This window comes from Pseudophryne corroboree, chromosome 5 (genome assembly GCF_028390025.1).
Source record: "Pseudophryne corroboree isolate aPseCor3 chromosome 5, aPseCor3.hap2, whole genome shotgun sequence".
Lineage (NCBI taxonomy): Eukaryota > Metazoa > Chordata > Amphibia > Anura > Myobatrachidae > Pseudophryne > Pseudophryne corroboree.
The window spans coordinates 465,533,850-465,822,207 of record NC_086448.1 but is presented as its reverse complement, the minus strand read 5'-3'; the positions used below and the strand labels follow the sequence as shown (position 1 = coordinate 465,822,207).

At 47.3% G+C, this 288,358-nt stretch overlaps 1 long non-coding RNA gene and 4 pseudogenes across 4 annotated transcripts; 3 read left to right on the top strand and 2 right to left on the bottom strand.

Moving 5' to 3' along the window:
- Positions 1–97,254: 97,254 nt before the first annotated feature.
- LOC134930417 (5S ribosomal RNA) lies at positions 97,255–97,373 on the bottom strand (annotated as a pseudogene).
- Positions 97,374–97,529: 156 nt separating this feature from the next.
- On the bottom strand, positions 97,530–97,647 carry LOC134929829 (5S ribosomal RNA; annotated as a pseudogene).
- Positions 97,648–99,394: 1,747 nt separating this feature from the next.
- On the top strand, positions 99,395–99,512 carry LOC134929828 (5S ribosomal RNA; annotated as a pseudogene).
- Positions 99,513–99,668: 156 nt separating this feature from the next.
- On the top strand, positions 99,669–99,787 carry LOC134930444 (5S ribosomal RNA; annotated as a pseudogene).
- An 11,002-nt stretch (positions 99,788–110,789) lies between these two features.
- LOC134927877 (uncharacterized) lies at positions 110,790–269,492 on the top strand. 4 transcript variants are annotated; one of them, XR_010177761.1, is made up of 12 exons: positions 110,790–110,932; positions 113,370–113,585; positions 115,849–116,067; positions 127,961–128,181; positions 137,001–137,212; positions 156,028–156,248; positions 170,580–170,791; positions 208,804–209,024; positions 232,745–232,954; positions 243,195–243,415; positions 251,904–252,115; positions 262,246–269,492. It is a non-coding gene; the product is annotated as an uncharacterized LOC134927877 (long non-coding RNA). The 4 variants fall into 4 exon arrangements; XR_010177760.1 differs by having other exon boundaries at positions 113,365–113,585; positions 115,854–116,067; XR_010177758.1 differs by having other exon boundaries at positions 113,365–113,585.
- Positions 269,493–288,358: the final 18,866 nt, after the last annotated feature.

The following is a 288,358-nucleotide window of genomic DNA, read 5'->3' as shown; positions in this document are numbered from 1 at the left end:
TTGGCAAAAAAAAGCACTTTCCAACCCCTTCCCACTGATATACATGCACGGATCTCATGGATCCCTGCATGCATCTCAAATCACGAATAAAAAAAGCAGGTCTGTTTTTTTTTAGGACTTTTTTGCGAATTGTAATTTTTCACGGCAGTGTTTTGTGTTTTTTTGCTTAGTAAATGACCGAGATTCGTATCTAAACAGGCGTAATTTGACCGATGGTGTATTCATTCGTAATTTTTTACCTGAACTAGCAAAAAATTACGAATGCCCTCATCACTGCCGTGATTAGTGTTTAGTAAATGACCGAGATTGACCGAGATGACACTTTGATGAAAAAACGGCATCTCGGTCAAAATCGGGAGCTTAGTAAATATACCCCACAGTGTCATCCTAATTGTTACGAGTATACTACTATCTCTTTATCAACCAGTGTACAGTGCGGTAGTTCACGGCTGTGGCTACCTCTGTGTCGGCACACGGCAGGCAGTCCGTCCGACCAGAATTGTATTATTTATTATTATATACCTACCACCTAACCGTGGTTTTTTTTTCATTCTTTATACCGTCATAGTGTCATCCTAATTGTTACGAGTATACTACTATCTCTTTATCAACCAGTGTACAGTGCGGTAGTTCACGGCTGTGGCTACCTCTGTGTCGGCACACGGCAGGCAGTCCGTCCGACCAGAATTGTATTATTTATTATTATATACCTACCACCTAACCGTGGTTTTTTTTTCATTCTTTATACCGTCATAGTGTCATCCTAATTGTTACGAGTATACTACTATCTCTTTATCAACCAGTGTACAGTGCGGTAGTTCACGGCTGTGGCTACCTCTGTGTCGGCAGTCGGCAGGCAGTCCGTCCATCCATAATTGTATTATTATTATAATATATACCACCTAACTGTGGTTTTTTTTTTCATTCTTTATACCGTCGTCATAGTGTCATACTAGTTGTTACGAGTATACTACTATCTCTTTATCAACCAGTGTACAGTGCGGTAGTTCACGGCTGTGGCTACCTCTGTGTCGGCAGTCGGCAGGCAGTCCGTCCATCCATAATTGTATTATTATTATAATATATACCACCTAACCGTGGTTTTTTTTTCATTCTTTATACCGTCGTCATAGTGTCATACTAGTTGTTACGAGTATACTACTATCTCTTTATCAACCAGTGTACAGTGCGGTAGTTCACGGCTGTGGCTACCTCTGTGTCGGCAGTCGGCAGGCAGTCCGTCCATCCATAATTGTATTATTATTATAATATATACCACCTAACCGTGGTTTTTTTTTCATTCTTTATACCGTCGTCATAGTGTCATACTAGTTGTTACGAGTATACTACTATCTCTTTATCAACCAGTGTACAGTGCGGTAGTTCACGGCTGTGGCTACCTCTGTGTCGGCACTCGGCAGCCCGTCCATAATTGTATATACCACCTAACCGTGGTTTTTTTTTCTTTCTTTATACATACATACTAGTTACGACTATACTATCTCTTTATCAACCAGTCTATATATTAGCAGCAGACACAGTACAGTGCGGTAGTTCACGGCTGTGGCTACCTCTGTGTCGGCACTCGGCAGCCCGTCCATAATTGTATACTAGTATCCAATCCATCCATCTCCATTGTTTACCTGAGGTGCCTTTTAGTTGTGCCTATTAAAATATGGAGAACAAAAATGTTGAGGTTCCAAAATTAGGGAAAGATCAAGATCCACTTCCACCTCGTGCTGAAGCTGCTGCCACTAGTCATGGCCGAGACGATGAAATGCCAGCAACGTCGTCTGCCAAGGCCGATGCCCAATGTCATAGTACAGAGCATGTCAAATCCAAAACACCAAATATCAGTAAAAAGCCTCTTTTTTTCTTTGCGTCATGTGCTGTTTGGGGAGGGTTTTTTGGAAGGGACATCCTGCGTGACACTGCAGTGCCACTCCTAGATGGGCCCGGTGTTTGTGTCGGCCACTAGGGTCGCTAATCTTACTCACACAGCTACCTCATTGCGCCTCTTTTTTTCTTTGCGTCATGTGCTGTTTGGGGAGGGTTTTTTGGAAGGGCCATCCTGCGTGACACTGCAGTGCCACTCCTAGATGGGCCCGGTGTTTGTGTCGGCCACTAGGGTCGCTAATCTTACTCACACAGCTACCTCATTGCGCCTCTTTTTTTCTTTGCGTCATGTGCTGTTTGGGGAGGGTTTTTTGGAAGGGACATCCTGCGTGACACTGCAGTGCCACTCCTAGATGGGCCCGGTGTTTGTGTCGGCCACTAGGGTCGCTAATCTTACTCACACAGCTACCTCATTGCGCCTCTTTTTTTCTTTGCGTCATGTGCTGTTTGGGGAGGGTTTTTTGGAAGGGCCATCCTGCGTGACACTGCAGTGCCACTCCTAGATGGGCCCGGTGTTTGTGTCGGCCACTAGGGTCGCTAATCTTACTCACACAGCTACCTCATTGCGCCTCTTTTTTTCTTTGCGTCATGTGCTGTTTGGGGAGGGTTTTTTGGAAGGGACATCCTGCGTGACACTGCAGTGCCACTCCTAGATGGGCCCGGTGTTTGTGTCGGCCACTAGGGTCGCTTATCTTACTCACACAGCGACCTCGGTGCAAATTTTAGGACTAAAAATAATATTGTGAGGTGTGAGGTATTCAGAATAGACTGAAAATGAGTGTAAATTATGGTTTTTGAGGTTAATAATACTTTGGGATCAAAATGACCCCCAAATTCTATGATTTAAGCTGTTTTTTAGTGTTTTTGGAAAAAAACACCCGAATCCAAAACACACCCGAATCCGACAAAAAAAATTCGGTGAGGTTTTGCCAAAACGCGTTCGAACCCAAAACACGGCCGCGGAACCGAACCCAAAACCAAAACACAAAACCCGAAAAATTTCAGGCGCTCATCTCTAGTAAATATACCCCTTTGTGTATTAAACAAAGTGTGTCTACATTCACACAATTCATTTATGTTTCATATACACCTTATACACACAGCCTGTAGGTCATTTAATACAATATTTTTAATAACTTTGTGTATTAAACAAAGTTTGTGTACATTGAGCCATCAAAAAACAAAGGTTTCACTATCTCACTCTCACTCAAAAAAGTCCGTATTTCGGAATATTCCGTATTTCGGAATATTTGGATATGGGATACTTAACCTGTATTATTATAACTGGAATATAGAGAATTAACCATCACTATTTCTTGAGACTAGAGGAACTTTAAAATAATCCTAGGAATAACCAATATAGTGTATCTAATGTCCACAATTGAATAATTGATTAACTATAGGTGAAAGATAGATATTAGAAATTATTGATTGCACATATGATGATACACATGACAAGCCTGTGTGATTAAGACATGGGGGTATATTTACTAAGGTCCCGATTTTGACCGAGATGCCGTTTTTTCATCAAAGTGTCATCTCGGTAATTTACTAAGCAATAATCACGGCAGTGATGAGGGCATTCGTAATTTTTTGGAAGTAGTTGTAAAAAAATACGAATGAATACACCATCGGTCAAAATACGCCTGTTTAGATATGAATCTCGGTCATTTACTAACCATTCGTAATTTTAATGTCTGCCGTGAAAATGCATTTGCGGCCGTGAAAAATTACAAATCTTAAAAAAGTCCTAAAAAAAAACACACCTGCTTTTGAAAAGCGTGTTTACATGTGTACTCAATTATCCATTACTCACACCTGAATGTTTGGCCCTATAAAAGTGTTCCAGGCACATTTTGAAATTCTCTCACTCTGAAATGGCGGCTGTGGTGTGTGCCAATGACTTTCTGTTTGCTGTGGGATACCTTAGACTGCTCCATGAGGCTTCCATAAATCAGGGCCAGGTAAGTGAACATGGTCAGCAGGTTGTACAGGTGCCGCGGAGGCTGCGCCAGCCACGTTTTTTTCGGGGTCGTTTAAACTTAAACGCATTGTCCGATGATAGGGTCATACAGCTGTTCCGCCTAAATAGAACCAACATTTTCCGCCTGTATGACCTTGTCAAACTGGGACTAGACCCTGAGACAGCACGCTCTCGCTCTGTCTCAGGCCTGCACAAACTCCTGGCTGTGTTACACTTTATGGCTACTGGGAGCTTCCAGGCTGTGGCAGGCGACGTTATTGGTATCTCACAGCCAACCTTTTCAAAATATTTGAATCAGGTGAGTCTAAAAATACATAGCCGGTTATGTCTAAGTGTTGCTTCTGTAAGCTCTTACAACACAGTATTGTATAGAATACATAACATGACACTCACCTTAGATTGTTTAATGTCCACTCAGGTTTTGGATGTCTTGGATCCACATATTAATGCCTCAATCTGCTTCCCTACCCAGGAGTCGGAGTGGCGTGCTGTCAGGGTAGCTTTCTATGAGCTTGCTCGCATGCCCAATGTGCTGGGGGCCATAGATTGCACACACGTTCAGCTGAGATCACCTAGGGGCCGTCAATATATATATACTAATAGACATATGGCCCAATCCACTAATGTCCAGGTGGTCTGTGATGCAAAACTAAAAATTATGAGTGTTGTTGCAGGTTACCCTGGTGGCTGCCATGACTCCTTCATCCTCAGTCAGTCATCGCTCTTCGATAAATTTGAGGACGGACAAATGCCTGATGGCTGGCTGCTGGGTATGTTTCAAATGTGTTGTGTGTATGTCTTTTAACAACAAACTCCATTTTTGTCTAGGGTAATTAATAATCTTACACATGTACTAATGTTGACTATATCTGTTTTTCAGGTGATGGTGGTTACGGCTGCTACTCTTGGCTCCTTACTCCATTGTCCCAACCTGATTCTCCTGCTGAACACAGTTACAATCATGCACATAAGGCTACGCGGAATGTGATAGAAAGATGTTTTGGTGTGCTGAAATCACGGTTTCGGTGTCTGGATAAATCTGCAGGCCTTTTGTTGTATAGTCCCTCAAAGGTGACTAGGATTGTGTTCTGCTGCTGTTTTCTCCATAATCTGTGTTTAAGTCAACATCTGGCACATGATGAGGGAGAAAGCAGTCAGCAAGCAGAGGAGTTTGAATCATCTGGTGACAGTGTGAGTACAGATGTAGGGAGGCAGGTAAGGCAAGAAGTGATTCATCGGTATTTTACTGGTAAGTTTTTGTTGGATGTAATTATCCTTGACTAAACCCTTTGCAATACAAACAATTGTGTGTTTTGTTACTTACTGTTTGTTGTTTATAGTGGGGTGTACATTGTAGTTATTTTTTGTTATGAATACATTGTCATTCATGACCCCTGAAAAACAGACATACATACATAGCAGCTTCTACAATGTTTGACACGGACACTGGAAGTTGTGTGATTTCACAGAAATTTTTTTTATTGAGTTACACAAATGTTTGGTTTGTTTTATTTTTTGCGCTTGTGTGTGCTGGGTGCTGTGCTTTGTGCTGGCTCACTGGCACGTGCTCGGGAGGATCGCCGAACAGGGGAGGTTACTGGCGTTTGGATAGGGGTCGTGGTTCCAGAGCTGGAGCTCACTTGTTGTGCTGCCATCAATGATATGTTGTTGCTTAAATTATTGATGCTGGCATTAAGTTGTGTGCTGGTTGCAGTGTGGCTGGCTACAATCCGGGATAATGATTTATTCACAACCTGGTTGTGTTGTATCAGTTGTATGAGTGTTTGGTGCTGGCGCTGTTGCTCATCAATGATGCGCGTCAAATGAGCCAGCATTTGGTTGTTGTCTGCCCGTATTTGCTCCATAGATGTTGCGATTCGGCCTACTTGGACAATCAGTCTGCCCGAGTTGCGACTAATGCGCGGTAGATGATGGGGCAGACTGGCAAGGTGTTGGGTATGGGCGGTCAGGCTGGCATTGCTTTGGGTCTGTTGGCTTGTCCAACTGGACCAAAAGTCATCTGGAATTTGTGGCTGGGGTGGAGCTTGGACCAGTTGTGGACTCATGGAGGCTTGGGGGATATCCTGCGGCTGTATTGGCTGGCTCGGGCCAACAGGTGTTAGGGTCAGTGTGTATGTTGCCTGTTGGTCTTGTCCCTGCTGGTCCACGTCGGCCATCAAGCTTGGCTCTGTATGGGGTGGCCAACATGCACTGTTTACTTTACAAATAATATATTTGCTAGTTCTAAACATTTCTAAATTAATAATACTCCATTCTTTTTGTCTTTTGAGTTGTGTTTTTAAAATTAAAATTTCTTTGGTTTACAAACACATATATACCATCACAGGCGTGCACATAGACTGACTTGCGGAATCCTCACCTAACTACCTCCCCTCCACAGCATTACAGTGTTCTGTCACCTCCCCTGTCCAGGATATAGACTGCTTACCTGGATGGTCCAGAGGAGCGGAGCAAGTAAGCAGTCTACATACAGGACAGGGGAGGTGTGTGAACACTATAATGGTGTGGAGGGGGTGGTGGTGGATTGAGTTCGGTCAGTAATGTGGTGTTATTTTTATGTGCACGTGTGTGGTCTAAATTTATTAAGATGGGTGTTCAATTTTAAATGTGATGTTGCCCATAGCAACCACTAAGACATAGAAAATTTCAGCATTTGCACCTTAAAAAATTTAAGACGTAAAATCACATTGGTTGTTATGGCAAACATGTCATCTCATCTACAACTCACATCATAGTAACTGTACTGTGTAGATTATTTGCTATGTGTTTAGTGTATGTTTTGACTCACCAGATAACTGAGGTGATCGTGGCTCATCACTCTGTGGACTAGCCAATAGTGCCTGTGGTGGCTGGGGTGAGACTGCAGAAATGCGCCGCCTGGGTGGGGAAGATGGATCTGCAGATTCGGAGACAAGACGCCGTGTCTTACTTGGCCTCCTGGGTAAGTGACCCGAGCCCTGTGATGGGCGCCTTAGAGGAGGGCGGCTTACAGAAGCTGAACCTATGAGAATATATAAACATTAATATTTTGTACTTCTATGTGTTTGCAGAATATGTGACTACAGTGAATTCTGACCTGCAATCCCAGCATCATCATGAGTTGTCTGTGGCCTGTCTGGCCGGCTGGTCTGTCGGACTGTTGAAAAAGTTGAAAAAACATTATGACCATACTTTGTTTAAAAATGCTAACTGCAAAGCCTTAGTGTACTGTAACCATCTTGTACGTATTGTAAAGTAAACTAATTTCTGCTTAAGATCTTCGTGATTCCTTAATTTGTGATGTATCTAAAAATGAACATGGTGTTGCACAAAATAAATCTGTAACATTGATGAATTATGTGTCAGATATTGCAGAGATTGATTACTTGCAACTTGAACCAAACTGGAAAAAAATGATTTAAAAAAAAAAACAAATTAAAAACACACACACAAATCATAACAAGCTGCTATTAGATACAACAGCTATGGCCAAGCAATAATAAGAATTTACTGACCGGTAATTCTATTTCTCGTAGTCCGTAGTGGATGCTGGGAACTCCGTAAGGACCATGGGGAATAGCGGGCTCCGAAGGAGGCTGGGCACTCTAGAAAGATCTTAGACTACCTGGTGTGCACTGGCTCCTCCCACTATGACCCTCCTCCAAGCCTCAGTTAGGTACTGTGCCCGGACGAGCGTACACAATAAGGAAGGATTTTGAATCCCGGGTAAGACTCATACCAGCCACACCAATCACACCGTACAACTCGTGATATGAAACACAGTTAACAGTATGAAACAATAGAGCCTCTCAACAGATGGCTCAACAATAACCCGATTTAGTTAACAATAACTATGTACAAGTATTGCAGATAAACCGCACTTGGGATGGGCGCCCAGCATCCACTACGGACTACGAGAAATAGAATTACCGGTGAGTAAATTCTTATTTTCTCTAACGTCCTAGTGGATGCTGGGAACTCCGTAAGGACCATGGGGATTATACCAAAGCTCCCAAACGGGCGGGAGAGTGCGGATGACTCTGCAGCACTGAATGAGAGAACTCCAGGTCCTCCTCAGCCAGGGTATCAAATTTGTAGAATTTTGCAAACGTGTTTGCCCCTGACCAAGTAGCTGCTCGGCAAAGTTGTAAAGCCGAGACCTCTCGGGCAGCCGCCCAAGATGAGCCCACCTTCCTTGTGGAATGGGCATTGACAGATTTTGGCTGTGGCAGGCCTGCCACAGTATGTGCAAGCTGAATTGTACTACAAATCCAACGAGCAATAGTCTGCTTAGAAGCAGGAGCACCCAGCTTGTTGGGTGCATATAGGATAAACAGCGAGTCAGATTTTCTGACTCTAGCCGTTCTGGAAACATATATTTTCAGTGCCCTGACAACGTCTAGCAACTTGGAGTCCTCCAAGTCCCTAGTAGCCTAGGCACCACAATAGGCTGGTTCAGGTGAAACGCTGACACCACCTTTGGGAGAAACTGGGGACGAGTCCTCAATTCTGCCCTATCCATATGGAAAATCAAATAAGGGCTTTTACAAGACAAAGCCGCCAACTTTGATACTCGCCTGGCAGAAGCCAAGGCCAATAACATAACCACCTTCCACGTGAGATATTTCAGATCCACGGTTATTAGTGGTTCAAACCAATGTGATTTTAAGAAACTCAACACCACGTTGAGATCCCAAGGTGCCACAGGAGGCACAAACGGGGGCTGACTCTGCAGCACTCCTTTTATAAATGTCTGAACTTCAGGTACTGAAGCTAGTTCTTTTTGAAAGAAAATCGACAGAGCCGAGATCTGTACCTTAATGGAACCCAATTTAAGGCCCATAGTCACTCCTGCTTGCAGGAAATGCAGAAATCGACCTAGTTGAAATTCCTCTGTTGGGGCCCTTTCGGCCTCACACCATGCAACATATTTTCGCCATATGCGGTGATAATGAGTTGCTGTAACCTCTTTCCTGGCTTTAGTAAGCGTAGGAATGACTTCCTCCGGAATGCCCTTTTCCTTCAGGATCCGGCGTTCAACCGCCATGCCGACAAACGCAGCCGCGGTAAGTCTTGGAACAGACAGGGCCCCTGCTGCCGCAGGTCCTGTCTGAGTGGCAGAGGCCATGGGTCCTCTGATATAAATTCTTGAAGTTCTGGGTACCAAGCTCTTCTTGGCCATCCACGAGTATCGTTCTTACTCCTCGCCTTCTTATTATTCTCAGTACCTTTGGTATGAGAGGCAGAGGGGAGAACACATAAACCGACTGGTACACCCACGGTGTTACCAGAGCGTCCATAGCTATCGCCTGAGGGTCCCTTGACCCGGTGCAATATCTTTTATAGCTTTTTGTTGAGGCGGGACGCCATCATGTCCACCTGTGGCCTTTCCCAATGGTGTACAATCCTATTGGAAGACTTCTGGAGGAAGTCCCCATTCTCCCGGGTGGAGGTCGTGTCTGTTGAGAAGATCTGCTTCCCAGTTGTCCACTCCGGGAATGAACACTGCTGACAGTGCTAACACATGATTTTCCGCCTATCGGAGAATCCTTGTGGCTTCTGCCATCGCCATCCTGCTTCTTGTGCCGCCCTGTTGGTTTACATGGGCGACTGCCGTGATGTTGTCTGATTGGATCAGTACCGGCTGGTTTTGAAGCAGAGGCCTTGCCGGCCTCAGGGCATTGTAAATGGCCCTCAGGTCCAGAATATTTATGTGTAGGGAAATAACCTGACTTGACCAAAGTCCCTGGAAATTTCTTCCCTGTGTGACTGCCTCCCAGCCTCAAAGGCTGGAATCCATGGTCACTAGGACCTAGTCCTGTATGCCGAACCTGCGGCCCTCTTGAAGATGGGCACTCTGCAGCCACCACAGTAGAGATACCCTGGTCCTTGGAGACAGGGTTATCAGCCTATGCATCGGAAGATGCGATCCGGACCACTTGTCCAACAGGTCCCTCTGAAAAGTTCTTGTATGGAACCTGCCTAATGGGATTGCTTCGTAGGAAGCTACCATTTTTCCCAGGACTCGCGTGCAATGATGCACCGCTACCTATTTTGGCTTCAGGAGGTCTCTGACTAGAGATGACAACTCCTTGGCTTTCTCCTCCGGGAGAAACACTATTTCTGGTTTATGTCCAGAACCATCCCCAGGAACAGTAGACGTGTCATAGGAACCAGCTGTGACTTTGGACTGTTTAGAATCCAACCATGCTGTTGTAGCACTTTCCAAAATAGTGCTACCCCGACTACCAACTGCTCCTTGGACCTCGCCCTTATAACGAGATTGTCCAAGTACGGGATAATTACAACTCCGTTTTTTTTGAAGGAGTATCAACATTTCGGCCATTACCTTGATAAAACACCCTCGGTGCCATGTACAGTCCAAACGGCAGTGTCTGGACTTGGTAATGGTAATCCTGTACCACAAATCTGAGGTACTCCTGGTGAGGATGGTAAATGGGGACATGCAGGTAAGCATCCTTGATGTCCCAGGATACCATGTAATCCCCCTCGTCCAGGCTTGGAATAACCGCCCTGAGCGATTCCATCTTGAACTTGAATTTTTGTGTTCAAGGATTTTAAATATAAAATGGGTCACACCGAACCATGCGGTTTCGGTACCTCAACCCGTGTGGAATAGTAACCCCGTCCTTGTTGAAGTAGGGGCACCTTGAGTATTACCTGCTGGGAATACCGCTTATTAATTGCCTCTAGCACAGCCTCCCTGCCTGAGGGAGTTGTCAGCAAGGCATATTTTAGGAAACGGCTGGGGGGAGACATCTCGAATTCCAGCTTGTACCCCTGAAATACTACTTGAAAGAAACAGGGATCCACCTGTGAGCGAGCCCACTAATTGCTGAAATTTTTGAGACGGCCCCCCACCGTACCTGGCTACACCTGTGGAGCACCCGCGTCATGGTGTGGCCTCACAGGAGGCGGGGGAAGAATCTTGATTCTGGGAACAGGCTGATTGGTGCAGCTTTTTTCCCTCTACCCTTGTCTCTGTACAGAAAGGAAGCGCCATTTGACCCGCTTGCTTTTCTGAAGCCGAAAGGACTGTACCTTTGTCTGTGAGGAAACCTGAGGTAAAATTATTTCTTCCCAGCAGTTGCTGTGGATACGAGGTCCCAGAGACCATCCCCAAATAATTCCTCACCCTTATAAGGCTCTCTATGCGCTTTTTAAGTCAGCATCACCTGTCCAGTGACAGGTCTCTAATACCCTCCTGACAGAATGGACATTACATTTATTTTGGATGCCAGCCGGCAAAATATCCCTCTGTGCATCCCCCATATATAAGACGACGTCTTTAATATGTTTTTATGTTTGCCAACTAGTATCCCTGTTTGACAGGGTCACCGACCACGCTGCAGCAGCACTATCTGCAGGTCTCAGTCTAGTACCTGAGTGTGTAAATACAGACTTCAGGATAGCCTCCTGTTTTTTATCAACAGGTACCTATTAAATTGGCCGTATCCTAAGACGGCAGTGCCACCTTTTTTGACAAACGTGTGAGCGCCTTATCCACCCTAGGGGATATCTCCCAGCGTAACTTATCCACCTGGCGGGAAAGGGTACGCCATCAGTAACTTTTTATAAATTACCAGTTCCTTAACGGGGGAACCCACGTTTTCACATACTTCATTTATTCATCTGATGGGGGAACAAAACACTGCCTGTTTTTTCTCCCCAAACCTAAAACCCATTTTTAGGGGTGCTTGGGTTAAAGTCAGAAATGTATAACACATTTTTTATTGCCGGGATCACGTCACGGATGTTCCTAGTGGATTGTGTATATGTCTCCACCTTGTCGACACTGGAGTCAGACTCCGTGTCGACATCTGTGTCTGCCATCTGAGAGAGCGGGCGTTTTTGAGCCCCTGATGGCCTTTGAGACGCCTGGGCAGGCGCGGGCTGCGAAGCCGGCTGTCCCACAGCTGTTACGTCATCCACCCTTTTATGTAAGGAGTTGACACTGTCGGTTAATACCTTTCACCTATCCATCCACTCTGGTGTCGGCCCCACAGGGGGCGACATCACATATATCGGCCTCTGTTCTGTCACCATATAAGCCTCCTCCTTCAACATGTCGACACAGCCGTACCGACACACCGCAGACACACAGGGAATGCTCTAAACGAGGACAGGACCCACAAAAGCCCTTTGGGGGGACAGAGTAAGAGTATGCCAGCACACACCAGAGCGCTATATATATACAGGGACTAACTGAGTTATGTCCCTAATAGCTTTTATATAATATACTGTATACAGTGCCAATTTTAATGCCCCCCCCTCTCTTTTCCCTCTTACTGTACTGTAGAATTGCAGGGAAGAGCCAGGGAGCTTCCCTCCAGCCGAGCTGTGAGGGAAAAATGGCGCCAGTGTGTTGAGGAGATAGGCTCCGCCCCTTTTTCGCGGCCTATTCTCCCGTTTTTTATGGAATTCTGGCAGGGGTATTTACCTCATATATAGCCCCTGGGGCTATATATTGAGGTATTTTAGCCAGCCAAGGTGTTTTTATTGCTGCCTCAGGGCGCCCCCCCCAGCGCCCTGCACCCTCAGTGACCGGAGTGTGAAGTGTGTGAGAGGAGCAATGGCGCACAGCTGCAGTGCTGTGCGCTACCTTGGTTAAGACAGAGTCTTCATGCCGCCGATTTTCCGGACCATCTTCTTGCTTCTGGCTCTGTAAGGGGGACGGCGGCGCGGCTCCGGGACCGAACATCAAGGCTGGGCCTGCGGTCGATCCCTCTGGAGCTAATGGTGTCCAGTAGCCTAAGAAGCCCAATCCGGCTGCAAGCAGGCGAGTTCGCTTCTTCTCCCCTTAGTCCCTCGCTGCAGTGAGCCTGTTGCCAGCAGGTCTCACTGAAAATAACAAATTCTAAGACTATAACTTTCTAAGAGCTCAGGAGAGCCCCTAGTGTGCATCCAACCTCGGCCGGGCACGAAATCTAACTGAGGCTTGGAGGAGGGTCATAGTGGGAGGAGCCAGTGCACACCAGGTAGTCTAAGATCTTTCTAGAGTGCCCAGCCTCCTTCGGAGCCCGCTATTCCCCATGGTCCTTACGGAGTTCCCAGCATCCACTAGGACGTTAGAGAAATCTCATATTAATTATTGGAACTACACATACCAGCATGCACTGCACCTGATTTTGCATTAACAATTTAAAAATCTACAGCCAAGGCATGATGGGAAATGCATTTTCAAAACACAAAAACAGCTTAAGGGTGCACAGGTCTGCAATACATGACCAACACAATGTATGCATACTTTAAAAAAAAATTCTTTTTGCAGCATTATCATTTTTCAATCTTTACAATATAATGTATAAATTTCAAACTCACCATCCTGCGTGGGTCGGTCCGAATCCCGGACATGAGTTGCAGACACCACTTCTGCAGGAATCAGTGCCCGCACAGGCTCCTCCCAGTCATGATAGGTTGCCCGGAAAGGGGGGCCACCCCCGGTTTTGCGGGCTGATTTAGCCTCTTTGGCCATCTTGGCCTTGACACGGCGCTTTATGTCGTAGAACCTCTTGCGACACGTGTCCTCAGTCCGCCTCACCACACCCTCACTATTTACTGCCACTATTACTTTCCCCCACAGAACAGACTTCCTGCGGGAGGACACCTTGGCAGCATCCTGCCCAAACAATTGCCGATGGTGCTTCATGAGCTCACGCACCAACGCCATGTTTTCAGCATAGCTGAACTTAATATTCCTGCCAGTCTTGGTAGTGGTGCGTGGCTGCGGAGCCACAGCACCATCACTCTCACTGGAGAATGCAGCAACAGGCACCCCCTCCTCCTCCTCCTCACTAACCTCCTCCCTCTCACTAACCCCCTCCACCTCACTCACCTCCTCCACCTCACTAACCGCCTCCCTCTCACTAACCTCCTCCACCACACTGACCTCTGAGTCAGACATGAGGACAAACGACACAAAACACAGAAAAAAAAAACAGAAAACACACTCCTCCACTACTACTACTACTACACACCACACAGCCAACACACACGCTCACTCACTCACAAACAATGACAAAAGACTATAAAAAAAAAAAACAAGGACAACAAAGTTTACAAACTGTGAAAAAACAATACAACAAATATGACAAGACTACTTACACACACAGTACAGCACTCAACAATCACAAAACTCCTCACCAAATCCACCAAAAACTCCACCAAACTCACCAACTCCAAATACACCTTCCTCTCTCCTCTCCACTAGCTAAACCCACGAGGTGCGGTGTGTTTGGGGCGGTTTTATAGTAATGTGCACAGACACTCCTCCATCACGAATACAACCAATCACGGACGCGTGACAAAAACGAAACTTAGGACTAAAAACGCGGCCGCGAAATCAAAAACACTGCCGTAACAGACATGTGACGCAGTCGTAAAATAAACTAAAAACACGGCCGCAAAACAACCAAATCGGCCGCATTCTACACCAGAAAACCACGAATGACATCGACATCGGACAAAACAAAAAATACGAATACGACAGCTTAGTAAATTAGTCGTAATAAATTCAAAAAGTTGCAGTTTTACACTTTCGATGTCATTCGTGATTGAACTTTGACCTGAAACGGGAAAATACGAATCTTAGTAAATTTACCCCATGGTGTTGACGACAGAGAACGGATTGCATAATCCAAATTCTGATTTGAATAATAGATGTAGTATGGAGGAGTGAGTAACACCATAGTTAGCAGCCTTGCATGTGTGGGATATAATAACAATGGCCCTCATTCCGAGTTGATCACTCGCAAGCTGCTTTTAGCAGCTTTGCACACGCTAAGCCGCCGCCTACTGGGAGTGAATCTTAACATAGTAAAATTGCGAACGAAAGATTAGCAAAATTGCGATTAGACACCTCTTAGCAGTTTCTGAGTAGCTCCACACTTACTCGGCATCTGCGATCAGTTCAGTGCTTGTCGTTCCTGGTTTGACGTCGCAAACACACCCAGCGTTCGCCCAGACACTCCGCCGTTTCTCCAGCCACTCCCGCGTTTTCCCAGAAACGGTAGCGTTTTTTCGCACACACCCATAAAACAGCCAGTTTCCGCCCAGAAACACCCACTTCCTGTCAATCACATTACGATCATCAGAACGAAGAAAAAACCTCGTAATGCCGTGATTAAAATACCTAACTGCATAGCAAATTTACTTGGCGCAGTCGCACTGTGGACATTGCACATGCGCATTAGCGACTAATCGCTCCGTTGCGAGAAAAAAATACAGAGCGAACAACTCGGAATGACCACCAATATCCATTACTCCTAAACTCACCTATGTGACAAATAAAGTGGACAGTACATCTATTTGGGATATGCAAAGGGAGACCTATGTGATTAGATCCCCTGTGCAATAGATGATCCAGTAATCACAAATGTCATTGAACAATATAGGAATGATAATACAGTGAGCCCAGAAGTTAGTATATTATTACTTTTATTAATTAATTTTTCACATTTGTATGTCTATATTTCACTAAACAGGATATTTTAAATAATAGAATAAAAGTTAAGTCTTATTAAAACAATACATCAATATATCAATTTCTTTTCTAAGTGCGCCAACAAAAAGACAATTCTGTTCTTTCGTTTTTTGTCTCCTGTCATCATCCTGCCCTGCTTAAAAGCAGGGCATGAGCCTCTCAGTGTCCGCCTGTGCCCTCCGTGTCTCCTACCGCCGGTGACTCACTGCCCAATCCCCTGCCCGGCTTAATAACGGTAAAGGAGCCGCTCAGTGTCCCCCTGTGCCCGCAGCGCTTGTCTCCCTCAGTGGCTTAATGCTCCATGCCCTGGTCCCCCTGTGTCCCCCAGCACCTGCTCCCTTCAGGGGTTAATGCTCCGTACCCTGGTCCCTCTGTGCCCCCAGTGCCTATCTCCATCCAGGGGCTTAATGCTCCATGCCCTGTCCCCATCCTGCCCTGCTTAAAAGCAGGGCACGAGCCTCTCAGTGTCCGCCTGTGCCCTCCACGTCTCCTACCGCTAGTGACTCACTGCCCAATCCCCTGCCCGGCTTAATAACCGGAAAGGAGCCACTCAGTGACCCCCTGTGCCCCCAGCACCTGTCTCCCTCAGTGGCTTAATGCTCCGTGCCCTTGTCCCACAGCACCTGCTCCCTCCAGGGGTTTATTGATCCGTTCCCTGGTCCCCCTGTGCCCCCAGCACCTGCTCCCTCCAGCGGCTAATGATCTGTTCCGTGGTCCCCCTGTGCCCCCAGCGCCTGCTCGCTCCTGGGGCTTAATGCTCCGTGCCCTGGTCCCTTTGTGCCCCCAGCGCCTATCTCCATCCAGGGACTTAATGCTCCATGCCCTGTCCCCATCCTGCCCTGCTTAAAAGCAGGGCACGAGCCTCTCAGTGTCTACCTGTGCCCTCCGCGTCTCCTACCGCCGGTGACTCACTGCCCAATCCCCTGCCCGGCTTAATAACCGGAAAGGAGCCACTCAGTGTCCCCCTGTGCCCGCAGCGCTTGTCTCCCTCAGTGGCTTAATGCTCCGTGCCCTGGTCCCCCAGCGCCTGCTCCCTCCAGCGGCTTAATTATCTGTTCCCTGGTCCCCCTGTGCACCCAGCGCCTGCTCCCTCCAAGGGCTTAATGCTCCGTGCCCTGGTCCCTCTGTGCCACCACCACCTATCTCCATCCCGGGGCTTAATGCTCTGTGCCCTGACCTTCCTGCCCTGCATAAAAGCAGGGCACGAGCCTCTCAGTGTCCGCCTGTGCCCTCCGCGTCTCCTATAGCCGGTGACTGACTGCCCAATCCCCTGGTTCTCCTGCCCGGCTAAATAACTGGAAAGGAGCCACTCAGTGTCCCCCTGTGCCCCCAGCGCCTGTCTCCCCTAGTGGCTTAATGCTCCGTGCCCTGGTCCCCCTGTGCTCCTAGTACCTGCTCCCTCCAGGGGCTTAATGATCCGTTCCCTGGTCCCCCTGTGCCACCAGCGCCTGCTCCCTTCAGCGGCTTTATGGTCTGTTCTCTGGTCCCCATGTGCCCCCAGCGCCTGCTTCCTCCAGGGGCTTAATGCTCCGTGCCCTGGTTCCTTTGTGCCCCCAGTGCTTATCTCTATCCAGGGGCTTAATGCTCAATGCCCTGTCCCCCCTGCCCTGCTTAAAAGCAGGGCATGAGCCTCTCAGTGTCTACCTGTGCCCTCCGCGTCTCCTTTCGCCGGTGTCTCACTGCCCAATCCCCTGCCCGGCCTAATAACCGGTAAGGAGCCACTCAGTGTCCCCCTGTGCCCCCAGTGCCTGTCTCCCACAGTAGCTAAATGCTCCGTGCACTGGTCCCCCTGTGTCCCCCAGCACCTGCTCCCTTCAGGGGTTAATGCTCCGTACCCTGGTCCCTCTGTGCCCCCAGTGCCTATCTCCATCCAGGGGCTTAATGCTCCATGCCCTGTCCCCATCCTGCCCTGCTTAAAAGCAGGGCACGAGCCTCTCAGTGTCCTCCTGTGCCCTCCACGTCTCCTACCGCCGGTGACTCACTGCCCAATCCCCTGACCGGCTTAGTAACGGGAAAGGAGCCGCTCAGTGCCCCCCTGTGCCCCCAGCACCTGTCTCCCTCAGTGGCTTAATGCTCCGTGCCATAGTCCCACAGCACCTGTTCCCTCCAGCGGCTTAATGATCTGTTCCGTGGTCCCCCTTTGCCCCCAGCGCCTGCTCCCTCCAGGGGCTTAATGCTCCGTGCCCTGGTCCCTTTGTGCCCCCAGTGCCTTCCACCATCCAGGGACTTAATGCTCCATGCCCTGTCCCCATCCTGCCCTGCTTAAAAGCAGGGCACTAGCCTCTCAGTGTCTACCTGTGCCCTCCGCGTCTCCTACCGCCGGTGACTCACTGCCCAATCCCCTGCCCGGCTTAATAACCGGAAAAGAGACGCTCAGTGTCCCCCTGTGCCCGCATTGCTTATCTCCATCAGTGGCTTAATGCTCCGTGCCCTGGTCCCCCTGTGCCCCAAGCACCTGCTCCCTCCAGCGGCTTAATTATCTGGTCCCCCTGTGCCCCCAGCGCCTGCTCCCTCCAAGGGCTTAATGCTCCGTGCCCTGGTCCCTCTGTGCCACCACCACCTATCTCCATCCCGGGGCTTAATGCTCCCTGCCCTGACCCCCCTGCCCTGCTTAAAAGCAGGGCACGAGCCTCTCAGTGTCCGCCTGTGCCCTCCGCGTCTCCTATCGCCGGTGACTGACTGCCCAATCCCCTGGTTCTCCTGCCCGGCTTAATAACTGGAAAGGAGCCACTCAGTGTTCCCCTGTGCCCCCAGCGCCTGTCTCCCTCCAGGGGCTTAATGATCCGTTCCCTGGTCCCCCTGTGCCACCAGCTCCTGCTCCCTTCAGCGGCTTTATGATCCATTCTCTGGCCCCCTGTGCCCCCAGCGCCTACTCCCTCCAGGGGCTTAATGCTCCGAGCCCTGGTTCCTTTGTGCCCCCTGTGCTTATCTCCATCCAGGGGCTTAATGCTCCATGTCCTGTCCCCCCTGCCCTGCTTAAAAGCAGGGCATGAGCCTCTCAGTGTCCGCCTGTACCCTCTGCGTCTCCTACCGCCGGTGACTCACTGCCCAATCCCCTGCCCGGCTTAATAACAGGAAAGGAGCCGCTCAGTGTCCCCCTGTGCCCCCAGTGCTTGTCTCCCTCAGTGGCTTAATGCTCCGTGCCCTAGTCCCCCTTTGCCCCCAGCATCTGCTCCCTCCAGCAGCTTAATGATCTGTTCCCTGGTCCCAATGTGCCCCCAGCGCATACTCCCTCCAGGGGCTTAATGCTCCATGCCCTGGTCCCTCTGTGCCCCCAGCGCCTATCTCCATCCAGGGGCTTAATGCTCCGTGCCCTGGTCCCTCTGTCCTGCTTAAAAGCAGGGCACGAGCCTCTCAGTGTCCGCCTGTGCCCTCGGCGTCTCCTACCATTGGTGACTCATTGCCCAATCCCCTGGTTCTCCTGCCCGGCTTAGTAACCGGAAAGGAGCCGCTCAGTGTCCCCCTGTTCCCGCAGCGCCTGTCTCACTCAGTGGCTTAATGCTCTGTGCCCTGGTCCCCCTGTGCCCCCAGCACCTCCATGTCCTGTCCCTATCCTGCCATGCCTAAAAGCAGGGCACGAGCTTCTCAGTGTCCGCCTGTGCCCTCCGCGTCTCCTACCGCTGGTGACTCACTGCCCAATCCCCTGCCCGGCTTAATAACCGGAAAGGAGCCACTCAGTGTCCCCCTGTGCCCCCAGCACCTGTCTCCATCAGTGGCTTAATGCTCCGTGCCCTGTGATCCCAGCACCTGCTCCCTCCTGGGGCTTAATGATCCGTTCCCTGGTGCCCCCAGCGCCTGCTCCCTCCAGGGACTTAATGATCCGTTCCCTGGTCCCCCTGTGCCCCCAGCACCTGCTCCCTCCAGCGGCTTAATGATCCGTTCCCTGGTCCCTTTGTACCCCTAGCGCCTATCTCCATCCAGGGGCTTAATGCTCTGTGCCCTGTCCCCCTTCTGCCCTGCTTAAAAGCAGGGCACGAGCCTCTCAGTGAACGCCTGTGCCCTCCGCGTCTCCTACCGCCGGTGACTGACTGCCCAATCCCCTGCCCGGCTTAATAACAGGAAAGGAGCCGCTCAGTGTCCCCTTGTGCCAGCAGCGCTTGTCTCCCTCAGTGGATTAATACTCCGTGCCCTTTCCCCCTGTGCACTCAGCACCTGCTCCCTCCAGCGGCTTAATGATCTGTTCCCTGGTCCCCCTGTGCCCCCAGCGCCTGCTCCCTCGTTGGCTTAATGCTTCGTGCCCTCGTCCATTTGTGCCCTCAGCGCCTATCTCCATCCAGGGGCTTAATGCTGCATGCACCGTCCCCCCTGCCCTGCTAAAAAGCAGGGCACGAGCCTCCCAGTGTCCGCCTGTGCCCTCCGCGTCTCCTATCACCGGTGACTCAGGGAGACACTGAGCGGCTCCTTTCCGTTTATTAAGCCGGGCAGGAAATTGGGTAGTGAGTCACCGGCGGTAGGAGACGCGGAGGGCACAGGCGGACAATGAGAGGCTCGTGCCCTGCTTTTAAGCAGGGCAGGGGGGAAAGGGCACAGAGCATTAAGCCCCTGGATTGAGATAGGCGCTGGGGGCACAAAGGGACCAGGGCACGGAGCATAAAGCCCCTGGAGGGAGCAAGAAGTGCTGGGGGCACAGGGGGACCAGATCATTAAGCCGCTGGAGGGAGCAGGTGCTGAGGGCAAAGGGGAACCAGGGCACGGAGTATTAAGCCACCGAGGGAGACAAGCGCTGCTGGCACAGGGGGACACTGCGTATCTCCTTTCCGGTTATTAAGCCGGGCAGGAGAACTAGGGGATTGGGCAATGAGTCACCAGCAGTAGGAGACGCGGAGGGCACAGGCGGACACTGAGAGGCTTGTGCCCTGCTTTAAAGCAGGGCAGGGGGTCAGGGCATGGAGTATTAAACCCCTGGATGGAGATAGGCGCTGGGGGCACAAAGGGACAAGGGCACGGAGCATTAAGTCCCTGGAGGGAGCAGGCACTGGGGGCACAGGGGGACCAGGGAACAGATCATAAAGCCGCTGGAGGGAGTAGGCGCTGGGCGCACAGGGGGACCACGGAACAGATCATTAAGCCGCTGGAGGGAGCAGGTGCTGTATGCTCAGGGGGACCAGGGAACGGATCATTAAGCCCCTGGAGGGAGCAGCTGCTGGGGGAACAGGGCACGGAGCATAAAGCCACTGAGGGAGACAGGTGCTGGGGGCACAGGGGGACACTGAGCGGCTCCTTTCCGGTTATTAAGCCGGGCAAGGGATTCGGCAGTGAGTCACCGGCGGTAGGAGACGCGGAGGGCACAGGCGGACACTGAGAGGCTCATGCCCTGCTTTTTAAGCAGAGCAGGGGGGACAGGGCACGGAGCATTAAGCCCCTGGATGGAGATAGGCGCTGAGGGCACAAAGGGACCAGGGCATGGAGCATTAAGCTCCTGGAGGGAGCGGGCGCTGTGGCACAGGGGGACCAGGGAACGGATCCTAAAGCACAGGGGGACCAGGGAACAGATCATTAAGCCGCTAAAAGGAGCAGGTGCTGGGGGCACAGGGGGATCAGGGCACGGAGCATTAAGCCACTGAGGGAGACAAGCGCTGCGGGCACAGGGGGACACTGAGCGTCTCCTTTCCTGTTATTAAGCCGGGCAGGGGAGTGGGCAGTGAGTCACCGGCGGTAGGAGATGCGAAGGGCAAAGGCGTACACTGAGAGGCTCGTACCCTGCTTTTAAGCAGGGCAGGAGGGGGACAGGACACAGAGCATTAAGCCCCTGGATGGAGATAGGCGCTGGGGGCACAAAGGGATCAGGGAACGGATCATAAAGCCGCTGGAGGGAGCAGGCGCTGGGGGGCACAGGGGGACTAGGGAACAGATCATTAAGCCACTGGAGGGAGTAGGTGCTGGGGGAACAGGGGGACCAGATCATTAAGCCCCTGGAGGGAGCAGGTGCTGGGGGACCAGGGCACGGATCATTAAGCCACTGAGGGAGACAGGTGCTGGGGGCTCAGGGGGACACTGAGCGGCTCCTTTCCGGTTATTAAGCCGGGCAGGTGATTGGGCAGTGAGTCACCGGCGCTAGGAGATGCGGAGGGCTCAGGTGGACACTGAGAGGCTCGTACTCTGCTTTTAAGCAGGGCAGGAGGGGGACAAGGCATGGAGCATTAAGCCCCTGGATGGAGATAGGCGGTGGGGGCACAAAGGGACCAGGGCACGGAGCATTAAGCCCCTGGAGGGAGCAGGTGCTGGGGGCACGGGGGGACCAGGGCACAGAGCATTAAGCTACTGAGTGAGACAGGCGCTGCGGGAACAGGGGACACTGAGCGGCTCCTTTCCGGTTACTAAGCCGGGCAGGAGAACCAGGGGATTGGGCAATGAGTCACCAATGGTAGGAGACGCAGAGGGCACAGGGGGACACTGAGAGGCTCGTGCCCTGCTTCTAAGCAGGACAGAGGGAACAGGGCATGGAGCATTAAGCCCCTGGATGGAGATAGGCGCTGGGGGCACAGAGGGACCAGGGCACGGAGCATTAAGCCCGTGGAGGGAGCAGGCGCTGGGGGCACAGGGGGACCAGGGAACAGATCATTAAGCTGCTGGAGGGAGCAGGTGCTGGGGGCAAAGGGCGACCAGGGCATGGAGCATTAATCCACTGAGGGAGACAAGCACTGGGGGCACAGGGGGACACCGAGCGGCTCCATCAGTTTATTAAGCCTGGCAGGGGATTGGGCAGTGAGTCACCGGCGGTAGGAGACGCGGAGGGCACAGGCGGACACTGAGAGGCTTGTGACCTACTTTTAAGCAGGGCAGGGGGGACAGGGCACGGAGCAGTAAGCCCCTGGATGAAGCAGGTGCTGGGGGCACAGGGGGACCAGGGAACGGATCATTAAGCCGTTGAAGGGAGCAGGTGCTGGGGGCACAGGGGGACCAGGGCACGGAGCATTAAGCCACTGAGGGAGACAGGCACTGGGGGGCACAGGGGGACACTGAGCGGCTCCTTTCCGGTTATTAAGCCGGGCAGGGGATTGGGCAGTGAGTCTCCGGCGGTAGGAGACGCGGAGGGCACAGGCGGACACTGAGAGGCTCGTGCCCTGCTTTTAAGGGCACGGAGCATTAAGCCCCTGGATGGAGATAGGCGCTGGGGGAACAAAGGGACCAGGGCACGGAGCATTAAGCCCCTGGAGGGATCAGGCGCTGGGGGCACAGGGGGACCAGGGAACAGATCATTAAGGTGCTGGAGGGAGCAGGTGCTGGGGGCAAAGGGGGACCAGGGCATGGAGCATTAAGCCACTGAGGGAGACAAGCACTGGGGGCACAGGGGGACACTGAGCGGCTCCTTTAGTTTATAAAGCCTGGCAGGGGATTGGGTAGTGAGTCACCGGCGGTAGGAGACGCGGAGGGCACAGGCGGACACTGAGAGGCTCGTGCCCTGCTTTTAAGCAGGGCAGGGGGGACAGGGCACGGAGCATTAAGCCCCTGGATGGAGATAGGCGCTGGGGGCAGAAAGGGATCAGGGAACGGATCATAAAGCCGCTGGAGGGAGCAGGCGCTGGGGGGCACAGGGGGACCAGGGAACAGATCATTAAGCTGCTGGAGGGAGCAGGTGCTGGGGGCAAAGGGGGACCAAGGCATGGAGCATTTAGCCACTGAGGGAGACAAGCACTGGGGGCACAGGGGGACACTGAGCGGCTCCTTTAGTTTATTAAGCCTGGCAGGGGATTGGGTAGTGAGTCACCGGCGGTAGGAGACGCGGAGGGCACAGGCGGACACTGAGAGGCTTGTGCCCTGCTTTTTAAGCAGGGCAGGGGGGACAGGGCACGGAGCATTAAGCCCCTGGATGGAGATAGGCGCTGAGGGCACAAAGGGACCAGGGTAGGGAACATTAAGCTCCAGAGGGAGCAGGCGCTGGGGGCACAGGGAGACCAGGGAACGGATCCTAAAGCACAGGGGGACCAGGGAACAGATCATTAAGCCGCTAGAAGGAGCAGGTGCTGGGGGCACAGGGGGAACAGGGCACGGAGCATTAAGCCACTGAAGGAGACAAGCGCTGCGGGCACAGGGGGACACTGAGCGGCTCCTTTCCGGTTATTAAGCCGGGCAGGGGATTTGGCAGTGAGTCACCGGCGGTAGGAGATGCGGAGGGCACAGGCGGACACTGAGAGGCTCGTACCCTGCTTTTAAGCAGGGCAGGGGGGGGGGATAGGGCACGGAGCATTAAGCCCCTGGATGGAGATATGCGCTGGGGGCACAAAGGGACCAGGGCACTGAGCATTAAGCCCCTGGAGGGAGCAGGCGCTGGGGGCACAGGGGGACCAGGGAACAGATCATTAAGCCGCTGGAGGGAGCAGGTGCTGAGGGCACAGGGGGACCAAGGAATGGAGTATTAAGCCACTGAGGGAGACAAGCACTGCTGGCACAAGGGGACACTGAGCTGCTCCTTTCCTGTTATTAAGCCGGGCAGGGGATTTGGCAGTGAGTCACCGGCGGTAGGAGACGCGGAGGGCACAGGCGGACACTGAGAGGCTTGTGCCCTGCTTTTAAGCAGGGCAGGAGGGGGACAGGGCACAGAGCATTAAGCCCCTGGATGGAGATAGGTGCTGGGGGCACAAAGGGATCAGGGAACGGATCATAAAGCCGCTGGAGGGAGCAGGCGCTGGGGGGCACAGGGGGACCAGATCATTAAGCCGCTGGAGGGAGTAGGTGCTGAGGGCACAGGGGGACCAGGGACCAGATCATTAAGCCCCTGGAGGGAGCAGGTGCTGGGGGACCAGGGCACGGATCATTAAGCCACTGAGGGAGACAGGTGCTGGCGGCTCAGGGGGACACTGAGCGGCTCCTTTCCGGTTATTAATCCGGGCAGGTGATTGGGCAGTGAGTCACCGGAGGTAGGAGATGCGGAGGGCACAGGCGGACACTGAGAGGCTCGTGCCCTGCTTTTAAGCAGGGCAGGAGGGGGACAGGGCATGGAGCATTAAGCCCCTGGATGGAAATAGGCGCTGGGGGCACAAAGGGACAAGGGCACGGAGCATTAAGGCCCTGGAGGGAGAAGGTGCTGGGGGCACGGGGGGACCAGGGCACAGAGCATTAAGCTACTGAGTGAGACAGGCGCTGCGGTAACAGGGGGACACTGAGCGGCTCCTTTCCGGTTACTAAGCCGGGCAGGAGAACCAGGGGATTGGGCAATAAGTCACCAATGGTAGGAGACGCGGAGGGCACAGGGGGACACTGAGAGGCTCGTGCCCTGCTTCTAAGCAGGACAGAGGGAACAGGGCATGGAGCATTAAGCCCCTGGATGGAGATAGGCGCTGGGGGCACAGAGGGACCAGGGCACGGAGCATTAAGCCCCTGGAGGGAGCAGGCGCTGGGGGCACAGGGAGACCAGGGAACAGGTCATTAAGCCGCTGGAGGGAGCAGGTGCTGAGGGCACAGGGTGACCAAGGAATGGAGTATTAAGCCACTGAGGGAGACAAGCACTGCTGGCACAAGGGGACACTGAGCTGCTCCTTTCCTGTTATTAAGCCGGGCAGGGGATTAGGCAGTGAGTCACTGACGGTAGGAGACGCGGAGGGCACAGGCGGACACTGAGAGGCTCGTGCTCTGCTTTTAAGCAGGGCAGGAGGGGGACAGGGCACAGAGCATTAAGCCCCTGGATGGAGATAGGCGCTGGGGGAACAAAGGGATCAGGGAACGGATCATAAAGCCGCTGGAGGGAGCAGGCGCTGGGGGGCACAGGGGGACCAGGGAACAGATCATTAAGCCGCTGGAGGGAGTAGGTGCTGAGAGCACAGGGGGACCAGGGAACAGATCATTAAGCCCCTGGAGGGAGCAGGTGCTGGGGGAACAGGGCACGGATCATTAAGCCACTGAGGGAGACAGGTGCTGGGGGCTCAGGGGGACACTGAGCGGCTCCTTTCCGGTTATTAATCCGGGCAGGTGATTGGGCAGTGAGTCACCGGCCGTAGGAGATGCGGAGGGCACAGGCGGACACTGAGAGGCTCGTGCCCTGCTTTTAAGCAGGGCAGGAGGGGGACAGGGCATGGAGCATTAAGCCCCTGGATGGAGATAGGCGCTGGGGGCACAAAGGGACCAGGGCACGGAGCATTAAGGCCCTGGAGGGAGCAGGTGCTGGGGGCACGGGGGGACCAGGGCACAGAGCATTAAGCTACTGAGTGAGACAGGCGCTGCGGTAACAGGGGGACACTGAGCGGCTCCTTTCCGGTTACTAAGCCGGGCAGGAGAACCAGGGGATTGGGCAATAAGTCACCAATGGTAGGAGACGCGGAGGGCACAGGGGGACACTGAGAGGCTCGTGCCCTGCTTCTAAGCAGGACAGAGGGAACAGGGCATGGAGCATTAAGCCCCTGGATGGAGATAGGCGCTGGGGGCACAGAGGGACCAGGGCACGGAGCATTAAGCCCCTGGAGGGAGCAGGCGCTGGGGGCACAGGGAGACCAGGGAACAGATCATTAAGCCGCTGGAGGGAGCAGGTGCTGAGGGCACAGGGTGACCAAGGAATGGAGTATTAAGCCACTGAGGGAGACAAGCACTGCTGGCACAAGGGGACACTGAGTTGCTCCTTTCCTGTTATTAAGCCGGGCAGGGGATTAGGCAGTGAGTCACTGACGGTAGGAGACGCGGAGGGCACAGGCGGACACTGAGAGGCTCGTGCCCTGCTTTTAAGCAGGGCAGGAGGGGGACAGGGCACAGAGCATTAAGCCCCTGGATGGAGATAGGCGCTGGGGGAACAAAGGGATCAGGGAACGGATCATAAAGCCGCTGGAGGGAGCAGGCGCTGGGGGGCACAGGGGGACCAGGGAACAGATCATTAAGCCGCTGGAGGGAGTAGGTGCTGAGCACAGGGGGACCAGGGAACAGATCATTAAGCCCCTGGAGGGAGCAGGTGCTGGGGGACCAGGGCACGGATCATTAAGCCACTGAGGGAGACAGGTGCTGGGGGCTCAGGGGGACACTGAGCGGCTCCTTTCCGGTTATTAATCCGGGCAGGTGATTGGGCAGTGAGTCACCGGCGGTAGGAGATGCGGAGGGCACAGGCGGACACTGAGAGGCTCGTGCCCTGCTTTTAAGCAGGGCAGGAGGGGGACAGGGCATGGAGCATTAAGCCCCTGGATGGAGATAGGCGCTGGGGGCACAAAGGGACCAGGGCACGGAGCATTAAGCCCCTGGAGGGAGCAGGTGCTGGGGGCACGGGGGGACCAGGGCACAGGGCATTAAGCTACTGAGTGAGGCAGGCGCTGCGGGAACAGGGGGACACTGAGCGGCTCCTTTCCAGTTACTAAGCCGGGCAGGAGAACCAGGGGATTAGACAATGAGTCACCAATGGTAGGAGACGCGGAGGGTACAGGGGAACACTGAGAGGCTCGTGCCCTTCTTTTAAGCAGGACAGAGGGAACAGGGCACGGAGCATTAAGCCCCTGGATGGAGATAGGTGCTGGGGGCACAGAGGGACCAGATCATTAAGCTGTTGGAGGGAGCAGGTGCTGGGGGCAAAGGGGGACCAGGGCATGGAGCATTAAGCCACTGAGGGAGACAAGCACTGGGGGCACAGTGGGACACTGAGCGGCTCCTTCAGTTTATTAAGCCTGGCAGGGGATTGGGCACTGAGTCACCGGCGGTAGGAGACACGGAGGGCACAGGCGGACACTGAGAGGCTCGTGCCCTGCTTTTAAGCAGGGCAGGGGGGACAGGGCATGGAGCATTAAGCCCCTGGATGGAGATAAGCACTGGGGGCACAAAGGAACCAGGGCACGGAGCATTAAGCCTCTGGAGGGAGCAGGCGCTTGAGGCACAGGGGGACCAGGGAACGGATCATTAAGCCCCTAGAGGGAGCAGGTACTAGGGGCACAGGGGAACCAGGGCACGGAGCATTAACCACTGAGGGAGATAGGCGCTGAGGGCACAGGGGGACATTGAGTGGCTCCTATCCAGTTATTAAGCCGGGCAGGAGAACCAGGGGATTGGGCAGTCAGTCACCGGCGAAAGGAGACGTGGAGGGCACAGGCGGACACTGAGAGGCTCGTGCCCTGCTTTTAAGCAGGGCAGGGGGGTCAGGGCACGGAGCATTAAGCCGCGGGATGGAGATAAGCGCTGGTGGCACAGAGGGACCAGGGCACGGAGCATTAAGCCCTTGGAGGGAGCAGGCGCTGGGGGCACAGGGGGACCAGATCATTAAGCCGCTGGAGGGAGCAGGTGCTGGGGGCACAGGGGGACCAGGGCACGGAGCATTAAGCCACTGAGTGAGACAAGCGCTGCGGGCACATGGGGACACTGAGTGGCTCCTTTCCGGTTATTGAGCCGGGCAGGGAATTGGGCAGTAAGTCTCCGGCGGTAGGAGACGCGGAGGGCACAGGCGGACACTGGGAGGCTCGTGCCCTGCTTTTTAAGCAGGGCGGGGGGGACAGGGCATGGAGCATTAAGCCCCTGGATGGAGATAGGCGGTGGGGGCACAGAGGGACCCAGGGCACGGAGCATTAAGCCCCTGGAGGGAGCAGGCGCTGGGGGCACAGGTGGACCAGGGAACAGATCATTAAGCCGCTGAAGGGAGCAGGTTCTGGGGGCACTGGGGGACCAGTGCACGGAGCATTAAGCCACTGAGGTAGACAGGCACTGGGGGGCACAGGGGGACACTGAGCGGCTCCTTTCAGGTTATTAAGCCGGGCAGGGGATTGGGCAGTGAGTCACCGGCGATAGGAGACGCGGAGGGCACAGGCGGACACTGGGAGGCTTGTGCCCTGCTTTTTAAGCAGGGCAGGTGGGACAGGGCACGGAGCATTAAGCCCCTGGATGGAGATAGGCGCTGAGGGCACAAAGGGACCAGGGCACGGAGCATTAAGCTCCAGAGGGAGCAGGCGCTGGGGGCACCGGGGGACCAGGGAACGGATCCTAAAGCACAGGGGGACCAGGGAACAGATCATTAAGCCGCTAGAAGGAGCAGGTGCTGGGGGCACAGGGGGAACAGGGCACGGAGCATTAAGCCACTGAGGGAGACAAGCGCTGCTGGCACAAGGGGACACCGAGCGGCTCCTTTCCTGTTATTAAGCCGGGCAGGGGATTGGGCAGTGAGTCACCGGCGGTAGGAGACGCAGAGGGCACAGGCGGACACCGAGAGGCTCGTGCCCTGCTTTTAAGCTGGGCAGGAGGGGGACAGGGCACAGAGCATTAAGCCCCTGGATGGAGATAGGCGCTGGGGGCACAAAGGGATCAGGGAACGGATCATAAAGCCGCTGGAGGGAGCAGGCGCTGGGGGGCACAGGGGGACCAGGGAACAGATCATTAAGCCGCTGGAGGGAGTAGGTGCTGGGGGCACAGGGGGACCAGATCATTAAGTCCCTGGAGGGAGCAGGTGCTGGGGGACAAGGGCACGGATCATTAAGCCACTGAGGGAGACAGGTGCTGGGGGCTCAGGGGGACACTGAGCGGCTCCTTTCCGGTTACTAAGCCGGGCAGGAGAACCAGGGGATTGGGAATGAGTCACCAATGGTAGGAGACGCGGAGGGCACAGGGGGACACTGAGAGGCTCGTGCCTTGCTTCTAAGCAGGACAGAGGGAACAGGGCACGGAGCATTAAGCCCCTGGATGGAGATAGGCGCTGGGGGCACAGAGGGACCAGGGCATGGAGCATTAAGCCCCTGGAGGGAGCAGGCGCTGGGGGCACAGGGGGACCAGATCATTAAGCTGCTGGAGGGAGCAGGTGCTGGGGGCAAAGGGGGACCAGGGCATGGAGCATTAAGCCACCGAGAGAGACAAGCACTGGGGGCACAGGGGGACACTGAGCGGCTCCATCAGTTTATTAAGCCTGGCAGGGGATTGGGCAGTGAGTCACCAGCAGTAGGAGACGCGGAGGGCACAGGCAGACACTGAGAGGCTCGTGCCCTGCTTTAAAGCAGGGCAGGGGGGTCAGGGCATGGAGTATTAAGCTCCTGGATGGAGATAGGCGCTGGGGGCACAAAGGGACAAGGGCACAGAGCATTAAGTACCTGGAGGGAGCAGGCACTGGGAGCAAAGGGGGAGCAGGGAATGGATCATAAAGCCGCTGGAGGGAGTAGGCGCTGGGCGCACAGGGGGACCAGGGAACAGATCATTAAGCCGCTGGAGGGAGCAGGTGCTGGAGGCTCAGGGGGACCAGGGAACGGATCATTAAGCCCCTGGAGGGAGCAGCTGCTGGGGGAACAGGGCACGGAGCATTAAGCCACTGAGGGAGACAGGTGCTGGGGGCACAGGGGGACATTGAGCGGCTCCTTTCCGGTTATTAAGCCGGGCAAGGGATTGGGCAGTGAGTCACCGGTGGTTGGAGACGCGGAGGGCACAGGCGGACACTGAGAGGCTCGGGTCCTGTTTTTAAGCAGGGCAGGATGGGGACAGGGCATGGAGCATTAAGCCCCTGGATGGAGATAGTCGCTGGGGGCACAAAGGGATCAGGGAACGGATCATAAAGGCGCTGGAGGGAGCAGGCGCTGGGGGGCACAGGGGGACCAGATCATTAAGCCCCTGGAGGGAGCAGGTGCTGGGGGACCAGGGCACGGATCATTAAGCCACTGAGGGAGACAGGTGCTGGGGGCACAGGGGGACACTGAGCGGCTCCTTTCCGGTTATTAAGCCGGGCAGGGGATTGGGCAGTGAGTCACCGGCGATAGGAGACGCGGAGGGCACAGGCGGACACTGGGAGGCTTGTGCCCTGCTTTTTAAGCAGGGCAGGGGGGACAGGGCACGGAGCATTAAGCCCCTGGATGGAGATAGGCGCTGAGGGCACAAAGGGACCAGGGCACGGAGCATTAAGCTCCAGAGGGAGCAGGCGCTGGGGGCACCGGGGGACCAGGGAACGGATCCTAAAGCACAGGGGGACCAGGGAACAGATCATTAAGCCGCTAGAAGGAGCAGGTGCTGGGGGCACAGGGGGAACAGGGCACGGAGCATTAAGCCACTGAGGGAGACAAGCGCTGCTGGCACAAGGGGACACTGAGCGGCTCCTTTCCTGTTATTAAGCCGGGCAGGGGATTGGGCAGTGAGTCACCGGCGGTAGGAGACGCAGAGGGCACAGGCGGACACCGAGAGGCTCGTGCCCTGCTTTTAAGCTGGGCAGGAGGGGGACAGGGCACAGAGCATTAAGCCCCTGGATGGAGATAGGCGCTGGGGGCACAAAGGGATCAGGGAACGGATCATAAAGCCGCTGGAGGGAGCAGGCGCTGGGGGGCACAGGGGGACCAGGGAACAGATCATTAAGCCGCTGGAGGGAGTAGGTGCTGGGGGCACAGGGGGACCAGATCATTAAGTCCCTGGAGGGAGCAGGTGCTGGGGGACAAGGGCACGGATCATTAAGCCACTGAGGGAGACAGGTGCTGGGGGCTCAGGGGGACACTGAGCGGCTCCTTTCCGGTTACTAAGCCGGGCAGGAGAACCAGGGGATTGGGAATGAGTCACCAATGGTAGGAGACGCGGAGGGCACAGGGGGACACTGAGAGGCTCGTGCCTTGCTTCTAAGCAGGACAGAGGGAACAGGGCACGGAGCATTAAGCCCCTGGATGGAGATAGGCGCTGGGGGCACAGAGGGACCAGGGCATGGAGCATTAAGCCCCTGGAGGGAGCAGGCGCTGGGGGCACAGGGGGACCAGATCATTAAGCTGCTGGAGGGAGCAGGTGCTGGGGGCAAAGGGGGACCAGGGCATGGAGCATTAAGCCACCGAGAGAGACAAGCACTGGGGGCACAGGGGGACACTGAGCGGCTCCATCAGTTTATTAAGCCTGGCAGGGGATTGGGCAGTGAGTCACCAGCAGTAGGAGACGCGGAGGGCACAGGCAGACACTGAGAGGCTCGTGCCCTGCTTTAAAGCAGGGCAGGGGGGTCAGGGCATGGAGTATTAAGCTCCTGGATGGAGATAGGCGCTGGGGGCACAAAGGGACAAGGGCACAGAGCATTAAGTACCTGGAGGGAGCAGGCACTGGGAGCACAGGGGGAGCAGGGAATGGATCATAAAGCCGCTGGAGGGAGTAGGCGCTGGGCGCACAGGGGGACCAGGGAACAGATCATTAAGCCGCTGGAGGGAGCAGGTGCTGGAGGCTCAGGGGGACCAGGGAACGGATCATTAAGCCCCTGGAGGGAGCAGCTGCTGGGGGAACAGGGCACGGAGCATTAAGCCACTGAGGGAGACAGGTGCTGGGGGCACAGGGGGACATTGAGCGGCTCCTTTCCGGTTATTAAGCCGGGCAAGGGATTGGGCAGTGAGTCACCGGTGGTTGGAGATGCGGAGGGCACAGGAGGACACTGAGAGGCTCGGGTCCTGTTTTTAAGCAGGGCAGGATGGGGACAGGGCATGGAGCATTAAGCCCCTGGATGGAGATAGTCGCTGGGGGCACAAAGGGATCAGGGAACGGATCATAAAGCCGCTGTAGGGAGCAGGCGCTGGGGGGCACAGGGGGACCAGATCATTAAGCCCCTGGAGGGAGCAGGTGCTGGGGGACCAGGGCACGGATCATTAAGCCACTGAGGGAGACAGGTGCTGGGGGCTCAGGGGGACACTGAGCGGCTCCTTTCCGGTTATTAAGCCGGGCAGGGGATTGGGCAGTGAGTCACCGGCTTTTAAGCAGAGCAGGATAGGGACAGGGCACAGAGCATTAAGCCCCAGGATGGAGCTAGGCGCTGGGGGCACAAAGGGACCAGGGCACGGAGTATTAAGCCACTGAGGGAGACAAGTGCTGCTGGCACAAGGGAACACTGAGCGACTCTTTTCCTGTTATTAAGCCGGGCAGGGGATTGGGCAGTTAGTCACCGGCGGTAGGAGACTCGGAGGGCACAGGCGGACACTGAGAGGCTGGTGCCCTGCTTTTAAGCAGGGCAGGAGGGGGACAGGGCACAGAGCATTAAGCCCCTGGATGGAGATAGGCGCTGGGGCCACAAAGGGATCAGGGAACGGATTATAAAGCCGCTGGAGGGAGCAGGCGCTTGGGGCACAGGGGGACCAGGAAACAGATAATTAAGCCGCTGAAGGGAGCAGGTGCTGGGGGCACAGGGGGACCAGGGCACAGAGCATTAAGCCACTGAGGGTGCAGGTGCTGCGGGAACAGGGGGACACTGAGCGGCTCCTTTCCAGGTATTAACCCGTGCAGGAGAACCAGGGGATTGGGCAAAGTGTCACCAACGGTAGGAGACGCAGAGGGCACAGGCGGACACTGAGAGGCTCCTGACCTACTTTTAAGCAGGGCAGGGGGGACAGGGCACGGAGCATTAAGCCCCTGGATGGAGATAGGCGCTGGGGGCACAAAGAGACCAGGACACAGAGCATTAAGCCACAGAGGGAGGCATGCGCTGCGGGCACATGGGGACATTGAGCGGGTCCTTTCCGGTTATTAAGCCAGCAGGAGACCCAGTGGATTGGGCAGTGAGTCACCGGCGGTAAGAGACGCGGAGAGCACACGTGGACACTGAGAGGCTTGTGCCCTGCTTTTAAGCAGGGCAGGGGGGACAGGGCACGGAGCATTAAGCCCCTGGATGGAGATAGGTGCTGGGGGCACAGAGGGACCAGGGCATGGAGCAATAAGCCCCTGGAGGGAGCAGGCGCTGGGGGCACAGGGGGACCAGGGAACAGATCATTAAGCCGCTGGAGGGAGAAGGTGCTGGGGGCACAGGGGGACCAGGGCACGGAGCATTAAGCCACTGAGGGAGACAGGCGCTGGGTGGCACAGGGGGACACTGAGCGGCTCCTTTCCGGTTATTAAGCCGGGCAGGAAATTGGGTATTGAGTCACCGGTGGTAGGAGACGTGGAGGGCACAGGCGGGCAATGAGAGGCTCGTGCCCTGCTTTTAAGCAGGGCAGGGGGGACAGGGCACGGAGCATTAAGCCCCTGGATGGAGATATGTGCTGGGGGCACAAAGGGACCAGGGCACGGAGCATTAAGCCCCTGGAGGGAGCAGGTGCTGGGGGCACAGGGGAACCAGGGAACAGATCATTATGCTGCTGGAGGGAGCAGGTGCTGAGGGCACATGGGGACCAGGGCACGGAGTATTAAGCCACTGAGGAAGACAAGTGCTGCTGGCACAGGGGGACACTGAGCATTTCCTTTTCGGTTATTAAGCCGGGCAGGAGAACTAGGGGATTGGGCAATGAGTCACCAGCGGTAGGAGACGCGGAGGGCACAGGCGGACACTGAGAGGCTCGTGCCCTACTTTAAAGCAGGACAGGGGGTCAGGGCATGGAGCATTAAGCCCCTGGATGGAGATAGGCGCTGGGGGCACAAAGGGACAAGGGCACGGAGCATTAAGTCCCTGGAGGGAGCAGGCACTGGGGGCACAGGGGGACCAGGGAATAGATCATCAAGCCGCTGGAGGGAGTAGGCGCTGGGCGCACAGGGGGACCAGGGAACAGATCATTAAGCCCCTGGAGGGAGCAGGTGCTTGGGGAACAGCGCATGGAGCATTAAGCCACTGAGGGAGACAGGTGCTGGGGGCACAGGGGGACACTGAGCGGCTCCTTTCCGGTTATTAAGCCGGGCAGGGGATTGGGCAGTGAGTCACCGGCGGTAGGAGACGCGGAGGGCACAGGCGGGCACTGAGAGGCTCGGGTCCTGTTTTTAAGCAGGGCAGGATGGGGACCAGGGCATGGAGCATTAAGCCCCTGGATGGAGATAGGCGCTGGTGGCACAGAGGGACCAGGGCACGGAGCATTAAGCCCCTGGAGGGAGCAGGTGCTGGGGGCACAGGGGGACCAGGGAACAGATCATTAAGCCACTGAGGGAGACAGGCACTGGGGGGCACAGGGGGACACTGAGCGGCTCCTTTCCGGTTATTAAGCCGGGCAGGGGATTGGGCAGTGAGTAACCGGTGATAGGAGACGCGGAGGTCACAGGCGGACACTGGGAGGCTCGTGCCCTGCTTTTTAAGCAGGGCAGGGGGGACAGGGCACGGAGCATTAAGCCCCTGGATGGAGATAGGCGCTGAGGGCACAAAGGGACCAGGGCACGGAGCATTAAGCTCCTGGAGGGAGCAGGCGCTGGGGGCACAGGGAACGGATCCTAAAGCACAGGGGGACCAGATCATTAAGCCGCTAGACGGAGCAGGTGCTGGGGGCACAGGGGGAACAGGGCACAGAGCATTTAGCCACTGAGGGAGACAAGCGTTGCGGGCACAGGGGGACACTGAGCGGCTCCTTTCCGGTTATTAAGCCGGGCAGGGGATTGGGCAGTGAGTCACCGGCGGTAGGAGATGCGGAGGGCACAGGCGGACACTGAGAGGCTCGTACCCTGCTTTTAAGCAGGGTAGGGGGGGGACAGGGCACGGAGCATTAAGCCCCTGGATGGAGATATACGTTGGGGGCACAGAGGGACCAGGGCACGGAGCATTAAGCCCCTGGAGGGAGCAGGCGCTGGGGGCACAGGTGGACCAGATCATTAAGACGCTGGAGGGAGCAGGTGCTGAGGGCACAGGGGGACCAGGGCACGGAGTATTAAGCCACTGAGGGAGTAGGTGCTGGGGGCACAGGGGGACCAGGGAACAGATCATTAAGCCCCTGAGGGAGCAGGTGCTGGGGGACCAGGGCACGGATCATTAAGCCACTGCGGGGGACAGGTGCTGGGGGCTCAGGGGGACACTGAGCGGCTCCTTTCCGGTTATTAAGCCGGGCAGGGGATTGGGCAGTGAGTCACCGGCAGTAGGAGATGCGGAGGGCACAGGCGGACACTGAGAGGCTCGAGCCCTGCTTTTAAGCAGGGCAGGAGGGGGACAGGGCACAGAGCATTAAGCTCCTGGATGGAGATAGGCGCTGGGGGCACAAAGGGACCAGGGAACGGATCATAAAGTCGCTGGAGGGAGCAGGCGCTGGGGGCACGGGGGGACCAGGGCACAGAGCATTAAGCTACTGAGTGAGACAGGCGCTGCGGGAACAGGGGGACACTGAGCGGCTCCTTTCCGGTTACTAAGCCGGGCAGGAGAACCAGGGGATTGGGCAATGAGTCACAAATGGTAGGAGACGCGGAGGGCACAGGGGGACACTGAGAGGCTTGTGCCCTGCTTTTTTTTTTTTTATATATTCTTTATTTTGGTTTTACAGAAAAAGTAAGGACGTTATCAAAAGTACAATCAGTCGTACAGTGTAGAAATACATGGGTTAAGATACCTGTAAAATACACAACATCCAAAATCTACACAAAAAAAACAAGACAGAGGTTAGAGGGGGGAAATGGGAATAGAATCGGGGGGGGTGAGTGAGGGGTGAGCGAGCTAATCAATCTTAATTAGATATTAGTTTGGGTTCCACACAGCAAAGCGAGTTACACAAATAAGCGGCATCATGTTGAGTCTAGTGGGATCTGGTCTTTGTAGGTAGAGGTAGATTTAAACTCCATCCAAGAGAACCACGTGGCGACATAATCGGCACGTGAGTCAAGGACTGAATGAAAAATATCCTCCATTGATCTATAAAATTCTATGCGCTGAAACCATTCCCATATTTGAGGGGGGGCCCGGGACTTCCAATGGACTGGTACCACAGCTCTCGCTGCGTTATTGAGGTGTTTGAGAAGGGAGTGTTTGTACTTTGCCAGTGGAATTGTAGTGTGGGAGAGCAGCCAGAAGTCAATTCCAGTAGGCGCTTGAAATCCCAGGATCTTGGAGGATATTTGAATTATTTGGTTCCAGAAGGTAGTGATCAGGGGACAGTCCCACCATATATGGAGAAGGGTGCCACACTCTTTTCCACATCTCCAACATAAGGGGAATACTGAGGGATAAAACTTATGTAGAAGGGAGGGACAGCGATACCATCTAGTAAGCAGTTTATACTGTGTTTCAATAACTTCTAGGCTTGTAGAGCAACGGGACATAACTTCATAGTGCTTCTGCCAATTGATGTGTATCCCTCTGGGTATGAGATCTGCATCCCATTTTGCGCAGAAAGCGGGGTCGCCGGGATAGCGACCATGTAGCAATATCTTATAGATACCAGACACGACATGTGAGGGTTCTGAGGATTGGGAGCACATTGTTTCAAAAGGGGTAAGACTACCAGTCAGTGCAGCAGCTGTCCTGTGAGATAAAATGAAATGGCGAGTTTGAAGATAGAACCAGAAGTCAGTCGCAGGAATATCAGTTCCCTTCCTAAGGTCATTGAAAGCTTTGATCTTCCCTCCAGAGAGTAAATGTGTAGTTCTAGTCAAGCCTGCCCTACTCCACCTAGCGGCCACACCACCACCCATACCTGGTCCAAACAGCGGGTTGCCAAGGAGCGGGAGAAGCAAGGAAGTTGATGAGGAAAGGCCCATTTTAAATCTCAGTGTTCTCTATAGAACCAAGGTGGGCCCAACCGTCAGATGGGAGGAGCGGCCAATGGTTCCAAGCCAGGGTACTGCCTGTAAGTGTAGACCCGAAGACCGTTTCTCCAAGTCAACCCACTGTTTAGAGCCGGCGCCAGTCCGTGACCAATCCAGGACCCTGTTCAAAATTGTAGCCTGATAGTATGCCGAGACCATGGGCAGTTGTTGGCCCCCCTGAGCTTTTCTTAAGAATAGGTAGCAGTGTTTAAACCTGGGTTTTCTGCCGCTCCAAACAAAGTGGCTGATCGCCTTGTGCGCATTTGCCAAGAACTGTTGGGGGAGCTTTAAGGGGATAGTCTGGAAAAGATAGAGCAGACGTGGCAGGACATTCATTTTCACAATGTTCATACGGCCTAGCCAGGAGAACTTCTGTTGGAGCCACTGCGACATTTCCATACGCAGTTTTCTCAATAAAGGAATGTGGTTCAGAGTGACAGTGGTCGAGAGGGAGGAGGGGATCAGAATGCCCAAGTATTTAATATGTGAGGGGTGCCAGGCAAATGGGAATGTAGTCTTTAGGGACGAAACTAAGTCTGTGGTGAGAGAGATACTAAGGGCCGTTGATTTAGCATAGTTAATCTTGAAATTGGACAATGCTCCAAAGCGTGCAAATTCTTTCATAAGGTCAGCCAGGGAAACAGCAGGATTTGTAACGACCGCCAGAAGGTCGTCCGCGAATAATGCAAGTTTATGTTCGTTTCCCACCTTCAGGCCAGTGATATCTGGGTTCTGCCTAATGGCTCTAGCCAGAGCCTCCATGCAGATAACATATATCAATGGCGACAGCGGGCATCCCTGTCTAGTCCCATTAGAGATGGTTATCGGGTCAGAGAGTATTCCGTTTACACGCACTTTTGCTGAGGGTGCTCGATATAGTGCCAAGATTTTTTGCAAGAACATCTCTCCCAAGCCCAGCCGACGCAGCGCGACCTCCATGAAGACCCAGTCGATACGGTCAAAGGCTTTCTCAGCATCTATGGAGAGAAGCATCATGGGAACCTTAGCGGTGTTCGCATGGGCAATCAAGTCAATTACCCGTATGGTGTTGTCTCTCGCTTCTCTGCCACGTACGAAACCAACCTGGTCCGGGTGTATTACTGTTGGAAGCAGCTGACACAGGCGGTTCGCCAAGAGTTTAGCATATAATTTAAGGTCAACGTTAAGGAGGGAGATTGGCCTGTAGCTAGATGGCAATGAAGGGTCTTTTCCGTCTTTAGGGATGACCGTGACATGGGCCTCCAGGGACTGGTTTGAGAAGGGGGCCTGAGGAGAGATAGTGTTGCATGCACGGAGCAGGAGGGGGAGAAGTTTATCCTGAAATGTTTTGTAATAGGATATGGGAAAACCGTCGGGGCCCGGGCTTTTTCCAGACGGGGAGGACTTCAGAGCAGACTGCAATTCGTCGGCTGTAAAAGGGACGTCAAGGGCCTCAACTATAGCAGGGGAGAGGGACGGGAATTTAATCTCTTCTAGATAATCCTCCACTGCCTTCCCATGTAATGACTGCTCGCAATGGGAGCGCTGAGACGTTAGATTGTAGAGTTTCGTATAATACGCATGAAAGATCTCAGCCATCTTACCGTCAGAAGCATGGGGGACACCAGAGGAGTCCTTAATCTCTCTGATATAAGTCAGGGATCTTTGGGCACGAAGGGCACGGGCAAGAAGTTTCCCGGGTTTATTACCCCATCTGTGGAATTTGTGTCGACAGCAGCGGAATGCCCTACGAGTGCCCTCATCCAGCAAGCCATTAAGAGAATATCGAGCGTCTTGCAGTTCTGCTAACACGTCTGAGGTTAGTGTGGATTTATGAATAAGTTCTAACCGTTTAATTTTAGCAAGTAGCGCTTCCCGACATTCATTTTTTTGTTTCTTAAGGAGGGAGCCCAGCTGGATGCATTTGCCCCTAATCACACATTTATGGGCTTCCCATACCGTCACTGGGGAGATTTCACTAGTCATGTTAAGAGCTATATAGTCCTCAATAGCACTGTCCAGTTGGGCCCGGCAGTCTGGGTCTCTGAGGAAATGCTCGTTAAAGCGCCAACGCCACTGACGTGGGGGGGGGGGGGGGGGGCAGCGCAAGGACAGGGTAACTGTAGTTGGGGCATGGTCAGAGCCGACTATTTGACCTATTGTGGCATCTACTAGAATATCGAGGGAGTTATGGTCTACAAAGAGATAATCAATACGGGTGTATGAATTGTGTGGGTGGGAGTAGAACGTGTAGTCCCTATCTTTGGGATGGAGCAGGCGCCAGGTGTCTATTAACTGAAAGTCATGTAAGATTGACTTAAAGCGTCTAATATCATTCATAGAGGATCTTGGCGCTCCCGTTGAAGTATCTAGAAGAGGCTCCAATGCCCAATTGAGGTCGCCTCCTACCACTAATACCCCTGCCAGAGACTGCTCCATCAACTCCAAAGCCTCTCTCACAAAGCGAATCTGACCCTGATTAGGAAGATAAAGGTTAACAAATGTAATAATTTGGTCAGCGATGGTAGCCTTCACCATCAGACCCCTCCCGTCTCCAATAGGGATTTCTAATACGTCATGTAGTCTAATATGTTTGGCAAACAGAATTGCAACTCCCTTAGCCTTAGCCCCAGAGAAATCATTGTAATACCCCTGCGGGAAATGATGGGAATGCAGCTTCGGGGAGGCACCCATTTTAAAGTGCGTCTCTTGAAGGAACACCACGTCTGCCTTGTCGGTGTGTAAAGAGTGTAGGAGCCGGGACCTCTTCTCGGGGATATTGAGGCCCTTTACGTTAAACGATATTATCTTTAAAGTAGCCATAGTGATCTAAAATTCGCGAATACCATGATAAAGCTAAATATTTATCGTATATATATAACCCAATATGAGGTCTTAGAACACTGTACGCTATCTACGTAAGAAGTACCGTAAGGGTACGCAAGTTGCGTATCGATCGCTTAGCCGTGATCGAGACGCTCAGGCGTCACGTTCACTCACGGCTAAGTGATCACAGGCAGGCACGCTATTGGCTGTTGGCTATCGTAATGATTCGCTATAGCGTAGCGGCGCTCGGGACCACGAGGAGATCACCAGCGATGCAGACGCTCACAACGTTAAACCTTTATATCTATACCTTTGGCAATGAAATACACAGCAAACCTTAGTGTAGAGACAAAGTGTAAGTGCAACCTTGTGTAACCTGATTAACTACAAAGCTGCTTGAGCGTCACCGATGCTCAGGGAATACTTAACACTAAAAAGAATACACAGATACCTGGGCTTAGGGTCCGAAACCTATTATATATTATGACTATTATACTTGCAAAAAGAATCACAGTACAAAGCATACACTACAATATAACATAAACCAACTAACCAGATAACTATACAGGAAATACAATACAATTAAGTCTAATCAAGGGAAAATACGAGAGAAAGAGAAGAGAGGGAGAGAGAGAAATGGCTCACAGTAAGACAATATGATTACGGAGAGAACTTACGCACAAGGGGAAACGATCGCATGCGCCTCGATATCCAGCTCCCGATTATCAGCAATGAGAACCGTTGAAGAGAGTGAAGTTGGATATGGTCGGCCCGCTATTTATGCCCCACACACAATACAATTCAATGGTCCCTACAATCTCATTGTTCATTGGACACAGGAATTCGGCTCTGCATTATAACAAAAGGTCATAGGTTGATTCATACAGGTGGGCTGTGACTATTTCCAACTGCTCAGGTGGGAGGGAAACTGGGTTTCCCGCCGCATGGGTAATAAAGTGCAAATAAAGTAAATGTTCACAAACTTCTTATGTCCATAACTATTCGCACGAGCGATTGATCTGCTTCAAACCAACACCGGAATATTTCTAATTAAATATTCTTCCGATGGATACTAAACACCACTGTATTACTCCTGTCTGACCCTTCGTATCAAACAAAGAGGGATTCCTCTGTTCATAAACATTCTATATTAACCAAACTTTCAGAATCTATCAAAGGGACCATGATCTACAAAATACATTATTACTGAAAATATGTTACGATTGAGTCGCATGCTACAACCACATAAACTCTACCGTAAATACGCATACCATGCGCCTGCGGGTGCCCGCGACTGTGAGTATGCGCACGTACGGGAGAGCGTACGCATGCGCAGCACGGACCTGTGTGAGGTGCAAATATGGTAGTGTGCATAGAGATATTTTTCTGACTTTGACAGTCCACCCTTTGGCAGTCAATAATAACTGCCACTTCCTGAAAACATTTCAAAAGGAGAAAAATATATGTTAGGGGTTAATTCATTTCCATGGTTGGGTAAGGGAGGAGAGAGGAGTAGGTGTGAAGAGGGTATGACCTAGTGAGATAGCAGAAGCATGTGTGTATGAATCCGTGTTTGGGGGGTCATGTATCATCGTGCCGTACGTGTTGTAAATCAAGCTTCGAGGTATTGCGAAGTATACATTTGAATTCCTTCTTATCCCGTGGTACGGGGCTGTGGATGGGCTGTCAAACTTTACCGAGCTCTTTTCGGATTTTTGAACAAAATGGGGAGCACATTTTAGTTGATGATACCTGAATGGGGGAATATGTGATTGCTGATATCTGTGCCTGTATTCCCTATACTATGTGTGTCATTACCTGAGGGTTGTAGAAATGAAGAAAAGACATAATTACGGTAAATGCGGTGGTATTCTATGTCAGGTTAATGTACATCTGTCGGTTGAAGTTTTGTTCGGTATCAGTTGAAAGTCGTCTTCTTTGCGCTGTTTTGCTCATTAGGCGTGAGCAATAAGCTTTGTCAATGCCATTAGATTTACAAAAAAAATGTTGGGCTAGCGTAAGTTTAAGAATTCTAGGGAAACTGGGGATCCATGGCAAAGTTCATCAAGTGTCCATATCTCAAGTGGTCAAAACTTCTTCTTTGGTCTATCTGTTGTCTGTATAGCGTCTCGTCGACTTCCTCGTCCAAGGGGGTCTTTTTATCTTGGAGAAAAGCAGAAAAACAGGTGAAAGAAACGGACCGTAGAAATCGCATTTTCATCACATCATTGTTTCTATCATTGGGTCATAAATCAAATCCAGGTTAATTACGGTTTCCTCACTCCTCAAACTCATCACTCTGGTACTTTGTTTGCACCTCATTAAAGCCTGCCCGCATCTAAATATCAATCCAATCGATATAACGACACCTAAGATACATAGTAGAAACTTCCCAACATCCATTATGACTCCTTGAGCCCAGTCTCCCAAACCGGAGAACCAATTTCGCGGGTTCAACCATGACACCCAACCAGTCAGCTCATTACCTACAGCAGCAAGAGTGAGATTGTGTTTTCGGCGAAATTCCCACTTCAATTGGAGAATATCGTCCATCTTTTGGTCTATGACCTCGACCGGATCCTCGGTGCTATTCGTGATATACGTGCAACACTTCACGCCGTACTGTGTTGCTAATGTAACACAATATCCGCCTGTCACTGCTGTGAGGTAATTAAGAACCATTCGATGCTGCACCAGTTCTGTTTTATAAGCTTGAAGTTCCCTTCCCGTATATCTAAACGTGTCATCATACATTTCAGTGATATTATCTAACAAATTTGCGAGCGCCGATATGTATTTATAATTTAGCACTCCTCTAGCGGTGCGGGTGAAATCTAACGCGATTAAGAATTGAATCCCGGTGGATTCACTTATCAGATCAGAGGCCGGATGCTCTGTCTTCTCTATCAGGTGCCTTTTAACAACGTGCTCGTAATGGGTGTGAGTATAAGGAGCTTGGGCACCACGGTGTATGTCTTTCATTTTGTCATGTGTTACAGTCATTACTTCAGGCAATACTTTTCCAATATAACACAATCCTTCAGAGTTTGGGGCAAGCCACTTGTACGCCTTTCTCCCGCATATGAAATATGCATCATCGGGGAGAACATATGGGACGGAGAAGGACATAACCATATTACACACCTTCCAGGTGAAATCTCCTAACCCTAATTCTTCCATCTGCTTAATGCACGTATCAGGTTGTACGATATGTGCACAGTATCCTGGTGATACTTCTCCAACTCTAGTAATCCTATTTCCTAAGGTGTATCTATACCGGAAAGATTTTCCTCTACTGGCTATGTGGCGTACAAGCTCTGTATCTGTAGGCATTCTATCTGCTCTATGTGAAAAGGTCATGGTGTGGTTACTCCATGACACTTCCCAATTTCCCGGCTTTCTGGGATTGGAGATGTTAAAACATAATAGGGACCTATCCACGTGGTATTGGTGGAGCTTCAAACTAGGAGGGCTGGAGATATTAAACCTCCTGTCCACCGGTCTCCCACCATTTAACTCAAGTACCTCCCCTATCGTTAAAGGAAATGGCACTAGCCCTGATTTGCTATGACCTTGAGGTACTTGAGAGCATACCCAACAATCTTTTTTGTTTAATACATTACCCACTAAGGAGTGATAATCACTCAATGGATGCCGGTCCATATGGATATTAAAACTGGATTGGCATTTCTTTATGCACCCATCCTCAATGACATTGTTACAGAGCCTACAGATACAGTTTTCTTCAGCTAACAATCCGTCACAATTTCTTCTATGATCAATGCTATCGGATCGTTTTCTGATACTCGCCTTTGCTTGTTGGTTAGGTTGGTCTTGGAAAACTACGCCTCCATCTTTATCATCAGAACCCATTCCAGAACCTCTATCGACCTCCATGGTACTCTCGCCGGAACAGACTGTTCTGGTCAACATCATGGTCAACAGGAAAATCCGGATCACAGTCTCTTGGGGCAAGTCCATCTTATAGGAGGAAACGGAGAAGAATGAGAAGGAGGAAAAATAAATTTGAGGGAGAGGGGATGGGAAGTGGAGAAAACAATAAAAGGGAGTGGGGAGTTGACAACAGCTTTCGGTCTTCAAGGCTCAGGTGCCGCCTCAGTCCTCCTGGAACAGACACTCCAGTGATACAACCTCTACCGTCTGTTCCTTATCACGGGACTTCTCTGGATCAGCAACCTTCTTGCAGTGGGATGAATGGACCCAAGTCTCTCTCTCAGCAACTTTCAATGCTGTAGTGCTAGTCAATAAGACCTGGTATGGTCCTTCCCATCTGTCAATAAGGCAACCTGAGCGTAGAAAATTCCGTATCATTACATAATCCCCAGGTTCAATGTCATGACAATTACTATCAGGTAGATCAGGAATCACCAACTTTAGATTATCATTTTGATTCCTTAACTGTTTACTCATGTTAATCAAGTACTTTACAGTTACTTCATTGTTACATTTCAAATCATCCTGAGGGTTAATCATGACATGCGGTTGTCGACCAAATAAGATTTCAAAGGGGGACAGATTAAGAGGGGACCTGGGAGTGGTTCTGATACTGTACAGTACAATGGGTAAAGCTTCTGGCCATGTCAATCCTGTCTCTGCCATCACTTTACTCAATTTATTTTTAATAGTGCTGTTCACTCTTTCGACCTTCGCACTCGCCTGTGGACGGTACGGAGTGTGCAGCTTGCTATCAATTCCCATCAACTTACACATTCCTTGAAAGACATCACCTGTAAAATGGGTACCCCTATCACTTTCGATTATTCTAGGGATACCATATCTACATACAAATTCCTGCACAATTTTCTTAGCTGTAAACATAGCGGTATTTGTAGCTGCAGGAAATGCTTCGACCCAATTCGAGAAAACATCTATACAAACAAGTACATATTTCAAATTCCGACAAGGGGGTAATTGTATAAAATCAATTTGTATTACCTGGAAAGGGCCGCCGGCAGGTGGAATATGGGATGGTTCTGTAGGTATTGCCTTTCCAATATTCTTTCTCAAACAGGTAAGGCATGACATTGCTCTTTTACCTGCATGAGAGGAGAATCCTGGGGCGCACCAATAGGCTCTTACCAATTTGCACATTCCCTCCTTGCCTAGATGAGTCAGCCCGTGAGCTGCTTCAGCCAGACATGGAAGATATGCTCTGGGGGCCACTGGTTTACCATGTCCATCCGTCCAGAGTCCTGAGGACTCCTGGCCACATCCCTTTGCCTTCCAGACTGCCCTTTCCTGTGTGGAACACAAATTTTGCATTTCACACAACTTCTGTGTGTTAATGGTATTAAATACCATCAATTGTGTGGTGTCTGTCTGTATGGGGGTAGCAGCTGCTAACTTAGCAGCTTCGTCTGCTCGGCTGTTACCAAGTGATACCGGGTCTTGGCTATATGTGTGTGCTTTACATTTGATAACAGCCACTCTGTCGGGTTCCTGTATCGCTGTTAGAAGCCTTTTTATGTGAGCTGCATGCGCTACCGGTGTACCAGCTGCCGTCATGAAATTTCTGAGACGCCATAGGGCTCCGAAATCATGGACTACCCCGAATGCGTATCTAGAATCGGTGTAGATATTGGCTGACTTACCCTTAGCCAATTCACATGCTCTGGTTAGGGCGACCAGTTCAGCAACCTGGGCTGAGTGAGGTGGGCCTAGCGGTTCCGCTTCTATGGTGTCTTGGTCATCTACGACTGCGTATCCAGTACACAAGTCTCCCGAGTCTGACTGTCTATGACAACTACCGTCCGTGTAGAACGTGAGTTCTGCATCTTCCAGTGGGTTGTCACTGATGTCAGGCCTTGCGGTAAAATTTTGGGTCAAATATTCCATACAATCATGTGTATCTTCCTTTGTATTAAATCCTCCTTCCCCATCACTCTCACCTTCCACCCTTTGTGCCTGACCAGGCACACCTGGGAGATATGTTGCAGGATTTAATGCACTGCATCTCCTTATGGTGATGTTTACGGGGGCCATTAGTGCCAATTCCCATCTTGTAAATCTCGCTGATGAGACGTGTCTGGTTTGGGCAGAATTCAATAAGGCTGACACTGCATGTGGCGTATGGATTGTGAGGTTGTGGCCTAGCACGACATCTTCGCTTTTTGTCACTAGCAATGCTATCGCAGCAACGCTTCGCAAGCATGTGGGGAGGGATCGCGCTACCGTGTCTAGCTGAGCGGTGTAGTATGCAACTGGCCTGCTGGCATCACCGTGTTTTTGGGTTAGTACTCCTGCCGCGCAACCAGCATTTTCTGTTCCGTATAGTTCAAAGGGTTTCCCATAGTCTGGTATACCTAGTGCTGGTGCCTGCGTTAGGCACTGTTTGAGTGTCTCAAATGCTGTTTCGGACTCGTCTGTATGCGAAATCCTATCAGGTTTGTTTGAGGAGACCATTTCCTGCAAAGGTAACGCTAAAATGGAAAACCCTGGGATCCAATTACGGCAATACCCACACATTCCTAAAAACGTTCTGATCTGTTGCTGGGTTTGTGGCAGAGTCATGTCTCTAATTGCTTGGATTCTATCAGCGGTCAGGTGTCTCAGTCCTTGTGTTAGACAGTGTCCCAAATATTTTACCTTAGTTTGGTATAATTGCAACTTGTCTTTGGACACCTTGTGTCCGGTGTCTGAAAGATGAAACAGGAGCTGTTTCGTATCCTTCAGAGATGCTTCCAGTGAATCTGAACACAGTAATAAATCGTCCACATACTGTATCAATACTGATCCACTGTCTGGTTGGAAAGACTGTAAACAATCATGCAAAGCCTGGGAAAATATACTTGGACTATCTATGAAACCTTGGGGTAATCGAGTCCACGTGTATTGGACTCCTCTGTATGTGAATGCAAACAAATATTGGCTGTCAGGGTGCAGAGGTACCGAAAAGAAAGCGGAGCAGAGGTCAATAACAGTGAAAAATTTGGCAGTGGGAGGGATTTGCATTAGGATGACAGCTGGATTTGGCACTACGGGGAACTGACTCTCAACTATTTTGTTAATCCCCCTTAGATCCTGCACTAGTCTGTAACCCCTCCCCCCACTCTTTTTAACAGGGAAGATGGGACTATTGGCAGTGCTGGACGTTCTTACCAGAATGCCCTGTTGTAGCAAGCGCTCTATTACTGGGTAAACTCCTAACTCCACCTCTGGCTTCAGGGGATACTGTGGGATTTTTGGAGCTATCCTACCATCTTTTACTTGTACAACTACTGGAGCTACGTTTGCCATTAGTCCAGAGTCCTGTCCGTCTTTTGTCCAAAGTGACTCTGGTATCTGAGATGTCATCTCTTCTACTTGGGATGGATTCCTATTTGTCATAATGGTATGTGACATTAATTTTGATGGGGAGTCTAACATGTCTCGCACTTCCTGAGCGTGTTTCTCAGGTATGTCCAAGAATACACCTTCAGGAGTACAATAAATGACGCACCCCATTTTACACAGTAAGTCTCTTCCCAGGAGATTGGTTGGTGCCGATGCAGCCAGCAAAAAGGAATGCTTGGTATGCAAAGGCCCTATTGTAATCTCGGCTGGTTTGCTAACAGGGTAGTGCTGGACTACTCCTGTTACTCCCATGGCTGGAATTGTCCTACCAGTGGTTCTCATGCCCACTGTCGAATTTATCACTGACTTGGCCGCCCCTGTGTCTACAAGAAAGTTTAAAGTTTTACCAGCTACATTAATTGCGATCTCGGGTTCACTTCCAAGATTGGCAATTAATTTTACTGGCTGCAGATTACAGGTACCCCTATTGGGTATGGTGACCTCCCTGAATCCCGCTGGCAGCAACTACTTGTGAGGGAGATAGTTGGGAACTACCAGAGGCATGCCAGTCTCTGTTTGGGGGATATCTTTTTGTTTCCCCTGTATGTGGCTCATAACTCCGTTTCTGCGGACCTTGCTCCCAATGTCGTGTGTCGTGTCGTTGTCTAGGGGTTTGGTATGAGTTTCGTGGATTCTTTACTCTACAATCTCGTGCATAGTGTCCCTGTCTTTGACAAGAATAACATGTTACCATAGTTGACTTACCCACAGGGTATGGTGGTACATACGCAGGCTGCTTTGTGGTCAAGGCCTGTATACTTACCGACATTAGCTTATCACTCTGCGACTCCCTGTGTCTGGTGATGTTTCGGTCGTGATCAATAGCAGCCTCTCTCAAAGTGGACACTGACAGACCTCGCCAACATGGTTGCGTGGTCTGTACCCTTGCCTTTAATGTTTCCTTCAAACCATCCATTAGTACAGATACTGCTACTTCTTGATGGTTTGGATTTGTCCTAATGTCCTCTATACCAGTGTACTTTGCCATTTCTAATAGTGCTCGGTGAAAATATTCTGCAGCTGTTTCTGACTCTTTTTGTTTAATGGAAAATATTTTGTTCCATTTAACAACTGCTGGGAAATGCTCCTTTAACTGTAAGTTTATCCTTTTTACGTTATCTTTGTTGTACACATCTGTAAGAGGTACATCCAGATCTAGTCCACAATCAGCTAAAAATTGAGCTGAGTCGACATTGGAGGGTAAACAAGCTCTTAGCAATATCTGCCAATCTTTATTATTGGGCTCTAAAGTGTTTCCTAAGTCTGTGATGTATTTTTGGCTGGCAACTAAATCTTTTCTAGGGTCAGGGAATTCAGACACTATGGTCCTTAATTCCATTCGGGAAAATGGGCTGTACATGGCAATGTTCCTTATGGGAGTGGCTCCTGATGCGTCTGTTTTCCCATTTGGCACTGCTATTACTCTAACAGGTGTGATTCTAACAACCTCATTCTGTGTAGATTCTACAGGCTGTGGTGAAATAGTTTCAGCATAATGCATGGTGCCGTACTTACCAGTTGATACGACCTCACCTATCCCTCCGCTAGGGGCCTTTACTAATCTCGTGGGTGGAGCTGTGCCTACTGTGGTCTCTGCTATGGTGGCTGCTAGAGAGAGCGCTGAAATCGTTGCCGATTCGTCCTCTTGATCACACTCCTGAGGAAAGTTCAAAACAGGGTACAACTTGCACGGGTTAATACTTGTATGGGTTAATGGGTTAACATTATCATTAACATTTACACAGTTACTAAGTGATTGTGCGTTACACCTTAGTGTGTCCTTCTCCGCAATCAACTTCTCTCCTGATATGTATGGTGGCGGCGGGGCCGTGGCAATCAGTTTTCTGTTAGAGCCAGATCCCGCCGCCTGAGCCAAACCTCTCTGTATCTCACCTTCCTGTTGCCACAACTGTAAATAATCATAATGCTGGATTCGTCTCTTTGTTGATTTTATGAGACATATCCTCCTCCTTAAATTTTGTAACACCTCTGGGCTGAAGCTACCTATTCTTGGGAATTTCTCCCGGTCTTGTACCGTCATTCTCTCCCATTCATCACATAAAACCTCTGTGTGACTTCCATATTTCTCACACATTACGTACCTGGCCGATCCTACTGGACGGTTTACAGGATCAACCCGAACCGAGGTTGATCGCCCCCTACCTGAACAACTGGCCCCCATAACTCTGCAGGCGTTGCTTGCTCTACCTCTGATCTCTATATCAAGGTCTTCAGCGAACCCTTACAGAAAACCAGATTGTTCACAATAGGCTGACGGTGGCGGTTTACCGAGTACCCCACTCACTCGCCCACGCCGACCAATGCGACCTGATCACACCGATATGGTGCTGGCGCACTCGACCCAGGGCACCTATAAAAACCTTTGTTTACTGGAACATGCGAGGGTTATCCGCAGAACACTTACTCTTTCCAGTAAAGGTGAGGTTGTCAGATAGTTCCTGAGTGACCAGCGAACTTCCCTTCTTGAAAAAATAAAAAAATTACACAAATCACGTCAGAATGTACAAATAGCGTTTGTGACCCCTTTACTCTAATGGTACTAGGTCAGATTACTAACTACTGTACACAATTACGTGCGGTCCAGTCGTTCAGTACACAAACAACTAAGCTTATGTACGGAAAGACCAATGGAATCGAAACTTACGACTGCGAATTCCTTCAGCCAGAGCTTGTACGGCCTATATGGGTCTTGCACCAACCCTTCCTTTGGTGTTGTGCCTCTGAACTGTATAGCGGACTTCCCTGTTTACTGTACCTGGACCTGCTGGTCTACTATGACCTCCTGGTCTTGTTCTGTACGACCTCCTGGTCTTGTTCTATACTGGTCCGATATACTCTAATGCTCAAAATTGTATATTTAACCAGAGATGCCTCCCTAGCCACCGTGCACGTCACTTACACGTATGTCCCTCACGAGTACTCGACTTTTCTTTTTTGGTTCAACCTCTAAGTTATATAAACTTATGTAATACAAAAACACTCACTCATCACATGTACACTTTTGCTTCTATTTCTATTTCTGCGCAGAAATTTTTCTTTAGCCCAGCTGTGTTACCAATTAGAAGCAGGATCTGTTAATTTAAATTTCAGATTTCCAAAAATAGACTTGCGTTATTTATCGCCTGTGGCGCTATTTACCGCTTTGCGTTACTTATCGCGTTGCGTTAAAAATCAACTTATCGTGACTTGAGCTACGTGGGCGTAACCGGACGCTCCGTTGCGTAATGTACGCTGCGTGCGTCTGCCTTTGGATTGCGTACACAAGTCTTTTGTTAGGGACACGTGTACGCAAAGCAAAGATCCACCGTAACACAATTTATATTTTTATCAATGTAGATGATCCCTGGTCATCTACCACACACCACACTGACTTCGCCTTATCTCCTAGGCAAAACTGTGTGTTTGTCTATCTTTTAACTATATTACTCTTAAACTATGAAATAACGGCAAATCTCTTTTAGCACTTCTATCAACTATAAAAACTGGCAGACAGGAGAGTGATATACGAAAATGAAAAAAAGAAAAAGAAATGCAGATATATATATGTGTGCGTGCGTGTGTACGCAAGACAGAAAAAAATAAACAGTTTTAAAAGACACTAGCGTTTTGTTCTTACCTCCGGTTCCCGGATTCCTTCAGCACTCTTTTATCTAAGCGAAGCAGACACTTATCCCGTCAGCACTACGAGACAACCTCCCGCCCTTTGCTGAGGGATAATGTCTGCTGATCTACCTAGTGCAGATATGTGAAGGACAGGACGAGCCCCCAATTGATAAAGCTAAATATTTATCGTATATATATAACCCAATATGAGGTCTTAGAACACTGTACGCTATCTACGTAAGAAGTACCGTAAGGGTACGCAAGTTGCGTATCGATCGCTTAGCCGTGATCAAGACGCTCAGGCGTCACGTTCACTCACGGCCAAGTGATCACAGGCAGGCACGCTATTGGCTGTTGGCTATCGTAATGATTCGCTATAGCGTAGCGGCGCTCGGGACCACGAGGAGATCACCAGCGATGCAGACGCTCACAACGTTAAACCTTTATATCTATACCTTTGGCAATGAAATACACAGCAAACCTTAGTGTAGAGACAAAGTGTAAGTGCAACCTTGTGTAACCTGATTAACTACAAAGCTGCTTGAGCGTCACCGATGCTCAGGGAATACTTAACACTAAAAAGAATACACAGATACCTGGGCTTAGGGTCCGAAACCTATTATATATTATGACTATTATACTTGCAAAAAGAATCACAGTACAAAGCATACACTACAATATAACATAAACCAACTAACCAGATAACTATACAGGAAATACAATACAATACAATTAAGTCTAATCAAGGGAAAATACGAGAGAAAGAGAAGAGAGGGAGAGAGAGAAATGGCTCACAGTAAGACAATATGATTACGGAGAGAACTTACGCACAAGGGGAAACGATCGCATGCGCCTCGATATCCAGCTCCCGATTATCAGCAATGAGAACCGTTGAAGAGAGTGAAGTTGGATATGGTCGGCCCGCTATTTATGCCCCACACACAATACAATTCAATGGTCCCTACAATCTCATTGTTCATTGGACACAGGAATTCGGCTCTGCATTATAACAAAAGGTCATAGGTTGATTCATACAGGTGGGCTGTGACTATTTCCAACTGCTCAGGTGGGAGGGAAACTGGGTTTCCCGCCGCATGGGTAATAAAGTGCAAATAAAGTAAATGTTCACAAACTTCTTATGTCCATAACTATTCGCACGAGCGATTGATCTGCTTCAAACCAACACCGGAATATTTCTAATTAAATATTCTTCCGATGGATACTAAACACCACTGTATTACTCCTGTCTGACCCTTCGTATCAAACAAAGAGGGATTCCTCTGTTCATAAACATTCTATATTAACCAAACTTTCAGAATCTATCAAAGGGACCATGATCTACAAAATACATTATTACTGAAAATATGTTACGATTGAGTCGCATGCTACAACCACATAAACTCTACCGTAAATACGCATACCATGCGCCTGCGGGTGCCCGCGACTGTGAGTATGCGCACGTACGGGAGAGCGTACGCATGCGCAGCACGGACCTGTGTGAGGTGCAAATATGGTAGTGTGCATAGAGATATTTTTCTGACTTTGACAACCAGCATTGCTAATTCGCTGTGGCACCCATACAGCCTTACTAAAAGAGCAGCCGCCCAGAACACCTTGTCTGAGCAAGGGGAGAGGGGTAGGAAACCACAAGAGGGGGGGAGGGAGGGAAATGACAGAAACAAAAAGAGATAAAGAAAACAGCTGTCAATGCAACAGCAATACTCTGCATCGTTAGTCATGGGAAACCAGCAACGGCCCATGATCTACAAATGTATAGCAGAGCAAAGGGGGGTCTGGGGGGAACCGGGATACACCCCCACAGGTAACATTGAGGTATAAGCAATACTGTTCAAAATTATTCAGTGGATATAACAGTTCTAGTAAGGGAGAAACTAAATCAGTAAACTGCAAAAACCCCGTAGGGCAGTAGGTACATGGAGGCAGGACAACGTAACAGGGAGTGTAAGTCCAGCATTAGGGTGACAACCTAGGAACTAGGAAACAAACACAGAAACCAAGGTATATAACGTGGCAGGGGGTGTCAGTATGTAGGCATCCATAAATGGCAGTCGAGTACTGAAGCAGCCACCAGAGTAAACCACTCAACCTGCATTGAAGGAACATCGTAAAAGAGAAACAACATACAACATATCGTCACTTAATAAACATCTCTAATAGTCACGTGTCTTTGTGATTCGTAGCCGGAATTTCTGTCCGTCTCCATCACCCCGTGCCATCTGTGGTACCCGCAGCATCAGGCACAGATGAGGGTTCTCTGGACGTATCGTTCCGCCTCCGCTGCCTCCGAGGATTGTGGACTTTTTGCCACCGTTCCCTTTGGGGTGGTGGAGCCAGTGAGAGTTCAAATGGGTCCAGCCAGTTAGGGAGGCTCGGGGCCGGGATATCCAAAGCCAAGCAAAAGTCCTTGACGCCATCATATTCCTGCAGAACATAAAGGGATCCTTTATAAGTCACTTGGATAGATATTGGAAAACCCCACCGGAATTTGATGTTGCGGCTTTTGAGTTCATCTGTGATGGGGCGGAGTATATGCCTCTGTTGTAAGGTAGACCACGAGATGTCCGGGAAGATTTGTATCCTCTGGCCCTCAAAAGTAATGTCCGGTGCCCGTCTGGCTGCTCTGAGAATCTCCTCTTTCTCCTGAAAGTAGTGGAGTCTGCAGATAACGTCTCGGGGTCGTTCCGTCGGCGCTCCCCTAGGGCGTAAAGCCCGATGTGCTCTGTCAAACACCATCTGGTATTCAGAATCCATCTCCAAGAGTTCATTAAATATTTTGGTTAGGGCAGATTCAAGATTTTGGGGCATGACGTCCTCAGATAGACACCGTATTCGTAGGTTATTCCGGCGACCTCTGTTGTCCACGTCATCGAGTCGTCGACCCATGGCTACCAGAGAACACGACTGCCGAGAGATGAGATCATGGAGATCAGAAATTTTTGTATCCGTCTTTTCAGAACAATCTTCTAGTGTTACTACTCTATCTGCAACTTGCGTGATGTCCGACTGCAAGGAAGAGAGACGGGTTTGAATAGAATCCTGTATTCGTTGTTCCATGGATTGAAGCTCTTGCTGCAGGTCCTGGCGGGTAGGCAGGGACCGTAATGCGGAGAGAATGGTAGATAGGTCCGAGGACTCCCCCACAGGAGAAGATGGCGGAGGGAGAGCAGGTTGTTCCCCAACTGTTCTGCCCGCCATGACTCTGGATGGCAAGGAGGACGAAGAAGGGGTGGTTGAGGTTGAAACAGTTATCGGCGGTCGGAATAGCGTCTGAAAGGCCTTGGTACGGGACGAGGTGGTTGAGGCAGATGACCATTTCTTGGTAGACCGTCTGCCCGGCATGAGGCACGATGCTAGGCGTGATCAGAGGGGGTTATCGTCGAACTGGGTATCCACGTATAGGTATGGGTGTCATATCACGCGTTCCCCCCAGCGTGGCTTGATCAGGTCATTATAGTTTAAAGCCCAGGCACCATAGTGCGAAGGGTTGAGTATCGTAGTTGGAGAGTGTCGGCGTAACGGTCATCCATCTTGGTGCACTCCTAGCCTACTTTCCAAAAGTGCAATGTAGTATAAGAAAATCTGAGAGGGGTGCAATTCAAGAGTCCGCCACAAGAGGGAGATCCAGTCCCAGCAATGGTATGGAGAGGTGAAGCTGGCTGCGTGTCTCTCAGCAAGTAAAAGCAACGTCAGAATGCAGAGACAGGGGATGGGGGACAGTAGATGCACCACATAAACCCAGTCTCTGTGCAATTATACTTTAATGGTATGTGGCAGGATGGTCCAGAGGCAGCCCAGCACTTATAGGGAGCTGAGTGGGCATATAGCCCACAACCAATATGGCGGCGCCGGCTTCACCTACAGGGCCTCCGGGATCGAGTTATTTACTGTGACCCCGGAGCGGCCCGCAGCATTGCTGGCAGTGCAAGAAGATCCTCCCGTTAGTAAGGGAGTCCGGAGGCCGAGCAGCTGGCGGGGCCCGGCGCAGCCTCTTCGCACGGCCACGTCAGCTCCGGCGCACCGCAGTCACCCGGTGCCGATCACCAGGTCCCCGCTCAGGGCCGCACAGGAGCTCTCCAGCCGTGCTCGTCGGTCAGGGGGAGTGCCGCAAAGGTGAGGCAGGGATGGGGGGGACCGCTGCTTCAGTCCGATGAGGCGCCAGCAGGCCACTTCCGGTCCGGTCTGGTAAAGTAAATTGAGGCCCTGGTTTCGGGTGGGCGAGTAGGCCGCAACCTGCACGGGTGCAGGAGGCACCCGCCGGCTCTGCGGACCCGTGTGTTCGGGGGAGAAGAGGGGCAGGGGGTATAAGGAGAAAAAATAAAAATAAAAAGGGACCTCAGACTCTCCTTTTAGCAGTATTGATGGGTATTTCAGGCAGGAGCTCAGATGCCAAACATCTGCCTGGGTTAAGCACCAAGCCACCGTGCCCTGCTTTTAAGCAGGACAGAGGGAACAGGGCACGGAGCATTAAGCCCCTGGATGGAGATAGGCGCTGGGGGCACAGAGGGACCAGGGCACGGAGCATTAAGCCCTTGGAGGGAGCAGGCGCTGGGGGCACAGGGGGACCAGATCATTAAGCTGCTGGAGGGAGCAGGTGCTGGGGGCAAAGGGGGACCAGGGCAAGGAGCATTAAGCCACTGAGGGAGACAAGCACTGGGGGCACAGGGGGACACTGAGCGGCTCCATCAGTTTATTAAGCCGGGCAGGGGATTGGACAGTGAGTCACCGCCGGTAGGAGACGCGGAGGGTGCAGGCGGACACTGAGAGGCTCGTGTCCTGCTTTTAAGCAGGGCAGGATGGGAACAGGGCATGGAGCATTAAGCCCCTGGATGGAGATAGGCGCTGGGGGCACAAAGGGACCAGGGCACGGAGCATTAAGCCCCTGGAGGGAACAGGTGCTGGGGGCACAGGGGGACCAGGGAACTGTTAGGATCTCCTGCTCTGTGCTGCCACGTCGCCATGGCAACCGGGAGGCAAGTGTTAGCAAAGTAACCTGAGCGCAGCTGATACTCCGGTCCGGGTTTTTACTGTGTAGTGGTTACAGTCTCTGTGCACGGCAGGGAATCCGGCGCTGGTTTTGTGCTCACAGTCTGTGAGGTCTGAGTGGGGCGTGGACAGCACCTGCTATATAAACCATCCTCTCAGGCTAGGCAAATGCTGCTGAATCTTTGTTTGTTAGTCAGTTCCAGAGAGTTAGCTAGTACTGTGTGACTTTGTATTTACTTGTTGCTTACTGCGAATAGGCCTTGAGATTCGGTACTTCATTCTGCCAATCCGGACCTAGCAGTAAGACTGGAGTCAGTTGTTTGACCTGCTGGGGTTCTTTTGCTATTCTGTGAACCCAGCAGGTTTGCGGCTGTACTCTCAGACCTGCTTGCTTAATCCTCCCTCACTGTGCAGGGCGTCCAGGTGTCAGTTTAGTGGCAGTAAGCTGAACCTGTGCCCTGCAAGTGGGGGTTAGGATTGTGGATACTCTCCTTGTGTCTATATTTCTATCTCTGACCAAAGAGTTTATTCCCACACCCGTTGGTAACCCTTTGGGGTTTTTTCTGTTGCTCTTAGCAACATCATTTCAGGTGCTCCACATGTTAAATCACTACACATTGCTTCATTGTCCGCTCTATTCCATCTGAGCATTCCTGACACTAGGGAGTCACCCAATTCCTGAGCCTTTGGGCTTCTCTGTTCACTTTGTGTTTATTAGTTATTCCATCACCTCCTGTGTGTCACGATCCGGGTATCTGGACGCCATTACTTACCCTTCAGATGCCTCCTAAGGCGGGCTCAGCGTTCCAGGACCGGATTCCGCTGTTCCTGAGTTTCCACATGCAGAGTGGTCTTTTCATCAGCCGCGGCCTCCGCTGTGCCCGCGTGGTTAAATGTGCATCTATCAGCCTGGCGTCTCCTGTCTCCGGTGGCCGGCGCCGCCATTACTGTTTCCCAGACCACATGGATTACAAACCAAACTTCCCTCCAAGTGTCTGCATGGGCGCAGCCATCTTGGATTCTGTCATCTGATCATTTCCACCAATCTGCTGTCTGTGTTGTTGATTTGCATAATTGCCTAGCCAACCCCTTCCTTGCTGCAGGTATAAGTAAGCTGTACCTGAGCAAGGAAGACGTCAGTGCTTTGGTTGTCAAACCTAGTTCCTGTTTGTCTCTCTTCTATGATTGTCTTCCAGGTTCCAGCTCCTGTCTCAAGACTTCCACCATAGAGACCCGCACCAGCATTCCACCTGCGGTGTAGCCTGACTCTCCAATCCATTGTGGATTCATCTGTTTCCAGCTACAACACTACCTGCTTCCAGCCTCAGCTTCCAGCAGAGTACAGCTTCCCTTAAAGGGCCGGTGTCCTTTCTACACTTTACCACTCTCCACCGGAATTATTATTTCTCCGCTCTCAAGTTCTACATTTCAGTTCACATTTCATCGCTCCCAAAGTTCATTTATTATTTAACTGGTTCCAGCCAGTATCCACTACGTGCTAACAACAGTCTGGTTCCAGCCAGTATCCACAGCAGCTGTTTTACCTTCAGCAACCCAACTCTTCCTGGAACACCAGCTGGTACAATCCTGGGTTATCTCCATTGCTACAGCCGGGCCTGGTAAGGACTTTCCATCTAGAAGATCATAAGAACTATCTCACACTACCAGTGCCCTGTGGCTCCTGCCATGCTGTAGTACTCAGGAACTGTATTTATTCTTTGCTGACTTTTACGTTTTCTTTTATTGCTGCTGTGATGCGGAGTTGTCATAATAAACATCATTGACTTTTATCTAAGTTGTCGTGGTCACGCCTTCGGGCAGTTATTATTCATGTTACTTACATGTCCAGGGGTCTGATACAACCTCCCAGGTTCCGGTACATCTCAGCCCCTACAACTGAGGCTGCCTCCCGTCAGCTCAGGCCCTCAGTTGTGACAGTAAGCACTGACCTAATGAATCCAGCCGGAGACCAGGATCAAGCGGCCAGGCCGATGCAAGAACTGGCAGCCCGACTAGAACATCAGGAGGCTGCACAGGGCCACATCATCCGCTGTCTCCAGGATCTCTCTACTCGGCTGGATGGGATTCAGACAACTCTCCGTGGATCAGGCGCGTCTGGTGCGTCAACCACAGTGACTCCAGCTATAACCCCACCCACCTTACCCATTTCTGCTCCACGTCTTCATCTTCCAACGCCAGCAAAATTTGACGGATCTCCAAGATTCTGCAGGGGATTTCTCAACCAGTGTGAGATTCAGTTTGAGCTACAACCTGGCAATTTTCCCAGTGACCGTACAAAAATTGCCTACATTATTTCTCTTCTCAGTGGCTCAGCCCTTGATTGGGCATCACCGTTATGGGAGAGGTCCGACACCCTGCTATCTTCTTACACTGCATTTGTGTCAACATTCAGGCGCATCTTCGACGAGCCAGGCAGGGTAACTTCAGCTTCGTCTGAGATTCTCCGTTTACGCCAGGAATCACGTACTGTAGGACAATATCTTATACAGTTCCAGATCCTGGCATCCGAACTGGCATGGAACGACGAGGCCCTGTATGCTGCATTCTGGCATGGTTTATCCGAGTGTATTAAAGATGAGTTAGCTACCAGAGACTTACCCTCCAAGTTAGATGAGCTAATCTCACTTTGTACGAAAGTTGACTTACGTTTCAGAGAGAGAGCAACTGAGCGTGGAAGATCATCTGCTCCAAAATCTTCTACTCCTCCTCCTCGCCAACTGTCACCAACTACAGATGAACCCATGCAAATTGTCCGTTCCCGTTTAACTCCTGCTGAGCGCCGAAGACGTCTCTCCGAGTTTCTCTGTCTGTATTGTGCAGCTCCGTCTCACACCATTAATGCCTGTCCCAAACGTCCGGGAAACTCCAAATCCTAGCTCGCCAAGGAGAGGGCCGGCTAGGAGTAATGATCTCCTCTCCATCTCCTCAAGATTGTAACCTCCCAGTCTCGCTTCAAGTTGCTCAACGTTATCAGAACGTCATTGCCCTCCTGGATTCCGGAGCAGCTGGGAACTTTATTACTGAAGCCTATGTTAAACGGTGGTCCCTACCCACCGAGAGACTTCCTTCGTCCTTTTCCTTAACTGCTGTGGATGGCAGTAAAATTTTTGATACAGTTATTTCTCTAAGGACTCTACCAGTTCGTCTGAGAGTGGGAGTTCTTCATTCCGAACTTATTTCATTTTTAGTGATTCCAAGAGCCACACATCCTGTGGTCCTGGGCCTTCCATGGCTCCGTCTTCACAATCCTACAATTGATTGGACGACTACGCAAATCCTGGCATGGGGTTCCTCCTGTACTAAGACATGTTTGTTTAAAGTGTTGCCTGTCTGTTCTTCCTCCCCCAGGTCGTCTGATGTTCCACCTCCTCCATATCAAGATTTCACGGATGTGTTCAGTAAAGCTTCTGCTGATATCCTTCCTCCTCATAGAGAATGGGACTGCCCGATTGATCTCGTTCCAGGGAAGGTTCCACCTCGAGGCCGAACTTATCCGTTGTCTCTCCCCGAGACACATTCTATGGAGGAATACATTAAAGAGAACCTAGCAAAGGGGTTCATTCGACCTTCTTCTTCTCCAGCCGGCGCAGGCTTCTTGTTTGTAAAGAAGAAAGATGGTGGTCTGCGGCCGTGCATCGACTACAGAGGTTTGAACGACATTACCATCAAGAACCGCTATCCTTTACCCCTGATTACTGAGCTCTTTGACAGAGTTAGCGGAGCTACCATCTTTACAAAGCTGGACCTGAGAGGTGCATACAATCTCATCCGGATCCGTGAGGGTGACGAGTGGAAGACCGCATTTAACACCCGTGACGGACATTATGAGTACCTCGTCATGCCCTTCGGATTGAGCAATGCTCCAGCTGTCTTCCAGCATTTCGTCAATGAGATCTTCAGAGACATTCTATACCGTCATGTCGTGGTCTATCTAGATGATATCCTCATTTTTGCCAACGATTTAGAGGAACATCGTTTCTGGGTAAAGGAGGTTCTGTCCCGTCTCCGTGTCAATCATCTCTACTGCAAATTAGAGAAATGCGTCTTTGAAGTCAAGTCCATTCCGTTTCTAGGGTACATTGTGTCCGGTTCCGGACTAGAGATGGATCCTGAGAAACTACAAGCAATCCAGAATTGGCCGGTACCCTTAACCCTCAAAGGGGTCCAGAGGTTCTTAGGGTTCGCCAATTATTACCGAAAGTTTATACGAGACTTTTCCACCATTGTGGCGCCTATTACTGCTTTCACCAAGAAGGGTGCTAACCCGTCCAAGTGGTCTGAAGAAGCCATGCAAGCTTTTCATCTTTTAAAACAGAGGTTCATCTCTGCACCTGTCCTGAAACAGCCTGACATCGACTCTCCTTTCATCTTAGAGGTGGATGCCTCCTCCGTTGGAGTAGGAGCGGTGTTATCTCAGAGGGCTAAAGATGGTCATTTACATCCTTGCAGCTTCTTCTCACGGAAGTTCTCCCCAGCGGAGCGCAACTATGCCATTGGCGACCAGGAGTTGCTAGCCATCAAGCTCGCTCTAGAGGAGTGGAGATATCTGTTGGAGGGAGCTTCTCATTCAATCACCATCCTTACCGACCACAAGAACCTTCTATATCTAAAAGGCGCACAATGTCTCAACCCTCGTCAGGCCAGATGGGCACTTTTCTTTTCCAGGTTCGACTTTAAACTCCAGTTCTGTCCGGGCTCTCAGAATCGCAAGGCCGATGCCCTTTCCCGCTCATGGGAGCAAGAAAATGAGTCAGAGTCTTCAGACAAGCATCCTATTATAAATCCGTTGGCATTCTCCACGGTAGGGATGGACTCTACGCCCCCATCAGGGAAAAGTTTTGTGAAGCCGACACTAAGGAAGAAGCTCATGCATTGGGCCCATGCTTCCCGTTTTGCCGGACATACAGGTATCCAAAAAACCCTGGAGTTTATCTCTAGGTCCTATTGGTGGCCAACTCTGAAAAAGGACGTTTTGGAGTTTATTGCATCTTGCCCAAAGTGTGCTCAACATAAAGTATCCCGCCAGTCGCCTGCGGGGCAACTGGTTCCACTATCTGTTCCCCGTCGACCATGGACCCATTTGTCGATGGATTTTATTACAGATTTGCCCATGTGCAACAAGTTCAATACCATCTGGGTGGTAGTTGACCGGTTCACCAAGATGGCACACTTCATTCCTCTCACCGGTCTTCCGTCAGCTTCCAAGTTGGCTCAAGTATTCATACAAGAGATCTTCCGACTCCACGGTCTTCCAGAAGAAATTATCTCAGATCGAGGAGTTCAATTCACAGCCAAATTCTGGCGAAGTTTATGTCAAGTCCTCCAAGTCAAGTTAAAGTTTTCCACGGCTTACCATCCTCAGACCAATGGTCAAACTGAGAGGGTGAATCAGGACTTGGAGGCCTTCCTCCGCATCTATGTGTCCTCCTCTCAAGATGACTGGGTTCAATTACTTCCCTGGGCCGAGTTCTGTCATAACAACCAGTATCATTCTTCATCTTCCTCAACACCATTCTTCACCAACTTTGGATTCCACCCTAAAGTCCCTGAGTTCCAACCGCTTCCAGCAACTTCTGTTCCCGCAGTGGATATCACCTTGCATCAGTTTGCCAATATCTGGAAGAGCGTACGATCAGCTCTGCTCAAGGCATCGTTCAGGTACAAGAAGTTTGCGGATAAGAAGCGTCGAGCAGTTCCTGCTCTCAAGGTGGGTGATCGGGTATGGTTATCCACGAAGAATTTGAGGTTAAGAGTTCCCAGTATGAAGTTTGCACCTCGCTACATCGGTCCTTTTAAAATTGATCAAGTCATCAATCCTGTTGCTTACAGACTCCAGTTACCTCCCTTCTTAAAAATACCCAGGACATTCCATGTTTCCCTGTTGAAACCGCTAATCTTGAATCGGTTTCATTCCTCACTTCCACCAACTCCGAAAGTCCAAACTCAACGAGGCGTTGAGTATGAAGTGGCCAAGATCCTGGACTCACGTCACCGTTACGGTCAACTTCAGTATCTCATTGACTGGAAGGGCTATGGTCCTGAAGAACGCTCTTGGACCAATGCCTCTGACGTCCATGCTCCTGCCTTGGTCCGAAATTTCCACGCAAAGTTTCCTTTAAAGCCTAAGAAGTGTCCTGGGGCCACTCCTAAAGGGGGGGGTGCTGTCACGATCCGGGTATCTGGACGCCATTACTTACCCTTCAGATGCCTCCTAAGGCGGGCTCAGCGTTCCAGGACCGGATTCCGCTGTTCCTGAGTTTCCACATGCAGAGTGGTCTTTTCATCAGCCGCGGCCTCCGCTGTGCCCGCGTGGTTAAATGTGCATCTATCAGCCTGGCGTCTCCTGTCTCCGGTGGCCGGCGCCGCCATTACTGTTTCCCAGACCACATGGATTACAAACCAAACTTCCCTCCAAGTGTCTGCATGGGCGCAGCCATCTTGGATTCTGTCATCTGATCATTTCCACCAATCTGCTGTCTGTGTTGTTGATTTGCATAATTGCCTAGCCAACCCCTTCCTTGCTGCAGGTATAAGTAAGCTGTACCTGAGCAAGGAAGACGTCAGTGCTTTGGTTGTCAAACCTAGTTCCTGTTTGTCTCTCTTCTATGATTGTCTTCCAGGTTCCAGCTCCTGTCTCAAGACTTCCACCATAGAGACCCGCACCAGCATTCCACCTGCGGTGTAGCCTGACTCTCCAATCCATTGTGGATTCATCTGTTTCCAGCTACAACACTACCTGCTTCCAGCCTCAGCTTCCAGCAGAGTACAGCTTCCCTTAAAGGGCCGGTGTCCTTTCTACACTTTACCACTCTCCACCGGAATTATTATTTCTCCGCTCTCAAGTTCTACATTTCAGTTCACATTTCATCGCTCCCAAAGTTCATTTATTATTTAACTGGTTCCAGCCAGTATCCACTCCGTGCTAACAACAGTCTGGTTCCAGCCAGTATCCACAGCAGCTGTTTTACCTTCAGCAACCCAACTCTTCCTGGAACACCAGCTGGTACAATCCTGGGTTATCTCCATTGCTACAGCCGGGCCTGGTAAGGACTTTCCATCTAGAAGATCATAAGAACTATCTCACACTACCAGTGCCCTGTGGCTCCTGCCATGCTGTAGTACTCAGGAACTGTATTTATTCTTTGCTGACTTTTACGTTTTCTTTTATTGCTGCTGTGATGCGGAGTTGTCATAATAAACATCATTGACTTTTATCTAAGTTGTCGTGGTCACGCCTTCGGGCAGTTATTATTCATGTTACTTACATGTCCAGGGGTCTGATACAACCTCCCAGGTTCCGGTACATCTCAGCCCCTACAACTGAGGCTGCCTCCCGTCAGCTCAGGCCCTCAGTTGTGACACTGTGTATGTTATGTTATACTGTCTGTGAGTTTGTTTGCTTCGCTTCCCTCTCTGTTCATACACCGGTATACTCCTGTTAGCACTGGTGTGCGTAACATATTCAGCAGCCCTACTCCTGTTGAAATTTTGTGGGAATATGGAGCATACCCCTCAAAATACTTTGCAACAGGTGGTCGATCAGGTGCAGGTCCTGACTCGACAATTTAATGAGATGTCCATTAAAATGAACACCCCGCAGGCCGCTAGCGGAGCTCCCGCAGCAGCGGCAAGTTCAGGGGTTAAGGAGCCGAAAGTAAATCTCCCGGATCGTTTTTCTGGAGATCGCTCGCAGTTCTTTTGTTTCAAGGAGAGCTGTAAGCTATATTTCAGGCTTAGGCCCCAGTCTTCTGGGTCGGAGATTCAGCGGGTGGGCATGGTGATTTCCTTGCTACAAGGAGACCCACAGGTCTGGGCATATGGGTTACAGCCTGACTGTCCGTCGCTTAAAAGTGTTGATGCTTTTTTTACGGCCCTGGGCATTTTGTATGATGACCCTGACAAGATTACGGTTCTTAAGCAAGGGCGACGGCCAGCTGAGGTTTATAGTACGGAGTTTCGGAGGTTGGCTCATGATACCCAGTGGAATGACCCAGCCCTGAGAAACCAGTACCGAAGGGGTCTTTCTGACCAGATAAAGGACCAACTGGTACAATATCCCTCGCCTGATAGCTTAGATCAGCTCATGCAGTTATCCATCCGAGTGGATAGACGGCTGAGAGAGCGTAGGCTTGAAAGGGAGACCGCAGTTTCCTTTTCTCCTAAGGGAACCTCAGACTCTGAGGAATATTCCGAGGAGCCTATGCAGATTGGGGCTACCCGCCTCTCCTCGCGTGAGAAGACGCGGAGGAGACAGCAGGGTTTGTGTTTGTACTGTGGGAATAAAGGTCATGTTGTAGTATCATGCCCAGAAAAACTGGAAAACTTCAGGGCCTGAGGGTGATGGGAAATATCCTGTCAGGCCAGAAGTCAGAATTTCCCAAAAAGACTTTTCTCATTACGGTGACTTTGGAGATCCTCGGTCAAACTGTCAAGACTGAGGCCTTTCTTGACAGTGGGGCCGATGGGGTTTTCATGGACTGTCAATTCGCCCTGGAACACTCTGTTCCCTCAGTACCTTTGGCATCCGAGATTGAGATCTGTGGGTTAAACGGGGAACCATTGTCCCAGGGTAAAATTACCTCCTGCACCAGCCAAATTCCTTTGTTTATTGGAGCCACACACTCTGAAAAATTGTCTTTTTATGTGACTGTCTGTTCTTTTGCCCCATTGGTTTTGGGGTTACCCTGGTTAAGGGCCCATAACCCTCAATTTGACTGGGTCTCTGGGGAGATTCTTAGTTGGGGTAGTGATTGTTTCAGGAGTTGCTTGAGCCTTCCAGTCAGGCTCTCGCAGCTAAGTTTGCCAGGGTTGCCAGGATGTTATGCAGATTTTGCGGATGTGTTCTCCAAAAAAGTTGCGGAGGTACTGCCTCCCCATCGCCCCTATGACTGTGCCATTGATTTGTTGCCGGATGCTAAGCTTCCCAAGAGCAGGTTGTACTCCCTGTCACGTCCTGAGACTCAGGCTATGGCAGAGTACATTCAGGAGAACTTGGCTAAGGGATTTATCAGACCCTCACAGTCCCCAGTTGGGTCGGGGTTCTTTTTCGTGGGTAAAAAGGACGGTTCGTTGCGACCCTGCATCGACTTCAGGGAATTGAACCGTATCACGATTAAAAACTCGTACCCACTGCCTCTCATTTCGGTTTTGTTTGACCAGCTTCGTACTGCCACCATTTTTTCTAATATTGACCTAAGCGGTGCTTACAATCTAATCCGAATAAGAGAGGGGGATGAATGGAAGACTGCCTTTAATACCCACTCGGGGCATTATGAATATTTGGTGATGCCTTTTGGGCCCTCTAATGCCCCGGCAGTCTTCCAGGAATTCATGAACGATGTGCTCAGGGAATATTTAGATAGATTCTTAGTTGTTTATCTAGATGACATCCTAATCTTCTCTCATTCCCTGGAGGAACATCGGAAGCATGTATGCTTAGTCCTCCAGAAACTCAGAGACCACCAGCTTGGGGCGAAGCTGGAGAAGTGCGAGTTTGAAGTCCAGCAAATCGCATTTCTAGGGTATATTATCTCCTCAGAAGGTTTCCAAATAGAGGGTTCTAAGGTACAGGCAGTCCTGGATTGGGTGCAGCCCACTAGTTTGAAGGCGCTTCAGCGTTTTCTGTGCTTTGCGAATTTTTATAGACGGTTTATCGCTGGATTTTCGTCTATAGTGGCCCCCTTGGTGGCACTCACTAAGAAAGGGGCGGATGTTGCTCACTGGTCTTGTGAGGCCAAAGCGGCCTTTGCCCGTCTCAAAAGGGCATTTGTCTCGGCCAAGGTGCTGCGACACCCAGATCCAGAGCGTCCTTTTGTGGTAGAAGTGGATGCCTCTGAGATAGGTATTGGGGCAGTGCTCTCTCAGATGGGGGTGTCTGATAATCGCCTTCATCCCTGTGCTTACTTTTCCCGTATATTTTCGTCTGCCGAGATGAATTATGATGTGGGTAACCGGGAATTGTTGGCTATAAAGGATGCACTCGGGGAGTGGAGACACTGGCTTGAGGGGGCTAAGTTTGTGGTCTCAATTCTCACCGACCATAAGAATCTGGCATATTTAGAGTCAGCGAAGCGGCTCAATGCCAGGCAGGCACGATGGGCTTTGTTTTTTGCTCGCTTTAATTTTTTGATAACATATCGCCCTGGGTCAAAAAACATCAAGGCTGATGCGCTCTCGCGGAGTTTTGCTCCAGTTCAAGAAACCACCGAGGAGCCATTGCCCATTGTGTCCCCATCATGTATTAAAGTGGGCATTACCCAGGATCTCTTGTCATTAGTCCTTAGAGCACAGGAGCAGGCTCCTCCAGACCTTCCGGTAGGTCTCTTGTTTGTGCCTCCTAGGTTAAGACAGCGAGTGTTCCTGGAATTCCATGCCAAGAGGTCGGCAGGGCATCTGGGTATTGCCAGAACTCGGGAGTTGCTGTCTAGGGCGGTGTGGTGGCCCTCGGTGGCTAGGGATGTGGATCAGTGGGTTCGGGCATGTGACGTTTGTACCCAAAATAAAACTCCTAGAGGGGTTCCTGTCGGCCCATTACATCCACTCTCTATTCCGTCTAAGCCATGGACCCACATTTCCATGGATTTTGTGGTGGACTTGCCCAAATCCTCGGGGATGACAGCCATTTGGGTTGTTGTTGACAGGTTTTCGAAGATGGCGCATTTCGTTCCACTGGTTGGGTTGCCATCGGCCAGACGCCTGTCTGAGTTATTTATGCAACATGTTGTGCGCCTCCACGGGTTGCCACTTGATGTGGTCTCTGACCGTGGATCCCAGTTTGTGGACAAATTCTGGAGGGCATTTTGTTCTGATCTCCAGATTTCTGTGAGTTTGTCGTCAGGCTATCATCCACAGTCTAATGGGCAGACTGAGAGGGTGAACCAGTCCTTGGAGCAGTTCCTCAGGTGTTATGTCTCCAAGTGTCATACTGACTGGGTTGCTCATCTGTCCATGGCGGAGTTTGCCTATAACAACGCGGCTAACTCTGCTACAGGGATCTCTCCCTTCCTTTGTGTGTATGGGCATCATCCTAAGGCCAATTCTTTTGACCCCCTGGATTCCACGCCTGGTGGTTCCTCTGTTGTTTCGGTCCTTAGGGGTATTTGGAGGAAAGTGAAGAAAGCCCTTGTGTCTGTGTCATTAGTGACCAAAAGGGTTTTTGATAAGCGGAGAAGACCCTGCAGCTTCAAATTAGGAGACTTCGTCTGGTTGTCCACCAAGAATTTAAAGTTGAGACAGCCATCTCATAAGTTAGGCCCCCGGTTCATCGGCCCTTATAAGATCACCAGGGTTATCAATCCGGTGGCATTTCAGTTAGATCTGCCCCGTTCATTGGGTATCAATAAAACATTTCATTGTTCCCTTTTAAAACTGGCGGTTAGTAATCCTTCTTCCAGTGGAAGACCTTCTCCTCTTTGGATACGGGGTCAGAGGGAGCTTATGGTTGAAAGGGTTCTTGACTCCAAGATGGTTCGGGGTCGGCTGTCATTTTTGGTGCACTGGAAGGGGTATGGCCCGGAGGAGCGGTCGTGGGTGCGCAGTTGTGATCTTCATGCCCCCAGACTGAAACGCTCTTTCTTCTCGCAGTTCCCCGATAAACCCGGTGGTAGGGGTTCTTTGACCCCTCGTCAGAGGGGGGGTACTGTTAGGATCTCCTGCTCTGTGCTGCCACGTCGCCATGGCAACCGGGAGGCAAGTGTTAGCGAAGTAACCTGAGCGCAGCCGATACTCCGGTCCGGGTTTTTACTGTGTAGTGGTTACAGGCTCTGTGCACGGCAGGGAATCAGGCGCTGGTTTTGTGCTCACAGTCTGTGAGGTCTGAGTGGGGCGTGGACAGCACCTGCTATATAAACCATCCTCTCAGGCTAGGCAAATGCTGCTGAATCTTTGTTTGTTAGTCAGTTCCAGAGAGTTAGCTAGTACTGTGTGACTTTGTATTTACTTGTTGCTTACTGCGAATAGGCCTTGGGATTCGGTACTTCATTCTGCCAATCCGGACCTAGCAGTAAGACTGGAGTCAGTTGTTTGACCTGCTGGGGTTCTTTTGCTATTCTGTGAACCCAGCAGGTTTGCGGCTGTACTCTCAGACCTGCTTGCTTAATCCTCCCTCACTGTGCAGGACGTCCAGGTGTCAGTTTAGTGGCAGTAAGCTGAACCTGTGCCCTGCAAGTGGGGGTTAGGATTGTGGATACTCTCCTTGTGTCTATATTTCTATCTCTGACCAAGGAGTTTATTCCCACACCCGTTGGTAACCCTTTGGGGTTTTTTCTGTTGCTCTTAGCAACATCATTTCAGGTGCTCCACATGTTAAATCACTACACATCGCTTCATTGTCCGCTCTATTCCATCTGAGCATTCCTGACACTAGGGAGACACCCAATTCCTGAGCCTTTGGGCTTCTCCGTTCACTCTGTGTTTATTAGTTATTCCATCACCTCCTGTGTATGTTATGTTATACTGTCTGTGAGTTCGTTTGCTTCGCTTCCCTCTCTGTTCATACACCGGTATACTCCTGTTAGCACTGGTGTGCGTAACAGGAACAGATCATTAAGCCGTTAGAGGGAGCAGGTGCTGGGGGCACAGGGGGACCAGGGCACAGAGCATTAAGCCACTGAGGGAGACAGGCGCTGCGGGAACAGGGGGATACTGAGCGGCTCCTTTCCAGGTATTAACCCGTGCAGAAGAACCAGGGGATTGGGCAAAGTGTCACCAACGGTAGGAGACGCGGAGGGCACAGGCGGACACTGAGAGGCTCCTGACCTACTTTTAAGCAGGGCAGGGGGGACAGGGCACAGAGCATTAAGCCCCTGGATGGAGATAGGCGCTGGGGGCACGAAGGGACCAGGACACAGAGCATTAAGCCACAGAGGGAGGCATGCGCTGCGGGCACATGGGGACACTGAGCGGTTCCTTTCTGGTTATTAAGCCAGCAGGAGACCCAGTGGATTGGGCAGTGAGTCACCGGCGGTAAGAGACGCGGAGAGCACACATGGACCCTGAGAGGCTTGTGCCCTGCTTTTAAGCAGGGCAGGGGGGACAAGGCACGGAGCATTAAGCCCCTGGATGGAGATAGGTGCTGGGGGCACAGAGGGACCAGGGCATGGAGCAATAAGCCCCTGGAGGGAGCAGGCGCTGGGGGCACAGGGGGACCAGGGAACAGATCATTAAGCCGCTGGAGGGAGCAGGTGCTGGGGGCAAAGGGGGACCAGGGCACGGAGCATTAAGCCACTGAGGGAGACAGGCGCTGGGGTGGCACAGGGGGACACTGAGCGGCTCCTTTCCGGTTATTAAGCCGGGCAGGAAATTGGGTATTGAGTAACCGGCGGTAGGAGACGCGGAGGGCACAGGCGGACAATGAGAGGCTCGTGCCCTGCTTTTAAGAAGGGCAGGGGGGACAGGGCACGGATCATTATGCCGCTGGAGGGAGCAGGTGCTGAGGGCACATGGGGACCAGGGCACGGAGTATTAAGCCACTGAGGGAGACAAGCGCTGCTGGCACAGGGGGACACTGAGCATCTCCTTTCCGGTTATTAAGTCGGGCAGGAGAACTAGGGGATTGGGCAATGAGTCACCAGCGGTAGGATACGCGGAGGGCACAGGCGGACACTGAGAGGCTCGTGCCCTGCTTTAAAGCAGGACAGGGGGGTCAGGGCATGGAGCATTAAGCCCCTGGATGGAGATAGGCGCTGGGGGCACAAAGGGACAAGGGCACGGAGCATTAAGTCCCTGGAGGGAGCAGGCACTGGGGGCACAGGGGGACCAGGGAATGGATCATCAAGCCGCTGGAGGGAGTAGGCGCTGGGCGCACAGGGGGACCAGGGAACAGATCATTAAGCCCCTGGAGGGAGCAGGTGCTTGGGGAACAGGGCACGGAGCATTAAGCCACTGAGGGAGACAGGTGCTGGGGGCACAGGGGGACACTGAGCGGCTCCTTTCCGGTTATTAAGCCGGGCAGGGGATTGGGCAGTGAGTCACCGGCGGTAGGAGACGCGGTGGGCACAGGCGGGCACTGAGAGGCTCGGGTCCTGTTTTTAAGCAGGGCAGGATGGGACCAGGGCACAGAGCATTAAGCCACTGAAGGAGACAGGCGCTGTGGGAACATGGGGACACTGAGCGGCTCCTTTCCAGGTATTAAGCCGGCCAGGAGAACCAGGGGATAGGGCAAAGAGTCACCAACGGTAGCAGACGCGGAGGGCACAGGCGCACACTGAGAGGCTTGTGCCATGCTTTTAAGCAGGACAGAGGGGACAGGGTACGGAGCATTAAGCCCCTGGATGGAGATAGGCGGTGGGGGCACAGAGGGACCCAGGGCACGGAGCATTAAGCCCCTGGAGGGAGCAGCCGCTGGGGGCACAGGGGGACCAGATCATTAAGCCGCTGAAGGGAGCAGGTGCTGGGGGCACTGGGGGACCAGTGCACGGAGCATTAAGCCACTGAGGGAGACAGGCACTGGGGGTAACAGGGAGACACTGAGCGGCTCTTTTCCAGTTATTAAGCCGGGCAGGAGAACCAGGGGATTGGGCAGTCAGTCACCGGCGATAGGAGACGCGGAGGGCACAGGCGGACACTGAGTGGCTCGTGCCCTGCTTTTAAGCAGGGCACGGAGCATTAAGCCCCGGGATGGAGATAGGCGCTGGTGGCACAGAGGGACCAGGGCACGGAGCATTAAGCCCTTGGAGGGAGCAGGCGCTGGGGGCACAGGGGGACCAGGGAACAGATCATTAAGCCGCTGGAGGGAGCAGGTGCTGGGGGCACAGGGGGACCAGGGCACGGAGCATTAAGCCACTGAGGGAGACAAGCGCTGCGGGCATAGGGGGACACTGAGCGGCTCATTTCCGGTTATTAAGCCAGGCAGGGGATTGGGTAATGAGTCACCGGCGGTAGGAGACGCGGAGGGTACAGGCGGACACTGAGAGGCTCGTGCCCTGCTTTTAAGCAGGGCAGGATGGGGACAGGGCATGGAGCATTAAGCCCCTGGATGGAGATAGGCGCTGGGGGCACAAAGGGACCAGGGCACGGAGCATTAAGCCCCTGGAGGGAGCAGGTGCTGGGGGCACAGGGGGACCAGATCATTAAGCCACTGGAGGGAGCATTTGCTGGGGGCACAGGGGGACCAGGGCACAGAGCATTAAGCCACTGAGGGATACAGGCGCTGCGGGAACAGGGGGACACTGAGCGGCTCCTTTTCAGGTATTAAGCAGGGCAGGAGAACCAGGAGATTGGAAAAAGAGTCACCAACGGTAGGAGACGCGGAGAGCACAGGCGGACACTGAGAGGCTCGTGCCCTGCTTTTAAGCAGGTGACAATGCTAAATTCCTTTGTCGTACAACAAACCCTTTATGAAGCTAAGAACACTGTACGCTGTTTACTTAAGAAGTACCGTAATGGTACGCTAGTTGCGTAACGATCGCTCAGCCGTAGGCGAGACGCTCAAGCGTCACGTTCGCTCACGGCCCAGCGATCACAGGACACGTTATTGGTTATGTCTAGGGTAATGATTCGCTATGGCGTAGCTTACGCTCGAGACCACGAGGAGGTCACCAGCGATGCAGACGCTCACAAGACTATACCTTTATGTTAAAACCTTATACTAATGAAATACACTGAATACCTTAATGTGAGTACAGGGTGTAAGTGCAACCTTGTGTAACCTGACTACCTACAAAGCTGCTTGAGCGTCACCGACGCTCAAGTGAACACTTAACACTATAGAAAATACACAGATACTGGTTTAGGTTCCAAGGCCTATTAACTGTATTATGTCTAATATACTTGTAAAAGGGGATAACAGTACAAATGATACACTACAATATAACAGAGACTTCCTAACCACAGAACTAAACAATAAATACAAAAGGACAATACTACTCTGACCTAAATGAAATACAATACAATACTATCTAATACAATACAATACTAGCCTAGTCTAGGGGAGATATGAGAGAACAGAACAGAGAGAGAGAGAGAGAGAGAGAGATGAGATGAGAGAAATTGGCTCACAGAAAGACAATGATAACGGAGAGAAACTTACGCACAAAGGGTATGATCGCCTGCGCCTCGATATCCAGCTCCCGGCTATCAGCAGATAACCGTTGATGAGAGAGTGAGCTGGATGTGGTCGGCCTGCCTATTTATGCTACTCACACAATGCAATCTATTGGTCCCTACAGTCTCACTGTCCATTGGACGCAGGAACTCGGCTTCGCATTATAACAAAGGTCACAAGTTGATTCATATCAGTGGCCCTGGTTATGCAAAACAATGGGTGATAACTAACACATTCCTGTCTTCTGGAGGGGGTATTGTTTGGCGAATACAAAACAGAATCCTGTCTGGGTTCTGTTCTATATTCATGATGTCCACTTTCAGTTGAGACAATGACATCTCAGCCCTCATTCTCCTGTATACAAATCCAGCCCCATTTGTAAACACAGGTGTTGACCCTCCTCATTGAGTCTCAAAAGCTCAGTGTAATTAAAGACTATTGTACTCCGTCTGCGGGAAAGATACTGATTTGGAGTACAATTGATCTTCAATTACTATTCCTGTGTTTACCTTATGCATGTGTAGAGATGAGGCCCTCTTAACATGCAAACTATTGTTTGGGGGATCTCTGAGGTCAAAGAGACATTTGAGACCTACTGATGCCTGTCTCCAACTGTTCAGATGCATGACTAAGTAAGGACAAATAATAATGAATAAATGGACACAACTTCTTATGTCCATAACTATTCGCACGAGCAATTAATCTGCTCCAAACCAACACCGGAATATTGCTATTTAAATACTCTTCCGATAGGTACCAAACACCACTGTCTGACTCCTGTTAGACCCTTCGCACAATACAAAGAGGGATTCCTCCGTTCAGGGACATTCTATATTAACCAAACTTTCAGAATCTATCAAAGGGACCATAATCTATAAACTACATTAATTGTGAAAATATGTAACGAATGAGTCGCACGCTACGACTACGTAAACTCTACCGTAAATACGCATACCGCGCCTGTGAGTGCACGCTATTGCGGGTATGCGCCTCCACGGGAGAGCGCACGCACGCGCAGCGCGGACCAGTGTGCGGTGCAAATATGGCAACGTGCATAGAGACATTTTTCTGACTTCGACAGTCCACCCTTTGGCAGTCAATAATAACTGCCACAAAACATTTAAGGAGAAAAATGTAAGTCAGGGGTTAATTGATTTCCATGGTGGGGTAAGGAAGAAGAGAGGAGTAGGTGTGAAAAGGGTATGACCTAGTGAGAAAGTAGAAGCATGTGTGTATGAGTCCATGTTTGGGGGGTCATGTATCATCGTGCCGTACGTGTGGTAAATCAAGCTTCGAGGTATTGCGAAGTATACATTTGAATTCCTTCTTATCCTGTGGCACAGGTCTGTGGATGGGCTGTCAAACTTTACCGAGCTCATTTCGGATTTTGAACAAAATGGGGAGCACATTTTAGTTGATGATACATGAATGGGGGAGGTATGTGGTTGCTGATATCTGTGCCTGTATTCCCTATCGTCTATGTGTGTCGTTACCTGAGGGTTGTAGAGATGAAGATAAAGAACACTTACGAAAAATGCAATGATATTCTATGTCAGGGAAATGTACATCTGTCGTCGAAGTTGTTTTCGGTATCTGTTGAGAGTCGTCTTCTTTGCGCTGTATTGCTCCTTAGGCATGAGCAAATAGCTTTGTCTGAGCCATCAGATTTACAAAAATGTTGGGCTAGCGTGAGTTTAAAGATACTAGGGAAACTGGGGATCTATGGCAAAGTTCATCAAGTGTTCATATTTAAAGTTGTCAAATCTTCTTCTTTGGTCAATCCGTTGTCTGTATACATCTCGTCTCGTCAGCTTCCTCGTCCAAGGGGGTCTTTGTATCTGGGAGAAAAGCAGAAAAACAGGTGAAAGAAACGGACCGTATAATCGCATTTTCATCACATCCTGGTTTCTATCATTGGGTCATAAATCAAATCCAAGTTAATTACAGTTTCCTCACTCCTCAAGCTCATCACTTTTGTACTTTGTTTGCACCTCATTAAAGCCTGCCCGCATCTAAATATCAATCCAATCGATATAACGACACCCAAGATACATAGTAGAAACTTTCCAACATCCATTATGACTCCTTGAGCCCACTCTCCTAAACCGGAGAACCAATTTCGCGGGTTCAACCATGACACCCAACCAGTCAGCTCATTACCTACAGCAGCAAGGGTGAGATTGTGTTTTCGACGAAATTCCCACTTCAATTGGAGAATATCGTCCATCTTTTGGTCTATGACCTCTACCGGATCCTCGGTGCTATTTGTGATATACGTGCAACACTTTATGCCGTACTGTGTTGCCAATGTAACACAATATCCGCCTGTTACTGCTGTAAGATAATTAAGAACCATCCTATGCTGAACTAGTTCTGTTTTGTAAGCTTGAAGTTCTCTTCCAGTGTATCTAAACGTGTCATCATACATTTCAGTGATATTATCTAACAAATTGGCGAGTGCGGAAATGTATCTATAATTCATCACTCCCCGAGCGGTACGAGTGAAATCTAACGCTACCAGAACCTGAATCCCGGTGGATTCATGGATAAGATCAGAGGCCGGATGCTCTAACCTTTCTGACAGTTGTCTTTTAACTCGGTGCTCGTAATGAGTGTGAGTATAAGGAGCTTGGGCACCACGGTGTATGTCCTTCATTTTGTCATGTGTAACAGTCATCACTTCAGGCAATACTTTTCCAATATAACACAATCCTTCAGAGTTTGGGGCAAGCCACTTGTACGCCTTTCTCCCGCATATGAAATATGCATCATCGGGGAGAACATATGGGACGGAGAAGGACATGACCATGTTACAAACCTTCCAGGTGAAATCTCCTGACCCTAATTCTTCCAACTGCTTAATGCACGTATCGGTTTGTACGATATGTGCACAGTATCCTGGTGATACCTCTCCAACTCTAGTAATCCTATTCCCTAAGGTATATCGATACCGGAAAGATTTTCCTCTACTGGCTATGTGGCGTACGAGCTCTGTATCTGTAGGCATTCTATCTGCTCTGTGTGAAAAGGTCATGGTAAGGTTGCTCCATGACACTTCCCAATTTCCCGGTTTTCTGGGATTGGAGATGTTAAAACATAAGAGGGACCTATCCACATGGTATTGGTGGAGCTTCAAACTAGGAGGGCTGGAGATGTTAAACCTCCGGTCCACCGGTCTCCCACCACTTAGCTCAAGTACCTCCCCTAACGTTAAAGGAAATGGTACTAGCCCTGATTTGCTGTGACCCTGAGGCACTTGAGAGCATACCCAACAATCTGTTTGGTTTAACACGTTACCCACTAAGGAGTGATAGTCACTCAATGGATGCCGGTCCATATGGATATTAAAACTGGATTGGCATTACTTTGTTACAGAGCCTACAGATACAACTTTCTTTTTGAACTAACATTCCTTCACAGTTGTTTACAAATAACATGGTTGTTAGATCGTGCCCGGTACTCGCCTTTGCTTGGTGATTGGGTTGCTATTGGAAATTTACACCTCCGTCTCAGTCATCAGGACCTTTCTGGATCCTTTCTCGACCTCACTGGTACTCTCACCGAAACAGACTGCTCTGGTCAACATCATGGTTAACGGGAAAAATCCATATCACAGTCTCTTGGGGCAAGTCCATCTTACAGGAGGAGAAAAGAAGAAATTTGTAAAGGGGGTATAAGAAAATCAGTTTGAGGGGGAGAGAACTCGTTACGATAATAAGTTCTCTCGTTTTGTTGTTCTTTTTGTTCTGCTGTCCTCTCAAAAGGTGCTGTCTCTTCAGTCTTCCGAATGAACCTTCTGGTGATGTAATCTTTCTTCCTAACTAGCGATCTTTCTGTGTGGAGCAAAATCTGGCATTACCATTGGTCCAACTGAGGGGTGACATACCATCTTTAAATCATGGAAACATGAGTGAGAAGAGAGAGAAAATAAAAAACAAAAGAGATAGAGAACAATTCATGTGCATATATACATTACATAACTCGGCAATAACCATCAATAAGAGAAGAGAAACAAAGCATTTTTAAACGTTGTCAACATTAAGAAAACATTGTCAGACTATTAGGCTGTCGTATCTACGTGTCTAATGGTTTCCTTGAGCAGTCCCTCCCCACCAGCACTTGCATTATTCCACTGTCTGTATCTGGCCAGAATACATTGTGGTGGATAGGTCATGCTGGGGTTTGGTAGACTTCTGCAAGGACCAAGCGAATATGCAATGTTTGAATTCTTACCAATAATCGTCAGAGATGGGGATAGAGAGAGAGAGAAAAAAACATTTTTCACAAATACATTTACAACGTTTAACCTGGTCATTCCTGTGTCTTCAGTGAATGACCTCCCAATTTACTAACCATTACCTCAGGCTTACCATCCGTCGTATGATCACCTTTCTTGACTACCTATCATGGGTGTGGCTCAAAATTTCTCCTATCTGATCTCTGATTATAATGGTGTGTGTTGTAATTTTTCTCATTTCTTGGTCTAGGGGGTCTAACTTTATGTGGGTTATTACAGTTGTTGGCATAATGCCCTTCTCTTCTACAATTGTAACAAATCCTTGGCTTTCTCCATGTGCTAGGGGCCTGGGGTTCCGGTCGACTTGATGCATTCTCTAGTGCTTGGATGTTCAGTGTCATCAACCGCTCTCCCTGCGCTTCCCTGGTTCTTTTGATATTTCGGTCATGCTCGATAGCGGACTCTCTTAATGCCGCAACCGAGATACCTCTCCAATGAGGTATTGAGGTTTGTACCCTAATTTTTAGTGTGTCTTTCAAGTTGCTCGCTAATACGGACACAGCTACCTCTCTGTGGTGTACATTAGTTTCAATGTCATCTATACCAGTGTACCTAGCCATATCCTGCAGAGCCCGGTGAAAATACTCTTCTGCGGATTCACCTTCTTTTTGTCTTATTGTATAGATTTTATTCCACTTTGCTACTGTAGGAAAATATTCTTTCAACTGTAGATTGATTCTTTTTACATTATCTTGGTTATACTTGTTTGTTAGTGGCACTTCCTCATCTAGCTTACAATCAGTGATAAATTTCAATGAATCAACATCGGGGGGTAAACATGCCCTCAAAACTGTCCTCCAATCTTTGTTATTTGGCTCTGCAGTATGTCCTAGCACTCTAATGTATCTTTGACAAGCAACTAAGTCTTTCCTGGGATCAGGAAATTCAGACAGAATTGCTCTTAATTCTGTTCGGGAAAAAGGGCAGTACATGGCGATGTTCCTGACAGGAGTGATTCCTGAAGAGTCAGTTTCCCCATTTGGTACTGCAATTACCCTAACAGGATTAAGTCCAGTAATGTCATTCTGAATTGATTCTATGATATAAGGTACATTTGTTTGTGCGTGATGTATAATACCATACATACCTGTGGACACGACCTCACCTGACCCTCCATTAGGGGGTTTGATTACAGTTTTTACTGACTGGGTCGCGTCCACCTGGACGTCTTGTGTGATGGCTTCTGGAAGAGGTGCCGACATCGTTCTGGGTTCACTTTCTGGTTGGTGTTCCTGAGGAAAGTTTAACATGGGGTGCGACTTGCATGGGTTAATAGTTGTACATTCAACAGTATTACAATTATCTTTGTTACATTTATTACACTTATTCTTATCATCTATACTACAGTTGCTAAGAGCGTTTATATTGTTCACCCCTGTGTCTTTTCTCTCCGCAATCATAATTCTCCCTGCTGCCACGTTTCTCCTCTCAAGATGAAAGTTAGGTATGTAAGTTACATTTCTCTGTATTTCACCTTCCTGTAGCCATAACTGCAAACAATCATCATGTTTAACCCGTAGTTTCAAGTATTTTATGAGACAGATCCTCCGCCTTAAATTATGCAACACCTCTAAGTCAAAACTACCTATCCCGGGAAATGGTACCTTATCCCCCGCAGTCATTCGTGTCCATTCATCACAAAAGGTCTCAGAGTGGGGACCATATTTCCCCCACATTACTAACCGAGCAGACCCTCGGGGTCTGCAAGCCTCTGGAGTCTGAATCCTGACCTCCGACCGTCTCTGTATTGTGCACTTGGCTGCCATTGTGGACCTTTTTAACACAGAAAAAACTTCCTAAAATGCACCAAACACAGAACTTCGTTGGAAATCCTTAAAGCTCTTCCACTGAACTTCTTCTGCTCCGGGTATCTCCGTTCCGCCTTCTAGCAGACACGTGTAGCCGTTGCAGGCCCTATTTTTTTTAGAGATTTTCCTGAGAAAATTCCCTTCCTTTTTCTTTACACAAATCACGCTTGCATGTGCTCCCTACAACACGTATGAGGGCAAGATTTACGCATGGATATACGACCTCATATCACGTTGCGTTATTGGTCACACATACAACCGTGCGGTCCAATCGTACCACTTATAGACACTTGTTGCCCATAAATGGTAGGATCATTGGAGTCTCCCTACTGTGCTCCAAAACAGCCAGAGCGTAATACAACGATAACTTTATTACACTCTGTTGCACGTTTTCACTCAGATCGTGCTCATCACGTTCCACATAGATCACACAGATCACAAAGTCCACAAAGCGGAATTCAATACCGTTTTATCACATAGATCACAAAGTCCACAAAGCGGGATTCAATACACTCATACCGTTTTCAACCCACTATCATTCTTATAGTTTTCTGATCAGAAAAATCATTTCCCGTAGTCTGATAGCTCTCCCCAGAGGTATTACAGTAAAGTAAGGTATTTAAACTAAGTTTTGGAAAGCTGAAATCAATTTGTGCTATTTATCGCTTTGCGTTATTTACCGCGTTGCGCTACTTATTGCTTTTTAATTATAACATTTGTGATTTGTTACATGAGCGTACACGGACGCTCCGTTGCGCTGCGTGCGTCGGCCTTTGGGTTGCGTACGCAAGTCTCAGTCTTTTGTTAGAGACACGTGTACGCACAGCAAAGATCCACCGTAACACGATATATTTTTATCAATGTAAATGATCCCTGATCATCTACCGCGCACCACACTGACCTTGTCTCTTGGCAAAGCTGTGTGTTTGTCTATATTTTAACTATGTTGCTTCTACTTAAATTATTGAAATAGCGACAAATCTCTCTCAGCACATTTATCAACTATAAAACTGGCAAACAGGATAGTGATATACGAAAAAAATGAAATACACGGATGGAAAAGAAATGCAGATATATATGTATACGTGCGTATATACGCAAGACAGAAGAAAAATACAGTTTTTAAAAGACACAAGCGTTTTGTTCTTACCTCCTGGTCTCCGGATTCCTTCAGCACTCTTTATCTAAGCGAAGCAGACGCTTATCCCATCAGCACTGCGAGACAACCTCCCGCCCTTTGCTGGGGGATAATGTCTGCTGATCTACCTAGTGCAGATGTGAGAAGTATAGGACGAGCCCGCAATTGACAATGCTAAATTCCTTTGTCGTACAACAAACCCTTTATGAAGCTAAGAACACTGTACGCTGTTTACTTAAGAAGTACCGTAATGGTACGCTAGTTGCGTAACGATCGCTCAGCCGTAGGCGAGACGCTCAAGCGTCACGTTCGCTCACGGCCCAGCGATCACAGGACACGTTATTGGTTATGTCTAGGGTAATGATTCGCTATGGCGTAGCTTACGCTCGAGACCACGAGGAGGTCACCAGCGATGCAGACGCTCACAAGACTATACCTTTATGTTAAAACCTTATACTAATGAAATACACTGAATACCTTAATGTGAGTACAGGGTGTAAGTGCAACCTTGTGTAACCTGACTACCTACAAAGCTGCTTGAGCGTCACCGACGCTCAAGTGAACACTTAACACTATAGAAAATACACAGATACTGGTTTAGGTTCCAAGGCCTATTAACTGTATTATGTCTAATATACTTGTAAAAGGGGATAACAGTACAAATGATACACTACAATATAACAGAGACTTCCTAACCACAGAACTAAACAATAAATACAAAAGGACAATACTACTCTGACCTAAATGAAATACAATACAATACTATCTAATACAATACAATACTAGCCTAGTCTAGGGGAGATATGAGAGAACAGAACAGAGAGAGAGAGAGAGAGAGAGAGAGAGATGAGATGAGAGAAATTGGCTCACAGAAAGACAATGATAACGGAGAGAAACTTACGCACAAAGGGTATGATCGCCTGCGCCTCGATATCCAGCTCCCGGCTATCAGCAGATAACCGTTGATGAGAGAGTGAGCTGGATGTGGTCGGCCTGCCTATTTATGCTACTCACACAATGCAATCTATTGGTCCCTACAGTCTCACTGTCCATTGGACGCAGGAACTCGGCTTCGCATTATAACAAAGGTCACAAGTTGATTCATATCAGTGGCCCTGGTTATGCAAAACAATGGGTGATAACTAACACATTCCTGTCTTCTGGAGGGGGTATTGTTTGGCGAATACAAAACAGAATCCTGTCTGGGTTCTGTTCTATATTCATGATGTCCACTTTCAGTTGAGACAATGACATCTCAGCCCTCATTCTCCTGTATACAAATCCAGCCCCATTTGTAAACACAGGTGTTGACCCTCCTCATTGAGTCTCAAAAGCTCAGTGTAATTAAAGACTATTGTACTCCGTCTGCGGGAAAGATACTGATTTGGAGTACAATTGATCTTCAATTACTATTCCTGTGTTTACCTTATGCATGTGTAGAGATGAGGCCCTCTTAACATGCAAACTATTGTTTGGGGGATCTCTGAGGTCAAAGAGACATTTGAGACCTACTGATGCCTGTCTCCAACTGTTCAGATGCATGACTAAGTAAGGACAAATAATAATGAATAAATGGACATAACTTCTTATGTCCATAACTATTCGCACGAGCAATTAATCTGCTCCAAACCAACACCGGAATATTGCTATTTAAATACTCTTCCGATAGGTACCAAACACCACTGTCTGACTCCTGTTAGACCCTTCGCACAATACAAAGAGGGATTCCTCCGTTCAGGGACATTCTATATTAACCAAACTTTCAGAATCTATCAAAGGGACCATAATCTATAAACTACATTAATTGTGAAAATATGTAACGAATGAGTCGCACGCTACGACTACGTAAACTCTACCGTAAATACGCATACCGCGCCTGTGAGTGCACGCTATTGCGGGTATGCGCCTCCACGGGAGAGCGCACGCACGCGCAGCGCGGACCAGTGTGCGGTGCAAATATGGCAACGTGCATAGAGACATTTTTCTGACTTCGACACAGGACAGGGGTACAGGGCATGGAGCATTAAGCCCCTGGATGAAGATAGGCGCTGGGGGTACAGAGGGACCAGGGCACGGAGCATTAAGCCCCTGGAGGGAGCAGGCGCTGGGGGCACAGGGCGACCAGGGAACAGATCATTAAGCCGCTGAAGGGAGCAGGTGCTGGGGGACCAGTGCACGGAGCATTAAGCCACTGAGGAAGACAGGCACAGGGGGGCACATGGGGACACTGAGCGGCTCCTTTCCGGTTATTAAGCTGGGCAGGGGATTGGGCAGTGAGTCACCGGCGATAGGAGACGCGGAGGGCACAGGCGGACACTGAGAGGCTCGTGCCCTGCTTTTAAGCAGGGCAGGGGGTACAGGGCACGGAGCATTAAGCCCCTGGATGGAGATAGACGCTGAGGGCACAAAGGGACCAGGGCACGGAGCATTAAGCTCCTGGAGGGAGATAGGCGCTGGGGGCACAGGGGGACCAGGGAACGGATCCTAAAGCACAGGGGGACCAGGGAACAGATCATTAAGCCGCTAGAAGGAGAAGGTGCTGGGGGCACAGGGGGAACAGGGCACGGAGCATTAAGCCACTGAGGGAGACAAGCGCTGCGGGTACAGGGGGACACTGAGCGGCTCCTTTCCGGTTATTAAGCCGGGCAGGGGATTGGGCAGTGAGTCACCGGCGATAGGAGACGCGGAGGGCACAGGCGGACACTGAGAGGCTCGTGCCCTGCTTTTAAGCAGGGCAGGGGGTACAGGGCACGGAGCATTAAGCCCCTGGATGGAGATAGGCGCTGAGGGCACAAAGGGACCAGGGCACGGAGCATTAAGCTCCTGGAGGGAGATAGGCGCTGGGGGCACAGGGGGACCAGGGAACGGATCCTAAAGCACAGGGGGGACAGGGCACGGAGCATTAAGCCCCTGGATGGAGATATGTGCTGGAGGCACAAAGGGACCAGGGCAGGGAGCATTAAGCCACTGGAGGTAGCAGGCGCTGGGGGCACAGGGGGACCAGGGAACAGATCATTAAGCCGCTGGTGGGAGCAGGTGCTGAGGGCACAGGGGGACCAGGGCACGGAGCATTAAGCCACTGAGGGAGACAAGCGCTGCGGGCACAGGGGAACACTGAGCGGCTCCTTTCCTGTTATTAAGCAGGGCAGGGGATTGGGCAGTGAGTCACCGGCGGTAGGAGACGCGGAGGGCACAGGCGGACACTGAGAGGCTTGTGCCCTGCTTTTTAGAAGGGCAGGAGGGGGACAGGGCACAGATCATTAAGCCCCTGGATGGAGATAGGCGCTGGGGGCACAAAGGGAACAGGGAACGGATCATAAAGCCGCTGGAGGGAGCAGGCACTGGGGGCACAGGGGGACCAGGGAAAGGATCATTAAGCCCCTAGAGGGAGCAGGTGCTGGGGGGCACAGGTGGCCCAGGGCACGGAGCATTAAGCCACTAAAGGAGACAGGCGCTGGGGTCACAGGGGGACACTGAGCGGCTCCTTTCCTGTTATTAAGCCGGGCAGGAAATTGGGTAGTGAGTCACCGGCGATAGGAGACGCGGAGGGCACAGGCGGACACTGAGAGGCTTGTGCCCTGCTTTTCAGCTGGACAGAGGGGACAGGGCATGGAGCATTAAGCCCCTGGATGGAGATAGGCGGTGGGGGCACAGAGGGACCCAGGGCACGGAGCATTAAGCCGCTGAAGGGAGCAGGTGCTGGGGGCACTGGGGGTCCAGTGCACAGAGCATTAAGCCACTGAGGGAGACAGGCACTGAGGGGCACAGGGGGACACTGAGCGGCTCCTTTCCGGTTATTAAGCCGGGCAGGGGATTGGGCAGTGAGTCACCGGTGATAGGAGACGCGGAGGGCACAGGCGGACACTGGGAGGCTCGTGCCCTGCTTTTAAGCAGGGCAGGGGGGACGGTGCATGCAGCATTAAGCCCCTGGATGGAGATAGGCGCTGAGGGCACAAAGGGACGAGGGCACGGAGCATTAAGCCAAGGAGGGAGCAGGCGCTGGGGGCAAAGGGGGGCCAGGGAACAGATCATTAAGCCGCTGGAGGGAGACAAGCGCTGCTTGGACAGGGGGACACTGAGCGGCTCCTTTACTGTTAATAAGCCGGGCAGGGGATTGGGCAGTGAGTCACCGGTGGTAGGAGACGCGGAGGGCACAGGCGTTCACTGAGAGGCTCGTGCCCTGCTTTTAAGCAGGGCAGAAGGGGGACAGGGCACGGAGCATTAAGCCCCTGGATGGAGATAGGCGCTGGGGGCACAAAGGGAACAGGGAACGGATCATAAAGCCGCTGGAGGGAGCAGGAGCTGGGGGCACAGGGGGACCAGATCATTAAGCCGCTGGAGGGAGCAGGCGCTGGGGGCACCAGGGAACGGATCATTAAGCCCCTGGAGGGAGCAGGTGCTGGGATCACAGGGCATGGAGAATTAAGTCACCAGCGGTAGGATACGCGGAGGGCACAGGCGGACACTGAGAGGCTCGTGGCCTGCTTTAAAGCAGGACAGGGGGGTCAGGGCATGGAGCATTAAGCCCCTGGATGGAGATAGGCGCTGGGGGCACAAAGGGACAAGGGCACGGAGCATTAAGTCCTTGGAGGGAGCAGGCACTGGGGGCACAGGGGGACCAGGGAATGGATCATCAAGCCGCTGGAGGGAGTAGGCGCTGGGCGCACAGGGGGACCAGGGAACAGATCATTAAGCCCCTGGAGGGAGCAGGTGCTTGGGGAACAGGGCACGGAGCATTAAGCCACTGAGGGAGACAGGTGCTGGGGGCACAGGGGGACACTGAGCGGCTCCTTTCCGGTCATTAAGCCGGGCAGGGGATTGGGCAGTGAGTCACCGGCGGTAGGAGACGCGGAGGGCACAGGCGGGCACTGAGAGGCTCGGGTCGGGGGGCACAGGGGGACCAGAGAACAGACCATAAAGCCGCTGAAGGGAGCAGGCGCTGGTGGCACAGGGGGACCAGGGAACAAATCATTAAGCCCCTGGAGGGAGCAGGTACTAGGGGCACAGGGGGACCAGGGCACGGAGCATTAAGCCACTGAGGGAGACAGGCGCTGGGGGCACACTGAGTGGCTCCTTTCCAGTTATTAAGCCGGGCAGGAGAACCAGGGGATTGGGCAGTCAGTCACCGGCGATAGGAGACGTGGAGGGCACAGGCGGACACTGAGAGGCTCGTGCCCTGCTTTTAAGCAGCGCAGGATGGGGACAGGGCATGGAGCATTCAGCCCCTGGATGAAGATAGGCGCTGGGGGCACAAAGGGACCAGGGCACGGAGCATTAAGCCCCTGGAGGGAGCAGGTGCTGGGGGCACAGGGGGACCAGGGCACAGAGCATTAAGTCACTGAGGGAGACAGGCGCTGCGGGAACAGGGGGACACTGAGCTGCTCCTTTCCAGGTATTAAGCCGGGCAGGAGAACCAGGGGATTGGGCAAAGAGTCACCAACGGTAGGAGACGCGGAGGGCACAGGCGGACACTGAGAGGCAAGTGCCCTGCTTTTAAGCAGGACAGAGGGGACAGGGCACAGAGCATTAAGCCCCTGGATGGAGATAGACGCTGGGGGCACAAAGGGACCAGGGAACGGATCATAAAGCCACTGGAGGGAGCAGGCGCTGGGGGCACAGGGGGACCAGGGAACGGATCATTAAGCCCCTGGAGGGAGCAGGTGCTGGGGGGCACAGGTAGACCAGGGCACGGAGCATTAAGCCACTGAGGGAGACACGCGCTGGGGTCACAGGGGTACACTGAGCGGCTCCTTTCTGGTTATTAAGCCGGGCAGGAGAACCAGGGGATTGGGCAGTCAGTCACCGGCGGTAGGAGACGCGGAGGGCACAGGCGGACACTGGGAGGCTTGTGCCCTGCTTTTAAGCAGGGCAGGGGGAACAGGGCACAGAGCATTAAGCCCCGGGATGGAGATAGGCGCTGGTGGCACAGAGGTACCAGGGCACGGAGCATTAAGCCCCTGGAGGGAGCAGGCGCTGGGGGCACAGGGGGACCAGATCATTAAGCCGCTGGAGGGAGCGAGTGCTGGGGGCAAAGGGGGACCAGGGCATGGAGCATTAATAACCGGAAAGGAGACGCTCATTGTCCCACTGTACTCGCAGCGCTTGACTCCCTCAGTATTTTAATGCTCTGTGCCCTGGTCCCCCTGTGCCCCCAGCGCCTGCTCCCTCCAGGGGCTTAATGCTTTGTGCCCTGGTCCCTTTGTGCCCCCAGCGCCTATCTCCATCCAGGGGCTTAATGCTCTGTGCCCTGTCCCCCTCCTGCACTGCTTAAAAACAGGGCACGAGCCTCTCAGTGTGCGCCTGTGCCCTCCGCGTCTCCTACTGCCGGAGACTCATTGCCCAATCCCCTGGTTCTCCTGCCCGGCTTAATAACCGGAAAAGAGCCGCTCAGTGTCCCCCTCTGCCCCCCAGTGATTTTCTCCCTCAGTGGCTTAATGCTCTGTGCCCTGGTCCGCCTGTGACCCCAGCACCTGCTCCCTCCAGCAGCTTAATGATCCGTTCCCTGGTCCCCCTGTGCCACCAGCGCCTGCTCCCTCCAGGGGCTTAATGCTCCGTGCCCTGGTCCCTTTGTGCCCCCAGCGCCTATCTCCATCCAGGGGCTTAATGCTCCGTGCCCTGTCCCCCCTGCTGAAAAGCAGGGCACGAGCCTCTCAGTGTCCGCCTGTGCCCTCCGCGTCTCCTACCGCCAGTGACTCACTGCCCAATCCCCTGCCCGGCATAATAACCGGAAAGGAGCCGCTCAGTGTCCTCCTGTGCCCCCCAGCGCCTGTCTTCCTCAATGGCTTAATGCTCCGTGCCCTAGTCCCCCTGTACCCCCAGCACCTGCTCCCTCCAGCGGCTTAATGATCTGTTCCCTGGTCCCCCTGTGACCCCCAGTGCCTGCTCCCTCCAGGGGCTTAATGCTCCGTGCCCTGGTCCCTCTATGCCCCCAGCGCCTATCTCCATCCAGGGGCTTACTGCTCCATGCCCTGTCCCCCCTGCCCTGCTTAAAAGCAGGGCACGAGCCTCTCAGTGTCCGCCTGTGCCCTCCGCGTCTCCTACCGCAGGTGACTGACTGCCCAATCCCCTGGTTCTCCTGCCCGGCTTAATAATAAGATTTTACTCACCGGTAAATCTATTTCTCGTAGTCCGTAGTGGATGCTGGGGACTCCGTAAGGACCATGGGGAATAGACGGGCTCCGCAGGAGACTGGGCACTTTAAGAAAGATTTAGTACTACATCTGGTGTGCACTGGCTCCTCCCTCTATGCCCCTCCTCCAGACCTCAGTTAAGGAAACTGTGCCCGGAAGAGCTGACATAATAAGGAAAGGATTTGGAACCAAGGGTAAGATTCATTCCAGCCACACCAATCACACCGTACAACTTGTGATAAACTTACCCAGTTAACAGTATGAACATAACTGAGCCTAACTGAACAGATGGCTCATAACCAAAACCCTGTATTACGCAATAACTATATACACGTATTGCAGAAAAGTCCGCACTTGGGACGGGCGCCCAGGATCCACTACGGACTACGAGAAATAGATTTACCGGTGAGTAAAATCTTATTTTCTCTAACGTCCTAAGTGGATGCTGGGGACTCCGTAAGGACCATAGGGATTATACCAAAGCTCCCAAACGGGCGGGAGAGTGCGGATGACTCTGCAGCACCGAATGGGCAAACTCAAGGTCCTCCTTAGCCAGGGTATCAAAGTTGTAGAATTTAGCAAAAGTGTTTGAACCCGACCAAGTAGCTGCTCTGCAAAGTTGCAATGCCGAGACCCCTCGGGCAGCCGCCCAAGAAGAGCCCACCTTCCTCGTGGAATGGGCCTTTACTGATCTTGGATGTGGCAATCCTGCCGCAGAATGAGCCTGCTGAATCGTGTTACAGATCCAGCGAGCAATAGTTTGCTTTGAAGCAGGTGCACCCAGTTTGTTGGGTGCATACAGAATGAACAGCGCCTCAGTTTTTCTGACCCCAGCTGTTCTAGACACATACATCTTCAAAGCCCGGACTACATCGAGTAACTTGGAGTCCTCCAGGTCACGAGTAGCCGCAGGTACCACAATAGGTTGGTTCAGGTGAAAAGATGACACCACCTTCGGCAGAAACTGCGGGCGGGTACGCAATTCTGCCCTATCTTCATGGAAAATCAGGTAGGGGCTTTTACAGGACAAAGCCGCCAATTCTGACACTCGCCTGGCCGAAGCCAAGGCCAAAAGCATGACCACTTTCCAAGTGAGATACTTGAGCTCCACTGTCTTAAGTGGCTCAAACCAGTGGGATTTCAGAAAATCCAAAACTACATTGAGATCCCACGGTGCCACTGGTGGCACAAAAGGGGGCTGAATATGCAGCACTCCTTTAACAAATGTCTGAACCTCAGTCAGTGAAGCAAGTTCTTTCTGAAAGAAAATGGATAGGGACGAAATCTGGACCTTTATGGATCCCTGTTTAAGGCCCATAGTCACACCTGCCTGCAGAAAATGTAGGAATCTCCCAAGCTGGAATTCCTCTGTAGGGGCCTTCCTGGCCTCACACCAAGCAATATATTTTCGCCATATCCGGTGATAATGCTTTGCTGTCACGTCCTTCCTAGCCTTTATTAGCGTAGGAATAACTTCCTCCGGAATTCCCTTTTCTGCTAGGATCCGGCGTTCAACCGCTATGCCGTCAAACGCAGCCGTGGTAAGTCTTGGAACAGACAGGGCCCCTGTTGCAACAGGTCCTGTCTGAGCGGCAGAGGCCACGGGTCCTCTGAGAGCAACTCTTGCAGTTCTGGGTACCAAGTTCTTCTTGGCCAATCCGGAACAATGAGTATTGTTCTTACTCCTCTTTTCCTTATGATCCTCAACACCTTGGGTATGAGAGGTAGAGAAGGAAACACGTAGACTGACTGGAACACCCATGGTGTTACCAGAGCGTCCACAGCTATTGCCTGAGGGTCCCTTGACCTGGCGCAATATCTTTTTAGCTTTTTGTTGAGACGGGACGCCATCATGTCCACCTGTGGCAGTTCCCATCGATTTACAATCTGCGAGAAGACTTCTGGATGAAGTCCCCACTCTCCCGGGTGTAGGTCGTGTCTGCTGAGGAAATCTGCTTCCCAGTTGTCCACTCCCGGAATGAACACTGCTGACAGTGCTTGCACGTGATTCTCCGCCCAACGAAGAATTCTGGTGGCTTCCGCCATTGTCACCCTGCTTCTTGTGCCGCCCTGACGGTTTACATGAGCGACCGCAGTGATGTTGTCTGACTGGATCAGCACTGGTTTTTCTCGGAGCAGCGGCTCCGCTTGAGTCAGGGCATTGTATATTGCCCTTAGTTCCAGGATATTGATGTGCAGACAAGTCTCTTGACTTGACCACAGTCCTTGGAAGTTTTTTTCCCTGAGTGACTGCCCCCCACCCTCGGAGGCTTGCATCCGTGGTCACCAGTCCTGTATGCTGAACCTGCGACCCTCTAGTAGGTGAGCACTCTGCAGCCACCACAGAAGAGACACCCTGGCCCTGGAGGACAGGGAGATTAGCCGGTGCATCTGAAGATGCGATCCGGACCACTTGTCTAACAGGTCCCACTGAAATATCCTTGCATGGAACCTGCCGAATGGAATGGCCTCGTAAGACGCCACCATCTTTCCCAGGATTCGCGTGCAATGATGCACCGATACCTGTTTTGGTTTTAGGAGGCCTCTGACCAGAGTCACGAGCTCCTGAGCCTTCTCCTCTGGGAGAAACACTTTCTTCTGGTCCGTGTCCAGAATCATGCCCAGGAAGGGCAGACGTGTCGTAGGAATCAGCTGCGACTTTGGAATATTCAGGATCCAGCCGTGCTGTCTCAACACTTCCTGAGAGTGTGCCACGTTGATCAGCAACTGCTCTCTGGACCTCGCCTTTATGAGGAGATCGTCCAAGTATGGGATAATTGTAACTCCTTGCTTCCGAAGGAGTGTCATCATCTCCGCCATCACCGTGGTAAATATTCTCGGTGCCGTGGACAGGCCAAACGGCAACGTCTGGAATTGGTAATGACAGTCCAGTACCACAAACCTGAGGTACTCCTGATGAGGAGGAAAAATGGGGATATGCAAATAAGCATCCTTGATGTCCAGGGACACCATGAAATCCCCCTCCTCCAGGCTTGCAATGACCGCTCTGAGCGATTCCATTTTGAATTTGAATTTCTTTAGATAAATGTTCAGGGACTTTAAATTCAAAATGGGTCTGACCGAACCATCCGGTTTCGGTACCACAAACATGGTGGAGTAGTAACCCCTTCCCTGCTGAAGTAGGGGAACCTTCACCACCACCTGCTGGAGATATAGTTTGTGAATTGCCGCCAGCACTACTTCCCTCTCCATGGGGGAAGCCGGCAAGGCAGATTTTAGGAAACGTTGAGGGGGCGTCTCTTCGAATTCCAGCTTGTATCCCTGAGGCACAATTTGTATCGCCCAAGGATCCACCCGTGAACACACCCACTGGTGGCTGAAATTCTTGAGACGCGCCCCCACCGCTTCTGGCGCCGCCTGTGGAGCCCCAGCGTCATGCGGCAGATTTAGAGGAGGCCAGGGAGGACTTCTGCTCCTGGGAACTGGCTGCTTGATGCAGCTTTTTTCCTCTTCCCTTACCTCTGGCAAGGAAAGATGCACCTCTGACCTTTTTGGTCTTTGGGGGACGAAAGGACTGCATTTGATAATACGGTGCTTTCTTAGGCTGTGAAGAAACATACGGCAAGAATTTTGACTTCTAACTCCTCAGACAGAGAATCTGTCCAGGCTGCTACTGCGCTGCACATCCATGCCGACGCAATGGCAGGCCTCAGGATAGTACCCGAATGTGTATATACAGCTTTCAGGATTGATTCCAGGTTTCTATCTGCAGGATCCTTGAGGGCGGTCGTATCCGGAGACGGTAGGGCCACCTTCTTGGATAAGAGTGTCAACGCCTTGTCTACCCTGGGAGGGGCTTCCCAGCGTAACCTGTCCGTTGGCGGGAAAGGATACGCCATAAGCAGCCTCCTGGGAATTATGACCTTCTTTTCAGGGGATTCCCAGGCTTTTTCACATAATTCGTTTAACTCATGTGAAGGGGGGAAAGTAACCTCTTGTTTTTTCTCCCCAAACATATGAATCCTCTTGTCGGGGACAGGGATTTCCTCAGCAATGTGCAACACATCTTTCATTGCTATAATAATGTATCGGATGGCTTTAGTCATTTTAGGCTGCAAGTTAGCCTCATCGTCGTCGACACTGGAGTCAGACTCCGTGTCGACATCCGTGTCAACTAACTGAGACAGTGGACGCTTGTGAGACCCTGACGGCCCCTGCCCTGTGGGATCAGGCACTGGGTGAGACCCTGACTGTCCCAAGGCTTCAGCTTTGTCCAACCTCTTGTGTAAGGAGTTTACATTATCATTTACCACCTTCCACATATCCATCCAACCGTCGACACCTGCGGTGTCGACACCACATCCATCTGCACCTGCTCCGCCTCCACATACCCTTCCTAATCCAACATGTCGACACTGACGTACCGACACACCGCACACACACTGGGAATGCTCTGACTGAGGACAGGACCCCACTAAGGCTTTTGGGGAGACAGAGAAGGAGTATGCCAGCACACACCACAGCGCTATATAACCCAGGGATTTACACTACAATATGTGTTTACCCTGTAGCTGCTGAATTATACCGTTTTGCGCCTAAATTTATGTGTCCCCCCTCTCTTTTTGCCCTTGGAGTACCTGGATACTGCAGGGGAGAGCCCAGGGAGCTTGCTTCCAGCGGAACTGTGAAGTAAAAATGGCGCTGGTGTGCTGAGGAAGAAGGCCCCACCCCCTCAGCGGCGGGCTTCTGTCCCGCTTAAATCTGTGTGAAAAATGGTGGGGGTATCCCTATATACAGTCTAGGACTGTATATATGGGTCTTTTTGCCAAAAGGTACATTATTGCTGCCCAGGGCGCCCCCCCCCCCCCAGCGCCCTGCACCCTACAGTGACCGGAGTGTGTAAGTCGATTTCGAAGTCTTCTTGCTTCTCCTGGACTTCAGTTCTTCTGGCTCTGTGAGGGGGACGGCGGCGCGGCTCCGGGAACGGACCGCCTGTGTTCGAACCCTCTGTAGCCTAGAAGCGCAACCCGGCTGCAAGCTGGCAGGTTTGCTTCTCTCCCCTCAGTCCCTCGTAGCAGTGAGTCTGTTGCCAGCAGAGCTCACTGAAAATAAAAGACCTTACAAATACTTTCTTATCTAGGAGGCTCAGGAGAGCCCATAGTGTGCAACCAGCTCTGGCCGGGCACAGATTCTAACTGAGGTCTAGAGGAGGGGCATAGAGGGAGGAGCCAGTGGACACCAGATGTAGTACTAAATCTTTCTTAAAGTGCCCAGTCTCCTGCGGAGCCCGTCTATTCCCCATGGTCCTTACGGAGTCCCCAGCATCCACTTAGGACGTTAGAAAAAACCGTACAGGAGCCGCTCAGTGTCCGCCTGTGCCCTCCATGCCCAATCTCCCTCAGTGGCTTAATGCTCTGTGCCCTGGTCCCCCTGTGCCCCCAGCACCTGCTCCCTCCAGGGGCTTAATGATCCATTCCCTGGTCACGCTGTGCCCCCAGCTCCTGCTCCCTCCAGGGGCTTAATGCTCCGTGCCCTGGTGTCTTTGTGTCCCCAGCGCCTATCTCCATCCACGGGCTTATTGCTCCGTGCCTTGTCCCCCCTGCCCTGCTTAAAAGCAGGGCACGAGCCTCTCAGTGTCTGCCTGTGTCCTCCGCGTCTCCAACCGCTGGTGACTCACTGCCGAATCCCCTGGTTCTCCTGCCCGGCTTAATAACCGGAAAGGAGCCGCTCAGTGTCCCCCTGTGCCCCCAGCGCCTGTCTCCCTCAGTAGCTTAATGCTCCGTGCACTGGTCCCTTTGTGCCCCCAGCGTCTATCTCCATCCAGGGGCTTACTGCTCCGTGCCCTGTCCCCCCGCCCTACTCAAAAGCAGGGCACGAGCCTCTCAGCATTCGCCTGTGCCCTCCGCGCCTCCTACCGCCGGTGACTCACTGCCCAATCCCCTGGTTCTCCTGCCCGGCTTAATAACCGGAAAGGAGACGCTTAGTGTCCCCCTGTGCCCCCAGCGTCTGTGTCCCTCAGTGGCAAAATGCTCCATGCCCTGGTCCCCCTGTGCCCCCAGCACCTGCTCCCTCCAGCGGCTTAATGATCCGTTCCCTGGTATCCTTGTGCCTGCCCCGTCCAGTGGCTTTATGATCCGTTCCCTGGTCCCCCCAGCGCTTGCTCCCTCCAGGGGCTTAATGCTCCATGCCATGGTTCCTTTGTGCCCCCAGCGCCTATCTCCATCCAGGGGCTTTATGCTCCGTGCCCTGTCCCCCTTGCCCTGCTTAAAAGCAGGGCACGAGCCTCTCAGTGTCCGCCTGTGCCCTCCGCATCTCCTACCGCCGGTGACTCACTGCCCAATCCCCTGGTTCTCCTGCCTGGTTTAATAACCGGAAAGGAGCCGCTTAGTGTCCCCCTGTGCCCCCAGCGTCTGTCTCCCTCAGTGGCAAAATGCTCCATGCCCTGGTCCCCCTGTGCCCCCAGCACCTGCTCCCTCCAGCGGCTTAATGATCCGTTCCCTGGTACCCCTGTGCCTGCCCCCTCCAGTGGCTTTATGATCCGTTCCCTGGTCCCCCTGTGCCCCCCAGCGCTTGCTCCCTCCAGGGGCTTAATGCTCCGTGCCCTGGTTCCTTTGTGCCCCCAGCGCCTATCTCCATCCAGGGGCTTAATGCTCTGTGGCCTGTCACACTTGCCCTGCTTAAAAGCAGGGCACGAGCCTCTCAGTGTCCGCCTGTGTCCTCCGTGTCTCTTACCGCTGGTGACTCATTGCCCAATCCCCTGGTTCTCCTGACCGGCTTAATAACTGGAAAGGAGCCACTCAGTGTCCCCCTGTTCCCGCAGCCCCTGTCTCCCTCAGGGGCTTAATGCTCTGTGCCCCTAGCACTTGCTCCCTCCAGCGGCTTAATGATCTGTTCCCTGGTCCCCCTGTGCTCCCCAGCGCTTGCTCCATCCAGGGGCTTAATGCTCCGTGCCCTGTCCCCCTTGAAGTGCTTAAAAGCAGGGCACGGGCCTCTCAGTGTCCACCTGTGTCCTCTGCGTCTCCTACCGCTGGTGACTCATTGCCCAATCCCCTGGTTCTCCTGCCCGGCTTAATAACTGGAAAGGAGCTGCTCAGTGTCCCCCTGTTCCCGCAGCGCCTGTCTCCCTCAGTGGCTTAATGCTCTGTGCCCTGGTCCCCCTGTGCCCCCAGCGCCTGCTCCCTCCAGCGGCTTTAAGATCCGTTCCCTGGTCCCCCTGTGCCCCCAGCGCCTGCTCCCTCCAGGGGCTTAATGCTCCGTGCCCTGGTCCCTTTGTGCCCCCAGCGCCTATCTCCATCCAGGTGCTTAATACTCCGTGCCCTGTCCCCCCTGCCCTCCTTAAAAGCAGGGCACGAGCCTCTCAGAGTCCGCCTGTGCCCTTCGCGTCTTCTACCGCCGGAGACTGAGAGCCTCTCAGTGTCCCCCTGTGCCCTTCGCGTCTCCTACCGCCGGAGACTGACTGCCCAATCCCCTGGTTCTCCTGCCCGGCTTAATAACTGGAAAGGAGACGCTCAGTGTACCCCTGTGCCCCCAGCGCCTGCTCCCTCCAGCGGCTTTATGATCCGTTCCCTGGCCCCCTGTGCCCCCAGCGCTTGCTCCCTCCAGGGGCTCAATGCTCCGTGCCCTGGTCCCTTTGTGCCCCCAGCGCCTATCTCCATCCAGGGGCTTAATACTCCATGCCCTGCCCCCCCTGCCCTGCTTAAAAACAAGGGCACGAGCCTCTCAGTGTCCGCCTGTGGCCTCCGCGTCTCCTACTGCCGGTGACTCACTGCCCAATCCCCTGGTTCTCCTGCCCGGCTTAATAACCGGAAAGGAGCCGCTCAGTGTCCCCCTCTGCCCCCCAGCGCCTGTCTCCCTCAGTGGCTTAATGCTCCGTGCCCTGGTCCCCCGTTGCCCCCAGCAACTGCTCCCTCCAGCAGCTTAATAATACGTTCCCTGGTCCCCCTGTGCCACCAGCGCCTGCTCCCTCCAGGGGCTTAATGCTCCGTGCCCTGGTCCCTTTGTGGCCCCAGCGCCTATCTCCATCCAGGGGCTTAATACTCTGTGCCCTGTCCCCCCTGCCCTGCTGAAAAGCAGGGCACGAGCCTCTCTGTGTCCGCCTGTGCCCTACGCGTCTCCTACCGCCGGTGACTCACTGCCCAATCCCCTGGTTGTCCTGCCCGGCTTAATAACCGGAAAGGAGCCGCTCAGTGTCCCCCTGTGCGCCCAGCGTCTGTCTCCCTCAGTAGCTTAATGCTCCGTGCACTGATCCCTTTGTGCCCCCAGCGTCTATCTCCATCCAGGGGCTTACTGCTCCGTGCCCTGTCCCCCCGCCCTACTCAAAAGCAGGGCACGAGCCTCTCAGCATTCGCCTGTGCCCTCCGCGCCTCCTACCGCCGGTGACTCACTGCCCAATCCCCTGGTTCTCCTGCCCGGCTTAATAACCGGAAAGGAGACGCTTAGTGTCCCCCTGTGCCCCCAGCGTCTGTGTCCCTCAGTGGCAAAATGCTCCATGCCCTGGTCCCCCTGTGCCCCCAGCACCTGCTCCCTCCAGCGGCTTAATGATCCGTTCCCTGGTATCCTTGTGCCTGCCCCGCCCAGTGGCTTTATGATCCGTTCCCTGGTCCCCCTGTGCCCCCCAGCGCTTGCTCCCTCCAGGGGCTTAATGCTCCATGCCATGGTTCCTTTGTGCGCCCAGCGCCTATCTCCATCCAGGGGCTTTATGCTCCGTGCCCTGTCCCCCTTGCCCTGCTTAAAAGCAGGGCACGAGCCTCTCAGTGTCCGCCTGTGCCCTCCGCGTCTCCTACCGCCGGTGACTCACTGCCCAATACCCTGCCTGGTGTCCAGTAGCCTAAGAAGCAGAGCCTTTGAACTAACAGAAGTAGGTCTGCTTATCTCCCCTCAGTCCCATGAAGCAGGGAGCCTGCTGCCAGCAGTGCTCCCTGAAAATAATAAACCTAACAAAAGTATTTTCTAGAGAAACTCTGTAGAGCTCCCCTAGTGTGCAACCAGTCTCCTCTGGGCACAGAATCTAACTGAGGTCTGGAGGAGGGTCATAGAGGGAGGAGCCAGTTCACGCCCATTTACAGTCTTAAAGTGCACGTCTCCTGCGGATCCCGTCTATACCCCATGGTCCTTTTGGAGTCCCCAGCATCCTCTAGGACGTATGAGAAATATTGTATAATGTTGTACATTTTTAGTCAAGTGCTGGTGTGTTGGAATGTGTACAGATGGACCAACTGGTGGTGACACTTCTACCACTTGAAACCAGTTAAAAGGAGGCAAGCAGCTCAGAAGAAAGATAAAATGCCCACTCTGCAGTGGATGGTACCAGTAATCCTACCAGCTACCTATTATAACAAGTTATGGGGTGCCCATCATGGTGGAATGAGGCTGAAAATTATCTTTGATGCTAAAGAGTCACAGGAAGGAGGCATAAGGCTTGAGATTTGGGTGGCACAAGGCTGCAGAGATGAGGTATGTGGCTGAGGAGACACAGGAGGGGTTCATGAGGCTCGAGAGACAGAGGCACTATGTTGGCCACGGGAGGCACTCGATATCCTGACTGTTGGGATCCCGGCAACTATTCTCCCTTGTGGGGTGTCCACAACACCCCTGGAGGGAGAATAAATAGCGCCCCCGTTCCCTTAGCAAGCCCGCAAGGGGCTCATTTGCACTCGCCCCGCAGCCGGCATTCCAGCGGTCGGGATCCCAGCACCGGTGACTTGTACACCTGTTGGCTGCAATAGCTAGTAACCCAGCAAACGATGGATCCAAAACACTATTTTCCCAAATGTAACATAAAATATTCTACAGATTATCATTAAAGAGATAATAAGATTTTACTCACCGGTAAATCTATTTCTCGTAGTCCGTAGTGGATGCTGGGGACTCCGTAAGGACCATGGGGAATAGCGGCTCCGCAGGAGACTGGGCACAACTAAAGAAAGCTTTAGGACTACCTGGTGTGCACTGGCTCCTCCCTCTATGACCCTCCTCCAGACCTCAGTTAGGATACTGTGCCCGGAAGAGCTGACACAATAAGGAAGGATTTTGAATCCCGGGTAAGACTCATACCAGCCACACCAATCACACCGTATAACTCGTGATACTATACCCAGTTAACAGTATGAAATATAACTGAGCCTCTCAACAGATGGCTCAACAATAACCCTTTAGTTAAACAATAACTATATACAAGTATTGCAGACAATCCGCACTTGGGATGGGCGCCCAGCATCCACTACGGACTACGAGAAATAGATTTACCGGTGTGTAAAATCTTATTTTCTCTGACGTCCTAAGTGGATGCTGGGGACTCCGTAAGGACCATGGGGATTATACCAAAGCTCCTAAACGGGCGGGAGAGTGCGGATGACTCTGCAGCACCGAATGAGCAAACTCTAGGTCCTCCTCAGCCAGGGTATCAAACTTGTAGAATTTAGCAAATGTGTTTGACCCCGACCAAGTAGCTGCTCGGCAAAGTTGTAAAGCCGAGACCCCTCGGGCAGCCGCCCAAGAAGAGCCCACCTTCCTCGTGGAATGGGCTTTCACCGATCTAGGATGCGGCAGTCCAGCCGCAGAATGCGCAAGCTGAATCGTACTACAGATCCAGCGAGCAATAGTCTGCTTTGAAGCAGGAGCACCCAGCTTGTTGGGTGCATGCAGGATAAATAGCGAGTCAGTTTTCCTGACACTAGCTGTCCTGGAAACATAAATTTTCAGGGCCCTGACTACGTCCAACAACTTAGAATCCTCCAAGTCTTTAGTAGCCGCAGGCACCACAATAGGTTGGTTCAAATGAAAGAACATGTATTTTGTGGAACCGCACTAGATAATTATTATTGCTAGCGTATAGAAATAAATGTAAACAATGACAGACCAATATACATGCAGTTGTTAAGTAGATATAGAACTGCCAGTGATTGGCGGTGCTCCCAGGAATTTTGTAGGTTATACTACAATTAGAAAGGACAAGAGGGAAAGACAAAAAACCCTTGTTTGGGAGCACTCATTTGAAAAGATAGAAATGATATGTATAATGAAAAAATATTAATACATAACCTTTATTTAAATCCTTGAATAAAAAGAGAAAAATGTTGGACAAAAATTAGGGCTCGTGTGTGTAAAAATCTTGTTTAACCTTTTTAGCAAATGAGGTACAAGATGAAAAAACGGTGAAAATATCAGTGCAGTAGTAAGGGATACCAGGTGGTCTCATTGAGATACAGGGTATCCAGAAAGTCACTGTAATAGCCTGAATTAGGATATCAATGATGGGAGCAGTATGCACAAATACTGGATTGGATCAAAATAAATCTCAAAAAGGAATGCGAAAGAAGTGAAGCAAGGACTGTGATCAAACTTCCCTTGGTGGAAGGGGGAGGGATGGTTGGGGAATTGAATGTGGTGGGGTGAGTAACACTGGGCCCACTGTACCTGGTATTCTCAGGAGGTTTCCCGTCCTGGTACTGGCCAGGCCGTACCTGATTCGCTTCCGAGATCAAAATGGAATCGGGCGTATTCGGGGTAGTAAGACAGTGGGCCGTGATCAAAAATATAAAAACGGGAAGAAAGAGGGCGAGACACTTCTATTTTCTGTACTCTGGTGAGTCAATACCACGATGGTCTGAGACAGTTTTTCCAGATAGGAGAATGTGTGTGAGAGGGTTTTGTAGGATGTATAATTCTCTCTTAAAAGTGGCCCACTGCACCTGGTATTCTCAGGAGGTTCCCCTTCCCAATACTGACCAGGCCATACCTGCTTAGCTTCCGAGATTGGACAGGATCGGGCGTATTCAGGGTAGTATGGCCGTGGGCCGCAAATAAGGGGGAACAGGGGGTCACATTCTCCCTACTGTATTTCCCATATCTCAGCACAAAATAGTATGGAATGGTATTTACAGAAAGGAGTGTTGAGGAGTCTGCGAGTGCAGAGTTGCTGATAAATAGGAGAAAAACCCACAATACAATATTATGAGTTCAAGGCTGACTCATAAGGGTATTTTTTAAACATAGATTGTGCAGTATTGCTTATTCCAAGTGCGGGGTTGTTTGCTGAGTGGGGGAGACCCACAATGCAAATTGTGAGCTCAAGGCTGGCTCACCGGAATTATAAAGCACCAAATGTGCAAAATTCCTTGCTTCTAGGAAAAAATAATGATGAAATAAAAATGAAACTAAGTAAGTAGCTGCATGCAGATTCTAGAGCTCAAGGCTGGCTCACAAATAAAAACATAAATGCATTCTCTTGAGAGCTGACATGTCAGTGCAGAATAATCGAAAGTCTTTGGCACTTAGATGCTGCTATTCATAGAGAACAGAAAAAGTGATAATAATACACTAATGTGCACACTTAATGGTAAGGCTGTAAATGATATCCATGAAGGCATAGGCGGGGAAGTAATAAGATAAAGTATACAATCCTATTAGTTCTATTAACGCTGCTCGTTTTGCTGTATAATTTTAAATGCAGAGAGCAGGTTGTATAGTGAATCAAGTCCTGAGTAATCTACGATATGTTACCGCTGCCGCAATGCGTGCGGCCAGTGTTCTCCAGGGATCCACCAACGTTCCCCCGCTGACAGTGAGAGACGCGGGCGCCCGCTTCCGGATTGGGCGTTGCCGCGGTGACGTCACCGAAGGACGTCTTTCTCGACGTACGTTTCACCGGGGTGGGCTTGGTCACGAGAGGCTCTCGTGACCAAGCCCACCCCGGCGAAACGTACGTCGAGAAAGACGTCCTTCGGTGACGTCACCGCGGCAACGCCCAATCCGGAAGCGGGCGCCCGCGTCTCTCACTGTCAGCGGGGGAACGTTGGTGGATCCCTGGAGAACACTGGCCGCACGCATTGCGGCAGCGGTAACATATCGTAGATTACTCAGGACTTGATTCACTATACAACCTGCTCTCTGCATTTAAAATTATACAGCAAAACGAGCAGCGTTAATAGAACTAATAGGATTGTATACTTTATCTTATTACTTCCCCGCCTATGCCTTCATGGATATCATTTACAGCCTTACCATTAAGTGTGCACATTAGTGTATTATTATCACTTTTTCTGTTCTCTATGAATAGCAGCATCTAAGTGCCAAAGACTTTCGATTATTCTGCACTGACATGTCAGCTCTCAAGAGAATGCATTTATGTTTTTATTTGTGAGCCAGCCTTGAGCTCTAGAATCTGCATGCAGCTACTTACTTAGTTTCATTTTTATTTCATCATTATTTTTTCCTAGAAGCAAGGAATTTTGCACATTTGGTGCTTTATAATTCCGGTGAGCCAGCCTTGAGCTCACAATTTGCATTGTGGGTCTCCCCCACTCAGCAAACAACCCCGCACTTGGAATAAGCAATACTGCACAATCTATGTTTAAAAAATACCCTTATGAGTCAGCCTTGAACTCATAATATTGTATTGTGGGTTTTTCTCCTATTTATCAGCAACTCTGCACTCGCAGACTCCTCAACACTCCTTTCTGTAAATACCATTCCATACTATTTTGTGCTGAGATATGTGAAATACAGTAGGGAGAATGTGACCCCCTGTTCCCCCTTATTTGCGGCCCACGGCCATACTACCCTGAATACGCCCGATCCTGTCCAATCTCGGAAGCTAAGCAGGTATGGCCTGGTCAGTATTGGGAAGGGGAACCTCCTGAGAATACCAGGTGCAGTGGGCCACTTTTAAGAGAGAATTATACATCCTACAAAACCCTCTCACAAACATTCTCCTATCTGGAAAAACTGTCTCAGACCATCGTGGTATTGACTCACCAGAGTATAGAAAATAGAAGTGTCTCGCCCTCTTTCTTCCCGTTTTTATATTTTTGATCACGGCCCACTGTCTTACTACCCCGAATACGCCCGATTCCATTTTGATCTCGGAAGCAAATCAGGTACGGCCTGGCCAGTACCAGGACGGGAAACCTCCTGAGAATACCAGGTACAGTGGGCCCAGTGTTACTCACCCCACCACATTCAATTCCCCAACCACCCCTCCCCCTTCCACCAAGGGAAGTTTGATCACAGTCCTTGCTTCACTTCTTTCGCATTCCTTTTTGAGATTTATTTTGATCCAATCCAGTATTTGTGCATACTGCTCCCATCATTGATATCCTAATTCAGGCTATTACAGTGACTTTCTGGATACCCTGTATCTCAATGAGACCACCTGGTATCCCTTACTACTGCACTGATATTTTCACCGTTTTTTCATCTTGTACCTCATTTGCTAAAAAGGTTAAACAAGATTTTTACACACACGAGCCCTAATTTTTGTCCAACATTTTTCTCTTTTTATTCAAGGATTAAAATAAAGGTTATGTATTAATATTTTTTCATTATACATATCATTTCTATCTTTTCAAATGAGTGCTCCCAAACAAGGGTTTTTTGTCTTTCCCTCTTGTCCTTTCTAATTGTGGTTCAAATGAAAGGCTGATACCACCTTAGGGAGAAATTGGGGACGAGTCCTCAATTCTGCCCTATCCATATGGAAAATCAGATAAGGGCATTTACATGACAAAGCCGCCAATTCTGACACACGCCTGGCCGAAGCCAAGGCCAACAGCATGACCACTTTCCACGCGAGATATTTTAATTCCACGGTTTTAAGTGGCTCAAACCAATGTGACTTTAGGAAATCCAATACCACGTTGAGATCCCAAGGTGCCACTGGAGGCACAAAAGGGGGCTGAATATGCAGCACTCCCTTAACAAATGTCTGAACTTCAGGTAGTGAAGCCAGTTCTTTCTAGAAGAAAATCGATAGAGCCGAAATCTGGACCTTAATGGAACCCAATTTTAGGTCCATAGTCACCCCTGACTGTAGGAAGTGCAGAAAACGGCCCAGTTGAAATTCCTCCATTGGGGCCTTCCTGGCCTCACACCACGCAACATATTTTCGCCATATGCGGTGATAATGGTTTGCGGTCACTTCTTTCGTAGCCTTAATCAGCGTAGGGATGACTTCCTCCGGAATGCCCTTTTCCTTCAGGATCCGGTGTTCAACCGCCATGCCGTCAAACGCAGCCGCGGTAAGTCCTGGAACAGACAGGGCCCCTGCTGCAGCAGGTCCTGTCTGAGCGGCAGAGGCCATGGGTCCTCTGAGATAATTTCTTGAAGTTCCGGGTACCAAGCTCTTCTTGGCCAATCCGGAACAATGAGTATAGTTCTTACTCCTCTTTTCCTTATTATCCTCAGTACCTTGGGTATGAGAGGAAGAGGAGGGAACACATAAACCGACTGGTACACCCACGGTGTCACTAGAGCGTCCACAGCTATTGCCTGAGGGTCTCTCGACCTGGCGCAATATCTTTCTAGCTTTTTGTTTAGGCGGGACGCCATCATGTCCACCTGTGGCCGTTCCCAACGGTTTACAGTCAGTTGGAAGACTTCTGGATGAAGCCCCCACTCTCCCGGGTGGAGGTCGTGCCTGCTGAGGAAGTCTGCTTCCCAGTTGTCCACTCCCGGAATGAACATTGCTGACAGTGCTAACACGTGATTTTCCGCCCAACGGAGAATCTTTGTGGCTTCTGCCATCGCCATCCTGCTTCTTGTGCCGCCCTGTCGGTTTACATGGGCGACAGCCGTGATGTTGTCTGACTGGATCAGTACCGGCTGGTTTTGAAGCAGGGGTCTTGCCTGACTTAGGGCATTGTAAATGGCCCTCAGTTCCAGAATATTTATGTGTAGGGAAGTCTCCTGGCTTGACCATAGTCCTTGGAAGTTTCTTCCCTGTGTGACTGCCCCCCAGCCTCGAAGGCTGGCATCCATGGTCACCAGGACCCAGTCCTGTATGCCGAATCTGCGGCCCTCTTGAAGATGAGCACTCTGCAGCCACCACAGCAGAGACACCCTGGTCCTTGGAGACAGGGTTATCAGCCGATGCATCTGAAGATGCGACCCGGACCACTTGTCCAACAGGTCCCACTGAAAAGTCCTTGCATGGACCTGCCGAATGGAATTGCTTCGTAGGAAGCTACCATTTTTCCCAGGACTCGCGTGCAGTGATGCACCGACACCTGTTTCGGTTTCAGGAGGCCTCTGACTAGAGATGACAGCTCCTTGACTTTCTCCTCCGGGAGAAACACTTTTTTCTGTTCTGTGTCCAGAACCATCCCCAGGAACAGTAGGCGTGTCGTAGGGACCAGCTGTGACTTTGGAATATTTAGAATCCAACCGTGCTGTTGTAGCACCTCCCGAGATAGTGCTACCCAGACCAACAACTGCTCCCTGGACCTCGCCTTTATCAGGAGATCGTCCAAGTACGGGATAATTAAAACTCCCTTTTTTCGAAGGAGTATCATCATTTCGGCCATTACCTTGGTAAATACCCTCGGTGCCGTGGACAGACCAAACGGCAGCGTCTGGAATTGGTAATGACAATCCTGTACCACAAATCTGAGGATGGTGAGGATGGTAAATGGGGACATGCAGGTAAGCATCCTTGATGTCCAGTGATACCATGTAATCCCCCTCGTCCAGGCTTGAAATAACCGCCCTGAGCGATTCCATCTTGAACTTGAATTTTTTTTATATAAGTGTTCAAGGATTTCAAATTTAAAATGGGTCTCACCGAACCGTCCGGTTTCGGTACCACAAACATTGTGGAATAGTAACCCCGTCCTTGTTGAAGGAGGGGCACCTTGATTATCACCTGCTGGGAATACAGCTTGTGAATTGCCTCTAGCACTGCCTCCCTGTCTGAGGGAGTTGTTGGCAAGGCAGATTTGAGGAAACGGCGAGGGGGAGACGTCTCGAATTCCAGCTTGCACCCCTGAGATACCACTTGAAGAATCCAGGGATCCACCAGTGAGCGAGCCCACTGATTGCTGAAGTTCTTGAGACGGGCCCCCACCGTACCTGGCTCCGCCTGTGGAGTCCCAGCGTCATGCGGTGGACTTAGAGGAAACGGGGGAGGACTTTTGTTCCTGGAAACTGGCTGTATGCTGCAGCTTTTTCCCTCTACCTCTGCCTCTGGGCAGAAAGGACGCACCTTTAACCCGCTTGCCTTTCTGGGGCCGAAAGGACTGTACCTGATAATACGGTGCTTTCTTTGGCTGTGAGGGAACATGGGGTAAAAACGCTGACTTCCCAGCTGTCGCTGTGGAAATGAGGTCCGAGAGACCATCCCCAAACAACTCCTCACCCTTGTAAGGCAAAACTTCCATGTGCCTTTTAGAATCTGCATCCCCTGTCCACTGCCGAGTCCATAATCCTCTCCTGGCAGAAATGGACATTACACTTATTTTAGATGCCAGCCGGCAAATATCCCTCTGTGCATCTCTCATGTATAAGACTGCGTCTTTAATATGCTCTATGGTTAGCAATATAGTGTCCCTGTCTAGGGTATCAATATTTTCCGACAGGGAATCTGACCACGCAGCTGCAGCACATCCATGCTGAAGCAATAGCTGGTCTCAGTATAATACCTGAGTGTGTATATACAGACTTCAGGATAGCCTCCTGCTTCCTATCAGCAGGCTCCTTTAGGGCGGCCGTGTCCGGAGACGGTAGTGCCACCTTCTTTGACAGACGTGTGAGCGCTTTATCCACCCTAGGGGATGTTTCCCAACGTGACCTATCCTCTGGCGGGAAAGGGTACGCCATTAGTTACCTTTTAGAGATTACCAGTTTCTTATCGGGGGAAGCCCACGCTTCTTCACACACTTCATTCAATTCCTCAGATGGGGGAAAAACCACTGGTAGTTTTTTCTCCCCAAACATAATACCCTTTTTTGTGGTTCCTGGGGTAATATCAGAAATGTGCAATACATTTTTCATTTCCGCAATCATGTAACGTGTGGCCCTATTGGAATGTACATTAGTCTCATCGTCGTCGACACTGGATTCAGTATCTGTGTCTGCCATCTGAGGTAGCGGGCGTTTTATATCCCCTGATGGCTTTTGAGACAGCTGGGCAGGCACGAGCTGAGAAGCCGGCTGTCCCACATCTGCTATGTCGTCAAACCTTTTATGTAAGGAGTTGACACTTTCACGTAATTCCTTCCACAAGTCTATCCATTCAGGTGTCGGCCCCGCAGGGGGTGACATCACATTTATCGGCACCTGCTCCGCCTCCACATAAGCCTCCTCATCAAACATGTCGACACAGCCGTACCGACACACCGCACACACACAGGGAATGCTCTGACTGAGGACAGGACCCCACAAAGTCCTTTGGGGAGACAGAGAGAGAGTATGCCAGCACACACCAGAGCGCTATATAATCTAGGGATTCACACTATATATACAGTGATTTTTCCCTTATAGCTGCTATTAATATACAGATACTGCGCCTAAATTTAGTGCCCCCCCTCTCTTTTTTACCCTATGAAGTCTGGAAACTGCAGGGGAGAGCCAGGGGAGCGTCCTTCCAGCGGAGCTGTGAGAGGAAATGGCGCCAGTGTGCTGAGGGAGATAGCCCCGCCCCTTTCTCGGCGGGCTTCTCACGCTTTTTTATGGAATATATGGCAGAGGATTTTACACATATATAGTCTTAATGACTATATTATGTGTTATTTTGCCGGTAAGGTACTCTTATTGCAGCCCCAGGGCGCCCCCCCCCCCCCCAGCGCCCTGCACCCATCAGTGACCGGAGTGTGTGGTGTACATGGGGAGCAATGGCGCACAGCTGCAGTGCTGTGCGCTACCTTAATGAAGACCGAAGTCTTCTGCCGCCGATTTTCAGCAACATCTTCTTGCTTCTGGCTCTGCAAGGGGGACGGCGGCGCGGCTCCGGCGACCGAGGCTGGGCCTGTGTTCGATCCCTCTGGAGCTAATGGTGTCCAGTAGCCTAAGAAGCCCAATCTAGCTGCAAGCAGGTAGGTCCGCTTCTCTCCCCTAAGTCCCTCGTAGCAGTGAGTCTGTTGCCAGCTGATCTCACTGAAAATAAAAAACCTAAATATACTTTCTCTATCGTCCTAGTGGATGCTGGGGTTCCTGAAAGGACCATGGGGAATAGCGGCTCCGCAGGAGACAGGGCACAAAAAAGTAAAGCTTTAGGATCAGGTGGTGTGCACTGGCTCCTCCCCCTATGACCCTCCTCCAAGCCAGTTAGATTTTTGTGCCCGGCCGAGAAGGGTGCAATCTAGGTGGCTCTCCTAAAGAGCTGCTTAGGAAAGTTTAGCTTAGGTTTTTTATTTTACAGTGAGTCCTGCTGGCAACAGGATCACTGCAACGAGGGACTTAGGGGAGAAGAAGTGAACTCACCTGCGTGCAGGATGGATTGGCTTCTTGGCTACTGGACATCAGCTCCAGAGGGACGATCACAGGTACAGCCTGGATGGTCACCGGAGCCTTGCCGCCGGCCCCCTTGCAGATGCTGAAGTAAGAAGAGGTCCAGAATCGGCGGCAGAAGACTCCTCAGTCTTCTAAAGGTAGCGCACAGCACTGCAGCTGTGCGCCATTTTCCTCTCAGCACACTTCACACGGCAGTCACTGAGGGTGCAGGGCGCTGGGAGGGGGGCGCCCTGGGAGGCAAATGAATACCTAATTTGGCTAAAAATACCTCACATATAGCCTCCGGAGGCTATATGGAGATATTTAACCCCTGCCAGAATCCGTTAAGAGCGGGAGACGAGGCCGCCGAAAAAGGGGCGGGGCCTATCTCCTCAGCACACAGCGCCATTTTCCCTCACAGAAAGGCTGGAGGGAAGGCTCCCAGGCTCTCCCCTGCACTGCACTACAGAAACAGGGTTAAAACAGAGAGGGGGGGCACTAATTTGGCGATATGCTTATATATATATATTAAGATGCTATAAGGGAAAACACTTATATAAGGTTGTCCCTATATAATTATAGCGTTTTGGTGTGTGCTGGCAAACTCTCCCTCTGTCTCTCCAAAGGGCTAGTGGGTCCTGTCCTCTATCAGAGCATTCCCTGTGTGTGTGCTGTGTGTCGGTACGTGTGTGTCGACAGGTAGGAGGACGATGTTGGTGAGGAGACGGAGCAATTGCCTGTAATGGTGATGTCACTCTCTAGGGAGTCGACACCGGAATGGATGGCTTATTTAGGAAATTACGTGATAATGTCAACACGCTGCAAGGTCGGTTGACGACATGAGACGGCCGACAAACAATTAGTACGGTCCAGACGTCTCAAAAACACCGTCAAGGGTTTTTAAAACGCCCGTTTACTTTAGTCGGTCGACACAGACACAGACAGGGACACTGAATCCAGTGTCGACGGTGAATAAACAAACGTATTCCTTATTAGGGCCACACGTTAAAGGCAATGAAGGAGGTGTTACGTATTTCTGATACTACAAGTACCACAAAAGAGGGTATTATGTGGGATGTGAAAAAACTACCATAGTTTTTCCTGAATCAGATAAATTAAATAAAGTGTGTGATGATGCGTGGGTTCCCCCCGATAGAAAATTATGGGCGGTATACCCTTTCCCGCCAGAAGTTAGGGCGCGTTGGGAAACACCCTTTAAGGTGGATAAGGCGCTCACACGCTTATCAAAACAAGTGGCGGTACCGTCTATAGATAGGGCCGTCCTCAAGGACCAGCTGACAAGGCTGGAAAATATAATAAAAAGTATATACACACATACTGGTGTTATACTGCGGCCAGCGATCGCCTCAGCCTGGATGTGCAGAGCTAGGGTGGCTTGGTCGGATTCCCTGACTAAAAATATTGATACCCTTGACAGGGACAGTATTTTATTGACTATAGAGCATTTCTATATATGCGAGATGCACAGAGGGATATTTGCACTCTGGCATCATGAATAAACGCGATGTCCATAACTGCCAGAAGATGTTATGGACACGACAGTGGTCAGGTGATGCAGATTCCAAACGGCACAGTATGGCCGTATACAGGAAGAGGACTTGTTTGGGGTCGGTCCATCGGACCTGGTGGTCACGGCAACTGCTGGAAAATCCACCGTTTTTTACCCTAAGTCACACATCTGCAGAAAAAGACACCGTCTTTTCAGCCTCAGTCCTCTCGTCCCTATAAGATCATATCTGCCCAGGGATAGAGGAAAGGGAAGAAGACTGCAGCAGGCAGCCCATTCCCAGGAACAGAAGCGTTCCACCGCGTCTGACAAGTTCTCAGCATGGCGCTGAGACCGTACAGGACCCCTGGATCCTACAAGTAGTATCCCGGGGGTACAGATGGGAATGTCGAGACGTTTCCCCTTCGCAGGCTCCTGAAGTCTGCTTTACCAAGTCTCCCTCCGACAAGGAGGTAGTATGGGAAAAAATTCACAAGCTGTATTCCCAGCAGGTGATAATTAAATTACCCCTCCTACTACAGAAAAGGGGTATTATTCCACACTATATTGTGGTACTGAAGCCAGAAGGCTAGGTGAGACTTATTCTAAAAATTTTTTTTTGAACACTTACAAAGGTTCAAATTAAGATGAAGTCACTCAGAGCAGTGATAACGAACCAGGAATAAGGGGACTATATAGTGTCCCGGGACATCAGGGATGCTTACCTCTATGTCCCAAATTTGCCCTTCTCACTAAGGGTACCTCAGGTTCGTGGTGCAGAACTGTCACTATCAGTTTCAGACGCTGCCGTTTGGATTGTCCACGGCACCCTGGGGTCTTTACCAAGGTAATGGCCGAATTGATGATTCTTCTTCGAAGAAAAGGCGTCTTAATTATCCCTTACTTGGACGATCTCCTGATAGGGGCATAGTCCAGGGAACAGTTGGAGGTCGGAGTAGCACTATCTCGGATACTGCTACAATCAGCACGGGTGGATTCTAAATATTCCAAAATCGCAGCTGATCCCGACGACACGTCTGCTGTGCCTAGGGATGATTCTGGACACAGTCCAGAAAAAGGTGTTTCTCCCGGAAGAGAAAGCCAGGGAGTTATCCGAACAAGTCAGGAACCTCCTAAAAACAGTGCATCATTGCACAAGGGTCCTGGTAAAAATGGTGGCTTCCTACGAAGCAATTCCATTCGGCAGATTTCACGTAAGAACTTTTCAGTGGGATCTGCTGGACAAATGGTCCGGATCGCATCTTCAGATGCATCAGCGGATAACCCAATATCCAAGGACAAGGGTGTCTCTCCTGTGGTGGTTATAGAGTGCTCATCTTCTAGAGGGCAGCAGATTCGGCATTCAGGATTGGATGCTGGTAACCACGGAGCCCAGCCTGAGAGGCTGGGGAGCAGTCACACAAGGAAAAAATTTCCAGGGAGTGTGATCAAGTATGGAGACTTTTCTCCACATAAAAATACTGGAGCTAAGGGTAAATTTATAATGCTCTAAGCTTAGCAAGACCTCTGCTTCAAGGTCAGCCGGTATTGATCCAGTGGGAAAAACATCACGGCAGTCGCCCACGTAAACAGACAGGGCGACACAAGAAGCAGGAGGGCAATGGCAGAAACTGCAAGGACTTTTCGCTGGGCGGAAAATCATGTGATAACACTGTCAGCAGTTTTTCATCCCGGGAATGGAAACTGGGAAGCAGACTTCCTCAGCACGACCTCCACCCGGGAGAGTGGAAACTTCATTGAGAAGTTTTTTCCACATGATTGTAAACCGTTGGGAAATACCAAAGGTGGACATGATGGCGTCCCGTCTGAACAAAAAACGGGACAGGTATTGCGCCAGGTCAAGAGACCCTCAGGCAATAGATGTGGACGTTCTGGTAACACCGTGGGTGTACCAGTCGGTGTATGTGTTCCCTCCTCTGCTTCTCATACCTAAGGTGCTGAGAATTATAAGACGTAGAGGAGTAAGAACTATACTCATGGCTCCGGATTGGCCAAGAAGGACTTGGTACCCGGAACTTCAAGAGATGCTTACAGAGGTCTTATGGCCTCTGCCGCTAAGAAGGGACTTGCTTCAGCAAGTACCATGTCTGTTCCAAGACTTACCGCAGCTGCGTTTGTCGGCATGGCGATGGAAAGCCGGATCCTACGGGAAAAAAGGCATTCCGGAAGAGGTCATTCCTACCCTGGTCAAAGCCAGAAAGGAGGTGACCGCACAACATTATCACCACGTGTGGCGAAAATATGTTGCGTGGTGTGAGGCCAGGAAGGCCCACAAAGAAATTTCAACTCGGTCGTTTCCTGCATTTCCTGAAAACAGGAGTGTCTATGGGCCTCAAATTGGGGTCCATTAAGGTTCAAATTCGGCCCTGTAAATTTTCTTCCAGAAAGAATTGGCTTCAGTTCCTGAAGTCCAGAAGTTTGTCAAGGGAGTATTGCATATACAAACCCCTTTTTTGTGCCTCCAGTGGCACTGTGGGATCTCAACGTAGTTCTGGGATTCCTCAAATCACATTGGTTTAAAACCAGTCAAATATGTGGATTTGAAGCATCTCACATAAAAAGTGACCATGCTCTTGGCCCTGGCCTGGACCAGGCGAGTGTCAAATTGGTGGTTTTTTTCTCAAAAAAGCCCATATCTGTTTGTCCATTCGGACAGGGCAGAGCTGCGGACTCGTCCCCAGTTCTCTCCCTAAGGTGGTGTCAGTGTTTCACCTGACCAAGCTTATTGTGGTGCCTTGCACCTACTAGGGACTTGGAGGACTCCAAGTTGCTAGGAGTTGTCAGGGCCCTGAAAATATGTTCCAGGACAGCTGGAGTCAGAAAATCTGACTCGCTGTTTATACTGTATGCACCCAACAAGTTGGGTGCGCCTGCTTCTAAACAGGCGATTGCTCGTTGGATTTGTAACACAATTCAACTTGCACATTCTGAGGCAGGCCTGCCACAGTCTAAATCGGTTAAGGCCCATTCCACAAGGAAGGTGGGCTCATCTTGGGCGGCTGCCCGAGAGGTCTCGGCATTACAACTCTGCCGAGCAGCTACGTGGTCAGGGGAGAACACGTTTGTAAAATTCTACAAATTTGATATCCTGGAAAAAGAGGACCTGGAGTTCTCTCATTCGGTGCTGCAGAGTCATCCGCACTCTCCCGCCCGTTTGGGAGCTTTGGTATAATCCCCATGGTCCTTTCAGGAACCCCAGCATCCACTAGGACGATAGAGAAAATAAGAATTTACTTACCGATAATTCTATTTCTCGGAGTCCGTAGTGGATGCTGGGCGCCCATCCCAAGTGCGGATTATCTGCAATACTTGTACATAGTTACAAAAATCGGGTTATTATTGTTGGGAGCCATCTTTTCAGAGGCTCCGCTGTTATCATACTGTTAACTGGGTTTAGATCACAAGTTGTACGGTGTGATTGGTGTGGCTGGTATGAGTCTTACCCGGGATTCAAAATTCCTCCCTTATTGTGTACGCTCGTCCGGGCACAGTACCTAACTGGCTTGGAGGAGGGTCATAGGGGGAGGAGCCAGTGCACACCACCTGATCCTAAAGCTTTACTTTTTTGTGCCCTGTCTCCTGCGGAGCCGCTATTCCCCATGGTCCTTTCAGGAACCCCAGCATCCACTACGGACTCCGAGAAATAGAATTATCGGTAAGTAAATTCTTATTTTCTTTTCTAGGAAGCTCAGGAGAGCCCCTAGTGTGCATCCAGCTCGGCCGGGCACAAAATTCTAACCGAGGTCTGGAGGAGGGTCATAGAGTGAGGAGCCAGTGCACACCAGGTAGTCCTAAAGCTTTCTTTAGTTGTGCCCAGTCTCCTGCGGAGCCGCTATTCCCCATGGTCCTTACGGAGTCCCCAGCATCCACTTAGGACGTCAGAGAAAGTTATATTTATGTAGTCCTCATAGATGATATAATACATGTATAAATCTGATGAGCACAGAAGGAAGGCAGACATATACAGAAAGCTAAGCAAGTACAGGACCAACATACTGCACAGGCACTATGCATCGCGCGATAGCTGCAATCACATGAGCTACTGACGTCAGACTTCTAGCTGCACAGGCGGGGGCGTGCCCTCTCTTCCTGCTCTGTGCGTGTCACGCCGCAGTCCCGTTGCCTGGGAGACACGTTGGCCAGCGTGTGACGTCAGAAGGAACGCCACTTCCGTACAGTATTTAAAACGCCGTGAAGTGGCGCGCATTTTCCTATAGAAGAAATGTATACACGTGCTGCACTGCAGCAGTTGGTGACCGGAAGTAACGTTCCAACCAGGAAACGGCGTGTGAGAAGACCGATGCGGATGTTACCCGCTGCCGCCGGCCTCCACCGCACCAAGGCGGCCAGGTGAGCTTAATGTGGTGCAGTGGCCGCGGAGCCTGGGTTAGTGAGGCGGGTGATGCCGGTAACATGTCGTAAAGCGGGAGCTACGCACCTAGCCGCATTGTCCCAGTGACGCTGTCCCGCTGACTGTGTGTGTGTAATACGCCAGCGGTGTGCGGGCCGGGTGAGAGACTGCTGCTGTGTGTTGTCACCTCCCAGTACCGCCCTCCGCATATGTCACTGCCTGTGTCGCTTTCGCCCGGGGAGACCGCCCTGGGGATGTACTAACAGCAGGGACACACCGGTTGTGTGTGTGGGGTGGGCAGTTACCACCTTCGCTTTACTTCCTATATGTATATATAACATTCCCCCCTCCCCCTTACATACATTAACAGCGCACACGTTACCCCCTACAGCACACACACATAAAGCTGTTTCATATAGGTAGAAATAAGCAAAGAACGTATAAGTCTGACTCCAGTGATTTGATATCCATATTAATAGTTCGGGGTCTATTCATGAAGTAGTGAAAAGCGTGGAGAAAAGGATCAGTGGAGATGTTGCCCATGGCAGCCAATCAGCTTTGAAGGAAGCCTTTATCAAGTACAATCTATAAAATGTAAAGGAGATGTTGCTTGGTTGCCATGGGCAACTTCTCCACAGGTCTGTAACTCTACTGTTATCACTGCTGTATGAATAGACCCCTGAGTGCTTTGTTCCCATATATTTATTTATATCCTGATAAGGAGACTGTTGTGTCTGGACCAGAAGTATGTAGCATGTAGACAATGTGCTGTACATTGCGTAATTGTGCATTTTCAGTCCTATACCAGCTTCCTTTTACTTATTATCCTACGAGTTTGTGTAAATATTTCATTGTCCCTAAAACCGTAAGTATAGCATTGTGCTGTATATTGAGGCATTGTGCTGTCTGATGCCTGGCATTTTCAGTCCTATAACCTGCTTGCTCTTCCTAAATCCTAACAATTTCTGTTTCAGAATGTAATGCGTCTCTAAAACTATGTGCTGTATGGTGCTTTCCTAACATTTTGAGTCCAGTATCCAGCTTGCTCTTAATATCCTAATAGTTTTCATGTCAGAATGTACTGGTTCTCTAAAACTATGTGGCGGTGTGGCATGGCAATGTTCTGCATGGTGTCTACCTAAAGTTTTCACTCTGGTTTCCAGCTTGCTTTTACTTAATATCCTAATACAGAGATTCTCAAACTTGCTTTTCAAGGCACCTTCCTGGTGTTTTCAGTCCTATATCAGCCTGCTATTTCTTATTATCCTAAAAGTTTGTCTAAATTCCATCGTCCCTAAAACCGTAAGTATAGCATTGTGCTGTACATTGCGGCATTGTGCTGTCTTGTGCCTACCTGGCATTTACAGTCCTATATCCTGCTTGCTCTTCCTTAGTATCATAATAGTTTATATTTCTGGGTGTAATTTATTATCCCCGTCCTGAATACCGTTAGTATGGCATCATGCTGTGTGGTGCTGCGCCGTATGGCACTGTGCGGCTTTGCATTATGCGGTATTTTGCTCTACTGACGTGGTCAACCCCATATCCTGCTTGCTTTTACTTTAATATCCTAATAGGTTACACCTAGCAGTAGAAACTATTATCATTGTCCCTACATCCATAACATCATGCTGTGCCGTATGGCGCGTCACTGTGCTGTATGGTTCCTTCCTGGTGTTTTAAGTCCTATATCAGCTTGCTATTTCTTATTATCCTAAAAGTTTGTCTAAATAAATCCATCGTCCCTAAAACCTTAAGTATAGCGTTGTGCTGTACATTGCGGCATTGTGCTGTCTTGGGCCTACCTGGCATTTTCAGTCCTATAACCTGCTTCCTTTTACTACTTATCCTACGAGTTTGTGTAAATATTTTCATTGTCCCTAAAACCGTAAGTATAGCATTGTGCTGTATATTGCGGCATTGTGCTGTCTGATGCCTGCCTGGCATTTTCAGTTTTATAACCTGCTTGCTCTTTCTAAATCTTAACTGTTTCAGAATGTAATGCATCTCTAAAACTGTGTTGTGCCATATGGTGTGACATTGTGCTGTATGGTGCTTTCCTAACATTTTGAGTCCAGTATCCAGCTTGCTCTTAATATCCTAATAGTTTTCATGTCAGAATGTACTGGTTCTCTAAAACTATGTGGTGTTGTGCGGTGTGGCATGGCAATGTTCTGCATGGTGTCTACCTAAAGTTTTCACTCCGATTTCCAGCTTGCTTTTACTTAATATCCTAATACAGAGATTCTCAAACTTGCTTTTCAAGGCACCTAAATGGTCCAAGTTTTAAGTATATCCAGTTCTGTAAGGTGCATTATGGCATCATGTGATATGTTGACTTCCTGTAGGGTGTTGTGCGTTTCGTTTAAAGTTGTCTGTTTTATATTGTTTACAGACTTTACTTACTAGTATTGTTTCCACTTCTCACTAGGGCAGATACTCTATTGAATATTGAGGTTTTTGGGTACCTGAAAGAAAATGGTTTGCTTCTTCTATTGGCAAAGTTGCAACAGGATGGCACAATGTCTTCAAACAATCTGGATGTTCTAGACTGCTCTGGTGGGCAATAAAAGCAAGCATCAGGATCCAGTGCTGCAGACTACAGAGTTTCGGATGCTGCTGGACAAGATGAGTATTGAGTTCAGTGCACAGGTAAATATATCCTGTATACATTTTGTATAACAAGATTCCTTTCATATCGGAACAGTTTGTATTGCTGGGAGAACCCTGTTTAATGCTCCCTAAAACAGTTAGTTGGCATCATGCTCTTTGGAGTTTTGCCGTATAGATATACAAGGTATGGCATTCTGCAGTATAGTGCCTTCCTTGTGTTTTCAGTCCTATATCCGCTTGCTTTTTCTTAATATCCTAAAAGTTTGTCTAAATTCCATCGTCCCTAAAACCATAAGTATAGCATTGTGCTGTCTTGTGCCTACCTGGCATTTACAGTCCTATATCCTGCTTGCTCTTCCTTAGTATCATAATAGTCAATATTTCTGGGTGTAATTTATTATCCCCGTCCTGAATACCGTTAGTATGGCATCATGCTGTGTGGTGCTGCGCCGTATGGCACTGTGCGGCTTTGCATTATGCGGTATTTTGCTCTACTGATGTGGTCAACCCCATATCCTGCTTGCTTTTACTTTAATATCCTAATAGGTTACACCTAGCAGTAGAAACTATTATCATTGTCCTTACATTCATAACATCATGCCGTGCCGTATGGTGCGTCATTGTGCCGTATGGTTCCTTCCTGGTGTTTTAAGTCCTATATCAGCTTGCTATTTCTTATTATCCTAAAAGTTTGTCTAAATAAAGCCATCGTCCCTAAAACCGTACGTATAGCGTTGTGCTGTACATTGCATCATTGTGCTGTCTGATGCCTACCTGGCATTTTCAGTCCTATACCAGCTTCCTTTTACTTATTATCCTACGAGTTTGTGTAAATATTTTCATTGTCCCTAAAACTGTAAGTATAGCATTGTGCTGTATATTGCGGCATTGTGCTGTCTGATGCCTGCCTGGCATTTTCAGTCCTTATAACCTGCTTGCTCTTCCTAAATCCTAACAGTTTCTGTTTCATAATGTAATGCGTCTCTAAAACGATGTGCTGTATGGTGCTTTCTGAACATTTTGAGTCCAGTATCCAGCTTGCGCTTAATATCCTAATAGTTTTCATGTCGGAATGTACTGGTTCTCTAAAACTATGTGGCGGTGTGGCATGGCAATGTTCTGCATGGTGTCTTCCTAAAGTTTTCACTCCGATTTCCAGCTTGCTTTTACTTAATATCCTAATACAGAGATTCTCAAACTTGCTTTTCAAGGCACCTTCCTGGTGTTTTCAGTCCTATATCAGCCTGCTATTTCTTATTATCCTAAAAGTTTGTCTAAATTCCATCGTCCCTAAAACCGTAAGTATAGCATTGTGCTGTACATTGCGGCATTGTGCTGTCTTGTGCCTACCTGGCATTTACAGTCCTATATCCTGCTTGCTCTTCCTTAGTATCATAATAGTTTATATTTCTGGGTGTAATTTATTATCCCCGTCCTGAATACCGTTAGTATGGCATCATGCTGTGTGGTGCTGCGCCGTATGGCACTGTGCGGCTTTGCATTATGCGGTATTTTGCTCTACTGACGTGGTCAACCCCATATCCTGCTTGCTTTTACTTTAATATCCTAATAGGTTACACCTAGCAGTAGAAACTTTTATCATTGTCCCTACATTCATAACATCATGCCGTGCGTCATTGTGCCGTATGGTTCCTTCCTGGTGTTTTAAGTCCTATATCAGCTTGCTATTTCTTATTATCCTAAAAGTTTGTCTAAATAAATCCATCGTCCCTAAAACCGTAAGTATAGCGTTGTGCTGTACATTGCGGCATTGTGCTGTCTGATGCCTGCCTGGCATTTTCAGTCCTATAACCTGCTTGCTCTTCCTAAATCTTAACTGTTTCAGAATGTAATGCGTCTCTAAAACTGTGTTGTGCCATATGGTGTGACATTGTGCTGTATGGTGCGACATTGTGCTGTATGGTGCTTTCCTTACATTTTGAGTCCAGTATCCAGCTTGCTCTTAATATCCTAATAGTTTTCATGTCAGAATGTACTGGTTCTCTAAAACTATGTGGTGTTGTGCGGTGTGGCATGGCAATGTTCTGCATGGTGTCTGCCTAAAGTTTTCACTCCGATTTCCAGCTTGCTTTTACTTAATATCCTAATACAGAGATTCTCAAACTTGCTTTTCAAGGCACCTAAATGGTCCAAGTTTTAAGTATATCCAGTTCTGTAAGGTGCATTATGGCATCATGTGATATGTTGACTTCCTGTAGGGTGTTGTGCGTTTTGTTTAAAATTGTCTGTTTTATATTGTTTACAGACTTTACTTACTAGTATTGTTTCCACTTCTCACTAGGGCAGATACTCTATTGAATATTGAGGTTTTTGGGTACCTGAAAGAAAATGGTTTGCTTCTTCTATTGGCAAAGTTGCAAGAGGATGGCAATGTCTTCAAACAATCTGGATGTTCTAGACTGCTCTGGTGGGCAATAAAAGCAAGCATCAGGATCCAGTGCTGCAGACTACAGAGTTTCGGATGCTGCTGGACAAGATGAGTATTGAGTTCAGTGCACAGGTAAATATATCCTGTATACATTTTGTATAACAAGATTCCTTTCATATCGGAACAGTTTGTATTGCTGGGAGAACCCTGTTTAATGCTCCCTAAAACAGTTAGTTGGCATCATGCTCTTTTGTGTTTTGCCGTATAGAAATACAAGGTATGGCATTCTGCAGTATAGTGCCTTCCTTGTGTTTTCAGTCCTATATCCGCTTGCTTTTTCTTCATATCCTAAAAGTTTGAATATCTGGGTTAAACTAGTATTCAGCATCCATACAATCGTTAGACTTAATTGCTTCTTGCCCCGGTAAGGTATGCTTGCCGTGCGGCATGGCATTGTGCTATATGGTGCCTTCCTTACGTCTGTCCCATCTCCAGCATGCTTTCATTTAAAATCCTTATAGTTTGCCCTTCTAAAACTATGCGGTGCTTTACCGTATGGCATGGTACTGTGCTGTTATGGTGCTTTCTAACCATTTTAAGTCCCTATCCAGCTTCCTTCTTAATATCCTAATAGTTTGAATATCTGGGTTAAACCAGTGTTCAGCATCCCTTGCAACCATTAGACTTAATTGCTGCTTGCGCCTTTAGGGTAAACTTGCCGTCACCGTTAGTATAGCATCATGCTGTGCCGTATAGTGCCATGCGGCATGGCATTGTGCTATATGGGGCCTTCATGACATCCGTCCCATTTGCAACTTGCTTTCATTTAAAATCCTTATGGTTTGCATTTCAGAATTTAATGCATCTCTAAAACTATGCTGTGTTGCATGGCATTGTGCTATATAGTGCCTTCCTGACATCCGTCCCATTTCCAGCTTGCTTTCTTTTAAAATCCTAATAGCTTGCCTCTCTAAAACTATGCGGTGCTTTACCGTATGGCATGGTACTGTGCTGTTATGGTGCTTTCGTACCATTTTAAGTCCCTACCCAGCTTGCTTTTTCTTAATATCCTAATAGTTTGAATATCTGGGTTAAACCAGTATTTAGCATCCCTTGCAACCATTAGACTTAATTGCTTCTTGCGCCTCTAGGGTAAGCTTGCTGCCACCATTAGTATAGCATCATGCTGTGCCGTATAGTGCCATGCGGCATGGCATTGTGCTATATGGTGCCTTCCTGACATCCGTCCTATTTGCAGCTTGCTTTCATTTAAAATCCTAAGTTTGCATTTCAGAATTTAATGCATCTCTAAAACTATTCTATATTGAATGGCAATGTGCTGTATTTGGTGCTTTCGTACCATTTTAAGTCCCTACCCAGCTTGCTTTTTCTTAATATCCTAATAGATTGAATATCTGGGTTCAACCAGTATTCAGCATCCCTACAACTTAGACTTAATTGCTGCTTGCGCCGCTAGGTTAAGTTTGCCATCACCGTTAGTATAGCATCATGCTGTGCCGTATAGTGCCATGCGGCATGGCATTGTGCTATATGGTGCCTTCCTGACATCTGTCCCATTTCCAGCTTGCTTTCTTTTAAAATCCTAATAGCTTGCCTCTCTAAAACTATGCGGTGCTTTACCGTATGGCATGGTACTGTGCTGTTATGGTGCTTTCGTACCATTTTAAGTACCTACCCAGCTTGCTTTTTCTTAATATCCTAATCGTTTGAATATCTGGGTTAAACCAGTATTCAGCATCCCTTGCAACCATTAGACTTAATTGCTGCTTGCGCCTCTAGGGTAAGCTTGCCGTCACCGTTAGTATAGCATCGTGCTGTGCCGTATAGTGCCATGCGGCATGGCATTGTGCTATATGGTGCCTTCCTGACATCCGTCCCATTTGCAACTTGCTTTCATTTAAAATCCTTATAGTTTGCATTTCAGAATGTAATGCATCTCTAAAACTATGCTGTTATATGGCATGGCAATGTGCTGTATTTGGTGCTTTCATACCATTTTAAGTCCCTATCCAGCTTCCTTCTTAATATCCTAATAGTTTGAATATCTGGGTTAAACCAGTGTCCAGCATCCCTTGCAACCATTAGACTTAATTGCTGCTTACGCCTTTAGGGTAAACTTGCCGTCACCGTTAGTATAGCATCATGCTGTGCCGTATAGTGCCATGCGGCATGGCATTGTGCTATATGGGGCCTTCATGACATCCGTCCCATTTGCAACTTGCTTTCATTTAAAATCCTTATAGTTTGCATTTCAGAATTTAATGCATCTCTAAAACTATGCTGTGTTGCATGGCATTGTGCTATATAGTGCCTTCCTGACATCCGTCCCATTTCCAGCTTGCTTTCTTTTAAAATCCTAATAGCTTGCCTCTCTAAAACTATGCGGTGCTTTACCGTATGGCATGGTACTGTGCTGTTATATGGTGCTTTCGTACCATTTTAAGTCCCTACCCAGCTTGCTTTTTCTAAATATCCTAATAGTTTGAATATCTGGGTTAAACCAGTATTCAGCATCCCTTGCAACCATTAGACTTAATTGCTGCTTGCGCCTCTAGGGTAAGCTTGCCGTCACCGTTAGTATAGCATCATGCTGTGCCGTATAGTGCCATGCGGCATGGCATTGTGCTATATGGGGCCTTCATGACATCCGTCCCATTTGCAACTTGCTTTCATTTAAAATCCTTATAGTTTGCATTTCAGAATTTAATGCATCTCTAAAACTATGCTGTGTTGCATGGCATTGTGCTATATAGTGCCTTCCTGACATCCGTCCCATTTCCAGCTTGCTTTCTTTTAAAATCCTAATAGCTTGCCTCTCTAAAACTATGCGGTGCTTTACCGTATGGCATGGTACTGTGCTGTTATGGTGCTTTCGTACCATTTTAAGTCCCTACCCAGCTTGCTTTTTCTTAATATCCTAATCGATTGAATATCTGGGTTAAACCAGTATTCAGCATCCCTACAACTTAGACTTAATTGCTGCTTGCGCCGCTAGGTTAAGTTTGCCATCACCGTTAGTATAGCATCATGCTGTGCCGTATAGTGCCATGCGGCATGGCATTGTGCTATATGGTGCCTTCCTGACGTCTGTCCCATTTCCAGCTTGCTTTCTTTTAAAATCCTAATAGTTTGCCTCTCTAAAACAATGCGGTGCTTTACCGTATGGCATGGTACTGTGCTGTTATGGTGCTTTCGTACCATTTTAAGTCCCTACCCAGCTTGCTTTTTCTTAATATCCTAATAGTTTGAATATCTGGGTTAAACCAGTATTCAGCATCCCTTGCAACCATTAGACTTAATTGCTGCTTGCGCCTCTAGGGTAAGCTTGCCGTCACCGTTAGTATAGCATCATGCTGTGCCGTATAGTGCCATGCGGCATGGCATTGTGCTATATGGGGCCTTCATGACATCCGTCCCATTTGCAACTTGCTTTCATTTAAAATCCTTATAGTTTGCATTTCAGAATGTAATACATCTCTAAAACTATGCTGTTATATGGCATGGCAATGTGCTGTATTTGGTGCTTTCGTACCATTTTAAGTCCCTATCCAGCTTCCTTCTTAATATCCTAATAGTTTGAATATCAGGGTTAAACCAGTGTTCAGCATCCCTTGCAACCATTAGACTTAATTGCTGCTTGCGCCTTTAGGGTAAACTTGCCGTCACCGTTAGTATAGAATCATGCTGTGCCGTATAGTGCCATGCGGCATGGCATTGTGCTATATGGGGCCTTCATGACATCCGTCCCATTTGCAACTTGCTTTCATTTAAAATCCTTTTAGTTTGCATTTCAGAATTTAATGCATCTCTAAAACTATGCTGTGTTGCATGGCATTGTGTTATATAGTGCCTTCCTGACATCCGTCCCATTTCCAGCTTGCTTTCTGTTAAAATCCTAATAGCTTGCCTCTCTAAAACTATGCGGTGCTTTACCGTATGGCATGGTACTGTGCTGTTATGGTGCTTTCGTACCATTTTAAGTCCCTACCCAGCTTGCTTTTTCTTAATATCCTAATAGTTTGAATATCTGGGTTAAACCAGTAATCAGCATCCCTTGCAACCATTAGACTTAATTGCTGCTTGCGCCTCTAGGGTAAGCTTGCCGTCACCGTTAGTATAGCATCATGCTGTGCCGTATAGTGCCATGCGGCATGGCATTGTGCTATATGGGGCCTTCATGACATCCGTCCCATTTGCAACTTGCTTTCATTTAAAATCCTTTTAGTTTGCATTTCAGAATTTAATGCATCTCTAAAACTATGCTATATTGAATGGCAATGTGCTGTATTTGGTGCTTTTGTACCATTTTAAGTCCCTACCCAGCTTGCTTTTTCTTAATATCCTAATCGTTTGAATATCTGGGTTAAACCAGTAATCAGCATCCCTTGCAACCATTAGACTTAATTGTGCTTCTTGCGCCTCTAGGGTAAGCTTGCTGCCACCATTAGTATAGCATCATGCTGTGCCGTATAGTGCCATGCGGCATGGCATTGTGCTATATGGTGCCTTCCTGACATCCGTCCTATTTGCAGCTTGCTTTCATTTAAAATCCTAAGTTTGCATTTCAGAATTTAATGCATCTCTAAAACTATTCTATATTGAATGGCAATGTGCTGTATTTGGTGCTTTCGTACCATTTTAAGTCCCTACCCAGCTTGCTTTTTCTTAATATCCTAATAGATTGAATATCTGGGTAAAACCAGTATTCAGCATCCCTACAACTTAGACTTAATTGCTGCTTGCGCCGCTAGGTTAAGTTTGCCATCACCGTTAGTATGGCATCATGCTGTGCCGTATAGTGCCATGCGGCATGGCATTGTGCTATATGGTGCCTTCCTGACGTCTGTCCCATTTCCAGCTTGCTTTCTTTTAAAATCCTAATAGCTTGCCTCTCTAAAACTATGCGGTGCTTTACCGTATGGCATGGTACTGTGCTGTTATGGTGCTTTCGTACCATTTTAAGTACCTACCCAGCTTGCTTTTTCTTAATATCCTAATCGTTTGAATATCTGGGTTAAACCAGTATTCAGCATCCCTTGCAACCATTAGACTTAATTGCTGCTTGCGCCTCTAGGGTAAGCTTGCCGTCACCGTTAGTATAGCATCGTGCTGTGCCGTATAGTGCCATGCGGCATGGCATTGTGCTATATGGTGCCTTCCTGACATCCGTCCCATTTGCAACTTGCTTTCATTTAAAATCCTTATAGTTTGCATTTCAGAATGTAATGCATCTCTAAAACTATGCTGTTATATGGCATGGCAATGTGCTGTATTTGGTGCTTTCATACCATTTTAAGTCCCTATCCAGCTTCCTTCTTAATATCCTAATAGTTTGAATATCTGGGTTAAACCAGTGTCCAGCATCCCTTGCAACCATTAGACTTAATTGCTGCTTACGCCTTTAGGGTAAACTTGCCGTCACCGTTAGTATAGCATCATGCTGTGCCGTATAGTGCCATGCGGCATGGCATTGTGCTATATGGGGCCTTCATGACATCCGTCCCATTTGCAACTTGCTTTCATTTAAAATCCTTATAGTTTGCATTTCAGAATTTAATGCATCTCTAAAACTATGCTGTGTTGCATGGCATTGTGCTATATAGTGCCTTCCTGACATCCGTCCCATTTCCAGCTTGCTTTCTTTTAAAATCCTAATAGCTTGCCTCTCTAAAACTATGCGGTGCTTTACCGTATGGCATGGTACTGTGCTGTTATGGTGCTTTCGTACCATTTTAAGTCCCTACCCAGCTTGCTTTTTCTTAATATCCTAATAGTTTGAATATCTGGGTTAAACCAGTAATCAGCATCCCTTGCAACCATTAGACTTAATTGTGCTTCTTGCGCCTCTAGGGTAAGCTTGCTGCCACCATTAGTATAGCATCATGCTGTGCCGTATAGTGCCATGCGGCATGGCATTGTGCTATATGGTGCCTTCCTGACATCCGTCCTATTTGCAGCTTGCTTTCATTTAAAATCCTAAGTTTGCATTTCAGAATTTAATGCATCTCTAAAACTATTCTATATTGAATGGCAATGTGCTGTATTTGGTGCTTTCGTACCATTTTAAGTCCCTACCCAGCTTGCATTTTCTTAATATCCTAATAGATTGAATATCTGGGTTCAACCAGTATTCAGCATCCCTACAACTTAGACTTAATTGCTGCTTGCGCCGCTAGGTTAAGTTTGCCATCACCGTTAGTATAGCATCATGCTGTGCCGTATAGTGCCATGCGGCATGGCATTGTGCTATATGGTGCCTTCCTGACGTCTGTCCCATTTCCAGCTTGCTTTCTTTTAAAATCCTAATAGCTTGCCTCTCTAAAACTATGCGGTGCTTTACCGTATGGCATGGTACTGTGCTGTTATGGTGCTTTCGTACCATTTTAAGTCCCTACCCAGCTTGATTTTTCTTAATATCCTAATAGTTTGAATATCTGGGTTAAACCAGTATTCAGCATCCCTTGCAACCATTAGACTTAATTGCTGCTTGCACCTCTAGGGTAAGCTTGCCGTCACCGTTAGTATAGCATCGTGCTGTGCCGTATAGTGCCATGCGGCATGGCATTGTGCTATATGGTGCCTTCATGACATCCGTCCCATTTGCAACTTGCTTTCATTTAAAATCCTTATAGTTTGCATTTCAGAATTTAATGCATCTCTAAAACTATGCTGTGTTGCATGGCATTGTGCTATATAGTGCCTTCCTGACATCCGTCCCATTTCCAGCTTGCTTTCTTTTAAAATCCTAATAGCTTGCCTCTCTAAAACTATGCGGTGCTTTACCGTATGGCATGGTACTGTGCTGTTATGGTGCTTTCGTACCATTTTAAGTCCCTACCCAGCTTGCTTTTTCTTAATATCCTAATCGTTTGAATATCTGGGTTAAACCAGTATTCAGCATTACTTGCAACCATTAGACTTAATTGCTGCTTGCGCCTCTAGGGTAAGCTTGCCGTCTCCGTTAGTATAGCATCGTGCTGTGCCGTATAGTGCCATGCGGCATGGCATTGTGCTATATGGTGCCTTCATGACATCCGTCCCATTTGCAACTTGCTTTCATTTAAAATCCTTATAGTTTGCATTTCAGAATGTAATGCATCTCTAAAACTATGCTGTTATATGGCATGGCAATGTGCTGTATTTGGTGCTTTCGTACCATTTTAAGTCCCTACCCAGCTTGCATTTTCTTAATATCCTAATAGATTGAATATCTGGGTTCAACCAGTATTCAGCATCCCTACAACTTAGACTTAATTGCTGCTTGCGCCGCTAGGTTAAGTTTGCCATCACCGTTAGTATAGCATCATGCTGTGCCGTATAGTGCCATGCGGCATGGCATTGTGCTATATGGTGCCTTCCTGACGTCTGTCCCATTTCCAGCTTGCTTTCTTTTAAAATCCTAATAGCTTGCCTCTTTAAAACTATGCGGTGCTTTACCGTATGGCATGGTACTGTGCTGTTATGGTGCTTTCGTACCATTTTAAGTCCCTACCCAGCTTGCTTTTTCTTAATATCCTAATCGTTTGAATATCTGGGTTAAACCAGTATTCAGCATCCCTTGCAACCATTAGACTTAATTGCTGCTTGCGCCTCTAGGGTAAGCTTGCCGTCACCGTTAGTATAGCATCGTGCTGTGCCGTATAGTGCCATGCGGCATGGCATTGTGCTATATGGTGCCTTCATGACATCCGTCCCATTTGCAACTTGCTTTCATTTAAAATCCTTATAGTTTGCATTTCAGAATTTAATGCATCTCTAAAACTATGCTGTGTTGCATGGCATTGTGCTATATAGTGCCTTCCTGACATCCGTCCCATTTCCAGCTTGCTTTCTTTTAAAATCCTAATAGCTTGCCTCTCTAAAACTATGCGGTGCTTTACCGTATGGCATGGTACTGTGCTGTTATGGTGCTTTCGTACCATTTTAAGTCCCTACCCAGCTTGCTTTTTCTAAATATCCTAATAGTTTGAATATCTGGGTTAAACCAGTATTCAGCATCCCTTGCAACCATTAGACTTAATTGCTGCTTGCGCCTCTAGGGTAAGCTTGCCGTCACCGTTAGTATAGCATCATGCTGTGCCGTATAGTGCCATGCGGCATGGCATTGTGCTATATGGGGCCTTCATGACATCCGTCCCATTTGCAACTTGCTTTCATTTAAAATCCTTATAGTTTGCATTTCAGAATTTAATGCATCTCTAAAACTATGCTGTGTTGCATGGCATTGTGCTATATAGTGCCTTCCTGACATCCGTCCCATTTCCAGCTTGCTTTCTTTTAAAATCCTAATAGCTTGCCTCTCTAAAACTATGCGGTGCTTTACCGTATGGCATGGTACTGTGCTGTTATGGTGCTTTCGTACCATTTTAAGTCCCTACCCAGCTTGCTTTTTCTTAATATCCTAATAGATTGAATATCTGGGTTAAACCAGTATTCAGCATCCCTACAACTTAGACTTAATTGCTGCTTGCGCCGCTAGGTTAAGTTTGCCATCACCGTTAGTATAGCATCATGCTGTGCCGTATAGTGCCATGCGGCATGGCATTGTGCTATATGGTGCCTTCCTGACGTCTGTCCCATTTCCAGCTTGCTTTCTTTTAAAATCCTAATAGTTTGCCTCTCTAAAACAATGCGGTGCTTTACCGTATGGCATGGTACTGTGCTGTTATGGTGCTTTCGTACCATTTTAAGTCCCTACCCTGCTTGCTTTTTCTTAATATCCTAATAGTTTGAATATCTGGGTTAAACCAGTATTCAGCATCCCTTGCAACCATTAGACTTAATTGCTGCTTGCGCCTCTAGGGTAAGCTTGCCGTCACCGTTAGTATAGCATCATGCTGTGCCGTATAGTGCCATGCGGCATGGCATTGTGCTATATGGGGCCTTCATGACATCCGTCCTATTTGCAGCTTGCTTTCATTTAAAATCCTAAGTTTGCATTTCAGAATTTAATGCATCTCTAAAACTATTCTATATTGAATGGCAATGTGCTGTATTTGGTGCTTTCGTACCATTTTAAGTCCCTACCCAGCTTGCTTTTTCTTAATATCCTAATAGATTGAATATCTGGGTTAAACCAGTATTCAGCATCCCTTGCAACCATTAGACTTAATTGCTGCTTGCGCCTCTAGGTTAAGTTTGCCATCACCGTTAGTATAGCATCATGCTGTGCCGTATAGTGCCATGCGGCATGGCATTGTGCTATATGGTGCCTTCATGACATCCGTCCCATTTCCAGCTTGCTTTCTTTTAAAATCCTAATAGCTTGCCTCTCTAAAACTATGCGGTGCTTTACCGTATGGCATGGTACTGTGCTGTTATGGTGCTTTCGTACCATTTTAAGTCCCTACCCAGCTTGCTTTTTCTTAATATCTTAATCGTTTGAATATCTGGGTTAAACCAGTATTCAGCATTCCTTGCAACCATTAGACTTAATTGCTGCTTGCGCCTCTAGTGTAAGCTTGCCGTCTCCGTTAGTATAGCATCGTGCTGTGCCGTATAGTGCCATGCGGCATGGCATTGTGCTATATGGTGCCTTCATGACATCCGTCCCATTTGCAACTTGCTTTCATTTAAAATCCTTATAGTTTGCATTTCAGAATGTAATGCATCTCTAAAACTATGCTGTTATATGGCATGGCAATGTGCTGTATTTGGTGCTTTCGTACCATTTTAAGTCCCAATCCAGCTTCCTTCTTAATATCCTAATAGTTTGAATATCTGGGTTAAACCAGTGTTCAGCATCCCTTGCAACCATTAGACTTAATTGCTGCTTGCGCCTTTAGGGTAAACTTGCCGTCACCGTTAGTATAGCATCATGCTGTGCCGTATAGTGCCATGCGGCATGGCTTTGTGCTATATGGGGCCTTCATGACATCCGTCCCATTTGCAACCTACTTTCATTTAAAATCCTTATAGTTTGCATTTCAGAATTTAATGCATCTCTAAAACTATGCTGTGTTGCATGGCATTGTGCTATATAGTGCCTTCCTGACACCCGTCCCATTTCCAGCTTGCTTTCTTTTAAAATCCTAATAGCTTGCCTCTCTAAAACTATGCTGTGCTTTACCGTATGGCATGGTACTGTGCTGTTATGGTGCTTTCGTACCATTTTAAGTCCCTACCCAGCTTGCTTTTTCTTAATATCCTAATCGTTTGAATATCTGGGTTAAACCAGTGTTCGGCATCCCTTGCAACCATTAGACTTAATTGCTGCTTGCGCCTTTAGGGTAAACTTGCCGTCACCGTTAGTATAGCATCATGCTGTGCCGTATAGTGCCATGCGGCATGGCATTGTGCTATATGGGGCCTTCATGACATCCGTCCCATTTGCAACTTGCTTTCATTTAAAATCCTTATAGTTTGCATTTCAGAATTTAATGCATCTCTAAAACTATGCTGTGTTGCATGGCATTGTGCTATATAGTGCCTTCCTGACATCCGTCCCATTTCCAGCTTGCTTTCTTTTAAAATCCTAATAGCTTGCCTCTCTAAAACTATGCGGTGCTTTACCGTATGGCATGGTACTGTGCTGTTATGGTGCTTTCGTACCATTTTAAGTCCCTACCCAGCTTGCTTTTTCTTAATATCCTAATAGTTTGAATATCTGGGTTAAACCAGTAATCAGCATCCCTTGCAACCATTAGACTTAATTGCTGCTTGCGCCTCTAGGGTAAGCTTGCCGTCACCGTTAGTATAGCATCATGCTGTGCCGTATAGTGCCATGCGGCATGGCATTGTGCTATATGGGGCCTTCATGACATCCGTCCCATTTGCAACTTGCTTTCATTTAAAATCCTTTTAGTTTGCATTTCAGAATTTAATGCATCTCTAAAACTATGCTATATTGAATGGCAATGTGCTGTATTTGGTGCTTTCGTACCATTTTAAGTCCCTACCCAGCTTGCTTTTTCTTAATATCCTAATCGTTTGAATATCTGGGTTAAACCAGTAATCAGCATCCCTTGCAACCATTAGACTTAATTGTGCTTCTTGCGCCTCTAGGGTAAGCTTGCTGCCACCATTAGTATAGCATCATGCTGTGCCGTATAGTGCCATGCGGCATGGCATTGTGCTATATGGTGCCTTCCTGACATCCGTCCCATTTGCAACTTGCTTTCATTTAAAATCCTTTTAGTTTGCATTTCAGAATTTAATGCATCTCTAAAACTATTCTATATTGAATGGCAATGTGCTGTATTTGGTGCTTTCGTACCATTTTAAGTCCCTACCCAGCTTGCTTTTTCTTAATATCCTAATCGTTTGAATATCTGGGTTAAACCAGTGTTCAGCATCCCTTGCAACCATTAGACTTAATTGCTGCTTGCGCCTTTAGGGTAAACTTGCCGTCACCGTTAGTATAGCATCATGCTGTGCCGTATAGTGCCATGCGGCATGGCATTGTGCTATATGGGGCCTTCATGACATCCGTCCCATTTGCAACTTGCTTTCATTTAAAATCCTTATAGTTTGCATTTCAGAATGTAATGCATCTCTAAAACTATGCTGTTATATGGCATGGCAATGTGCTGTATTTGGTGCTTTCGTACCATTTTAAGTCCCTATCCAGCTTCCTTCTTAATATCCTAATAGTTTGAATATCTGGGTTAAACCAGTGTTCAGCATCTGCTATTGCCGTTAGTATAGGATCATGCTGTGCCGCTTGGCTTGGCATTGTGCTGTATGGTGCTTTGCAGTATGTTTTCATGTGGTATGTTGACTTTCTGTAGGGTGTTGTACATTTAAAATATGCAGTTTTATATTGTTTTAGAGGCTTTATTTACTACTGCTGTTTCCACTTCCCACTAGGGAGCTACTCTATTGAATATTGAGGTAATTAATATCCTAAAACAAAGGTTCCCAAACTCTGTCTCTATCGTTCCATGTTTTAAGAATATTCAGTTCTTTACGGAGCCTTGCTGTATGGCGTTGTGTAGACGTATTGTTCCAGTTATTTAAAGTTGGTAGTTTTATATTGTTTTGTTTTGTTTCCACTTCTCACTAGGGCAGCTACTCTATTGAATATTGTGGTTTTTGGGTTCCTGAAAGAAAATGGTTTGCTTCTTCCATTGGCAAAGTTGCAAGAGGATGACAATGTCTTCAAACAATCTGGATGTTCTAGATGGCTCTGTGGTGGGCAATAAAAGCAAGCATCAGGATCCAGTGCTGCAAACTACAGAGTTTTGGATGCTGCTGGACAAGATGAGTATTGAGTTCAGTGCACAGGTAAATATATCCTGTATACATTTTATATAACTAGATTCCTTTCATATCGGAACAGATTGTATTGCTGGGAGAACACTGTTTAATGCTCTCTAAAACAGTTAGTTGGCATCATGCTCTTTGGCGTTTTGCCATATAGAAATACAAGGTATGGCATTGTGCAGTATAGTGCCTTCCTTGTCTTTTCAGTCCTATATCAACTTGCTTTTTCTCTGGCTGGGTCCACAGGATTATCCACAGGATAACATTGGGATATTGTCGAGCGACAGCGAAAATGGCACCAACACGGTCACGAGCTTTCTGGCCTCCCAGGATGCATTGGGGCCTCCACTATATAGTTCCGCCCACTGACTCAGTCAGATCAGTTTTTTGCTTGGTGCGGCAGGAAGCCGCATGGTCACAGGGCTGCTGTGAAAGCAGCCTCAAGTTTTCATTACTTTATTTTTATAGACTTACTGTTTTGGTTTTTGAGCGACTTCTCTTAACAGCGTCTTAAACGCATATTAGAAAGAGTCGCTCCAACAACTCCCCACCGGGTCGCAACAACACTTACCTTTGCGGTACAGTGCTGTCTCGACGGGCGTCTGTGTCGGATGTTCTAGCAGGTCCAGCAGACGTTACCAGGCTGTGGCCGGAGCATGGGGAGACGATGAGTCTATGGACTTCCTCTTACTAGAGGGGTCAGGACACAGCTACACTGATTTGGTGGAGACTGCAAACAGTGTGTTAATGCGCCGAACATCTCGAGTGTGACAGCGCTACGCTCTGGGGATCATAGGCGCCAGGACTAGGTGAGGCCGCGATCCTGGGAGTTTAAGTCAACAGGGGGTTTCAGACGCTCTCCTGGCCGTCCCTCCTCCGAGTTCATGGCCAATTCCCGCGTGTCTCTCGTTTCATGAACTGAATGACCTCACTTCCGGCTCAGACGCTACCACGAGGGTACTCGGTCGCAGCTTAGACGCTGCGGTTGTGTACACTGGATATAAACCCGCCCAGACCGAGTCGCAGGCCTTTAGTGTCTGCATGCACGTGGAGTCGCTCAGCGTCCGTGTCCGTTGGTGAGCGTCCGTGTCTGTTATCAGTTACCAAGAGCGGCAGTGTACACCAGTAGCGTCTGAATCCACTCAGCGTCTTACGAGCGTCTTTGCTTGGATATGGAAGTGTGGTGAGTCTCCATGTATCCCGCTCTCTGGAGGCAGGGTATACAGTACTAAAAATTCCTTCTACTTCTTAGTGTGCATTGTTAATTTTTAGTACCTATTGCATATGAGACCTGTATATTACTGTGTTTTCTGCATGTTATGTTGAAAAAAGAACCAGTTAAACAGAAGTACAATTTTCCTACTTATGTATAAGTTATTATAGAGGTTGTATTCTCATATGACAATATCTAATGCTTTAACTTGTGACTGACTGCTAGTATGCGTGCTGACTTTTCTGTGTAATGTCAGTCCTGTTCTGACCCTCAAATCAGGTGCACTGTGGTCAGATTGATTTCACCTCTATATACTGATTATAGGGTGTTTTTCAGTCACAAAAATTGTGTAGTCAATATCAGAAAAAATGTCTGTGAGCGGCAAAAGTGATGAGGAGAATTTGTCAAGCACTCCCATAGCCCTAACATGCTTATCTTGTAAGTCAGGGGTAATTGATATGAATCAATTGGTCACTTATGAGGGTTTGTGTGCAAACTGTTTCACTTTTCAGCAAAGTAAAAAAACAGGAGTTAGTTCAACCTCCAGTAGAGCCACCATGGAATGTGTTCGCAAAGGCTCTGTCTTCAATAGCGGACAGGTTAGCTCCAGTAGCTCTACCTCAAGTGTTAGGTTACACTATGAACCCATACATGCAGCTCCCTTCCTATGGTTTGGTTCCAGTAGCCTCTACAAGCAACCAAGGGGCAGGTAAGACTAAGACAGATACGTCTGTATGGCAGACTACACAAGATGATACATCGGATGATGATACGGAAACAATAGATTCAACTCTGTATGATGATCAGTCGCAGAGCTTTAGTTCAGATGATGTAGCTGAACTCATTAATGCAGTAAAGGCTGTGCTTTCTCTGGAAGAACCAGCCAAGACAGCGTTAAAAGCAAAAGCATCTGTATTCAAACGAACAAAGTCAGTGAAAGCTGAATTTCCAGCGTCAGAGGAGTTGACGGAAATGATGGATGAGTCTTGGGCAGCGCCCGGTAAAAAGTATAAGATTCCTAGGAGATGGGATTCTTATTATCCATTTCCTGCTGGAGACTGTTCGAAGAGAGAAGTTCCTCCAAAAGTAGATGCACATGTTCTGCGACTTGTGCATAAATATGCTTTGCCACTGTCATCTACCTCTTTGAATGATGTCACAGACAGGAGGGTAGAGAGCCTATTGAAAAATATATTTTCTCTAGTAGGAGCAGTGGTAAGACCTGCTATGGCTTCGGCCTGGGTAGCAAAGGCAATGGGCGAATGGATAGAGGAACTAGAGAATGACATCCCCTCTCCTACTAGGGAGCAAGAGGATCGTCTTTGCCGTCTAAGACAATCTGCCCAGTATTTAGAAGAAGCAGCCATTGATGTAGGCACTGTTGCTTCTAAAGCTTCAGCCCTGGCAGTAGTCGCTCGCAGAGCAGTCTGGCTACGAACCTGGAAGGCAGATGCGGAGTCCAAGAAGAAGTTGGAAGCATTGCCTTTCGTGGGTAATATATTATTTAGAAAACCTTTATCGGATATCCTAGAGTCAGAGGCTGAATCGAAGGAGGTCAGATTTCCGGCTACCTATAACCCTAAGTCCAAGGGTTTAAAATTTCGCTCATTTCGCTGGCAAAGCAAAGCGAAAGGTAAAGAGGAGCCTAAACAACCCCAGTTTAAATCCAGGGGTAGGAAGCAGTGGGCTAGCAAAAAGCCAGCTTCCAAACCTGAACAGAAACCCTCAGCCTGAAGAGACGGGCCTCCGCCTGGAGGATTCCAGGGTTGGGGGCCGACTCCTGCAATTTGCACACACATGGCAACAGTCAACAACAGATGCCTGGGTGCCGAAGGTAGTATCTCAGGAGTATGGGTTCCCATTCAGGAGGCAGCCTCCTCAAAGATTTTTTTGCACCAGCCCGTCTCGTATAGAGTCGAAGGCCAATGCCCTGCAAGAAGCAGTCCAAAAATTACTGCAGTCAGGTGTGATTGTCCCAGTACCTCCATCACAAAAGGGACAGGGGTATTACTCCAATCTGTTTCTAATCCAGAAACCAAATGGGTCATATCGACCAATTCTAAATCTGAAGATGTTGAACAATTACATATGGATCCCGAAGTTCCACATGGAGACGTTACGTTCCATAATGTTGGCTATGGAACCGGGAGACTATATGGTATCTCTGGATGTACGGGATGCTTACCTACATGTGCCTATAGCACTCTCACATCAGTGTTACCTCAGGTTTGCCATCCTCAAGGAACACTTCCAGTTCCAAGCTCTGCCCTTCGGGCTAGCTACAGCACCCAGGGTGTTTACCAAGATCATGGTGGTTATGGCAGCTTGTCTGCGCAAACAAGGGATAACAATATTCCCATACCTAGACGACCTATTAATCTTAGCACAGTCGCAAGATTTACTGTTGAGCCATCTCCAACAGACGATAGTTTGTTTACAGAGACACGGGTGGCTCATAAATTGGGAGAATTCATCCCTGAATCCGTCACAGCGGATGTTTCATTTGGGAGCCATATTGGATTCAGACCTACAGAGAGTTCTCTTACCAGAGAAGAAAATAGTCAAGGTGCAGGTCTTGGCTCAGGAAGCGTTGCAAGCCCAGACAATGTCAGTCCATGCAGCAATGCGACTGTTGGGTCTGATGGTATCAACGTTCGACATGGTGTAATATGCGCAATTCCACTCCAGACCGTTGCAGCATCTCATTTTGACCAAATGGAACGGAAATCATCAAACAATAAAGAAGCAGATGATAAAGATTCCAGTGAATGTAAAAAGGTCTCTAGCGTGGTGGCTACAGACAGACCATTTAAACAAGGGGAGATCCTTTTGGATAAAAGAGTGGCAAGTCCTGACGACAGATGCCAGCCTGCAAGCCTGGGGGGCAGTACTCTTAAGCCTATGGTTCCAGGGAAAATGGACCGCAAGGGAAAAGTCGCCTGCCGATAAATCTGTTAGAAATAAGAGCCATTTACTTGGCCCTAGTTCAGGCAAAGGACAATCTACAAAGAAGACCAGTCCAGATCCGCTCAGACAATGCGATGGCAGTAGCCTACCTCAATCATCAAGGAGGAACTCACAGCAAGAGTCTGATGAAGGAAGTAACTCCCATTCTAAAATGTGCGGAACTCCATCTCCCGGCATTGTCAGCAGTATTTGTCCCGGGTGTACTAAATTGGGAAGCGGATTTTCTCAGTCGGCACACCATTCAGGAAACCGAATGGGCATTACACCCAGAAGTGTTTCAGACACTGGTGAACAGATGGGGTCTACCGGAGATAGACCTTATGGCGTCTCGTCTAAACAACAAAGTTCCGAGGTACGGATCAAGAACAAGGGACCCAGGAGCGATCCTGGTAGACGCACTGTCAGTAGAATGGAGGTTTCAGCTGGTATATCTGTTCCCTCCAATATCTCTGTTACCCAGAGTAGCGAGAAAGATAAAACAGGCAAAAGGAGCAATCATTCTAATAGCTCCAGCTTGGCCAAGAAGGCATTGGTACACAGATCTGTTGAGAATGTCCGTGGAAGCACCGATACTGCTCCCTCAACGTCCAGATCTGTTAATGCAGGGTCCTTGTCAGTCATCTGGATTGCCTATCTTTGACGGCGTGGCTGTTGAAACCTCTATCTTAGAGGCTAAAGGATTTTCAAAGCAAGTAATCCAAACCATGCTTAGAGCAAGAAAGCCTTCTTCGACACGTGTATATCATAGAATATGGCAAGCCTATATTCATTGGTTTTCTGGAAAAAATTACAATACGAGATCTTTTAAAATAGCTAGAATTTTGGATTTCCTGCAGGCAGGATTGGATAAAGGGTTGAAAGTTGCCTCCTTGAGGGTGCAAGTCTCAGCGTTGACTGTATGGTTTCAGCAGAAGATTGCTGACCTACAGGATGTATGTACTTTTTTCCAAGGAGTAGTACATATTCAACCTCCATTTGTTCCTCCTGCAGCTCCTTGGGATTTGAATTTAGTTCTTAAATTTCTCCAGGGTCCTTTGTTTGAACCATTTGAGAGAGCGGATCTTAAGTGGTTAACGGTTAAAGTTCTTTTTTTACTGGCAATGGCGTCAGCCAGAAGAGTGTCGGATTTAGGAGCATTATCATGTAAGTCTCCTTTCCTAAGTTTTTTTCCAGACAGAGCAGTTCTCAGAACGAGATCTAGCTATCTTCCAAAGGTGGTATCAAAATTCCACCTGAATGAAAAGATTGTAGTCCCCGCTTTTCAGGTATTGGGACTATCTGCGGGAGAAGCGTCGCTGGACGTGGTCCGGGCTTTAAAAATCTACATAGATCGTACTAGTGCCATCAGGAAAACAGATTCCCTCTTCATCCTCTACGGATTCCATAGAAGAGGATGGCCTGCTAGTAAACAGACGCTGGCGAGATGGCTCCGAATGGTAATATCTGAAGCTTATTCTCATGCAGATCTCCCTATTCCGGCTAATGTCTCTGCACACTCTACACGTAAGGTAGGTCCTTCTTGGGCAGCACAACAGGGTGCATCAGCAGAACAGATATGTAGGGCAGCCACATGGTCTTCCATAAACACATTCATCAGACATTATGCCTTGGATACTTTTGCCTCTCATGACGCAGACTTCGGGCGAAAGGTCCTCCTGTACAATCAGGAGCGTCCCCGCCACTAAAATGGCTTTGGGAATCCCAATGTTATCCTGTGAATAATCCTGTGGACCCAGCCAGAGAAATGAACGTTATGGTAAGAACTTACCGTTGATAACGTGATTTCTCTTATGTCCACAGGTATCCCACCCTGACGCATCTGATTTGAGGATCTAGACAAACACTAAAAACCTCTTCCTTCTTGTAAGGAAGGGTGTGCATGTGTGTTCTTATCGCCTGTACAGGTCTCTACTTAATGTTCCTGCCTAAAAATCGCTGTGGAAAGAACTGATCTGACTGAGTCAGTGGGCGGGACTATATAGTGGAGGCCCCAATGCATCCTGGGAGGCCAGAAAGCTCGTGACCGTGTTGGTGCCATTTTCGCTGTCGCTCTACAATCAGTGATCGCGCTGAGCCCAAAAAAGAGTGGGTCCCAGGGACCCCTCACTTTTAAAAATTGGGGTCCTACCGGTCCTTTTCTGGGTCCCATCGGAATTAAGGTTTTTATTAATATTAATCTTATTTGGACACTACAGAAGTATTGCAAGGTGGGGTAATGGGGTGACAGTGCTGCTGGGCTGTGTAGCATGCAGGACACTCTGCCCCAGAGCTTTAACTAGATATTTTGGTGCCCTTTGGCAGAAAGTGAATTGGAGCTCCACCTCCCAGAATCGAAACTACAGGCGGGGCGCGCCGCAAAAATTTAGGGGCATGGCTTCATGGGGAAGGGGCGTGACCACATAATAGTGCCAATTCACATTACACCACACTGTAGTGCCGCTTATACACATTGCACCAGATAGAACCTCCTATACACACTGCGCCAGGTAGAGCACGTTATACACATTGCGCCAGGTAGAGCACGTTATACACAATGCGCCAGGTAGAGCACGTTATACACAATGCGCCAGGTAGAGCACGTTATACACACCGCACCAGGTAGAGCACGTTATACACACTGCGCCAGGTAGAGCACGTTATACACACTGCGCCAGGTAGAGCACGTTATACACACTGCGCCAGGTAGAGCACGTTATACACACTGCTCCAGGTAGAGCACGTGATACACACTGCACCAGGTAGAGCATGTTATACACATTGCACCAGGTAGAGCATGCCGTTATACACACTGCACCAGGTAGAGCATGCTGTTATACACATTGCACCAGGTAGAGCACGTTATACGCAATGCGCCAGGTAGAGCACGCCGTTATACACATTGCACCAGGTAGAGCACGCCGTTATACACATTGCACCAGGTAGAGCACGCCGTTATACACATTGCACCAGGTAGAGCACGCCGTTATACACATTGCACCAGGTAGAGCACGCCGTTATACACATTGCACCAGGTAGAGCACGCCGTTATACACATTGCACCAGGTAGAGCACGCCGTTATACACATTGCACCAGGTAGAGCACGCCGTTATACACATTGCACCAGGTAGAGCACGCCGTTATACACATTGCACCAGGTAGAGCACGCCGCAACACAGTAAAGAAGACCATATACCTTAATGCTATATATACTAAAGACTCTGTACATGGGGCACACTTACTACAAAACTACTGTAGAAAGCACATATTACTCCAGGTGATCAACTCGGTTACATACCCATGGACATGAAAGCTAGGACTCCGTTCTGTGCATGCACCTCACTCCCCCTCTTCCGCCTGCTATATGGGAACGTACCTTCCGCACCAGGGCCCTGTGCTGTCACCGCTGCTTCCGTCAGATAAAAGTGAGAAGTTTGAGGGGGGGGGTTGTACCCAATGCGGCCACCTCGGGAACTGGCTCCCCTGCCACAGGCCCGGTAGCTGGGCGTCCGTAGGGATGCTGGGGACACCTGATGGTAATGGTGCAGCCCGCTCTTCTCACGGCAGCAGTATGGTGGACAAACACGGCAGGGGCTGGAGGTGAGGTTCCTGGCCGGTCACCGCTGCTCTCCTTCACACAGATTGCGGGAGAGCACACTGGAGGCAGCCGAGAGGGAGGCAGATATCGGGTTGGGAGGGAGCTGCAGTTCACGGTCTTGGTGAGTCACCACCCACAGCACATCGTACAGCAGTCGTAGAGCCGTCGTCTCTCTCTGCCCGGCCCCCGTGTGATGCCGCTGCACGTGATCAGGCGGGGGAGGGGGCACCGCCAGACTGCCAGTGGTAAGGCTCCACCTCCGCTCTGTATGGGCAAGAAGCGCCGTCGCCGTCAGTTTACAAGGAGTTGGCTGCAGCGGAGCGCGTCCCCGGGGACCCTCACATTTTTGAAAAGTGAGTCCCCACCTTCAGATCCGGGTAAAATACGCGCTATAGCGCGTATTTGCGAACACTGTACAATATCCCAATGTTATCCTGTGGATACCTGTGGACATAAGAGAAATCACGTTATCAACGGTAAGTTCTTACCATAACGTTCATTTCTTAATATCCTAAAAGTTTGAATAAATCCATCGTCCATAAAAGCGTAAGTATAGCATTGAGCTGTCTGATGCCTACCTGGCATTTTCAGTCCTATAACCTGCTTGCTCTTCCTAAATCCTAACAATTTCTGTTTCAGAATATAATGAGTCTCTAAAACTATGTGCTGTTGTGCCATATGGTGTGACATTGTGCTGTATGGTGCTTTCCTAACATTTTGAGTCCAATATCCAGCTTGCTCTTAATATCCTAATAGTTTTCATATCAGAATGTACTGGTTCTCTAAAACTATGTGGTGTTGTGCGGTGTGGCATGGTAATGTTCTGTATGATGTCTACCTAAAGTTTTCACTCCGATATCCAACTTGCTTTTACTTAATATCCTAATACAGAGATTCTCAAACTTGGTTTTCAAGGCAACTTAATGGTCCAAGTTTTAAGTAAATCCAGTTCTGTAAGGTGCCTTGCATTATGGCATCATGTGATATGTTGACTTCCTGTAGGGTGTTGTGCGTTTCGTTTAAAATTGTCTGTTTTATATTGTTTACAGACTTTACTTACTAGTAATGTTTCCACTTCTAAATAGGGAAGATACTCTATTGAATGTTGAGGTTTTTGGGTACCTGAAAGAAAATGGTTTGCTTCATCCATTAGCAAATTTGCAAGAGGAAGCCAATGTCTTCAAACACGGAGGACAGCTGTGTGGGTGACATTAAAAGCGAGCATCAGGATTCAGTGCTGCAGACTATTGTGTCTCCGAAGCTGCCGGACTCGATGTTTGTTGACTTCAGTGCACAGGTAAATATCTTTTGTATTCGTTTTAGATAACTATATTCCTTTCATATTGTAATAGTTTGTATTGCTGGGTGTAAGATGTTTTGATGGCTGTATTGTGCCTTGCTGAAGTTGTCAGCTTGCTTTCATTTAAAATCCTAATAGTTTGCATTTCAGAATTTAATGCATCTTTAAAACTATGCTATATTGAATGGCAATGTGCTGTATTTGGTGCTTTCGTACCATTTTAAGTCCCTACCCAGCTTGCTTTTTTTTTTATATCCTAATAGTTTGAATATCTGGGTTAAACCAGTATTCAGCATCCCTTGCAACCATTAGACTAAATTGCTTCTTGCGCCTCTAGGGTAAGCTTGCCGCCACCATTAGTATAGCATCATGCTGTGCCGTAAAGTGCCATGCGGCATGGCATTGTGCTATATGGTGCCTTCCTGACATCCGTCCCATTTCCAGCTTGCTTTCTTTTAAAATCCTAATAGATTGCCTCTCTAAAACTATGCGGTGCTTTACCGTATGGCATGGTACTGTGCTGTTATGGTGCTTTCGTACCATTTTAAGTCCCTACCCAGCTTGCTTTTTCTTAATATCCTAATAGTTTGAATATCTGGGTTAAACCAGTATTCAGCATCCCTTGCAACCATTAGACTTAATTGCTGCTTGCGCCTCTAGGGTAAGCTTGCCGTCACCGTTAGTATAGCATAATGCTGTGCCGTATAGTGCCATGCGGCATGGCATTATGCTATATGGGGCCTTCATGACATCCGTCCCATTTGCAACTTGCTTTCATTTAAAATCCTTATAGTTTGCATTTCAGAACGTAATACATCTCTAAAACTATGCTGTTATATGGCATGGCAATGTGCTGTATTTGGTGCTTTCGTACCATTTTAAGTCCCTACCCAGCTTCCTTCTTAATATCCTAATAGTTTGAATATCTGGGTTAAACCAGTGTTCAGCATCCCTTGCAACCATTAGACTTAATTGCTGCTTGCGCCTTTAGGGTAAACTTGCCGTCACCGTTAGTATAGCATCATGCTGTGCCGTATAGTGCCATGCGGCATGGCATTGTGCTATATGGGGCCTTCATGACATCCGTCCCATTTGCAACTTGCTTTCATTTAAAATCCTTATAGTTTGCATTTCAGAATTTAATGCATCTCTAAAACTATGCTGTGTTGCATGGCATTGTGCTATATAGTGCCTTCCTGACATCCGTCCCATTTCCAGCTTGCTTTCTTTTAAAATCCTAATAGCTTGCCTCTCTAAAACTATGCAGTGCTTTACCGTATGGCATGGTACTGTGCTGTTATGGTGCTTTCGTACCATTTTAAGTCCCTACCCAGCTTGCTTTTTCTTAATATCCTAATCGTTTGAATATCTTGGTTAAACCAGTATTCAGCATCCCTTGCAACCATTAGACTTAATTGTGCTTCTTGCGCCTCTAGGGTAAGCTTGCTGCCACCATTAGTATAGCATCATGCTGTGCCGTATAGTGCCATGCGGCATGGCATTGTGCTATATGGTGCCTTCCTGACATCCGTCCTATTTGCAGCTTGCTTTCATTTAAGATCCTAAGTTTGCATTTCAGAATTTAATGCATCTCTAAAACTATTCTATATTGAATGGCAATGTGCTGTATTTGGTGCTTTCGTACCATTTTAAGTCCCTACCCAGCTTGCTTTTTCTTAATATCCTAATAGATTGAATATCTGGGTTAAACCAGTATTCAGCATCCCTACAACTTAGACTTAATTGTGCTGCTTGCGCCACTAGGGTAAGCTTGCCGCCACCATTAGTATAGCATCATGCTGTGCCGTAAAGTGCCATGCGGCATGGCATTGTGCTATATGGTGCCTTCCTGACATCCGTCCCATTTCCAGCTTGCTTTCTTTTAAAATCTTAATAGCTTGCCTCTCTAAAACTATGCGGTGCTTTACTGTATGGCATGGTACTGTGCTGTTATGGTGCTTTCGTACCATTTTAAGTCCCTACCCAGCTTGCTTTTTCTTAATATCCTAATAGTTTGAATATCTGGGTTAAACCAGTATTCAGCATCCCTTGCAACCATTAGACTTGTGCTTCTTGCGCCTCTAGGGTAAGCTTGCTGCCACCATTAGTATAGCATCATGCTGTGCCGTATAGTGCCATGCGGCATGGCATTGTGCTATATGGGGCCTTCATGACATCCGTCCCATTTGCAACTTGCTTTCATTTAAAATCCTTTTAGTTTGCATTTCAGAATTTTATGCATCTCTAAAACTATGCTATATTGAATGGCAATGTGCTGTATTTGGTGCTTTCGTACCATTTTAAGTCCCTACCCAGCTTGCGTTTTCTTAATATCCTAATAGATTAAATATCTGAGTTAAACCAGTATTCAGCATCCCTTGCAACCATTAGACTTAATTGTGCTTCTTGCGCCTCTAGGGTAAGCTTGCTGCCACCATTAGTATAGCATCATGCTGTGCCGTATAGTGCCATGCGGCATGGCATTGTGCTATATGGTGCCTTCCTGACATCCGTCCTATTTGCAGCTTGCTTTCATTTAAAATCCTAAGTTTGCATTTCAGAATTTAATGCATCTCTAAAACTATTCTATATTGAATGGCAATGTGCTGTATTTGGTGCTTTCGTACCATTTTAAGTCCCTACCCAGCTTGCTTTTTCTTAATATCCTAATAGATTGAATATCTGGGTTAAACCAGTATTCAGCATCCCTACAACTTAGACTTAATTGCTGCTTGCACCGCTAGGTTGTTTGCCATCACCGTTAGTATAGCATCATGCTGTGCCGTATAGTGCCATGCGGCATGGCATTGTGCTATATGGTGCCTTCCTGACGTCTGTCCCATTTCCAGCTTGCTTTCTTTTAAAATCCTAATAGTTTGCCTCTCTAAAACTATGCGGTGCTTTACCGTATGGCATGGTACTGTGCTGTTATGGTGCTTTCTTACCATTTTAAGTCCCTATCCAGCTTCCTTCTTAATATCCTAATCGTTTGAATATCTGGGTTAAACCAGTGTTCAGCATCCCTTGCAACCATTAGACTTAATTGCTGCTTGCGCCTTTAGGGTAAACTTGCCGTCACCGTTAGTATAGCATCATGCTGTGCCGTATAGTGCCATGCGGCATGGCATTGTGCTATATGGGGCCTTCATGACATCCGTCCCATTTGCAACTTGCTTTCATTTAAAATCCTTAGTTTGCATTTCAGAATTTAATGCATCTCTAAAACTATGCTGTGTTGCATGGCATTGTGCTATATAGTGCCTTCCTGACATCCGTCCCATTTCCAGCTTGCTTTCTTTTAAAATCCTAATAGCTTACCTATCTAAAACTATGCGGTGCTTTACCGTATGGCATGGTACTGTGCTGTTATGGTGCTTTCGTACCATTTTAAGTCCCTACCCAGCTTGCTTTTTCTTAATATCCTAATAGTTTGAATATCTGGGTTAAACCAGTATTCAGCATCCCTTGCAACCATTAGACTTAATTGCTGCTTGCGCCTCTAGGGTAAGCTTGCCGCCACCATTAGTATAGCATCATGCTGTGCCGTAAAGTGCCATGCGGCATGGCATTGTGCTATATGGTGCCTTCCTGACATCTGTCCCATTTCCAGCTTGCTTTCTTTTAAAATCCTAATAGCTTGCCTCTCTAAAACTATGCGGTGCTTTACCGTATGGCATGGTACTGTGCTGTTATGGTGCTTTCGTACCATTTTAAGTCCCTACCCAGCTTGCTTTTTCTTAATATCCTAATCGTTTGAATATCTTGGTTAAACCATATTCAGCATCCCTTGCAACCATTAGACTTAATTGCTGCTTGCGCCTCTAGGGTAAGCTTGCCGTCACCGTTAGTATAGCATAGTGCTGTGCCGTATAGTGCCATGCGGCATGGCATTGTGCTATATGGTGCCTTCATGACATCCGTCCCATTTGCAACTTGCTTTCATTTAAAATCCTTTTAGTTTGCATTTCAGAATTTAATGCATCTCTAAAACTATGCTATATTGAATGGCAATGTGCTGTATTTGGTGCTTTCGTACCATTTTAAGTCTCTACCCAGCTTGCTTTTTCTTAATATCCTAATCGTTTGAATATCTGGGTTAAACCAGTATTCAGCATCCCTTGCAACCATTAGACTTAATTGTGCTTCTTGCGCCTCTAGGGTAAGCTTGCTGCCACCATTAGTATAGCATCATGCTGTGCCGTATAGTGCCATGCGGCATGGCATTGTGCTATATGGTGCCTTCCTGACGTATGTCCCATTTCCGGCTTGCTTTCTTTTTAAATCCTAATAGCTTGCCTCTCTAAAACTATGCGGTGCTTTACCGTATGGCATGGTACTGTGCTGTTATGGTGCTTTCTTACCATTTTAAGTCCCTACCCAGCTTGCTTTTTCTTAATATACTAATAGTTTGAATATCTGGGTTAAACCAGTGTTCAGCATCCCTTGCAACCATTAGACTTAATTGCTGCTTGCGCCTCTAGGGTAAGCTTGCCGCCACCATTAGTATAGCATCATGCTGTGCCGTAAAGTGCCATGCGGCATGGCATTGTGCTATATGGTGCCTTCCTGACATCCGTCCCATTTCCAGCTTGCTTTCTTTTAAAATCTTATAGCTTGCCTCTCTAAAACTATGCGGTGCTTTACTGTATGGCATGGTACTGTGCTGTTATGGTGCTTTCGTACCATTTTAAGTCCCTACCCAGCTTGCTTTTTCTTAATATCCTAATAGTTTGAATATCTGGGTTAAACCAGTATTCAGCATCCCTTGCAACCATTAGACTTAATTGCTGCTTGCGCCTCTAGGGTAAGCTTGCCGTCACCGTTAGTATAGCATCGTGCTGTGCCGTATAGTGCCATGCGGCATGGCATTGTGCTATATGGTGCCTTCATGACATCCGTCCCATTTGCAACTTGCTTTCATTTAAAATCCTTATAGTTTGCATTTCAGAATGTAATACATCTCTAAAACTATGCTGTTATATGGCATGGCAATGTGCTGTATTTGGTGCTTTCGTACCATTTTAAGTCCCTATCCAGCTTCCTTCTTAATATCCTAATCGTTTGAATATCTGGGTTAAACCAGTGTTCAGCATCCCTTGCAACCATTAGACTTAATTGCTGCTTGCGCCTTTAGGGTAAACTTGCCGTCACCGTTAGTATAGCATCATGCTGTGCCGTATAGTGCCATGCGGCATGGCATTGTGCTATATGGTGCCTTCCTGACATCCGTCCCATTTCCAGCTTGCTTTCTTTTAAAATCCTAATAGCTTGCCTCTCTAAAACTATGCGGTGCTTTACCGTATGGCATGGTACTGTGCTGTTATGGTGCTTTCGTACCATTTTAAGTCCCTACCCAGCTTGCTTTTTCTTAATATCCTAATAGTTTGAATATCTGGGTTAAACCAGTATTCAGCATCCCTTGCAACCATTAGACTTAATTGCTGCTTGCGCCTTTAGGGTAAACTTGCCGTCACTGTTAGTATAGCATCATGCTGTGCCGTATAGTGCCATGCGGCATGGCATTGTGCTATATGGGGCCTTCATGACATCCGTCCCATTTGCAACTTGCTTTCATTTAAAATCCTTATAGTTTGCATTTCAGAATTTAATGCATCTCTAAAACTATGCTGTGTTGCATGGCATTGTGCTATATAGTGCCTTCCTGACATCCGTCCCATTTCCAGCTTGCTTTCTTTTAAAATCCTAATAGCTTGCCTCTCTAAAACTATGCGGTGCTTTACTGTATGGCATGGTACTGTGCTGTTATGGTGCTTTCGTACCATTTTAAGTCCCTACCCAGCTTGCTTTTTCTTAATATCCTAATAGTTTTAATATCTGGGTTAAACCAGTATTCAGCATCCCTTGCAACCATTAGACTTAATTGCTGCTTGCGCCTCTAGGGTAAGCTTGCCGCCACCATTAGTATAGCATCATGCTGTGCCGTAAAGTGCCATGCGGCATGGCATTGTGCTATATGGTGCCTTCCTGACATCCGTCCCATTTCCAGCTTGCTTTCTTTTAAAATCTTAATAGCTTGCCTCTCTAAAACTATGCGGTGCTTTACTGTATGGCATGGTACTGTGCTGTTATGGTGCTTTCGTACCATTTTAAGTCCCTACCCAGCTTGCTTTTTCTTAATATCCTAATAGTTTGAATATCTGGGTTAAACCAGTATTCAGCATCCCTTGCAACCATTAGACTTGTGCTTCTTGCGCCTCTAGGGTAAGCTTGCTGCCACCATTAGTATAGCATCATGCTGTGCCGTATAGTGCCATGCGGCATGGCATTGTGCTATATGGGGCCTTCATGACATCCGTCCCATTTGCAACTTGCTTTCATTTAAAATCCTTTTAGTTTGCATTTCAGAATTTAATGCATCTCTAAAACTATGCTATATTGAATGGCAATGTGCTGTATTTGGTGCTTTCGTACCATTTTAAGTCCCTACCCAGCTTGCGTTTTCTTAATATCCTAATAGATTAAATATCTGGGTTAAACCAGTATTCAGCATCCCTTGCAACCATTAGACTTAATTGTGCTTCTTGCGCCTCTAGGGTAAGCTTGCTGCCACCATTAGTATAGCATCATGCTGTGCCGTATAGTGCCATGCGGCATGGCATTGTGCTATATGGTGCCTTCCTGACATCCGTCCTATTTGCAGCTTGCTTTCATTTAAAATCCTAAGTTTGCATTTCAGAATTTAATGCATCTCTAAAACTATTCTATATTGAATGGCAATGTGCTGTATTTGGTGCTTTCGTACCATTTTAAGTCCCTACCCAGCTTGCTTTTTCTTAATATCCTAATAGATTGAATATCTGGGTTAAACCAGTATTCAGCATCCCTACAACTTAGACTTAATTGCTGCTTGCACCGCTAGGTTGTTTGCCATCACCGTTAGTATAGCATCATGCTGTGCCGTATAGTGCCATGCGGCATGGCATTGTGCTATATGGTGCCTTCCTGACGTCTGTCCCATTTCCAGCTTGCTTTCTTTTAAAATCCTAATAGTTTGCCTCTCTAAAACTATGCGGTGCTTTACCGTATGGCATGGTACTGTGCTGTTATGGTGCTTTCGTACCATTTTAAGTCCCTACCCAGCTTGCTTTTTCTTAATATCCTAATCGTTTGAATATCTGGGTTAAACCAGTATTCAGCATCCCTTGCAACCATTAGACTTAATTGCTGCTTGCGCCTCTAGGGTAAGCTTGCCGTCACCGTTAGTATAGCATCGTGCTGTGCCGTATAGTGCCATGCGGCATGGCATTGTGCTATATGGTGCCTTCATGACATCCGTCCCATTTGCAACTTGCTTTCATTTAAAATCCTTATAGTTTGCATTTCAGAATTTAATGCATCTCTAAAACTATGCTGTGTTGCATGGCATTGTGCTATATAGTGCCTTCCTGACATCCGTCCCATTTCCAGCTTGCCTTCTTTTAAAATCCTAATAGCTTGCCTCTCTAAAACTATGCGGTGCTTTACCGTATGGCATGGTACTGTGCTGTTATGGTGCTTTCGTACCATTTTAAGTCCCTACCCAGTTTGCTTTTTCTTAATATCCTAATAGTTTGAATATCTGGGTTAAACCAGTATTCAGCATCCCTTGCAACCATTAGACTTAATTGCTGCTTGCGCCTCTAGGGTAAGCTTGCCGTCACCGTTAGTATAGCATAATGCTGTGCCGTATAGTGCCATGCGGCATGGCATTATGCTATATGGGGCCTTCATGACATCCGTCCCATTTGCAACTTGCTTTCATTTAAAATCCTTTTAGTTTGCATTTCAGAATTTAATGCATCTCTAAAACTATGCTATATTGAATGGCAATGTGCTGTATTTGGTGCTTTCGTACCATTTTAAGTCTCTACCCAGCTTGCTTTTTCTTAATATCCTAATAGATTGAATATCTGGGTTAAACCAGTATTCAGCATCCCTACAACTTAGACTTAATTGCTGCTTGCGCCGCTAGGTTAAGTTTGCCATCACCGTTAGTATAGCATCATGCTGTGCCGTATAGTGCCATGCGGCATGGCATTGTGCTATATGGTGCCTTCCTGACGTATGTCCCATTTCCAGCTTGCTTTCTTTTTAAATCCTAATAGCTTGCCTCTCTAAAACTATGTGGTGCTTTACCGTATGGCATGGTACTGTGCTGTTATGGTGCTTTCTTACCATTTTAAGTCCCTATCCAGCTTCCTTCTTAATATCCTAATCGTTTGAATATCTGGGTTAAACCAGTGTTCAGCATCCCTTGCAACCATTAGACTTAATTGCTGCTTGCGCCTTTAGGGTAAACTTGCCGTCACCGTTAGTATAGCATCATGCTGTGCCGTATAGTGCCATGCGGCATGGCATTGTGCTATATGGGGCCTTCATGACATCCGTCCCATTTGCAACTTGCTTTCATTTAAAATCCTTATAGTTTGCATTTCAGAATTTAATGCATCTCTAAAACTATGCTGTGTTGCATGGCATTGTGCTATATAGTGCCTTCCTGACATCCGTCCCATTTCCAGCTTGCTTTCTTTTAAAATCCTAATAGCTTGCCTCTCTAAAACTATGCGGTGCTTTACCGTATGGCATGGTACTGTGCTGTTATGGTGCTTTCGTACCATTTTAAGTCCCTACCCAGCTTGCTTTTTCTTAATATCCTAATAGTTTGAATATCTGGGTTAAACCAGTATTCAGCATCCCTTGCAACCATTAGACTTAATTGCTGCTTGCGCCTATAGGGTAAGCTTGCCGCCACCATTAGTATAGCATCATGCTGTGCCGTAAAGTGCCATGCGGCATGGCATTGTGCTATATGGTGCCTTCCTGACATCTGTCCCATTTCCAGCTTGCTTTCTTTTAAAATCCTAATAGCTTGCCTCTCTAAAACTATGCGGTGCTTTACCGTATGGCATGGTACTGTGCTGTTATGGTGCTTTCGTACCATTTTAAGTCCCTACCCAGCTTGCTTTTTCTTAATATCCTAATCGTTTGAATATCTTGGTTAAACCATATTCAGCATCCCTTGCAACCATTAGACTTAATTGCTGCTTGCGCCTCTAGGGTAAGCTTGCCATCACCGTTAGTATAGCATAGTGCTGTGCCGTATAGTGCCATGCGGCATGGCATTGTGCTATATGGTGCCTTCATGACATCCGTCCCATTTGCAACTTGCTTTCATTTAAAATCCTTATAGTTTGCATTTCAGAATGTAATACATCTCTAAAACTATGCTGTTATATGGCATGGCAATGTGCTGTATTTGGTGCTTTCGTACCATTTTAAGTCCCTACCCAGCTTCCTTCTTAATATCCTAATAGTTTGAATATCTGGGTTAAACTAGTGTTCAGCATCCCTTGCAACCATTAGACTTAATTGCTGCTTGCGCCTTTAGGGTAAGCTTGCCGTCACCGTTAGTATAGCATCATGCTGTGCCGTATAGTGCCATGCGGCATGGCATTGTGCTATATGGGGCCTTCCTGACATCCGTCCTATTTGCAGCTTGCTTTCATTTAAAATCCTAAGTTTGCATTTCAGAATTTAATGCATCTCTAAAACTATTCTATATTGAATGGCAATGTGCTGTAATTGGTGCTTTCGTACCATTTTAAGTCCCTACCCAGCTTGCTTTTTCTTAATATCCTAATAGATTGAATATCTGGGTTAAACCAGTATTCAGCATCCCTACAACTTAGACTTAATTGCTGCTTGCGCCGCTAGGTTAAGTTTGCCATCACCGTTAGTATAGCATCATGCTGTGCCGTATAGTGCCATGCGGCATGGCATTGTGCTATATGGTGCCTTCCTGACGTATGTCCCATTTCCAGCTTGCTTTCTTTTTAAATCCTAATAGCTTGCCTCTCTAAAACTATGCGGTGCTTTACCGTATGGCATGGTACTGTGCTGTTATGGTGCTTTCGTACCATTTTAAGTCCCTACCCAGCTTGCTTTTTCTTAATATCCTAATCGTTTGAATATCTGTGTTAAACCAGTATTCAGCATCCCTTGCAACCATTAGACTTAATTGTGCTTCTTGCGCCTCTAGGGTAAGCTTGCTGCCACCATTAGTATAGCATCATGCTGTGCCGTATAGTGCCATGCGGCATGGCATTGTGCTATATGGTGCCTTCCTGACATCCGTCCTATTTGCAGCTTGCTTTCATTTAAGATCCTAAGTTTGCATTTCAGAATTTAATGCATCTCTAAAACTATTCTATATTGAATGGCAATGTGCTGTATTTGGTGCTTTCGTACCATTTTAAGTCCCTACCCAGCTTGCTTTTTCTTAATATCCTAATAGATTGAATATCTGGGTTAAACCAGTATTCAGCATCCCTACAACTTAGACTTAATTGCTGCTTGCGCCGCTAGGTTAAGTTTGCCATCACCGTTAGTATAGCATCATGCTGTGCCGTATAGTGCCATGCGGCATGGCATTGTGCTATATGGTGCCTTCCTGACGTATGTCCCATTTCCAGCTTGCTTTCTTTTTAAATCCTAATAGCTTGCCTCTCTAAAACTATGCGGTGCTTTACCGTATGGCATGGTACTGTGCTGTTATGGTGCTTTCGTACCATTTTAAGTCCCTACCCAGCTTGCTTTTTCTTAATATCCTAATAGTTTGAATATCTGGGTTAAACCAGTATTCAGCATCCCTTGCAACCATTAGACTTAATTGCTGCTTGCGTCTTTAGGGTAAACTTGCCGTCACCGTTAGTATAGCATCATGCTGTGCCGTATAGTGCCATGCGGCATGGCATTGTGCTATATGGGGCCTTCATGACATCCGTCCCATTTGCAACTTGCTTTCATTTAAAATCCTTATAGTTTGCATTTCAGAATTTAATGCATCTCTAAAACTATGCTGTGTTGCATGGCATTGTGCTATATAGTGCCTTCCTGACATCCTTCCCATTTCCAGCTTGCTTTCTTTTAAAATCCTAATAGCTTGCCTCTCTAAAACTATGCGGTGCTTTACCGTATGGCATGGTACTGTGCTGTTATGGTGCTTTCGTACCATTTTAAGTCCCTACCCAGCTTGCTTTTTCTTAATATCCTAATAGTTTGAATATCTGGGTTAAACCAGTATTCAGCATCCCTTGCAACCATTAGACTTAATTGCTGCTTGCGCCTCTAGGGTAAGCTTGCCGCCACCATTAGTATAGCATCATGCTGTGCCGTAAAGTGCCATGCGGCATGGCATTGTGCTATATGGTGCCTTCCTGACATCCGTCCCATTTCCAGCTTGCTTTCTTTTAAAATCTTAATAGCTTGCCTCTCTAAAACTATGCGGTGCTTTACTGTATGGCATGGTACTGTGCTGTTATGGTGCTTTCGTACCATTTTAAGTCCCTACCCAGCTTGCTTTTTCTTAATATCCTAATAGTTTGAATATCTGGGTTAAACCAGTATTCAGCATCACTTGCAACCATTAGACTTAATTGCTGCTTGCGCCTCTAGGGTAAGCTTGCCGTCACCGTTAGTATAGCATCATGCTTTGCCGTATAGTGCCATGCGGCATGGCATTGTACTATATGGGGCCTTCATGACATCTGTCCCATTTGCAACTTGCTTTCATTTAAAATCCTTTTAGTTTGCATTTCAGAATTTAATGCATCTCTAAAACTATGCTATATTGAATGGCAATGTGCTGTATTTGGTGCTTTCGTACCATTTTAAGTCCCTACCCAGCTTGCTTTTTCTTAATATCCTAATAGATTGAATATCTGGGTTAAACCAGTATTCAGCATCCCTACAACTTAGACTTAATTGCTGCTTGCGCCTCTAGGGTAAACTTGCCGTCACCGTTAGTATAGCATCATGCTGTGCCGTATAGTGCCATGCGGCATGGCATTGTGCTATATGGGGCCTTCATGACATCCGTCCCATTTGCAACTTGCTTTCATTTAAAATCCTTATAGTTTGCATTTCAGAATTTAATGCATCTCTAAAACTATGCTGTGTTGCATGGCATTGTGCTATATAGTGCCTTCCTGACATCCGTCCCATTTCCAGCTTGCTTTCTTTTAAAATTCTAATAGCTTGCCTCTCTAAAACTATGCGGTGTTTTACCGTATGGCATGGTACTGTGCTGTTATGGTGCTTTCGTACCATTTTAAGTCCCTACCCAGCTTGCTTTTTCTTAATATCCTAATAGTTTGAATATCTTGGTTAAACCAGTATTCAGCATCCCTTGCAACCATTAGACTTAATTGCTGCTTGCGCCTCTAGGGTAAGCTTGCCGTCACCGTTAGTATAGCATAATGCTGTGCCGTATAGTGCCATGCGGCATGGCATTATGCTATATGGGGCCTTCATGACATCCGTCCCATTTGCAACTTGCTTTCATTTAAAATCCTTTTAGTTTGCATTTCAGAATTTAATGCATCTCTAAAACTATGCTATATTGAATGGCAATGTGCTGTATTTGGTGCTTTCGTACCATTTTAAGTCTCTACCCAGCTTGCTTTTTCTTAATATCCTAATCGTTTGAATATCTGGGTTAAACCAGTATTCAGCATCCCTTGCAACCATTAGACTTAATTGTGCTTCTTGCGCCTCTAGGGTAAGCTTGCTGCCACCATTAGTATAGCATCATGCTGTGCCGTATAGTGCCATGCGGCATGGCATTGTGCTATATGGTGCCTTCCTGACATCCGTCCTATTTGCAGCTTGCTTTCATTTAAAATCCTAAGTTTGCATTTCAGAATTTAATGCATCTCTAAAACTATTCTATATTGAATGGCAATGTGCTGTATTTGGTGCTTTCGTACCATTTTAAGTCCCTACCCAGCTTGCTTTTTCTTAATATCCTAATAGTTTGAATATCTGGGTTAAACCAGTATTCAGCATCCCTTGCAACCATTAGACTTAATTGCTGCTTGCGCCTCTAGGGTAAGCTTGCCGTCACCGTTAGTATAGCATCGTGCTGTGCCGTATAGTGCCATGCGGCATGGCATTGTGCTATATGGTGCCTTCATGACATCCGTCCCATTTGCAACTTGCTTTCATTTAAAATCCTTATAGTTTGCATTTCAGAATGTAATACATCTCTAAAACTATGCTGTTATATGGCATGGCAATGTGCTGTATTTGGTGCTTTCGTACCATTTTAAGTCCCTATCCAGCTTCCTTCTTAATATCCTAATAGTTTGAATATCTGGGTTAAACCAGTATTCAGCATCCCTTGCAACCATTAGACTTAATTGCTGCTTGCGCCTCTAGGGTAAGCTTGCCGCCACCATTAGTATAGCATCATGCTGTGCCGTAAAGTGCCATGCGGCATGGCATTGTGCTATATGGTGCCTTCCTGACATCCGTCCCATTTCCAGCTTGCTTTCTTTTAAAATCCTAATAGCTTGCCTCTCTAAAACTATGCGGTGCTTTACCGTATGGCATGGTACTGTGCTGTATTTGGTGCTTTCGTACCATTTTAAGTCCCTACCCAGCTTGCTTTTTCTTAATATCCTAATAGTTTGAATATCTGGGTTAAACCAGTATTCAGCATCCCTACAACTTAGACTTAATTGCTGCTTGCGCCGCTAGGTTAAGTTTGCCATCACCGTTAGTATAGCATCATGCTGTGCCGTATAGTGCCATGCGGCATGGCATTGTGCTATATGGTGCCTTCCTGACGTATGTCCCATTTCCAGCTTGCTTTCTTTTAAAATCATAATAGCTTGCCTCTCTAAAACTATGCGGTGCTTTACCGTATGGCATGGTACTGTGCTGTTATGGTGCTTTCGTACCATTTTAAGTCCCTACCCAGCTTGCTTTTTCTTAATATCCTAATAGTTTGAATATCTGGGTTAAACCAGTATTTAGCATCCCTTGCAACCATTAGACTTAATTGCTGCTTGCGCCTCTAGGGTAAGCTTGCCGCCACCATTAGTATAGCATCATGCTGTGCCGTAAAGTGCCATGCGGCATGGCATTGTGCTATATGGTGCCTTCCTGACATCCGTCCCATTTCCAGCTTGCTTTCTTTTAAAATCTTAATAGCTTGCCTCTCTAAAACTATGCGGTGCTTTACTGTATGGCATAGTACTGTGCTGTTATGGTGCTTTCGTACCATTTTAAGTCCCTACCCAGCTTGCTTTTTCTTAATATCCTAATAGTTTGAATATCTGGGTTAAACCAGTATTCAGCATCCCTTGCAACCATTAGACTTAATTGCTGCTTGCGCCTCTAGGGTAAGCTTGCTGTCACCGTTAGTATAGCATCATGCTGTGCCGTATAGTGCCATGCGGCATGGCATTGTGCTATATGGGGCCTTCATGACATCCGTCCCATTTGCAACTTGCTTTCATTTAAAATCCTTATAGTTTGCATTTCAGAATGTAATACATCTCTAAAACTATGCTGTTATATGGCATGGCAATGTGCTGTATTTGGTGCTTTCGTACCATTTTAAGTCCCTATCCAGCTTCCTTCTTAATATCCTAATAGTTTGAATATCTGGGTTAAACCAGTGTTCAGCATCCCTTGCAACCATTAGACTTAATTGCTGCTTGCGCCTTTAGGGTAAACTTGCCGTCACCGTTAGTATAGCATCATGCTGTGCCGTATAGTGCCATGCGGCATGGCATTGTGCTATATGGGGCCTTCATGACATCCGTCCCATTTGCAACTTGCTTTCATTTAAAATCCTTATAGTTTGCATTTCAGAATTTAATGCATCTCTAAAACTATGCTGTGTTGCATGGCATTGTGTTATATAGTGCCTTCCTGACATCTGTCCCATTTCCAGCTTGCTTTCTTTTAAAATCCTAATAGCTTGCCTCTCTAAAATTATGCGGTGCTTTACCGTATGGCATGGTACTGTGCTGTTATGGTGCTTTCGTACCATTTTAAGTCCCTACCCAGCTTGCTTTTTCTTAATATCCTAATAGTTTGAATATCTGGGTTAAACCAGTAATCAGCATCCCTTGCAACCATTAGACTTAATTGCTGCTTGCGCCTCTAGGGTAAGCTTGCCGTCACCGTTAGTATAGCATCATGCTGTGCCGTATAGTGCCATGCGGCATGGCATTGTGCTATATGGGGCCTTCATGACATCCGTCCCATTTGCAACTTGCTTTCTTTTAAAATCCTTTTAGTTTGCATTTCAGAATTTAATGCATCTCTAAAACTATGCTATATTGAATGGCAATGTGCTGTATTTGGTGCTTTCGTACCATTTTAAGTCCCTACCCAGCTTGCTTTTTCTTAATATCCTAATCGTTTGAATATCTGGGTTAAACCAGTAATCAGCATCCCTTGCAACCATTAGACTTAATTGTGCTTCTTGCGCCTCTAGGGTAAGCTTGCTGCCACCATTAGTATAGCATCATGCTGTGCCGTATAGTGCCATGCGGCATGGCATTGTGCTATATGGTGCCTTCCTGACATCCGTCCTATTTGCAGCTTGCTTTCATTTAAAATCCTAAGTTTGCATTTCAGAATTTAATGCATCTCTAAAACTATTCTATATTGAATGGCAATGTGCTGTATTTGGTGCTTTCGTACCATTTTAAGTCCCTACCCAGCTTGCTTTTTCTTAATATCCTAATAGATTGAATATCTGGGTTAAACCAGTATTCAGCATCCCTACAACTTAGACTTAATTGCTTGCGCCGCTAGGTTAAGTTTGCCATCACCGTTAGTATAGCATCATGCTGTGCCGTATAGTGCCATGCGGCATGGCATTGTGCTATATGGTGCCTTCCTGACGTCTGTCCCATTTCCAGCTTGCTTTCTTTTAAAATCCTAATAGCTTGCCTCTCTAAAACTATGCGGTGCTTTACCGTATGGCATGGTACTGTGCTGTATTTGGTGCTTTCGTACCATTTTAAGTCCCTACCCAGCTTGCTTTTTCTTAATATCCTAATAGTTTGAATATCTGGGTTAAACCAGTATTCAGCATCCCTTGCAACCATTAGACTTAATTGCTGCTTGCGCCTCTAGGGTAAGCTTGCCGTCACCGTTAGTATAGCATCGTGCTGTGCCGTATAGTGCCATGCGGCATGGCATTGTGCTATATGGTGCCTTCATGACATCCGTCCCATTTGCAACTTGCTTTCATTTAAAATCCTTATAGTTTGCATTTCAGAATGTAATGCATCTCTAAAACTATGCTGTTATATGGCATGGCAATGTGCTGTATTTGGTGCTTTCGTACCATTTTAAGTCCCTATCCAGCTTCCTTCTTAATATCCTAATAGTTTAAATATCTGGGTTAAACCAGTGTTCAGCATCCCTTGCAACCATTAGACTTAATTGCTGCTTGCGCCTTTAGGGTAAACTTGCCGTCACCGTTAGTATAGCATCATGCTGTGCCGTATAGTGCCATGCGGCATGGCATTGTGCTATATGGGGCCTTCATGACATCCGTCCCATTTGCAACTTGCTTTCATTTAAAATCCTTATAGTTTGAATTTCAGAATTTAATGCATCTCTAAAACTATGCTGTGTTGCATGGCATTGTGCTATATAGTGCCTTCCTGACATCCGTCCCATTTCCAGCTTGCTTTCTTTTAAAATCCTAATAGCTTGCCTCTCTAAAACTATGCAGTGCTTTACCGTATGGCATGGTACTGTGCTGTTATGGTGCTTTCGTACCATTTTAAGTCCCTACCCAGCTTGCTTTTTCTAAATATCCTAATAGTTTGAATATCTGGGTTAAACCAGTATTCAGCATCCCTTGCAACCATTAGATTTAATTGCTGCTTGCGCCTCTAGGGTAAGCTTGCCGTCACCGTTAGTATAGCATCATGCTGTGCCGTATAGTGCCATGCGGCATGGCATTGTGCTATATTGGGCCTTCATGACATCCGTCCCATTTGCAACTTGCTTTCATTTAAAATCCTTTTAGTTTGCATTTCAGAATTTAATGCATCTCTAAAACTATGCTATATTGAATGGCAATGTGCTGTATTTGGTGCTTTCGTACCATTTTAAGTCCCTACCCAGCTTGCTTTTTCTTAATATCCTAATCGTTTGAATATCTGGGTTAAACCAGTAATCAGCATCCCTTGCAACCATTAGACTTAATTGTGCTTCTTGCGCCTCTAGGGTAAGCTTGCTGCCACCATTAGTATAGCATCATGCTGTGCCGTATAGTGCCATGCGGCATGGCATTGTGCTATATGGTGCCTTCCTGACATCCGTCCTATTTGCAGCTTGCTTTCATTTAAAATCCTAAGTTTGCATTTCAGAATTTAATGCATCTCTAAAAATATTCTATATTGAATGGCAATGTGCTGTATTTGGTGCTTTCGTACCATTTTAAGTCCCTACCCAGCTTGCTTTTTCTTAATATCCTAATAGATTGAATATCTGGGTTAAACCAGTATTCAGCATCCCTACAACTTAGACTTAATTGCTGCTTGCGCCGCTAGGTTAAGTTTGCCATCACCGTTAGTATAGCATCATGCTGTGCCGTATAGTGCCATGCGGCATGGCATTGTGCTATATGGTGCCTTCCTGACGTCTGTCCCATTTCCAGCTTGCTTTCTTTTAAAATCCTAATAGCTTGCCTCTCTAAAACTATGCGGTGCTTTACCGTATGGCATGGTACTGTGCTGTTATGGTGCTTTCGTACCATTTTAAGTCCCTACCCAGCTTGCTTTTTCTTAATATCCTAATAGTTTGAATATCTGGGTTAAACCAGTATTCAGCATCCCTTGCAACCATTAGACTTAATTGCTGCTTGCGCCTCTAGGGTAAGCTTGCCGTCACCGTTAGTATAGCATCGTGCTGTGCCGTATAGTGCCATGCGGCATGGCATTGTGCTATATGGTGCCTTCATGACATCCGTCCCATTTGCAACTTGCTTTCATTTAAAATCCTTATAGTTTGCATTTCAGAATTTAATGCATCTCTAAAACTATGCTGTGTTGCATGGCATTGTGCTATATAGTGCCTTCCTGACATCCGTCCCATTTCCAGCTTGCTTTCTTTTAAAATCCTAATAGCTTGCCTCTCTAAAACTATGCGGTGCTTTACCGTATGGCATGGTACTGTGCTGTTATGGTGCTTTCGTACCATTTTAAGTCCCTACCCAGCTTACTTTTTCTTAATATCCTAATCGTTTGAATATCTGAGTTAAACCAGTATTCAGCATCCCTTGCAACCATTAGACTTAATTGCTGCTTGCGCCTCTAGGGTAAGCTTGTCGTCACCGTTCGTATAGCATCATGCTGTGCCGTATAGTGCCATGCGGCATGGCATTGTGCTATATGGTGCCTTCATGACATCTGTCCCATTTGCAACTTGCTTTCATTTAAAATCCTTATAGTTTGCATTTCAGAATGTAATGCATCTCTAAAACTATGCTGTTATATGGCATGGCAATGTGCTGTATTTGGTGCTTTCGTACCATTTTAAGTCCCTATCCAGCTTCCTTCTTAATATCCTAATAGTTTGAATATCTGGGTTAAACCAGTGTTCAGCATCTGCTATTGCCGTTAGTATAGGATCATGCTGTGCCGTATAGTGCCGCTTGGCATTGTGCTGTATGGTGCTTTGCAGTATGTTTTCATGTGGTATGTTGACTTTCTGTAGGGTGTTGTACATTTAAAATTTGCAGTTTTATATTGTTTTAGAGGCTTTATTTACTACTGCTGTTTCCACTTCCCACTAGGGAGCTACTCTATTGAATATTGAGGTAATTAATATCCTAAAACAAAGGTTCCCAAACTCTGTCTCTATCGTTCCATGTTTTAAGAATATTCAGTTCTTTACGGAGCCTTGCTGTATGGCGTTGTGTAGACGTATTGTTCCAGTTATTTAAAGTTGGTAGTTTTATATTGTTTTGTTTTGTTTCCACTTCTCACTAGGGCAGCTATTCTATTGAATATTGTGGTTTTTGGGTTCCTGAAAGAAAATGGTTTGCTTCTTCCATTGGCAAAGTTGCAAGAGGATGACAATGTCTTCAAACAATCTGGATGTTCTAGATGGCTCTGTGGTGGGCAATAAAAGCAAGCATCAGGATCCAGTGCTGCAAACTACAGAGTTTTGGATGCTGCTGGACAAGATGAGTATTGAGTTCAGTGCACAGGTAAATATATCCTGTATACATTTTATATAACTAGATTCCTTTCATATCGTAACAGATTGTATTGCTGGGAGAACACTGTTTAATGCTCTCTAAAACAGTTAGTTGGCATCATGCTCTTTGGCGTTTTGCCATATAGAAATACAAGGTATGGCATTGTGCAGTATAGTGCCTTCCTTGTCTTTTCAGTCCTATATCAACTTGCTTTTTCTCTGGCTGGGTCCACAGGATTATCCACAGGATAACATTGGGATATTGTCGAGCGACAGCGAAAATGGCACCCACACGGTCACGAGCTTTCTGGCCTCCCAGGATGCATTGGGGCCTCCACTATATAGTCCCGCCCACTGACTCAGTCAGATCAGTTTTTTGCTTGGTGCGGCAGGAAGCCGCATGGTCACAGGGCTGCTGTGAAAGCAGCCTCAAGTTTTCATTACTTTATTTTTATAGACTTACTGTTTTGGTTTTTGAGCGACTTCTCTTAACAGCGTCTTAAACGCATATTAGAAAGAGTCGCTCCAACAACTCCCCACCGGGTCGCAACAACACTTACCTTTGCGGTACAGTGCTGTCTCGACGGGCGTCTGTGTCGGATGTTCTAGCAGGTCCAGCAGACGTTACCATGCTGTGGCCGGAGCATGGGGAGACGATGAGTCTATGGACTTCCTCTTACTAGAGGGGTCAGGACACAGCTACACTGATTTGGTGGAGACTGCAAACAGTGTGTTAATGCGCCGAACATCTCGAGTGTGACAGCGCTACGCTCTGGGGATCATAGGCGCCAGGACTAGGTGAGGCCGCGATCCTGGGAGTTTAAGTCAACAGGGGGTTTCAGACGCTCTCCTGACCGTCCCTCCTCCGAGTTCATGGCCAATTCCCGCGTGTCTCTTGTTTCATGAACTGAATGACCTCACTTCCGGCTCAGACGCTACCACGAGGGTACTCGGTCGCAGCTTAGACGCTGCGGTTGTGTACACTGGATATAAACCCGCCCTGACCGAGTCGCAGGCCTTTAGTGTCTGCATGCACGTGGAGTCGCTCCGTGTCCGTTGGTGAGCGTCCGTGTCTGTTATCAGTTACCAAGAGCGGCAGTGTACACCAGTAGCGTCTGAATCCACTCAGCGTCTTACGAGCGTCTTTGCTTGGATATGGAAGTGTGGTGAGTCTCCATGTATCCCGCTCTCTGGAGGCAGGGTATACAGTACTAAAAATTCCTTCTACTTCTTAGTGTGCATTGTTAATTTTTAGTACCTATTGCATATGAGACCTGTATATTACTGTGTTTTCTGCATGTTATGTTGAAAAAAGAACCAGTTAAACAGAAGTACAATTTTCCTACTTATGTATAAGTTATTATAGAGGTTGTATTCTCATATGACAATATCTAATGCTTTAACTTGTGACTGACTGCTAGTATGCGTGCTGACTTTTCTGTGTAATGTCAGTCCTGTTCTGACCCTCAAATCAGGTGCACTGTGGTCAGATTGATTTCACCTCTATATACTGATTATAGGGTGTTTCTCTGACGTCCTAGTGGATGCTGGGAACTCCGTAAGGACCATGGGGAATAGCGGCTCCGCAAGAGACAGGGCACATCTAAAGAAAGCTTTAGGATCACCTGGTGTGCACTGGCTCCTCCCCCTATGACCCTCCTCCAAGCCTCAGTTAGATTTTCTGTGCCCGACGAGAAGGGTGCACACTAGGGGCTCTCCTGAGCTCTTTGTGAAAGTTTTAGTTTAGGTTTATTATTTTCAGTGAGACCTGCTGGCAACAGGCTCACTGCATCGAGGGACTAAGGGGAGAAGAAGCGAACTCACCTGCGTGCAGAGTGGATTGGGCTTCTTAGGCTACTGGACATTAGCTCCAGAGGGACGATCACAGTTTCAGCCTGGATGGGTCACCGGAGCCGCGCCGCCGGCCCCCTTACAGAGCCAGAAGAGCGAAGAGGTCCGGAAAAATCGGCGGCAGAAGACTTTCCTGTCTTCAGATAAAGGTAGGCGCACAGCACCGCAGCTGTGCGCCATTGCTCTCAGCACACTTCACACTCCGGTCACTGAGGGTGCAGGGCGCTGGGGGGGCAGCGCCCTGAGACGCAATAAATCGATAGAAAACCTTTTATGGCTAAAATAAATGCATCACATATAACTCCTGGGCTATATGGATGCATTTAAACCCTGCCAAAACATACAAGAAAACGGATGATAATGACGCCGAAAAAGGGGCGGAGCCTATCTCCTCAGCACACTGGCGCCATTTTCCCTCACAGCTCAGTTGGAGGGAAGCTCCCTGGCTCTCCCCTGCAGTCACTACACTACAGAAAGGGGTTAAAAAAGAGAGGGGGGCACAAATTAGGCGCAGTATAAACAATACAGCAGCTATAAAGGGAAAAACACTTATATAAGGTTATCCCTGTATATATATATAGCGCTCTGGTGTGTGCTTGCAAACTCTCCCTCTGTCTCCCCAAAGGGCTAGTGGGGTCCTGTCCTCTATCAGAGCATTCCCTGTGTGTGTGATGTGTGTCGGTACGTTTGTGTCGACATGTATGAGGAGAAAAATGATGAGGAGACGGAGTAGAGTGTCTGTAATAGTGTTGTCACCCCCTGGGGGGTCGACACCTGAGTGGATGTACTGTTGAAATTGCGTGACAGTGTCAGCTTTGTATAAAAGACAGTGGTTGACATGAGACAGCCGGCTACTCAGCTTGTGCATGTCCAGACGTCTCATACAGGGGCTCTAAAGCGCCCGTTACCTCGGATACAGACGCCGACACGGATAATGACTCCTGTGTCGACGGTGAAGAGACAACCGTGATTTCCAATAGGGCCACACATTGCATGATTGAGGCAATGGAAAAAGTTTACACTCTTCTGATAATATAAATACCACCAAAAAAAGGGGTATTATGTTTGGTGAGGAAAAACTTCCTGTAGTTTTCCTGAATCTGAGAAATAAAATGAGGTGTGTGATGATGCGTGGGTTTCCCCCCGATAACAATTGATAATTTCTAAAAAGTTATTGGCAGTATACCTTTTCCCGCCAGAGGTTAGGGTGCGTTGGGAAACACCCCCTAAGGGGGATAAGGCGCTCACACGCTTGTAAGAACAAGGGCTCTACCCTCTCTGGAGATGGCCGCCCTTAGGGATCCTGCTGATAGAAAGCAGGAGGGTATCCTAAAATGTATTTACACACATACTGGTGTTATACTGCGACCAGCAATCGCCTCAGCCTGGATGTGCAGTGCTGGGTTGGCGTGGTCGGATTCCCTGACTGGAAATTTGATATCCTAGATAAGGACAGTATATTATTGCCTATAGAGCAATTAAAAGATGCATTTCTATATATGCATGATGCACAGCGGAATATTTGCCGACTGGCATCAAGTACAAGTGCGTTGTCCAATTATACCAGTAAAGTGGTCAGGTGATGCGGATTCCAAACGGCATTTGGAAGTATTGCCTTAAAAAAAGGTAGCCTCTCAAAATAAGACGCCGTATTATCAGGCGCAGTCCGGGTTGGCAAGCGGACAAAAAGGTTTCCTCTTTTCTGCTCGTGACAGAGGGAGAGGAAAATGGCTGCAGAGATCAGCCAGTTCCCAGGAACAGAAACCCTTTTCCGCCTCTGCCAAGCTCTCAGTATGACGCTAGGGCTTTACAAGTTCAGGCACGGTGGGGGCCCGTTCTCAATGAATTTCAGTGCGCAGTGGGCTCACTCGCAAGTAGACCCCTGGATCCTTCAGGTAATATTTCAGGGGTACAAATTGGAATTCGAGACGTATTCCCCTCGCCGTTTCCAATACCGACATCTCCCGCTGACAGGGAGGCAGTTTTGGAAGCCATTCACAAGCTGTATTCCCAGCAGGTGATAATTAAGGTACCCCTCCTGCAACAGGGAACGGGGTATTATTCCACACTATTGTGGTACCGAAGCCAGACGGCTCGGTGAGACCGATTTTAAAATCTAAAATCTAAAATCTTTGAACACTTACATACAGAGGTTCAAATTCAAAATTGAGTCACTCAGAGCAGTGATTGCAAACCTGGAAGAAGGGGACTACATGATGTCTCGGGACATCAAGGATGCTTACCTTCATGTCAAAATTTACCCTTCTCACCAAGGGTATCTCAGGTTATGGTACAGAACTGTCACTATCAGTTCAGACGCTGCCGTAGGGATGGTCCACGGCACCCCGGGTCTTTACTGAAGTAATGACCGTAATGATGATATTCCTTCGAAGGAAGGGAATTTTAGTTATCCTTTACTTGGACGATTCCCTGATAAGGGTGAGATCCAGGGAACAGTTGGAGATCGGTGTAGCACTACCTCAGGTAGTGTTGCGGCAGCACGATTGGATTCTCAATATTCCAAAATCGCAGCTGGTTCCGACGACTTGTCTTCTGTTCCTAGGGATGATCCTGGACACAGTCCAGAAAGAAGGTATTTCTCCCGGAGGAGAAAGCCAGGGAGTTATCCGAGCTAGTCAGGAACCTCCTAAAACCGAACCAAGTCTCAGTGCATCAATGCACAAGGGTTCTGGGTAAAAATGGTGGCTTCCTACGAAGCAATCCCATTCGGCAGATTCCACGCAAGACTTTCCAGTGGAACCTACTGGACAAATGGTCCGGGTCGCATCTTCAGATGCTTCAGCGGATAACCATGTCACCAGGGACAAGGGTATCCCTCCTGTGGTGGTTGCAGAGTGCTCATCTTCTAGAGGGCCGCAGATTCGGCATGCGGGACTGGGTCCTGGTGACCACGGATGCCAGCCTGCGAGGCTGGGGAGCAGTCACACAGGGAAGGAATATCCAGGGCTTATGGTCAAGCCTGGAGACATCACTTCACATAAATGTCCTGAAGCTAAGGGCCATTTACAATGCTCTAAGCTTAGCAAGACCTCTGCTTCAAGGTCAGCCGGTGTTGATCCAGTCGGACAACATTACGGCAGTCACCCACGTAAACAGACAGGGTGCCACAAGAAGCAGGAGGGCAATGGCAGAAGCTGCAAGGATTCTTCGCGGGGCGAAAAACCATGTGATAGCACTGTCAGCAGTTTTCATTCCGGGTGTGGACAACTGGGAAGCAGTTTTCCTCAGCACGACCTCCACCCGGGAGAGTAAGGACTTCACCCAGAAGTATTCCACATGATTATAAACCGTTGGGAAAAACTCGACAGGTATTGCGCCACGTCAAGGGACCCTCAGGCAATAGCTGTAGATGCTCTGGTAACACCGTGGGTGTACCAATCAGTGTATGGGTTCCCTCCTCTGCCTCTCATACCCAAGGTACTGAGATTGATAAGATGGAGAGGAGTAAGCACTATATTAGTGGCTCCGGATTGGCCAAGAAGGAATTGGTAACCGGAACTTCAAGAGATGCTCACGGAGGATCCGTAGCCTCTACCTCTAAGAAGGGACCTGCTCCAGCAAGGACCTTGTCTGTTCCAAGACTTACCGCGGCTGCGTTGACGGCATGGCGGTTGAACGCCGGATCCTGAAGGAAAAAGGCATTCCGGATGAAGTCATCCCTATCCTGATCAAAGCCAGGAAGGATGTAACCGCAAAACATTATCACCGCATTTGGCGAAAATATGTTGCGTGGTGCGAGGCCAGTAAGGCTCGACGGAGGAAATTCAACTGGGTCGATTCCTACATTTCCTGCAAACAGGAGTATCTATGGGCCTGAAATTGGGGTCCATTAAGGTTCAAATTTCGGCTCTGTCAATTTTCTTCCAAAAAAGAACTAGCTTCAGTCCCTGAAGTTCAGACATTTGTTAAAGGGGTACTGCATATACAGCCTCCTTTTGTGCCTTTAGTGGCACTTTTGGGATCTCCAGGTGGTTTTTGGGTTCCAAAAGTCACATTGGTTTGACACACTTAAATCTGTGGAGTTAAAATATCTCACAGAAAAAGTGGTCATGCTGTTGGCTCTGGCCTGGGCCAGGCGCGTGTCAGAATTGGTGGCTTTATCCTGTAAAAGCCCTTATCTGATTTTCCATTCGGACAGGGCGGAATTGAGGACTCGTCCTCAGTTTCTCCCTAAGGTGGTTTCAGCGTCTCACCTGAACCAAACCTATTGTGGTGCCTGCGGCTACTAGGGACTTGGAGGACTCCAAGTTGCTAGACGTTGTCAGGACCCGGAAAATATATGTTTCCAGGACGGCTGGAGTCAGGAAATCTGACTCGCTATTTATCCTCTATGCACCCAACTAGCTGGGTGCTCCTGCTTCTAAGCAGACTATTGCTCGTTGGATTTGTAGTACAATTCAGCTTGCACTTTCTGTGGCAGGCCTGCCACAGCCAAAAATCTGTAAATGCCCACTCCACAAGGAAGGTGGGCTCATCTTGGGCAGCTGCCCGAGGGGTCTCGGCTTTACAACTTTGCCGAGCAGTTACTTAGTCAGGAGCAAATACGTTTGTAAAATTCTACAAATTTGATACCCTGGCTGAGGAGGACCGGGAGTTCTCTCATTGGGGGCTGCAGAGTCATCCGCACTCTCCCGCCCGTTTGGGAGCTTTGGTATACTCCCCATGGTCCTTACGGAGTTCCCAGCATCCACTAGGACGTCAGAGAAAATAAGAATTTACTTACCGATAATTCTATTTCTCGTAGTCCGTAGTGGATGCTGGGCGCCCATCCCAAGTGCGGATTGTCTGCAATACTGGTACATAATTATTGTTACCAAAAAATTCGGGTTATTGTTGTAGTGAGCCATCTTTTCGAGAGGCTTCTCTATTATCATGCTGTTAACTGGGTTCAGATCACAAGTTGTACAGTGTGATTGGTGTGGCTGGTATGAGTCTTACCCGGGATTCAAAATCCTTCCTTATTGTGTACGCTCGTCCGGGCACAGTATCCTAACTGAGGCTTGGAGGAGGGTCATAGGGGGAGAAGCCAGTGCACACCAGGTGATCCTAAAGCTTTCTTTAGATGTGCCCTGTCTCCTGCGGAGCCGCTATTCCCCATGGTCCTTACGGAGTTCCCAGCATCCACTACGGACTACGAGAAATAGAATTATCGGTAAGTAAATTCTTATTTTTTCAGTCACAAAAATTGTGTAGTCAATATCAGAAAAAATGTCTGTGAGCGGCAAAAGTGATGAGGAGAATTTGTCAAGCACTCCCATAGCCCTAACATGCTTATCTTGTAAGTCAGGGGTAATTGATATGAATCAATTGGTCACTTATGAGGGTTTGTGTGCAAACTGTTTCACTTTTCAGCAAAGTAAAAAAACAGGAGTTAGTTCAACCTCCAGTAGAGCCACCATGGAATGTGTTCGCAAAGGCTCTGTCTTCAATAGCGGACAGGTTAGCTCCAGTAGCTCTACCTCAAGTGTTAGGTTACACTATGAACCCATACATGCAGCTCCCTTCCTATGGTTTGGTTCCAGTAGCCTCTACAAGCAACCAAGGGGCAGGTAAGACTAAGACAGATACGTCTGTATGGCAGACTACACAAGATGATACATCGGATGATGATGCGGAAACAATAGATTCAACTCCGTATGATGATCAGTCGCAGAGCTTTAGTTCAGATGATGTAGCTGAACTCATTAATGCAGTAAAGGCTGTGCTTTCTCTGGAAGAACCAGCCAAGACAGCGTTAAAAGCAAAAGCATCTGTATTCAAACGAACAAAGTCAGTGAAAGCTGAATTTCCAGCGTCAGAGGAGTTGACGGAAATGATGGATGAGTCTTGGGCAGCGCCCGGTAAAAAGTATAAGATTCCTAGGAGATGGGATTCTTATTATCCATTTCCTGCTGGAGACTGTTCGAAGAGAGAAGTTCCTCCAAAAGTAGATGCACATGTTCTGCGACTTGTGCATAAATATGCTTTGCCACTGTCATCTACCTCTTTGAATGATGTCACAGACAGGAGGGTAGAGAGCCTATTGAAAAATATATTTTCTCTAGTAGGAGCAGTGGTAAGACCTGCTATGGCTTCGGCCTGGGTAGCAAAGGCAATGGGCGAATGGATAGAGGAACTAGAGAATGACATCCCCTCTCCTACTAGGGAGCAAGAGGATCGTCTTTGCCGTCTAAGACAATCTGCCCAGTATTTAGAAGAAGCAGCCATTGATGTAGGCACTGTTGCTTCTAAAGCTTCAGCCCTGGCAGTAGTCGCTCGCAGAGCAGTCTGGCTACGGACCTGGAAGGCAGATGCGGAGTCCAAGAAGAAGTTGGAAGCATTGCCTTTCGTGGGTAATATATTATTTAGAAAACCTTTATCGGATATCCTAGAGTCAGAGGCTGAATCGAAGGAGGTCAGATTTCCGGCTACCTATAACCCTAAGTCCAAGGGTTTAAAATTTCGCTCATTTCGCTGGCAAAGCAAAGCGAAAGGTAAAGAGGAGCCTAAACAACCCCAGTTTAAATCCAGGGGTAGGAAGCAGTGGGCTAGCAAAAAGCCAGCTTCCAAACCTGAACAGAAACCCTCAGCCTGAAGAGACGGGCCTCCGCCTGGAGGATTCCAGGGTTGGGGGCCGACTCCTGCAATTTGCACACACATGGCAACAGTCAACAACAGATGCCTGGGTGCAGAAGGTAGTATCTCAGGAGTATAGGTTCCCATTCAGGAGGCAGCCTCCTCAAAGATTTTTTTGCACCAGCCCGTCTCGTATAGAGTCGAAGGCCAATGCCCTGCAAGAAGCAGTCCAAAAATTACTGCAGTCAGGTGTGATTGTCCCAGTACCTCCATCACAAAAGGGACAGGGGTATTACTCCAATCTGTTTCTAATCCAGAAACCAAATGGGTCATATCGACCAATTCTAAATCTGAAGATGTTGAACAATTACATATGGATCCCGAAGTTCCACATGGAGACGTTACGTTCCATAATGTTGGCTATGGAACCGGGAGACTATATGGTATCTCTGAATGTCCGGGATGCTTACCTACATGTGCCTATAGCACTCTCACATCAGTGTTACCTCAGGTTTGCCATCCTCAAGGAACACTTCCAGTTCCAAGCTCTGCCCTTCGGGCTAGCTACAGCACCCAGGGTGTTTACCAAGATCATGGTGGTTATGGCAGCTTGTCTGCGCAAACAAGGGATAACAATATTCCCATACCTAGACGACCTATTAATCTTAGCACAGTCGCAAGATTTACTGTTGAGCCATCTCCAACAGACGATAGTTTGTTTACAGAGACACGGGTGGCTCATAAATTGGGAGAATTCATCCCTGAATCCGTCACAGCGGATGTTTCATTTGGGAGCCATATTGGATTCAGACCTACAGAGAGTTCTCTTACCAGAGAAGAAAATAGTCAAGGTGCAGGTCTTGGCTCAGGAAGCGTTGCAAGCCCAGACAATGTTAGTCCATGCAGCAATGCGACTGTTGGGTCTGATGGTATCAACGTTCGACATGGTGTAATATGCGCAATTCCACTCCAGACCGTTGCAGCATCTCATTTTGACCAAATGGAACGGAAATCATCAAACAATAAAGAAGCAGATGATAAAGATTCCAGTGAATGTAAAAAGGTCTCTAGCGTGGTGGCTACAGACAGACCATTTAAACAAGGGGAGACCCTTTTGGATAAAAGAGTGGCAAGTCCTGACGACAGATGCCACCCTGCAAGCCTGGGGGGCAGTACTCTTAAGCCTATGGTTCCAGGGAAAATGGACCGCAAGGGAAAAGTCGCCTGCCGATAAATCTGTTAGAAATAAGAGCCATTTACTTGGCCCTAGTTCAGGCAAAGGACAATCTACAAAGAAGACCAGTCCAGATCCGCTCAGACAATGCGACGGCAGTAGCCTACCTCAATCATCAAGGAGGAACTCACAGCAAGAGTCTGATGAAGGAAGTAACTCCCATTCTAAAATGTGCGGAACTCCATCTCCCGGCATTGTCAGCAGTATTTGTCCCGGGTGTACTAAATTGGGAAGCGGATTTTCTCAGTCGGCACACCATTCAGGAAACCGAATGGGCATTACACCCAGAAGTGTTTCAGACACTGGTGAACAGATGGGGTCTACCGGAGATAGACCTTATGGCGTCTCGTCTAAACAACAAAGTTCCGAGGTACGGATCAAGAACAAGGGACCCAGGAGCGATCCTGGTAGACGCACTGTCAGTAGAATGGAGGTTTCAGCTGGTATATCTGTTCCCTCCAATATCTCTGTTACCCAGAGTAGCGAGAAAGATAAAACAGGCAAAAGGAGCAATCATTCTAATAGCTCCAGCTTGGCCAAGAAGGCATTGGTACACAGATCTGTTGAGAATGTCCGTGGAAGCACCGATACTGCTCCCTCAACGTCCAGATCTGTTAATGCAGGGTCCTTGTCAGTCATCTGGATTGCCTATCTTTGTCGGCGTGGCTGTTGAAACCTCTATCTTAGAGGCTAAAGGATTTTCAAAGCAAGTAATCCAAACCATGCAAGGAGCAAGAAAGCCTTCTTCGGCACGTGTATATCATAGAATATGGCAAGCCTATATTCATTGGTTTTCTGGAAAAAATTACAATACGAGATCTTTTAAAATAGCTAGAATTTTGGATTTCCTGCAGGCAGGATTGGATAAAGGGTTGAAAGTTGCCTCCTTGAGGGTGCAAGTCTCAGCGTTGACTGTATGGTTTCAGCAGAAGATTGCTGACCTACAGGATGTATGTACTTTTTTCCAAGGAGTAGTACATATTCAACCTCCATTTGTTCCTCCTGCAGCTCCTTGGGATTTGAATTTAGTTCTTAAATTTCTCCAGGGTCCTTTGTTTGAACCATTTGAGAGAGCGGATCTTAAGTGGTTAACGGTTAAAGTTCTTTTTTTACTGGCAATGGCGTCAGCCAGAAGAGTAAGTCTCCTTTCCTAAGTTTTTTTCCAGACAGAGCAGTTCTCAGAACGAGATCTAGCTATCTTCCAAAGGTGGTATCAAAATTCCACCTGAATGAAAAGATTGTAGTCCCCGCTTTTCAGGTATTGGGACTATCTGCGGGAGAAGCGTCGATGGACGTGGTCCGGGCTTTAAAAATCTACATAGATCGTACTAGTGCCATCAGGAAAACAGATTACCTCTTCATCCTCTACGGATTCCATAGAAGAGGATGGCCTGCTAGTAAACAGACGCTGGCGAGATGGCTCCGAATGGTAATATCTGAAGCTTATTCTCATGCAGATCTCCCTATTCCGGCTAATGTCTCTGCACACTCTACACGTAAGGTAGGTCCTTCTTGGGCAGCACAACAGGGTGCATCAGCAGAACAGATATGTAGGGCAGCCACATGGTCTTCCATAAACACATTCATCAGACATTATGCCTTGGATACTTTTGCCTCTCATGACGCAGACTTCGGGCGAAAGGTCCTCCTGCACAATCAGGAGCGTCCCCGCCACTAAAATGGCTTTGGGAATCCCAATGTTATCCTGTGGATAATCCTGTGGACCCAGCCAGAGAAATGAACGTTATGGTAAGAACTTACCGTTGATAACGTGATTTCTCTTATGTCCACAGGTATCCCACCCTGACGCATCTGATTTGAGGATCTAGACAAACACTAAAAACCTTTTCCTTCTTGTAAGGAAGGGTGTGCATGTGTGTTCTTATCGCCTGTACAGGTCTCTACTTAATGTTCCTGCCTAAAAATCGCTGTGGAAAGAACTGATCTGACTGAGTCAGTGGGCGGGACTATATAGTGGAGGCCCCAATGCATCCTGGGAGGCCAGAAAGCTCGTGACCGTGTTGGTGCCATTTTCGCTGTCGCTCTACAATCAGTGATCGCGCTGAGCCCAAAAAAGAGTGGGTCCCAGGGACCCCTCACTTTTAAAAATTGGGGTCCTACCGGTCCTTTTCTGGGTCCCATCGGAATTAAGGTTTTTATTAATCTTAATCTTATTTGGACACTACAGAAGTATTGCAAGGTGGGGTAATGGGGTGACAGTGCTGCTGGGCTGTGTAGCATGCAGGACACTCTGCCCCAGAGCTTTAACTAGATATTTTGGTGCCCTTTGGCAGAAAGTGAATTGGAGCTCCACCTCCCAGAATCGAAACTACAGGCGGGGCGCGCCGCAAAAATTTAGGGGCATGGCTTCATGGGGAAGGGGCGTGACCACATAATAGTGCCAATTCACATTACACCACACTGTAGTGCCGCTTATACACATTGCACCAGATAGAACCTCCTATACACACTGCGCCAGGTAGAGCACGTTATACACATTGCGCCAGGTAGAGCACGTTATACACAATGCGCCAGGTAGAGCACGTTATACACAATGCGCCAGGTAGAGCACGTTATACACACCGCACCAGGTAGAGCACGTTATACACACTGCGCCAGGTAGAGCACGTTATACACACTGCGCCAGGTAGAGCACGTTATACACACTGCGCCAGGTAGAGCACGTTATACACACTGCTCCAGGTAGAGCACGTGATACACACTGCACCAGGTAGAGCATGTTATACACATTGCACCAGGTAGAGCATGCCGTTATACACACTGCACCAGGTAGAGCATGTTATACACACTGCACCAGGTAGAGCATGCTGTTATACACATTGCACCAGGTAGAGCACGTTATACGCAATGCGCCAGGTAGAGCACGCCGTTATACACATTGCGCCACGTAGAGCACGCCGTTATACACATTGCACCAGGTAGAGCACGCCGTTATACACATTGCACCAGGTAGAGCACGCCGTTATACACATTGCACCAGGTAGAGCACGCCGTTATACACATTGCACCAGGTAGAGCACGCCGTTATACACATTGCACCAGGTAGAGCACGCCGTTATACACATTGCACCAGGTAGAGCACGCCGTTATACACATTGCACCAGGTAGAGCACGCCGTTATACACATTGCACCAGGTAGAGCACGCCGCAACACAGTCTAGAAGACCATATACCTTAATGCTATATATACTAAAGACTCTGTACATGGGGCACACTTACTACAAAACTACTGTAGAAAGCACATATTACTCCAGGTGATCAACTCGGTTACATACCCATGGACATGAAAGCTAGGACTCCGTTCTGTGCATGCACCTCACTCCCCCTCTTCCGCCTGCTATATGGGAACGTACCTTCCGCACCAGGGCCCTGTGCTGTCACCGCTGCTTCCGTCAGATAAAAGTGAGAAGTTTGAGGGGGGGGTTGTACCCAATGCGGCCACCTCGGGAACTGGCTCCCCTGCCACAGGCCCGGTAGCTGGGCGTCCGTAGGGATGCTGGGGACACCTGATGGTAATGGTGCAGCCCGCTCTTCTCACGGCAGCAGTATGGTGGACGAACACGGCAGGGGCTGGAGGTGAGGTTCCTGGCCGGTCACCGCTGCTCTCCTTCACACAGATCGCGGGAGAGCACACTGGAGGCAGCCGAGAGGGAGGCAGATATCGGGTTGGGAGGGAGCTGCAGTTCACGGTCTTGGTGAGTCACCACCCACAGCACAGCGTACAGCAGTCGTAGAGCCGTCGTCTCTCTCTGCCCGGCCCCCGTGTGATGCCGCTGCACGTGATCAGGCGGGGGAGGGGGCACCACCAGACTGCCAGTGGTAAGGCTCCACCTCCGCTCTGTATGGGCAAGAAGCGCCGTCGCCGTCAGTTTACAAGGAGTTGGCTGCAGCGGAGCGCGTCCCCGGGGACCCTCACATTTTTGAAAAGTGAGTCCCCACCTTCAGATCCGGGTAAAATACGCGCTATAGCGCGTATTTGCGAACACTGTACAATATCCCAATGTTATCCTGTGGATACCTGTGGACATAAGAGAAATCACGTTATCAACGGTAAGTTCTTACCATAACGTTCATTTCTTAATATCCTAAAAGTTTGAATAAATCCATCGTCCATAAAAGCGTAAGTATAGCATTGAGCTGTCTGATGCCTACCTGGCATTTTCAGTCCTATAACCTGCTTGCTCTTCCTAAAACCTAACAATTTCTGTTTCAGAATATAATGAGTCTCTAAAACTATGTGCTGTTGTGCCATATGGTGTGACATTGTGCTGTATGGTGCTTTCCTAACATTTTGAGTCCAATATCCAGCTTGCTCTTAATATCCTAATAGTTTTCATATCAGAATGTACTGGTTCTCTAAAACTATGTGGTGTTGTGCGGTGTGGCATGGTAATGTTCTGTATGATGTCTACCTAAAGTTTTCACTCCGATATCCAACTTGCTTTTACTTAATATCCTAATACAGAGATTCTCAAACTTGGTTTTCAAGGCAACTTAATGGTCCAAGTTTTAAGTAAATCCAGTTCTGTAAGGTGCCTTGCATTATGGCATCATGTGATATGTTGACTTCCTGTAGGGTGTTGTGCGTTTCGTTTAAAATTGTCTGTTTTATATTGTTTACAGACTTTACTTACTAGTAATGTTTCCACTTCTAAATAGGGAAGATACTCTATTGAATGTTGAGGTTTTTGGGTACCTGAAAGAAAATGGTTTGCTTCATCCATTAGCAAATTTGCAAGAGGAAGCCAATGTCTTCAAACACGGAGGACAGCTGTGTGGGTGACATTAAAAGCGAGCATCAGGATTCAGTGCTGCAGACTATTGTGTCTCCGAAGCTGCCGGACTCGATGTTTGTTGACTTCAGTGCACAGGTAAATATCTTTTGTATTCGTTTTAGATAACTATATTCCTTTCATATTGTAATAGTTTGTATTGCTGGGTGTAAGATGTTTTGATGGCTGTATTGTGCCTTGCTGAAGTTGTCAGCTTGCTTTCATTTAAAATCCTAATAGTTTGCATTTCAGAATTTAATGCATCTTTAAAACTATGCTATATTGAATGGCAATGTGCTGTATTTGGTGCTTTCGTACCATTTTAAGTCCCTACCCAGCTTGCTTTTTTTTTTTATATCCTAATAGTTTGAATATCTGGGTTAAACCAGTATTCAGCATCCCTACAACTTAGACTTAATTGCTGCTTGCTCCTCTAGGGTAAGCTTGCCGCCACCATTAGTATAGCATCATGCTGTGCCGTAAAGTGCCATGCGGCATGGCATTGTGCTATATGGTGCCTTCCTGACATCCGTCCCATTTCCAGCTTGCTTTCTTTTAAAATCTTAATAGCTTGCCTCTCTAAAACTATGCGGTGCTTTACTGTATGGCATGGTACTGTGCTGTTATGGTGCTTTCGTACCATTTTAAGTCCCTACCCAGCTTGCTTTTTCTTAATATCCTAATAGTTTGAATATCTGGGTTAAACCAGTATTCAGCATCCCTTGCAACTATTAGACTTAATTGTGCTTCTTGCGCCTCTAGGGTAAGCTTGCTGCCACCATTAGTATAGCATCATGCTGTGCCGTATAGTGCCATGCGGCATGGCATTGTGCTATATGGGGCCTTCATGACATCCGTCCCATTTGCAACTTGCTTTCATTTAAAATCCTTTTAGTTTGCATTTCAGAATTTAATGCATCTCTAAAACTATGCTATATTGAATGGCAATGTGCTGTATTTGGTGCTTTCGTACCATTTTAAGTCCCTACCCAGCTTGCGTTTTCTTAATATCCTAATAGATTAAATATCTGGGTTAAACCAGTATTCAGCATCCCTTGCAACCATTAGACTTAATTGTGCTTCTTGCGCCTCTAGGGCAAGCTTGCTGCCACCATTAGTATAGCATCATGCTGTGCCGTATAGTGCCATGCGGCATGGCATTGTGCTATATGGTGCCTTCCTGACATCCGTCCTATTTCCAGCTTGCTTTCTTTTAAAATCCTAATAGTTTGCCTCTCTAAAACTATGCGGTGCTTTACCGTATGGCATGGTACTGTGCTGTTATGGTGCTTTCGTACCATTTTAAGTCCCTACCCAGCTTGCTTTTTCTTAATATCCTAATCGTTTGAATATCTGGGTTAAACCAGTATTCAGCATCCCTTGCAACCATTAGACTTAATTGCTGCTTGCGCCTCTAGGGTAAGCTTGCCGTCACCGTTAGTATAGCATCGTGCTGTGCAGTATAGTGCCATGCGGCATGGCATTGTGCTATATGGTGCCTTCATGACATCCGTCCCATTTGCAACTTGCTTTCATTTAAAATCCTTATAGTTTGCATTTCAGAATGTAATACATCTCTAAAACTATGCTGTTAGATGGCATGGCAATGTGCTGTATTTGGTGCTTTCGTACCATTTTAAGTCCCTATCCAGCTTCCTTCTTAATATCCTAATAGTTTGAATATCTGGGTTAAACCAGTGTTCAGCATCCCTTGCAACCATTAGACTTAATTGCTGCTTGCGCCTTTAGGGTAAACTTGCCGTCACCGTTAGTATAGCATCATGCTGTGCCCTATAGTGCCATGCGGCATGGTATTGTGCTATATGGGGCCTTCATGACTTCCGTCCCATTTGCAACTTGCTTTCATTTAAAATCCTTATAGTTTGCATTTCAGAATTTAATGCATCTCTAAAACTATGCTGTGTTGCATGGCATTGTGCTATATAGTGCCTTCCTGACATCCGTCCCATTTCCAGCTTGCCTTCTTTTAAAATCCTAATAGCTTGCCTCTCTAAAACTATGCGGTGCTTTACCGTATGGCATGGTACTGTGCTGTTATGGTGCTTTCGTACCATTTTAAGTCCCTACCCAGTTTGCTTTTTCTTAATATCCTAATAGTTTGAATATCTGGGTTAAACCAGTATTCAGCATCCCTTGCAACCATTAGACTTAAGTGCTGCTTGCGCCTCTAGGGTAAGCTTGCCGTCACCGTTAGTATAGCATAATGCTGTGCCGTATAGTGCCATGCGGCATGGCATTATGCTATATGGGGCCTTCATGACATCCGTCCCATTTGCAACTTGCTTTCATTTAAAATCCTTTTAGTTTGCATTTCAGAATTTAATGCATCTCTAAAACTATGCTATATTGAATGGCAATGTGCTGTATTTGGTGCTTTCGTACCATTTTAAGTCTCTTCCCAGCTTGCTTTTTCTTAATATCCTAATAGTTTGAATATCTGGGTTAAACCAGTATTCAGCATCCCTTGCAACCATTAGACTTAATTGTGCTACTTGCGCCTCTAGGGTAAGCTTGCTGCCACCATTAGTATAGCATCATGCTGTGCCGTATAGTGCCATGCGGCATGGCATTGTGCTATATGGTGCCTTCCTGACATCCGTCCCATTTCCAGCTTGCTTTCTTTTAAAAATCTTAATAGCTTGCCTCTCTAAAACTATGCGGTGCTTTACTGTATGGCATGGTACTGTGCTGTTATGGTGCTTTCGTACCATTTTAAGTCCCTACCCAGCTTGCTTTTTCTTAATATCCTAATAGTTTGAATATCTGGGTTAAACCAGTATTCAGCATCCCTTGCAACCATTAGACTTAATTGCTGCTTGCGCCTCTAGGGTAAGCTTGCCGTCACCGTTAGTATAGCATCGTGCTGTGCCGTATAGTGCCATGCGGCATGGCATTGTGCTATATGGTGCCTTCATGACATCCGTCCCATTTGCAACTTGCTTTCATTTAAAATCCTTATAGTTTGCATTTCAGAATGTAATATATCTCTAAAACTATGCTTTTAGATGGCATGGCAATGTGCTGTATTTGGTGCTTTCGTACCATTTTAAGTCCCTATCCAGCTTCCTTCTTAATATCCTAATAGTTTGAATATCTGGGTTAAACCAGTGCTCAGCATCCCTTGCAACCATTAGACTTCATTGCTGCTTGCGCCTTTATGGTAAACTTGCCGTCACCGTTAGTATAGCATCATGCTGTGCCGTATAGTGCCATGCGGCATGGCATTGTGCTATATGGGGCCTTCATGACATCCGTCCCATTTGCAACTTGCTTTCATTTAAAATCCTTATAGTTTGCATTTCAGAATTTAATGCATCTCTAAAACTATGCTGTGTTGCATGGCATTGTGCTATATAGTGCCTTCCTGACATCCGTCCCATTTCCAGCTTGCCTTCTTTTAAAATCCTAATAGCTTGCCTCTCTAAAACTATGCGGTGCTTTACCGTATGGCATGGTACTGTGCTGTTATGGTGCTTTCGTACCATTTTAAGTCCCTACCCAGTTTGCTTTTTCTTAATATCCTAATAGTTTGAATATCTGGGTTAAACCAGTATTCAGCATCCCTTGCAACCATTAGACTTAATTGCTGCTTGCGCCTCTAGGGTAAGCTTGCCGTCACCGTTAGTATAGCATAATGCTGTGCCGTATAGTGCCATGCGGCATGGCATTATGCTATATGGGGCCTTCATGACATCCGTCCCATTTGCAACTTGCTTTCATTTAAAATCCTTTTAGTTTGCATTTCAGAATTTAATGCATCTCTAAAACTATGCTATATTGAATGGCAATGTGCTGTATTTGGTGCTTTCGTACCATTTTAAGTCTCTACCCAGCTTGCTTTTTCTTAATATCCTAATAGTTTGAATATCTGGGTTAAACCAGTATTCAGCATCCCTTGCAACCATTAGACTTAATTGTGCTTCTTGCGCCTCTAGGGTAAGCTTGCTGCCACCATTAGTATAGCATCATGCTGTGCCGTATAGTGCCGTGCGGCATGGCATTGTGCTATATGGTGCCTTCCTGACATCCGTCCCATTTCCAGCTTGCTTTCTTTTAAAATCTTAATAGCTTGCCTCTCTAAAACTATGCGGTGCTTTACTGTATGGCATGGTACTGTGCTGTTATGGTGCTTTCGTACCATTTTAAGTCCCTACCCAGCTTGCTTTTTCTTAATATCCTAATAGTTTGAATATCTTGGTTAAACCAGTATTCAGCATCCCTTGCAACCATTAGACTTAATTGCTGCTTGCGCCTCTAGGGTAAGCTTGCCGTCACCGTTAGTATAGCATCATGCTGTGCCGTATAGTGCCATGCGGCATGGCATTGTGCTATATGGTGCCTTCATGACATCCGTCCCATTTGCAACTTGCTTTCATTTAAAATCCTTTTAGTTTGCATTTCAGAATTTAATGCATCTCTAAAACTATGCTATATTGAATGGCAATGTGCTGTATTTGGTGCTTTCGTACCATTTTAAGTCTCTACCCAGCTTGCTTTTTCTTAATATCCTAATAGTTTGAATATCTCGGTTAAACCAGTATTCAGCATCCCTTGCAACCATTAGACTTAATTGTGCTTCTTGCGCCTCTAGGGTAAGCTTGCTGCCACCATTAGTATAGCATCATGCTGTGCCGTATAGTGCCATACGGCATGGCATTGTGCTATATGGTGCCTTCCTGACATCCGTCCTATTTGCAGCTTGCTTTCATTTAAAATCCTAAGTTTGCATTTCAGAATTTAATGCATCTCTAAAACTATTCTATATTGAATGGCAATGTGCTGTATTTGGTGCTTTCGTACCATTTTAAGTCCCTACCCAGCTTGCTTTTTCTTAATATCCTAATAGATTGAATATCTGGGTTAAACCAGTATTCAGCATCCCTACAACTTAGACTTAATTGCTGCTTGCGCCGCTAGGTTAAGTTTGCCATCACCGTTAGTATAGCATCATGCTGTGCCGTATAGTGCCATGCGGCATGGCATTGTGCTATATGGTGCCTTCCTGACGTATGTCCCATTTCCAGCTTGCTTTCTTTTTAAATCCTAATAGCTTGCCTCTCTAAAACTATGCGGTGCTTTACCGTATGGCATGGTACTGTGCTGTTATGGTGCTTTCGTACCATTTTAAGTCCCTACCCAGCTTGCTTTTTCTTAATATCCTAATAGTTTGAATATCTGGGTTAAACCAGTATTCAGCATCCCTTGCAACCATTAGACTTAATTGCTGCTTGCGTCTTTAGGGTAAACTTGCCGTCACCGTTAGTATAGCATCATGCTGTGCCGTATAGTGCCATGCGGCATGGCATTGTGCTATATGGGGCCTTCATGACATCCGTCCCATTTGCAACTTGCTTTCATTTAAAATCCTTATAGTTTGCATTTCAGAATTTAATGCATCTCTAAAACTATGCTGTGTTGCATGGCATTGTGCTATATAGTGCCTTCCTGACATCCGTCCCATTTCCAGCTTGCTTTCTTTTAAAATCCTAATAGCTTGCCTCTCTAAAACTATGCGGTGCTTTACCGTATGGCATGGTACTGTGCTGTTATGGTGCTTTCGTACCATTTTAAGTCCCTACCCAGCTTGCTTTTTCTTAATATCCTAATAGTTTGAATATCTTGGTTAAACCTGTATTCAGCATCCCTTGCAACCATTAGACTTAATTGCTGCTTGCGCCTCTAGGGTAAGCTTGCCGCCACCATTAGTATAGCATCATGCTGTGCCGTAAAGTGCCATGCGGCATGGCATTGTGCTATATGGTGCCTTCCTGACATCCGTCCCATTTCCAGCTTGCTTTCTTTTAAAATCTTAATAGCTTGCCTCTCTAAAACTATGCGGTGCTTTACTGTATGGCATGGTACTGTGCTGTTATGGTGCTTTCGTACCATTTTAAGTCCCTACCCAGCTTGCTTTTTCTTAATATCCTAATAGTTTGAATATCTGGGTTAAACCAGTATTCAGCATCACTTGCAACCATTAGACTTAATTGCTGCTTGCGCCTCTAGGGTAAGCTTGCCGTCACCGTTAGTATAGCATCATGCTGTGCCGTATAGTGCCATGCGGCATGGCATTGTGCTATATGGTGCCTTCCTGACGTATGTCCCATTTCCAGCTTGCTTTCTTTTTAAATCCTAATAGCTTGCCTCTCTAAAACTATGCGGTGCTTTACCGTATGGCATGGTACTGTGCTGTTATGGTGCTTTCTTACCATTTTAAGTCCCTATCCAGCTTCCTTCTTAATATCCTAATAGTTTGAATATCTGGGTTAAACCAGTGTTCAGCATCCCTTGCAACCATTAGACTTAATTGCTGCTTGCGCCTTTAGGGTAAACTTGCCGTCACCGTTAGTATAGCATCATGCTGTGCCGTATAGTGCCATGCGGCATGGCATTGTGCTATATGGGGCCTTCATGACATCCGTCCCATTTGCAACTTGCTTTCATTTAAAATCCTTATAGTTTGCATTTCAGAATTTAATGCATCTCTAAAACTATGCTGTGTTGCATGGCATTGTGCTATATAGTGCCTTCCTGACATCCGTCCCATTTCCAGCTTGCTTTCTTTTAAAATCCTAATAGCTTGCCTCTCTAAAACTATGCGGTGCTTTACCGTATGGCATGGTACTGTGCTGTTATGGTGCTTTCGTACCATTTTCTCTAACGTCCTAAGTGGATGCTGGGGACTCCGTCAGGACCATGGGGTTTAGCGGCTCCGCAGGAGACAGGGCACAATAATAAAAGCTTTAGGATCAGGTGGTGTGCACTGGCTCCTCCCCCTATGACCCTCCTCCAAGCCTCAGTTAGATCTTTGTGCCCGGCCGAGAAGGGTGCAATCTAGGTGGCTCTCCTGAGCTGCTTAGAATAAAAGTTTAAGTTAGGTTTTTTATTTTCAGTGAGTCCTGCTGGCAACAGGCTCACTGCTACGAGGGACTTAGGGGAGAGAAGAAAACTCACCTGCGTGCAGGATGGATTTGCTTCTTAGGCTACTGGACACCATTAGCTCCAGAGGGAGTCGGAACACAGGTCTCACCCTGGGGTTCGTCCCGGAGCCGTGCCGCCGACCCCCCTTGCAGATGCCGAAGTTGAAGAGGTCCAGAGGTCCAGAAACAGGCGGCAGAAGACTTTCAGTCTTCATAAGGTAGCGCACAGCACTGCAGCTGTGCGCCATTGTTGTCAGCACACTTCATACCAGCGGTCACTGAGGGTGCAGGGCGCTGGGGGGGGCGCCCTGGGCAGCAATGTATTATACCTTTTTTATGGCTAAAATACATCACATATAGCCCTTGAGGCTATATGGATGTATTTAACCCCTGCCAGATCTCACAATCTCCGGGAGAAGAGCCCGCCGTTTTAGGGGGCGGGGCCTATTCTCCTCAGCACACGGCGCCATTTTCCTGCTCAGCTCTGCTGTGAGGAAGGCTCCCAGGCTCTCCCCTGCACTGCACTACAGAAACAGGGTTAAAACAGAGAGGGGGGGCACTTATTTGGCGATATGATTACATATGTGAAAATGCTATAAGGGAAAACACTTGTATAAGGGGTTGTCCCTGTATAATTATAGCGTTTTTGGTGTGTGCTGGCAAACTCTCCCTCTGTCTCCCCAAAGGGCTAGTGGGGTCCTGTCCTCTATCAGAGCATTCCCTGTGTGTGTGCTGTGTGTCGGTACGTGTGTGTCGACATGTAGGAGGACGATGTTGGTGAGGAGGCGGAGCAAATTGCCTGTATTGGTGATGTCACTCTCTAGGGAGTCGACACCGGAATGGATGGCTTATTTAGGAATTACGTGATAATGTCAACACGATGCAAGGTCGGTTGACGACATGAGACGGCCGGCAAATAAATTAGTACCTGTCCAGGCGTCTCAGACACCGTCAGGGGCTTGTAAAAATGCCCATTTACCTCAGTTGGTCGACACAGACACAGACTTCAGTGTCGACGGTGAAGAAACAAACATATTTTCCTTTAGGGCCACACGTTACATGTTAAGGGCAATGAAGGGGGTGTTATATATTTCTGATACTACAAGTACCACAAATAAGGGTATTATGTAGGGTGGGAATAATCTACTTGTAGTTTTTCCTGAATCAGATAAATTAAAGTGTGTGATGATACGTGGGTTTCCTCCGATAGAAGATTATTGGAGGTATACCCTTTCCCGCCAGAAGTGAGGGCGAGTTGGGAAACACACCTTAGGGTGGATAAGGCGCTCACACGCTTATAAAAACAAGTGGCGTTACCGTCTCCAGATACGGCCGCCCTCAAGGAGCCAGCTGATAGGAAGCTGAAAAATATCCTAAAAAGTATATACACACATACTGGTGTTATACTACGACCAGCAATCGCCTCAGCCTGGATGTGCAGCGCTGGGGGGGCTTGGTCGGATTTCCTGACTGAAAATATTGATACCCTTGACAGGAACAATATTTTATTGACTATAGAGCATTTTAAGGATGCATTTCTATATATGCGAGATGCGCAGAGGGATATTTGCATTCTGGCATCAAGAGTAGATGTGATGTCCATATCTGCCAGACGATGTTTATAGACACGACAGTGGTCAGGTGATGCAGATTCCAGACGGCACATGGAAGTATTGCCGTATAAAGGGGCGGTCCATCGGACCTGGTGGCCATGGCAACAGCTGGAAAATCCACTTTTGTTACCCCAAGTCACATCTCAGCAGAAAAGGACACAGTCTTTTCAGTCTCAGTCCTTTCGTTCCCATAAAGGCAGGCGGGCAAAAGGCCAGTCATATCTGCCCAGGGTTAGAGGAAAGGGAAGAAGACTGCAGCAGGCAGCCCATTCCCAGGAACAGAAGTCCTCCACAGCTTCTGCCAAGTCCGCAGCATGACGCTGGGGCCATACAAGCGGACTCAGGTGCGGTGGGGGGTCATCTCAAGAGTTTCAGCACGCAGTGGGCTCACTAGCAAGTGGACTCCTGGATCCTACACGTAGTATCCCAGGTGTACATTGGAAATTCGAGACGTCTTCCCCTCACAAGTTCCTGAAGTCTGCTTTACCAACGTCTCCCTCCGACAGGGAGGCAGTATTGGGAAAAAATTCACAGGCTGTATTCCCAGCAGGTGATAATCAAAGTACCCCTCCTACAACAAGGGAAGGGGTATTATTCCACACTATATTGTGGTACTGAAGCCAAACGGCACGGTGAGATCTAAAAGATTTGAACAATTACATACAAGGGTTCAAATCAAGATGGAGTCACTCAGAGCAGTGATAGCGAACCAGGACGATATGGTGTCACTGGATATCAGGGACGCTTACCTACATGTCCAAATTTTGCCCTTCTCACCAAGGGTATTTCAGGTTCGTGGTACAGAACTGTCACTATCAGTTCAGACGCTGCCGTTTGGATTGTCCACGGCACCCCGGGTCTTTACCATGGTAATGGCCGAAATGATGATTCTTCCTAAAAGAAATATGGACGCTTTCCTGATAAGGGCAAGGTCCAGAGAACAGTTGGCGGTCGGAGTAGCACTATCTCAAGTAGTTCTACGACAGCACGAGTGGATTCTAAATATTCCAAAATCGCAGCTTTTTCCGACGACACGTCTAATGTTCCTAGGAATGATTCTGGACACAGTCCAGAAAAGGATGTTTTCTCCCGGAGAAGAAGGCCAGGGAGTTATCCGAGCTAGTCAGGAACCTCCTAAAACCAGGAAAAGTATCAGTGCATCATTGCACAAGGGTCCTGTGAAAAATGGTGGTTTCTTACAAAGCGATCCCATTCGGTAGATTTCACGCAAGAACCTTTCAGTGGAATCTGCTGGGAAAATGGTCTGGATCGCATCTTCAGATGCATCAGCGGATAACCCTGTCTCCAAGGACAAGGGTGTTTTCTTCTGCGGTGGCTGCAGAGTGCTCATCTATGAAAGGGCCGCAGATTCGACATTCAGGACTGGGTCCTGGTGACCACGGATGCCAGCCTGAGTGGCTGGGGAGCAGTCACACAAGGGAAAAAAATTCCAGGGAGTGTGATCAAGTCTGGAGACTTCTCTCCACATAAATATACTGGAGCTAAGGGCAATTTACAAGGCTCTAAGCTTAGCAAGACCTCTGCTTCAAGGTCAGCCGGTATTGATCCAGTGGGACAACATCACGGCAGTCGCCCACGTAAACAGACAGGGCGGCACAAGAAGCAGGAGGGAAATGGCAGAAACTGCAAGGATTCTTCGCTGGGCGAAAAATCATGTGATAACACTCTCAGCAGTGTTAATTCCGGGAGTGGAAAACTGGGAAGCAGACTTCCTCAGCAGGCATAACCTCCACCCGGGAGAGTGGGGACTTCAGCGGGAAGTCTTCCACATGATTGTAAACCGTTGGGAAGAACCAAAGGTGGACATGATGGCGTCCCGCCTGAACAAAAAACTAGACAGATATTGCGCCAGGTCAAGGGACCCTCAGGCAATAGCGGTGGACGCTCTGGTAACACTGTGGGTGTACCAGTCAGGGTATGTGTTCCCTCCTATGCATCTCATACCAAAAGTACTGAGAATCATAAGAAGGAGATGAGTAAGAACGATACTCGTGGTTCCGGATGGGTCAAGAAGGACTTGGTACCCGGAACTTCAAGAGATGCTCACGGAAGAACCGTGGCCTCTACCTTTAAGAGAGGACCTGCTCCAGCAGGGGCCTTGTCTGTTCCAAGACTTACCGCGGCTGCGTTTGACGGCATGGCAGTTGAACGCCGGATCCTGAAAGGGCATTCCAGATGAAGTCATCCCTACCCTGGTCGAAGCCAGGAAGGATGTAACCGCAAAACATTTTCACCGCATTTGGCGAAAATATGTTGCGTGGTGTGAGGCCAAGAAGGTCCCTACAGAGGAATTCCAACTGGGTCGTTTCCTACATTTCCTGAAAACAGGACTGTCTATGGGCCTAAAAGTAGGGTCCATTAAGGTTCAAATTTCGACCCTGTCGAATTCTTTCCAGAAAGAACTGGCTTCAGTGCCTGAAGTTCAGACGTTTGTAAAAGGGGTACTGCATATACAGCCTCCTTTTGTGCCCCCAGTGGCACTTTGGGATCTCAATGTTGTTTTGAGTTTCCTAAAGTCACATTGGTTTGATCCACTCACCACTGTGGAATTAAAATATTTCACATGGAAGGTGAAGTTTCTATTAGCCCTGGCTTCAGCCAGGCGTGTGTCAGAATGGGCGGCTTTATCATATAAAAGCCCTTACTTAATTTTTCATTCTGACAGGGCAGAATTGAGGACTCGTCCTCAAATTTCTCCTTAAGGTGTTTTCTGTTTTTCACATGAACCAACCTATTGTGGTACCTGCGGCTACTAGGGACTTGGAGGACTCCAAGTTACTTGACGTTGTCAGGGCCCTGAAAATATATGTTTCCAGGACGACTGGAGTCAGAAAATCTGACTCGCTGTTTAGCCTGTATGCACCCAACAAGATGGGTGTTCCTGCTTCTAAGCAGACGATTGCTCGCTGGATTTGTAGTACAATTCAGCTTGCACATTCTGTGGCAGGCTTGCCACAGCCAAAATCAGTAAAAGCCCATTCCACAAGGAAGTGGGCTCATCTTGGGCGGCTGCCCGAGGGGTCTCGGCTTTACAACTTTGCCGAGCTGCTACTTGGTCAGGGGCACACCCTGACTGAGGAGGACCTGGAGTTCTCTCATTCGGTGCTGCAGAGTCATCCGCACTCTCCCGCCCGTTTGGGAGCTTTGGTATAATCCCCATGGTCCTGACGGAGTCCCCAGCATCCACTTAGGACGTTAGAGAAAATAAGAATTTACTTACCGATAATTCTATTTCTCGTAGTCCGTAGTGGATGCTGGGCGCCCATCCCAAGTGCGGATTGTCTGCAATACTTGTACATAGTTATTGTTACAAAAATCGGGTTATTCTTGTTGTGAGCCATCTTTTCAGAGGCTCCTTCGTTGTTGTCATACTGTTAACTGGGTTCAGATCACAGGTTGTACGGTGTGATTGGTGTGGCTGGTATGAGTCTTACCCGGGATTCAATATCCTTCCTATGCATGCTCGTCCGGGCACAGTATCCTAACTGAGGCTTGGAGGAGGGTCATAGGGGGAGGAGCCAGTGCACACCACCTGATCCTAAAGCTTTTATTATTGTGCCCTGTCTCCTGCGGAGCCGCTAAACCCCATGGTCCTGACGGAGTCCCCAGCATCCACTACGGACTAGGAGAAATAGAATTATCGGTAAGTAAATTCTTATTTTAAGTCCCTACCCAGCTTGCTTTTTCTTAATATCCTAATAGTTTGAATATCTGGGTTAAACCAGTATTTAGCATCCCTTGCAACCATTAGACTTAATTGCTGCTTGCGCCTCTAGGGTAAGCTTGCCGCCACCATTAGTATAGCATCATGCTGTGCCGTAAAGTGCCATGCGGCATGGCATTGTGCTATATGGTGCCTTCCTGACATCCGTCCCATTTCCAGCTTGCTTTCTTTTAAAATCTTAATAGCTTGCCTCTCTAAAACTATGCGGTGCTTTACTGTATGGCATGGTACTGTGCTGTTATGGTGCTTTCGTACCATTTTAAGTCCCTACCCAGCTTGCTTTTTCTTAATATCCTAATAGTTTGAATATCTGGGTTAAACCAGTATTCAGCATCCCTTGCAACCATTAGACTTAATTGCTGCTTGCGCCTCTAGGGTAAGCTTGCCGTCACCGTTAGTATAGCATCGTGCTGTGCCGTATAGTGCCATGCGGCATGGCATTGTGCTATATGGTGCCTTCATGACATCCGTCCCATTTGCAACTTGCTTTCATTTAAAATCCTTATAGTTTGCATTTCAGAATGTAATACATCTCTAAAACTATGCTGTTATATGGCATGGCAATGTGCTGTATTTGGTGCTTTCGTACCATTTTAAGTCCCTATCCAGCTTCCTTCTTAATATCCTAATCGTTTGAATATCTGGGTTAAACCAGTATTCAGCATCCCTTGCAACCATTAGACTTAATTGCTGCTTGCGCCTCTAGGGTAAGCTTGCCGTCACCGTTAGTATAGCATCGTGCTGTGCCGTATAGTGCCATGCGGCATGGCATTGTGCTATATGGTGCCTTCATGACATCCGTCCCATTTGCAACTTGCTTTCATTTAAAATCCTTATAGTTTGCATTTCAGAATGTAATACATCTCTAAAACTATGCTGTTATATGGCATGGCAATGTGCTGTATTTGGTGCTTTCGTACCATTTTAAGTCCCTATCCAGCTTCCTTCTTAATATCCTAATCGTTTGAATATCTGGGTTAAACCAGTATTCAGCATCCCTTGCAACCATTAGACTTAATTGCTGCTTGCGCCTCTAGGGTAAGCTTGCCGTCACCGTTAGTATAGCATCGTGCTGTGCCGTATAGTGCCATGCGGCATGGCATTGTGCTATATGGGGCCTTCATGACATCCGTCCCATTTGCAACTTGCTTTCATTTAAAATCCTTATAGTTTGCATTTCAGAATGTAATACATCTCTAAAACTATGCTGTTATATGGCATGGCAATGTGCTGTATTTGGTGCTTTCGTACCATTTTAAGTCCCTATCCAGCTTCCTTCTTAATATCCTAATCGTTTGAATATCTGGGTTAAACCAGTTTTCAGCATCCCTTGCAACCATTAGACTTAATTGCTGCTTGCGCCTTTAGGGTAAACTTGCCGTCACCGTTAGTATAGCATCATGCTATGCCGTATAGTGCCATGCGGCATGGCATTGTGCTATATGGGGCCTTCATGACATCCGTCCCATTTGCAACTTGCTTTCATTTAAAATTCTTTTAGTTTGCATTTCAGAATTTAATGCATCTCTAAAACTATGCTTTATTTAATGGCAATGTGCTGTATTTTTTGCTTTCGTACCATTTTAAGTCCCTACCCAGCTTGCTTTTTCTTAATATCCTAATCGTTTGAATATCTGGGTTAAACCAGTAATCAGCATCCCTTGCAACCATTAGACTTAATTGTGCTTCTTGCGCCTCTAGGGTAAGCTTGCTGCCACCATTAGTATAGCATCATGCTGTGCCGTATAGTGCCATGCGGCATGGCATTGTGCTATATGGTGCCTTCCTGACGTCTGTCCCATTTCCAGCTTGCTTTCTTTTAAAATCCTAATAGTTTGCCTCTCTAAAACTATGCTGTGCTTTACCGTATGGCATGGTACTGTGCTGTTATGGTGCTTTCGTACCATTTTAAGTCCCTACCCAGCTTGCTTTTTCTTAATATCCTAATCGTTTGAATATCTGGGTTAAACCAGTATTCAGCATCCCTTGCAACCATTAGACTTAATTGCTGCTTGCGCCTCTAGGGTAAGCTTGCCGTCACCGTTAGTATAGCATCGTGCTGTGCCGTATAGTGCCATGCGGCATGGCATTGTGCTATATGGTGCCTTCATGACATCCGTCCCATTTGCAACTTGCTTTCATTTAAAATCCTTATAGTTTGCATTTCAGAATGTAATACATCTCTAAAACTATGCTGTTAGATGGCATGGCAATGTGCTGTATTTGGTGCTTTCGTACCATTTTAAGTCCCTATCCAGCTTCCTTCTTAATATCCTAATAGTTTGAATATCTGGGTTAAACCAGTGTTCAGCATCCCTTGCAACCATTAGACTTAATTGCTGCTTGCGCCTTTAGAGTAAACTTGCCGTCACCGTTAGTATAGCATCATGCTGTGCGTATAGTGCCATGCGGCATGGCATTGTGCTATATGGGGCCTTCATGACATCCGTCCCATTTGCAACTTGCTTTCATTTAAAATCCTTATAGTTTGCATTTCAGAATTTAATGCATCTCTAAAACTATGCTGTGTTGCATGGCATTGTGCTATATAGTGCCTTCCTGACATCCGTCCCATTTCCAGCTTGCCTTCTTTTAAAATCCTAATAGCTTGCCTCTCTAAAACTATGCGGTGCTTTACCGTATGGCATGGTACTGTGCTGTTATGGTGCTTTCGTACCATTTTAAGTCCCTACCCAGTTTGCTTTTTCTTAATATCCTAATAGTTTGAATATCTGGTTTAAACCAGTATTCAGCATCCCTTGCAACCATTAGACTTAATTGCTGCTTGCGCCTCTAGGGTAAGCTTGCCGTCACCGTTAGTATAGCATAATGCTGTGCCGTATAGTGCCATGCGGCATGGCATTGTGCTATATGGTGCCTTCCTGACATCCGTCCTATTTGCAGCTTGCTTTCATTTAAAATCCTAAGTTTGCATTTCAGAATTTAATGCATCTCTAAAACTATTCTATATTGAATGGCAATGTGCTGTATTTGGTGCTTTCGTACCATTTTAAGTCTCTACCCAGCTTGCTTTTTCTTAATATCCTAATCGTTTGAATATCTGGGTTAAACCAGTATTCAGCATCCCTTGCAACCATTAGACTTAATTGTGCTTCTTGCGCCTCTAGGGTAAGCTTGCTGCCACCATTAGTATAGCATCATGCTGTGCCGTATAGTGCCATGCGGCATGGCATTGTGCTATATGGTGCCTTCCTGACATCCGTCCTATTTGCAGCTTGCTTTCATTTAAAATCCTAAGTTTGCATTTCAGAATTTAATGCATCTCTAAAACTATTCTATATTGAATGGCAATGTGCTGTATTTGGTGCTTTCGTACCATTTTAAGTCCCTACCCAGCTTGCTTTTTCTTAATATCCTAATAGATTGAATATCTGGGTTAAACCAGTATTCAGCATCCCTTGCAACCATTAGACTTAATTGTGCTTCTTGCGCCTCTAGGGTAAGCTTGCTGCCACCATTAGTATAGCATCATGCTGTGCCGTATAGTGCCATGCGGCATGGCATTGTGCTATATGGTGCCTTCCTGACATCCGTCCTATTTGCAGCTTGCTTTCATTTAAAATCCTAAGTTTGCATTTCAGAATTTAATGCATCTCTAAAACTATTCTATATTGAATGGCAATGTGCTGTATTTGGTGCTTTCGTACCATTTTAAGTCCCTACCCAGCTTGCTTTTTCTTAATGTCCTAATAGATTGAATATCTGGGTTAAACCAGTATTCAGCATCCCTACAACTTAGACTTAATTGCTGCTTGCGCCGCTAGGTTAAGTTTGCCATCACCGTTAGTATAGCATCATGCTGTGCCGTATAGTGCCATGCGGCATGGCATTGTGCTATATGGTGCCTTCCTGACGTATGTCCCATTTCCAGCTTGCTTTCTTTTTAAATCCTAATAGCTTGCCTCTCTAAAACTATGCGGTGCTTTACCGTATGGCATGGTACTGTGCTGTTATGGTGCTTTCGTACCATTTTAAGTCCCTACCCAGCTTGCTTTTTCTTAATATCCTAATAGTTTGAATATCTGGGTTAAACCAGTATTCAGCATCCCTTGCAACCATTAGACTTAATTGCTGCTTGCGTCTTTAGGGTAAACTTGCCGTCACCGTTAGTATAGCATCATGCTGTGCCGTATAGTGCCATGCGGCATGGCATTGTGCTATATGGGGCCTTCATGACATCCGTCCCATTTGCAACTTGCTTTCATTTAAAATCCTTATAGTTTACATTTCAGAATTTAATGCATCTCTAAAACTATGCTGTGTTGCATGGCATTGTGCTATATAGTGCCTTCCTGACATCCGTCCCATTTCCAGCTTGCTTTCTTTTAAAATCCTAATAGCTTGCCTCTCTAAAACTATGCGGTGCTTTACCGTATGGCATGGTACTGTGCTGTTATGGTGCTTTCGTACCATTTTAAGTCCCTACCCAGCTTGCTTTTTCTTAATATCCTAATAGTTTGAATATCTGGGTTAAACCAGTATTCAGCATCCCTTGCAACCATTAGACTTAATTGCTGCTTGCGCCTCTAGGGTAAGCTTGCCGCCACCATTAGTATAGCATCATGCTGTGCCGTAAAGTGCCATGCGGCATGGCATTGTGCTATATGGTGCCTTCCTGACATCCGTCCCATTTCCAGCTTGCTTTCTTTTAAAATCTTAATAGCTTGCCTCTCTAAAACTATGCGGTGCTTTACTGAATGGCATGGTACTGTGCTGTTATGGTGCTTTCGTACCATTTTAAGTCCCTACCCAGCTTGCTTTTTCTTAATATCCTAATAGTTTGAATATCTGGGTTAAACCAGTATTCAGCATCACTTGCAACCATTTGACTTAATTGCTGCTTGCGCCTCTAGGGTAAGCTTGCCGTCACCGTTAGTATAGCATCATGCTGTGCCGTATAGTGCCATGCGGCATGGCATTGTGCTATATGGGGCCTTCATGACATCCGTCCCATTTGCAACTTGCTTTCATTTAAAATCCTTTTAGTTTGCATTTCAGAATTTAATGCATCTCTAAAACTATGCTATATTGAATGGCAATGTGCTGTATTTGGTGCTTTCGTACCATTTTAAGTCCCTACCCAGCTTGCTTTTTCTTAATATCCTAATAGATTGAATATCTGGGTTAAACCAGTATTCAGCATCCCTACAACTTAGACTTAATTGCTGCTTGCGCCGCTAGGTTAAGTTTGCCATCACCGTTAGTATAGCATCATGCTGTGCCGTATAGTGCCATGCGGCATGGCATTGTGCTATATGGTGCCTTCCTGACATCCGTCCCATTTCCAGCTTGCTTTCTTTTAAAATCCTAATAGCTTGCCTCTCTAAAACTATGCGGTGCTTTACCGTATGGCATGGTACTGTGCTGTTATGGTGCTTTCGTACCATTTTAAGTCCCTACCCAGCTTGCTTTTTCTTAATATCCTAATAGTTTGAATATCTGGGTTAAACCAGTATTCAGCATCCCTTGCAACCATTAGACTTAATTGCTGCTTGCGCCTCTAGGGTAAGCTTGCCGTCACCGTTAGTATAGCATAGTGCTGTGCCGTATAGTGCCATGCGGCATGGCATTGTGCTATATGGTGCCTTCATGACATCCGTCCCATTTGCAACTTGCTTTCATTTAAAATCCTTATAGTTTGCATTTCAGAATGTAATACATCTCTAAAACTATGCTGTTATATGGCATGGCAATGTGCTGTATTTGGTGCTTTCGTACCATTTTAAGTCCCTATCCAGCTTCCTTCTTAATATCCTAATAGTTTGAATATCTGGGTTAAACCAGTGTTCAGCATCCCTTGCAACCATTAGACTTAATTGCTGCTTGCGCCTTTAGGGTAAACTTGCCGTCACCGTTAGTATAGCATCATGCTGTGCCGTATAGTGCCATGCGGCATGGCATTGTGCTATATGGGGCCTTCATGACATCCGTCCCATTTGCAACTTGCTTTCATTTAAAATCCTTATAGTTTGCATTTCAGAATTTAATGCATCTCTAAAACTATGCTGTGTTGCATGGCATTGTGCTATATAGTGCCTTCCTGACATCCGTCCCATTTCCAGCTTGCTTTCTTTTAAAATTCTAATAGCTTGCCTCTCTAAAACTATGCGGTGCTTTACCGTATGGCATGGTACTGTGCTGTTATGGTGCTTTCGTACCATTTTAAGTCCCTACCCAGCTTGCTTTTTCTTAATATCCTAATAGTTTGAATATCTGGGTTAAACCAGTATTCAGCTACCCTTGCAACCATTAGACTTAATTGCTGCTTGCGCCTCTAGGGTAAGCTTGCCGTCACCGTTAGTATAGCATAATGCTGTGCCGTATAGTGCCATGCGGCATGGCATTATGCTATATGGGGCCTTCATGACATCCGTCCCATTTGCAACTTGCTTTCATTTAAAATCCTTTTAGTTTGCATTTCAGAATTTAATGCATCTCTAAAACTATGCTATATTGAATGGCAATGTGCTGTATTTGGTGCTTTCGTACCATTTTAAGTCTCTACCCAGCTTGCTTTTTCTTAATATCCTAATCGTTTGAATATCTGGGTTAAACCAGTATTCAGCATCCCTTGCAACCATTAGACTTAATTGTGCTTCTTGCGCCTCTAGGGTAAGCTTGCTGCCACCATTAGTATAGCATCATGCTGTGCCGTATAGTGCCATGCGGCATGGCATTGTGCTATATGGTGCCTTCCTGACATCCGTCCTATTTGCAGCTTGCTTTCATTTAAAATCCTAAGTTTGCATTTCAGAATTTAATGCATCTCTAAAACTATTCTATATTGAATGGCAATGTGCTGTATTTGGTGCTTTCGTACCATTTTAAGTCCCTACCCAGCTTGCTTTTTCTTAATATCCTAATAGATTGAATATCTGGGTTAAACCAGTATTCAGCATCCCTACAACTTAGACATAATTGCTGCTTGCGCCGCTAGGTTAAGTTTGCCATCACCGTTAGTATAGCATCATGCTGTGCCGTAAAGTGCCATGCGGCATGGCATTGTGCTATATGGTGCCTTCCTGACATCCGTCCCATTTCCAGCTTGCTTTCTTTTAAAATCTTAATAGCTTGCCTCTCTAAAACTATGCGGTGCTTTACTGTATGGCATGGTACTGTGCTGTTATGGTGCTTTCGTACCATTTTAAGTCCCTACCCAGCTTGCTTTTTCTTAATATCCTAATAGTTTGAATATCTGGGTTAAACCAGTATTCAGCATCCCTTGCAACCATTTGACTTAATTGCTGCTTGCGCCTCTAGGGTAAGCTTGCCGTCACCGTTAGTATAGCATAGTGCTGTGCCGTAAAGTGCCATGCGGCATGGCATTGTGCTATATGGTGCCTTCATGACAGCCGTCCCATTTGCAACTTGCTTTCATTTAAAATCCTTATAGTTTGCATTTCAGAATGTAATACATCTCTAAAACTATGCTATATTGAATGGCAATGTGCTGTATTTGGTGCTTTCGTACCATTTTAAGTCCCTACCCAGCTTGCTTTTTCTTAATATCCTAATAGTTTGAATATCTGGGTTAAACCAGTATTCAGCATCCCTTGCAACCATTAGACTTAATTGCTGCTTGCGCCTCTAGGGTAAGCTTGCCGTCACCGTTAGTATAGCATAGTGCTGTGCCGTATAGTGCCATGCGGCATGGCATTGTGCTATATGGTGCCTTCATGACATCCGTCCCATTTGCAACTTGCTTTCATTTAAAATCCTTATAGTTTGCATTTCAGAATTTAATGCATCTCTAAAACTATGCTGTGTTGCATGGCATTGTGCTATGTAGTGCCTTCCTGACATCCGTCCCATTTCCAGCTTGCTTTCTTTTAAAATCCTAATAGCTTGCCTCTCTAAAACTATGCGGTGCTTTACCGTATGGCATGGTACTGTGCTGTTATGGTGCTTTCGTACCATTTTAAGTCCCTACCCAGCTTGCTTTTTCTTAATATCCTAATAGTTTGAATATCTGGGTTAAACCAGTATTCAGCATCCCTTGCAACCATTAGACTTAATTGCTGCTTGCGCCTCTAGGGTAAGCTTGCCGTCACCGTTAGTATAGCATAATGCTGTGCCGTATAGTGCCATGCGGCATGGCATTATGCTATATGGGGCCTTCATGACATCCGTCCCATTTGCAACTTGCTTTCATTTAAAATCCTTTTAGTTTGCATTTCAGAATTTAATGCATCTCTAAAACTATGCTATATTGAATGGCAATGTGCTGTATTTGGTGCTTTCGTACCATTTTAAGTCCCTACCCAGCTTGCTTTTTCTTAATATCCTAATCGTTTGAATATCTGGGTTAAACCAGTAATCAGCATCCCTTGCAACCATTAGACTTAATTGTGCTTCTTGCGCCTCTAGGGTAAGCTTGCTGCCACCATTAGTATAGCATCATGCTGTGCCGTATAGTGCCATGCGGCATGGCATTGTGCTATATGGTGCCTTCCTGACATCCGTCCTATTTGCAGCTTGCTTTCATTTAAAATCCTAAGTTTGCATTTCAGAATTTAATGCATCTCTAAAACTATTCTATATTGAATGGCAATGTGCTGTATTTGGTGCTTTCGTACCATTTTAAGTCCCTACCCAGCTTGCTTTTTCTTAATGTCCTAATAGATTGAATATCTTGGTTAAACCAGTATTCAGCATCCCTACAACTTAGACTTAATTGCTGCTTGCGCCGCTAGGTTAAGTTTGCCATCACCGTTAGTATAGCATCATGCTGTGCCGTATAGTGCCATGCGGCATGGCATTGTGCTATATGGTGCCTTCCTGACGTATGTCCCATTTCCAGCTTGCTTTCTTTTTAAATCCTAATAGCTTGCCTCTCTAAAACTATGCGGTGCTTTACCGTATGGCATGGTACTGTGCTGTTATGGTGCTTTCGTACCATTTTAAGTCCCTACCCAGCTTGCTTTTTCTTAATATCCTAATAGTTTGAATATCTGGGTTAAACCAGTATTCAGCATCCCTTGCAACCATTAGACTTAATTGCTGCTTGCGTCTTTAGGGTAAACTTGCCGTCACCGTTAGTATAGCATCATGCTGTGCCATGCGGCATGGCATTGTGCTATATGGGGCCTTCATGACATCCGTCCCATTTGCAACTTGCTTTCATTTAAAATCCTTATAGTTTGCATTTCAGAATGTAATACATCTCTAAAACTATGCTGTTATATGGCATGGCAATGTGCTGTATTTGGTGCTTTCGTACCATTTTAAGTCCCTATCCAGCTTCCTTCTTAATATCCTAATAGTTTGAATATCTGGGTTAAACCAGTGTTCAGCATCCCTTGCAACCATTAGACTTAATTGCTGCTTGCGCCTTTAGGGTAAACTTGCCGTCACCGTTAGTGTAGCATCATGCTGTGCCGTATAGTGCCATGCGGCATGGCATTGTGCTATATGGGGCCTTCATGACATCCGTCCCATTTGCAACTTGCTTTCATTTAAAATCCTTATAGTTTGCATTTCAGAATTTAATGCATCTCTAAAACTATGCTGTGTTGCATGGCATTGTGCTATATAGTGCCTTCCTGACATCCGTCCCATTTCCAGCTTGCTTTCTTTTAAAATTCTAATAGCTTGCCTCTCTAAAACTATGCGGTGCTTTACCGTATGGCATGGTACTGTGCTGTTATGGTGCTTTCGTACCATTTTAAGTCCCTACCCAGCTTGCTTTTTCTTAATATCCTAATCGTTTGAATATCTGGGTTAAACCAGTATTCAGCATCCCTTGCAACCATTAGACTTATTTGTGCTTCTTGCGCCTCTAGGGTAAGCTTGCTGCCACCATTAGTATAGCATCATGCTGTGCCGTATAGTGCCATGCGGCATGGCATTGTGCTATATGGTGCCTTCCTGACATCCGTCCTATTTGCAGCTTGCTTTCATTTAAAATCCTAAGTTTGCATTTCAGAATTTAATGCATCTCTAAAACTATTCTATATTGAATGGCAATGTGCTGTATTTGGTGCTTTCGTACCATTTTAAGTCCCTACCCAGCTTGCTTTTTCTTAATATCCTAATAGATTGAATATCTGGGTTAAACCAGTATTCAGCATCCCTACAACTTAGACATAATTGCTGCTTGCGCCGCTAGGTTAAGTTTGCCATCACCGTTAGTATAGCATCATGCTGTGCCGTATAGTGCCATGCGGCATGGCATTGTGCTATATGGTGCCTTCCTGACGTCTGTCCCATTTCCAGCTTGCTTTCTTTTAAAATCCTAATAGCTTGCCTCTCTAAAGCTATGCGTTGCTTTACCGTATGGCATGGTACTGTGCTGTTATGGTGCTTTCGTACCATTTTAAGTCCCTACCCAGCTTGCTTTTTCTTAATATCCTAATAGTTTGAATATCTTGGTTAAACCAGTATTCAGCATCCCTTGCAACCATTAGACTTAATTGCTGCTTGCGCCTCTAGGGTAAGCTTGCCGCCACCATTAGTATAGCATCATGCTGTGCCGTAAAGTGCCATGCGGCATGGCATTGTGCTATATGGTGCCTTCCTGACATCCGTCCCATTTCCAGCTTGCTTTCTTTTAAAATCCTAATAGCTTGCCTCTCTAAAACTATGCGGTGCTTTACCGTATGGCATGGTACTGTGCTGTTATGGTGCTTTCGTACCATTTTAAGTCCCTACCCAGCTTGCTTTTTCTTAATATCCTAATAGTTTGAATATCTGGGTTAAACCAGTATTCAGCATCCCTTGCAACCATTTGACTTAATTGCTGCTTGCGCCTCTAGGGTAAGCTTGCCGTCACCGTTAGTATAGCATCATGCTGTGCCGTAAAGTGCCATGCGGCATGGCATTGTGCTATATGGTGCCTTCATGACAGCCGTCCCATTTGCAACTTGCTTTCATTTAAAATCCTTATAGTTTGCATTTCAGAATGTAATACATCTCTAAAACTATGCTGTTATATGGCATGGCAATGTGCTGTATTTGGTGCTTTCGTACCATTTTAAGTCCCTACCCAGCTTGCTTTTTCTTAATATCCTAATAGTTTGAATATCTGGGTTAAACCAGTATTCAGCATCCCTTGCAACCATTTGACTTAATTGCTGCTTGCGCCTCTAGGGTAAGCTTGCCGTCACCGTTAGTATAGCATCATGCTGTGCCGTAAAGTGCCATGCGGCATGGCATTGTGCTATATGGTGCCTTCATGACATCCGTCCCATTTGCAACTTGCTTTCATTTAAAATCCTTATAGTTTGCATTTCAGAATGTAATACATCTCTAAAACTATGCTGTTAGATGGCATGGCAATGTGCTGTATTTGGTGCTTTCGTACCATTTTAAGTCCCTATCCAGCTTCCTTCTTAATATCCTAATAGTTTGAATATCTGGGTTAAACCAGTGTTCAGCATCCCTTGCAACCATTAGACTTAATTGCTGCTTGCGCCTTTAGGGTAAACTTGCCGTCACCGTTAGTATAGCATCATGCTGTGCCGTATAGTGCCATGCGGCATGGCATTGTGCTATATGGGGCCTTCATGACATCCGTCCCATTTGCAACTTGCTTTCATTTAAAATCCTTATAGTTTGCATTTCAGAATTTAATGCATCTCTAAAACTATGCTGTGTTGCATGGCATTGTGCTATATAGTGCCTTCCTGACATCCGTCCCATTTCCAGCTTGCCTTCTTTTAAAATCCTAATAGCTTGCCTCTCTAAAACTATGCGGTGCTTTACCGTATGGCATGGTACTGTGCTGTTATGGTGCTTTCGTACCATTTTAAGTCCCTACCCAGTTTGCTTTTTCTTAATATCCTAATAGTTTGAATATCTGGGTTAAACCAGTATTCAGCATCCCTTGCAACCATTAGACTTAATTGCTGCTTGCGCCTCTAGGGTAAGCTTGCCGTCACCGTTAGTATAGCATAATGCTGTGCCGTATAGTGCCATGCGGCATGGCATTATGCTATATGGGGCCTTCATGACATCCGTCCCATTTGCAACTTGCTTTCATTTAAAATCCTTTTAGTTTGCATTTCAGAATTTAATGCATCTCTAAAACTATGCTATATTGAATGGCAATGTGCTGTATTTGGTGCTTTCGTACCATTTTAAGTCTCTACCCAGCTTGCTTTTTCTTAATATCCTAATAGTTTGAATATCTGGGTTAAACCAGTATTCAGCATCCCTTGCAACCATTAGACTTAATTGTGCTTCTTGCGCCTCTAGGGTAAGCTTGCTGCCACCATTAGTATAGCATCATGCTGTGCCGTATAGTGCCATGCGGCATGGCATTGTGCTATATGGTGCCTTCCTGACATCCGTCCTATTTGCAGCTTGCTTTCATTTAAAATCCATAGTTTGCATTTCAGAATGTAATACATCTCTAAAACTATGCTGTTATATGGCATGGCAATGTGCTGTATTTGGTGCTTTCGTACCATTTTAAGTCCCTACCCAGCTTGCTTTTTCTTAATATCCTAATAGATTGAATATCTGGGTTAAACCAGTATTCAGCATCCCTACAACTTAGACTTAATTGCTGCTTGCGCCGCTAGGTTAAGTTTGCCATCACCGTTAGTATAGCATCATGCTGTGCCGTATAGTGCCATGCTGCATGGCATTGTGCTATATGGTGCCTTCCTGACGTATGTCCCATTTCCAGCTTGCTTTCTTTTAAAATCCTAATAGCTTGCCTCTCTAAAACTATGCGGTGCTTTACCGTATGGCATGGTACTGTACTGTTATGGTGCTTTCGTACCATTTTAAGTCCCTACCCAGCTTGCTTTTTCTTAATATCCTAATAGTTTGAATATCTGGGTTAAACCAGTATTCAGCATCCCTTGCAACCATTAGACTTAATTGCTGCTTGCGCCTCTAGGGTAAGCTTGCCGCCACCATTAGTATAGCATCATGCTGTGCCGTAAAGTGCCATGCGGCATGGCATTGTGCTATATGGTGCCTTCCTGACATCCGTCCCATTTCCAGCTTGCTTTCTTTTAAAATCTTAATAGCTTGCCTCTCTAAAACTATGCGGTGCTTTACTGTATGGCATGGTACTGTGCTGTTATGGTGCTTTCGTACCATTTTAAGTCCCTACCCAGCTTGCTTTTTCTCAATATCCTAATAGTTTGAATATCTGGGTTAAACCAGTATTCAGCATCACTTGCAACCATTAGACTTAATTGCTGCTTGCGCCTCTAGGGTAAGCTTGCCGTCACCGTTAGTATAGCATCATGCTGTGCCGTATAGTGCCATGCGGCATGGCATTGTGCTATATGGGGCCTACATGACATCCGTCCCATTTGCAACTTGCTTTCATTTAAAATCCTTTTAGTTTGCATTTCAGAATTTAATGCATCTCTAAAACTATGCTATTTTGAATGGCAATGTGCTGTATTTGGTGCTTTCGTACCATTTTAAGTCCCTACCCAGCTTGCTTTTTCTTAATATCCTAATAGATTGAATATCTGGGTTAAACCAGTATTCAGCATCCCTACAACTTAGACTTAATTGCTGCTTGCGCCGCTAGGTTAAGTTTGCCATCACCGTTAGTATAGCATCATGCTGTGCCGTATAGTGCCATGCGGCATGGCATTGTGCTATATGGTGCCTTCCTGACATCCGTCCCATTTCCAGCTTGCTTTCTTTTAAAATTCTAATAGCTTGCCTCTCTAAAACTATGCGGTGCTTTACCGTATGGCATGGTACTGTGCTGTTATGGTGCTTTCGTACCATTTTAAGTCCCTACCCAGCTTGCTTTTTCTTAATATCCTAATAGTTTGAATATCTGGGTTAAACCAGTATTCAGCATCCCTTGCAACCATTAGACTTAATTGCTGCTTGCGCCTCTAGGGTAAGCTTGCCGTCACCGTTAGTATAGCATAGTGCTGTGCCGTATAGTGCCATGCGGCATGGCATTGTGCTATATGGTGCCTTCATGACATCCGTCCCATTTGCAACTTGCTTTCATTTAAAATCCTTATAGTTTGCATTTCAGAATTTAATGCATCTCTAAAACTATGCTGTGTTGCATGGCATTGTGCTATATAGTGCCTTCCTGACATCCGTCCCATTTCCAGCTTGCTTTCTTTTAAAATCCTAATAGCTTGCCTCTCTAAAACTATGCGGTGCTTTACCGTATGGCATGGTACTGTGCTGTTATGGTGCTTTCGTACCATTTTAAGTCCCTACCCAGCTTGCTTTTTCTTAATATCCTAATAGTTTGAATATCTGGGTTAAACCAGTATTCAGCATCCCTTGCAACCATTAGACTTAATTGCTGCTTGCGCCTCTAGGGTAAGCTTGCCGCCACCATTAGTATAGCATCATGCTGTGCCGTAAAGTGCCATGCGGCATGGCATTGTGCTATATGGTGCCTTCCTGACATCCGTCCCATTTCCAGCTTGCTTTCTTTTAAAATCTTAATAGCTTGCCTCTCTAAAACTATGCGGTGCTTTACTGTATGGCATGGTACTGTGCTGTTATGGTGCTTTCGTACCATTTTAAGTCCCTACCCAGCTTGCTTTTTCTTAATATCCTAATAGTTTGAATATCTGGGTTAAACCAGTATTCAGCATCACTTGCAACCATTAGACTTAATTGCTGCTTGCGCCTCTAGGGTAAGCTTGCCGTCACCGTTAGTATAGCATCATGCTGTGCCGTATAGTGCCATGCGGCATGGCATTGTGCTATATGGGGCCTTCATGACATCCGTCCCATTTGCAACTTGCTTTCATTTAAAATCCTTTCTCTATCGTCCTAAGTGGATGCTGGGGTTCCTGAAAGGACCATGGGGAATAGCGGCTCCGCAGGAGACAGGGCACAAAAAAAGTAAAGCTTTACTAGGTCAGGTGGTGTGCACTGGCTCCTCCCCCTATGACCCTCCTCCAGACTCCAGTTAGATTTTGTGCCCGAACGAGAAGGGTGCAATCTAGGTGGCTCTCCTAAAGAGCTGCTTAGAGAAAGTTTAGTTTAGGTTTTTTTTTCTTTACAGTGAGTCCTGCTGGCAACAGGATCACTGCAACGTGGGACTTAGGGGGAAAGTAGTAAACTCACCTGCATGCAGAGTGGATTTGCTGCTTGGCTACTGGACACCATTAGCTCCAGAGGGATCGAACACAGGCCCAGCCGTGGAGTCCGGTCCCGGAGCCGCGCCGCCGACCCCCTTGCAGATGCTGAAGCGTGAAGAGGTCCGGAAACCGGCGGCTGAAGACTCCTCAGTCTTCATAAGGTAGCGCACAGCACTGCAGCTGTGCGCCATTTTCCTCTCAGCACACTTCACTGGGCAGTCACTGAGGGTGCAGAGCGCTGGGGGGGGGCGCTCTGAGAGGCAAATATAAACCTTATACAAGGCTAAAAATACCTCACATATAGCCCATAGGGGCTATATGGAGATATTTAACCCCTGCCTGACTGGAAAAATAGCGGGAGAAGAACCCGCCGAAAAAGGGGCGGGGCCTATCTCCTCAGCACACGGCGCCATTTTCTGTCACAGCTCCGCTGGTCAGAACGGCTCCCAGGTCTCTCCCCTGCACTGCACTACAGAAACAGGGTAAAACAGAGAGGGGGGGCACATTAATGGCTATATATATATATATATATATTAAAGCAGCTATAAGGGAGCACTTAATATAAGGATATCCCTTGTATATATAGCGCTTTGTGGTGTGTGCTGGCAGACTCTCCCTCTGTCTCCCCAAAAGGGCTAGTGGGTCCTGTCTTCATTAGAGCATTCCCTGTGAGTTTGCGGTGTGTGTCGGTACGTGGTGTCGACATGTATGAGGACGATATTGGTGTGGAGGCGGAGCAATTGCCAAATATGCAGATGTCACCCCCCAGGGGGTCGACACCAGAATGGATGCCTTTATTTGTGGAATTACGTGATGGTTTATCTTCCCTTAAACAGTCAGTTGAGGACATGAGGCGGCCGGACAATCAATTAATGCCTGTCCAGGCGCCTCAAACACCGTCAGGGGCTGTAAAACGCCCTTTGCCTCAGTCGGTCGACACAGACCCAGACACGGGCACTGATTCCAGTGACGACGGTAGAAATTCAAACGTATTTTCCAGTAGGGCCACACGTTATATGATTTTGGCAATGAAGGAGACGTTACATTTAGCTGATACTACAGATACCGTAAAACAGGGTATTATGTATGGTGTGAAAAAACTACAAACAGTTTTTCCTGAATCAGAAGAATTAAATGACGTGTGTGATGAAGCGTGGGTTGCTCCTGATAAAAAGTTGATAATTTCAAAAAAGTTATTGGCATTATACCCTTTCCCGCCAGAGGTTAGGGCGCGCTGGGAAACACCCCCTAAGGTGGACAAGGCGCTCACACGCTTATCCAAACAAGTGGCGTTACCCTCTCCTGAGACGGCCGCACTTAAGGATCCATCAGATAGAAAGATGGAAGTTATTCAAAAGAATATATACACACATGCAGGTGTTATACTACGACCAGCTATAGCAACTGCCTGGATGTGCAGTGCTGGAGTAGTTTGGTCAGAATCCCTGATTGAAAATATTGATACCCTAGATAGGGACAATGTTTTACTGTCGTTAGAACAAATAAAGGATGCATTTATCTATATGCGTGATGCACAGAGGGATATTTGCACACTGGCATCTCGGGTGAGTGCTATGTCCATTTCAGCCAGAAGAGCCTTATGGACACGACAGTGGACAGGCGATGCGGATTCAAAACGTCACATGGAGGTTTTGCCGTATAAAGGGGAGGAGTTATTTGGAGTTGGTCTATCAGACTTGGTGGCCACGGCTACTGCCGGGAAATCCACTTTTTTACCTCAAGTCACTCCCCAACAGAGAAAGGCACCGACCTTTCAACCGCAGCCTTTTCGCTCCTACAAAAATAAGAGAGCAAAGGGCTTGTCGTACCTGCCACGAGGCAGAGGAAGAGGGAAGAGACACCAACAGGCAGCTCCTTCCCAGGAACAGAAGCCCTCCCCGGCTCCTGCAAAAACCTCAGCATGACGCTGGGGCCTCTCAAGCGGACTCGGGGACAGTGGGGGGCCGTCTCAAAAATTACAGCGCGCAGTGGGCTCACTCGCAGGTAGACCCCTGGATCCTGCAGATAATATCTCAGGGGTACAGGTTGGAATTAGAGACGGATCCTCCTCATCGTTTCCTGAAGTCTGCCTTACCAACCGTCTCTTCCGAAAGGGAGAGGGTGTTGGAAGCCATTCACAAGCTGTACGCTCAGCAGGTGATAGTCAAAGTACCCCTATTACAACAAGGAAAGGGGTATTATTCCACTCTATTTGTGGTACCGAAGCCGGATGGCTCGGTAAGGCCTATTCTAAATCTGAAGTCCTTGAACCTCTACATAAAAAAGTTCAAGTTCAAGATGGAGTCACTCAGAGCAGTGATAGCGAACCTGGAAGAAGGGGACTTTATGGTATCCTTGGACATCAAGGATGCGTATCTACACGTTCCGATTTACCCCGCACACCAGGGGTACCTCAGGTTCATTGTTCAAAACTGTCACTATCAGTTTCAGACGCTGCCGTTCGGATTGTCCACGGCGCCTCGGGTCTTTACCAAGGTAATGGCCGAGATGATGATTCTTCTTCGAAGAAAAGGCGTATTAGTTATCCCATACTTGGACGATCTCCTAATAAGGGCAAGGTCCAGAGAACAGCTGGAGACAGCTTTAGCACTATCTCAAGAGGTGCTAAGACAACACGGGTGGATTCTGAATATTCCAAAATCCCATTTAATCCCGACAACTCGTCTGCTGTTCCTAGGAATGATTCTGGACACGGTTCAGAAAAAGGTTTTCCTTCCAGAGGAAAAAGCCAAGGAGTTATCCGATCTGGTCAGGAACCTCCTAAAACCAGGAAAAGTGTCAGTACATCAATGCACAAGAGTCCTGGGAAAAATGGTGGCTTCTTACGAAGCAATTCCATTCGGCAGATTCCATGCAAGAATATTCCAAAGGGATCTGTTGGACAAATGGTCAGGGTCGCATCTGCAGATGCACCTGCGAATAACCCTGTCACCAAAGACAAGGGTGTCACTTCTGTGGTGGTTGCAGAAGGCTCACCTATTAGAAGGCCGCAGATTCGGCATTCAGGATTGGATCCTGGTGACCACGGACGCCAGCCTGAGAGGCTGGGGAGCAGTCACACAAGGAAGAAACTTCCAGGGAGTATGGACGAGTCTGGAAAAGTCTCTTCACATAAACATTCTGGAACTAAGAGCAATCTACAATGCTCTAAGCCAGGCGGAACTTCTCCTGCAAGGAAAGCCGGTGTTGATTCAGTCGGACAACATCACGGCGGTCGCCCATGTAAACAGGCAGGGCGGCACAAGAAGCAGGAGTGCAATGGCAGAAGCTGCCAAGATTCTTCGCTGGGCGGAGAATCACGTGATAGCACTGTCAGCAGTGTTCATCCCGGGCGTGGACAACTGGGAAGCAGACTTCCTCAGCAGACACGATCTTCATCCGGGAGAGTGGGGTCTACATCCAGAAGTCTTCAACATGTTAATAGACCGTTGGGAAAGACCAATTGTAGACATGATGGCGTCTCGCCTCAACAAGAAACTGGACAAATATTGCGCCAGGTCAAGAGATCCACAGGCAATAGCTGTGGACGCACTGGTAACTCCTTGGGTGTACCAGTCAGTGTATGTGTTTCCTCCTCTGCCGCTCATACCAAAGGTATTGAAGATCATACGGCAAAGAAGAGTAAGAACAATACTAGTGGTTCCGGATTGGCCGAGAAGGACTTGGTATCCGGAACTTCAAGAGATGCTCACGGACGAACCGTGGCCTCTACCTCTGAGAAGGGACCTGCTACAGCAGGGTCCCTGTCTTTTTCAAGACTTACCGCGGCTGCGTTTGACGGCATGGCGGTTGAACGCCAGATCCTAAAAGGGAAAGGCATTCCAGAAGAAGTCATTCCTACCTTGATTAAGGCACGGAAGGAAGTCACCGTGAAACATTATCACCGCATTTGGCGAAAATATGTAGCGTGGTGCGAGGATCGGAGGGTTCCGACGGAGGAATTCCAACTGGGTCGTTTCCTACATTTCCTGCAATCAGGATTATCTATGGGTCTCAAATTGGGATCCATTAAGGTTCAAATTTCGGCCCTGTCAATATTCTTCCAAAAAGAATTGGCCTCTGTCCCTGAGGTCCAGACTTTTGTCAAGGGAGTACTGCATATACAGCCTCCTGTGGTGCCTCCGGTGGCACCGTGGGATCTAAATGTAGTTTTAGATTTCCTCAAATCCCATTGGTTTGAACCATTGAAAAAGGTGGATTTGAAATATCTCACATTGAAAGTGACTATGTTACTAGCCCTGGCCTCTGCCAGGAGAGTATCTGAATTGGCGGCTTTATCTTATAAAAGTCCTTATCTAATCTTCCATTCGGATAGGGCAGAACTGCGGACTCGTCCGCATTTTCTCCCTAAAGTGGTATCAGCATTTCATCTGAACCAACCTATTGTGGTGCCTGCGGCCACTAGCGACTTGGAGGACTCCAAGTTGTTGGACGTTGTCAGAGCTTTAAAAATATACATTGCAAGGACGGCTGGAGTCAGAAAATCTGACTCGCTGTTTATATTGTATGCACCCAACAAGTTGGGCGCACCTGCTTCTAAGCAGTCGATTGCTCGTTGGATTTGTAACACAATTCAACTTGCACATTCTGTGGCAGGCCTGCCACAGCCTAAAACTGTAAAAGCCCACTCCACAAGGAAGGTGGGCTCATCTTGGGCGGCTGCCCGAGGGGTCTCGGCATTACAACTCTGCCGAGCAGCTACGTGGTCGGGGGAGAACACGTTTGTAAAATTTTACAAATTTGATACCCTGGCAAAGGAGGACCTGGAGTTCTCTCATTCGGTGCTGCAGAGTCATCCGCACTCTCCCGCCCGTTTGGGAGCTTTGGTATAATCCCCATGGTCCTTTCAGGAACCCCAGCATCCACTTAGGACGATAGAGAAAATAAGAATTTACTTACCGATAATTCTATTTCTCGGAGTCCGTAGTGGATGCTGGGCGCCCATCCCAAGTGCGGATTATCTGCAATACTTGTACATAGTTATTGTTAACTAATTCGGGTTATTGTTAAGGAGCCATCTTTAAGAGGCCCTTTCTGTTGTCATACTGTTAACTGGGTTTAGATCACAAGTTGTACGGTGTGATTGGTGTGGCTGGTATGAGTCTTACCCGGGATTCAAAATGCCTCCCTTATTGTGTATGCTCGTCCGGGCACAGTACCTAACTGGAGTCTGGAGGAGGGTCATAGGGGGAGGAGCCAGTGCACACCACCTGACCTAGTAAAGCTTTACTTTTTTTGTGCCCTGTCTCCTGCGGAGCCGCTATTCCCCATGGTCCTTTCAGGAACCCCAGCATCCACTACGGACTCCGAGAAATAGAATTATCGGTAAGTAAATTCTTATTTTTAGTTTGCATTTCAGAATTTAATGCATCTCTAAAACTATGCTATTTTGAATGGCAATGTGCTGTATTTGGTGCTTTCGTACCATTTTAAGTCCCTACCCAGCTTGCTTTTTCTTAATATCCTAATAGATTGAATATCTGGGTTAAACCAGTATTCAGCATCCCTACAACTTAGACTTAATTGCTGCTTGCGCCGCTAGGTTAAGTTTGCCATCACCGTTAGTATAGCATCATGCTGTGCCGTATAGTGCCATGCGGCATGGCATTGTGCTATATGGTGCCTTCCTGACATCCGTCCCATTTCCAGCTTGCTTTCTTTTAAAATTCTAATAGCTTGCCTCTCTAAAACTATGCGGTGCTTTACCGTATGGCATGGTACTGTGCTGTTATGGTGCTTTCGTACCATTTTAAGTCCCTACCCAGCTTGCTTTTTCTTAATATCCTAATAGTTTGAATATCTGGGTTAAACCAGTATTCAGCATCCCTTGCAACCATTAGACTTAATTGCTGCTTGCGCCTCTAGGGTAAGCTTGCCGTCACCGTTAGTATAGCATAGTGCTGTGCCGTATAGTGCCATGCGGCATGGCATTGTGCTATATGGTGCCTTCATGACATCCGTCCCATTTGCAACTTGCTTTCATTTAAAATCCTTATAGTTTGCATTTCAGAATTTAATGCATCTCTAAAACTATGCTGTGTTGCATGGCATTGTGCTATATAGTGCCTTCCTGACATCCGTCCCATTTCCAGCTTGCTTTCTTTTAAAATTCTAATAGCTTGCCTCTCTAAAACTATGCGGTGCTTTACCGTATGGCATGGTACTGTGCTGTTATGGTGCTTTCGTACCATTTTAAGTCCCTACCCAGCTTGCTTTTTCTTAATATCCTAATAGTTTGAATATCTGGGTTAAACCAGTATTCAGCATCCCTTGCAACCATTAGACTTAATTGCTGCTTGCGCCTCTAGGGTAAGCTTGCCGTCACCGTTAGTATAGCATAATGCTGTGCCGTATAGTGCCATGCGGCTTGGCATTATGCTATATGGGGCCTTCATGACATCCGTCCCATTTGCAACTTGCTTTCATTTAAAATCCTTTTAGTTTGCATTTCAGAATTTAATGCATCTCTAAAACTATGCTATATTGAATGGCAATGTGCTGTATTTGGTGCTTTCGTACCATTTTAAGTCTCTACCCAGCTTGCTTTTTCTTAATATCCTAATCGTTTGAATATCTGGGTTAAACCAGTATTCAGCATCCCTACAACTTAGACATAATTGCTGCTTGCGCCGCTAGGTTAAGTTTGCCATCACCGTTAGTATAGCATCATGCTGTGCCGTATAGTGCCATGCGGCATGGCATTGTGCTATATGGTGCCTTCCTGACATCCGTCCTATTTGCAGCTTGCTTTCATTTAAAATCCTAAGTTTGCATTTCAGAATTTAATGCATCTCTAAAACTATTCTATATTGAATGGCAATGTGCTGTATTTGGTGCTTTCGTACCATTTTAAGTCCCTACCCAGCTTGCTTTTTCTTAATATCCTAATAGATTGAATATCTGGGTTAAACCAGTATTCAGCATCCCTACAACTTAGACATAATTGCTGCTTGCGCCGCTAGGTTAAGTTTGCCATCACCGTTAGTATAGCATCATGCTGTGCCGTATAGTGCCATGCGGCATGGCATTGTGCTATATGGTGCCTTCCTGACGTCTGTCCCATTTCCAGCTTGCTTTCTTTTAAAATCCTAATAGCTTGCCTCTCTAAAACTATGCGGTGCTTTACCGTATGGCATGGTACTGTGCTGTTATGGTGCTTTCGTACCATTTTAAGTCCCTACCCAGCTTGCTTTTTCTTAATATCCTAATAGTTTGAATATCTGGGTTAAACCAGTATTCAGCATCCCTTGCAACCATTAGACTTAATTGCTGCTTGCGCCTCTAGGGTAAGCTTGCCGCCACCATTAGTATAGCATCATGCTGTGCCGTAAAGTGCCATGCGGCATGGCATTGTGCTATATGGTGCCTTCCTGACATCCGTCCCATTTCCAGCTTGCTTTCTTTTAAAATCCTAATAGCTTGCCTCTCTAAAACTATGCGGTGCTTTACCGTATGGCATGGTACTGTGCTGTTATGGTGCTTTCGTACCATTTTAAGTCCCTACCCAGCTTGCTTTTTCTTAATATCCTAATAGTTTGAATATCTGGGTTAAACCAGTATTCAGCATCCCTTGCAACCATTAGACTTAATTGCTGCTTGCGCCTCTAGGGTAAGCTTGCCGCCACCATTAGTATAGCATCATGCTGTGCCGTAAAGTGCCATGCGGCATGGCATTGTGCTATATGGTGCCTTCCTGACATCCGTCCCATTTCCAGCTTGCTTTCTTTTAAAATCCTAATAGCTTGCCTCTCTAAAACTATGCGGTGCTTTACCGTATGGCATGGTACTGTGCTGTTATGGTGCTTTCGTACCATTTTAAGTCTCTACCCAGCTTGCTTTTTCTTAATATCCTAATCGTTTGAATATCTGGGTTAAACCAGTATTCAGCATCCCTTGCAACCATTAGACTTAATTGTGCTTCTTGCGCCTCTAGGGTAAGCTTGCTGCCACCATTAGTATAGCATCATGCTGTGCCGTATAGTGCCATGCGGCATGGCATTGTGCTATATGGTGCCTTCCTGACATCCGTCCTATTTGCAGCTTGCTTTCATTTAAAATCCTAAGTTTGCATTTCAGAATTTAATGCATCTCTAAAACTATTCTATATTGAATGGCAATGTGCTGTATTTGGTGCTTTCGTACCATTTTAAGTCCCTACCCAGCTTGCTTTTTCTTAATATCCTAATAGATTGAATATCTGGGTTAAACAAGTATTCAGCATCCCTACAACTTAGACTTAATTGCTGCTTGCGCCGCTAGGGTAAGCTTGCCATCACCGTTAGTATAGCATCGTGCTGTGCCGTATAGTGCCATGCGGCATGGCATTGTGCTATATGGTGCCTTCCTGACGTATGTCCCATTTCCAGCTTGCTTTCTTTTAAAATCCTAATAGCTTGCCTCTCTAAAACTATGCGGTGCTTTACCGTATGGCATGGTACTGTGCTGTTATGGTGCTTTCGTACCATTTTAAGTCCCTACCCAGCTTGCTTTTTCTTAATATCCTAATAGTTTGAATATCTGGGTTAAACCAGTATTCAGCATCCCTTGCAACCATTAGACTTAATTGCTGCTTGCGCCTCTAGGGTAAGCTTGCCGTCACCGTTAGTATAGCATCGTGCTGTGCCGTATAGTGCCATGCGGCATGGCATTGTGCTATATGGTGCCTTCATGACATCCGTCCCATTTGCAACTTGCTTTCATTTAAAATCCTTATAGTTTGCATTTCAGAATGTAATGCATCTCTAAAACTATGCTGTTATATGACATGGCAATGTGCTGTATTTGGTGCTTTCGTACCATTTTAAGTCCCTACCCAGCTTGCTTTTTCTTAATATCCTAATCGTTTGAATATCTGGGTTAAACCAGTGTTCAGCATCCCTTGCAACCATTAGACTTAATTGCTGCTTGCGCCTTTAGGGTAAACTTGCCGTCATCGTTAGTATAGCATCATGCTGTGCCGTATTGTGCCATGCGGCATGGCATTGTGCTATATGGGGCCTTCATGACATCCGTCCCATTTGCAACTTGCTTTCATTTAAAATCCTTATAGTTTGCATTTCAGAATTTAATGCATCTCTAAAACTATGCTGTGTTGCATGGCATTGTGCTATATAGTGCCTTCCTGACATCCGTCCCATTTCCAGCTTGCTTTCTTTTAAAATCCTAATAGCTTGCCTCTCTAAAACTATGCGGTGCTTTACCGTATGGCATGGTACTGTGCTGTTATGGTGCTTTCGTACCATTTTAAGTCCCTACCCATCTTGCTTTTTCTTAATATCCTAATAGTTTGAATATCTGGGTTAAACCAGTATTCAGCATCCCTTGCAATCATTAGACTTAATTGCTGCTTGCGCCTCTAGGGTAAGCTTGCCGTCACCGTTAGTATAGCATCATGCTGTGCCGTATAGTGCCATGCGGCATGGCATTGTGCTATATGGGGCCTTCCTGACATCCGTCCTATTTGCAGCTTGCTTTCATTTAAAATCCTAAGTTTGCATTTCAGAATTTAATGCATCTCTAAAACTATTCTATATTGAATGGCAATGTGCTGTATTTGGTGCTTTCGTACCATTTTAAGTCCCTACCCAGCTTGCTTTTTCTTAATATCCTAATAGATTGAATATCTGGGTTAAACCAGTATTCAGCATCCCTTGCAACCATTAGACTTAATTGCTTCTTGCGCCTCTAGGGTAAGCTTGCCGCCACCATTAGTATAGCATCATGCTGTGCCGTAAAGTGCCATGCGGCATGGCATTGTGCTATATGGTGCCTTCCTGACGTCTATCCCATTTGCAGCTTGCTTTCTTTTAAAATCCTAATAGCTTGCCTCTCTAAAACTATGCGGTGCTTTACCGTATGGCATGGTACTGTGCTGTTATGGTGCTTTCGTACTATTTTAAGTCCCTACCCAGCTTGCTTTTTCTTAATATCCTAATAGTTTGAATATCTGTGTTAAACCAGTATTCAGCATCCCTTGCAACCATTAGACTTAATTGCTGCTTGCGCCTCTAGGGTAAGCTTGCCGCCACCATTAGTATAGCATCATGCTGTGCCGTATAGTGCCATGCCGCATGGCATTGTGCTATATGGTGCCTTCATGACATCCGTCCCATTTGCAACTTGCTTTCATTTAAAATCCTTTTAGTTTGCATTTCAGAATTTAATGCATCTCTAAAACTATGCTATATTGAATGGCAATGTGCTGTATTTGGTGCTTTCGTACCATTTTAAGTCCCTACCCAGCTTGCTTTTTCTTAATATCCTTATCGTTTGAATATCTGGGTTAAACCAGTATTCAGCATCCCTACAACCATTAGACTTAATTGCCACTTGTGCCGGTAGGGTAAGCTTGCTATCTCCGTTAGTATAGGATCATGCTGTGCCGTATAGTGCCGCTTGGCTTGGCATTGTGCTGTATGGTGCTTTGCAATATGTTTTCATGTGGTATGTTGACTTTCTGTAGGGTGTTGTACATTTAAAATTTGCAGTTTTATATTGTTTTAGAGGCTTTATTTACTACTGCTGTTTCCACTTCCCACTAGGGAGCTACTCTATTGAATATTGAGGTAATTAATATCCTAAAACAAAGGTTCCCAAACTCTGTCTCTATCGTTCCATGTTTTAAGAATATTCAGTTCTTTACTGAGCCTTGCTGTATGGCGTTGTGTAGACGTATTGTTCCAGTTATTTAAAGTTGGTAGTTTTATATTGTTTTGTTTCCACTTCTCACTAGGGCAGCTACTCTATTGAATATTGTGGTTTTTGGGTTCCTGAAAGAAAATGGTTTGCTTCTTCCATTGGCAAAGTTGCAAGAGGATGGCAATGTCTTCAAACAATCTGGATGTTCTAGATGGCTCTGTGGTGGGCAATAAAAGCAAGCATCAGGATCCAGTGCTGCAAACTACAGTGTTTTGGATGCTGCTGGACAAGATGAGTATTGAGTTCAGTGCACAGGTAAATATATCCTGTATACATTTTATATAACTAGATTCCTTTCATATCGTAACAGATTGTATTGCTGGGAGAACACTGTTTAATGCTCTCTAAAACAGTTAGTTGGCATCATGCTCTTTGGCGTTTTGCCATATAGAAATACAAGGTATGGCATTGTGCAGTATAGTGCCTTCCTTGTCTTTTCAGTCCTATATCAACTTGCTTTTTCTCTGGCTGGGTCCACAGGATAACATTGGGATATTGTCGAGCGACAGCGAAAATGGCACCCACACGGTCACGAGCTTTCTCTGACGTCCTAGTGGATGCTGGGGACTCCGTAAGGACCATGGGGATATAGCGGCTCCGCAGGAGACAGGGCACAATAATAAAAGCTTTAGGATCAGGTGGTGTGCACTGGCTCCTCCCCCTATGACCCTCCTCCAAGCCTCAGTTAGATTTTTGTGCCCGGCCGAGAAGGGTGCAATCTAGGTGGCTCTCCTGAGCTGCTTAGAATAAAAGTTTAAGTTAGGTTTTTTTCTTTCAGTGAGACCTGCTGGCAACAGGCTCACTGCTACGAGGGACTTAGGGGAGAGAAGAAAACTCACCTGCGTGCAGGATGGATTTGCTTCTTAGGCTACTGGACACCATTAGCTCCAGAGGGAGTCGGAACACAGGTCTCACCCTGGGGTTCGTCCCGGAGCCGTGCCGCCGACCCCCCTTGCAGATGCCGAAGTTGAAGAGGTCCAGAAACAGGCGGCAGAAGACTTTCAGTCTTCATAAGGTAGCGCACAGCACTGCAGCTGTGCGCCATTGTTGTCAGCACACTTCACCAACAGTCACCAACTGTCACTGAGGGTGCAGGGCGCTGGGGGGGGCGCCCTGGGCAGCAATGTATAATACCTTTTTATGGCTAAAATACATCACATATAGCCCTTGAGGCTATATGGATGTATTTAACCCCTGCCAGATCTCACAAACTCCGGGAGAAGAGCCCGCCGAAAAGGGGGCGGGGCCTATTCTCCTCAGCACACGGCGCCATTTTCCTGCTCAGCTCTGCTGTGAGGAAGGCTCCCAGGCTCTCCCCTGCACTGCACTACAGAAACAGGGTTAAAACAGAGAGGGGGGTACTTATTTGGCGATATGATTACATATATAAAAATGCTATAAGGGAAAACACTTGTATAAGGGGTTGTCCCTGTATAATTATAGCGTTTTTGGTGTGTGCTGGCAAACTCTCCCTCTGTCTCCCCAAAGGGCTAGTGGGGTCCTGTCCTCTATCAGAGCATTCCCTGTGTGTGTGCTGTGTGTCGGTACGTGTGTGTCGACATGTAGGAGGACGATGTTGGTGAGGAGGCGGAGCAAATTGCCTGTATTGGTGATGTCACTCTCTAGGGAGTCGACACTGGAATGGATGGCTTATTTAGGAATTACGTGATAATGTCAACACGCTGCAAGGTCGGTTGACGACATGAGACGGCCGGCAAACAAATTAGTACCTGTCCAGGCGTCTCAGACACCGTCAGGGGCTTGTAAAAACGCCCATTTACCTCAGTCGGTTGACACAGAAAACGTATTTTCCTTTAGGGCCACACGTTTCATGTTAAGGGCAATGAAGGAGGTGTTACATATTTCTGATACTACAAGTACCACAAATAAGGGTATTATGTAGGGTGTGAATAAACTACTTGTAGTTTTTCCTGAATCAGATAAATTAAATGAAGTGTGTGATGATACGTGGGTTTCCTCCGATAGAAAATTATTGGCGGTATACCCTTTCCCGCCAGAAGTTAGGGCGAGTTGGGAAACACACCTTAGGGTGGATAAGGCACTCACACGCTTATAAAAACAAGGGGCGTTACCGTCTCCAGATACGGCAGCCCTCAAGGAGCCAGCTGATAGGAAGCTGAAAAATATCCTAAAAGTATATACACACATACTGGTGTTATACTACGACCAGCAATCGCCTCAGCCTGGATGTGCAGCGCTGAGGGGGCTTGGTCGGATTTCCTGACTGAAAATATTGATACCCTTGACAGGGACAAGATTTTATTGACTATAGATGCATTTCTATATATGCGAGATGCGCAGAGGGATATTTGCATTCTGGCATCAAGAGTAAATGTGATGTCCATATCTGCCAGACGAAGACACGACAGTGGTCAGGTGATGCAGATTCCAGACGGCACATGGAAGTATTGCCGTATAAAGGGGCGGTCCATCGGACCTGGTGGCCATGGCAACAGCTGAAAAATCCACCTTTTGTTACCCCAAGTCACATCTCAGCAGAAAAGGACACAGTCTTTTCAGTCTCAGTCCTTTCGTCCCCATAAGGGCAGGCGGGCAAAAGGGCCAGTCATATCTGCCCAGGGGTAGAGGAAAGGGAAGAAGACTGCAGCAGGCAGCCCATTCCCAGGAACAGAAGCCCTCCACAGCTTCTGCCAAGTCCGCAGCATGACGCTGGGGCAGTACAAGCGGACTCAGGTGTGGTAGGGGGTCATCTCAAGAGTTTCAGCACGCAGGGGGCTCACTCACAAGTGGACTCCTGGATCCTACACGTAGTATCCCAGGTGTACATTGGAAATTCGAGACGTCTCCCCCTCACAAGTTCCTGAAGTCTGCTTTACCAACGTCTCCCTCCGACAGGGAGGCAGTATTGGGAACAATTCACAGGCTGTATTCCCAGCAGGTGATAATCAAAGTACCCCTTCTACAACAAGGGAAGGGGTATTATTCCACACTATATTGTGGTACTGAAGCCAGACGGCTCGGTGAGATCTGAAATATTTGAACACTTACATACAAGCGTTCAAATCAAGATGGAGTCACTCAGAGTAGTGATAGCGAACCAGGAAGAAGGGGACGATATGGTGTCACTGGATATCAGGGACGCTTACCTACATGTCCAAATTTGCCTTCTCACCAAGGGTACCTCAGGTTCGTGGTACAGAACTGTCACTATCAGTTCAGACGCTGCCGTTTGGATTGTCCACGGCACCCCGGGTCTTTACCAAGGTAATGGCCGAAATGATGATTCTTCTTAAAAGAAATATGGACGCTTTCCTGATAAAGGCAAGGTCCAGAGAACAGTTGGAGGTCGGAGTAGCACTATCTTAAGTAGTTCTACGACAGCACGAGTGGATTCTAAATATTCCAAAATCGCAGTTTTTTCCGACGACACGTCTACTGTTCCTAGGGATGATTCTGGACACAGTCCAGAAAAGGATGTTTTCTCCCGGAGAAGAAAGCCAGGGAGTTATCCGAGCTAGTCAGGAACCTCCTAAAACCAGGAAAAGTATCAGTGCATCATTGCACAAGGATCCTGTGAAAAATGGTGGTTTCTTACAAAGCGATCCCATTCGGTAGATTTCACGCAAGAACCTTTCCGTGGGATCTGCTGGAAAAATGGTCCGGATCGCATCTTCAGATGCATCAGCGGATAACCCTGTCTCCAAGGACAAGGGCGTTTCTTCTGCGGTGGCTGCAGAGTGCTCATCTATGAAAGGGCCGCAGATTCGGCATTCAGGACTGGGTCCTGGTGACCACGGATGCCAGCCTGAGTGGCTGGGGAGCAGTCACACAAGGAAAAAATTTCCAGAGAGTGTGATCAAGTCTGGAGACTTCTCTCCACATAAATATACTGGAGCTAAGGGCAATTTACAATGCTCTAAGCTTAGCAAGACCTCTGCTTCAAGGTCAGCCGGTATTGATCCAGTGGGACAACATCACGGCAGTCGCCCACGTAAACAGGGCGGCACAAGAAGCAGGAGGGAAATGGCAGAAACTACAAGGATTCTTCGCTGGGCGAAAAATCATGTGATAACACTCTCAGCAGTGTTCATTCCGGGAGTGGAAAACTGGGAAGCAGACTTCCTCAGCAGGCATGACCTCTACCCGGGAGAGTGGGGACTTCATCGGGAAGTCTTCCACATGATTGTAAACCGTTGGGAAAAACCAAAGGTGGACATGATGGCGTCCCGCCTGAACAAAAAACTAGACAGATATTGCGCCAGGTCAAGGGACCCTCAGGCAATAGCGGTGGACGCTCTGGTAACACTGTGGGTGTACCAGTCAGAGTATGTGTTCCCTCCTATGCCTCTCATACCAAAAGTACTGAGAATCATAAGAGGGAGATGAGTAAGAACGATACTCGTGGTTCCGGATTGGCCAAGAAGGACTTGGTACCCGAAACTTCAAGAGATGTTCACGGAAGACCCGTGGCCTCTACCTTTAAGAAAGGACCTGCTCCAGCAGGGGCCTTGTCTGTTCCAAGACTTACCGCGGCCGCGTTTGACGGCATGGCGGTTGAACGCCGGATCCTGAAAGGGCATTCCAGATGAAGTCATCCCTACCCTGGTCAAAGACAGGAAGGATGTAACCGCAAAACATTTTCACCGCATTTGGTGAAGATATGTTGCGTGGTGTGAGGCCAAGAAGGCCCCTACAGAGGAATTCCAACTGGGTCGTTTCCTACATTTCCTGAAAACAGGACTGTCTATGGGCCTAAAATTAGGGTCCATTAAGGTCCAAATTTCGGCCCTGTCGAATTTCTTCCAGAAAGAACTGGCTTTAGTGCCTGACGTTCAGATGTTTGTAAAAGGGGTACTGCATATACAGCCTCATTTTGTGCCCCAGTGGCACCTTGGGATCTCAATGTTGTTTTGAGTTTCCTAAAGTCACATTGGTTTGAACCACTCACCACTGTGGACTTAAAATATCTCACATGGAAGGTGACGATGCTATTAGCCCTGGCTTCAGCCAGGCGTGTGTCAGAATTGGCGGCTTTATCATATATAAAGCCCTTACTTAATTTTTCATTCTGACAGGGCAGAATTGAGGACTCGTCCTCAATTTCTCCTTAAGGTGTTTTCTGTTTTTCACATGAACCAACCTATTGTGGTACCTGCGGGTACTAGGGACTTGGAGGACTCCAAGTTACTTGACGTTGTCAGGGCCCTGAAAAATATGTTTCCAGGACGGCTGGAGTCAGAAAATCTGACTCGCTGTTTAGCCTGTATGCACCCAACAAGATGGGTGCTCCTGCTTCTAAGCAGACGATTGCTCGCTGGATTTGTAATACAATTCAGTTTACACATTCTGTGGCAGGCCTGCCACAGCCAAAATCTGTAAAAGCCCATTCCAAAAGGAAGGGGGCTCATCTTGGGCGACTGCCCGAGGGGTCTCGGCTTTACAACTTTGCCGAGCAGTTACTTGGTCAGGGGCAAACACGTTTGCTAAATTCTACAAATTTGATACCCTGGCTGAGGAGGACATGGAGTCTCTCATTCGGTGCTGCAGGGTCATCCGCACTCTCCCGCCCGTTTGGGAGCTTTGGTATAATCCCCATGGTCCTTACGGAGTCCCCAGCATCCACTAGGACGTCAGAGAAAATAAGATTTTACTTACCGATAAATCTATTTCTCGTAGTCCGTAGTGGATGCTGGGCGCCCATCCCAAGTGCGGATTGTCTGCAATACTTGTACATAGTTATTGTTACAAAAATCGGGTTATTCTTGTTGTGAGCCATCTTGTCAGAGGCTCCTTCGTTGTTATCATACTGTTAACTGGGTTCAGATCACAGGTTGTACGGTGTAATTGGTGTGGCTGGTATGAGTCTTACCCGGGATTCAATATCTTTCCTTATTATGCACGCTCGTCCGGGCACAGTATCCTAACTGAGGCTTGGAGGAGGGTCATAGGGGGAGGAGCCAGTGCACACCACCTGATCCTAAAGCTTTTATTATTGTGCCCTGTCTCCTGCGGAGCCGCTATATCCCCATGGTCCTTACGGAGTCCCCAGCATCCACTACGGACTACGAGAAATAGATTTATCGGTAAGTAAAATCTTATTTTCTGGCCTCCCAGGATGCATTGGGGCCTCCACTATATAGTCCCGCCCACTGACTCAGTCAGATCAGTTTTTTGCTTGGTGCGGCAGGAAGCCGCATGGTCACAGGGCTGCTGTGAAAGCAGCCTCAAGTTTTCATTACTTTATTTTTATAGACTTACTGTTTTGGTTTTTGAGCGACTTCTCTTAACAGCGTCTTAAACGCATATTAGAAAGAGTCGCTCCAACAACTCCCCACCGGGTCGCAACAACGCTTACCTTTGCGGTACAGTGCTGTCTCGACGGGCGTCTGTGTCGGATGTTCTAGCAGGTCCAGCAGACGTTACCAGGCTGTGGCCGGAGCATGGGGAGACGATGAGTCTATGGACTTCCTCTTACTAGAGGGGTCAGGACACAGCTACACTGATTTGGTGGAGACTGCAAACAGTGTGTTAATGCGCCGAACATCTCGAGTGTGACAGCGCTAAGCTCTGGGGAGCATAGGCGCCAGGACTAGGTGAGGCCGCGATCCTGGGAGTTTAAGTCGACAGGGGGTTTCAGACGCTCTCCTGGCCGTCCGTCCTCCGAGTTCATGGCCAATTCCCGCGTGTCTCTCGTTTCATGAACTGAATGACCTCACTTCCGGCTCAGACGCTACCACGAGGGTACTCGGTCGCAGCTTAGACGCTGCGGTTGTGTACACTGGATATAAACCCGCCCAGACCGAGTCGCAGGCCTTTAGTGTCTGCATGCACGTGGAGTCGCTCAGCGTCCGTGTCCGTTGGTGAGCGTCCGTGTCTGTTATCAGTTACCAAGAGCGGCAGTGTACACCAGTAGCGTCTGAATCCACTCAGCGTCTTACGAGCGTCTTTGCTTGGATATGGAAGTGTGGTGAGTCTCCATGTATCCCGCTCTCTGGAGGCAGGGTATACAGTACTAAAAATTCCTTCTACTTCTTAGTGTGCATTGTTAATTTTTAGTACCTATTGCATATGAGACCTGTATATTACTGTGGTTTCTGCATGTTATGTTGAAAAAAGAACCAGTTAAACAGAAGTACAATTTCTCTGACGTCCTAGTGGATGCTGGGAACTCCGTAAGGACCATGGGGAATAGCGGCTCCGCAGGAGACTGGTCACAACTAAAGAAAGCTTTAGGTCACCTGGTGTGCACTGGCTCCTCCCACTATGACCCTCCTCCAAGCCTCAGTTAGATTTTGTGCCCGGCCGAGGTTGGATGCAAACTAGGGGCTCTCCTGAGCTTCTAGAAAGAAAGTATAGAATTAGGTTTTTTATTTTCAGTGAGACCTGCTGGCAACAGGCTCACTGCAGCGAGGGACTAAGGGGAGAAGAAGCGAACCTGCTTGCAGCTAGCTTGGGCTTCTTAGGCTACTGGACACCATTAGCTCCAGAGGGATCGACCGCAGGCCCAGCCTTGGTGTTCGGTCCCGGAGCCGCGCCACCGTCCCCCTTACAGAGCCAGAAGCAAGAAGAGGTCCGGAAAATCGGCGGCAGAAGACATCAGTCTTCACCAAGGTAGCGCACAGCACTGCAGCTGTGCGCCATTGCTCCTCATACACACTTCACACTCCGGTCACTGAGGGTGCAGGGCGCTTGGGGGTGGGCGCCCTGAGCAGCAATAAAAACACCTTGGCTGACAAAAATACCACAATATATAGCCCCAGAGGCTATATATGTGGTAAATACCCCTGCCAGGATCCATAAAAAAGCGGGAGAAAAGTCCGCAAAAAAGGGGCGGAGCTATCTCCCTCAGACACACTGGCGCCATTTTCTCTTCACAGTGCAGCTGGAAGAAAGCTCCCCAGGCTCTCCCCTGTAGTTTTCAGGCTCAAAGGGTTAAAAAGAGAGGGGGGGGCACTAAATTTAGGCGCAATATTATATATACAAGCAGCTATTGGGGAAATTTCACACAGTTATAGTGTTAATCCCCACATTATATAGCGCTCTGGTGTGTGCTGGCATACTCTCTCTCTGTCTCCCCAAAGGGCTTTGTGGGGTCCTGTCCTCAGTCAGAGCATTCCCTGTGTGTGTGCGGTGTGTCGGTACGGCTGTGTCGACATGTTTAATGAGGAGGCTTATATGGTGACGGAGCAGATGCCGATAAATGTGATGTCGCCCCCTCTGGGGCCGACACCAGAGTGGATGGTTAGGTGAAAGGTATTAACCGACAGTGTCAACTCCTTACATAAAAGGGTGGATGACGTAACAGCTGTGGGACAGCCGGCTTCTCAGTCCGCGCCTGCCCAGGCGTCTCAAAGGCCATCAGGGGCTCAAAAACACCCGCTCACTCAGATGGCAGACACAGATGTCGACACGGAGTCTGACTCCAGTGTCGACAAGGTTGAGACATATACACAATCCACTAGGAACATCCGTGACTTGATCCCGGCAATAAAAAAAAAAAAAAAAAAAAAAAATGTGTTACACATTTCTGACATTAACCCTCTAAAAATGGGTTTTTATGTTGGGGAGAAAAAGCAGGCAGTGTTTTGTTCCCCCATCAGATGAATGAATGAAGTGTGTGAAAAGCGTGGGTTCCCCCCGATAAGAAACTGGTAATTTCTAAAAAGTTACTGATGGCGTAACCTTTCCCGCCAGAGGATAAGTTACGCTGGGAGATATCCCCTAGGGTGGATAAGGCGCTCACACGGTTGTCAAAAAAGGTGGCACTGCCGTTTTAGGAACGGCCACTTTGAAGGTACCTGTTGATAAAAAGCAGGAGGCTATCCTGAAGTCTGTATTTACACACTCAGGTACTAGACTGAGACCTGCAGATCGTGCTGCTGCAGCGTGGTCGGTGACCCTGTCAAACATGAGAACATATTAAAGACGTCGTCTTATATATGAGGGATGCACAGAGGGATATTTTGCCGGCTGGCATCCAAAATGAATGTAATGTCCATTCTGTCAGGAGGGTATTAGAGACCTGTCACTGGACAGGTGATGCTGACTTTAAAAGGCGCATAGAGATTCTGCCTTATAAGGGTGAGGAATTATTTGGGGATGGTCTCTGGGACCTCGTATCCACAGCAACAGCTGGGAAGAAATATTTTTACCTCAGGTTTCCTCACAGACTAAGAAAGCACTGTATTATCAGGTACAGTCCTTTCGGCTTCAGAAAAGCAAGCGGGTCAAAGGCGCTTCCTTTCTGTACAGAGACATGGGAAGAGGGAAAAAGCTGCACCAGTCAGCCTGTTCCCAGTATCAAAATTCTTCTCTCGCTTCCTCTGAGTCCACAGCATGACGCGGGGGCTCCACAGGTGTAGCCAGGTACGGTGAGGGGCCGTCTCAAAAATTTCAGCGATCAGTGGGCTCGCTCACAGGTGGATCCCTGTTTCATTCAAGTAGTATTTCAGGGGTACAAGCTGGAATTCGAGATGTCCCCCCCCCGCGCCGTTTCCTCAAATATGCCTTGCCGACAACTCCCTCAGGCAGGGAGGCTGCGCTAGAGGCAATTAATAAGCTGTATTCCCAGCAGGTAATACTCAAGGTGCCCCTACTTCAACAAGGACGGGGTTACTATTCCACACGGTTTGGGGTACCGAAACCGCATGGTTCGGTGTGACCCATTTTATATTTAAAATCCTTGAACACATACATAAAAAAATTCAAGTTCAAGATGGAATCGCTCAGGGCGGTTATTGCAAGCCTGGACGAGGGGGATTACATGGGATCCCGGGACATCAAGGATGCTTACCTGCATGTCCCCATTTACCATCCTCGCCAGGAGTACCTCAGATTTGTGGTACAGGATTACCATTACCAAGTCCAGACACTGCCGTTTGGACTATACATGGCACCGAGGGTGTTTACCAAGGTAATGGCCGAAATGATGATACTCCTTCGAAAAAAGGGAGTTTTAATTATCCCGTACTTGGACAATCTCCTTATAAGGGCAAGGTCCAAGGAGCAGTTGCTAGTCGGGGTAGCACTATTTTGGAAAGTGCTACAACAGCACGGTTGGATTCTAAACAGTCCAAAGTCACAGCTGGTTCCTACGACACGTCTACTGTTCCTGGGGATGGTTCTGGACACAGAACAGAAATAAGTGTTTCTCCCGGAGGAGAAAGCCAAGGAGCTGTCATCTCTAGTCAGAGACCTCCTGCAGCCAAAACAGGTATCGGTGCATCATTGCACGCGAGTCCTGGGAAAAATGGTAGCTTCCTACGAAGCAATCCCATTCGGCAGGTTCCATGCAAGAACTTTTCAGTGGGACCTGTTGGACAAGTGGTCCGGATCACATCTTCAGATGCATCGGCTGATAACCCTGTCTTCAAGGACCAGGGTATCTCTACTGTGGTGGCTGCAGAGTGCCCATCTTCAAGAGGGCCGCAGGTTCGGCATACAGGACTAGGTCCTAGTGACCATGGATGCCAGCCTTTGAGGCTGGGGGGCAGTCACACAGGGAAGAAACTTCCAGGGACTTTGGTCTAGTCAGGTGACTTCCCTACACATAAATATTCTGGAACTGAGGGCCATTTACAATGCCCTGAGTCAGGCAAGGCCTCTGCTTCAAAACCAGCCGGTACTGATCCAATCAGACAACATCACGGCACTCGCCCATGTAAACCAACGGGGCGGCACAAGAAGCAGGATGGCGATGGCAGAAGCCACAAGGATTCTCCGATGGGCGGAAAATCATGTGTTAACACTGTCAGCAGTGTTCATTCCCGGAGTGGACGACTGGGAAGCAGATCTTCTCAGCAGACACGACCTCCACCTGGGAGAGTGGGGATTTCATCCAGAAGTCTTCCAAAGGATTGTACACCATTGGGAAAGGCCACAGGTGGACATGATGGCGTCCCGCCTCAACAAAAAGCTATAAAAGATATTGCGCCAGGTCAAGGGACCCTCAGGCGATTGCTGTGGACGCTCTGGTAACACCGTGGGTGTACCAGTCGGTTTATGTGTTCCCCCCTCTGCCTCTCATACAAAAGGTTCTGAGAATAATAGGAAGGCGAGGAGTAAGAACGATACTCGTGGTTCCGGATTGGCCAAGAAGAGCTTGGTACCCAGAACTTCAAGAAATGATATCAGAGGACCCATGGCCTCTGCCGCTCAGACAGGACCTGCTGCAGCAGGGGCCCTGTCTGTTCCAAGACTTACTGCGGCTACGTTTTGACGGCATGGCGGTTGAACGCCGGATCCTAAAGGAAAAGGGCATTCCGGAGGAAGTCATTCCTACGCTGATTCAAGCCAGGAAAGATGTAACTGCAAAACATTATCACCGCATATGGCGAAAATATGTTGCTTGGTGTGAGGCCAAAAAAGGCCCCAACAGAGGAATTTCAACTAGGTCGATTTCTGCATTTCCTACAAGCAGGAGTGTCTATGGGCCTAAAATTAGGCTCCATTAAGGTACAGATCTCGGCTCTGTCGATTTTCTTCCAGAAAGAACTAGCTTCAGTACCTGAAGTTCAGACATTGTAAAAGGAGTGCTGCATATTCAGCCCCCGGTTGTGCCTCCAGTGGCACCTTGGGTTCTCAACGTGGTGTTGAGTTTCTTAAAATCACATTGGTGTGAGCCACTAAAAACCGTGGATCTAAAATATCTCACGCGAAAAGTGGTCATGTTATTGGCCTTGGCTTCGGCCAGGCGTGTATCAGAATTGGCGGCTTTGTCATATAAAAGTCCTTATCTGATTTTCCATATGGATAGGGCAGAATTGAGGACTCGTCCCCAGTTTCTCCCTAAGGTGGTATCAGCTTTTCACTTGAACCAACCTATTGTAGTGCCTGCGGCTACTAGGGACTTAAAGGATTCCAAGTTACTGGACGTAGTCAGGGCCTTGAAAAATTATGTTTCCAGGACGGCTAGAGTCAGGAGAACTGACTCGCTGTTTATCCTGTATGCACCCAGCAAACTGGGTGCTCCTGCTTCTAAGCAGACTATTGCTCGCTGGATTTGTAGCACAATTCAGCTGGCGCATTCTGCGGCTGGACTACCGCAGCCAAAATCTGTAAAAGCCCATTCCACAAGGAAGGTGGGCTCATCTTGGGCAGCTGCCCGAGGGGTCTCGGCTTTCCAACTTTGCCGAGCTGCAATTTGGTCAGGGGCAAACACGTTTGCTAAATTCTACAAAATTGATACCCTGGCTGAGGAGGACCTGGAGTTCTCTCATTCGGTGCTGCAGAGTCATCCGCACTCTCCCGCCCGTTTGGGAGCTTTGGTATAATCCCCATGGTCCTTACGGAGTTCCCAGCATCCACTAGGACGTCAGAGAAAATAAGATTTTACTCACCGGTAAATCTATTTCTCGTAGTCCGTAGTGGATGCTGGGCGCCCATCCCAAGTGCGGATTGTCTGCAATACTTGTATATAGTTATTGCCTAACTAAAGGGTTATTGTTGAGCCATCTGTTGAGAGGCTCAGTTATATTCATACTGTTAACTGGGTATAGTATCACGAGTTATACGGTGTGATTGGTGTGGCTGGTATGAGTCTTACCCGGGATTCAAAATCCTTCCTTATTATGTCAGCTCGTCCGGGCACAGTGTCCTAACTGAGGCTTGGAGGAGGGTCATAGTGGGAGGAGCCAGTGCACACCAGGTGACCTAAAGCTTTCTTTAGTTGTGCCCAGTCTCCTGCGGAGCCGCTATTCCCCATGGTCCTTACGGAGTTCCCAGCATCCACTACGGACTACGAGAAATAGATTTACCGGTGAGTAAAATCTTATTTTTCCTACTTATGCATAAGTTATTATAGAGGTTGTATTCTCATATGACAATATCTAATGCTTTAACTTGTGACTGACTGCTAGTATGCGTGCTGACTTTTCTGTGTAATGTCAGTCCTGTTCTGACCCTCAAATCAGGTGCACTGTGGTCAGATTGATTTCACCTCTATATACTGATTATAGGGTGTTTCTCTGACGTCCTAGTGGATGCTGGGAACTCCGTAAGGACCATGGGGAATAGCGGCTCCGCAGGAGACTGGGCACAAAAGTAAAAGCTTTCTGACTAGCTGGTGTGCACTGGCTCCTCCCCCTATGACCCTCCTCCAAGCCTCAGTTAGATTTTTGTGCCCGAACGAGAAGGGTGCATGCTAGGTGGCTCTCCTGAGCTGCTTAGAGTAAAAGTTTAAATAGGTTTTTTATTTTCAGTGAGTCCTGCTGGCAACAGGCTCACTGCATCGTGGGACTAAGGGGAGAAGAAGCGAACTCACCTGCGTGCAGAGTGGATTGGGCTTCTTGGCTACTGGACATTAGCTCCAGAGGGACGATCACAGGTTCAGCCTGGATGGGTCCCGGAGCCGCGCCGCCGGCCCCCTTACAGAGCCAGAAGAGCGAAGAGGTCCGGAGAAATCGGCGGCAGAAGACGTTCCTGTCTTCAAATAAGGTAGCGCACAGCACTGCAGCTGTGCGCCATTGCTCTCAGCACACTTCACACTCCGGTCACTGAGGGTGCAGGGCGCTGGGGGGGAGCAGGGCGCTGGGGGGGGAGCGCCCTGAGACGCAATAAAACACTGTCAAAACCTTATATGGCTAAAGAAATGCATCACATATAGCTCCTGGGCTATATGGATGCATTTAACCCCTGCCAGTTTTCCTGAAAAAAGCGGGAGAAAAGGCCGCCGTGAAGGGGGCGGAGCCTATCTCCTCAGCACACAAGCGCCATTTTCTTTCACAGCTCCGCTGGAAGGACGGCTCCCTGACTCTCCCCTGCAGTCCTGCTACAGAATCAGGGTAAAACAAGAGAGGGGGGGCACTATTGGCAGCTAATATAAAACAGCAGCTATAAAGGGAGAAACACTTATATAAGGTTATCCCTGTATATATATAGCGCTCTGGTGTGTGCTGGCAAACTCTCCCTCTGTCTCCCCAAAGGGCTCGTGGGGTCCTGTCCTCTATCAGAGCATTCCCTGTATGTGTGCTGGGTGTCGGTACGATTGTGTCGACATTTATGAGGAGGAAAATGATGTGGAAGCAGAGCAATTGCCTGTGTTAGTGATGTCACCCCCTAGGGAGTCGACACCTGACTGGATGGTCGTATTTAAAGAATTACGTGACAATGTCAGCACTTTGCAAAAAACTGTTGACGACATGAGACAGCCGGCAAATCAATTAGTGCCTGTTCAGGCGTCTCAGACACCGTCAGGGGCGCTAAAACGCCCGTTACCTCAGATGGTCGACACAGACCCAGACACGGATACTGAATCCAGTGTCGACGGTGAGGAGACAAACGTAATGTCCAGTAGGGCCACACGTTACATGATCACGGCAATGAAGGAGGCATTGAACATTTCTGACACTACAAGTACCACAAAAAAGGGTATTATGTGGGGTGTGAAAAAACTACCAGTAGTTTTTCCTGAATCAGATGAATTAAATGAGGTGTGTGATAAAGCGTGGGTTTCCCCCGATAAAAAACTGCTGATTTCTAATAAATTATTGGCACTATACCCTTTCCCGCCAGAGGTTAGGGCACGTTGGGAAACACCCCCTAGGGTAGATAAGGCGCTCACGCTTATCAAAACAAGTGGCGTTACCGTCTCCTGATACGGCCGCCCTCAAGGAACCAGCTGATAGAAGGCTGGAAAATATCCTAAAAGGTATATACACACATACTGGTGTTATACTGCGACCAGCAATCGCCTCAGCCTGGATGTGCAGCGCTGGAGTGGCTTGGTCGGATTCCCTGACTGAAAATATTGATACCCTGGATAGGGACAGTATATTATTAACTATAGAGCATTTAAAGGATGCATTACTATATATGCGAGATGCACAGAGGGATATTTGCACCCTGGCATCTAGAGTGAGTGCGATGTCCATTTCTGCCAGAAGAGCGTTATGGACGCGACAGTGGTCAGGTGATGCGGATTCCAAACGACATGGAAGTATTGCCGTATAAAGGGGAGGAGTTATTTGGGGTCGGTCTATCGGACCTGGTGGCCACGGCAACGGCTGGAAAATCCACCTTTTTACCCCAGGTCACCTCTCAGCAGAAAAAGACACCGTCTTTTCAAACTCAGTCCTTTCGTCCCCATAAGGGCAAGCGGGCAAAAGGCCACTCATTTCTGCCCCGGGGCGGGCAGAGTAAGGTGAAAAAGACTGCACCAGGCAGCCTCTTCCCAGGAGCAGAAGCCCTCCCCCGCTTCTGCCAAGTCTTCAGCATGACGCTGGGGCTCTACAAGCGGACTCAGGCACGGTGGGGGGCCGTCTCAAGAATTTCAGCGCGCAGTGGGCTCACTCGCAAGTGGACCCCTGGATCCTGCAGGTAGTATCACAGGTGTACAAATTGGAATTCGAGACGTCTCCCCCTCGCCGGTTCCTGAAGTCTGCTCTACCAACGTCTCCCTCCGACAGGGAGGCAGTATTGGAAGCTATTCACAAGCTGTATTCCCAGCAGGTGATAATCAAGGTACCCCTCCTACAACAGGGAAAGGGGTATTATTCCACGCTGTTTGTGGTACCGAAGCCGGACGGCTCTGTGAGACCAATTTTGAATCTAAAATCCTTGAACACTTACATAAAAAGGTTCAAATTCAAGATGGAGTCACTCAGAGCAGTGATAGCGAACCTGGAAGAAGGGGACTATATGGTATCTCTAGACATCAAAGATGCTTATCTCCATGTCCCAATCTACCCTTCTCACCAAGGGTACCTCAGGTTTGTGATACAAAACTGTCATTATCAGTTTCAGACGCTGCCGTTTGGATTGTCCACGGCACCACGGGTCTTTACCAAGGTAATGGCCGAAATGATGATTCTTCTTCGAAGAAAAGGCGTCTTAATTATCCCTTACTTGGACGATCTCCTGATAAGGGCAAGGTCCAGGGAACAGTTAGAGGTCGGAGTAGCACTATCTCAGGTAGTGCTACGTCAGCACGGGTGGATTCTAAATATCCCAAAATCACAGCTGATTCCAACAACACGTCTACTGTTCCTAGGGATGATTCTGGACACAGTCCAGAAAAAGGTGTTTCTCCCGGAGGAGAAGGCCAGGGAGTTATCCGAGCTAGTCAGGAACCTCCTAAAACCAGGACAAGTGTCAGTGCATCAATGCACGAGAGTCCTGGGAAAAATGGTGGCTTCTTACGAAGCGATTCCATTCGGAAGATTCCATGCAAGAACTTTTCAGTGGGATCTGCTGGACAAATGGTCCGGATCGCATCTTCAGATGCATCAGCGGATAACCCTATCTCCAAGGACAAGGGTGTCTCTCCTGTGGTGGTTACAGAGTGCTCATCTTCTAGAGGGCCGCAGATTCGGCATTCAGGATTGGATGCTGGTGACCACGGATGCCAGCCTGAGAGGCTGGGGAGCAGTCACACAGGGAAGAAATTTCCAGGGCTTGTGGTCAAGCATGGAAACGTCTCTTCACATAAATATCCTAGAACTAAGGGCCATTTACAATGCCCTAAGTCAAGCAAGGCCTCTGCTTCAGGGTCAACCGGTATTGATCCAGTCGGACAACATCACGGCTGTCGCCCACGTAAACAGACAGGGCGGCACAAGAAGCAGGAGGGCAATGGCAGAAGCTGCAAGGATTCTCCGCTGGGCGGAAAATCTTGTGATGGCACTGTCAGCAGTGTTCATTCCGGGAGTGGACAACTGGGAAGCAGACTTCCTCAGCAGACACGACCTCCACCCGGGGGAGTGGGGACTTCATCCAGAAGTCTTCCAAGTGATTGTAAACCGTTGGGAAAAACCAAAGGTGGACATGATGGCGTCCCGTCTCAACAAAAAACTGGACAGATATTGCGCCAGGTCAAGGGACCCTCAGGCAATAGCGGTGGACGCTCTGGTAACACCGTGGGTGTACCAGTAGGTGTATGTGTTCCCTCCTCTGCCTCTCATACCAAAAGTACTGAGAATCATAAGAAGGAGAGGAGTAAGAACTATACTCGTTTCTCCGGATTGGCCAAGAAGAACTTGGTACCCGAAGCTGCAAGAGATGCTCACGGAGGACCCGTGGCCTCTACCTCTAAGAAAGGACCTGCTCCAGCAGGGACCTTGTCTGTTCCAAGACTTACCGCGGCTGCGTTTGACGGCATGGCGGTTGAACGCCGGATCCTGAAGGAAAAAGGCATTCCAGATGAAGTCATCCCTACCCTGATCAAAGCCAGGAAGGATGTAACCGCAAAACATTATCACCGCATTTGGCGAAAATATGTTGCGTGGTGTGAGGCCAAGAAGGCCCCTACAGAGGAATTTCAACTATGTCGTTTCCTACATTTCCTGCAAACAGGACTGTCTATGGGCCTAAAATTAGGATCCATTAAGGTTCAAATTTCGGCCCTGTCGATCTTCCAGAAAGAACTGGCTTCAGTACCTGAAGTTCAGACGTTTGTCAAGGGGGTACTGCATATACAGCCTCCTTTTGTGCCTCCAGTGGCACCTTGGGATCTCAATGTGGTTTTAGGGTTCCTAAAATCACATTGGTTTGAACCACTCACCACTGTGGAATTAAGATATCTCACATGAAAGGTGGTCATGCTATTAGCCCTGGCATCAGCCAGGCGTGTCTCAGAATTGGCGGCTTTATCATATAAAAGCCCTTACCTAATTTTTCATTCAGACAGGGCAGAATTGAGGACTCGTCCTCAATTTCTCCCTAAGGTGGTTTCAGCGTTTCACATGAACCAGCCTATTGTGGTACCTGCGGCTACTAGGGACTTGGAGGACTCCAAGTTGCTTGACGTAGTCAGGGCCCTGAAAATATATGTTTCCAGGACGGCTGGAGTCAGAAAATCTGACTCGCTGTTTATCCTGTATGCACCCAACAAGCTGGGTGCTCCTGCTTCTAAGCAGACGATTGCTCGTTGGATTTGTAGTACAATTCAGCTTGCACATTCTGTGGCAGGCCTGCCACAGCCAAAATCTGTTAAAGCCCATTCCACAAGGAAGGTGGGCTCATCTTGGGCGGCTGCCCGAGGGGTCTCGGCTTTACAACTTTGCCGAGCAGCTACTTGGTCAGGGGCAAACACGTTTGCTAAATTCTACAAATTTGATACCCTGGCTGAGGAGGACCTGGAGTTCTCTCATTCGGTGCTGCAGAGTCATCCGCACTCTCCCGCCCGTTTGGGAGCTTTGGTATAATCCCCATGGTCCTTACGGAGTTCCCAGCATCCACTAGGACGTCAGAGAAAATAAGAATTTACTTACCGATAATTCTATTTCTCGTAGTCCGTAGAGGATGCTGGGCGCCCATCCCAAGTGCGGATTGTCTGCAATACTTATATATAGTTATTGTTACAAAAAAATCGGGTTGTTTATTGTTGTGAGCCATCTTTTCAGAGGCTCCTACGTTTATCATACTGTTAACTGGGTTCAGATCACAAGTTGTACGGTGTGGCTGGTATGAGTCTTACCCGGGATTCAAAATCCTTCCTTATTATGTACGCTCGTCCGGGCACAGTATCCTAACTGAGGCTTGGAGGAGGGTCATAGGGGGAGGAGCCAGTGCACACCAGCTAGTCAGAAAGCTTTTACTTTTGTGCCCAGTCTCCTGCGGAGCCGCTATTCCCCATGGTCCTTACGGAGTTCCCAGCATCCGCTACGGACTACGAGAAATAGAATTATCGGTAAGTAAATTCTTATTTTTTCAGTCACAAAAATTGTGTAGTCAATATCAGAAAAAATGTCTGTGAGCGGCAAAAGTGATGAGGAGAATTTGTCAAGCACTCCCATAGCCCTAACATGCTTATCTTGTAAGTCAGGGGTAATTGATATGAATCAATTGGTCACTTATGAGGGTTTGTGTGCAAACTGTTTCGCTTTTCAGCAAAGTAAAAAAACAGGAGTTAGTTCAACCTCCAGTAGAGCCACCATGGAATGTGTTCGCAAAGGCTCTGTCTTCAATAGCGGACAGGTTAGCTCCAGTAGCTCTACCTCAAGTGTTAGGTTACACTATGAACCCATACATGCAGCTCCCTTCCTATGGTTTGGTTCCAGTAGCCTCTACAAGCAACCAAGGGGCAGGTAAGACTAAGACAGATACGTCTGTATGGCAGACTACACAAGATGATACATCGGATGATGATGCGGAAACAATAGATTCAACTCCGTATGATGATCAGTCGCAGAGCTTTAGTTCAGATGATGTAGCTGAACTCATTAATGCAGTAAAGGCTGTGCTTTCTCTGGAAGAACCAGCCAAGACAACGTTAAAAGCAAAAGCACCTGTATTCAAACGAACAAAGTCAGTGAAAGCTGAATTTCCAGCGTCAGAGGAGTTGACGGAAATGATGGATGAGTCTTGGGCAGCGCCCGGTAAAAAGTATAAGATTCCTAGGAGATGGGATTCTTATTATCCATTTCCTGCTGGAGACTGTTCGAAGAGAGAAGTCCCTCCAAAAGTAGATGCACATGTTCTGCGACTCGTGCATAAATATGCTTTGCCACTGTCATCTACCTCTTTGAATGATGTCACAGACAGGAGGGTAGAGAGCCTATTGAAAAATATATTTTCTCTAGTAGGAGCAGTGGTAAGACCTGCTATGGCTTCGGCCTGGGTAGCAAAGGCAATGGGCGAATGGATAGAGGAACTAGAGAATGACATCCCCTCTCCTACTAGGGAGCAAGAGGATCGTCTTTGCCGTCTAAGACAATCTGCCCAGTATTTAGAAGAAGCAGCCATTGATGTAGGCACTGTTGCTTCTAAAGCTTCAGCCCTGGCAGTAGTCGCTCGCAGAGCAGTCTGGCTACGAACCTGGAAGGCAGATGCGGAGTCCAAGAAGAAGTTGGAAGCATTGCCTTTCGTGGGTAATATATTATTTAGAAAACCTTTATCGGATATCCTAGAGTCAGAGGCTGAATCGAAGGAGGTCAGATTTCCGGCTACCTATAACCCTAAGTCCAAGGGTTTAAAATTTCGCTGGCAAAGCAAAGCGGAGCCTAAACAACCCCAGTTTAAATCCAGGGGTAGGAAGCAGTGGGCTAGCAAAAAGCCAGCTTCCAAACCTGAACAGAAACCCTCAGCCTGAATAGACGGGCCTCCGCCTGGAGGATTCCAGGGTTGGGGGCCGACTCCTGCAATTTGCACACACATGGCAACAGTCAACAACAGATGCCTGGGTGCAGAAGGTAGTATCTCAGGGGTATGGGTTCCCATTCAGGAGGCAGCCTCCTCAAAGATTTTTTTGCACCAGCCCGTCTCGTATAGAGTCGAAGGCCAATGCCCTGCAAGAAGCAGTCCAAAAATTTGTGCAGTCAGGTGTGATTGTCCCAGTACCTCCATCACAAAAGGGACAGGGGTATTACTCCAATCTGTTTCTAATCCAGAAACCAAATGGGTCATATCGACCAATTCTAAATCTGAAGATGTTGAACAATTACATATGGATCCCGAAGTTCCACATGGAGACGTTACGTTCCATAATGTTGGCTATGGAACCGGGAGACTATATGGTATCTCTGGATGTACGGGATGCTTACCTACATGTGCCTATAGCACTATCACATCAGTGTTACCTCAGGTTTGCCATCCTCAAGGAACACTTCCAGTTCCAAGCTCTGCCCTTCGCGCTAGCTACAGCACCCAGGGTGTTTACCAAGATCATGGTGGTTATGGCAGCTTGTCTGCGCAAACAAGGGATAAGAGTATTCCCATACCTAGACGACCTATTAATCTGAGCACAGTCGCAAGATTTACTGTTGAGCCATCTCCAACAGACGATAGTTTGTTTACAGAGACACGGGTGGCTCATAAATTGGGAGAATTCATCCCTGAATCCGTCACAGCGGATGTTTCATTTGGGAGCCATATTGGATTCAGACCTACAGAGAGTTCTCTTACCAGAGAAGAAAATAGTCAAGGTGCAGGTCTTGGCTCAGGAAGCGTTGCAAGCCCAGACAATGTCAGTCCATGCAGCAATGCGACTGTTGGGTCTGATGGTATCAATGTTCGACATGGTGGAATATGCGCAATTCCACTCCAGACCGTTGCAGCATCTCATTTTGACCAAGTGGAATGGAAATCATCAAACAATAAAGAAGCAGATGATAAAGATTCCAGTGAATGTAAAAAGGTCTCTAGCGTGGTGGCTACAGACAGACCATTTAAAGAAGGGGAGACCCTTTTGGATAAAAGAGTGGCAAGTCCTGACGACAGATGCCAGCCTGCAAGCCTGGGGGGCGGTACTCTTAAGCCTATGGTTCCAGGGAAAATGGATAGCAAGGGAAAAGTCGCCTGCCGATAAATCTGTTAGATATAAGAGCCATTTACTTGGCCCTAGTTCAGGCAAAGGACAATCTACAAAGAAGACCAGTCCAGATCCGCTCAGACAATGCGACGGCAGTAGCCTACCTCAATCATCAAGGAGGAACTCACAGCAAGAGTCTGATGAAGGAAGTAACTCCCATTCTAAAATGTGCGGAACTCCATCTCCCGGCATTGTCAGCAGTATTTGTCCCGGGTGTACTAAATTGGGAAGTGGATTTTCTCAGTCGGCACACCATTCAGGAAACCGAATGGGCATTACACCCAGAAGTGTTTCAGACACTGGTGAACAGATGGGTCTACCGGAGATAGACCTTATGGCGTCTCGTCTAAACAACAAAGTTCCGAGGTACGGATCAAGAACAAGGGACCCAGGAGCGATCCTGGTAGACGCACTGTCAGTAGAATGGAGGTTTCAGCTGGTATATCTGTTCCCTCCAATATCTCTGTTACCCAGAGTAGTGAGAAAGATAAAACAGGCAAAAGGAGCAATCATTCTAATAGCTCCAGCTTGGCCAAGAAGGCATTGGTACACAGATCTGTTGAGAATGTCCGTGGAAGCACTGATACTGCTCCCTCAACGTCCAGATCTGTTAATGCAGGGTCCTTGTTGTCAGTCATCTGGATTGCCTATCTTTGACGGCGTGGCTGTTGAAACCTCTATCTTAGAGGCTAAAGGATTTTCAAAGCAAGTAATCCAAACCATGCTTAGAGCAAGAAAGCCTTCTTCGGCATGTATATATCATAGAATATGGCAAGCCTATATTCATTGGTGTTCTGGAAAAAATTACAATCCGAGATCTTTTAAAGTAGCTAGAATTTTGGATTTCCTGCAGGCAGGATTGGATAAAGGGTTGAAAGTTGCCTCCTTGAGGGTGCAAGTCTCAGCGTTGACTGTATGGTGTCAGCAGAAGATTGCTGACCTACAGGATGTGCGTACTTTTTTCCAAGGAGTAGTACATATTCAACCTCCATTTGTTCCTCCTGCAGCTCCCTGGGATTTGAATTTAGTTCTTAAATTTCTCCAGGGTCCTTTGTTTGAACCACTTGAGAGAGCGGATCTTAAGTGGTTAACGGTTAAAGTTCTTTTTTTACTGGCAATGGCGTCAGCCAGAAGAGTGTCGGATTTAGGAGCATTATCATGTAAGTCTCCTTTCCTAAGTTTTTTTCCAGACAGAGCAGTTCTCAGAACGAGATCTAGCTATCTTCCAAAGGTGGTATCAAAATTCCACCTGAATGAAGAGATTGTAGTCCCCGCTTTTTAGGTATTGGGACTATCTGCGGGAGAAGCGTCGCTGGACGTGGTCCGGGCTTTAAAAATCTACATAGATCGTACTAGTGCCATCAGGAAAACAGATTCCCTCTTCATCCTCTACGGATTCCATAGAAGAGGATGGCCTGCTAGTAAACAGACGCTGGCGAGATGGCTCCGAATGTTAATATCTGAAGCTTATTCTCATGCAGATCTCCCTATTCCGGCTAATGTCTCTGCACACTCTACACGTAAGGTAGGTCCTTCTTGGGCAGCACAACAGGGTGCATCAGCAGAACAGATATGTAGGGCAGCCACATGGTCTTCCATAAACACATTCATCAGACATTATGCCTTGGATACTTTTGCCTCTCATGACGCAGACTTCGGGCGAAAGGTCCTCCTGTACAATCAGGAGCGTCCCCGCCACTAAAATGGCTTTGGGAATCCCAATGTTATCCTGTGGATAATCCTGTGGACCCAGCCAGAGAAATGAACGTTATGGTAAGAACTTACCGTTGATAACGTGATTTCTCTTATGTCCACAGGTATCCACAGGGATACCACCCTGACGCATCTGATTTGAGGATCTAGACAAACACTAAAAACCTCTTCCTTCTTTTAAGGAAGGGTGTGCATGTGTGTTCTTACCGCCTGTACAGGTCTCTACTTAATGTTCCTGCCTAAAATCGCTGTGGAAAGAACTGATCTGACTGAGTCAGTGGGCGGGACTATATAGTGGAGGCCCCAATGCATCCTGGGAGGCCAGAAAGCTTGTGACCGTGTTGGTGCCGTTTTCGCTGTCGCTCTACAATATCCCAATGTTATCCTGTGGATACCTGTGGACATAAGAGAAATCACGTTATCAACGGTAAGTTCTTACAATAACGTTCATTTCTTAATATCCTAAAAGTTTGAATAAATCCATCGTCCATAAAAGCGTAAGTATAGCATTGTGCTGTCTGATGCCTACCTGGCATTTTCAGTCCTATAACCTGCTTGCTCTTCCTAAATCCTAACAATTTCTGTTTCAGAATATAATGAGTCTCTAAAACTATGTGCTGTTGTGCCATATGGTGTGACATTGTGCTGTATGGTGCTTTCCTAACATTTTGAGTCCAATATCCAGCTTGCTCTTAATATCCTAATAGTTTTCATATCAGAATGTACTGGTTCTCTAAAACTATGTGGTGTTGTGCGGTGTGGCATGGTAATGTTCTGTATGATGTCTACCTAAAGTTTTTACTTCGATTTCCAACTTGCTTTTACTTAATATCCTAATACAGAGATTCTCAAACTTGGTTTTCAAGGCAACTTAATGGTCCAAGTTTTAAGTATATCCAGTTCTGTAAGGTGCCTTGCATTATGGCATCATGTGATATGTTGACTTCCTGTAGGGTGTTGTGCGTTTCGTTTAAAATTGTCTGTTTTATATTGTTTACAGACTTCACTTACTAGTAATGTTTCCACTTCTAAATAGGGAAGATACTCTATTGAATGTTGAGGTTTTTGGGTACCTGAAAGAAAATGGTTTGCTTCATCCATTAGCAAATTTGCAAGAGGAAGCCAATGTCTTCAAACACGGAGGACAGCTGTGTGGGTGACATTAAAAGCGAGCATCATGATTCAGTGCTGCAGACTATTGTCTCCGAAGCTGCCGGACTCGATGTTTGTTGACTTCAGTGCACAGGTAAATATCTTTTGTACTCGTTTTAGATAACTATATTCCTTTCATATTGTAATAGTTTGTATTGCTGGGTGTAAGATGTTTTGATGGCTGTATTGTGCCTTGCTGAAGTTATCAGCTTGCTTTCATTTAAAATCCTAATAGTTTGCATTTCAGAATTTAACGCATCTTTAAAACTATGCTATATTGAATGGCAATGTGCTGTATTTGGTGCTTTCGTACTATTTTAAGTCCCTACCCAGCTTGCTTTTTTTTTTATATCCTAATAGTTTGAATATCTGGGTTAAACCAGTATTCAGCATCCCTTGCAACCATTAGACTTAATTGCTGCTTGCGCCTCTAGGGTAAGCTTGCCGCCACCATTAGTATAGCATCATGCTGTGCCGTAAAGTGCCATGCGGCATGGCATTGTGCTATATGGTGCCTTCATGACATCCGTCCCATTTCCAGCTTGCTTTCTTTTAAAATCCTAATAGCTTGCCTCTCTAAAACTATGCGGTGCTTTACCGTATGGCATGGTACTGTGCTGTTATGGTGCTTTCGTACCATTTTAAGTACCTACCCAGCTTGCTTTTTCTTAATATCCTAATAATTTGAATATCAGGGTTAAACCAGTATTCAGCATCCCTTGCAACCATTAGACTTAATTGCTGCTTGCGCCTCTAGGGTAAGCATGCTGCCACCATTAGTATAGCATCATGCTGTGCCGTATAGTGCCATGCGGCATGGCATTGTGCTATATGGTGCATTCCTGACATCCGTCCCATTTGCAACTTGCTTTCATTTAAAATCCTTATAGTTTGCATTTCAGAATTTAATGCATCTCTAAAACTATGCTGTGTTGCATGGCATTGTGCTATATAGTGCCTTCCTGACATCCGTCCCATTTCCAGCTTGCTTTCTTTTAAAATAATAATAGCTTGCCTCTCTAAAACGATGCGGTGCTTTACCGTATGGCATGGTACTGTGCTGTTATGGTGCTTTCGTACCATTTTAAGTCCCTACCCAGCTTGCTTTTTCTTAATATCCTAATAGTTTGAATATCTGGGTTAAACCAGTATTCAGCATCCCTTGCAACCATTAGACTTAATTGCTGCTTGCGCCTCTAGGGTAAGCTTGCCGTCACTGTTAGTATAGCATCATGCTGTGCCGTATAGTGCCATGCGGCATGGCATTGTGCTATATGGGGCCTTCCTGACATCCGTCCTATTTGCAGCTTATTTTCATTTCTCTAACGTCCTAGTGGATGCTGGGACTCCGCCAGGACCATGGGGAATAGCGGGCTCCGCAGGAGACAGGGCACATCTAAATAAAGCTTTTAGGATCACATGGTGCGTACTGGCTCCTCCCCCTATGACCCTCCTCCAAGCCTCAGTTAGGTTTTTGTGCCCGTCCGAGAAGGGTGCAATCTAGGTGGCTCTCCTAAAGAGCTGCTTAGAAAAAGTTTTTTTTAGGTTTAAATCTCAGTGAATCCTGCTGGCAACAGGATCACTGCATCGAGGGACTTAGGGGAGAGATTTCCAACTCACCTGCGTGCAGGATGGATTGGAGTCTTAGGCTACTGGACACTGTGTTCCGGCTCCAGAGGGAGTCGGAACACAGGTCCTCCTGGGGTTCGTCCCGGAGCCGCGCCGCCGATCCCCCTTACAGACGCTGAAGACGGAGGTCCGGAAAGCAGGCGGCAGAAGACTCCTCAGTCTTCATGAAGGTAGCGCACAGCACTGCAGCTGTGCGCCATTGTTGCTACACGTCTCACTGATTCAGTCACGGAGGGTGCAGGGCGCTGCTGGGGGCGCCCTGGGCAGCAATATTAAATACCTTTAGTGGCAAAATAAATACATCACATATAGCCATTAAGGCTATATGTATGTATTTAACCCAGGCCAGTTTTCTTAAAACCCGGGAGAAAAGCCCGCCGGAAAAGGGGCGGAGCTTATTCTCCTCAGCACTCAGCGCCATTTTCCTGCTCAGCTCCGCTGGTGAGGAAGGCTCCCAGGACTCTCCCCTGCACTGCACTACAGAAACAGGGTAACAAAGAGAAGGGGGGCATAATTTGGCGATATTGATATATTAAAAGTGCTTATATCAAAAACAACACCTTCTAGGGTTGTTTATATACATTTATAGCGTTTTTGGTGTGTGCTGGCAAACTCTCCCTCTGTCTCCCCAAAGGGCTAAGAGGGTCCTGTCTTCGATTAGAGCATTCCCTGTGTGGCTGCTGTGTGTCGGTACGTGTGTGTCGACATGTATGAGGACGATGTTGGTGTGGAGGCAGAGCAATTGCCGGTAATGGTGATGTCACCCCCTAGGGAGTCGACACCGGAATGGATGGCTTTAGTTATGGAATTACGTGATAATGTTAGCACATTACAAAAGTCAGTTGACGAAATGAGACGGCCGGAAAACCAGTTAGTACCGGCTCAGGCGTCTCAGACACCGTCAGGGGCTGTAAAACGTCCCTTACCTCAGTCAGTCGACACGGGTACCGACACAGATGAATCTAGTGTCGACGGTGAAGAAACAAACTTATTTTCCAATAGGGCCACACGTTATATGATCACGGCAATGAAGGAGGCTTTGCAGATCTCTGATACTGCTGGTACCTCAAAAAGGGGTATTATGTGGGGGGTGAAAAAACTACCTGTAGCTTTTCCAGAATCAGAGGAATTGAATGACGTGTGTGACGAAGCGTGGGTTAACCCAGATAGAAAACTGCTAATTTCCAAGAAGTTATTGGCATTATACCCTTTCCCACCAGAGGTTAGGGCGCGCTGGGAAACACCCCCTAGGGTGGATAAGGCGCTCACACGTTTATCAAAGCAAGTGGCGTTGCCGTCTCCTGATACGGCCGCCCTCAAGGATCCAGCAGATAGGAGGCTGGAAACTACACTGAAGAGTATATACACACATACTGGTGTTATACTGCGACCGGCAATAGCCTCAGCCTGGATGTGCAGTGCTGGGGTAGTGTGGTTGGATTCTCTGACTGAAAATATTGATACCCTGGATAGGGACAGTATTTTATTGACTCTAGAGCAATTAAAGGATGCCTTTCTTTATATGCGAGATGCTCAGAGGGATATTTGTACTCTAGCATCAAGAGTAAGCGCGATGTCCATATCTGCCAGAAGAAGTTTATGGACGCGACAGTGGTCAGGTGATGCGGATTCCAAAAGGCATATGGAAGTATTGCCATATAAAGGAGAGGAATTATTTGGGGTCGGTCTTTCGGACCTGGTGGCCACGGCAACTGCCGGCAAATCCACTTTTTTACCTCAGACCCCCTCCCAACAGAAAAAGACACCGTCTTTTCAGCCGCAGTCCTTTCGCTCCTATAAAAACAAGCGACCAAAAGGACAGTCTTATCTGCCGCGAGGCAGAGGAAAGGGTAAGAGAGGGCAGCAAGCAATCCCTGCCCAGGACCAGAAGCCCGCCCCGGGTTCTACAAAGCCATCAGCATGACGCTGGGGCTTTACAAGCGGACTCAGGAGCGGTGGGGGGTCGACTCAAGATTTTCAGCAATCAGTGGGCTCGCTCACAAGTGGACCCGTGGATCCTGCAGATAATATCTCAGGGTTACATGTTGGAGTTCGAAAGGTCTCCCCCTCGCCGGTTCCTAAAGTCTGCTTTACCAACGTCTCCCTCAGAAAGGACGTCGGTTTTGGAAGCCATTCACAAGCTGTATTCTCAGCAGGTGATAGTCAAGGTACCCCTCCTACAACAGGGAAAGGGGTATTATTCCACACTATTTGTGGTACCGAAGCCGGACGGTTCGGTAAGACCTATTCTAAACCTGAAATCCTTGAACCTGTACATACAGAAATTCAAGTTCAAGATGGAGTCACTCAGAGCAGTGATAGCGAATCTGGAAGAAGGGGACTTCATGGTGTCCCTGGACATAAAAGATGCTTATCTGCATGTCCCAATTTACCCCTCACACCAAGGGTATCTCAGGTTCGTGATACAAGACTGTCATTATCAGTTTCAAACGCTGCCGTTTGGTTTGTCCACGGCCCCTCGGGTCTTTACCAAGGTAATGACCGAAATGATGGTTCTTCTACGAAGAAAAGGCGTATTAATTATCCCTTACTTGGACGATCTCCTGATAAGGGCAAAGTCCAGAGAACAGCTGGAAGTCGGTGTAGCACTAACCCAGGTAGTGCTTCAGCAACACGGGTGGATTCTGAATCTTCCAAAATCTCAATTGACCCCGACAACTCGTCTGCTGTTCCTGGGAATGATTCTGGACACGGTTCAGAAAAAGGTGTTTCTCCCGGAGGAGAAAGCAAGGGAGTTATCCGAACTTGTCAGGAACCTCCTAAAACCAGGAACTGTGTCAGTACATCAATGCACAAGAGTCCTGGGAAAGATGGTGGCTTCTTACGAAGCGATTCCATTCGGCAGATTCCATGCACGGACATTTCAGTGGGATCTGCTGGACAAATGGTCCGGATCGCATCTGCACATGCATCAGCGGATAACACTGTCACCAAGAACAAGGTTGTCTCTCCTGTGGTGGTTGCAGAGTGCCCATCTGTTAGAGGGCCGCAGATTCGGCATACAGGACTGGGTCCTGGTGACTACGGATGCCAGCCTACGAGGCTGGGGAGCAGTCACACAGGGAAGAAACTTCCAGGGCGTGTGGTCAAACCTGGAGACGTCCCTTCACATAAATATACTGGAGCTAAGAGCGATCTACAATGCTCTAAGCCTGGCAAAATCGCTGCTTCAGGGTCAGCCGGTGTTGATCCAGTCGGACAACATCACGGCAGTCGCCCACGTAAACCGACAAGGCGGCACGAGAAGCAGAAGAGCAATGACAGAAGCTGCAAGGATTCTGCGCTGGGCGGAGAATCATGTCATAGCACTGTCAGCAGTGTTCATCCCGGGAGTGGACAACTGGGAAGCAGACTTCCTCAGCAGACACGACCTTCACCCGGGAGAGTGGGGACTTCATCCAGAAGTCTTCCACATGATTGTGAACCGTTGGGAAAAACCAAAGGTGGACATGATGGCGTCTCGCCTCAACAAAAAATTGGACAGATATTGCGCCAGGTCAAGAGACCCTCAGGCAATAGCTGTGGACGCTCTGGTAACACCGTGGGTGTACCAGTCAGTGTATGTGTTCCCTCCTCTGCCTCTCATACCAAAGGTACTGAGAATTATACGGAAAAGAGGAGTAAGAACAATACTGGTGGCTCCGGACTGGCCAAGAAGAACTTGGTATCCGGAACTTCAGGAGATGCTCACGGAGGATCCGTGGCCTCTACCTCTAAGAAGGGATCTGCTTCAGCAGGGACCTTGTATGTTCCAAGACTTACCGCGTCTGCGTTTGACGGCATGGCGGTTGAACGCCGGATTCTAAAAGAAAAGGGCATTCCAGAGGAAGTTATTCCTACCTTGATTAAGGCTAGAAAGGAAGTGACTGTACAACATTATCACCGCATTTGGCGGAAATATGTTGCGTGGTGTGAGGCCAAGAAGGCTCCAACGGAAGAATTTCAATTGGGTCGATTCTTACATTTCCTGCAAGCAGGATTGTCTATGGGCCTAAAATTGGGGTCCATTAAAGTTCAAATTTCGGCCTTATCAATCTTCTTCCAGAAGGAATTGGCATCAGTGCCTGAAGTACAAACTTTTGTCAAAGGTGTACTACATATACAACCCCCAATAGTGCCTCCAGTGGCACCGTGGGATTTGAACGTAGTTTTGAATTTTCTCAAATCTCATTGGTTTGAGCCTCTAAAATCGGTAGATTTAAAATACCTTACATGGAAGGTAACCATGCTATTGGCCCTGGCTTCAGCCAGGAGAGTTTCAGAGTTGGCGGCTTTATCATACAAAAGCCCATATCTGATTTTCCATTCGGACAGGGCAGAACTGCGGACACGTCCTCATTTTCTCCCTAAGGTGGTTTCGGCTTTTCACTTGAACCAGCCTATTGTGGTGCCTGCGGCTACTAGCGACTTGGAGGACTCCAAGTTACTGGACGTTGTCAGAGCATTAAAAATATATATTTCAAGGACAGCTGGAGTCAGAAAATCTGACTCGTTGTTTATATTGTATGCACCCAACAAGATGGGTGCTCCTGCGTCTAAACAGACGATTGCACGTTGGGTCTGTAGCACAATCCAACTTGCACATTCTGTGGCAGGCCTGCCACAGCCTAAATCTGTAAAGGCCCACTCCACAAGGAAAGTGGGCTCATCTTGGGCGGCTGCCCGAGGGGTCTCGGCATTACAACTTTGCCGAGCAGCTACGTGGTCAGGGGAGAACACGTTTGTAAAATTTTACAAATTTGATACTCTGGCTAAGGAGGACCTGGAGTTCTCTCATTCGGTGCTGCAGAGTCATCCGCACTCTCCCGCCCGTTTGGGAGCTTTGGTATAATCCCCATGGTCCTGACGGAGTCCCAGCATCCACTAGGACGTTAGAGAAAATAAGAATTTACTTACCGATAATTCTATTTCTCATAGTCCGTAGTGGATGCTGGGCGCCCATCCCAAGTGCGGATTGTCTGCAATGCTTGTACATAGTTATTGTTACAAAAATCGGGTTATTACTACTGTTGTGAGCCATCTGTTCAGAGGCTACTTCGTTTGTGTTATCATACTGTTAACTGGGTTCAGATCACAAGTTGTACGGTGTGATTGGTGTGGCTGGTATGAGTCTTACCCGGGATTCAAGATCCTTCCTTATTGTGTACGCTCGTCCGGGCACAGTACCTAACTGAGGCTTGGAGGAGGGTCATAGGGGGAGGAGCCAGTACGCACCATGTGATCCTAAAAGCTTTATTTAGATGTGCCCTGTCTCCTGCGGAGCCCGCTATTCCCCATGGTCCTGACGGAGTCCCAGCATCCACTACGGACTATGAGAAATAGAATTATCGGTAAGTAAATTCTTATTTTAAAATCCTAAGTTTGCATTTCAGAATTTAATGCATCTCTAAAACTATTCTATATTGAATGGCAATGTGCTGTATTTGGTGCTTTCGTACCATTTTAAGTCCCTACCCAGCTTGCTTTTTCTTAATATCCTAATAGATTGAATATCTGGGTTAAACCAGTATTCAGCATCCCTACAACTTAGACTTAATTGCTGCTTGCGCCGCTAGGTTAAGTTTGCCATCACCGTTAGTATAACATCATGCTGTGCCGTATAGTGCCATGCGGCATGGCATTGTGCTATATGGTGCCTTCCTGACGTCTGTCCCATTTCCAGCTTGCTTTCTTTTAAAATCCTAAAAGTTTGCCTCTCTAAAACTATGCGGTGCTTTACCGTATGGCATGGTACTGTGCTGTTATGGTGCTTTCGTACCATTTTAAGTCCCTACCCAGCTTGCTTTTTCTTAATATCCTAATAGTTTGAATATCTGGGTTAAACCAGTATTCAGCATCCCTTGCAACCATTAGACTTAATTGCTGCTTGCGCCTCTAGGGTAAGCTTGCCGTCACCGTTAGTATAGCATCATGCTGTGCCGTATAGTGCCATGCGGCATGGCATTGTGCTATATGGGGCCTTCCTGAGATCCGTCCTATTTGCAGCTTACTTTCATTTAAAATCCTAAGTTTGCATTTCAGAATTTAATGCATCTCTAAAACTATTCTATATTGAATGGCAATGTGCTGTATTTGGTGCTTTCGTACCATTTTAAGTCCCTACCCAGCTTGCTTTTTCTTAATATCCTAATAGTTTGAATATCTGGGTTAAACCAGTATTCAGCATCCCTTGCAACCATTAGACTTAATTGCTGCTTGCGCCTCTAGGGTAAGCTTGCCGTCACTGTTAGTATAGCATCGTGCTGTGCCGTATAGTACCATGCGGCATGGCATGGCGTGCTATATGGTGCCTTCATGACATCCGTCCCATTTGCAACTTGCTTTCATTTAAAATCCTTATAGTTTGCATTTCAGAATGTAATGCATCTCTAAAACTATGCTGTTATATGGCATGGCAATGTGCTGTATTTGGTGCTTTCGTACCATTTTAAGTCCCTATCCAGCTTCCTTCTTAATATCCTAATAGTTTGAATATCTTGGTTAAACCAGTGTTCAGCATCCCTTGCAACCATTAGACTTAATTGCTGCTTGCGCCTTTAGGGTAAGCTTGCCGTCACCGTTAGTATAGCATCATGCTGTGCCGTATAGTGCCATGCGGCATGGCATTGTGCTATATGGGGCCTTCATGACATCCGTCCCATTTGCAACTTGCTTTCATTTAAAATCCTTATAGTTTGCATTTCAGAATTTAATGCATCTCTAAAACTATGCTGTGTTGCATGGCATTGTGCTATATAGTGCCTTCCTGACATCTGTCCCATTTCCAGCTTGCTTTCTTTTAAAATCCTAATAGCTTGCCTCTCTAAAACTATGCGGTGCTTTACCGTATGGCATGGTACTGTGCTGTTATGGTGCTTTCGTACCATTTTAAGTCCCTACCCAGCTTGCTTTTTCTTAATATCCTAATAGTTTGAATATCTGGGTTAAACCAGTATTCAGCATCCCTTGCAACCATTAGACTTAATTGCTGCTTGCGCCTCTAGGGTAAGCCTGCCGTCACCGTTAGTATAGCATCATGCTGTGCCGTATAGTGCCATGCGGCATGGCATTGTGCTATATGGTGCCTTCCTGACATCCATCCCTTTTGCAACTTGCTTTCATTTAAAATCCTTTTAGTTTGCATTTCAGAATTTAATGCATCTCTAAAACTATGCTATATTGAATGGCAATGTGCTGTATTTGGTGCTTTCGTACCATTTTAAGTCCCTACCCAGCTTGCTTTTTCTTAATATCCTAATCGTTTGAATATCTGGGTTAAACCAGTATTCTGCATCCCTTGCAACCATTAGACTTAATTGTGCTTCTTGCGCCTCTAGGGTAAGCTTGCTGCCACCATTAGTATAGCATCATGCTGTGCCGTATAGTGCCATGCGGCATGGCATTGTGCTATATGGTGCCTTCCTGACATCCGTCCTATTTGCAGCTTGCTGTCATTTAAAATCCTAAGTTTGCATTTCAGAATTTAATGCATCTCTAAAACTATTCTATATTGAATGGCAATGTGCTGTATTTGGTGCTTTCGTACCATTTTAAGTCCCTATCCAGCTTCCTTCTTAATATCCTAATAGTTTGAATATCTGGGTTAAACCAGTGTTCAGCATCCCTTGCAACCATTAGACTTAATTGCTTCTTGCGCCTCTAGGGTAAGCTTGCCGTCACCATTAGTATAGCATCATGCTGTGCCGTAAAGTGCCATGCGGCATGGCATTGTGCTATATTGTGCCTTCCTGACGTCTGTCCCATTTCCAGCTTGCTTTCTTTTAAAATCCTAATAGCTTGCGCCTCTAAAACTATGCGGTGCTTTACCGTATGGCATGGTACTGTGCTGTTATGGTGCTTTCGTACCATTTTAAGTACCTACCCAGCTTGCTTTTTCTTAATATCCTAATAATTTGAATATCTGGGTTAAACCAGTATTCAGCATCCCTTGCAACCATTAGACTTAATTGCTGCTTGCGCCTCTAGGGTAAGCATGCTGCCACCATTAGTATAGCATCATGCTGTGCCGTATAGTGCCATGCGGCATGGCATTGTGCTATATGGTGCCTTCCTGACGTCTGTCCCATTTCCAGCTTTCTTTCTTTTAAAATCCTAATAGTTTGCCTCTCTAAAACTATGCGTTGCTTTACCGTATGGCATGGTACTGTGCTGTTATGGTGCTTTCGTACCATTTTAAGTCCCTACCCAGCTTGCTTTTTCTTAATAGCCTAATAGATTGAATATCTGGGTTAAACCAGTATTCAGCATCCCCACAACCGTTTGACTTTTTTTGCCACTTGTGCCGGTAGGGTAAGCTTGCTATTGCCGTTAGTATAGGATCATGCTGTGCCGTATAGTGCCGCTTGGCTTGGCATTGTGCTGTATGGTGCTTTGCAGTATGTTTTCATGTGGTATGTTGACTTTCTGTAGGGTGTTGTACATTTAAAATTTGCAGTTTTATATTGTTTTAGAGGCTTTATTTACTACTGCTGTTTCCACTTCCCACTAGGGAGCTACTCTATTGAATATTGAGGTAATTAATATCCTAAAACAAAGGTTCCCAAACTCTGTCTCTATCGTTCCATGTTTTAAGAATATTCAGTTCTTTACGGAGCCTTGCTGTATGGCGTTGTGTAGACGTATTGTTCCAGTTATTTAAAGTTGGTAGTTTTATATTGTTTTGTTTTGTTTCCACTTCTCACTAGGGCAGCTATTCTATTGAATATTGTGGTTTTTGGGTTCCTGAAAGAAAATGGTTTGCTTCTTCCATTGGCAAAGTTGCAAGAGGATGACAATGTCTTCAAACAATCTGGATGTTCTAGATGGCTCTGTGGTGGGCAATAAAAGCAAGCATCAGGATCCAGTGCTGCAAACTACAGAGTTTTGGATGCTGCTGGACAAGATGAGTATTGAGTTCAGTGCACAGGTAAATATATCCTGTATACATTTTATATAACTAGATTCCTTTCATATCGTAACAGATTGTATTGCTGGGAGAACACTGTTTAATGCTCTCTAAAACAGTTAGTTGGCATCATGCTCTTTGGCGTTTTGCCATATAGAAATACAAGGTATGGCATTGTGCGGTATAGTGCCTTCCTTGTCTTTTCAGTCCTATATCAACTTGCTTTTTCTCTGGCTGGGTCCACAGGATTATCCACAGGATAACATTGGGATATTGTCGAGCGACAGCGAAAATGGCACCAACACGGTCACGAGCTTTCTGGCCTCCCAGGATGCATTGGGGCCTCCACTATATAGTCCCGCCCACTGACTCAGTCAGATCAGTTTTTTGCTTGGTGCGGCAGGAAGCCGCATGGTCACAGGGCTGCTGTGAAAGCAGCCTCAAGTTTTCATTACTTTATTTTTATGGACTTACTGTTTTGGTTTTTGAGCGACTTCTCTTAACAGCGTCTTAAACGCATATTAGAAAGAGTCGCTCCAACAACTCCCCACCGGGTCGCAACAACACTTACCTTTGCGGTACAGTGCTGTCTCGACGGGCGTCTGTGTCGGATGTTCTAGCAGGTCCAGCAGACGTTACCAGGCTGTGGCCGGAGCATGGGGAGACGATGAGTCTATGGACTTCCTCTTACTAGAGGGGTCAGGACACAGCTACACTGATTTGGTGGAGACTGCAAACAGTGTGTTAATGCGCCGAACATCTCGAGTGTGACAGCGCTACGCTCTGGGGATCATAGGCGCCAGGACTAGGTGAGGCCGCGATCCTGGGAGTTTAAGTCAACAGGGGGTTTCAGACGCTCTCCTGGCCGTCCCTCCTCCGAGTTCATGGCCAATTCCCGCGTGTCTCTCGTTTCATGAACTGAATGACCTCACTTCCGGCTCAGACGCTACCACGAGGGTACTCGGTCGCAGCTTAGACGCTGCGGTTGTGTACACTGGATATAAACCCGCCCAGACCGAGTCGCAGGCCTTTAGTGTCTGCATGCACGTGGAGTCGCTCCGTGTCCGTTGGTGAGCGTCCGTGTCTGTTATCAGTTACCAAGAGCGGCAGTGTACACCAGTAGCGTCTGAATCCACTCAGCGTCTTACGAGCGTCTTTGCTTGGATATGGAAGTGTGGTGAGTCTCCATGTATCCCGCTCTCTGGAGGCAGGGTATACAGTACTAAAAATTCCTTCTACTTCTTAGTGTGCATTGTTAATTTTTAGTACCTATTGCATATTAGACCTGTATATTACTGTGTTTTCTGCATGTTATGTTGAAAAAAGAACCAGTTAAACAGAAGTACAATTTTCCTACTTATGTATAAGTTATTATAGAGGTTGTATTCTCATATGACAATATCTAATGCTTTAACTTGTGACTGACTGCTAGTATGCGTGCTGACTTTTCTGTGTAATGTCAGTCCTGTTCTGACCCTCAAATCAGGTGCACTGTGGTCAGATTGATTTCACCTCTATATACTGATTATAGGGTGTTTTTTCAGTCACAAAAATTGTGTAGTCAATATCAGAAAAAATGTCTGTGAGCGGCAAAAGTGATGAGAATTTGTCAAGCACTCCCATAGCCCTAACATGCTTATCTTGTAAGTCAGGGGTAATTGATATGAATCAATTGGTCACTTATGAGGGTTTGTGTGCAAACTGTTTCACTTTTCAGCAAAGTAAAAAAACAGGAGTTAGTTCAACCTCCAGTAGAGCCACCATGGAATGTGTTCGCAAAGGCTCTGTCTTCAATAGCGGACAGGTTAGCTCCAGTAGCTCTACCTCAAGTGTTAGGTTACACTATGAACCCATACATGCAGCTCCCTTCCTATGGTTTGGTTCCAGTAGCCTCTACAAGCAACCAAGGGGCAGGTAAGACTAAGACAGATACGTCTGTATGGCAGATTACACAAGATGATACATCGGATGATGCGGAAACAATAGATTCAACTCCGTATGATGATCAGTCGCAGAGCTTTAGTTCAGATGATGTAGCTGAACTCATTAATGCAGTAAAGGCTGTGCTTTCTCTGGAAGAACCAGCCAAGACAGCGTTAAAAGCAAAAGCATCTGTATTCAGACGAACAAAGTCAGTGAAAGCTGAATTTCCAGCGTCAGAGGAGTTGACGGAAATGATGGATGAGTCTTGGGCAGCGCCCGGTAAAAAGTATAAGATTCCTAGGAGATGGGATTCTTATTATCTATTTCCTGCTGGAGACTGTTCGAAGAGAAAAGTTCCTCCAAAAGTAGATGCACATGTTCTGCGACTCGTGCATAAATATGCTTTGCCACTGTCATCTACCTCTTTGAATGATGTCACAGACAGGAGGGTAGAGAGCCTATTGAAAAATATATTTTCTCTAGTAGGAGCAGTGGTAAGACCTGCTATGGCTTCGGCCTGGGTAGCAAAGGCAATGGGCGAATGGATAGAGGAACTAGAGAATGACATCCCCTCTCCTACTAGGGAGCAAGAGGATCGTCTTTGCCGTCTAAGACAATCTGCCCAGTATTTAGAAGAAGCAGCCATTGATGTAGGCACTGTTGCTTCTAAAGCTTCAGCCCTGGCAGTAGTCGCTCGCAGAGCAGTCTGGCTACGGACCTGGAAGGCAGATGCGGAGTCCAAGAAGAAGTTGGAAGCATTGCCTTTCGTGGGTAATATATTATTTAGAAAACCTTTATCGGATATCCTAGAGTCAGAGGCTGAATCGAAGGAGGTCAGATTTCCGGCTACCTATAACCCTAAGTCCAAGGGTTTAAAATTTCGCTCATTTCGCTGGCAAAGCAAAGCGAAAGGTAAAGAGGAGCCTAAACAACCCCAGTTTAAATCCAGGGGTAGGAAGCAGTGGGCTAGCAAAAAGCCAGCTTCCAAACCTGAACAGAAACCCTCAGCCTGAAGAGACGGGCCTCCGCCTGGAGGATTCCAGGGTTGGGGGCTGACTCCTGCAATTTGCACACACATGGCAACAGTCAACAACAGATGCCTGGGTGCAGAAGGTAGTATCTCAGGGGTATGGGTTCCCATTCAGGAGGCAGCCTCCTCAAAGATTTTTTTGCACCAGCCCGTCTCGTATAGAGTCGAAGGCCAATGCCCTGCAAGAAGCAGTCCAAAAATTACTGCAGTCAGGTGTGATTGTCCCAGTACCTCCATCACAAAAGGGACAGGGGTATTACTCCAATCTGTTTCTAATCCAGAAACCAAATGGGTCATATCGACCAATTCTAAATCTGAAGATGTTGAACAATTACATATGGATCCCGAAGTTCCACATGGAGACGTTACGTTCCATAATGTTGGCTATGGAACCGGGAGACTATATGGTATCTCTGGATGTACGGGATGCTTACCTACATGTGCCTATAGCACTATCACATCAGTGTTACCTCAGGTTTGCCATCCTCAAGGAACACTTCCAGTTCCAAGCTCTGCCCTTCGGGCTAGCTACAGCACCCAGGGTGTTTACCAAGATCATGGTGGTTATGGCAGCTTGTCTGCGCAAACAAGGGATAACAATATTCCCATACCTAGACGACCTATTAATCTTAGCACAGTCGCAAGATTTACTGTTGAGCCATCTCCAACAGACGATAGTTTGTTTACAGAGACACGGGTGGCTCATAAATTGGGAGAATTCATCCCTGAATCCGTCACAGCGGATGTTTCATTTGGGAGCCATATTGGATTCAGACCTACAGAGAGTTCTCTTACCAGAGAAGAAAATAGTCAAGGTGCAGGTCTTGGCTCAGGAAGCGTTGCAAGCCCAGACAATGTCAGTCCATGCAGCAATGCGACTGTTGGGTCTGATGGTATCAACGTTCGACATGGTGTAATATGCGCAATTCCACTCCAGACCGTTGCAGCATCTCATTTTGACCAAATGGAACGGAAATCATCAAACAATAAAGAAGCAGATGATAAAGATTCCAGTGAATGTAAAAAGGTCTCTAGCGTGGTGGCTACAGACAGACCATTTAAACAAGGGGAGATCCTTTTGGATAAAAGAGTGGCAAGTCCTGACGACAGATGCCAGCCTGCAAGCCTGGGGGGCTGTACTCTTAAGCCTATGGTTCCAGGGAAAATGGACCGCAAGGGAAAAGTCGCCTGCCGATAAATCTGTTAGAAATAAGAGCCATTTACTTGGCCCTAGTTCAGGCAAAGGACAATCTACAAAGAAGACCAGTCCAGATCCGCTCAGACAATGCGACGGCAGTAGCCTACCTCAATCATCAAGGAGGAACTCACAGCAAGAGTCTGATGAAGGAAGTAACTCCCATTCTAAAATGTGCGGAACTCCATCTCCTGGCATTGTCAGCAGTATTTGTCCCGGGTGTACTAAATTGGGAAGCGGATTTTCTCAGTCGGCACACCATTCAGGAAACCGAATGGGCATTGCACCCAGAAGTGTTTCAGACACTTGTGAACAGATGGGGTCTACCGGAGATAGACCTTATGGCGTCTCGTCTAAACAACAAAGTTCCGAGGTACGGATCAAGAACAAGGGACCCAGGAGCGATCCTGGTAGACGCACTGTCAGTAGAATGGAGGTTTCAGCTGGTATATCTGTTCCCTCCAATATCTCTGTTACCCAGAGTAGTGAGAAAGATAAAACAGGCAAAAGGAGCAATCATTCTAATAGCTCCAGCTTGGCCAAGAAGGCATTGGTACACAGATCTGTTGAGAATGTCCGTGGAAGCACCGATACTGCTCCCTCAACGTCCAGATCTGTTAATGCAGGGTCCTTGTTGTCAGTCATCTGGATTGCCTATCTTTGACGGCGTGGCTGTTGAAACCTCTATCTTAGAGGCTAAAGGATTTTCAAAGCAAGTAATCCAAACCATGCAAGGAGCAAGAAAGCCTTCTTCGGCACGTGTATATCATAGAATATGGCAAGCCTATATTCATTGGTGTTCTGGAAAAAATTACAATACGAGATCTTTTAAAATAGCTAGAATTTTGGATTTCCTGCAGGCAGGATTGGATAAAGGGTTGAAAGTTGCCTCCTTGAGGGTGCAAGTCTCAGCGTTGACTGTATGGTTTCAGCAGAAGATTGCTGACCTACAGGATGTATGTACTTTTTTCCAAGGAGTAGTACATATTCAACCTCCATTTGTTCCTCCTGCAGCTCCTTGGGATTTGAATTTAGTTCTTAAATTTCTCCAGGGTCCTTTGTTTGAACCACTTGAGAGAGCAGATCTTAAGTGGTTAACGGTTAAAGTTCTTTTTTTACTGGCAATGGCGTCAGCCAGAAGAGTGTCGGATTTAGGAGCATTATCATGTAAGTCTCCTTTCCTAAGTTTTTTTCCAGACAGAGCAGTTCTCAGAACGAGATCTAGCTATTTTCCAAAGGTGGTATCAAAATTCCACCTGAATGAAAAGATTGTAGTCCCCGCTTTTCAGGTATTGGGACTATCTGCGGGAGAAGCGTCGCTGGACGTGGTCCGGGCTTTAAAAATCTACATAGATCGTACTAGTGCCATCAGGAAAACAGATTACCTCTTCATCCTCTACGGATTCCATAGAAGAGGATGGCCTGCTAGTAAACAGACGCTGGCGAGATGGCTCCGAATGGTAATATCTGAAGCTTATTCTCATGCAGATCTCCCTATTCCGGCTAATGTCTCTGCACACTCTACACGTAAGGTAGGTCCTTCTTGGGCAGCACAACAGGGTGCATCAGCAGAACAGAGATGTAGGGCAGCCACATGGTCTTCCATAATAAACACATTCATCAGACATTATGCCTTGGATACTTTTGCCTCTCATGACGCAGACTTCGGGCAAAAGGTCCTCCTGTACAATCAGGAGCGTCCCCGCCACTAAAATGGCTTTGGGAATCCCAATGTTATCCTGTGGATAATCCTGTGGACCCAGCCAGAGAAATGAACGTTATGGTAAGAACTTACCGTTGATAACGTGATTTCTCTTATGTCCACAGGTATCCACAGGGATCCCACCCTGACGCATCTGATTAGAGGATCTAGACAAACACTAAAAACCTCTTCCTTCTTGTAAGGAAGGGTGTGCATGTGTGTTCTTATCGCCTGTACAGGTCTCTACTTAATGTTCCTGCCTAAAAATCGCTGTGGAAAGAACTGATCTGACTGAGTCAGTGGGCGGGACTATATAGTGGAGGCCCCAATGCATCCTGGGAGGCCAGAAAGCTCGTGACCGTGTTGGTGCCATTTTCGCTGTCGCTCTACAATCAGTGATCGCGCTGAGCCCAAAAAAGAGTGGGTCCCAGGGACCCCTCACTTTTAAAAATTGGGGTCCTACCGGTCCTTTTCTGGGTCCCATCGGAATTAAGGTTTTTATTAATATTAATCTTATTTGGACACTACAGAAGTATTGCAAGGTGGGGTAATGGGGTGACAGTGCTGCTGGGCTGTGTAGCATGCAGGACACTCTGCCCCAGAGCTTTAACTAGATATTTTGGTGCCCTTTGGCAGAAAGTGAATTGGAGCTCCACCTCCCAGAATCGAAACTACAGGCGGGGCGCGCCGCAAAAATTTAGGGGCATGGCTTCATGGGGAAGGGGCGTGACCACATAATAGTGCCAATTCACATTACACCACACTGTAGTGCCGCTTATACACATTGCACCAGATAGAACCTCCTATACACACTGCGCCAGGTAGAGCACGTTATACACATTGCGCCAGGTAGAGCACGTTATACACAATGCGCCAGGTAGAGCACGTTATACACAATGCGCCAGGTAGAGCACGTTATACACACCGCACCAGGTAGAGCACGTTATACACACTGCACCAGGTAGAGCATGTTATACACATTGCACCAGGTAGAGCATGCCGTTATACACACTGCACCAGGTAGAGCATGTTATACACACTGCACCAGGTAGAGCATGTTATACACACTGCACCAGGTAGAGCATGCTGTTATACACATTGCACCAGGTAGAGCACGTTATACGCATTGCACCAGGTAGAGCACGTTATACGAAATGCGCCAGGTAGAGCACTCCGTTATATGCATTGCACCAGGAAGAGCACGTTATACGCATTGCACCAGGTAGAGCACGTTATACGCATTGCACCAGGTAGAGCACGTTATACGCAATGCGCCTGGTAGAGCACGCCGTTATATGCATTGCACCAGGTAGAGCACGTTATACGCATTGCACCAGGTAGAGCACGTTATACGCATTGCACCAGGTAGAGCATGTTATACACAATGCGCCAGGTAGAGCACGTTATACGCATTGCGCCAGGTAGAGCATGTTATACGCAATGCGCCAGGTAGAGCACGCCGTTATACACATTGCACCAGGTAGAGCACGCCGCAGCACAGTAAAGAAGACCATATACCTTAATGCTATATATACTAAAGACTCTGTACATGGGGCACACTTACTACAAAACTACTGTAGAAAGCACATATTACTCCAGGTGATCAACTCAGTTACATACCCATGGACATGAAAGCTAGGACTCCGTTCTGTGCATGCACCTCACTCCCCCTCTTCCGCCTGCTATATGGGAACGTACCTTCCGCACCAGGGCCCTGTGCTGTCACCGCTGCTTCCGTCAGATAAAAGTGAGAAGTTTGAGGGGGGGGGGGGGGTTGTACCCAATGCGGCCACCTCGGGAACTGGCTCCCCTGCCACAGGCCCGGTAGCTGGGCTCCACCTCCGCTCTGTATGGGCAAGAAGCGCCGTCAGTTTACAAGGAGTTGGCTGCAGCGGAGCGCGTCCCCGGGGACCCTCACATTTTTGAAAAGTGAGTCCCCACCTTCAGATCCGGGTAAAATACGCGCTATAGCGCGTATTTGCGAACACTGTACAATATCCCAGTGTTATCCTGTGGATACCTGTGGACATAAGAGAAATCACGTTATCAACGGTAAGTTCTTACCATAACGTTCATTTCTTAATATCCTAAAAGTTTGAATAAATCCATCGTCCATAAAAGCGTAAGTATAGCATTGTGCTGTCTGATGCCTACCTGGCATTTTCAGTCCTATAACCTGCTTGCTCTTCCTAAATCCTAACAATTTCTGTTTCAGAATATAATGAGTCTCTAAAACTATGTGCTGTTGTGCCATATGGTGTGACATTGTGCTGTATGGTGCTTTCCAAACATTTTGAGTCCAATATCCAGCTTGCTCTTAATATCCTAATAGTTTTCATATCAGAATGTACTGGTTCTCTAAAACTGTGGTGTTGTGCGGTGTGGCATGGTAATGTTCTGTATGATGTCTACCTAAAGTTTTCACTCCGATATCCAACTTGCTTTTACTTAATATCCTAATACAGAGATTCTCAAACTTGGTTTTCAAGGCAACTTAATGGTCCAAGTTTTAAGTATATCCAGTTCTGTAAGGTGCCTTGCATTATGGCATCATGTGATATGTTGACTTCCTGTAGGGTGTTGTGCGTTTCGTTTAAAATTGTCTGTTTTATATTGTTTACAGACTTTACTTACTAGTAATGTTTCCACTTCTAAATAGGGAAGATACTCTATTGAATGTTGAGGTTTTTGGGTACCTGAAAGAAAATGGTTTGCTTCATCCATTAGCAAATTTGCAAGAGGAAGCCAATGTCTTCAAACACGGAGGACAGCTGTGTGGGTGACATTAAAAGCGAGCATCAGGATTCAGTGCTGCAGACTATTATGTCTCCGAAGCTGCCGGACTCGATGTTTGTTGACTTCAGTGCACAGGTAAATATCTTTTGTATTCGTTTTAGATAACTATATTCCTTTCATATTGTAATAGTTTGTATTGCTGGGTGTAAGATGTTTTGATGGCTGTATTGTGCATTGCTGAAGTTGTCAGCTTGCTTTCATTTAAAATCCTAATAGTTTGCATTTCAGAATTTAATACATCTTTAAAACTATGCTATATTGAATGGCAATGTGCTATATAGTGCCTTCCTGACATCCGTCCCATTTCCAGCTTGCTTTCTTTTAAAATCCTAATAGCTTGCCTCTCTAAAACTATGCGGTGCTTTACCGTATGGCATGGTACTGTGCTGTTATGGTGCTTTCGTACCATTTTAAGTCCCTACCCAGCTTGCTTTTTCTTAATATCCTAATAGTTTGAATATCTGGGTTAAACCAGTGTTCAGCATCCCTTGCAACCATTAGACTTAATTGCTGCTTGCGCCTTTAGGGTAAACTTGCCGTCACCGTTAGTATAGCATCATGCTGTGCCGTATAGTGCCATGCGGCATGGCATTGTGCTATATGGGGCCTTCATGACATCCGTCCCATTTGCAACTTGCTTTCATTTAAAATCCTTATAGTTTGCATTTCAGAATGTAATGCATCTCTAAAACTATGCTGTTATATGGCATGGCAATGTGCTGTATTTGGTGCTTTCGTACCATTTTAAGTCCCTATCCAGCTTCCTTCTTAATATCCTAATAGTTTGAATATCTGGGTTAAACCAGTGTTCAGCATCCCTTGCAACCATTAGACTTAATTGCTGCTTGCGCCTTTAGGGTAAACTTGCCGTCACCGTTAGTATAGCATCATGCTGTGCCGTATAGTGCCATGCGGCATGGCATTGTGCTATATGGTGCCTTCATGACATCCGTCCCATTTGCAACTTGCTTTCATTTAAAATCCTTATAGTTTGCATTTCAGAATGTAATGCATCTCTAAAACTATGCTGTTATATGGCATGGCAATGTGCTGTATTTGGTGCTTTCGTACCATTTTAAGTCCCTACCCAGCTTGCTTTTTCTTAATATCCTAATAGTTTGAATATCTGGGTTAAACCAGTATTCAGCATCCCTTGCAACCATTAGACTTAATTGCTTCTTGCGCCTCTAGGGTAAACTTGCCGTCACCGTTAGTATAGCATCATGCTGTGCCGTATAGTGCCATGCCGCATGGCATTGTGCTATATGGTGTCTTAATGACATCCGTCCCATTTGCAACTTGCTTTCATTTAAAATCCTTATAGTTTGCATTTCAGAATTTAATGCATCTCTAAAACTATGCTGTGTTGCATGGCATTGTGCTATATAGTGCCTTCCTGACATCCGTCCCATTTCCAGCTTGCTTTCTTTTAAAATCCTAATAGTTTGCCTCTCTAAAACTATGCGGTGCTTTACCGTATGGCATGATACTGTGCTGTTATGGTGCTTTCGTACCATTTTAAGTCCCTACCCAGCTTGCTTTTTCTTAATATCCTAATAGTTTGAATATCTGGGTTAAACCAGTATTCAGCATCCCTTGCAACCATTAGACTTAATTGCTGCTTGCGCCTCTAGGGTAAGCTTGCCGTCACCGTTAGTATAGCATCATGCTGTGCCGTATAGTGCCATGCGGCATTGTGCTATATGGGGCCTTCATGACATCTGTCCGATTTGCAACTTGCTTTCATTTAAAATCCTTTTAGTTTGCATTTCAGAATTTAATGCATCTCTGAAACTATGCTATATTGAATGGCAATGTGCTGTATTTGGTGCTTTCGTACCATTTTAAGTCCCTACCCAGCTTGCTTTTTCTTAATATCCTAATAGTTTGAATATCTGGGTTAAACCAGTATTCAGCATCCCTTGCAACCATTAGACTTAATTGCTTCTTGCGCCTCTAGGGTAAGCTTGCTGCCACCATTAGTATAGCATCATGCTGTGCCGTATAGTGCCATGCGGCATGGCATTGTGCTATATGGTGCCTTCCTGCCATCCGTCCAGTTTGCAGCTTGCTTTCATTTAAAATGCTAATAGTTTGCATTTCAGAATTTAATGCAACTCTAAAACGATGCTATATTGAATGGCAATGTGCTGTATTTGGTGCTTTCGTACCATTTTAAGTCCCTACCCGGCTTGCTTTTTCTTAATAGCCTAATAGATTGAATATCTGGGTTAAACCAGTATTCAGCATCCCCACAACCGTTAGACTTAATTGCTGCTTGCGCCGCTAGGTTAAGTTTGCCATCACTGTTAGTATAGCATCATGCTGTGCCGTATAGTGCCATGCGGCATGGCATTGTGCTATATGGTGCCTTCCTGACGTCTGTCCCATTTCCAGCTTGCTTTCTTTTAAAATCCTAATAGTTTGCCTCTCTAAAACTATGCGGTGCTTTACCGTATGGCATGGTACTGTGCTGTTGTGGTGCTTTCGTACCATTTTAAGTCCCTACCCAGTTTCCTTTTTCTTAATATACTAATAGTTTGAATATCTGGGTTAAACCAGTATTCAGCATCCCTTGCAACCATTAGACTTAATTGCTGCTTGCTCCTCTAGGGTAAGCTTGCTGCCACCATTAGTATAGCATCATGCTGTGCCGTATGGTGCCATGCGGCATGGCATTGTGCTATATGGTGCCTTCCTGCCATCCGTCCAGTTTGCAGCTTGCTTTCATTTAAAATGCTAATAGTTTGCATTTCAGAATTTAATGCATCTGTAAAACTATGCTGTGTTGCATGGCATTGTGCTATATATAGTGCCTTCCTGACATCCATCCCATTTGCAACTTGCTTTCATTTAATTATAGTTTGCATTTCCGAATGTAATGCATCTCTAAAACTATGCTGTGTTATATGGCAAGGCAATGTGCTGTATTTCGTACCATTTTAAGTCCCTATCCAGCTTGCTTTTTCATAATATCCTAATAGTTTGAATATCTGGGTTAAACCAGTATTCAGCATCCCTACAACCATTAGACTTAATTGCCGCTTGCCGTGCGGCATAGGATTGTGCTGTATGGTGCCTTCCTGACATCCGTCCCATTTCCAGCTTGCTTTCTTTGAAAATCCTTATAGTTTGCATTTCAGAATTTAATGCATCTCTAAAACTATGCTGTTATATGGCATGGCAATGTGCTGTATTTGGTGCTTTCGTACCATTTTAAGTCCCTATCCAGCTTTCTTCTTAATATCCTAATAGTTTGAATATCTGGGTTAAACCAGTATTCCGCATCCCCACAACCGTTAACCTAGCGGCGCAAGCAGCAATTAAGTCTAAGTTTGCCATCACTGTTAGTATAGCATCATGCTGTGCCGTATAGTGCCATGCGGCATGGCATTGTGCTATATGGTGCCTTCCTGACGTCTGTCCCATTTCCTGCTTGCTTTCTTTTAAAATCCTAATAGCTTGCCTCTCTAAAACTTTGCGGTGCTTTACCGTATGGCATGGTACTGTGCTGTTGTGGTGCTTTCGTACCATTTTAAGTACCTACCCAGTTTCCTTTTTCTTAATATCCTAATAGTTTGAATATCTGGGTTAAACCAGTATTCAGCATCCCTTGCAACCATTAGACTTAATTGTGCTTCTTGCGCCTCTAGGGTAAGCTTGCTGCCACCATTAGTATAGCATCATGCTGTGCCGTATAGTGCCATGCGGCATGGCATTGTGCTATATGGTGCCTTCCTGCCATCCGTCCCATTTGCAACTTGCTTTCATTTAAAATCCTTATAGTTTGCATTTCAGAATTTAATGCATTTCTTAAACTATGCTATTATATGGCATGGCAATGTGCTGTATTTGGTGCTTTCATACCATTTTAAGTCCCTATCCAGCTTCCTTCTTAATATCCTAATAGTTTGAATATCTGGGTTAAACCAGTGTTCAGCATCCCTTGCAACCATTAGACTTAATTGTGCTTCTTGCGCCTCTAGGGTAAGCTTGCTGCCACCATTAGTATAGCATCATGCTGTGCCGTATGGTGCCATGCGGCATGGTATTGTGCTATATGGTGCCTTCCTGCCATCCGTCCAGTTTGCAGCTTGCTTTCATTTAAAATGCTAATAGTTTGCATTTCAGAATTTAATGCATCTGTAAAACTATGCTGTGTTGCATGGCATTGTGCTATATAGTGCCTTCCTGACATCCGTCCCATTTCGAGCTTGCTTTCTTTTAAAATCCTAATAGCTTGCCTCTCTAAAACTATGCTGTGCTTTACCGTATGGCATGATACTGTGCTGTTATGGTGCTTTCGTACCATTTTAAGTCCCTACCCAGCTTGCTTTTTCTTAATATCCTAATAGTTTGAATATCTGGGTTAAACCAGTATTCAGCATCCCTACAACTTAGACTTAATTGCTGCTTGCGCCGCTAGGTTAAGTTTGCCATCACCGTTAGTATAGCATCATGCTGTGCCGTATAGTGCCATGCGGCATGGCATTGTGCTATATGGTGCCTTCATGACATCCGTACCATTTGCAGCTTGCTTTCTTTTAAAATCCTAATAGTTTGCCTCTCTAAAACTATGCGGTGCTTTACCGTATGGCATGATACTGTGCTGTTATGGTGCTTTCGTACCATTTTAAGTGCCTACCCAGCTTGCTTTTTCTTAATATCTTAATAGTTTGAATATCTGGGTTAAACCAGTGTTCAGCATCCCTTGCAACCATTAGACTTAATTGCTTCTTGCGCCTCTAGGGTAAGCTTGCCGCCACCATTAGTATAGCATCATTCTGTGCCGTAAAGTGCCATGCGGCTTGGCATTGTGCTATATGGTGCCTTCCTGACATCCGTCCCATTTGCAACTTGCTTTCATTTAAAATCCTAATAGCTTGCCTCTCTAAAACTATGCGGTGCTTTACCGTATGGCATGGTACTGTGCTGTTATGGTGCTTTCGTACCATTTTAAGTCCCTACCCAGCTTGCTTTTTTTAATATCCTAATAGTTTGAATATCTGGGTTAAACCAGTATTCAGCATCCCTTGCAACCATTAGACTTAATTGCTGCTTGCGCCTCTAGGGTAAGCTTGCCGTCACCGTTAGTATAGCATCATGCTGTGCCGTATAGTGCAATACGGCATGGCATTGTGCTATATGGGGCCTTCATGACATCCGTCCGATTTGCAACTTGCTTTCATTTAAAATCCTTTTAGTTTGCATTTCAGAATTTAATGCATCTCTAAAACTATGCTATATTGAATGGCAATGTGCTGTATTTCGTGCTTTCGTACCATTTTAAGTCCCTACCCAGCTTGCTTTTTCTTAATATCCTAATAGATTGAATATCTGGGTTAAACCAGTATTCAGCATCCCTACAACTTAGACTTAATTGCTGCTTGCGCCTCTAGAATAAGCTTGCCGTCACCGTTAGTATAGCATCGTGCTGTGCCGTATAGTGCCATGCCGCATGGCATTGTGCTATATGGTGCCTTCATGACATCCATCCCATTTGCAACTTGCTTTCATTTAAAATCCTTTTAGTTTGCATTTCAGAATTTTATGCATCTCTAAAACTATGCTGTGTTGCATGGCATTGTGCTATATAGTGCCTTCCTGACATCCGTCCCATTTCCAGCTTGCTTTCTTTTAAAATCCTAATAGTTTGCCTCTCTAAAACTATGCGGTGCTTTACCGTATGGCATGGTACTGTGCTGTTATGGTGCTTTCGTACCATTTTAAGTCCCTACCCAGCTTGCTTTTTCTTAATATCCTAATAGTTTAAATATCTGGGTTAAACCAGTATTCAGCATCCCTTGCAACCATTAGACTTAATTGTGCTTCTAGCGTCTCTAGGGTAAGCTTGCCGCCACCATTAGTATAGCATCATGCTGTGCCGTAAAGTGCCATGCGGCATGGCATTGTGCTATATGGTGCCTTCCTGACGTCTGTCCCATTTCCAGCTTGCTTTCTTTTAAAATCCTAATAGCTTGCCTCTCTAAAACTATGCGGTGCTTTACCGTATGGCATGGTACTGTGCTGTTATGGTGCTTTCGTACCATTTTAAGTCCCTACCCAGCTTGCTTTTTTTAATATCCTAATAGTTTGAATATCTGGGTTAAACCAGTATTCAGCATCCCTTGCAACCATTAGACTTAATTGCTGCTTGCGCCTCTAGGGTAAGCTTGCCGTCACCGTTAGTATAGCATCATGCTGTGCCGTATAGTGCAATACGGCATGGCATTGTGCTATATGGGGCCTTCATGACATCCGTCCGATTTGCAACTTGCTTTCATTTAAAATCCTTTTAGTTTGCATTTCAGAATTTAATGCATCTCTGAAACTATGCTATATTGAATGGCAATGTGCTGTATTTGGTGCTTTCGTACCATTTTAAGTCCCTACCCAGCTTGCTTTTTCTTAATATCCTAATAGCTTGAATATCTGGGTTAAACCAGTATTCAGCATCCCTTGCAACCATTAGACTTAATTGCTTCTTGCGCCTCTAGGGTAAGCTTGCTGCCACCATTAGTATAGCATCATGCTGTGCCGTATAGTGCCATGCGGCATGGCATTGTGCTATATGGTGCCTTCCTGCCATCCGTCCAGTTTGCAGCTTGCTTTCATTTAAAATGCTAATAGTTTGCATTTCAGAATTGAATGCATCTCTAAAACTATGCTATATTGAATGGCAATGTGCTGTATTTGGTGCTTTCGTACCATTTTAAGTCCCTACCCAGCTTGCTTTTTCTTAATAGCCTAATAGATTGAATATCTGGGTTAAACCAGTATTCAGCATCCCCACAACCGTTAGACTTAATTGCTGCTTGCGCCGCTAGGTTAAGTTTGCCATCACTGTTAGTATAGCATCATGCTGTGCCGTATAGTGCCATGCGGCATGGCATTGTGCTATATGGTGCCTTCCTGACGTCTGTCCCATTTCCAGCTTGCTTTCTTTTAAAATCCTAATAGTTTGCCTCTCTAAAACTATGCGGTGCTTTACCGTATGGCATGGTACTGTGCTGTTGTGGTGCTTTCGTACCATTTTAAGTCCCTACCCAGTTTCCTTTTTCTTAATATCCTAATAGTTTGAATATCTGGGTTAAACCAGTATTCAGCATCCCTTGCAACCATTAGACTTAATTGCTGCTTGCTCCTCTAGGGTAAGCTTGCCGTCACCGTTAGTATAGCATCATGCTGTGCCGTATAGTGCAATGCGGTATGGCATTGTGCTATATGGGGCTTTCATGACATCCGTCCGATTTGCAACTTGCTTTCATTTAAAATCCTTTTAGTTTGCATTTCAGAATTTAATGCATCTCTAAAACTATGCTATATTGAATGGCAATGTGCTGTATTTGGTGCTTTCGTACCATTTTAAGTCCCAACCCAGCTTGCTTTTTCTTAATATCCTAATAGATTGAATATCTGGGTTAAACCAGTATTCAGCATCCTTACAACTTAGACTTAATTGCTGCTTGCGCCGCTAGGTTAAGTTTGCCATCACCGTTAGTATAGCATCATGCTGTGCCGTAAAGTGCCATGCGGCATGGCATTGTGCTATATGGTGCCTTCATGACATCCGTCCCATTTGCAACTTGCTTTCATTTAATTATAGTTTGCATTTCCGAATGTAATGCATCTCTAAAACTATGCTGTGTTATATGGCAAGGCAATGTGCTGTATTTCGTACCATTTTAAGTCCCTATCCAGCTTGCTTTTTCATAATATCCTAATAGTTTAAATATCTGGGTTAAACCAGTATTCAGCATCCCTACAACCATTAGACTTAATTGCCGCTTGCCGTGCGGCATAGGATTGTGCTGTATGGTGCCTTCCTGACATCCGTCCCATTTCCAGCTTGCTTTCTTTTAAAATCCTTATAGTTTGCATTTCAGAATTTAATGCATCTCTAAAACTATGCTGTTATATGGCATGGCAATGTGCTGTATTTGGTGCTTTCGTACCATTTTAAGTCCCTATCCAGCTTTCTTCTTAATATCCTAATAGTTTGAATATCTGGGTTAAACCAGTGTTCAGCATCCCTTGCAACCATTAGACTTAATTGCTGCTTGCGCCTTTAGGGTAAACTTGCCGTCACCGTTAGTATAGCATCATGCTGTGCCTATAGTGCCATGCGGCATGGCATTGTGCTATATGGTGCCTTCCTGACGTCTGTCCCATTTCCTGCTTGCTTTCTTTTAAAATCCTAATAGTTTGCCTCTCTAAAACTATGCGTTGCTTTACCGTATGGCATGGTACTGTGCTGTTATGGTGCTTTCGTACCATTTTAAGTCCCTACCCAGCTTGCTTTTTCTTAATATCCTAATCGTTTGAATATCTGGGTTAAACCAGTATTCAGCATCCCTTGCAACCATTAGACTTAATTGTGCTTCTTGCGCCTCTAGGGTAAGCTTGCTGCCACCATTAGTATAGCATCATGCTGTGCCGTATAGTGCCATGCGGCATGGCATTGTGCTATATGGTGCCTTCCTGCCATCCGTCCCATTTGCAACTTGCTTTCATTTAAAATCCTTATAGTTTGCATTTCAGAATTTAATGCATTTCTTAAACTATGCTGTTATATGGCATGGCAATGTGCTGTATTTGGTGCTTTCATACCATTTTAAGTCCCTATCCAGCTTCCTTCTTAATATCCTAATAGTTTGAATATCTGGGTTAAACCAGTATTCAGCATCCCTACAACCATTAGACTTAATTACCGCTTGCCCCGGTAAGGTATGCTTGGCGTGCGGCATGGCATTGTGCTATATGGTGCCTTCCTGACATCCGTCCCATTTGCAACTTGCTTTCATTTAAAATCCTTTTAGTTTGCATTTCAGAATTTAATGCATCTCTAAAACTATGCTATATTGAATGGCAATGTGCTGTATTTGGTGCTTTCGTACCATTTTCAGTCCCTACCCAGCTTGCTTTTTCTTAATAGCCTAATAGATTGAATATCTGGGTTAAACCAGTATTCAACATCCCTATATCCGTTAGACTTATTTGCCGCTTGCCCCGGTAAGGTATGCTTGCCTTGCGGCAGAGGATTGTGCTATATGGTGCATTCCAAACGTCTGTCCCATTTCCTGCTTGCTTTCATTTAAAATCCTTTTAGTTTGCCTTTCTAAAACTATGCGGTGCTTTACCGTATGACATGGTACTTTGCTGTTCGTACCATTTTAAGTCCCTATCCATCTTGCTTTTTTAAAATATCTTAATGGTTTGAATATCTGGGTTAAACCAGTATTCAGCATCAGTACTACCGTTAGACTTAATTGCCGCTTGTGCAGATAGGGTAAGCTTGCCGGTGCAATTCGGCATGGGATTGTGCTATATGGTGCCTTCCTGACGTCTGTCCCTTTTTCACCTTCCTTTCATTTAAAATCCTAATAGTTTGCCTCTTTAAAACTATGTGGTGCTGTACCGTATGGCATGGTAATGTGCTGTTATGGTGCTTTCGTACCATTTTAAGTCCCTATCCAGCTTGCTTTTTCTTAATATCCTAATCATTTGAATATCTGGGTTAAACCAGTATTCAGCATCCCTACAACCGTTAGACTTAATTGCCACTTGCCGTGCGGCATGGCATTGTGCTATATGGTGAGTTCCTGACATCTATCCCATTTCCAGCTTGCTATCGCCGTTAGTATAGGATCATGCTGTGCCGTATAGTGCTGCTTGACTTGGCATTGTGCTGTATGGTGCCTTGCAGTATGTCTTCATGTGGTATGTTGACACTCTGTAGGGTGTTGTGCATTTAAAATTTGCAGTTTTAGATTGTTTAGAAGCTTTAATTACTACTGCTGTTTCCACTTCTCACTACGGAGCTACTCTATTGAATATTGAGGTAATTAATATCCTAAAACAAAGGTTCCCAAACTCTGTCTCTATCGTTCCATGTTTTAAGAATATTCAGTTCTGTACGGAGCCTTGCTGTATGGCGTTGTGTAGACGTATTGTTCCAGTTATTTAAAGTTGGTAGTTTTATATTGTTTTGTTTTGTTTCCATTTCTCACTAGGGCAGCTATTCTATTGAATATTGAGGTAATTAATATCCTAAAACAAAGGTTCCCAAACTCTGTCTCTATCGTTCCATGTTTTAAGTATATTCAGTTATGTACGGATCCTTGCTGTATGGCGTTGTGTAGACGTGTTGTGCCAGTTATTTAAAGTTGGTAGTTTTATATTGTTTTGTTTCCATTTCTCACTAGGGCAGCTATTCTATTGAATATTGAGGTAATTAATATCCTAAAACAGAGGACTTCCGGTGGGTGGCGCATCCAAGATGGCCACGTTTTAACTGAGCTCTGCTCACAACGGCCCCATCCATCACCATCCACCCACTCCCCAGCCACCTATTGGAATATTTCTGATGAGATTTCCTTCCCCTAACACTGGGATACCTGTTGCTGCCCGTTTGGAGAAGATCCGTGGAGTGGAGGCCCTGTTCCCCGGAGTCGGGCCCACGTCCGGGCTGCCGCGTGGCGAGGATCCGTGCTACCCGCCCTCCCGTTTGGATTACCCTGCGGTCACTGCCGGCCAGCTTGCCGCACCTTTACCTCGAACTTGGGGAAGTCCGCCGTGCTGTCCCCTCGGGTCGCCGCCTGCCTGCCATCGGGCTGAAGACTGAGCCCGGATATCCGTGGAGCCGCCTTTGGGACGCCTGAGTTGCTAACTGGCCGGCGGAGCTCGAAGCTGAAGAAGGAGCCCACACTTACCTCCTCCCGCTCCTGGGACTCCTGCGGCGGCTGGATTGGGGCCGCGCTGACAGCCTGCGGTCCGAGGTGTTCGGGGCTCCGTCACCTTGGCCGTCGCTCGGCTCACACACGCGCCGCGGCTCCCCTGCAGGGCAGACTGCCGCTGGTCTAACCCCCTCCGGCGCTGACTCGCCGGTCCTGTCACCTGCTTGCCTGGCTGTCGGGGAATCTTATTGCCGCAGCCGCGACCCCTGTGGATTTGGATATCGTTCCTCGTCGAGGCGCCTTCGGTGGTGCGGGATTCCTTCTCTGGGGGAGACACCTGCTGTTGTGGACAGATACTGGGGCCTGACCATTCCCCCACTACATTTGATTGATACCTACACTCTGCCGCTGGAGAAGCGTTGCTGCGCCCTGAATATTGCCCATATAATTGTACTGTCCCCTCATAACCTTGGGGAGATCCTGATTGAGCCAGCTGCTTACTTTACCCCACGGAGATATAGGGAGAGCTATTTCATTGCTGCTGTGACTGGCCTTGAGACACTTTGGGACCCTGTGGCGTTGGCTTGCTCTTTCTAACAGGGGATCCATTTAGTTTCCTCAATACCCTCCTCACTCCCTGCTCACTAAACACTCTTCCTACGTTTCCTTGCCTCTTACTTTTTCCAGTCTCTCCTTTGAAGTGCTTTTCTCCCTGGCACGGTCCCTATCCCTTTGTTGTTTTCCTTCCCACTTTTCTGCTCTAACCTCCTTTCCTCTTCTCCCCCTATCCTAGATCTGCTCTGATTATACTAGCCCATATAATGTTCCCAGGTTGCAGATGTATGGATCTACAGTTCTTCACATAGCACCATAGCTGGGCCTGGGTGACGCTGACATCTGGTGGCCACTCCACTGCCTGCAGCAATTCTATATGCAATATTGTATTGTGCATTACTATGATTATGGTGTATCTCTATGCACAATGCATACACACAATTATTAGTATTATTGCTTACTATTGCCTTTGCCATTTTTATGCACAATTGTTCTTTTACATGTAATAATTAATACCCGGATCAGAATTACCTCCCTTATAATACTAGAGTTTGCTGTTTGTTGATTTGTTACTATATACCTAGGAGGTGTGAAATTCATATATAGTTATGTGATATTTTATCTACCCCTTTGGGGGCGCTATACTTTACGATTTCAGATGTTTTTCATCTGATACTTCTATTTACTGGTGAACGGTGTCCGATCCTTTCGGATCTCTCCTATTAAACATTTCATAATTGATGGAGAGGTTTTTGAATAGAACTGTATCAGATAATATGGTTAGAAGGAAGTCACATAAGACAGGTGGTTCTTCCCCCTCTCAGTCGCAGCCTGTAACGAACATGGATGGGAACCCCGACCTCATGTCCCAGCCTGACATGATCCCCCCAGTGTCCCAAACTGCCAAAGAGATCCTTTCGGTACTTATGCCCCATATTGATAGGAAATTAGACGAGTTTAAGGATTCGTTTCAGTCCACCCTGCGAGAAGTAGCCTCGAACACCTCGAGAATATCGGATGTGGAGCAGAGAGTCAGTGATCTAGAGGACACGGTCCACAATGTGGAGTCCTCGGCTGACTCGTCCATTGGCATGATCCGGGAGCTCCAAGATAAACTAGATGAACTAGAAAATCGGAATCGGAGAAATAATCTTCGCTTTATTGGTATCCCGGAGCATGTCAAACCCTCCCTCCTGGGTGATTACCTTGCCTCTCAATTAGTTCCTGCTCTCCATATATCTGACAAGATGGAATTTCCCCAGGTTGAGAGGGTCCATAGGGTGGGGGCTGAGAGGGATGGTCCCAATCCTCCTCCTAGGCCGGTGGTGGCCCGCTACTTTGATTATAGGACGAAAGAAATAATACTACGTGCATATAAAAAATTGGGCAAATTAGTTATTGACGGTACCCGTATTTTGATTTTTCAAGATTTTTCAGTGGCGGTCACTCAGAAAAGAAGGGCGTTCTCACCAGTTTGTAAATTTTTGGTGGCATCGCAAAAACATTTTTGCCTTGCTCTACCCGGCCAAGCTAAGGGTCACTGATAATGGCCGTACTATTTTCTTTGACGACCCAGATGAAGCCCGTAAACACTTCCTGTCCTCTCCCTCCTCACAGAGTTCACCAGTAACGATGTCCCTGAGGTCTCCCAATCGCTAAATGTGTATGTTAATACGAATATTGTTTATGTACTTTAATACTGTTTTCCATTTGACGGTGGGGGACGAGGGTTTATCTTTTTATTCGCCCCTCTTTAGTTAACAGTTATTATGTTATTACATAGGAGACTGGTTCTCCACATCCTGTTTACTGTTTATTTTTTGTTGATTCTAATGGTTGGTCGCAGTGTCGCCACTGTGATCCTCCAAGAAAATTTTTGGTTTGAGAAAATTCAGAAACTGTTATTGAAGCATGATTTTTTCTTTCTTGACAATTGTGACACGTATAATCTACTATACTCCCAAATGTTCATATTGTATTTTGGTGCACTGGTGGAGGAGAGATGGGAACACCTGGCCGAGATTGTGATCAGTGGAATGCCCTCTGCTTGCTGGGACAGGGGGCCTCGCCATACATTAATGGGACTGTGGGGTAGACTCAGTGCAGTGAACACTGGGATTGGATAATGGCAAGTCATACACATAATTTACCGTACTCGCCTCCCCACGACTCAATTAAATGCCTATCATGGAATGTGGGTGGGCTCAATTCCCCCATTAAGCGTCAAAGGGTCCTATCCCACCTTAAGAAATTTAGCCCAGATATCATTTTTCTACAGGAGACCCACTGGAGGGAGGGTGATGGTTCCTCCCTTCGCGCTGGTTGGTTAGGTGATTGTTTTTCGGCCTCAACTGGCAATAAAACCAGAGGGGTGGCTATCCTTTTTGCAAGACACCTCCCATACACTGTCTTAAACATTGTCGTGGATCCTGATGGCCGATACTTACTGATAGATGTTAAGATTGGAGATGCCGCATACACTCTTATGAATATATACGCTCCTAATACTCAAGTGTCCGAATTCTTGATTAAGGTGACCTTCTTGATACAACAGCGAGAGACTTATCCACTGATACTTGGGGGTGACTTCAATACGGTGCATGATCCGACCTTGGACAAGACTCCAATCCCATCCAATCGACATTCTGCTATTTGGTCTACACTTGTAAAATTTATTTTGGGGCTCCAAGTGACTGATGTCTGGAGACTTTTTAACGCATCAGATAAATCTTTTACTTTTCATTCGGGAGTTCATCACACGGTCTCCCGCATAGACTACTTCTTAGTGGCGAATTCTCTAATATCCGAGGTGACCTCCGCAAATATTGCTGAGGTCTTGGTCTCGGATCATGCACCGATTGAGTTCTCATTTAGGTTGCCACATACAGGCCCTACACACCGCACCTGGAGATTCCCTGCATACCTATTCCAATCAGAAAAATTTAAGGAATACTTAAAACGTAACTGGTTAGACTATGTAGACATCAATATCGCACACTGGAATGACCCGGTCCTTTTTTGGGAGGCATCGAAGTCCGTGATGCGAGGCAGTATTATATCATACGTATCTAGTCGTAATAAGATTCAAAAGGACCAATATCGTACCCTTTCCCATACGGTGCAGACTACGTTTGCCGAGTATGTGGCAGACTCATCGGAGGAAAAATTTATTATATACAATCAGAAAATTTTCTATTATCCCAAGCTCAATCGCGCTTGGACTACACGAAAAATAAATATTATAGATGGGGTGCCAAGACAGGACGTCTATTGGCCTCATTAACCAAAGGCTATAAACGAAGAAACCATATTGTCACTATTAAAGACACTAGGACCTCTCATTGTCTGACACAAACTTCTGATATATCAAAGGCCTTTTACGACTATTATTGTAATTTATATTCTGCCAGACCATCAACCCCAGAATCTTTAGACGCTATTATCAGAGAGGCCAACCTGCCTAGTCTAGATTCAGAACAAATTGACCTTTTAGACTCGGAAATTACGGAGGAGGAAGTAAGAATGGATATTTCTTCTTTGCATACTTGCAAAGCCCCGGGACCAGATGGATTCTCGGGAGAATATTTTAAAATTTTGTCCACTGATATTGTCCCGACTTTGCTAGAATTGTATCTCACTATCCATAAAAAACGCCCATACTACCCCTCTTTTAATGCTGCCTTTACGACTCTTATTCCAAAACCCGACCGTGACCCTACATTATTGAGCTCCTATCGTCCCATTACCCTACTAAATGTAGATTTTAAAATTCTATCTAAAATTATGTCATCTCGCCTACAATTATTTTCCTCCTCCCTATGTTCATCTCACCAACTAGGTTTTACCCGAGGCAGACAGTTAGTCAAAGGTATTCGTACAGCCATTGCTTCCATTGTTGCCTCCAATAATAACCCCACCGTTCCTAATATGCTTCTGAGCCTTGACGCTCATAAAGCTTTTGATACGGTATCCTGGCCCTTTTTATTTAAAGTCCTATCAACCAGAAATTTTGGCTCAGATTTTATTAACCTTATAAAGTTCTTCTATAGCTCCCCCACTACTCTCCTTTTAGTAAACGGCACGAGGAGCGATCCTATTGTCATGTCTAGAGGTACTCGCCAGGGATGCCCTCTATCTCCCCTACTCTTTAATTTATCCCTTGACCCCTTACTTCGTATAATCGATTCTTGGCCCACCTTGAAGGGCATTTTGGTTGGTTCGGTGGAAGTGAAACTCACTGCATTCGCGGATGATGTTCTGATTTACATGTCTAACCCTAAACATTCCCTCAGGCCACTGTTGGAACTGCTTGACAGGGTGGGATCCCTCTCTGGCTTCTTCATTAACTTTGAAAAATCCAGTGCACTCTATCTGAAAAGAGGTTTTTATAGAACCTTGTGGGCGGCGCAACTACCTTTGAATTGGGCCAAAAAGACACTTCCATACCTGGGTGTTCTTCTCCCCAAAAATATTGTAGACCTTTATGATATAAATATTGGGAAAATACTCTCAACACTCACGAGGGACCTTGATGCGACGGTACATTTGCCACTTTCCTTTTTAGGAAGGACAAGCATAATCAAAATGATATATTTTCCAAAACTCCTTTACCCGTTACAAGTTCTCCCCCTTTTACTTTCTAGACAAGATCTCTTACAGATAACGGCGACCTTTAGAAAATTTATTTGGAATAATAAGCGCGCGAGAATTGGTTTATTTAAATTAGGTCAGCCTAAAACCAATGGGGGAGTTAACTTTCCAGATATTCTGACATATAGTTATGCTTCCCATGTTCGTTATATTAAAGACTGGTTGTCTGGTACCCAAACCTACTCGGATTCACTTCTCGAACAAAATTTTGTTCCTCAGGTGTCTCTGGTAGCCTTTTTACACTTAACTGATGCCGAGATTCCCACTGATTTATTGATCAATCCCCTCTTAATGACTACGAGGAAAGTTTGGCTATCCTTGAGACATAAATATAAATTACATAAACATATATCTATCCATTTACCTTTTTTACATAACCCGGGCTTTCAAAATGGAGAAGCCGCCCATCCTTTCAATGACTGGAAATCTTTAGGAATCTGTAATATAGGCCAACTTATTGACCCTAGATCCCATAAACCACTGACATATGCGGAGGCCTTATCTAAATACCCATACATCGGCCCCCAAAACTTTGCTTTCTTCCAAGCCCAACATTATGTTAGTACAATTTCTAGAATACTACCTGCGACTGATTGGGATAGTGAATTGGACCGAATGTTAATGCGACCAGCCCAGTCCAAGGGTGCTATTTCATTTTATTATAAACAACTCCACACTATAATAGACCATTCTACATATAAAACTGGTATAGCCCAATGGCTGGAACATTTTCCTAACCTAGATGTAGATAGATTATTGCACATGTTACATTTCTCAATAGCCACGTTCCCAGCTGCTAAATACACAGAGATGTATCTTAATATCTTTCATAGATCTTATATTTCTCCTCACAGAGGTTTCTTGATAGGCCTATTAGAGGATCCTTCCTGTCCCAAATGTGGCCATCACTCGGCTGATCTTTACCATTGTCTATGGGCCTGTCCACTTTTAAGACCGTTTTGGTTAGCAGTATGGCGCTTTGCTTCACAACATTTAGTGAATTACATTCCTCCTACACCGGAATGGGCCATATTTGGTATAATACCCCCTGGTGTCAGAGTACCCAAACCTGTCAAAAAATTACTTCTAGCAATCTCATCGGCAGCTAGGAAAGCTGTCTTGCACATGTGGGTCCATAGCTCTGTTCCAACTCTAAAAATGTTCAGGGACAAACTATTTTTTATTTGTCATATGGATTGGCTGGAGGCCTCACTCCAAAAAGAATCTCGCACTGAATCTTTTTTCGCAACATGGGAAAGTTTTATTGAAACACTTCCTATTCATACTAAAGTGGCCATAAGCTCCTGTTTCCGCAGCACACTCTGGTATGAAACCCGGATTTTTCTTGGAGACCCTCCCGTTACGCTTGATAGCGCTGAATAGAAGCTATGTTGTGTTCCCATCTCTCTGTAGATCTAGGGAGTGTCCAGAGATGTTATTCAGTATTCTATGATATTGTACAAATTGCTTGGCTGTGTGTTCCTCCTGCACCATGTACCATGTTTTGCATTTGCTACATTATGTCTTTTTTCTTTTCTTTTTTTATTATCCACAATGTTTACATGTTTGTTATCTTCTTTGAAGAAATGCTTCAATAAAGAAAGAAATGTTTAAAAAAAAATCCTAAAACAAAGGTTCCCAAACTCTGTCTCTATCGTTCCATGTTTTAAGTATATTCAGTTCTGTACGGAGCCTTGCTGTATGGCGTTGTGTAGACGTGTTGTGCCAGTTATTTAAAGTTGGTAGTTTTATATTGTTTACAGACAATATGCACTTGAGTTAGTAACTGGTTAGATAATAGGGAGCAGCGTATTGTGGTAAATTGAACTTTTTAAAATTGGACTATAGTTCTACGTGGTGTGCTACAAGGGTCTGTACTTGGACCGCTATTGTTCAACATTTTCATTAACAATCTAGCTGAAGGTCTAGATAGCATGGTATCAATTTTTGCAGACTATACCAAACTATGTAAGGTTATAAATTCGAAGGGAGACGCTGAGTCCAGAATGATTTATTTAAATCATGGGCAGCAAAATGGAGAATGAGATTTAATACAGACAAGTGTAAGGTAATGCACCTTGGTAGCAAGAACAAAAATAACACCTACATACTAAATGAGGTGATTTTAGGGGACTCTGTACTGGATAAAGATTTAGGTGTTCATATAGATAACAAGCTTAGCAGCAGCACCGAATGTAGGATAGCGACAAAAAAGGCAAACAAGGTGCTAGCATGCATGCAAGGGATGAGAGTGTTATACTCCCATTATATAAAGCCCTAGTGAGGCTGCATCTGGAATAACGCGTACAATTTTGGGCACCCTACTACAGAAAGGATATCTTGGAACTAGAAAAGGTTCAGAGGCTGGCGACCAAACTAATTAAGGAGATGGAGACGCTGGAATACCAGGAAAGACTTGCAAGGTTTGACATGTTCACACTAGAAAAGAGGAGATTAAGAGGGGACATGATCAACATTTATAAATATTTAAGGGGACAATACACAGAGCTTTTGGGGGATCTGTTTTTGTTAAGACCAGCCAGAAAACACGTGAACACCCACTTAGGTTAGAGGAGAGGAGCACACAGAGGTGGAAAGTTTTTTTTCACAGCAAGGACAATACGAGTTTGGAATTCCCTGCCTGAAAAAGTAGTAATGGCAGACTCTGTCAATACTTTTAAGAATGGCCTAGATAAATTCCTAATGGATAAGGATCTACAGGGTGATCACTTACCATAGTTATAATAAAATGAGGAAATACAACACAACGGCCGACTTTATAAATAGATAAAATTACTCATGAAAATACAGAATAGGAAAACATAAATAGGTTGAACTCGACAGACGGATTGTCTTTTCTCAAACTCACAAACTATGTAACTATGAAAGCCCTTCTCCAGCAGGTGGTATTGTACTTGGTGCTCATCATGATTGTGCCTGCTTCAGCTGAGACATCGGAGGTCCCCTCTTGTGGATTCACCAACCGGGTGAGAAAACGTGGTGGGTGGCGGGACTCCGTCCATCAGTAAAATGCCGGCTGATGGGATTCCAGCGTCGGTATTCTGAACACCGGGATCTCGATAGCTGGCATTTTAACTGCACCCCATTGTAAATAGTTACGCAGCATTTAAATAGGGTTATTTTTGTCATATAGACTTCTTTGTGCCTTCGAATAATTGTTTCTTAAATGAACAGGTGGACTGGCGAGACAAATCTATACTTACTGGATCCTACAACAAGACCTTCGTACCAAAGACACCAAGAAAACGTCCAAACAGCCTTTCAGTTTGTATCCAAATGTCATTTGTTTTTTAAACTGAATGCAGGATAAAGGTTGTCGGCCCAGCATGACAAAAGTTAGCCCGCTCGAGACTATTCTTGTATCCATGGACATTGGGCAGCATAGGCAGTATGGGCAGTATGAATGGTGTAATGGTTAGCATTACTGCCTCCCAGCACTGAGGTCATGGGCTTGATTTATACCATGGTCCTTACTGTGTAGAGTTTGTATATTCTCCCCGTGCTTGCTCCCACATTCCAAAAATATACTGTCAGGTTAATTGGCTCCACACAATTAACAGTAGCATGAGTGTGTGTGTAAGCTCCACTGGGGCAGGGACTAATGTGAATGGCCAAATATTCTCTGTAAAGTGCTGTGGAATATGTGTGCGTTATATAAATAAATATCCACTGACTTCAGTCTAAGAAAAAAGAAAAAAAAATTGGAGGGCCTCATATTTGCCTACTCTCCCGGAGAGGCCGGGGGGCTCCAGAAAATCATGTAGCACTCTAGGCCCCCCCCGGAGGAGTGAGCAATTCTCCAGCATGCTGCATCCCCCACTGCATACCCCCCGCTCACCTCACCTGCGCGGCAACCCATCAAACAGAAGGGGGCGGGGTGGAGACGCGATTCGTGCTATATCGCGTCACCATAGCCCTACCCTCTGCTTTACTAAGCTGGTAATGTAGGCATCGTAAAACGGGGGGCAGGGCTACGATGATGCAATTGCCTCCTCCCCTTGTTTGTGACGGCTCATCCCTCGTAAAATGTAGGCAAGTATGGTCTAAGTCACACAGCGCATGTGCCGTGATGGTCTTGAGACAGAGGTTGCAGAGAGGATTTATTTGCAAAATAATTGACAGTCAGGGATCATAATGGGGAAGGATACAAGATGAGGCTGCAAAATCGCAGCCGCAACACGCCCATTTTGGGGTGTATTTGAGGCTGGGACTCCGGCCATGTATGCTGCTGCAATGTCTCTGGCATCTTACTTCCTGCGGCCATGTGGCTACTTAGAACCTCGATCATTGACTGTACTGCAACTGATGCTGCATCTTTGTACGTAGGCACTGGGATCGCTGGTGGGCAACTGTGACATTAGCATATTTCTGCACAGCTGCTGCGTACAAATTCCCAGCTGTGAATGCATTTACTTAGCGTACATCTTTGAATCAGGCCTTGAGTTCCTTGTAGCTTTTCTACATGCTACGCAGGGCCGGCTCTAGGCCTACGAGCACCCTGAGCGAGAAAATGTAAAAGCGCCCCCCAACCCCTATGCGCGCGCCGAAGGCGAGCGTGCTTCGGGGAAAGTAAGCGTGGTCTCCTGGGAAAGTGGGTGTGGCCTCGTATCTTCATATTATCAAACTATAAATAAATATATTTTTTCACACCCCCTCTATGCACACAATTAGCAGCCTTACGCACAGTAGTGTTCCTTACACACAATGTCTCCAGTGTAGTGCCAGCTACACATGACATGCCCCGCAGCAGTGCCAGCTACACATGACATGCCCCGCAGCAGTGCCAGCTACACATGACATGCCCCGCAGCAGTGCCAGCTACACATGACATGCCCCGCAGCAGTGCCAGCTACACATGACATGCCCCGCAGCAGTGCCAGCTACACATGACATGCCCCGCAGCAGTGCCAGCTACACATGACATGCCCCGCAGCAGTGCCAGCTACACATGACATAACCCGCAGCAGTGCCAGCTACACATGACATGCCCCACAACAGAGCCAGCTACACACAATAGGCCCCCCAGCAGTGCCAGCTACACATGATAGTGTTCACGTTTTAGGGCAGGGTGCTGATCACAAGGAGGGCACATTTTTAAGTAAGTAGGGCAAAATGATGTACATACTGTAATGTTTGGTGCTCCTCCACCCACATGCAGAAGCAGGGACAGTGCGCGCCGAAGGCGCGCAGCAAAAATTTAGGGGCGTTGCTTCGTGGGGAAGGTGCATGACCACAGAATAGTGGCAATTCGCATTACACCACACAGTAGTGCAGCTTATACACATTGCACCAGGTAGAACCTCCTATACACTTTGCGCCAGGCAGAGCACGTTAGACACTTTGCGCCAGGCAGAGCACGTTAGACACTTTGCGCCAGGCAGCGCACGTTAGACACTTTGCGCCAGGCAGCGCACGTTAGACACTTTGCGCCAGGCAGCGCACGTTAGACACTTTGCGCCAGGCAGCGCACGTTAGACACTTTGCGCCAGGCAGCGCACGTTAGACACTTTGCGCCAGGCAGCGCACGTTAGACACTTTGCGCCAGGCAGCGCACGTTAGACACTTTGCGCCAGGCAGCGCACGTTAGACACTTTGCGCCAGGCAGCGCACGTTAGACACTTTGCGCCAGGCAGCGCACGTTAGACACTTTGCGCCAGGCAGCGCACGTTAGACACATTGCCTAGCCACAGACGCCTAGTAGATACACTACATGATATGCCCCCCAGCAGTGCCAGCTACACGTGACATGCCCCACAGCAGTGCCAGCTACACGTGACATGCCCCCCAGCAGTGACAGATACACGTGACATGCCCCCCAGCAGTGACAGATACATAAATGGCCACACAGTGCAGATATGCCCCCCGTGCCAGATACATAAATGCCCCCACAATGCCAGATACATAAGTGCCCCGACAATGCCAGATACATAAATGACCACACAGTGCCAGATACATAAATGACCACACAGTGCCAGATACATAAGTGCCCCCACAGTGCCAGATACATAAGTGCCCCCACAGTGCCAGATACATAAGTGCCCCCACAGTGCCAGATAAATCAGTGACCCCACAGTGCCAGATACATAAGTGCCAGATACATAAATGCCCCCAGTGCCACAAAACATAAATGCCCCCACAGTGCAGATATGCCCCCACAGTGCCAGATACATAAATGCCCCCCCGTGCCACAAAACATAAAAGCCCCCACAGTGCAGATATGCTCCCACAGTGCCAGAAACATAAATGCCCCCACAGTGCAGATATGCCCCCACAGTGCCAGAAACAGAAATGCCCCCAGTGCCAGAAACAGAAATACCCCCACAGTGCAGATATGCCCCCACAGTGCCAGATACATAAATGCTCCCAGTGCAGATATGCCCCTACAGTGCTAGATACATAAATGCCCCCCGTGCCACAAAACAAATGCCCCCACAATGCAGATATGCCCCCACAGTGCCAGATACATAAATGCCCCCAGTGCCAGAAACATAAATGACCCCACAGTGCTGATATGCCCCCACAGTGCCAGATACATAAATGCCCCCCGTTCCCCAACACATAAAAGCCCCCACAGTGCAGATATGCCCCCACAATGCCAGATACATAAGTGCCCCCACAGTGCCAGATACATAAGTGCCCCCACAGTGCCAGATACATAAGTGCCCCCACAGTGCCAGATACATAAGTGCCCCCACAGTGCCGGATACATAAGTGCCCCCACAGTGCCGGATACATAAGTGCCCCCACAGTGCCGGATACATAAGTGCCCCCACAGTGCCGGATACATAAGTGCCCCCACAGTGCCGGATACATAAGTGCCCCCACAGTGCCGGATACATAAGTGCCCCCACAGTGCCGGATACATAAGTGCCCCCACAGTGCCGGATACATAAGTGCCCCCACAGTGCCAGATGCATCAATGACCCCACAGTGCCAGATGCATCAATGACCCCACAGTGCCAGATAAATCAGTGACCCCACAGTGCCAGATACATAAGTGCCAGATGCATAAATGCCCCAGTGCCAGAAACATAAATGCCCCCACAGTGCCAGATACATAAATGCCCCCCCTGCCACAAAACATAAAAGCCCCGACAGTGCAGATATGCCCCCACAGTGCCAGATACATAAATGCCCCCAGTGCCAGAAACATACATGCCCCCACAGTGCCAGAAACATAAATGCTCCCAGTGCCAGAAACATAAATACCCCCACAGTGCCAGATACATAAATGCTCCCAGTGCAGATATGCCCCCACAGTGCCAGATACATAAATGCCCCCACAATGCAGATATGCCCCACAGTGCCAGATACATAAATGCCCCCAGTGCCAGAAACATAAATGCCCCCACAGTGCTAGATACATAAATGCCCCCGTGCCACAAAACATAAAATCCCCCACAGTGCAGATATGCCCCCACAGTGCCAGATACATAAATGCCCCCACAGTGCAGATATGCCCCCACAGTGCCAGATACATAAATGCCCCAGTGCCAGAAACATAAATGCCCCCGCAGTGCAGATATGCCCCCACAGTGCCAGATCCATAAATGCCCCCCGTGCCACAAAACATAAATGCCCCCACAATGCAGATATGCCCCCACAGTGCCAGATACATAAATGCCCCCAGTGCCAGAAACATAAATGCCCCCACAGTGCCAGATTTTCACTTACATGTCACTGAGGTGCTGGGAGCCGGGAGGGGGAGTACTGCTGTGGGAGCCGGGAGGGGGAGTACTGCTGTGGGCGCAGGTGGGTGGGCGGACGGATGAACACTTCTGTATGCGCGTTATGCACGGCGCCGGCATCTAACGTCAGACGCCGGCGCCACACAGCGCGCTGCATAGCGCGCACAAAAGCGTCCGGGACACTGATTGAAGGCTGGCTCCAGGCAGGAATATGGCAGCCGCAGCGTGCGGCGCCCTATAAGAGTGGCGTCCCGCGCGGCCGCTCTAGTCGAACATGCCTGGAGCCGGCCCTGATGCTACGTAAAAGAATGACAGATGCTTCTTTCAATTACTGGTTAACATATGATTATTTTGATTTTACTTATGGCACTGTCTGAATGCAATCATTGTTACATATAGCAGCTACTCAGTATGCCTTTTTCCCCACATCATTGACAAGAACATTAAAACAGACGTCTTCCTCTGCTTGATGTTCGGTTCTAGTTCAGTCGCTACATGATACATCATTTTGGCATTGCAAAAATTGAATAGCATTGCAGTAACAATGCACTCTAATGTCATTAATGGCAATCAATGTATATAACTTCTTGAACTAGTTGAGTCGTATTGAGCCTAGTTCAGACCTGATCGTAGATGTGCTAAATTTAGCACATCTACGATCAGCTTCCCTGACATGCGGGGGGACACCCAGCACAGGGCTAGTCCGCCCCGCATCTCAGGCCCTACCCCGCTGCGCAAGTACAAAAGCATCGCACAGCGGCAATGCTATTGTACTTGACAAGCAGCTCCCTACCAGTGCAGCTCCTGAGTGCTGGCAGGGAGCTACTCATCGCTGTCCAGGTTGCAGTGGCTGCGTGTGATGTCACACATCCGCTCTCCCATCCCCTCCCCCCCCCACCTCCTCTCTACCCCCCCCCCTCGTCTCTACTACCACCCCCCCCTTCTCTCTTCCTCTCTCCCCTCCTCTTCCTCCTCCTCCCCCCCCCTTCCCCCTTTTTTTATTGTTTTTTTGTAATAACCCCAAATCCAAAATCTCAGAAAAAGAGATTATCTTGAGCTGTAAGCCACAATCATCAAAATTATAACAAATAAAGGCTTGAAAAATCTCACTTTGCATGTAATGAGTCTATATAATACACTGCTCAAAAAAATAAAGGGAACACTTAAACAACACAATGTAACTCCAAGTCAATCACACTTCTGTGAAATCAAACTGTCCACTTAGGAAGCAACACTGATTGACAATCAATTTCACATGCTGTTGTGCAAATGGAATAGACAACAGGTGGGAATAATAGGCAATTAGCAAGACACCCCCAATAAAGGAGTTGTTCTGCAGGTGGTGACCACAGACCACTTCTCAGCTCCTATGCTTTCTGGCTGATGTTTTGGTCGCTTTTGAAAGCTGGCGGTGCTTTCACTCTAGTGGTAGCATGAGACGGAGTCTACAACCAACACAAGTGGCTCAGGTAGTGCAGCTCCTCCAGGATGGCACATCAATGCGAGCTGTGGCAAGAAGGTTTGCTGTGTCCGTCAGCGTAGTGTCCAGAGCATGGCGGCGCTACCAGGAGACAGGCCAGTACATCAGGAGACGTGGAGGAGGCCAACAACCTAGCAGCAGGACCGCTGCCTCTGTGCAAGGAGGAACAGGAGGAGCACTGCCAGAGCCCTGCAAAATGACCTCCAGCAAGCCACAAATGTGCATGTGTCTACTCAAACCAGAGCCGGCCCTAACCAATATGATGCCCTAGTCAAAATTTTGGCTGGTTGTTAGGGTCTCCTGCTCTGTGCTGCCACGTCGTCATGGCAACCGGGAGACAAGTGCTAGCGGAGTAACTTGAGCGTAGCTGATACTCCGGTTCGGGTCTTTTGCTGTGCAGTGGTTACAGGCTCTGTGCACGGCAGGGGATCCGGTGCTGGTTTTTGTGCTCACAGTCTGTGAGGTCTGAGTGGGGCGTGGACAGCACCTGCTATATAAACCCTCTTCTCAGGTTAGGCAGATGCTGCTGAATCTTTGTTGGTTAGTCAGTTCCTGAAAGCTAGCTAGTACTGTGTAAACTTTGTATTTGTTTGTTGCTTACTGCAAATAGGCCTTGGGATTTGGTATTACACTCTGCCAATCCAGACCTAGCAGTAAGACTGGAGTCAGTCGTTTAACCTGCTGGGGTTCTTTTGCTACTCTGTGAACCTAGCAAGTTTGCGGCTGTATTCTCAGACTTGCCTACCAAAATCCTTTCTCACTGTGCAAGGTGTTCAGGTGTCAGTTTAGTGGCAGTAAGCTGAACCAGTGCACTGCAAGTGAGGACTAGGATTGTGGAGACTCTCCTTGTGTCTATTATTCCATCTCTGACCAAGGAGTTTACTGCCACACCCGTTGGTAACCCTTTAGGGTTTTGCTGTTGCCCTTAGCAACAGCATTTCGGGTTCTCTACGTATTAAATCACTACATCTCACTTCTTTCCATCTGAGCATTCCTAATACTAGGGAGACACCCAGTTTCTTAGCCTTTGGGCTTCTCTGTTCACTTTGTGTTTATTTTGTTACCCTATCACCTTCTGTGTATGTAATGTTATATTCCCCAGTCTGTCTGTGTGAGTTCATTTGTTTTGCATCCCTCACCGTTCAGACACCAGTACATTCCTGCTGGCACTGGTGTGCATAACACTGGTGCCCCCCTAGCAGGTTCTGCAGGTGATGCCTGGCATGAGTCAGCTGTCAGCTCTGCTAACATCGGGTGGCTTTTGTTTATGAAAATGAATCATATTATTTGCATTGCTATGTGGCTAGGATGCACAAGCAGCTTCTGCTAATTCAAATTATATGCAGCATGCCTATATTCTGTGTTCGACTGTGGCTGTATCTGCATATGAAATGCTACATTACAGTGATTTCCAGGAATACACTGCAAAGTAGCATATCATATGCAGATACAGCTGCAGTCACACACACAATATAGGCATGCAGGTTCTCACTGAGCACATGTGACAGGAGAACGTTCTGCTGCCTGCAACATCCTCCAGAATGACCGGTTTGGCAATGGGTCAGTAATGGTGTGGGGTGGAATTTTTTTTGGGGCCGCACATCTCTCCATGTGCTGTCCAGGAGTTGGTGGATGCTTTAATCCAGGTCTGGGAGGTGATTCCTCAGGAGACCATCCGCCACCTCATCAGGAGCATGCCCAGGCATTATAGGGAGGTCATACAGGCACGTGGAGGCCACACACACTACGGAGCCTCATTTTGACTTGTTTTAAGGACATTACATCAAAGTTGGATCAGCCTGTAGTGTGTTTTTCCACTTTAATTTTGAGTGTCACTCCAAATCCAGACCTCCATGGGTGAATAAATTTGATTTCCATTGATAATTTTTGTGTGATTTTGTTGTCAACACATTCCGTTATATAAAGAACAAAGTATTTAATAAGAATATTTCATTCATTCAGATCTAGGATGTGTTATTTTAGTGTTCCCTTTATTTTTTTGAGCAGTGTATATTACTTTCACCTATTAAGTTGAATTACTGAAATAAATGAACTTTTGCACGATATTCTAATTTTCTGAGTTTCAGCTTTAAGTGACTAGGATTCTCTGCTTCTCCTCCTCCCCGCCTGAGTGTCTAGGGCCTGTGTAACGCGTTATCCAATGAGAGCATTCAGGTCTAGAGAGAGACACACAGAGTTCTGTCCTAGTATGTAAGTAGTACAGAGGATACTATTATTCTTGCATGTTACAAGACAATTGATAGAATACACACAGATTTTATTTTTCTAAGGTTTTTCTCTGACGTCCTAAGTGGATGCTGGGGACTCCGTCAGGACCATGGGGAATAGCGGCTCCGCAGGAGACAGGGCACAAAAGTAAAAGCTTTAGGATCAGGTGGTGTGCACTGGCTCCTCCCCCTATGACCCTCCTCCAAGCCTCAGTTAGGTTTTTGTGCCCGGCCGAGAAGGGTGCAATCTAGGTGGCTCTCCTAAAGAGCTGCTTAGAGTAAAAGTTTTATTAGGTTTTTTATTTTCAGTGAGTCCTGCTGGCAACAGGCTCACTGCAACGAGGGACTTAGGGGAGAAGAAGTGAACTCACCTGCGTGCAGGATGGATTGGCTTCTTAGGCTACTGGACACTAGCTCCAGAGGGACGATCACAGGTACAGCCTGGATGGGTCACCGGAGCCGCGCCGCCGACCCCCTTGCAGATGCTGAAGAGAGAAGAGGTCCAGAAATCGGCGGCTGAAGACTTCTCAGTCTTCATGAGGTAGCGCACAGCACTGCAGCTGTGCGCCATTGCTCTCAGCACACTTCACACCAACGGTCACTGAGGGTGCAGGGCGCTGGGGGGGGCGCCCTGGGCAGCAATGAAAGTACCTATACTGGCTAAAAATACATCACATATAGCCTCTGGGGCTATATGGATGTATTTAACCCCTGCCAGGTTGTCAGAAAAACGGGAGAAGAAGCCCGCCGAAAAGGGGGCGGGGCCTATTCTCCTCAGCACACAGCGCCATTTTCCCTCAGAACTGCTGGTGGGAAGGCTCCCAGGCTCTCCCCTGCACTGCACTACAGAAACAGGGTTAAAACAGAGAGGGGGGGCACTTATTTGGCGATATGCTTATATATTAAGATGCTATAAGGGAAAACACTTATATAAAGGTTGTCCCTGTATAATTATAGCGTTTTGGTGTGTGCTGGCAAACTCTCCCTCTGTCTCCCCAAAGGGCTAGTGGGGTCCTGTCCTCTATCAGAGCATTCCCTGTGTGTGCTGTGTGTCGGTACGTGTGTGTCGACATGTATGAGGACGATGTTGGTGAGGAGGCGGAGCAATTGCCTGTAATGGTGATGTCACTCTCTAGGGAGTCGACACCGGAATGGATGGCGTATTTAGGGAATTGCGTGATAATGTCAACACGCTGCAAGGTCGGTTGACGACATGAGACGGCCGGCAAACAAATTAGTACCTGTCCAGGCGTCTCAAACACCGTCAGGGGCTTTAAAACGCCCATTTACCTCAGTCGGTCGACACAGACACGGACACTGACTCCAGTGTCGACGGTGAAGAAACAAACGTATTTTCCTTTAGGGCCACACGTTACATATTAAGGGCAATGAAGGAGGTGTTACATATTTCTGATACTACAAGTACCACAAAAAAGGGTATTATGTGGGGTGTGAAAAAACTACCTGTAGTTTTTCCTGAATCAGATAAATTAAATGAAGTGTGTGATGATGCGTGGGTTTCCCCCGATAGAAAATTATTGGCGGTATACCCTTTCCCGCCAGAAGTTAGGGCGCGTTGGGAAACACCCCTTAGGGTGGATAAGACGCTCACACGCTTATCAAGTGGCGTTACCGTCTCCAGATACGGCCGCCCTCAAGGAGCCAACTGATAGGAGGCTGGAAAATATCCTAAAAAGTATATACACACATACTGGTGTTATACTGCGACCAGCGATCGCCTCAGCCTGGATGTGCAGCGCTGGGGTGGCTTGGTCGGATTCCCTGACTGAAAATATTGATACCCTTGACAGGGACAGTATTTTATTGACTATAGAGCATTTAAAGGATGCATTTCTATATATGCGAGATGCACAGAGGGATATTTGCACTCTGGCATCAAGAGTAAGTGCGATGTCCTTATCTGCCAGAAGATGTTTATGGACACGACAGTGGTCAGGTGATGCAGATTCCAAACGGCACATGGAAGTATTGCCGTATAAAGGGGAGGAGTTATTTGGGGTCGGTCCATCGGACCTGGTGGACACGGCAACAGCTGGAAAATCCACCTTTTTTACCCCAAGTCACATCTCAGCAGAAAAAGACACCGTCTTTTCAGCCTCAGTCCTTTCGTCCCCATAAGGGCAAGCGGGCAAAAGGCCAGTCATATCTGCCCAGGGATAGAGGAAAGGGAAGAAGACTGCAGCAGGCAGCCCATTCCCAGGAACAGAAGCCCTCCACCGCTTCTGCCAAGTCCTCAGCATGACGCTGGGGCCGTACAAGCGGACTCAGGTGCGGTGGGGGGTCGTCTCAAGAGTTTTTCAGCATGCAGTGGCCTCACTCGCAAGTGGACCCCTGGATCCTACAAGTAGTATCCCAGGGGTACAGATTGGAAATTCGAGACGTCTCCCCCTCGCAGGTTCCTGAAGTCTGCTTTACCAACGTCTCCCTCCGACAGGGAGGCAGTATTGGAAACAATTCACAAGCTGTATTCCCAGCAGGTGATAATCAAAGTACCCCTCCTACAACAAGGAAAGGGGTATTATTCCACACTATATTGTGGTACTGAAGCCAGACGGCTCGGTGAGACCTATTCTAAATCTGAAATATTTGAACACTTACATACAAAGGTTCAAATCAAGATGGAGTCACTCAGAGCAGTGATAGCGAACCAGGAAGAAGGGGACTATATGGTGTCCCTGGACATCAGGGATGCTTACCTCCATGTCCCAATTTGCCCTTCTCACCAAGGGTACCTCAGGTTCGTGGTACAGAACTGTCACTATCAGTTTCAGACGCTGCCGTTTGGATTGTCCACGGCACCCCGGGTCTTTACCAAGGTAATGGCCGAAATGATGATGATTCTTCAAAGAAAATGGACGATCTCCTGATAAGGGCAAGGTCCAGAGAACAGTTGGAGGTCGGAGTAGCACTATCTCAAGTAGTTCTACGACAGCACGGGTGGATTCTAAATATTCCAAAATCGCAGCTATTTCCGACGACACGTCTGCTGTTCCTAGGGATGATTCTGGACACAGTCCAGAAAAGGGTGTTTCTCCCGGAGAAGAAAGCCAGGGAGTTATCCGAGCTAGTCAGGAACCTCCTAAAACCAGGAAAAGTGTCAGTGCATCATTGCACAAGGGTCCTGGGAAAAATGGTGGCTTCTTACGAAGCGATTCCATTCGGCAGATTTCACGCAAGAACTTTTCAGTGGGATCTGCTGGAAAAATGGTCCGGATCGCATCTTCAGATGCATCAGCGGATAACCCTGTCTCCAAGGACAAGGGTGTTTCTTCTGCGGTGGCTGCAGAGTGCTCATCTACTAAAGGGCCGCAGATTCGGCATTCAGGACTGGGTCCTGGTAACCACGGATGCCAGCCTGAGAGGCTGGGGAGCAGTCACACAGGGAAAAAATTTCCAGGGAGTGTGATCAAGTCTGGAGACTTCTCTCCACATAAATATACTGGAGCTAAGGACAATGTTCAATGCTCTAAGCTTAGCAAGACCTCTGCTTCAAGGTCAGCCGGTATTGATCCAGTGGGACAACATCACGGCAGTCGCCCACGTAAACAGACAGGGCGGCACAAGAAGCAGGAGGGCAATGGCAGAAACTGCAAGGATTCTTCGCTGGGCGGAAAATCATGTGATAGCACTGTCAGCAGTGTTCATTCCGGGAGTGGACAACTGGGAAGCAGACTTCCTCAGCAGGCACGACCTCCACCCGGGAGAGTGGGGACTTCATCGGGAAGTCTTCCACATGATTGTGAACCGTTGGGAAAGACCAAAGGTGGACATGATGGCGTCCCGCCTGAACAAAAAACTGGACAGGTATTGCGCCAGGTCAAGAGACCCTCAGGCAATAGCTGTGGACGTTCTGGTAACACCGTGGGTGTACCAGTCGGTGTATGTGTTCCCTCCTCTGCTTCTCATACCCAAGGTACTGAGAATTATAAGACGTAGAGGAGTAAGAACTATACTCGTGGCTCCGGATTGGCCAAGAAGGACTTGGTACCCGGAACTTCAAGAAATGCTCACAGAGGACTCAGGGCCTCTGCCGCTAAGAAGGGACTTGCTTCAGCAAGTACCATGTCTGTTCCAAGACTTACCGCGGCTGCGTTTGACGGCATGGCGGTGGAACGCCGGATCCTAAGGGAAAAAGGCATTCCGGAAGAGGTCATTCCTACCCTGGTCAAAGCCAGGAAGGAGGTGACCGCACAACATTATCACCACATGTGGCGAAAATATGTTGCGTGGTGTGAGGCCAGGAAGGCCCCACGAAGAAATTTCAACTCGGTCGATTCCTGCATTTCCTGCAAACAGGAGTGTCTATGGGCCTCAAATTGGGGTCCATTAAGGTTCAAATTTCGGCCCTGTCAATTTTCTTCCAGAAAGAATTGGCTTCAGTTCCTGAAGTCCAGAAGTTTGTCAAGGGAGTACTGCATATACAACCCCCTTTTGTGCCTCCAGTGGCACTGTGGGATCTCAACGTAGTTCTGGGATTCCTCAAATCACATTGGTTTAAACCGCTCAAATCTGTGGATTTGAAATATCTCACATGAAAAGTGACCATGCTGTTGGCCCTGGCCTCGGCCAGGCGAGTGTCAGAATTGGCGGCTTTGTCTCACAAAGCCCATATCTGATTGTCCATTCGGACAGGGCAGAGCTGCGGACTCGTCCCCAGTTTCTCCCTAAGGTGGTGTCAGCGTTTCACCTGCACCAGCTTATTGTGGTACCTGCGGCTACTAGGGACTTGGAGGACTCCAAGTTGCTAGATGTTGTCAGGGCCCTGAAAATATAGGTTTCCAGGACGGCTGGAGTCAGGAAAACTGACTTGCTGTTATCCTATAGGCACCCAAAAAACTGGGTGCTCTTGCTTCTAAGCAGACGATTGCTAGTTGGATGTGTAGTACAATTCAGCTTGCACATTCTGTGGCAGGCCTGCCACAGCCAAAATATGTAAATGCCCATTCCACAAGGAAGGTGGGCTCATCTTGGGCGGCTGCCCGAGGGGTCTCGGCTTTACAACTTTGCCGAGCTGCTACTTGGTCAGGGGCACACACTGGCTGAGGAGGACCTGGAGTTCTCTCATTCGGTGCTGCAGAGTCATCCGCACTCTCCCGCCCGTTTGGGAGCTTTGGTATAATCCCCATGGTCCTGACGGAGTCCCCAGCATCCACTTAGGACGTCAGAGAAAATAAGAATTTACTTACCGATAATTCTATTTCTCGTAGTCCGTAGTGGATGCTGGGCGCCCATCCCAAGTGCGGATTGTCTGCAATACTTGTACATAGTTATTGTTACAAAAATCGGGTTATTATTGTTGTGAGCCATCTTTTCAGAGGCTCTGCTGTTATCATGCTGTTAACTGGGTTCAGATCACAGGTTGTACAGTGTGATTGGTGTGGCTGGTATGAGTCTTACCCGGGATTCAAAATCCTTCCTTATTGTGTACGCTCGTCCGGGCACAGTATCCTAACTGAGGCTTGGAGGAGGGTCATAGGGGGAGGAGCCAGTGCACACCACCTGATCCTAAAGCTTTTACTTTTGTGCCCTGTCTCCTGCGGAGCCGCTATTCCCCATGGTCCTGACGGAGTCCCCAGCATCCACTACGGACTACGAGAAATAGAATTATCGGTAAGTAAATTCTTATTTTTATGTTGTATTTGTTCTATTACAGGAAACTTTATAAAATAGTTGTCTTTCAATTAAACATTGTTATTAAAGATTGGGTATGCATGACCGGCGGTCAGGAGACCGCTGGTCACTATACCGACACCAGGATCCCGGCATCAAGATGGCTGGCGGGGGGCGAGCGCAACAAGCCACGGGTTCTATTCCCACTCTATGGGTGTCGTGGACACCCATGAATAGGAATAGTTCCGGCTAGTCGGCACGCCGACTGTCCGGATTCTCAGGGTGTGGGATGTAGGGAGAGGTACAGTATTGTGACCGGCGGTCTCCTGCCGGACTGTCACATAGCTACATCCGGTTATTAATTTATGATTGCAGTCACCTGTGTTGAAAACATCTTATCAATGAAATAGTTAAACACAGGTGACGCCAATCATGTACTAAGAGGTTAGTCCAGGTAGAGAGCATTTTGTTCCTCCTGGAAAGGGACGTGTTGGGAGGTATGCACAATCTAATATAGAACCTCCTTCCCCGTGCCCCTCCAAAGCTTAATCCGTCCCTGTTACTGTACTGTATGTTTCTATAGCACAACAAGCCATTAATGCTTTGAAAACATTATAGTCAGGGAAAATGAAGCAGTCTGACTTATATCTCCCTCCAAGCTTTGATAAATATCCTCCTTATTTTATAAATGCAGAAATAAGGGTGGTTGTTCTAATATACTATACAGTACAGTATATAAGCAGATTTATTTAATTCTTTTTCTTTCAAATAGAAAAAAAGCTTAAGATTAATTGAGGGAAAACATTCTTGCTGAGGCCGCAAGGTTCCTATTCCCTTTTAATTCTAAATTGTAAATTTTCCTTCCAAAACCAATATATTACATACTGTAGCAAGTAAATACAAAACCTCAGATTATATCATTAAGTTAGTGCTACTAACTCAATCGTTGATCTTTTGAAGCCTAAAAACAATATTTAGTGGAGCAATTAAATAAATGAAAGTATTCCTTTTGAAACTGATGATTTTTTAAACGGCATCGTAACTAATCAGGGGGATCCTGTACGTAGGATAAATACCAAACAGAAAATGGAATTTCATAGTTCAAGTTTGAGGATGGTGCCCTCTGCTGGCAAACTCTTGCAAAGCACAAGAGTGATTAGAGATGTTCAAATAATCAATTGTTTAATTAATCTGCCTCAAATTTGTTCACTGTAAAATCTGCTAATTCGATCTGGTTCAACTGCCACATTGAATAACAGGCTTCAAAACAAAGTTTTGTTCCCAGCAAAAATACATTTAAATTTGTTTCATGTTCACATTTTTTTTTTCATTCCAACAGGGAACAGTACAATTGTAGTTCATATTCTAAGCTTATTTACATGAATATTTTTTTTTAAGCTATTACTCAAAGTAGGCATTAAGATCAAACTTGTTAAAATCGCATCTAACGTGTTCAGTGGTGCAAGTAAAAATATTTTCTTAGTGGTACGGAGTGCCGAAAAATGGGCAAGGGGTGAGGGGGTGTGGCCACATGCTGCTAGTGGGAGTGACTACATGACACTAGCAGTGTGGCCACATGACAGCCCCTTTTTTTTTTTTTTTTGGGGGGGGGGGGGGTAGAAATCTGGAGGCAAGGCTAAAAATATATAGTGTTGCCTCCAGTATAATAGAAAAGTATAGTGATACCTCCAGTATAATAGAAATATATAGTAATGCCCCAATTTAATAACAATCTATAGTAGTGCCTCCATTATAACAGGATAATACAGCCACTGTCGCACTCCCAGTAACCCTGACAAAGTGGGAGGAGCTGTCATGCTGCCAAGCACCATGGTCTTGTTGCTTTGTGGCACATTATAATTGTGGTAATGGCAAAGTGTGTGGCTGGTGGTACTGCGTACCCACTGCCAAATTCTTAAGGGTACCCCATTCCCGAGCGTACCTGCATACTTGCACCGCTGAACGTGTTTGAGTGCTAAAACATTTCTAAACCGTTTTTAGAATTTCTAGTAAATTTTCAAACTTTAGCAATAACAAGGAGATATTATGGGAGAATCGGTTAAAAAACAACAACTCTAGACTCCAGCGGTGGCAAGCAGGGGAGGAAGACGTGCCCTGGAGCTTCTAGCACGGCATCCGCTATTTCATTGCACCCCCCTGCCGCTGGCCCACACTTTGTGCCACTCCTTGCCCCCTGCCTCCCTGCCCTGCCGGGCACTTTTCCGAGAGCTGGGGACTGTTCGGGGAGGTCCGGAGCCCAGCGGCCTACATCACCTCCACAGGCCGGGACCTAAAGTTTGACCGCGACCCGCTGCGGACTTCCAGGGCGGCGGAGCGGATGATCCAGCTTCGCCCGCGGCGGGCACACTTGCTCGCTGTACCCCCCGGGAAGGCAGCCACTGACCTGTCAGGTCCCCCTCTGGCGACACCGGGACGCTGGGCGGCCGGGAGGAAGACTTTTCTTTGGCTGCAACACATCTCCCCCTGCACCCGGTGGCCATCATGGAGGAGGCGAGCTGGTAAGCTGGAGCTCCCTGCCACGGGCATTCAGCTGTGGTCACTGGCAGGTCTGTGATCTCTGCTGGCTGTCCTCTTTGGCCTACTAAAAGGTACCTGGGACCTCATGCCCTCTTCTTATCATACCTCCAGTATCTTTATTTTATTTCTTGAAGGAATATCATTCAATCATTTTACATCTAATATCTTAATACATCTGCTGAACTCCCTCTGCTGGTGGAACTTTATATTGCGACTCATATTATTATATATCTCAAGCTATTTACTGCTGCACTCACTGCTGTTATTATCTCACTACTCTGATGATGGATAAATTTGCGGCCAAGCAGGCACGGGGTACTCGTGGCAATTAGTCGGGTAGAGGCCGAGGCCGTGAAACTCCTCGGTCGATAGCCCTACTTCACCTCCATTGGGTCCGCATTCTAGTCCCCGAGGCCGATCCGAGTCTGCATCTGCAATGGATTCTGCAAAATCCTGCACGACGAATGAGATAACAGATATCCTGTACCAGGTATTGGACCAAAAACTGGCTCCTCTAAAGGATCCGCTTGACTCCGCTCTCACTCAACTGAACCAACATGCTCAGCGACTCACCGAGGCAGAACAGAGAATTTCCGACCTAGAGGATGATCTCACTACGGCTAAGATGGCTCTTTCTGACCAAGAAAAATGTATTGCATCTAATCAGGATAAGCTTGAGGACCTTGAAAACCGAAATAGGAGAAATAATGTGCGCCTCATCGGCCTACCGGAGTCGGTGAAACCTCGTGACCTCATGACACTCGTTTCTCAGTGGATGCCTAGGGAGCTGGGCTGTGTTCCGAGTTCAGGATCCATAGTAGTGGAACGTGTATACCGTATAGGCCCGGATC